Below are 261,285 nucleotides of genomic sequence, written 5' to 3'. Positions count from 1 at the left end.
TTAAGTATTGCCATACATATTAACTACACAAGTAGATGAATGAAGCCCTTTAAACAGACCAATGCACTTCATTGTATGTATAGGTGCAGGCAGATTTGGAAAAATTCCATAACAGAACCAAATACATGTTTCCAGTGAATGTTCTATTAGAGTAGTTAGCTGACTGCTCTATTAGAGTATCTCGATCTTATACGCCTCCAATGCTGATCCGGGTCCTTGTTAGTCTGGCGGCGCCCGCCCCTTCGCATAGAGTAAGGGTCTGGTATGCTTAGTATAGTGGAGTTGTACCGGATTACCAAAAACTGGTGCAACCAATCAGAACGCTCCACGTTCAATCAGCGCATTTTTGCTTATGTTACGTCAGAAGAATGAATCAAATGTCCTAACAGTAGATTAGATTCTGAGATTAGATTGTCAAAAGACAAGGGTCACACAAAAGGCAAAGCCTGTAAACGTGCTCCCCTTACAAAGACATACATACATACATACAGTTACAAGACTTAGTACAAAATAAAACATACAGCAAAAACATGACACACGACAACTACATACCCATACAAAAAGAAAACAAAGAGAAAATTACAAAATCAGGTTAGCTGAGCAGAAATTGACGAAGTGCCATCCGAAAAGGAATTGCTTTGGAAATTTGTAAAATTTCTACAGGTACTGAGAAAGAAATTGAGAATTTATTTAAAAAGAAAAACGGTATGCGTTAATGGTAGATGATGATGTGGCAAGTGAAAGTGAATGGGATCTAGTATTGGTGCTTGAAAACTTGAAATGTGAGTTGAATGGGATAGAAACTCTGTCATGTAAAATATCGTGTACTTGAGTGATAGTAAAATAGGACTGACGAGTATGGAGCGCAGGCCATCTTAGGTCCTGCAAACAAGAAGTAGAAGATTTGGACCAGTTATGTGAATGAGGATTCCATCTGCTACCACACACCCAGCATGCAGCTTGTCTCTGAATTGCTTCTAGTCTATCAATGTCTCTGACAGTGTGTAATTACCATACAGGTGAGGCATATTCTAGTAATGCATGGTCTAACAAGGCAATTGTAGGCAGCAGATTTAACAGTAGATGGACTTGCAAAAAGAGTGTGTCTTAAATAGTTGAGTGAACGGGAGGCTTTAGCTGTTATATGTTTGACATGATCACTCCATTTAAGATGAAAATTGATGTACATCCCCAAGTAACGAACTACTGATTTAGATGGAATAGGCTGGTCATTAAGATGGTACTTGCACATTGGTGGCAATCGCTTATAAGATATATTTCACATTTTTGTGGATTTAATTTCAGTTGCCATAACTGTGACCATTGATAAACTTTGGTCAAGTCTTCTTGAAGTAAAGTTTCATCATGAGTTGAAACAATTTGCTTGTATAAAGCAATGTCATCAGCAAATAACTTAACAGTACTGTTGGAAATAACGTGATGGATTTCGTCAATGTAGAGTAAAAATAACAACGGTCCAAGAACAGAGCCTTGTGGGACACCTGAACGAACAGGAAGCCATTCTGAGAAACAGCCATTAATAACAACTCTTTGATAGCGATTGGTAAGGAACTAACCAAACCAAGAGAGTAGATTTCCATGTATACTGAGACATTCAAGCTTAAGTAACAGGTGGCAATGAGGAACCGAGTCAAATGCCTTAGCTAAATCCAATAAAACACAGTGAACTGAGTTTCGTCTTTCAAGGCAAAAAGCCCAGTCATTAATAGCTGAAAGTAAGAGGGTCACAGTTAAATGTTTATGACGAAAGCCATGTTGAGAATCACTAATGAGATGTTTAGACTCTAGAGCAAGTACAAGTTGTCTGTGAATAATTCTTTCCATGACTTTCACAACAATGGAAGTAAGGCTTATTGGACGATAATTAGATGGAAGGTGTTTATCATCCTTTTTGTGAACAGGTACCACATTGGCAGTCACCCAGTCCCTAGGCAGGGCACCAGAGGACAGTGACAGTTGAAATAAACGTGATAAAGGTAAGGAGATGAAATCGGCAGCAACTTGTAATAATTGAGATGGTAGATTGTCTGGACCACAGGCCTTATCCCGTTGTAAAGATTTAAGTTCTTCATAAACATTCTCTGTTGTGAATAGTACAGAGTCAATAAGCTTTCCATTAAATTTGACAGACTCACGCAGAGATTGCAAGCCTGAGCAGTTTTCAGTTGTAAACACAGAGTTAAAATACTGATTAAAAGCTGTTGCCTTCTCAACATCATCTGAAACATGATTACCAGAGATGCTAAGTGGAGGAGGGGACTGATGAAATCCCTTGACTGAATTTACAAAATTCCAAAACTTCTTTGCATTTGCTGAATACGAGACAGAAAGTGCAGAAATGTAGTCCACGGTATCCTGCCTAGTCTTGGAACGAACCAAATTACTTATCGCTTTATACTTAGATCTATTTAGTTCAGAGCTGTTATGTTTCATTCTACGATACAAACGTCGCTTGACACGTATCAAATGGAGGGTGTCTGGTGTAAACCAATGCTTGAGTTTTTTCTGTTTCCATTGAGTTTTAGGTATAATAGAGTCAACAACTGCAAAAAATAAATCCTTCCAGCATGTCCAAGCATTTTCAATGTCTGATTCAAAATCCAGCTGATCCCAAGTAACATGGGACAACAGCTCCTGAAATGCACAAAAATCGGCCTTTTTGTAATTATACAATTTCTTTTCACTGGTAGATGATTTTGTGGGAGAAATACAAATTGAGAATTCAACAGAATCGTGATCAGTTCCTGGCAAATTATCTACAGTCCGAATAGTGGAGATAGAGTCAGGACAGTTAGTGAACACTAGATCAAGAATGTTATTTCCTCTAGTAGGATGAACAACCAGCTGATTGAGAAAGTGATCATGTGTAATTGAACAGAGATGAGTAGCGGTTGGAGATGATACAGCTGGAGAAACCACTGACCAGTCGATTGAGGGAACATTAAAGTCACCACATAATACTAGAGGTGTACCACCATTAATTAGTGATAACGAGTAGTTCAGTTCATCCAGAGCTGACAGGGATGGACCTGGTGGACGATCAGTACTGAAAGAAACAAAAGGAGTTAGCTAATAAAGAACAAAGAGAAGAAAGTGTTATTTCGGGAAGGGCTTTTCGCCTTGTTTGATACGCGAAAAACCCGGGTTATGCTCTGATTTCCTAGGTAGGGAGACATGTCTATTCTATAAAAGTAGACCAATCCACTTTCGCCTGTGTAAAGGCGAAGGAAGTTCAATATCACTGCCACAATTTTGAGTGAGGCACTTCCGTTAAGACCATTTTCGTTACGTCATTACATTCAAATTCGGTGATACTAAGCAAACCAGACCCTTACTCCATGCGAAGGGGAATGAGTGCTTTTCATTGTGGGGTTGAGTTTTATAGGGCACGATCATGTGACTAGTGCCGACTAGCTAGTGCCAAGGCATGAGCTTCAGTCATTGAATTTGGTATTAGGCCAATGAAACTTGATTACCAGTTTCTCGCTCAGATTTTTAAAAATTTGATGCGGGCGGGCGGGCGGTTATTATTCATTATTTTTCCAAAAGCACAACACACATCCAAACATGAAGATTTCTGTCAAAAAAACAGTGAGATCTACACTGATTATTCTTGCATTAAATAGCTAAAGTACGTTACTAATCTATAACAAGTGATTTTTCCATTAGAGTATAGCTGATTGCTCTATTAGAGTAAAAGTGACTGTTCTATTAAAGTATTTCGATCTGAAATACCAATAATGAAATTCCATGCGGGTGTATCAAAAGCATGCGGGCGATGACGCGAAACTGCTAATCAAGTTTCATTGGCCTTATGTAACGTGTCTGATTTTGAATAAAACGTGATATGGCGATTATGGTTATTGCATAGATCTATGATTAGGCCACTCCAAATAAATTCTCTGTTTCCCGTCCTGGATTCAAGCATATTTGCGGGCGGGCGGTCCATTTCCATTATTCATTTTAAGATTGGCAGCTTTTCAAGCCTGGCACAACCATAAAAAGCTGCATAAAGCATGCTTAGGCTTGTTCCTCCTTTGTAAGTTTCAAAAATAGCACAAACGTTAAGCTTGTGCCGACTTGATAGCACTGCTGACACGTGAGCTGACATGGTTTCAAGTGAGCCTGTCAGTATGCAACAATAACCGGAAAATAATGGAAGAATACGGAATAATGGAATATTTAGAGCTGACAGTAACTATAGATGCGGGCGGTGGACGGGAAACAGAGAATTTATTTGGAGTGGCCTTATTGGAAGCTCGATTGGAAGACAAAACAATAGAAGTTCTGATTATAATAAAGTTAGTGTTGATTCAGTATAGTTAGTGAATGTCTGGACATTGAAATTAGTGAAGTCTGTGCAGGTATGCAATGAGACTGGGTATGAAACCAGAAAAATAGTTCAAAAGATCGAGATTCTCTAATAGAACAGTCAAACACTCTAATAGAACAGTCATCGCATGCAACAGAGAGAATGAGAACCATTTAAGTGTTTATGCTTATTATGTTCTTGACATGGTGCTGCATATATAGCAGTTGCTGTCCTTTGAATACCAATTGCTACAACAATCAGAAGATCAATCAGAAACCATGCATAATATTTTATACATAATTATTTGCATACAAAACTGCAAAGATGCTAGACAATAAAATGTCTATAGCTTTGAGGGACTAACATATGCCCCCTAGGAACCAATAAACTGAATAAAGGTACATTTTAAAAGAATTGAAATGCTTTTTTTCACTGGTCTACTGAAAATCTGTTCACTCTTTGGGAATTAAAACTACATAACCTTCTTTCCCATGGCATTCTTCATGTCCATGACCTTATGTATGTTTAGCACTGTGAAGTATATCAAGTACCATCAGTACCTTATATCATTATCATGGTATCCATATTGAATTATAAAAACTTCCCAATCTACTGTAAGTATGATTATTGAAAAAACAAGAGTCAGGACCACAGTGAAGCATGTCAAATGCTTTAAAGCTTAACACTTGAAACTGTCACACACAGCTCTATTCAGACTCAAACGGATTATGGTGGTATGGAGTCTGAAAGAAAACATAGTTTAAATGAATCAGGAGCAGATAAGTATAGCCACTGAAGTATAGCTACCACTTTTAATTTTTAGATAATTAATGGCACGGAAAGAAGCCATTGTTTTACAGTAACTGTCATGTTATCATCAAGTATTTCTATATTCTGTAAATACTGCATGGATTTCAACAGTAATCCTGTACTTTTTGATTATCATTTCATTTATGTCCATCAAATACATGTCCCTCCACCTTCCACCACTCATCCATGCAAGAGTAAAGCTCAAAAAATTAGTGATTTTAAACACTAAAAGCACCTTATTGCATTATATTACATGATATTAAAAATTATTAAAGTATGTGCACCTTAAGTAATGTATGGAAATTGATTGCCTCTGTAGGGTATACATAGTTATGCTTAGAATCAACCAAAGTAAAGTTGTAAGTCTAGAATAGATCTATCTGCAGAAAGGATTCATTCTATGCAGGCTTTAATTTTGCAGATATGTAACATAGATACCTACTAGGTAAATAAATGTTTACTTGAAATTGACAATGTAGTATGGCATTACGGTATTTAATGGCATTAACAAGTTTCATTATATCATTGAACTTCAGTATTATAAACTGATAATTTTGAACAATGACTGCACAATAGAACTAACAGACTTGCTGAGCAACTTACTTTCAAGAGCTATTGTAGTTTAATATAATATGCAGGGTAAGCAATTGCATGTATAGGTAATCATAAACAGGTGTTGTGTTTTATGAAACAAATATGAAAGTAGCATTAGGACTAGGTAGCAGAAACAAACAAGTTTACATTGTCAGATAAACAAAAATTAACACAGCACTATATCTAGTTTAATAGGCTGTAAGCGCACATATCAGATTTATATCATCTGAGTCAATGAAATAATTGATATCAAAGAGCACAACAAATTATAAACAGCACAAAAATTAATGGGAAAAGTGCTGATCAGTTGCATCATCAGCAAAATGAAATGTCTACTTCTATACCAACATTAATGTTTGATAGACAAAGTCACATACAATGTGTATCAATCATGGTAACCATATATATATATTATATTCAGTGTAATCCAACCAGCGGTTCTTGATACTCACGATAGTTGTAGATAACACCAGGAATATTTTTTGAGTAGATCTGAAGTCTCCAATTCTTCATCTTCATACCTCTTGTTTACCCATTCCATCATCACATTCATGAACAATTGTACTCTACTTTTCATAACTCCACTTCACAAATATGTCATGATGTGGTATATGATAATTATAGCAAAATGGATACCAGATAAAGTGATTATAATATTTGTAGCAGTCATGGTGTCATCATGACCATATAGAGTGAAGATGTATAGCCCAAAATGGTTGATGTAGAAAACCAGTTCACTCACATTCTTTGCATCTTTCTTGTATGGACAGCAGTATCCATGTAAACCCACTATGATACACAGCAACAAGCTACTAATGGTCACATTAGTACTACTCCTCAGTGATGACATGCTTAACAGTACAACCCTAATGATCAGTTGTAAACCAATCCAGTAATGAAATTTGTCATTTAATGGACCTTGATATGCATTAAGTAGTGGCTTGAATTTACTGATAAATCTAAATCTTAATAATTTTTTTACTGGACAAGAGTATTATACTGAATGGAATTTGTACAAGTAGTATAATAAAACACACTACAAACAATATGGTGTATCTGAAGCCAAATAGAGGAACATTAGCATCCACTGACCACACTAGCATCGTGTGTTTATCAAGAATGTGTGTAATGCTTGAATAAGAGAATAAGACATCGGATACTATCAGAAGTATTTTAGTATAGGACAATAGAAAGAGTGTAGCAAGTACTGGTAGTGCTCTACATGCAGTGAGCCTCTGTATAGAAGTGGAATCATCCATACCAATGCAGAAACATGTTTGAATGCCCAAATCAAGATTAACTAGTGAGATGAGGGTGTAAGCTGGTGTACATTGAGGAAAGAACAGTGAATTGCTAATGCTGATGATGTTAACATATGCATATAATATAAATGCTTTGATAGTTCCATCAGCTACTGCGAGGTTGAGAATAGTAAGACCAACACAAGACCTGCAATTTATTATTTTATGATTAATGGATATACACACATGATACAAAAATAGAAGTTTAGGCACAGGGTCTTTGTCTGTATCCATATCCTGTGACAAGCCACAAGTCATCAAACTACTTTTAAAAAACTGATATGGTGGGTGCTGAAACTACTTCAGCTGGTAAACATTTCCATTGATTTATAACCTTCTGGGTGAAAAAGTTGGCTCTCCTACTTTGTCGTTTATAGAGTTTCACATCATTGCAATGGGTACAATTGGAAACAAGTAGATATTTGAACACTGTAGACAACAGCCACTGGAAATACTTCTATGTCATACTAGTCAATTTGCTCTAATAGAACAGTCAGACATATTGCGTTCCATTAGATCACTCATTGATTGCTCTGTGTATACATTGTAAAAGCAGTTTAGTTTTTATCCACGAAAATGTTCTGTGACCTTTTGGTGAATATATACTCAACATAGAAATATATGGCCTTCCGTGGTTTCAGCCATAGCCACCATGTGATCATAACTCACTCAAGGAATAAAAATTCTCTTTGATTATACATACCATTTCATGCATATGTTTTAAAGCAAGATACACTGCATAGTGCTCAAACAGACATGCCTATAGAGGCTTCATTTCTGGTATTGCATATTTGTGATTATGCATAGACATTATGAATTATCAAGTCACATTACATCACCAAGACATTGCTATACATCAATGGAGATAGGTTGAAGGTAACAGTTGTCAGTTTAATCTGGGAGATGAGGCATGGTGGGCATGAGTACATACAGTATTATGCATGCACAACACCAAATGTATGGAATAAATCATAGAAAACCAGCTGTGGAATGGGTTGCAGTGAACTTTAAATAGTCTATGTAATGTAAGATGTCTTTACAGACAGATATGTTTATTCACTCAGGTTATTATAGATTGTTGTATAAAAGTTACCTATTTTGCTATGATTATTACTGTACGCAAAGCATAAACAACATTATGTAACTATCAAGACACACGGTAGTGTGTCGTGCGGCCCAAGAAGCCGGCGCGCCACACCGTGAGTATATTTACAGGAAGAACGAAAACGTCATTTTCACACCTTTGTATCTCGGTGATCACTTATCTGATTGGAACCAAATTTGCTACACAGTTGCCCGCCAGTCACGGGAGTCTACATTCCAAATCTGAAGGAAATCGCTCCAGCAATTTCCGAGATACGAGCTGCCAAAGTTTCGTTTTTTTTTCTTCGTTTTTTTTCTTCTTCTTCGTCTTTTCGCACACTTGCAAAAATTGCTATAACAAGCAAACGCGTACTCCGATCGCCTTGAAATTTGGCACACAGAAAGAAAGTCCAAAGGCGAATCCTAGCATCACATTTGGTACAAATCCGATGAATGGTTCAGGAGTTATGACCGATTATTCGCGTAAAACAAGATCGATTTGTTGTCACGCCTACAGGGTAAACCGCTTCATGGAATGAGTTGAAAATTGCTATGTAGATGGAGTAACCATCGTAGGAGTGCCTTTTGGTGGTTTGAAAGGAATCGAGATAAAGACCACGGAGATATGACACAAAACCCAACCTGTGTCACAATTACGCGATCGATTTTTATGAATAAAAAAGTATTAGTTTTCACGCCTACTAGGCAAACCGCTTAGAGCAATGAGCTGAAAATCGGTGTATAGCTGGAATAATCTTCATAGAAAGTCCTTGCAGTAGTACAGAAGAATCGGATTACAAACCACTGAGTTATGATTCGAAAGCCAACTCCGTGTAGCAAATGCGAGATCAAGATACTCTAATAGAACAGTCTCCCTAATAGAGCATTCGGCTAATTTATTTACTCCATTATAGAATTTTATTACATCACAAGTTATTCTGTAGGGAGTTCAGCTGCAAACAGTTAATCTTATAGACAGATCAGCAAGAAGACAGTCACCATGTGGAGAGTTAAGCAAATATATCACTATAGAGATTCAGAACATTACAAGTTACACTGAAGAAAGTTCAGCTATAAACAAGTCATGCACTGTGTAGAGAATTCAGCTACAATTAAGTCACTCTCTAGAGAATTCAGTTACACAGAATTCAGCTATACACAAGTCACTGTGGAGAGAGTTCAGCTACAAACAAATTACCCTTTAGAGTGATCAGCTACAAACAAAACACTTTGCAGGGTGTTCAGCTGCAACAAATCAACCTTTAGAGCGATCAGCAATGAACAAATCAACACAAATCTACCTGTAGAGAGATAAGCTAGAAACAAATCACCCTGTAGAGAGTTCAGCTAAAACAAATCAATCTACAGAGAGATCAGCTACGTACAAATCACCTTATAGATAGTTCAGCTACAAACAAATTACCTTGTAGAGAGATCAGCTTCAAACAAATCACCCTGCAGAGAGAATAGCTACACACATATCAACTTGTATAGAGATCAGCTACAAACAAATCACCCTGTAGAGAGATCAGCTACAAACTAGACACAAAGTAAGGAGTTCAGCTACAAGCAAATTACCCTGTAGAGAGTTCATCTACAAACAAATCAACCTGTAGAGCAATCAGCTAGAAACAAATCACCCTGAAGAGAGGTCAGCTACAAAAGATCACCCTGTAGAGAGATCAGCTAGAAACAAATCACCCTGAAGAGAGGTCAGCTACAAAAAAATCACCCTGTAGAGAGATCAGCTACAAACAAATTGCCTGTAGAGAGATCGACTGCAAATTAATCAACCTGCAGAGAGATCAGCTACACACAAATCAACTTGTAGAGAGATGCTACAAACAAATCACCCTGTAGAGAGATCAGCTAGAAACTAGATACAATGCAAGGAGTTCAGCTACAAGCAAAATCACCCTTTAGTGAGTTCAGCTACAAACAAATCAACCTGCAGTGAGATCACCCACAAAAACGCACTTGTACAGAGTTCAGTTATAAACAAATCACCCTGTAGAGAGATCAGGTAGAAGAATTCACCTTGTAGAGAGTTCAGCAACAAAGAAGCCACCATGTAGAGAGTTCAGCTGCAAACAAATCACCCAGTCGAAAGATCAGCTAGAAGAAGTTACCTTGTAGAGAGTTCAGTTACAAAGAAACCATCATATGTGACCGGGCCTGCGAAAACAGGGCATGTGGGCACAAACTACACCCTATCACTTTTCTGGTCATATCTCAGTACTGGAACAGAACATTTTCATTTTGTAACTTGCATCATAAAAGCCAATTAAATGCTAACTAAGAGCTGAAAATTGCATTGCCATAGCATAATGGTACAAAAAGTTATGAGTGATGAAAGTTTGAAAAAGTAGGCAAAAATCATGTGCCCACATGCCCTATTTTCGCAGGCCCAGTCACATATAGAGAGTTCAGCTACAAAGAAATTACCCCGTAGAGAGTTCAGCTAGAAGAAGTCACCTTGTAAAGAGTTCAGCTACAAAGAAACCATCATGTACAGAGTTCAGCTACAAAGAAACCACCTGTACAGAATTCATCTACAAACAAATCACCCTGTATATAGATCAGCTAGAAGAAGTTACCTTGTAGATAGTTCAGCTACAACAATTCACCCTGTAGAAAGATCAGCTAGAAGAAGTCACCTTGTAGAGTGTTCAGTTACAAAGAAACCATCATGTAGAGAGTTCAGCTGCAAACAGATCACTCTGTAGAGAGTTCAGCTACAAAGAAACCGCCATGTAGAGAGTTCAGCCTCATACAAACCACCTTGTAGAGAATTCAACTACAACAAATCACCCTGTAGAGAAGAAGTTACCTTGTAGAGAGTTCAGCTACAAAGAAACCATCATGTAGGGAGTTCAGCTACAAAGAAACCACCATGTAGAGAGTTTAGCTGCAAACAAATCACCTGTAGAGAGTTCAGCTAGAAACAAATCACCCTGTAGAGAGATCAGCTGGACGAAGCCACCTTGTAGAGAGTTCAGTTACAAAGAAACCATCATGTAGACAGTTCAGCTGCAAACAAATCACCCTGCAGAGAGTTCAGCTACAAAAAAATCACCCTGTAGAGAGTTCAGCTAGACGAAGTCACCTTATAGAGAGTTCAGCTACAAAGAAACCATCATGTAGAGAGTTCGGCTACAAAGACACCACCATGTAGAGAGTTTAGCTACAAACAAATCACCTGTAGAGAGTTCAGCTAGAAACAAAATACCCTGTAGAGAGACCAGCTAGAAGAGGTTACCTTGTAGAGAGTTCAGCTACAAAGAAACCATCCTGTATATAGTTCAGCTACATTTCAAGTCACCCAGTAGAGAGATCAGCTGCAAAAAAATATCTTGTGGGGATTAATGGGCATGTAATAAATATATGTATATAATTTGTATAATTACTAATAAAATCAAAACTAATTGAAGTACTAAAATTCTTCTTTAAGTTCTTTTCTTCTTCCTGTAGTAAAGAAAAAACACATGGGTTAAATAAGCCCCAAAGCCAGCCATAGGCTGGCTTTGCAGTATACAAATACAAAAAGAAGTGATATCTAATCAAAAACAGCCAAGCTGTAAAAAAAGGTGCGGCCCTTGAAAAGGCCATGGTGAAAAAAGATGTGAAATCCAAGGTGGCGGCCAAGAAATGGCTGTGATGGTAGGTTAATGGTTACATTTTAATAACGACAATTCAGGTGAATTTTGTGCCGCTTGGTCTTGGCACCAAATTCACCTAAATTGTTGTTATTAAAATGTAACCATTAACCTACCATCACAGCCATTTCTTGGCCGCCACCTTGGATTTCACATCTTTTTTCACCATGGCCTTTTCAAGGGCCGCACCTTTTTTTACAGCTTGGCTGTTTTTGATTAGATTTTATTATTATTATTATTATTATTATAATAATTGCAGGACTCTGAAAGAGTATACGTGCAATATAGTATGTAGTTATACCAAGTAATTAAATTTTATGCATGCTGATCATACAGTACTATAGTAGGAACCACAAAGATGTGGGCGTGGTCCATGGAAAACATCACCCAAACACTAGCCTCACTTTTCCCTGATGACAATGAAGCAGTATTGGATAGGTAAAAACTGAGCCTTCAGATCAACCTGAAAAGCTTTCAACAAGTTGCTATGGAGTTTTGAAAAAAAATTAAACAGAATGTTAAACTGATTGAGTAGCTGACTGACTGACTGACTGATGCTTTCAGACAAGTGTAACTTGATAACAGCTAGGGCATACGGGATTGATTTTTTTCACTTTTCGATGTCACTTCAGCTGGACAGGTGCCTTTTGGCATACCACAGTATACACAATGCATTCTTCATGTCCTCCTTTGTGTCCCATTTATCTTTGCTGACAACGAAAGATGTAAATTTAGTGGTAGTGCGTGGTGGCTTCCCTTCGTAACGGGACTTGAATCGTCTGTATTTTTCATAGTGGCTATTTTGATTCAGAGGTGCTTTTCGAACAGTTCTTGATTCATAATGCTGTGTAACAGGTTGAACATAGTTGACAATGAAGCATAATTCAGATGATAATTGATAGCTGGGGCATACGGCGCCATTTCAAAATGCGGTGTGCGTGAATTCACCAGTCATAATAATCTTATTTTACAAGACAAGTTAACAAACAAGTACACAAAACATGGAATTTTCAACTAGAGTAGGGACCATAGCATATTGATAAAAAGTACTGAAACGATCTGGAGTTAATGTGCTGCGCAACAACCTTCCCAGGTCATGCCACAGGCACCACTGAACATTTCTATAAAACAATACTACACAATACAGCATGCTTACCTACACATACCACCCTTCCACCACACCTGGTTCTATAACATTACAACACTGAGAATAAGCCTTAAATTGACCACAGACATATACAAGACATAATGAACAGACAGGTAACACATAATTTGGGGGGGGGGGGGGGGGGGGGAATTGGAGGCTGAATATGAGGCTGAGGCAATGTCAGAGCATGTTATCACATTAGACATTTCCATTTATGTTTACATTGTAGCACTTGTCACACAATACACATCACGTCGTGACACATATCGTGTCGTTTAACACATCGCGTCATGACACCACCTTACACACATTGCGTTGTAACAGCACATCACACCAGTCATGTCATAACACACATCACGTCTATACACATTGCGTCGTGACATCATTCTACGTAACACATTACACACATTGAGTTGCAACAGCACATCACACCAGTCAAGTCATAACACACGTCGCGTCTATACATATCGCGTTGTGACATTATACTACACAACACATTATGCACATTGCATCATAACAGCACATCACATTAGTCATGTCCTATCACACATCGCATCTACACGTCACGTCATGACATCATACTACACAACACATTATACACATTATGTCGCAACAGCACATTATACCAGTCATGAAACACAATGCGTAGTGACAACACTTTACTGTCAGGTATTATATTACTTTGGTGATAGCACATGCTTTGCCTCTCAGTACATAGTTGCCTTCTTTCATTTTTTTATTCTAGCAGCTAGGTCGATGAGGTTACAGTAGTTGTGGTCAATGAGGTTGATGCTCCAGAACCGCTGGATGCATTAGGAGTGGGGAGCTGTTCAGATTCTTGGTTGCGAGTGTTTGCCTGGTAGAAGTCATACAGTCATTGAGCCATGATAGCCTTGTTTCCTGTAGTGACTAGATTCTTAGCACTTAGTTGCAATCGTAAAAGTTCAGCAGGCAGCGAGTGTAGTTGTGTCACAGTTGCAGTCGGCCACGAAGACAGATCAGAGCGGTAGAAGGCTGCTTGCACAGCTGCAGATCCCTGAACAGTTCTTTGTTTCTTAGCGGTACGAGGCATTAGTTGGATAGTAAGAGATTATTCAGCGGGAGCGTAACTAAGTATTAGTGGCTACTGTATAATATTATTTAATGGTCAGCAAAGATTAATTATTAACAGTATGATCAAAAATAAAACAATGTTAACTTAATTAGCTGTACTGATGCCTTGACCAGCTATACGATTCCTGTTCTTCTGTTCTACTTGCAGCTCTCTACACTGAGTAATTCTCCTGCTGATTCTCCTTCTTGCAATTCCTGTACAGTATAATCTCTCCTTCTGTAAACACTGAATGGTAGACTAGCAATACTGACGACCACCAAGTGAGACAATGTGTAATAAAGATAATGGGTAATAAAGCCCCCCCAGGTGGTTACAAACCAAACAGCAGGGAAGAACAATAGGTGGATTGACCATAGTGACCACCAGAAACCCTATTAGGTCTCCAGCTGACTCCATCACAACTGGATGCTTGCCCATTAACTTCTGTTTGAGGGACAAACTATTATATAGTGCACGATATTAAATCACAGAAAAACATTAAGTGTTACATCCCTACTGTGCATTTCCAATATGGTATCTTGAGCACAGTAGGGATATAATAACACTTCTTGTTGTTTTACTGTGATTTAATATTGTGCACTACTCTAGCTTGTTTCAGTACTTTTATCGATGTGCTATGGTCCCTACTCTAGTTGAAAATTCCAATTTTTGTGTACTTGTGTATTGTAAGGATAGTAGCTATGACATGATTCAGTGATTTGGCCAGTGGTGACCATGCAGGAATTTGGGATTTGTTATAAATCCTACCTCAATGTTCAATCTTCATCTACCTGTATTATGCATTAAGAAATTATTTATAGTTGGCAGCAGTCATTGAATTACTATAATACATGCATACTTAACATATCATTATGAGCTACTGTACTTGTTCAAGGAAATCTACTGTTATGCTAAGTGTGTTTTCTAACTATATACAATAGAATAACAAACAGTTTAGTAATTTCAAAATGACCATTACAATAGTACAGGTTAATTGTCATTATGTATGGAAGTCCCTCATTATCAGTTTATGATTGTGTACATTGTTACAATGTGTAAAGTGAAACTGTTGTGTCATCTAATAATAGCTGTACTCATAAATAAAAACAGTTTGTCACTTATTTTTACATATTGCTTATGTCACAATCTCAATACAGTTTGCAGTACAAGGTATGATATACAGCTGTAGAATAGCTATATACGTACATTATACTACATAGCTAATATTAAGAATATGTGTATCTAATGCAGGTGTACATACAGCAGATAAAATGATCATAGTACTTTTCCTACCACTACTGTTTCAACCTGTAACTGGTTCTGTCTACAATGTGACACCTGATGATCACTACTATCCTAACACTACATGTCATCATTGTCATAACCTACAACACTACCTGCTCAATACCACCAAATACTTCACCTCTAACACTCAACTACTCTTCCTACCAGGTCTACATCACCTTCACACTGATCTCATCATACAAAAGGTTCACAACATTTCACTCATTGGTAGTACAACTAATGGTACAACACCAGATACAGTCATCCAGTGTAATTCATCAGTCGGTATTGTAATGATTAATATTACTAACTTAGTACTAAGCAATATAACTATCAACAATTGTGTAGCTGTTGACCTTAAAGATTGTTCATACATTCAATGCAGCCATGTTATAGTACAAGGTCAAACTTTATCTGGCATTTATGGTACAAATATTTTTGGTGACTCATATTTCACTCATGTTGCTAGCATGATACTTAATATTACATACATTGATACGCCGGTGAATAATATTGAGAGACACTTCCTTTCAATTGATCATTACAATGCACTGGATAGTGATTTTCACCATATAACAGCCTTTGAGTTTAACCAGACATTATATGGAGTCAACGTAGCATTCACCAATTCTCAATTTATACTACGTAAACATCACAATGCCTTTGTTGTGGTGCATTTTCAGGACTCTGGCTTTGGACAAAACATTTTTCTTATAAAGAATTGTCACTTTATTCGCAACAAGTGTAAGAGTATTATTGTAATTTATATAAACAGTAAATATGGCTATGACAAACAACGAGGAGACATTGTTAAAATTGACAACTCTCACTTTTTAAACAATGCGATTACTAATCGACTTTTATACATAGTTGATGGTCCAAATGTACACATCAAAAACTGTATCTTTCAAAGTAATGGTAAATCTGATATGATTCATAAAGTGGTATCTTATGCAACTTTGTTCCGGAATGTATCAACTGACATGATTATTGAAAACACAAAGTTTGTGTCAAATTATGGGAATTGCTCTTTATTAACCCTACGCAGAGCTAAACTGCAGTTGATTGGAAAAGTTTTATTTCACAACAATAGCTATACTACTAACATTATTGAACTTCTTAAAAGTAGCTCTATATCATTTGTGAATTATATTCAGTTTTCAAAAAACAAAGTTAATAGCATTATTGTTTATGGAGAGGACACAAATTTTTATTCAATTCTGAGAGAAGCCGTAGCCCTAAATTTCACACAAAACAGATTCAAGTTATTTGCTTCAATTGAGCATGAAGCTAATGTTCGTAATTGTTATTTTCAGTACTTCAGTAACAGACAATTAGACAAACAAATTAGTAAAGGGAACTTTACAGTTCTGCTTGATAACAACTATGAGGTTTTTCCACAATTTGCATACAACAACCTGTATATTACTCACTGCATTTGGTTATCACAGTCAGCATTCAAAACTGCAATTCCTATAGATGTAAACAAACAATATATTCAGTACACAAACAATTCTGGCAAATTCCCTTTATTACCTAGTCACCAAAAGACACTGTGTTATTGTACAACTAAAACTTCATTTGACTGTTCTAGAGAAAAGTTTGGTCCTTATTATCCAGGACAAACTATCCAGTTGGCATTCTATATGGATGATCCTAAACCAGAAGGTTTTAAGGGTCTTAAGACTGATGTTACAGCTTTAAACAGTAATAATCTGTTACCACAAACTGCATGTGTTGTTGCTAACTATTCTGAGGTGGTACAAACTATCGTGGATGACAAGTGTAACCAGTTGAGTTACACTATAGCATTTCCGACAGACAATCATTGGTGTGAGCTATTCTTGAAAACTTCACATGAAGATATTGATAAAGTAGATGTGTACTATATTGAGGAATATCCATGTCCAGTTGGGTTTACTAAAGTTAATGGAATTTGTCAGTGTATTCTTGCCCTCCATAAGGTTTTAATGAAATGCAACATTAATGAGCAGACTGTCTCACGGATTGCCAACAGTTGGATAACTGCTACTTACCACTCCAAATCATATGTCTATCATATCTCACCATATTGTCCATTCCACTACTGCCTACCTCACACATCAGACCTGAATTTCTCCACTCCTGACTCACAGTGTCAGTTTAACAGATCTGGTATATTGTGTGGACATTGTCAACAAGGTCTCAGTACTGTATTTGGTTCCTCTCACTGTCAGCAATGTTCAAATATCCACTTGTTTCTAATTGTACCCATTGCAATAGCAGGTCTTGTGTTGGTCTTACTACTCTTTATTCTCAACCTTACAGTAACTGATGGAACTATCAATTCATTTATATTATATGCTAACATCATCAGCATTAGCAATTCACTGTTCTTCCCTCAATATACACCAGCTTACACTTTCATCTCACTAGCTAATCTTGATTTGGGTATTCAAACATGCTTCTACAGTGGTATGGATGACTATGCTAAGATGTGGTTACAATTAGTATTTCCCTTTTACCTCATCTTCATTGCTACATCACTCATCATAACAAGTCGTTACTCCACTAAAATACAGAGGCTCACGGCACGTCGAGCACTACCAGTACTTGCTACACTCTTCCTATTGTCCTATACTAAAATACTTCTGATAGTATCCAATGTCCTATTCTCTTATTCAAGCATTACACACATTCCTGATAAACACACGACACTAGTGTGGTCAGTGGATGCTAATGTTCCTCTATATGGCTTCAGATTCACCATACTATTTGTAGTGTGTTTTATTATACTACTTGTACAAATTCCATTCAGTATAATACTTTTGTCCAGTCGACAATTATCAAGATTTAGATTTATCAGTAAATTCAAGCCACTACTTGATGCATATCAGGGCCCATTAAAGGATAAATTCTATTACTGGTCTGGTTTACAACTGATCATTAGGGTTGTACTGTTAAGCATGTCATCACTGAGGAGTAGTATTAATGTGACCATTAGTAGCTTGTTACTGTGTATCATAGTGGGTTTACATGGATACTGCTGTCCATACAAGAAAGATGCAAAGAATGTGAGTGAACTGGTTTTCTACATCAACCTTTTTGGGCTATACATCTTCACTCTGTATGGTCATGATGACACCATGACTGCTACTAACATCTTTATCACCTTGTCTGGTGTCCATTTTGCTATAATTCTTATATACCACATCATGACATATTTGTGTGGTGAAGTTATGAAAAGTAGAGTACAATTGTTCATGAATGTGATGATAGAATGGATATACAAGAGGCATAAAGATGAAGAATTGGAACTTCAGATCTACCCAAGTAATATTCCTGATGTTACCTACAACTACCGTGAGTATCGAGAGCCACTGGTAGGATTACATTAACAAACATTTGTTTGCATATGTAATATATTAGGTCATTTAACACTAGTCTCTCTGATTTTGTATTTAATTATGTAATTAGCCCCTTCTCCCATTAATTTTTATGCTGTTTATAATTTGTTGTGCTCTTTTGATATCAATAATAATTATTTTATTGACTCAGATGATAAAACTCTAATGTTTGTGTACTTACTGTCTACTACAGTGGCCGTGTTAAGTTTTATTTACCTGACATTGTAAAACTTATCTGCCATTACTATCAACATAAAACACAAATCCTGCTTACTCCTATATATACCAATTGATTACTTACGCATTTATATTAACCTACAATTAATCAAATTGAAAGTATCTAAGAAGTCTGTTACATTGGTTGTTTATAGTTTGTAATGATTATTGAAAATCACACTGCTGCAAGGTTCAATGGTAATGAAGCTTACTAATGCTATTAACTTCTACAATGCCATAATTTATTTCAAGTAAACATTTATGCACACAAAAACAGCCAAGCTGTGAAAAGATGGTGCGGACTTAAAAAGCCTGGGTGAAAAAAGTTGTGAAATCAAAGGTGGCGGCCAAGAAATGGCTGCAATGATGTTAATGCTAATAAATTTTAACAATGTACACAGCCATTATTAAAATTTTTAGCACTAACATCATTGCAGTCATTTCTTAAAATTGGCTGCCACCTTTGATTTCACAATTTTTTCACCCAGGCTTGTTAAGGCTGCACTATTTTTTCATAGCTTGGCTGTTTTTGTGTGGATTTTACTTTTTTTTTGTACTTTATAAGGCCCCAAAATCAGCCTATGGCTGACTTTGAGGTTTGTTATTATTCACATTTCTTCTTTTCTATGTAGATACAATGATGATTATTGAAGACAGACTTATAAATGCATTTCATTGCATGATTCAATTCAATATTATTTTGATAATAGGGTTATATTATACTCTAATAGAGTGCACATTTCTTTGAGGACTTCTAATAGAACATACATAGAATGTTCTAGAACTTCTATTGGTAGATCTATGAAATTACAAACGTTTTATTATATTTAGACTCTATTTAGGCTGTTTTGGGTGGGTAATAAATCTCATATACTCCACCTTGTTTTCTAATATACTCCACGCCTTTAAGCACAATATGACATATGCTCAAAATCGGATTTGTCCAATCGCTATGCGTTGTTCACGTGCAGTGATTTAACGAGCGCCGATTATTTAGTCACGTGAGGACGCATAGTTGCCATGGCGCTAGTATTATCGTAAGAAAACCAGCCGCTTTTGCCGAGCCTACAGCAGAAACAGCCATGGATGAGGAAAGTGATCTGAGTGTAATGTGAAATAGAGTCTAAAGCAGTTATACGGGCACAATGTGGAGTCTATGAAATTTATAAACCCTCAGGCCCTTAGTAGCGCCCTCGCTTCGCTCGTGCGCTACAGCCCGGGCCTTCGGGTTTATAAATTTCATAGACTCCACATTGTGCCCGTATAACTATTATTTAGACTCTATTTAGGCTGTATTGGGTGGGTAATAAATCTCATATACTCCACCTTGTTTTCTAATATACTCCACGCCTTCAGGCACAATATAACATATGCTCAAAATCTAATCGCTATGCATTGTTCACGTGTAGTGATTTAACGAGCGCTATTATTTAGTCACGTGAGGACGCATAGTTGCCATGGCGCTAGTATTATCACAAGAAAACCAGCCGATTTTGCCGAGCCTACAGCAGAAACAGCCATGGATGAGGTAGGTAATCTGAGTGTAATGTGAAATAGAGTCTAAAGCAGTTATACGGGCACAATGTGGAGTCTATGAAATTTATAAACCCTCAGGCCCTTAGTAGCGCCCTCGCTTCGCTCGTGCGCTACAGCCCGGGCCTTTGCTGCTTTGGGTTTATAAATTTCATAGACTCCACATTGTGCCCGTATAACTATTATATAAGAAGATTTCAACTAGAAATTTCATTTATAAAGCAGAAATTAAGTAAGGTGATTAGCCAAGGTAGCAGTGGTTAAGGATGCAGGTGTTAGGTATGGAGGTCCCTGGTTCGAACTCTGGTCAACATTTTTTGCACACCTTTTTTACTCCGTGGTGACTGCTCTATTAGACATATCAAAACATAATATTATGTCAAATTTACCAGATTCCGCAAGGTTTTTCCCGTTTCCGGTAAAAATTACACCACCTCGTAAACAAACCATTATAACTTCCGCATACTTCAGTTTACGGAAACACCGTTTGGTTTATCGAACTCGTTAATGTCAGGCGAGTCCTGTGGTATATTAGATTTTGCTCTGAGACAAACAGGAAGGGCAGAAAGAGCCTTGTTCTGGTGAATTACGCATCATCAGGTACGTAAAATAATGCTGGAAAAACAAGGTTTTTCGAGTACTTCTCTGTAAAATTATCAGTTAAACACTTAGTACGGGTGGATTCTTAATCAGTACGCTTCAACACATACAATGATACCAAGTTTTGGGGATTTGGTGGAGGATAACAGCCTGTACTTTTGGGATTTGCCCACCCGTGTAATCAATTTCTCCAATAGGCTTTTGTATGGAGTGCGCATTATGCCGTAATCAACAATGAATAAGTGACACTGTGGTAACGTTACAACTCCAGTACAGGCGGCATTGTATAGGGCAATTCATGGACTTTCTTTCATTGTATATTGTGCTGTAGAAATTATAGGTGCTAATGCCTGTACTTTTGTGTTTTCTGAATATATTACAAAACGCATGTATTTTGTATTGGACAAGGGAATTACAAGGAATGACAAGGTTTTTTTAATCAGCTTGTTTGACAAACCTGAGGTAGTGAAAGGGTTATAAAGTAGATATTACATCTTTTTAATGTTTAATTCTTTAGGATTAAGGGTAAAACTTAGATTTCTGTGAAAAAAAATTGACCATTGAGGTTTTGGCTGTATTTGACAAAATGTACAGAGTAGTTTTGATATGAATATCTCGATCCCGCGATTTTACACTAGCTTGGTTTTTGCTTTATAACTTTGTCGCTGTAACTCTATTGCTACTCAAACTATCACAAGGCACTGCTACGATCATCAACCTATCTACACACCAATTTTCAAGTTATTTCTATACTCAGTTTACCCTGTAGCCGTGACAGATGTTTGATCTTTTTTTACGTGAATAAACGCTCATAACTCCTTGAATATTCCTCAGATTCACAACAAACTTGGTACGCGAATCCACCGTTACACGCTCTTCATTTCTGCCAAAGATCGAGGCAATTGAGTTTCACGTTTGCATTTTATAACAATTTTTACAAAGTGTGTGAAAAGAAATCGAAGCCCCCGTAACCCTCGTATGGCATAAGAAGAAAAAAACGAAGAAATTAAAACGAAATTTTGAACGCCCATATCTTGCAAATGGCTGTTGTGAATTTAATCAAATTTACTGTGTGGCGTACCCTATGTGGGGGACAGCTATAACGCAAACATGGTGTGCTTTGGAGAAGGGGCCATAGAGCTATGCACGCATGAAAAAGCTGTTTTCTTTCTTCCTATTAATAAACTCACGGTGTGGTCGCTTTCTTGGCCGCACGACACACTACTGTGTGTCTTGATCTAGTCGGTGGGTGTTAAATGTTACAGTAGCTATATAGCTACATACTGTATATGACTTTTCCCACTTATAGTATGTTCACGTTGAGCTGAATCCTGAAAAACAGCTAAAAATTAAAAGTGGATTTTTTCTCAACAGAGTTAACATTTCAGCCAACAAGATGATTATTGGTAACAGCAAAGGTGTCAGCAACAGACACGTACGGTTTGACTCTATTAAAAGTTCGGGAAAGGGTTGTAATGGGCACTACATTTATATGGCTTCCCATATGAAATGTATTGTGAAAATTTTGATTGCCCATAAATATTATGTCAAACATTTGAACAAAAAGATTTTGAAATATTTTTAGCGGGTCAAGCAGTACTACAAATTAGCCAAATTTCAAGATCGTGTGTAATTGCATCCATGAGTTATTAAATGTTTTTGAGGATTCAGCTCAACGTGAACATACTATAGCAGCCAAATGATCAGCTAGACACTTTAAAAAAGAAATTTGCTTGAACGCCATGCAGGTAGACCATCAACACTAATTTAAAAGCAAAGTTAGGTAAAACTAGCATAGCGTGCTTGACAAGCTAGAAAATACTTCCTTTTTTTCACAACCCCAGCAGACTGAAGAACAGCTTGAAGTGAACGGCTGCAGTATGAAGGAGCATCAGTAGCACATCAAAAATGGCATTGACTTGGGGTTCCCTAAAGCAGCAATCAAAGTTTCAGAGGTGGAGTCATCAATATTAGATTTACAAACAATAACTATAGGCTCATTATGAGCTTGTTTCCATACCAAAGAGGACAAATCCCCAAAAGCGTCCCGAACTTCATTGTGGCGTTGGGAAACTAGACCACCAACACGGCAATCTCCACATACTAAATGTTGCACCACAACCATCGCAGTAAGGAGAGAGGTTCAACAGAAGCTTTCTGTACTGCAATGCCAGAGCATCTCGGAATTCTTGACTAGTTAAACTGAAATGATGGCACTCAAGTGGAATAACAAAGAGCCAAGCGGAATTGCAATCTTTGGCCCTCATTATAGTACACTGCTGAATCAGAGTAAACAAGCCAATTAATTCATTAAATATAACAGTAAAATGTTGTGATCTCAGTTAATGTGTACATCCAATTTAAATATTAATGCTTTACAGTGACCAGCACTGAAGGTCTGACAGCAGCATGTGCTGCAGCCTTAGGATTACTTTAAAGCAGTGACTCACAAGCTAAAACCTGTGGGATTAATAACCTGTCCAACACATGTACAGAATATATAAGCATCATATTGTTGCTGAAATTCCAGCTACCATTCGCTTATAGTCATCAACCTTCTGTTATTTTTTAAGTTAGAGCCTGATACATTATTATGCACCAGTCTATTATGCTTTACTGCAGTACTCAAAATTAAACCTAAACTCTTCCTATTGTCCTATACTAAAATACTTCTGATAATATCCAATGTATTGTTCTCTTTTTCAAGCATTACACACATTCCTGATAAACTCATAACACTATAGTGTAGTCAGTGGATGCTAATGTTCCTGTTTGGCTTCAGATTCACCATATTGTTTGTAGTGTGTTTTATTATACTACTTGTACAAATTAATTCCATTCAGTATAATAGCACTCTTGTTCAGTTGACAATCACTGAGATTTAGATTTATCAGTAAATTCAAGCCACTACTTAATGCATATCAGTAAGGATAAATTTTATTACTGGACTGGTTTACAGCTGATCATTAGAGTTGTTCTGTTAAGCATGTCATCACTGAGGAGTAGTGCTAATGTGACCATTAGTAGCTTGTTACTGTGTATCATAGTGGGTGCCTGCTGTCCATACAAGAAAGGTACAAAGAATGTGGGTGAACTGGTTTTCTACATCAACCTTGTTGGGCTATACATCTTCACTCTGTATGGTCATGATGACACCATGACTGCTATCAACATCATAATGACCTTGTCTGGTGTCCATTTTGCTATAATTCTTATATATCACATCATGAAATATTTGTGTGGTGGAGTTATGAAAAGTAGAGTACAAATATTCATGAATGTGATGACGGAATGGATAAATAAGAGGTATGAAGATGAAGAATTGGAACTTCAGATCTACTCAAGCAATATTCCTGATGTTACCTACAACTATCGTGAGTATCGAGAACTGCTGGTTGGATTACATTAACAAACATTAGTTTGCATAATGGTGGACAGGTCATTTAACACTAGTCTTGCTGATTTTGTAACTAATTATATAATTAGCCCTAATTTTTGTGCTTTTTATAAATGTGTGTGTTGTGTTCTCAGTAATAGTTATACCATGGCTGTGATGGATTTTGCTGATATATGTGACTGGATATGCGAAAAGGGTTCTTATAGCCTTTCCAATTGCATGTACTTGGCAATCCATATAACTTGACTTGTGTGTATGGTACCAGCCTGAAATTTGGTCACCTTACATTCCTAACATAGCACTATTCCTGAATCTAAATGTAAGATAATGGGTTAAATACATCAAACTTGGAAATTTGGAAAGGTTATAAGACCCTTTTTCACACATATACATTCTAACCCAGAGGGCTGCAGGCTTGAAGGGTAAGGGTGTATACATCAGCAAAATCCCGACATTGTCATGGTATAAGTGATATAGTATATTACTCAGGGAACACTCGGTGAAAGAGCTACAGAGCACTCATCCATTCTTTATACACTAGCATCTGATAATCGATCGTGGTTTCAATAGCATGGGCAAATAACTCTCAGAATGTCATTCCTTATGTTTCAACACATGTTAGGAACTTTCGATTGTGGGATTGGTTTTGGGGTGTAAAGGATTTATGGTTTTTTTAATACTACTGCATATGCTAATCTTCCTGGCTACCAGGAAAGTATTAGTCCCCCAAGTACTATTCCACCTCATATTATTTACATTTACTCTAATCAGACCTGATCTTGTGCTAGTTTCCACAGACTCCATTGTGCTATTAGAACTCTCTGTGGTATAATACTCAGAATCACTTTTTGGCTGCAAGGAACCGTAAAGAATATCGCTACGGTTCATTGCTGCTTGACCTTCAACATGCTGGATTTTCGGTTGACCTTGTGACAATTGAAGTTGGTTGTCTAGGACATTTCATGCCAGCAACTGTTACAAAACTTAGCAATGTATACCATCTACTGAAGAGTAGGCACCAGCCTATTATGCTTTTAATTTTGCCTATTATGCTATGCTGCAGTGCTCAAAATTTTTGCCTATTATGCTCATAATTATGCTCAAAATTTTTGCCACAGTTCCAATGTTTTGTTACTTTCTATGGGTAATGGTAAACTTTTGCTTATGGACAACTGGTTAAATGTAAAAAATGCTTGTTGTACATTAAGAATTTGGCTGCATTGTAAACTATAATAACAGTCATGTCAGATAATTACTTAATGCCATATAAGTGGCATCGACTGTACTATATGAATGACAACGGATCTAATTCTAAGCTTGATGTTGTCTCATCAGAAAATGATTTAAGAGTAGGCTTGTGCCAATTATGCTTTGAAAATTGCCTATTATGCTTTTGAGCAGTGCTCAAAAATCCAGCCTATTATGCTCTCAAAATCAAGATTATGCTCGAGAACTGACTGTTTTATTAGAGTATATCTGCACTTCCTGACTGCTGTATTAGAGTAAGTGACTGCTCTATTAGAGTATCTCGATCTTATTTCCATAAAGTGTGAATAATCAGTCAAGAAATAGTAAAAATAATAACACTGCAAGGTTTTTGATATAAAATGCAGTATTAATGTGCAGTGAGTTCATGTTGTGCAATATTTGTGGCGCGCACCTTGCGTGTTTTAATTAAACTTTGAAAATCATCCTATTATGCTGGCATGATGCTTGATGCTTTTGCTAGCCTATTAGCTATGCTCGAAATTATTCAAGCATAAGTGATGCAAGCCTATTTGGGAGCCTGGATAACATCCCAGCCTGATTTTACTCTACAATATGACAAAGCTTTCTTCTGAAGCTATGTAATCTCTAAGTTTATCTCTTGGAGTTAATAAAAGCATCTTTACCCACCTGACTAGAGTGTTATTTCTACTATTGTACAAAATGTACACCCATCCCCATTTGGAATATTTTGTTCCAATTTGGAATCTGTATTTAGCAAGGAACATGAACAAACTAAAGCAGATACAACAAAGAGCTAGTTCCAGAATTAGCTCAATTACTATACGAAACAAGATTACAATACCTTAAACCTATAATCCTTCTTGCACTACTGGAGACAAAGAGGAGATTTGATAGATACTTATGTTGGTTAACCATAGGCCTGAGTCAAATATGCTCAAAACTTTGCCCAAAATGCTTTCAGGAATTTCCCAAAATTTTCACCCACAATGCTCTTCAGTGTTCCTATTGTGCTTGAATTATGCTCCTAAGTTAGCAACCTTTTTTACAGTTATCTTGGAACATTTTGATCAGTGAATGCTCTATTAGAGTATTTCACTATAAAGTGACTGTTCTAATAAAGAGTATTGATCTAAGGAGCTATGTACAATGCATTTGAGTGTTCTATTACAGTTTCCACTGACTGCTCTATTAGGTAGTATTAATCTATTTTCATAGAATTAAGCTCCATACTTTGAAAAATCTACCTAATATGCCAGATTATGCTGGCATAGCACTCCAGCCTACTATGCTTTTTTTTTTACACTGGCATAGTTGATGCAGGCCTAGTTAACCATCTGAACAGTTTCCTACCAGATCCATTTTTCACTTTTGTCAACAGTGTCAATGATCAAAGAATATTTAAGTAGCATTGTAGGATTACCCTAAGATTGAAGTTTTTACAAATAGAGTCGCTAATTAGTGGAACTCCCTTCCCCAACACGTGATTATGTCAAATTGTTTTAAAAGGTTTAACTAGATCAGCATCAGAACAAAATTGGATATGGACATGTCTTACATTTTATAGACCTATTCTAAATTTACTGTAATCCATTCCACAGCCGTGGTTTTCTATGATTTATCCATCTATTTAGTGTTGTACATGTATGTACTGTATGTACTCATGTCCACCATGCCTCATCCCAGATTAAACTGACAACTGTTACCTTCAACCTATCTACAGCAATGTCTTGATGATGTAAAATTATTTTTGACTTGATGGTTTAAAGTGTCTGTGCATAATGCACTCCCAGAAATGAGGACCTTATGGGAATGTCTGTTTCAATATTAGTACAGTGAAACCTCACTTAGTGGCAACCTCATTAATAAGGCCACCTTGTTGGACTGGCCAGGTCCAGAAAGTCCAGATGTATCTTCCGTACTATTCTATTGATTTAATTTTCATTAATATAGGTCTACCTCATTAGTAAGGTCAGTAGCCACATACTGCAGGACGAAACTGGTAAAACTAACACAATATCAAGACACACGGTAGTGTGTCGTGCGGTCCAAGAAGCCGGCGCGCCACACCGTGAGTATATTGACAGGAAGAACGAAAACGTCATTTTCACACCTTTGTATCTCGGTGATCACTTATCTGATTGGAACCAAATTTGCTACACAGTTGCCCGCCAGCCAAGGGAGTCTACATTCCAAATTTGAAGGAAATCGCTCCAGCCATTTCCGAGATACGAGCTGCCAAAGTTTCGTTTTTTTTCTTCGTTTTTTTTTCTTCTTCGTCTTTTCGCACACTTGCAAAAATTGCTATAACAAGCAAACGCGTACTCCGATCGCCTTGAAATTTGGCACACAGAAAGGGAGTCCAAAGGCGAATCCTAGCATCAAATTTGGTACAAATCCGATGAATGGTTCAGGAGTTATGACCGATTATTCGCGTAAAACAAGATCGATTTGTTGTCACGCCTACATGGTAAACCGCTTCATGGAATGAGTTGAAAATTGCTATGTAGATGGAGTAACCATCGTAGGAGTGCCTTTTGGTGGTTTGAAAGGAATCGAGATAAAGACCACGGAGATATGACACAAAACCCAACCTGTGTCACAATTACGCGATCGATTTTTATGAATAAAAAAGTATTAGTTTTCACGCCTACTAGGCAAACCGCTTAGAGCAATGAGCTGAAAATCGGTGTATAGCTGGAATAATCTTCATAGAAAGTCCTTGCAGTAGTACAGAAGAATCGGATTACAAACCACTGAGTTATGATTCGAAAGCCAACTCCGTGTAGCAAATGCGAGATCGAGATACTCTAATAGAACAGTCACCCTAATAGAGCATTCGGCTAATTTATTTACTCCATTATAGAATTTTATTACATCACAAGTTATTCTGTAGGGAGTTCAGCTGCAAACAGTTAATCTTATAGACAGTTCAGCAAGAAGACAGTCACCATGAGGAAAGTTAAGCAAATATATCACTATAGAGATTCAGAACATTACAAGTCACACTGAAGAAAGTTCAGCTATAAACAAGTCATGCACTGTGTAGAGAATTCAGCTACAATTAAGTCACTCTCTAGAGAATTCAGTTACACAGAATTCAGCTACACACAAGTCACTGTGGAGAGAGTTCAGCTACAAACAAATTACCCTTTAGAATGATCAGCTACAAACAAAACACTTTGCAGGGTGTTCAACTGCAACAAATCAACCTTTAGAGCGATCAGCAATGAACAAATCAACACAAATCTACCTGTAGAGAGATCAGCTAGAAACAAATCACCCTGAAGAGAGTTCAGCTACAAAAAAATCACCCTGTAGAGACATCAGCTAGAAACTAGACACAATGTAAGGAGTTCAGCTACAAGCAATCACCTTGTAGAGAGTTCAGCTAAAACAAATCAACCTGCAGAGAGATCAGCTACAAACAAATCACCTTATAGAGAGTTCAGCTACAAACAGATTACCTGTAGAGAGATCGGCTACAAACAAATCAACCTGCAGAGAGATCAGCTACACACAAATCAACTTGTAGAGAGATCAGCTACAAACAAATCACCCTGTAGAGAGATCAGCTAGAAACTACACACAATGTAAGGAGTTCAGTACAAATAAATCACCGTGTAGAGAGTTCAGCTAAAACAAATCAACCTGCAGCGAGATCAGCTACAAATAAATCACCTTTTAGACAGTTCAGCTACAAATAAATTACCTTGTAGAGAGATCGGCTACAAACAAATCAACCTGCAGAGAGATCAGCTACACACAATTCAACTTGTAGAGAGATCAGCTACAAACAAATCACCCTGTAGAGAGATCAGTTAGAAACTAGACACAATGTAAGGAGTTCAGCTACAAGCAAATCACCGTGTAGAGAGTTCAGCTACAAACAAACCAACCTGTAGAGCGATCAGCTAGAAACAAATCACCCTGAAGAGAGGTCAGCTACAAAAATCACCCTGTAGAGATATCAGCTAGAAACAAATCACCCTGAAGAGAGGTCAGCTACAAAAAATCACCTTGTAGAGAGATCAACTACAAACAAAACATTTTGCAGAGAGTTCAGCTACAGACAAATCAACCTTTAGAGCGATCAGCAACAAACAAATCAACCTGCAGAGAGATCATCTAGAAACAAATCAACCTGCAGAGTGATCAGCTACAAGCAAATCAGCTTGTAGAGAGATCAGTTACACACAAATCAACCTGTACAGAGATAAGCTAAAAACAAATCAGAGTTCAGCTAAAACAAATCAATCTGCAGAGAGATTAGCTACATAAAAATCACCTTATAGACAGTTCAGCTACAAACAAATTACCTTGTACAGAGATCGGCTACAAACAAATCACCCTGCAGAGAGATCAGCTACACACAATCAACTTGTATAGAGATCAGCTACAAACAAATCACCCTGTAGAGAGATCAGCTAGAAACTACACAAAATGTAAGGAGTTCAGCTACAAACAAATCACCCTGTAGAGAGATCAGCTACAAACTAGACACAAAGTAAGGAGTTCAGCTACAAGCAAGTTACCCTGTAGAGAGTTCATCTACAAGCAAATCAACCTGCAGAGCAATCAGCTAGAAACAAATCACCCTGAAGAGAGGTGAGCTACAAAAAATCACCCTGTAGAGAGATCAGCTAGAAACAAATCACCCTGAAGAGAGGTCAGCTACAAATAAATCACCCTGTAGAGAGATCAGCTACAAACAAATTGCCCTGTAGAGAGATCGGCTACAAACAAATCAACCTGCAGAGAGATCAGCTACACACAAATCAACTTGTAGAGAGTTCAGCTACAAACAAATTACCCTGTAGAGAGATCGGCTACAAACAAATCAGCCTGTAGAGAGTTCAGCTAAAACAAATCAACCTGCAGAGAGATCAACTACAAACAAATTACCTTATAGAGAGTTCAGCTACAAACAAATTACCCTATAGAGAGATCGGCTACAAACAAATCAACCTGCAGAGAGATCAGCTACACACAAATCAACTTGTAGAGAGATCAGCTACAAACAAATCACCCTGTAGAGAGATCAGCTAGAAACTAGATACAATGCAAGGAGTTCAGCTACAAGCAAAATCACCCTTTAGTGAGTTCAGCTACAAACAAATCAACCTGCAGTGAGATCACCCACAAAAACGCACTTGTACAGAGTTCAGTTACAAACAAATCACCCTGTAGAGAGATCAGGTAGAAGAATTCACCTTGTAGAGAGTTCAGCAACAAAGAAACCACCATGTAGAGAGTTCAGCTGCAAACAAATCACCCAGTAGAAAGATCAGCTAGAAGAAGTTACCTTGTAGAGAGTTCAGTTACAAAGAAACCATCATATAGAGAGTTCAGCTACAAAGAAATTACCCCGTAGAGAGTTCAGCTAGAAGAAGTCACCTTGTAAAGAGTTTAGCTACAAAGAAACCATCATGTACAGAGTTCAGCTACAAAGAAACCACCTGTACAGAATTCAACTACAAACAAATCACCCTGTATAGAGATCAGCTAGAAGAAGTTACCTTGTAGATAGTTCAGCTACAGCAATTCACCCTGTAGAAAGATCAGCTAGAAGAAGTCACCTTGTAGAGTGTTCAGTTACAAAGAAACCATCATGTAGAGAGTTCAGCTGCAAACAAATCACCCTGCAGAGAGTTCAGCTACAAAAAAATCACCCTGTAGAGAGTTCAGCTAGACGAAGTCACCTTATAGAGAGTTCAGCTACAAAGAAACCATCATGTAGAGAGTTCGGCTACAAAGAAACCACCATGTAGAGAGTTTAGCTACAAACAAATCACCTGTAGAGAGTTCAGCTAGAAACAAAATACCCTGTAGAGAGATCAGCTAGAAGAGGTTACCTTGTAGAGAGTTCAGCTACAAAGAAACCATCCTGTATATAGTTCAGCTACATTTCAAGTCACCCAGTAGAGAGATCAGCTGCAAAAAAAATCCTGTGGGGAATAATGGGCATGTAATAAATATATGTATATAATTTGTATAATTACTAATAAAATCAAAAATAATTGAAGTACTAAAATTCTTCTTTAAGTTCTTTTCTTCTTCCTGTGTTAAAGAAAAAAACACATGGGTTAAAAAAGCCCCAAAGCCAGCCATAGGCCGGCTTTGCAGTATACAAATACAAAAAGAAGTGATATCTAATCAAAAACAGCCTAGCTGTAGAAAAAGGTGCGGCCCCCAAAAAGGCCATGGTGAAAAAAGATGTGAAATCCAAGGTGGCGGCCAAGAAATGGCTGTGATGGTAGGTTAATGGTTACATTTTAATAACGACAATTCAGGTGAATTTTGTGCCGCTTGGTCTTGGCACCAAATTCACCTGAATTGTTGTTATTAAAATGTAACCATTAACCTACCATCACAGCCATTTCTTGGCCGCCACCTTGGATTTCACATCTTTTTTCACCATGGCCTTTTTGGGGGCCGCACCTTTTTTTACAGCTTGGCTGTTTTTGATTAGATTCCCTTAACAGTTGAACAGGTAGTCAATGTATCACTGCAAAAGTTGTTGCTCCTGAGTACCTGCCAAAATCTATGCCAATAATTTTAGCAATGTGCTCTATGCTTTTAGCAGCCATTATGCCTCAAGTAATAAATAATCCTATCTGTGCATTATGATGAAACCTGTAGTATACTTATATAGCTGTTACAGCAAACACAGCCAGGTGTTGATTTGTTGAAAACATTGATAATGCCACTTTGTTTATGGCCGGATTGATGAGGTTTTCATTAATAAGGCCACCTCTCTAATAGGGCCACTTATTGTGGGTCCCAAAGGTGGCCGTATTAATGAAGTTTCACTGTATTAGATTGTGGACCAAAAAAATACAATTAATTTAAAAGTAAATTAAATGTTACTAGGCCAAAGGCCTTTTTTTAGTCTCTTTGCAGACATTTATTTTGTTAGTTCAGGTTATTTACAGTTTGTAGCATAGGCAGCGGAAAGAGGGCCTAGGGGGCTGAAGCCCCCCTCGCTCTTCTGAGGGGGCTAAGCCCCCCTCCCCTCAGAATGATATTAGGTCGAAATCATCCTTCTTGGAGTGGGGCTGTAAACGGTGATAAAAGTCGATATACTCTAATAGAATGCTCAAATACCCTAATAGAGCAGTCAAGGCCTTCATAAAAACGTGTTCCTAAAAGCAAGGGTTCATTACTACTATATTATGAACTCTTGCTAAAGTAGCTTTAAAAAAAAAAGTTGCCTACAGTGGGAATTGAACCAGGTACCTCTTACTTTAAGAGTCGGTGTCTTACCACTGTATCAAGTGCTTCCAGGTGGCTATAGACTGTTTTGTACTGCTTATAAATGCTATATGTTCATTAACCCTGTAGTCAATAGCTTTGCCAAAAAAAGTTAAATAGCCCGTTTTCAATAGTTTTGACGAAAAGTTGGTGTTTTAGTTAAAATGTTTTAAATTGTACCTATAAACACTGCTTGAAGTATCTTAGTTTACTACAGTGGTATATCCCCAGTATATGGAACAGTTAATTGTTTGTTATTTTAGTAGTTTTTCAGTAAACCCGCATTCACTGATGTTTTACTGAGAGTTTAAAACTTAGTAAAATAATTATGTTCCATATACTTAAGTTTACTGACACTTTACTATCAGTATAACTACAGTAAGGAATCTTGACAAATTAGTAAACTAAGAACCTTCAAGCAGTGAAAATTGTTATAAATAAACTTTGGTGAACTTTGGGACATTGTAAAAGCTAACATGGCTCTAGCTTCTGGGGAGCTGCACCCCCCAGACCCCCTGCTGCCACAGACTCTATACTCCAGTCATCCCCCCATCATATCAACTTCTTCCTCTGCCACTGGTTTGTAGTTATTTTGTTATGATTATTACTGTATGCAAAGCATAATCCTATAACTATAACACCTCACATACTAGGTAGCTAATTTATGGATAGTATGACATGATTCGGCCAGTTATCACCATGCAGGAATTTGGCTTTTAATAGGATTATCATTTGTTATAAGTCCTCTACATTTCCTGCCTCATACATTAAGTAATGTTCAATCTTCATCTACCTGTAAGAAATTGTTTACAGTTGGCAGCAGTCATTGCATTACTTTATACATGACATGTTATTATGTAACTTCGGATCCGTACTTGTTCAAGGAAATCTACTGTTTTGCTAAGTGTGTTTTCTAACTATATACTGACAATAGAATAACAAACAGTTTAGTGATTTCAAAATTACCATTACAATAGTACAGGTTAATTGTTATTATGTATGGAAGTCCCTCATTATCAGTTTGGCATTGTTACAATGTGTGAAGTGAAACTGTTGTGTCATCTAATGGTAGAATAAAAACAGTTAGTCAATTATATTTGTTGCATATTGTTTATGTCACAATCTCAGAAAACATTGTGTAGTGGACTGAGACAACTTACAGTGTATGCAAGGTATGATATACAGCTGTAGAATAACTACCATATTATGTATTATGTTGAATAGTTAATTTTTAAGATTGTGTGCATCTAATACATACAGCAGCTAAAATGATTGCAGTGCTTTTCCTAACACTACTGTTTTCACCTGCAACTGGTTCTGTCTACAATGTGATACCTGATAATCACTACTATCCTAACACTACATGTCATCATTGTCATAACCTACAACACTACCTGCTCAATGCCACCAAATACTTCACCTCTAACACTCAACTACTTTTCCTAGCAGGACTACATCACCTTCACACTGATCTCATCATACAAAATGTTCACAACATTTCACTCATTGGTAGTACAGCCAATGGTACAACACCAGACACAGTCATCCAGTGTAATTCATCAGCTGGTGTTGTAATGACTAATATTACTAACTTAGTCCTAAGCAATATGACCATCAACAATTGTGGACACAGTGTAGCTGTTGACCTTAAAGATTGTTCATATGTTCAATGCAGTCATGTTGTAGTACAAGGTCAAACTTCATTGGGCATTTACAGTACAAATATTTTTGGTGCCTCACATTTCACTCACGTTGCTAGCACAATACTTAGTGTTAAATATATCGACACACAGGTGAATAATATCGAGAGACACTTCCTTTCAATTGATCATTACAATGTGTTGGATAGTGTGTTTCAGTATAAAATAAATTTTGAGTTTAATCAAGCATTATACAGAGTGAACGTGTCATTAACAAGTTCTCAGTTTACGCTACGTAAACGTCACAATGTCTTCATTGTGAATGTGCACTTTCAGGACTCTGGCTTTGGACAAAACATTGTACTTATAAATAATTGCCACTTTATTCACAACAGGTGTGAAAATATTTTTGTAATTGATGTAGACAATAAATATGGCTATGAAAAACAACGAGGTGATATTGTGAAGATTGAGAATTGTCACTTTATAAACAACACCATTATTAAACCACTTTTAAATATAATTGATGGTCCAAATGTGCACATCCAAAACTGTGTCTTTCTAAACAATGGCGAATCTGATATGGTTCATAAAGTGGTTTTTTTTGCAACATTATTTCATAATATATCAACTGACATCATTATTAAAAACACAAAGTTTGTATCAAATTATGGAAGTACTTCTTTATTATCTCTACATAGAGTTAAGCTGCAGTTGATTGGAAAAGTTTTATTTCACAACAATAGCTATTATACTAACATGATTAAACTTCTTAAAAGTAGCTCTATATCATTTGTGGATTATATTCAATTTTCAAAAAACATAGTTAATAGCCTTTTTGCATATGCAGACAACACAAATTGTTATTTACTTCTTAGAGAAAGTGTTGTCCTTAATTTCACACAAAACAAATTTAATCTATTCATTTCAATTGAGCATGAAGTCGATGTTCCTAACTGTTATTTTCAGTACTTCAGTAGCAGACAATTAGACAAACAAATAGATCAAGGAAACTATTCAGTTTTACTTGATAACAACTATGAGGTTTTCCCACAATTGGCATACAACAACCTGTATATTACTCACTGCAGTTGGTTATCACAGTCAACATTCAAAACTGCAATTCCTATAGATGTAAACAAGCAATACATTCAGTACACAAACAATTCCGGTAAATTTCCCTTTTTACCTAGCCATCAAAATATGCTGTGTTATTGTACAACTAAAAATTCATTTGATTGCTATAGAGAAAAATTTGGCCCTTATTATCCAGGGCAAACTATCCAGTTGGGATTTTATATGGATAACCATAAACCAGAAGGTTTTAAGGATCACATGACTGATGTTACGGCTTTAAACAGTAAACTATTACCACAAACTGTGTGTGTTGTGACTAACTATTCTGAGGTGGTACAAACTATCATGGATGACAAGTGTAACCAGTTGAGTTACACTATAGCATTTCCTACAGACAATTATTTGTGTGAGCTATTCTTGAAAATTTCACATGAAAATTTTGATAAAGTAGATGTGTATTATATTGAGGAATCTGCATGTCCAGTTGGATTTGCGAAAGTTGATGGAATATGCAAATGCATACCAGCCCTCCATGATGTTTTAATACTATGTAACATTAATGATCAGACTATCACACAGCTTGCCAACAGCTGGATAACTGTTACATACCACTCCAAATTATATGTGTATCATATCTCAACACACTGTCCATTCCAATATTGTCTACCTTATTCTTCGAAAATGAACTTCTCCACTCCTAACTCACAATGTCAATTTAACAGAACTGGCATGTTGTGTGGACATTGTCAACAAGGTCTCAGTACTGTATTTGGTTCCTCTCACTGTCAACAATGTTCAAATATCTACTTGTTTCTAATTGTACCCATTGCAATAGCAGGTCTTGTGTTGGTCTCACTACTCTTTACTCTCAACCTCACAGTAACTGATGGAACTATCAATGCATTTATATTATATGTTAATATAATCAGTATTAACACTCCAGTGTTCTTCCCTCAATATACACCAGCTTACACATTCATTTCACTAGCTAATCTTGATTTGGGTATTCAAACATGTTTCTACAATGGTATGGATGACTATGCTAAGATGTGGTTACAATTAGTATTTCCCTTCTACCTCATCTTCATTGCTACATCACTCATCATAACAAGTCGTTACTCCACTACAATACAGAGGCTCACTGCACATAGAGCACTACCAGTACTTGCTACACTCTTCCTATTGTCCTATACTAAAATACTTTTGATAATATCCAATGTCTTGTTCTCTTATTCAAGCATTACACACATTCCTAATAAACACACAACACTAGTGTGGTCAGTGGATGCTAATGTTCCTCTGTTTGGGTTTAGATTCACCATATTGTTTGTAGTGTGTTTTATTATACTACTTGTACAAATTCCATTCAGTATAATTCTCTTCTTCCATCGACAATTATTAAGATTTAGATTTATTAGTAAATTCAAGCCACTACTTGATGCATATCAAGGTCCATTTAAGGCTAAATTTTATTACTGGTCTGGTTTACAGCTGGTCATTAGAGTTTCACTGTTAACCATGTCGTCACTGAGGAGTAGTACTAATGTGACTATTAGTAGCTTGTTATTATGTATCATAGTGGGTTTACATGGATACTGCTGTCCATACAAGAAAGACGCAAAGAATGTGAGTGAACTGGTTTTCTACATCAATCTTGTTGGGCTATACATCTTCACTCTATATGGTCATGATGACACCATGACTGCTACTAACATCTTTATCACCTTGTCTGGTGTCCATTTTGCTATAATTATCATATACCACATCATGACATATTTGTGTGGTGGAGTTATGAAAAGTAGAGTAAGATTGTGCATGAATGTGATGATGAACTGGAACTTCAGATCTGCCCAAGCAGTATTCCTGATGTTACTTGCAACTATATCATGAGTATTGAGAGCTGCTGATTGGATTACACTGAATTATATACCTACAATTTTCATGTTGTATAGCTTGAAGAAAATAATAGCTACTATGATTATTATATGCATGCATAACAGTATGACTTTTTCTTGCATAATTAGATTTTTACTTTGGTAACAATTTTTTGACTTAGATGGTAAATATATAATTTGTGTATTTAGTACTACACTGTCAACTGCTGTAAAAGTGCTGTGTAAGTTTGCTTAACTACTGTTACAGTACCTGACATTGTTAAACAAGTTTTGTTTCTGCTAACCAGTTCAACGTTCAATGTGTTTCCTAGCCTAGCTACTGTACAAAACAAAACTTGTTCATAATTAGCTATACACACTGCTATTTACTGGCAATATCATTTCAGGTAGTTTGAAAGTAAATTGTTTAGACAATCAGTTAGGTCTATAGAGTATTGTCATTATTGAAAATTATGATTATTGTTGTTAAAAGTTCAATTACTTATTACTGCCATTGGGTAGTATAGTGCAGTACTACCAAGAATGAAGTATTCTGGGCAGAGTTTGCTGAGACTTATATGTATGCATGTATGACATTAATATTTCAATTAACACCTACCACCCATTAAGAGCCATGCTATGAATAAACAATGCGAAGGTTGTGAAATCAAAGGTGGCGGCCAGAAATGGCTGCAGTGGAGTAAGAATATGTATTCTGTAAAAGTAATTTTCATCACATATGATATTTCTATTGATGCAGCATCTTCGTGGTGCAGATCACTTAAAGGAAACCCTACTAACCATATTGTTTGATTCATAACAATTTTCAATGCAAAATAGAATTTAAACCGCTACAAAAATTTACAGGGCTCAAATTTATTTAATAAGCTCAATATTTAAAAATTAAGTAGCTTTGTGTACATATTTTGAAACTGAAGGTATATATGTAGATTTTGTTTCTAATAATCAGGTCAGTTCCATTGTGCTACGTGTGAAAAATGATTGCAGATCACAGATAGCAAACTCACTCTGCACTGTTTTGGTTGAGGACTGTCAGTTTTTAAATATGGATAATATAACCTTGACAATGTTATTGAGGCAATACAAAGTCAAAATGTATATTTCAACCATTGCACATTTCATCTTAACTAGCCTTTAGATAAAGATCATAGCTTTTGCCATGCTCAATCTAAACCCAACACCATAAATTATTTTCATTATTTGCATTGTAAAGGGAATTTATAGATGTTGATATTAACCATCACCAGTAGCTGTATTATTATTAATTTTATTATTATCATTTTTTTCTGAAGAAAGGGTGCTCATAGCCTGTACAAGGTAGTCCCTAAAACAAAGGCAACAGAGAAACATTGACTAGCTACAAGCAAACAAAAACAAAACAAACGAGCAAACAAAAACAACTGTACAAAAAGTAACAATGAGTCAGTTAAGCAATAACAGCAGAGCTGTGATCTAAATGGGTGTGGTGGTAAGGACAAAATTTCATACGGGATTGAGTTCTAAACAAATGGTGTGTTCACATAAAAGGAATATCTGAATGCATTGATCAAGTCTGCAAAGTCAGTGGATGAGATCATGTAGCATTAGTGCTAAGATCAAAGTGATGACAGAAATTGATTGGAGTTTGTTTATGCATAATGGAATAAACCATAATGACACTCTGATATTGTTGTCATGATGTCAGCGTAGGAGACTTAAGTTCCTTCAAGCAGTCATCACAGCAAGTCATTACTCCACTACAATACAGAGGCTCACTGCACGTAGAGCACTACCAGTACTTGCTACACTCTTCCTATTACCCTATACTAAAATAGTTCTAGTAATATTCAGTGTCTTATCCAAACTCATTCACTTACCAAGTGACCAAGATGGTGTGGTCAATAGATGCTAATTAGCATTAGATTTGCTATTTTATTTATAGTATGCATTAAGGGTAAAATAAACACTTACTACATGATATCATTTTAATGTTTCAATTTGTACATATTTATTGTACTGTACATTGTTTTATAGTTGATAAATTGTTTTCTAAAATAGTTTTAAATGATCAAAGCTATATAGGAACAGAAATCCCAGGTAGAGATTGGTGCTCAAACATTGCAAAACAGCCTGTTGATGACAATGATACAGTGCTGATAAGATTGCAATAATTTAGGAAGTGTACATGTCTTTTACTGCATCGCAAAGGCAATAAAATGCAGATATTGGCTTACAGAATGCTTCAGTTAACCTTTTATAGTACGGTTGTTTTGAGTCAAAAAATACTTTTTCAAGGTGGTTTTTAGGTATGCGTTCTATTAGGATTTTTGCAAACTAAAACATGGATGAACCTACTATCGTGGTTCATGATAGCAGATTGCTTGTTTTGCAGCAATTTGGAGCATCATAATTAATAAAACAACATTGTAAAAATCTCAAATCTGTGCATGAGAAACACATATACATGATACATCCTGTTACAGTATCAAGTTTGCTTGGTTTATGCATGTCCGAAGGTGTTTACTAAGTAAAAATGTCAGATGGTAGAAAAGTTTATTGTCAATATTGTTTTAAAAAGTAAAATTTCTTATAAACATTTAGGCGGCAATCTGAAGGATTTAGATTGGATGGATAAGTCATCTTGAATGATAGATAAGGTAGGGAATTGGTTGATATGTATTATATACTGGAAAATGCAATCTTCATGGTCCCTATACAGTGCTGTATGATATAATTGTGGAATATTATGTGGCTGGGTCTGTGAAAATTGTGGGCACATAAAAGTATAGGCCACATTTTTAAAATTATATCAGCTCACAACTTTTTTATGCCATGGCACTTGTCATAAACAAATAAGAACACTGAGTAATCTAATTTTTCAAAAATGTATATACCTGGCAGGACATTTCTACAGCTTCCCACTAGATAGACCATGCTCCATATGCTAGTGTGCTTTACATATTGTATTCGTATCCACTTTTCATAAACACTAACTCTATAAAATTTGTCCTGTTAGCATCCCTCCCATGAAAACCTATTGTTCACCAAACAAAATCAATGGGATTCATATGCAACATTAAATGTTTAGGTTACTAGAAAGTAAAATGTTTACTTGACAGGCATGTAGTTTTAATTGTTTAAACAGGTTTGATGGCATTTTAAAGTAAGCATTGTGTTGACTTAAATTAATTATTCTATGTGCACTGTCAAACAAACAAAAAAAATTAATGTCACACAGCAATAATTAGTCTTAATGATTAGGCTTATACATTGATAATTTGCCATTAAAATTTGATAAACACATTACAATTTTTGTCAATGCACATAATATAAATCACCAGTCTAGTTGCAACTAAATTTGCATAAATTTCTAATGTAACCATGAACCATACAGAACTGTTAAAGAATGGAATGAGCTGCCACCTTCTAAGTATGACGAACTTCAACAAGTATAACTGAGTACAACTTTAGTCAATATAATTATATTATTGGATGTATATCAGTACATTGCCGTCTTTCAAATATAATTAAGAGTATATAAACTCTTGATATAACATAATCATAATCATAGATGTGACTACTAATACAGAAGTATGGATAGGAATGTGCTGCTTGATTAAGTCATGACACATATATCACTTGCTGGTCACAGAAGAGTTGATCTTTCTTATTACTTATAATTTTATTATAGCAACCAATTAATCTGATTATTCAGAAGTTACAGTAACTGTTATACACATTTAAAGAAATGCAATTCTTTATACAGAGTAGAGGAAAATCACATGAAATGCTCACGGCAGTTCTTTCTGCACATTGTAGACAACTATTTCAGGGGTGGTTTTAGGGGGTTTCTGTGGCTTCCAGAAACCCCTTTGGGGCTGGGCTTACTTCAGAACAGCTGTCCAGCCCTTAGGCAACTAGTGATTCTTCCTTAACTACAACTATAAGCCCATAGGACATAACACATGAATCATACTCACCAATGCTCATCTGTTAACTGATGCTTTCAGTATTCTTGGAGTAAAACTCAAGGTGTAAGATTGAGATACTGTTTATAGAACAATCATCTACTCTAATAGAACATTCAGTTAAAACATTAAACAACTGAGATGCTCGTTCCACAATTCTTAGGATGCAATTTAGCTGTCTTTATACAAGTTTATGTGTGTATTTCAAAGGCCTTCATTTATTGATATCGACTTATACAGTACTTATATTGTATTCATGTACTCATTCACCACTGAAATTGTTCTCAAATTCAACCTCACAGCATTCAACCTTCAAACTTTATCCAGTGGGGTATACCTAATAATTACTGTAATTTGCACACTAAAGTTCCATTAATGATTCTTAGATACTTCCTGAATGTTAACCACCTCATATGACTTTGCTCCCCCTCACCAACTTAGTATACTATTCTGTTAGATTACTGTTCTCCGCACCTGTTATTTCTTGTTATTGACATAGCAGTAAACCTTCCAAGACTACAGAGCAAACAGAAGAGGATATAAAAGGTGATGGTAACAATGATAATGAAGGAGAAACAGCATTTAGTTATGAAAAGAAGCAAGGAATTTGAAATATAAAACTATGACTAGCTATAAAGCTACAGTAGCTAAATACTTGAAGCTAATCATAAAGATTCAGTAGACCAATCTATCTCGTAACTAACTACATAACTATTGGTGAAAACATGACATATTATGTGCTAGTGAGCATCAGTATGTATAGATCTGAAACTCTTAATGGTAGGCTTTAAACAGTAAGTTTTATTAAACTTCAAGCATTATAAAATTAATATCTTGTCAGCGTCTGGGGGCTGCGCTCCCAGACCCCCACATCTGAGTCCTACTATACCACTGGAAACCCCCTTCTAAATATCCTAGTTCAGCCCCATAATTTTGCAGCAAATTATCAATGTAACATTTCTCTAGTATCTGAATAGTTCGTAATAGTGATGGTGCAATAAAAGTGATTGTTCTGTTCTGTTAGAGAACTATGTGTACTCTATTAGAGCAACTAACTTCAAGAATATAATTTAGTTTTCCTGTAAAACATAGCAAAACTATATTAACAGTACAATTTTGTAGGAATAGACAGTCTAGTACTTTTTTGATCTTTTAAAGTATTGTACATAAGAGTATTGTGTGCTTTCATTATTTATTATTTTTGTGCTCAACATAATAAATTGCTGTCAAAATACATGTACTTAGTGAAATCTATACTTCAAACTTGGCAACTTGTTAGTACAGCACCGGTCACTCCTTAGTACAGTAGGTTGATTTTTGTCATTATGGCCTTTGCAGATGGTTGTGAAGACTTAAAAGCTGTTTAAAAGGCTACTAAACACCTGCAGTATAATGTTGGGTGATGCTGTCTTTAACTTTGGTCAGGTAATCCATGGATAACAGCTGCAAGTTTAACTTATTCATATGCCACAGCTTGTAACTCTGGAATGTATGATGGATATTTTAGTACCTTATAAGCAAATTTAATACTATACGTAGTCAATTAGCAACTGTTACTCAATAACAGTAAACTCCTACAACATGTTGATATAAACTATTAATGCTCAATAGAATACACCTAATAAGGAAAATAAGCCTACCCAGTTCCTTATTTGGCAATATTCTGCACAACAGTGATTTTGCTATAAATTGGTGCTACAACTTGGCTTGATAAGAAAGCAGGAAGACAAGAAAGTAAAATCAACCTTCAAAGGAAAGAAAGAAAACAACAGGAGCAGGATCCCGACAAGTTGTACAGTGGAACTTATTGGACTATAGCTCAATAACAAGCTTCTAGTAACTGTCTTCATTCTACTCTAACTGATCTACCAGACATTATCACCTACAACAACAGTTATGAACATCATTACACAACTTGTCATATTGACACTGTCACTACTACTGGTTGGGGCTAACCCACTCAACCATTACACTACTAGAGTTTCTACACTAATCAACACTTGTTGTGATCTCAGGATCTTTCCACCTGAAAGAGTACAAAATGGAGTGTACAAGATGAGTACTAACATGGGAACATTTACTGAAATGTCTACTAACATCTACTGTGACATGACCACTGATGATGGAGGATGGATTGTGATACAGAGAAACAGGAAGAATAGTCAACTGAGTTTCAACAAGAACTGGAAAGAATATGAAGATGGATTTGGAGACCTCAATGATGACTTCTGGGCTGGACTTAAACTGATGCATACTTTAACGCAAACTGGTCAATGGGAGATGAGAGTGGATTATCGAAAGAATGACAAAACCTGGTCCTACCTCCACTATGATCAGTTCAGTGTAGGAAGTGACAGTGAAGAATACCCACTGACTGTTGGAGGTTTCACTGGAATGGGTGATGATTGGTTTGCATCTCCTCCATTAAACGGGATGCGTTTTACCACTGTAGACAATGAAAATGATGAATGGAGCAGTGGTAACTGTGCCGTTCACCATAAAAATGGATGGTGGTTCAATAACTGTGGTTTAATCAGAATCAACAAACAGCCACCTAATGTGAATTATGATGTACTCTTCACTGAGGTAAAGATTCGTCCCAAGGATTGTGTCATTTTGTAAATTCATATAACTCTTTGCTATGACAGAAATGTGCTACATTAAGTTACAAGCATTTATGCAATTGTGTCAAGGCTGTACAATTAAACAATTAAATATTCTATCGATCAGCTACATTAAATGGTTATAATATAGCACTATAGTGTACATGCATGCATACACATCAAACACTTGTACACATTTGTTCCAAAGTTTTGATGATTTAAATATGTTTACATACTATATAAGAGTGGATGGTGGCACAGCTCTTGATACAACATCAACATCAACAGCCAACCACCTGTTGTTGGAAATTCTGCACTCTTCATTGAGATGAAAATCCATCCCAAGGATTCTGCCACTGACTAATACTCAGTGACAGAAATATGTGCCATTATGCAAGTTACTATCTATATTTCTTTTTGACTTGTGATAAAAAAATTAATTTTGGATAACTAACTACACAGCGATAATGCATCACTTTGTAGCTTCCAGCCTGAGGCTATTTGGTTACTAAATAACTTAGCTCCCTTAGTCTTGGTGCTTAACCATTAGCTAAGTTAAGTGCATATTGCAAGACTAAGAGAGCTAAGCAGTAATAATAAGGCCTGAAGCTGTATGCATTGACCCAAGCACAGTGAAGGTGCTACTAGGGTCTGAGAAGCAATAAATCGCTTAAGAACCTTTACAGCTGCTTACTTGTAAGCAAGGAAGATAAGGAAATATAAAGTGTAATACATGATTACACCATCCATTACTTGACATGCCGCAGATGACTACATTCTAAGTGAGTCAAAAGTAACTAAGTAAACAGTAAACCCAAAGCTGTATATAATGTACTAAATAAAGACATTTATAACACATTATATTAGAGTACTAGAGTTAATAAAAATATTAGTTGCATGATTACAATCCAATAAGAAATTACCTTATGCCGGATGATTACACAAAGTGTATGTACAGAAATGTAATCCAGAAAACAGTTCTACACAAACTAGCATTAGTCATGTAGTCATTTTCAAGGGTTAACTGCAGATTCAGAACAAACATATTGTTGGATCTTGAGGGATTAATTTAGTAAATACCTCTAACATAATACTGTAACTATAAAGGATCAGACCATGAATTGCAGCAAATGTGCTGATTAGACTTGTTCATAAAATTTTTGTGTCAATGTAGGCAATGATCCTGTACATTTAGCACACAGTTTTAAATCTGTACTGGTGTGTATGAAGATTTTAATAAATAGTGAGTTGCAAATAATTTGTGTACCACAACAATTAAAGTGTCATGTACATACACAATGGTAAGATCTTATGTAAAATTCTGTAAATTTGTACAATTGCATGGTAACACCATCATTAAGTCAGAGTAACACTCATAGAACTACACTGACATTGGATGTTAAATTAATGAAGTGTATGGTGGATGACCACACTACATCACAATAGTCTCTAATATTGGCAGTAGAAACCCTACCAAGAAGGTCATCGGGTAACCTTTAGCCTGTTTCTCCTTGTAGCTACTTTGAAAACCTTCCTGTGTCTCTTTATTTATTAAATAGTAAGATTGAGGAGTTACCTTGCACTCAGTATTACAGCCCAAAATTGCCTCCAAATAGCATTTCAAAGCAAAATCTTCTGGGGGTCAATGCCCTCAGACCCCATAGACTAGTTGGGTAGGACTGAGCCTTACCACTTTCACTTTTACTCTGAACCCATAACTGTCAATGAATAATACTTGGCAGTCTCAAATTAAACTCCTACTACATGTATTATGTGTATTACATGACTGTTTTAAGCTTTGCATTTAATGGTTGTTCTATTAGATTGCATAGAGTACTAGCAGCCTGTATTGATAACTATATGATTATTTAGCCCATAATAATTATTGGGAGACTTTACATGTTACTGTTACAGCTTGCTAAGCAACCAAATAGACACTACGTCAATAGAAAAAACTTGACAAGGTCGTAAAAGTTATATTTCAAATCGCTATTTCATATCCACAGCATCTCAATACTAAAATGCCTGTTATCTTAGCTCTTCATTATTGATAATAAAGTGATGGTATTGGCACAAGTGAAATGTTATTCTCTGATTTGTTAGCTATAATGGAAGATTAAATTTGTGTATCTTCTATTGACCTTGTATTGGACTCATTGCCACAGTACACCTTTGATTGGACTGACATAAAACAGGGAAATTTTACACACACACACACACACACACACACACACACACACACACACACACACACACACACACACACACACACACACACACACACACACACACACACACACACTTGTAAACAATAGCATACACACACACACACACACACACACACTTGTAAACAATAGCATACTAAGGTATGACAAAAGATCAGACATTCACAATTTGCAATTACACCTAAAGGGTTTATCTAGACCCACACTGTAAATCAATTGTACAGTATTATCATACTGATAAAAGAACCTGTTAACACTATCAAAACACTGAAACTCTGTCATAGAAAATTTACCACTGTTGACAAACAAACATTGATTATTATAATAACTGTTCTATATATTATGTTATTAGCTTTTACCATGCTTGAATTATAATACTCACGACTGCAAGGAAAGTGCTTCAGTCAATACACACTGAACACTCTATTCTAAGTCTATAGTGATTTGAGTGCAGCAATACATAAGGTGACAAAATATTAACATCCTGAATGTATTGTAAATGATTGCGCTGGGTGCCAAACTGTTACTACACAGCATTCAGTATCTATTTATGAACACCACAGGTAGTATGGTTACACCAAACCATAAGTGATTGACAATATTCACAACAGAAATTATTTACCTTGAAAATTACATATACGTGGAAATACATAGTCACCCACTGACTGTCAATGAATAACACTTAGGTAAATGTCAAACTAAATTCCTACAAGTTGTTCATAGCACCTTAAGTACACCATAGAATGTACTTATTTAAGGGAATAATGTGACTACACAATTCCTCATTCGGTGATATTTTACATTGCACATATTATTATAAGTAGTTACTACAACTTGTCCTGATAACTAACTGAACAATCAAGAGGCCTCAGAGAAAGAAAACAGGAGCAGGATCCTGATAAGTTGTATTATACAGTGACTCCAGGGAGCTTCTTGTAACTGTCTTCATTCTATACTACAGCAGCAGTCATTGCACAACTTATAATGCTGATGCTGTCACTACTAGCTACACACATTTTCAAGACCAAATGCAGTCCAGACATGATAACTATCTAGTTGCTGTGATCTTACAGGCTTGGCACTCAACAAAGCACCTTCTGCTGTCTACAAGATACAGACAACAACTTGCACTTGTGGATCTCCATTTGCCGCAACTGCCGATGTCTACTGTGACATGAACACTACCAGATGGAGGATGGATTGTGATCACAAGAAACAAAAAGAGTAGTATGGTGGACTTTAATAGAACTGGACTGACTACAAAAGAGAATTTGGAGTGAAGTCTGGTATGGTCTGGAGGCAATTCATTGCTTTACACAAACTGGCCAATGGGAGATGAGAGTGGATTATCAATAATAAAACCTGGTCCTACCTGTACTACAATCAGTTCAGTGTTAATCAGCGCTGGACCAGCTGGACTACCTTTTTTAGCTACTTGAATTTATAAAGAGATGCTCTAATAGAGCACTCATCATGATACTCTAATACAGCATCCAGAATAGATTATAGTCACTGTTCTCATTACACTGCTTGATCTAAATCATTACAACTATGTTAATTGTCTTTAAATTACTTTTCAAAAGTTTCTGCATGGCATTGCATTGAGTTAACTGATCATGCATGTCGTGCATTAGCAGTTACAATCATAGCCTTTACATTCCGTTTCATAGCATGTATTTTCAAAAAATTTCCTGGACAAGTATATATGCAGGGGCGGATCTAGGATTTATAAAAGGGGGGGCTAACTCAAGGTACTAATCTCTTGGGTAGAGGTATGCAAAGCACACTTCCCAGCATGCAAAGCATGCTGGAACTAGGGGGATCTGGGGGCATGCCCCCCAGGAAATTTTGAAAAATAGATGCTAAAATACTGCAATTTGGAGACATTTCCACATAAAATTCATAATATTTTCTGCCTGTAGATATTTTATATACTGCCTTTAGATTATAGGTATGGCTCTCTGAAGCATTTTGCTAATGGAAAAGTTTGGGTAGGTACAGACAACCAAGTACATGATGCACCCACTCACAATTGCACAACACTGAATAGGTGCATGTTAGAATAATAATGCTGAAAGTGGAAAATTTTGAAATTTGAACAATACAAGATTGAATCTGAGAGCATTTTCAATGGAAATTGTGTACCTGAATTAAGTATTGCCATACATATTAACTACACAAGTAGATGAATGAAGCCCTTTAAACAGACCAATGTACTTCATTGTATGTATAGGTGCAGGCAGATTTGGAAAAAGTCCATAACAGAATCAACTACACGTTTCCAGTGAATGTTCTATTAGAGTAATTAGCTGACTGCTCTATTAGAGTATCTCGATCTTGTACACCTCCAATGCTGATCCGGGTCCTTGTTGCATAAACTTTAGCATAAATCCACTGATAATACCTTGGAAAGATGTTTATAAGGTGGTTTTATGAGTATTTGTATTATTAGTGATCATATAATTATGCTAAGACAAAATTTCATTATAATACTCAGCATATTGATCAAGTAAAGCCTAAATATGAAGGGGGGGCTTCAGCCCCCAAAGCCCCCCTCCCCCTGGATCCGCCCCTGATATGCTCCCAGACCCACTAGCTTGACATGCTTAGTACATGCAGTTGAAAGTATCATATGAAAGAGATGATCTCTGACAGTCTGACTTGAAATATCGCATAAAATCAATTAAAAGTAGTGTGCACGACTATGACCTCATGACTACGTATGACCGAACAAGAATTATCATTGGCTTGATTATGTGAGAGTAGCACTAAGCATCAAAAAATATAACTTCAGAGTTCAGATAATGTATCTTGGGCTACCAGCAGTCAGGCACACCATGACCAGGTCATCTACCCTATATACTTATTGCCACCGTTCATTTACAATCATTATTAACCATTCCTTTAATGCGATTAAGCAGCTGTTCACCAATCACAATTAATTCTGGGGATTACATTTGATCAGCTATGATGGTGTATTATGGCTTAGCCAAACAAATCAAATGGATTTGACTAGATGAGTATGGTAAAGCTATGTATGTATGTCTGTTTTATGGCCTCAAAATTGAAATGGTAGCTTTGAAGACCCTTGGAGACTAGTTTAATTTTATTTATTCATTTATTAAGGCCTACAGTGCATGCTGAAGGTCTGTAATACACCTGGTCCTACAGCCTGTTTAAAGTAAGTATGTTTGAAAGGTCCAGGGCCGCCCAGAGAAATTAAGGGGCCCAGGGCAAAGGGTTAAAGTGGGGCCCCAGGGACAAGGAGGTTTCCATTCTGAATCACAACTTCACTCAAGCTGCAAGTTTGAGGACCAAAAAAAAAAGGCCATTACATGCTGACAATGACAATAGCTACCCCTCACCAACCACATCACCTTATTTATAAGCTTGCTACACTGTTCCTCTGAAGAATACTGTGACTGCTCTATTAGAGTATCCAGATCTGACTGCTCTATTAATTAATAGAGTATATTGATCTTTTAAACAGGTATTCAAGGGGCCCTTCATGGGACCTCCTGGCAAAACGCTCCAGTTGCCCCTGTGGGCAGCTCTGAAAAAGTTGGAGAAATGAGAACAAAATTCCATGGCTGCCTCAAACCTGCAGTTATCCAAATAGTGCTCGAATGCTTACAGGAGTCTGCCAGGTGACCAGGCTGTTTTCTCCTTGGTTAAAAGGTACAACAGTTACAAGGCTAGACCTTGCACCACCAGGAATATATTGTAGCTAACTCATTTTTACAAGCAGTACATGTTGTTTGCATTAGTTGCATTTTAAACATCATTCTTGTAATTATTGCTGCATAATGAGCAATGTCTATTGGAATTTAAACAATAATATTGTTTTGATCTCAAGGGCAATTGCTATGGAGCTAGCTAGAATTGTTTATACTGGCCTTGGTGCGATCAATGTGTATGCCATCTTTCAAGAGGTACATACTTAGATGCTCAAACTGAACTTAATCCATGGTTTTTAATTGTTATGTTCGGTGGATTCTTGTTCGTCTAAAGGACATGACAGGCCGACTACAATATTATTTCTGAACAAGCAACTTGATATTATTTCAAAAGAATTTATTAATGGCAAATTTTGTTGTTAACAAGTATTCTCGAGCATCCCTAGGTCAGGCACATTGAGCCCTTGATGGGGAAGCTATTGGCCTTACAAACAACAAACATACTCTACAATAGTAAATAGTGTCTTGTTTAGTTGAAGAATTTCACGTAGAACTTGATAATATAACTGTGCCAGTTAGGTTAACACACATCATAATGACCAAGATGATGTGTGTTAGCACCTTCTGACTAATGTGATGGAAGACCTTGAAAACTCTTTTGAAGGGGATAGTACTGATCTGCTAGTCCTTGACAGTAATCACAGTGTATACTAGTAACAGACTTGACCATGCAAAAAGACTTGGCCAAGAACAGTTTCAAGCCTGATTGAATAATGAAGGCAATAGATAATGTCATTCACTACAGCAACTTCAAACTATTCAAGGACATCACCATTAGCAAAGGGAAGCTGCAGGCATCTTTTCTAAAATGCAACATGGATAAGACAATTACTAATTTCATGGGCAATTATGTAGTGAAAGTGCTGCACATGCTACTGTACATACATGTAGAGCTTGACCTGTTCATCTAACACTTGTATGAACATGACATGACTACTTGAATAGTAAATACAGTACCACAACATCTGTGCTACCTGAACATATTAGAAGATTGTCATATTCATAATTTGCATGCAATTGCACGGGTGCATGTTTGTTTGTTTGTTTGTTTGTGTGTTCTGTTAGAATAACTGCCTTCTTTTCTCCATAACTTCAATTCCTAGTGATGTTAACTGCTTCCCTAAATAAAATGCAAGTATCAGCTTCTTCACTAATGTGTGCATGTAGAAATCAAGTCAGCATTATCCCTTGCTCACACCAATGAAAACGACCAGCTACTTCATTTTAAATCATACATGATCAATGAGAGAGAGACAAAAATTTACCTTATTCTTATCTACACAAAGAAAATCTTGGTTTAATTAATTAACCCTTAATCTCCTAATATAATATATTGTGCAATCATTTTACACTACTCCACATAATGTGACCGGATCTGCGAAAAGGGGTCTTATAACCTTTCCAAGTTTGACTAGTCATAACTCATCATGTCCGTTTTCTTAAAATTACGTATACATCCAGGAATAGTACTGTTAGGAGTGTGAAGTAAATTTCAAGCTGGTACGGAGTGGTACCATATTTACAAGTCAAGTTATGGATTGCCAAGTACATGAAATTGGAAATGCTATAAGACCCCTTATTTCACAGATCCAGTCACATATTGTTTTATATCTCCAATATGCATATGCATTAAGCAATCATCATGAAATTTCAGTATTAGTTCAGCTCTACATTCTGGTGAGTCAGGGTGACTAATAAATGAATAATGAATAGAAAATATTGCTGTGATCTGAGAATAATTATTTTTATCCAAAACTATTATGATAACTTTATTAACAAAAATTGATATTTTATTGGATAGCCACACTATTCAGAAAAAACAATTGAACAGGAAAGGGTGATTTTATGACAGAAATAATATTATTTGTTGCCACGTGAAAGAATAGCAATACAAATAGCCATTGTATTGATATCTTGTATATAACAAGGTCCTTTTATGGCAATTAATTTATGTATACATTCCTGACTTGATAAGAATGGGTGGTAAACTGGTGGTTTAGACCTAGTTCTTTCCATCCAAATTTTTTTTCAAAAAATATATGGAAAAATAAGTTGCTGGAATATAAGAATACCTAAAACCACACACCTACGCACTCCTTTGCCAAGTTTATCTCTCTAGTTGTGCTCTTAAAGTTGATTTCTATGTAGCTACATATCTCAAACCAAGCCTACATGCAATACCTTCTGACTATACATATGAAAGGAAAATCTGTGAGACATACTCATCAGGATTCTGAAGATGCTTAGCAGTACATACAGCAGGTTGAACAACAACTGCTCCATCAATAATATCTACTACTGGAGCATCCAATGACTGTCAGAAACATCTTTTAAACATGTTAGGTGATCACTTTTAATCAAGACTACCAACATCAGATAGTGGGCAAGAATGGTTTCATGGCAAAAGAACTCTTTCAGGGTTTCCTTCTCTTGTTTGAAATCCAACTAATATAATAACCACAGAATTTGAAAATAAATGCAGGTTTTAATTTTCATTGTTACTGGCTGTGACACAGTGTACAATTTTGTAGATGGTAAGAGAACAGCATGGAACATCTGGAATGCACTACTACAGCTTACAGATATACTTTTGAACTAGCAAGTGACATTCCAGTGGACATAATGTTGGTTATTGAGAGGGGTATAATCTTGTTGTATGACAGGACCAGCACATGTTCAGACATCAACAAAAACTTTTTACATAGAAAATAAAATTTTCTTTAAGACAGCACTGGAGCAGCATGTCAATGAGGATATGTGTGGGGTCAGTTATTGATTGGTAACCCTATGTGCTTTCTTCACCAACAAGCCGGAGCTGGATCAAGAGTGAAGAAGGCATTTTCAAACCTAACCGGACTACCTTACCTGAAGCTTCTGGTAATGTTATGGTTATCAAACCAGATCAAATGTTACATTTATCAAGCCAGATCAAATAGTTAACCCATAAACACACACATAAAGAGCACAGATGAATTTTAACAGTGTACATATTGATCAAGTCATAATAAATTTGTTTTAATTGTTTATTTAAATTGCATGTAACCTGTGTGATAATACATGACATCAATTTGGCATTCAGGCAGACTATGAAATCATCGGATGTTTGTCGTAACTTGACAATAACTTTAATAACTTTAAGACAGCAGCATACAACAACTGAACAAGTACAACTAGCACACAGTATTTACACACACACATAAAACCACAAGTACAGAACAATGGATAATTAAACAGTACAAAACACACATGAGAAAATAAGTACAAGGGCAATTAATTACAAAACCAAAGGAGGGAAAACAGGTTACACAAAAACACATGAATATATTTAACTAAGCACAAAAACATTTGAACAAAATTAAGAAAGTTTGTAAAAACAATGCCACTAATCACTAAGGAATGTCAATAATTACTACACGGTCTATCACACTCCTTCCCATTTAAGATACTGCATATCACTTGGGAGGGTAGGTCAAATTGTCATCCATCTGGGAGCCACCATGCAATGCTTCTAACCAGACTCTTTACTCTTGAAGTACTGGGTTGACCATCAAGCAATTGCTCCAATAGACCTTTGTGTCCTGTTTGTGGAACATGACAACACAACTCTTGATGACTGCCACAATTGGAGTCAGAATGTTGAATTGGTGTATTGCTGACAGTCTGCTGTAGTCTGTTCAGATCTATCTCTACTTTAGGTTTTAGAAGATGCGAGACTATATGGGCTCTTGGTGGTATAACTGGATTGACAGGAATCTTGGTCACTACTCCTTGGAGTTTCCCAGTCTCATCATTGAACACAGTTGAATACTGCTGGAGGAGAGACTGCAGCTTATTTTCAGCTTGTACACTGTGGATATAGTAGTCCAGTAAAGTTTCAGTTCATGAAGCCAGTCATGATCAAACTCAAGTACTTTACACTGATTATGGTGATTAACAGTTACTGTAGCCACATCTAAAATAGGAATCAGCTCACCAGTGTATGTTCTTAACTTCACTTTGGCTGGGATTATGGTTGGTCGCTGCTCTTCCGGCCATAATTGATTGAAAGTGTCCTCACCAATAATAGATCTGGATGCCCCTGTGTCAATCTCCATTTGTAGTTTTGAGTTGTTGATCTCAATGGTAGCGACCATTGGGTTGGAATGACTACCAGTGACATGGTGCATTCCATACTCAGGAAGTTCAGGCTCAGAATCTGAAGACTGATCATCTAGTTGGAGTGAATGCTGCTGTTCAAGAACTTTAGCTACTGTGGGCTTTGGAGGCTTGGCCTTGGAATGACACACCTTAGCAATGTGGCCTACTTTTCCACACTTGTGGCACTTAGCCTTCTGGAAGGAACACTCAGGAGCCTTGTGAGGGCCTCCACATCTGTGGCAAACAACAGCTTCTGAAGATTTGTCTTTACTAGGCAGTTTCACGAAGTTGACACTGTAGGATTTGACTTGTAAATCTTGAGCACTTTTATCAGCTGCTTCTAAAGCCAGAACAAGTTCATATGCATTCTTGTAGTTAAGGTCTGGTTCAGCCAGCAAACGGTGTTGAATATGGCTATCATTGATGCCACATACCAGGCGATCACATAGCATATCTTCCAGTATACCTGCAAACTCACAATGTTCAGACAGACGTTTAAGCTCAGCTATGTAGGTAGCAATGGACTCACCCTGCTTGCGAACACGAGAATTAAAATTAAGTAACATTGCACAACTCTGGAAAGTTTTGGCTGGTAATGTTCAGTCAACAGTTTCACAATGTCCTTGAAGGTAGTGTCAACAGGCTTAGTAGGAGCCAGAAGGTTCTTGACTGATGAGCTTGTAAGTAGCAGCACCACAGACACTGAAAAGGACAGCTCTCTGCTCCCCAGCCTCCTTCACCTCATTGGCAGCAAAGTAGAACTCCAACCTCTCTGCATAGGAGGTCCAGTCTTCTACAGCAGGGTTGAACTCTCGCATGTGGCCATGGTTTATCCTCGTCACCAGTATGTCGTAACTTGACAATAACTTTAATAGCTTTAAGACAGCAGCATACAACAACTGAACAAGTACAACTAGCACACAGTATTTATACACACACATAAAACCATAAAACCACAGGTACAGAACAATGGATAATTAAACAGTACAAAACACACATGAGAAAATAAGTACAAGGGCAATTAATTACAAAACCAAAGGAGGGAAAACAGGTTACACAAAAAAAATTAATATATTTAACTAAGTACAAAAACATGTGAATAAGATTAAGAAAGTCTGTACAAACAATGTATCTGATCACTAAGGAATGTCACTAATTGCTACAGTTTGTCACAACGTTGTACACATTGGACAAGAAACAATCTGAAATTATATTTACAGGAAGCTAAAGCAATCATATCCAAACCATACATCAGAGAAAGTAACTCAACGCAAACTATTAAACAGAACAACTACACACATACTCAGACACTTGGCAGGAGAGTGAATCAGTGATATATGGTCTATACAAGATTATTAACTAGTTAAATAAGGGGGTAAAATAATCACCTCTGAGGTATCTAAATCAAACACTTAGAGGATCAACCCAAGGATAAAACATATTCATTAAATCAATAGAAATGACAGTTTATCTCAAGTGCTACTAAAGAAATAAAATAACCACAAACTAAGGTCTCAATTAGCTCTTAGAATAATTAAATAAAGATAAAGCAAAGCCAACTCGTTTATTAATCAGGTCTGTTACTGTCAATCTGTATGAGTATTGTGTGTACAGTAGAACCTCAGTTATCTGACCCCCATTTATCTGTACCTGAAATTGGAAAGACTGTTCTATTAGATTACTTTAAGGATAAGTGTATGTTCTATTAGAGTATTTCAATGTTCTGAGACACATTGGGGTTCAGATAACCAAGGGGTCTACTGTAATTTCAAGACATTTAACAAGTGCCTCAGTTTAGCAGCACAGAGTAAATACTTAAGACTCCAATTCATTAGTTGTAAGAAAAGTACTCTGTACACATATAACATAATGACAATTATATAAACTGACTAACTACTTATACATCATGCATGTAAACAAATAGTTGCATAACATAAAGTAAACACTTTGTGTATACACTTAGACCAAAAACACACAGAGGTGATAGTTGTGGATGATATAACAGTATTGTCTCACACCCTAAGGATGTCTAAATTGTTCTTGTAACAGATTGCAATCCAGTCTGGTTGACTGACTGGCCACTGCACCTGGTTGATCTCTCCATCTGCAGAATATGCCAATATGGGCACATCTATAGGTCTTGGCATCTGTTGTATGTCCCATATCAATGCTTGGTGGTCATCAGCTACAGGTAAAGTGAATACATGTTCAATACTGCATCATAAGACACAATGAGCTCTAAAACAAAATGCACAACATAATTATGTAGTTGATTAATAGGTTTTTACACATGAGGCATAAATGTAATGTGGTACCATGCATTCCCCAAAACTAAAGGTGTTCCTTTCTAACTACCAAGGTACTTGTTTATGTAGCTAATACATGTTACAATTGTTGTGATATAAAATACTACAAACAATAACTGCAGACCAGCAGTACACACATGACAGGAGGAGTGTGGCGCCTATGTGATGCCATTGATAGGTGCCCGGTGGTTACAAAGTCTGGTCACTGGTACACTAGGTACTCTAACATCTAGTATGATAACCTGTAGTGTGATGATGATGAATATTAACACAGTTATAACAGGTGGTTCAGTATATCAACACAAACTAGTCTACAGTGTACTGTGTGTTACTTACTTCTGATTTCTCCATGGTAAATGTTGCTAGCTAATTGTGGTCCTGTTTGTTACAGCTGAGTCTTAACAGAGGCAGCTGTTGTGGATCCTCATATAAAATGGTGGAGTGTTCCAGACTCCTAGAGAATGAGAACATTTACAATTACACAGTTAGTACCAATGTATGTCAGTAAATGACACTACAGCTAGTGTACTCCCCCAATTATTTAACCTCCTTGATACCAAAACATAATCAAATAATTAAAGCCCATTCAGAGCTGTAAAATTACTCTAATAGAATGCTAACCTTACACAAAATACTCTAATAAAACAATCATTTCTATACTCTTCAGGTAACCGAGTGTTCAGATAATGATAATCAAGGGAACACTGTAAATGGAATAATATATAAGTACATATTGGAATTACAGTAAACTGCCTTAGTGTGAGATGTGAACATGAAGAGAGCCATGTTGCATGCAGGCTGCAGCTGGGTGGGGGAGAGGGGTGTAAATACCAAAATTGTATGCCAACTAACAACAAGTATACATGTTGCCTCCAGTGTATAAAAAGACTAAAGAGAAAAATTCCTCAGTAACACATTAGGTTTGTTCATCATTATGTTTATTGTCATGCTATGATGGATCGGCACTCGACTACAATTGCTCAACCTTAATAATTCCTCTGGTAATATGGAAAGCTTCTAAACTTATTAAGTTATGATGTCAAAATTTCACATTTGAGTCCATAAAATGAAACAAGTCATCCTGTTGAAAGATCAGCTAGAAACCAGGTCTGGAAAACATTTTTGAATTTTTGTAAGAGTATTTTGTGCGTTCATTTACACTCAACATAATAAACTTGATGTCAATCTACTTCATGAAACCTCATATTTTTCACAACTTGCAATGCAAAAGGTAGGGACCCGCCGATTATGCTGGCATAATTATGAGCATAATAGGTACCTGAAAACATTGAGCATAATGCTAGCATAATAGGTAGAATATTTTGTAACAGTATGAATTCTTGCTTATAAAAATAGCAATCGCAGAAAGATCGACATACTCTAATAGAACAGTCAGTAACTCTAATAGAGCAATCACATAGCTGACTGTTCTATTAGAGTATATCGATTTTTTCTGTGATATCCATTTTGACAAGCAAGTTTGTGCTTCAGGTACCTATTGTTTATCCATAAACTGGAAATTATTAGCAGAGCATGAGAACTGAGGCATAAATAGTTGGGCATAATTTGAGCATAATAGGTAAGTATTGAGCATAAATGTAAGCATAATAGGTAAATTTTTTAGCAGTGCAGCATAGCATAATAGGTAAAATTATGAGCATAATCGGCGGGTCCCTAGCAAAAGGTGACACAAAATTGTATAACTTAACATGTTTGCTGTAGCCTGTAGTGTTACTACATATATATGAATGAGATTACATGTTTGTGTACATATATGGCTACAGTTATCATCCATGGATAACAGCTGCACATTTAACATATTCATATGTCACAGCTTGTAACTCTGGCATGTGTGATGGGACACCTCAGTACCTTATAAGGACAAATAGTCAATTAGCAACTGTTACTCATAATCACTTACACTAAACTCCTACAACATGTTTATATAAACTATAGTGTACCACAGTACATACCTAATAAGGAAAAATAGGACCATACAGTTCCTTATTTGTCAATATTCTACACTATACATTTACTATAAATAGCTACTACAACTTAACTTGATAAGAAGAAGCAGAAAGACAAGAAAGAAAACCCAACCTTCAGAGGAAAGAAAACAATAGGAGCAGAATCCTGACAGGTTGTACAGTGGAATTTATTGGACTATAACTGAATAACAAGCTTCTAGTAACTGTCTTCATTCTACTCTAACTGATCTACCAGACATTATCACCTACAATAACTAGTTATGAAGATCATTACACAACTTGTCATATTGACACTGTCACTACTACTGGTCAATGCTGATCTATACTGTACCAACCTCTACAAGGACTTCAAACACAAGTGTACTCCATCAATGATCACCATTAGAAGTTGCTGTGACCTCAACACCTTCACACCATCTCCTGGAGTATACAAGATGAGTACAAGAACATTTGGTACTGCTGATGTCTACTGTGATACAGCTACCGATGGTGGAGGATGGATTGTGATAGCAAGAAACAAGAAGGGTAGTACAGTGGACTTTAACAAGAACTGGACAAACTATGTGGAAGGATTTGGAGTTCTCAAGACTGAATTCTGGTATGGATTGGAAGCAATTCGCTGCTTTACAGATAGTGGCCAATGGGAGATGAGAGTGGATTATCAAAAGAATGACAAGACCTGGTCCTACCTCCACTACAATCAGTTCAGTGTAGGAAGTGCCAGTGAAGAATACCCACTGACTACTGGAGGGTTTATTGGAGAAGGTACTGATTTGTTTGCAGCTCGACCTCAAAATGGTATGAAGTTCAGTACTCCAGATAATGACAATGATAAATGGTTAAGTGGTAACAAAAACTGTGCAGCTACTTCTAGGAGTGGATGGTGGCACAATAACTGTTATACAATCAACACCAACTCACAACCACCTAATGTACATGGTAATGTACTCTTCACTGAGATGAAGATCCGTCCCAAGGATTGCATCACTCACTAATTCATACTCACTCTTCATTGTGACAGATACAACACTACACATATCACTATACACATCATACACTCTAGTATGGTAAGTTGTGTGATACAAGTACACTGTACAATTGCTTTAACATTTTTGATTACAGTACAGGATATAAAGGGGGTAATTAAATAGAATTTAATTTACTGTAGTAGGATATGATAAGAGGGTGGCTACAGCTGACATCATCACATGTTTACAGTGAAGAAGCTCTTGCTTAAAAGTTTACACTAAACCACATGTACCAACATAAAACAATAGTAGCAGGATTGATTAACTGTGGCTAAAATGTATTATGACCATGTCAGTATGTGGAGCAATGGAAAGTAGCAACACAGGTTGTAAGTTACGAATAACTAATAAGAGTATGAACTTTACACGACAAATAGCTTACTTGTATAGTACTAACCTAGAAACCATTTTGTATGTAGTGTATATTATTTGGTAGTGCTGAAATAATTATTTGGAAAAAATGCATTAATTATTACAACAATAGTTTACCATACGTACGTGCATGAGTAGCTAGCATTGTTCTTCTCTATGGTAATGCATCACGTGCTTGACAACCACTCACAGACACATGTTTGGAGGAATATCCCACTTGTGGCCATGGAATTCTCTGGAACATGGCTTTTTGTGCACCCGCACATGTTTTTTATGTAACCTACAGGTATCTTCAGCCACATATGTGTGAAGTTATAAATGGACATACTGTAGCTCAATATGTTCAAATGTTTAAAGGTGGCTTCATTGCTACAATAAGTTGGCCATCTATGCCACAAAGCAACATTACACTGGTTTCTACAGCATGGCTGCTTCATGAAATACTCAGCCAATGAAGGGTATGTGACAAAGTAGCAGCAATGACTGTTACAATATACTTCTTTTCCAATATACTTTGAACATTGCAAAATTTGGTAAAACTTATGTGTTTCATTGTTTCCTTTAATAAGGCTTGATGCAAGATTCTATGGTATCAGCAAGGGAAAGCATACCAAGCCATACAAGTGCTAATTTACTTCCTATTCATGATGTAATATATAACTCATCATATTTTATTGCATTATGCCACAAAATGGCAAACTTGTAGTGAGATAATTGTAAACAAAATGATGGTAATACTATATCATAAGGTTCCTGTGCAAATTGTGAACAGCAGTCAACAGCTGCATCAGCCACTGGAATGTAATGCTGTCACAATTGTATCACTGACAAGAACTTGAAGAAAACAAGCCTGTTCAGTTGATTAATAGTCTACAATGGGTAGCACTGCTTTTCTTGTGGCTACATTTCCTTGCACTTTGTGCTGTAGCATTACCTTAGAGCATTTAGGCCATTTACTTGGCTTAAAATATCCATCCAAACATAATTATAATTAATTCCACAATTAAATGATTCCAAGTTGTTGTAGTAGGCTGTAATGAAGTAAGAATTGTTAACTATCCAACCACAACATTACGTAAAAAGGCATCAAATATTTGTCACACTTGTGTGGCTTGGCATACTACCCTTTTAAATCTAAGCATGATCACCATTCCCCTAGTGACATTGCTGATCTAACACAGTGACCACACCCTTTTATGGTCAAACTACATTTATATATAGCGATCAAGCATGACGGCCATGCCTATAATTGCTCTTGTAGTAATTGAAAATATTGACCAAGCCTCGTTAATTACGATGGAGGCATCCCACATGCCCTTTAAAGAAATGTCAATTCTCACAGTGTTTTACTGTAATACCATCATTCATCTAGCTCTTGTTTCACTACTATTTATCACTTGGATCCCTAAATTAATATTTTTTTAAATGTACAAGACTCTGGGATGTGTGATATTTCAATCACTGTATGCTTTATGTTCACTGTGCTATTCATCATAACTTCAGCTAGATTGTACCAACTATTTTAGTAGTAGAGTGGCTAAACAATAAATTTTGATGAAATCGTTCACTTTGTGATAAAAGCACTGTGGAAGTAGAGTAAGGTATACTAAATCATTTGAGATATTGTGCCACATCAAACGCGTTATCTTAGGGCATGTTTTGAACTTTTAAACTAGGTTATAAGCCTGCTTCTAGCTGGTCAGAAAACCATACAAGTACATTCAAAATCTTCATTTTTTGCTTAAATCACATGGAAATATTCCAAATTTATAGGTGCAATCAGCTTCAAGATGTGGTAAAATAAACAACACAACAGGCCTCGTACGCTACCAGGATTTCCATACCCTTTTAATTTGAAGGGGGCATGTCCCATCTGTATGCAAAGAAAATTATTCATGAGCAGCTATTAGGTTTTGCCTAAAGTTATACACAATTACTTTTGCAGCCAACATTAAAATTTTCAATTCAATTTGCAACAATATCTCTGGGAAGAATTCTTAACTATTAACCGTGCACTTTTCATACTGTCTGTACCTATTGTTGATGTTCACCCCTTCCAGTTTCAGTCAACTTCCACACACACACACATGCACACACACACACACACACACACACACACACACACACACACACACACACACACACACACACACACACACACACACACACACACACACACACACACACACACACACACACACACACACACACTTAATTAACACAATGAACTCTGATCAACGACTCAACTCCATTTACTTGTAATTCATTCATGCACACATCATATGTATAGCTGTATAAATAGTTTTTCAGGATACAGGACCATCGAGTCCTGTAGACCTTTAGCTTTTATGCTGTGATGTTTTAATAAACAATAAAAGAATTACATGCAATAATAAAAACAATACTACATCAAGATCGAGATAATTTATTATTTTATCAAATGTATCGTGTTGTCACAATATACAATCCACCCTAGTAAACTATAGTATACAATACGGCTGAAACAAATACTACAAATACTCGATCACGATCATGTACTAGTAATATAGTAGTAAAGGATTTGGTACTCGGATAGTAAAATTGGTACAAGTAGCTTGTTCAGATAACTTAGCTCATGTGATGTTTTGTCAGCTAGGAGTGATGCTGTGAAGGTTGTACAGATTACATTTGCAGAATTTAACACACTTCATTTGTTAAGAATATTTTGCACGGGTACTGTAGTGCAGCGAGTGTATCATTGTTGCTACTTGAAAATTTGTAAACTGTTGTGGTATTTTATTATGTGTATGACTTAAATTAGCTAATTTTTATGAGTACTTGATCATTAATTACACTAGAGAGTACTAATAGTAGAAACCCATGATTGTTTCAGCCCTAGCATACAATAATGTTCATGTCTACAACTAGTTACTGTATACGTACAGATTTTCAAGGGACATAATTTTTGTGGATTTTGCCATAATTCGGATTTTGTGGTTGCTGGGCTTTCTGAAAATTTTTCAACCTCAGAAATTAAAAATTCTCTGAATAAGTTTTATGCTATGCAATAGGAGAAAAATGAGTGATCCGTGAATACAAAACCACAAAGACCCTGAAATATATTTATCACAAAAATTGTGTACCTCAAAACTTTGTATGTATACAGTATAATTATTATGTACATACATCTGTAAAAATGTGTTAGTGTATCAGCTGTACATGTTTAACCTGTACAGGTGCAGATAGTTCAGTTGGATGAGGAACAGGGACACTTCTGTTTGAGGTCTGTCTTTGATCACCCCTAACCCACCACTAAGATACAATGGATACCAGATCAGGTGCTAATGTGTGTAGTCAACTTATAAACAAATTGTATAGTAAAATACGTATTGGCTTTTATATTGCCTGCTAAGCTGATATTGTGTTAGTTTCAATGCAACATTTGGTCCCATAGTTTGTAGTTTCTGGCCTTAGTATATAGCATCATCTTCATATTAATAATGAAATGAAATGGCATGAACTTGTTGCATGCACCATTGAGTCGGCCTTACTAAAGAGATGGCCATGAAGTGAGGTTTTACTGTAACAGTAAATCAGTTAAATTTCATCCTTAAGCATTGTAAAGATTGATATATCCAGGCCAATGAAGCAGTAATTTTATCCTAATAAAACGATCACCACTGATGTACTATAGCAATGTTTAGCTATACCATGCATATAGGCCATGAAGTGGACAGTCAGAAAAAGAAGTGTTTCCTCCTGCATTTAATTTATCATGGCATAACAGCACAATGACTTTTCTAGTGTTAGTGCTTTACTTGCAATTGATACATTAATACTGTACCTTCATGATCATTAACTTTTGAGTCATGGGAGCCATCATGTGACCACAAAATCATTGGTAATAAACACTACATAGTAATATGAATATTTATATAGGAATATTAAAACCATCACCTACACATTAAAGTAATTACCCCTGTAGCTGGCCTGTTATAGTGGCCATGTTAAGTGTGTAGATCCCAAACTTAGGCCACTCCAAATAAATTCTCTGTTTCCCGTCCTGGACTCAGGCATATTTGCATGCGGGCGGGCGGTCCATTTCCATTATTTCATTATAAGATTGGCTAGCTTACAATTTTATGACATAAGGCCAGGCAAACTTGATTAATTGTTTCTCATCCTCACCCACATCCTTTCTTATCCCATCTACTTTAATTGAAGGGCTGTTATACACAATCATGTGCACAGTTATTATGATGTTAAAGGCTGCAGAGCTATCATTTTACTGCTCAACAAATTCAATTGCACCTCAGAAACGGTGATAAAACATAAGTACTAGTTCTTAAAAGGCTTTAGCTAGCTATAATTATAGTTAAAGACAGATTAATTTGGAGTATTTTCTTTAAGGCAGTGGATACTAAACCAAGTCAGTTCAATAAGCCATAGTGACTATTGAACTGACAGTAAAACTTAATAATGAATAGTAAAAAAATGGCTTTCCGCACGCATGGCAATCCAATTTTTGTGGATGAGAAACAAGTAATCAAGTTTGCCTGGCCTAACTTCAAGCACCACCAAAGAGTAATTACACTTGTATACGTGTGGTACAGGTACAGCAGCTACAAAGTGATGCTATGTTTATTAACCCAGACCAACATTAACCCATAAACACACAACACATAATGTATCACACAAGTTATTTGAATACAAATTGAATTTAGTATGACCTGAACACAATGTACACTGTAACATCAGTTTGGAATCCAGACACATTATGAAATCACTGCATGGATATTGTAGTAGTGTACACATCACACACGAAAAGGCTGTATTTATTATAGAGGAAGCAAAATTAATTATATCCGAACCACAAATCAGAGAAAATTATTCAACACGAACTATTAGACAAATTCCATACATACAATTTAACTTGGCACTCAACTCAGACACTTGGCAGGTGAGTGAATCAGTATTACAGTCTACAGGAGATTATCATTAAAATGGATAAATAAGGATAAAATAGTGACCTTTGAGGTTGGATCAACCCTAGGTTTTTTTTTGCCAAACAGTTCATTGAATCAATAGAAATGGCACAGGGTGTCCAAAATGCTACTAAAGAAATAAAACAACTACAAACTAAGATGTCAATAAACCTTACTCTTTGTAAAGTAGTTCAGTGAAGAAATGAAGATAAAGACTGTAATTCGCTTTATTTTTGTACAAAAATTTTTTGTGATACAAATTTTCATGTAACGTGAATGACTGCTCTATAAGAGTAGTTTTTTGATCTTGTATAAAAATTTTCATGCAAGAAAGTTTCGTACAAATTTTGCATACGACAATTATTTTACAATGGAAAAAAAGCAAATTATAGTACTCTTTATTACCCAGGTTTGTATTTCTGATCTATACGATGTGTAGTTTCAAGACATTTAACAAGAAGTGCTTTTATTTAGCACAGCATTGAGTAAATACTCAGTTCATTAGTTGTAAGAAAAGTACACATACAACATAATAATATAAAGTGACTAGCCACTACAATAATACACATCATGTAAACAAATAGTTACATAACAATAACACTTTGTGTGTACACTTAGACCAACACACACACAGAGGTGACAGTTGTGGATGATATAACAGTTTTAGATCACACCCTAAGGATCTCTAAATTGTTCTTGTAACAGATTGCAATCCAGTCTGGTTGACTGACTGGCCACTGCACCTGGTTGATCTCTCCATCTGCAGAATATGCTAATATGGGCACATCTATAGGTCTTGGCATCTGTTGTATGTCCCATATCAATGCTTGGTGGTCATCAGCTACAAGTAAAGTGAATGCATGTTCAATACTGCATCATAAGACACACTGAGCTTTTAACAAATGCACAACATATGTAGACAATATTATTAATAGTTAACATTTTTTTAGCACATGAGTGTAAATGTAACACACATGACAAACATGCAGTCCCCCAAAACTACAGACCTGTGTTCCTTTCTATTTATTGCAGACTACCAAGGTACTGATTTATGTAGCTAACTATCACTAGTTACAATTGTAGTGATACAATATGACAAACAATGAACTGACCAGCAGTACACACATGACAGGAGGAGTGTGGTGCCCATGTGATGCCGTTGATGGGTGCCCGGTGGTTACCAAGTCTGGCCACTGGTACACTGGGTACTCTAACATCTAGTATGATAACCTGTAGTGTGATGATGATGAATACTAACACAGCTATACAACATCTACAGCTGGAACAGTATATCAACACAAACTAGTCCACAATGTACTAGTGTGTTACTTACTTCAGATTTCTCCATGGCAAATGTTGCTAGGTAATTGTGGTCCTGTTTGTTCCAGCTGAGTCTCAACGGTGGCAGCTGTTGTGGATCCTCATATAAAATGGTGGAGTGTTCCAGACTCCTAGAGAATGAGAACTAGTGATGTGCGATATGTGATATGTATCAAAATATAGTGATAAAATTTTCTATATCGTGATATTATATAGTATCTTCATATCGTGATATAAGCCTAGATATAGATCTTTGCTATAATTAGAGAATAATGTACCAAGATGTCATTCTACACTGTACTTGTTTTGATAAAAGAGCTTGCAATTTTGTATGCTAGTCATGTACCATGCTTTATTGTACTTCTAGTACATCACTGCTACAAGTGTCATCAGTGTAAATACACAAACTGAGTGATGAGTTTGTATATCATGATATATATCGTATCGTGATATATACTACTTTAGCGTGGGCATTTAAAGGCGCCGCTCGGTGTTTAACTCGCATATTGCCCAGGAAATATCAAGATATTGCCCGGGCAATATCGTGGGAAAGCGGTTTGCCAATGACTTTGATACCCAGCCAGTTCAAAGAATCGATGCGCTATGACTCGTTATATTGAGCGACATAGAGCTTTGTATTGTGGGACTCGGTTTTGTAGAGGTTGCTAAGCTTAGTACATAGGCTAAGATAGAGTAGTTGGTTGTTACTAAAGGATAATGAAGGCACAAAATAATTGTTTGGGCGATTGTGGATGCATATTTCTACCCACCACGTATCAGCCTTTGAACAGACCACGGAACAGCAAAGCTACTACTGCTACGTTGAAATAGGTTAGTAACTTACAGTTCCAAGTACTTAACTTAATATAATAACTTACTTACTGTCCCAATATCGAAGTTAGTTGGCTTAACTTAGTACAAAAATGATAACAATATAAACTCCATCCCACAATCGCAAGTTTTCTAACATTGCGTGTTGAAGCATAGTAATATATTAATAATGTTTTAACGTATGGACAACGTTTTGATGGTTATTAGCCCACGCTATTAAAACCACAATCGATCTTCAGATGCTACTGTATAAAACAAAAGGGATGAGTTCTCATTAGTTCTTTCATCTATTAGGTGAGTGTGCCCCAAGTGATATATATCACTTGTACCATGGCTGCTTGGGATTTTGCTGACATACACTGTGAAAAAAGAGGGATATAAGATGGTATTTCCAGTGGCTTATTGAATACAAAAAAGCTTGATATAACCTGTATTATACTAACAATCTCATGTAAGACTTTAGTTAATGTGTTAAACATACTGAAACCATATATGTGATGGTATAGTGTGGGAATTATACTAGATATAAACTATTTCAGGTAATGTGGTAAATAAACTGAAACCATATATGTAATAGTATAGTATGCATTATACTAAAGTATAACATGAGTATAATACAGGGTTTATATTAAAGCTTATTTGTATTCAATAAGCCACTGGAAATACCATCTTATATCCCACCTTTTTCACAGTGATATACTCCCGCAGCCCTCGGGCCTGCGGCCCTCGGGCTTTGGGTGTATATATCAGCAAAATCCCTCGCAGCCATGGTATAGCTATTACATATTGTGTGCTATAACCATGATAGAAAAATGTCCTATATCGCACACCACTAATGAGAACATTTACATTTATACTTCGGAAGGCTCGGTCTCCATATCAACATGTAATAGCTAATTTTCCATTACAGACTGCAAGTTTGAATGCAATAGAATACATGCATGCGTGCTGAAAACCACAAAAACACGTGTACAAGCACTATAAATACAACTCTCAACTGCCCACTTTGGCTTTTTTTCTCGCTGACAGTGAAGTTTCAACATTGTTCAAAACGTCTGAAGAGACGAATACGTTTCTGAAACAGATGATGGAGCAGATGAATAAGCTTCAGGAACAGGTGAACACTTTACAGAGCAAGCAGTCTACTAGTACTGTTCTATACCATATGCGTATTTTGTACCATACGCGTATGGTACATACCATATGCGTATACGCGTACGGTACAACCATACGCGTATGGTACGGAAAATCGTACCATCTGAGTATAGCTAACCTGGTATGCGTACAATATCAAGCAGAAGGTTTTTGCACTGCCGTACCTATTGACTACGTCTGATGGCACTCTGCTTTCATTTCTGTTCGGGGAAGAGGGAGGGGGGAGGAGCTAGTCTTTCTGTTCAGTGAAGATCGAGATACTCTAATAGAGCAATCATATATTTTATTATTATATAATTGCAAGACCTCGCACAGCGAGTATAAATGCAATATACAAATCAAAATATGTAGCTACAGCTAACTAATTACAATTTTACAGTTCATTTATAAGGTTGTTAAACACGGTGATAGATGAAGCTTCAAAAGTCTCTGGTTGCAAGTTGTTCCATATATATAGCAGTGGAAGGAAAAAAGCTGAATTTATATGTGTCAATTCTAGTGAATGGCGGGGTAAGTTGATCTGATTATAGCTATTCTATTCTCTAGAGCTAAGATCAATTTAGCTTTACTGCGATTAAGATATAATTTACTTTACTGCATGATGCAAACCTTTTAAAAGTAAAGCATTCCTTAAAATAAAAGAATAACATGATATCTCGCATGACTATATATAAGTGATGAAACTGACATCTTGATTTAGGACAATATATGATAAAAACAATCATGAATTCATCACACTGTTGGCAGATCCAATCTTGAATTGTGTTAAGTCCTGCTGATCTGGTAGGATCTGATGAAATTCTACATTGTCAAAACTAATAAAGGTCAATCATCTGGGTTGGAAACTTTACGAAAAACATGATAACACCTAGCTGCAATGGATCATGAATGGATCATGAATCCTCTTATTGGATTCATGATCCATTGTTGATAAAATGAAAATTCAAAAACTAGGCCATTATTACAAATGCTAATCCTCCTTCATATCTATAATAGAGTTAATGATGTTATGTAATGCTGTGACATGATGTAATATAATGTAATTTATGCATACCTGTAACATTAATATTGTGTACTGTAGTTGTAAGAGTTAGTTGTTATTGTGTACTTTCAGTTATTGATTAATAATATTATATACAGTAGTCTGTTTTACCTATAAATGGTCTGCCTATACACTTCCCTATTAGAACAATACCCACACATAATATTTATGTGTTTACAAATACTCCTGAAGATAGTCAAAGATTATAGTACAATAATTAAAAGCTATATAGAGCGATATTACCCAAAACTCTACTAGTGGTTTCTCTATACTTGTATATATGAACTTTGTAAAAATGTGTTTGGGTTTAAAGGTGCCCAATTATCCCTTCAACATTAAACAAGAGCAGTATGCTCCTTGTCTTACTCAGAAACTGAAATTGAAATTTGATCTTCTAAAGCATTATTTAGGGCAAAAGACATTGATTTCTTTTAGGCTGTAGAATTGTGCCAGCATATTGATATTCACGATTTTTCAATGAATATAACTGGAATGCATAGTGATATAAACGCTAAGCCAGTAGAGGTACCATTGTAGCTAAATATAAACATAAGATTTTGATATAATTATCCATATACTACATTCTGATTGGTTACAACATAGCAACCATATTAAATAATTTGCATCCATTGGCAAATGGAGCCAATTTTTCAGGCATATATATATTATTTTATTAAATATTTTATTCTATTGTTGCTACATATAATCTATTGTTTACCTTTAATTTGTTAGTACACTAGCTTCCACTTAAAAATGGATATTTATGCCTGGTGGCACTAAAGGTGTGTCTCACAGTTGAGCAGACAATTTTAATCAGATGAGCTCGAGAAGTACAATGTATAATGATTGCTCAAACAGAGGAAGACCTGGAGAATGCTGATACAATAACATTGAGGGAGGTAGCAAAGAGATATAACTGTAGAGAAAGTAATGTTTTTAGTTTGCAAATCTGCATGGCTGTAGCTTATAGCAATATTAGACATGCTATACTATAAGACTGATGTGCATAGTAATTAATTGTGCAATAAATTTTTTTAAACTGTAGTTCTGTTCGCTGAATCTTTGCTATTGAATGAGGCATGTGCATGCATTGCCTGCTGAGATGAAGTAGGAAAACATAACATGGCAGAGATTTTATGGTGAGTTTATGAGTTCTAATGTATAGTTCAGTAATGAATGTATATTAAGTAGCATTGTTTTATTATTGTTAAGTGCGTTGTATAGCTACTCGCTACTTACTGTCATGCTTGTGGATGGGAAGACAATGTGTTTAGCTACTCTTATCTGAATGTACTCTTTAAAGTTAACAACATCCACATTAATTTGTGCTGTAGGTCCAGTGTGATGAATATACTATTTACAGTATGTATAAACAAGAAAAGTAAGTAAACAAGAAATTGGATCCTCAAAAGAAGAAGAGTGTACATATAGTATATAAAAATGCAAATACAGTGCAGGAGCCATGTTGCACAACTGATGACACTTACGAAGTTCATTTTTCCAGTTATTAGCTTTGCACAAGCAGTATAATTATGTATAATTCAGTTAGAACTTACTAGCTACCTACCATGCATGTTGTAATTGCTCTCCTTGCTTATTTACCCAATTCTGTTGTAAATTGTCAGTTGTCCACACTTACAATTGAGTATATTATATAAGACCATCTACATGCTTCTGATAGCTAATGTATAAAGTAGTATACATGCACAGTACCATTTATGTAAAGTTCTGCAGACAGAGTGAGATCATGTACATAAGATTTAGGTACATTAATATAGGACTATAGTGGGTATTGCATGGGCATGGCAAGCTAGGATAAAATGCATGTGTGTGCTGATGAATAAATTTATAGTTACAGCTCAGTAGTAAGCAGATTATTGTGTTGTGTTCTAAGTTTGCTCAGCTAGAAATACTTGTAAAGACAGCCCATTGTAGCTAGGTGATGGCAAAGCTAGAAGATACTGAGAAAAAGCATAATACGCATATGGTACGTACCATACGCGTATGTCTATACCATACGCGTATGGTACGGAAAATCGTACCGTACGCGTATGGTATGTACCATACGCGTATGGTACATACCATACGCGTACGGTACAAAATACGCATATGGTATGTACCATACGCGTACGGTACAAAATACGCATATGGTATAGAACAGTACCACCGCACCAGCGACCAGCATGGAAACGGACGAGGTGGAACAAGAGGAAGGCGGTCTGGTGGAAGTTTCAGAGGCAACACAAGCCTTTCTGGGGGCAGCCTTTTCGGGAATAATGGACAATGACGATCGCAGAAAGCGAATCAAACGGATCGGGGTGCCAGATTGTGACCAAATCCGCTGCCCGAAGTTGGATGGAGTAATGAAGGCGGTGTTGCCAACAGATGCCATAAAGGCAGATGGCTACTTATCACGATTCCAGCAGATTTGGCTGGACGCCGTAGCCCCTCTCGCAGCAATTCTGGAGAGTGCGGAGGCAGGCGAGCTGACGCCAGAAAAGGCGGTTGCTTCTACCCAGGCGGCGCTATGCCTGATGGGAAACGCTCATCAGCAGATGGCCCAAGAAAGGCACAAGAAGCTGCTGCTCAAGCTGAACCCGTCTCTAAAATTTATGGCAGAGGACAGAAAGAATTTCGAGTCAGCGGCACCAATGCTGTTTGGGGAGGAGTTTGCGAAGTCTGCAACCACTAGAGTGGACCAGGTGAAGGCTATGAAGAAGATCTCAAAGCCAGAGGACAGGAAAGGGCCAGATACCACCCTCGAAGCTACCAAACCGGTCGCGGGGGTGGATACAGAAGTGGCCGTGGACGATATCAGCCATACAGCAAGAGATTCAGCCAATCGACCCAGAGCTCAAGCCGCCCAGCTGCAAGCAACCAAGGACAGAAACCATAGATATGACCCATGGCATGCATGTTGTAAATTGTCAAAAAGTAATAATAAGTTGTCACCATACATTAGACCTAAAGGTCATACTGCCCTCAATAGAGAGGGATATAGACACCAATCTACAAGCAGGGCGTATAAAAGCCTTCAAACAGAATTGGGCCTTGTTGACACAGGACCCATGGGTGTTACAGACTGTTCCAGGGTTCCACTTACCCCTAGTGGCCCAGCCAGTTTAGACAACAGTCCCATCACAGATGCACTTCCCTCCAGACCAGCAAAGCTTGATATCAGTGGAGGTGGAAGCGATGCTAGAGGAACAGGCAGTATCATTAGTGCAACCCAACAAAGACAGCTTCATCTCCCAGTTGTTTGTGATTCCCAAGAAGGACGGGGGATACCGCCCAGTGGTGAACCTGAAGGCTTTGAACAGGTTCATAGCAGAGGAGCATTTCAAAATGGAGGGCTTCCATATGGTGAAGGATCTGGCAGAGTCCAGAGATTGGATGGCAAAGATAGACTTGAAAGATGCTTACTTTCTAGTACCAGTGATGAAGGATCACCAGAAATTCCTCCAATTCCAGTGGCAGGGGTGCACTTATCAGTTTCACTGCCTACCATTCGGCCTGTCCTGTGCCCCCTGGACATTTACAAAGCTGATGAAGCCAGTAGTGGCCTTCCTAAGGGAAAGAGGAATCAGACTTATAATTTATCTAGACGATATCTTGGTGCTTTGCAACAGCAGGGAGACTTTACTCAGTCAGTTGAGCTTGACGAAGGACTTGTTTCAGTGCTTGGGCCTCACCATCAACCTCAAGAAGTCCCAGTTATAACCAACACAAGAGATAGCGTTTCTAGGCCTGCACCTTTCAACGCTCTCCATGCAGGTCTCACTACCTACAGAGAAGATCAACAAGATAAAACAGGAGGCCAGGGGGCTACTCTCCAAGACAGAAACCTCTGTATAGAGACTAGCAGCATTTGTGTGTATGACAGTGGCAGCAAAGCAAGCAATTCGAATGAGTCCTCTTTACCATCAGCACTTGCAGGCTCTGATAAACAGAGTATTGCCAATGGCAAGATCGTTACCATCAAATGGTCGAAGTTTCTGTAGAGGCCAAGCAAGAGTTGGTGTGGTAGGCTCAAGAAGCTCAGACATTCAATGCCACTCCACTGGTGACACCCCCACCAGAGCTGATAATAGAATCAGATGCCTCCTGTCAGGGTTGAGGGGCAACTCTGAAGGGCCAGGAATTGACAACAGGGGATTGTGGTCAGTGAGCGAGCAGGGCAGGCACATCAACTGCCTGGAATTGTTAGTGGCAACTTTAGCAGTAAAAGCATTTACCAAGAGTCAACAGAATGTCACAATCCTTCTGAGGACAGACAATATACCAACCAGGGCTTACATCAACCACTTTGGGGGGACACATTCACACCCCATGAATGCATTGGCAATGGATCTATGAAAATGGTGCATAGAGAGACAGATTTTCCTGGTAGCAGAGCACCTACCAGGAGTGAACAATCTCATTGCAGACACAGAGTCCAGAACGGTGAGGGACAGGTGCAATTGGATGATTCATCCTCATCTGTTCTCCCAGATCAACAAGAAGTTTGGCCCGCTGGAGGTGGACCTATTTGCATCTCGGCTGACCCACCAACTGGATCGCTACTTCAGCTGGAGGCCGGATACAGCAGCAGAGGCAACGGATGCTTTTACCAAGAGCTGGAGCCAGTTTCAGGGCTTTGCCAATCCTCCATGGTGCCTGCTGTTGCCAACACTGGCGAAGATTCAGAGAGAGAAGGCCAAGGTGGTGGTAGTGGCACCATAGTGGAGGACTCAGCCTTGGTATCCTCTCCTTCTACATCTCCTGATCGAGATTCCACTTCTTATTCCAACTCAGGAGAATATAGTGATATCACCAACCCAGCAGGAGTTCATCATGCCAGCTGGAGTTCCTCAACTAGTCGTCTGGCCATTGTCAGGAATCAGTGGAGATCAGGAGGTCTTTCAGAAGAAGCTTCAAGACTTCTGGCATCCTCCTGGAGGAACAAGACAAAATCAACACTGATATGAGTCTCTATTCAAACAGTGGGATAGCTGGTGTCAGGAACGGAACCGAGATCCCATTAGGGGTCCTATAGCTGATATCATGAACTTTCTCACCGGTTTGTTTGAACAAGGATATCAATACCGGTCTTAACAGTGGCAGCTGTAAGTTGTGGATCCTCATATAAAATGGTGGAGTGTTCCAGAACCCTAGAGAATGAGAACATTTACAATTATACAGTTAGTACCAATGTATGTCAGTAAATGACACTACAGTACTCTCTCAATTATTTAACCTCCTTGATACCAAAACATAATCAAATATTAATTAAAGTCCATTCAGAGCTGTAAAATTACTCTAATAGAATGCTAACCTTACACAAAATACTCTAATAAAACGATCATTTCTATACTCTTCAGGTAACTGAGTGTTCAGATAATGATAATCAAGGGAACGCTGTAAACGGAATAATATATAAGTACATATTGGAATTACAGTAAACTGCCTTAGTGTGATATGTGAACATGAAGAGAGCCATGTTGCATGCAGGCTGGGTGGGGGAGAGGGGTGTAAATACCAAAATTGTATGCCAACTACTGTAACAACAAGTATCCATGTTGCCTCCAGTGTATAAAAAGACTAAAGAGGAAAATCCCTCAGTAACACACTAGGTTTGTTCATCATTATGTTTATTGTCATGCTATGATGGATCGGCACTCGACTACAATTGTTCAACCTTAATAATTCCTCTGGTAATATGGAAAACTTCTAAACTTATTAAGTTATGATGTCACATTTGAGTCCATAAAATGAAACAAGTCATCCAGTTGAAAGATCAGCTAGAAACCAGTCACCCTAGGTCTGGAAAACATTTTTTTGAATTTTTGTAAGAGTATTATATGCCTTCATTTACACTCAATATAATAAACTTGCTGTCAATCTACTTCGTAAAACCTCAAATTTTTCACAACTTGCAATGCAAAAGGTGACACAAAATTGTATAACTTAACATGTTTGCTGTAGCCTGTAGTGTTACTACATATGTATGAATAAGATTACATGTATGTTGTACATATATGGCTACAGTTATCATCCATGGATAACAGCAGCAAGCTTAACATATTCATATGTCACAGCTTGTAACTCTGGCATGTATGATGGGACATTTCAGTACCTTATAAGGACAAATAGTCAATTAGTAACTGTTACTCATAATCACTTACACTAAACTCCTACGACATGTTTATATAAACTAAAGTGTACCATAGTACATACCTAATAAGGAAAAATAGGACCATGCAGTTCCTTATTTGTCAATATTCTACACTACACATTTATTATAAATAGCTACTACAACTTAACTAATAAGAAGAAGCAGGAAGACAAGAAAAAAAACTCAAGCTTCGGAGGAAAGAAAACAACAGGAGCAGGATCCTGACAAGTTGTATATGTAGCGGAACTTATTGGACTATAGCTCAATAACAAGCTTCTAGTAACTGTCTTCATTCTACTCTAACTGGTCTAGCTACCAGACATTATCACCTACAACAACAGTTATGAACATCATTACACAACTTGTCATACTGACACTGTCACTACTACTGGTCAATGCTGATCTACACTGTACCAGTCTCTACAAGGACTTCAAACGCAAGTGTATTCCATCAATGATCACTATTAGAAGTTGCTGTGACCTTGACACCTTCACACCATCTCCTGGAGTATACAAGATGAGTACAAGAACGTTTGGTACTGCTGATGTCTACTGTGACACAAGAACTGATGGTGGAGGATGGATTGTGATAGCAAGAAACAAGAGGCGTAGTTCAGTAGACTTTAATAAGAACTGGACTGACTATGAGAAAGGATTTGGAGATCTCAAGACTGAATTCTGGTATGGATTGGAAGCAATTCACTGCTTTACAGAGAGTGGCCAATGGGAGATGAGAGTGGATTATCAAAATTATGACAAGACCTGGTCCTACCTCCACTACAATCAGTTCAGTGTAGGAAGTGCCAGTAAAGAATACCCATTGACTGTTGGAGGGTTTACTGGAGAAGGTACTGATCTGTTCAAGCCCCACAATGGATACAAATTCAGTACTCCAGATAATGACAATGATATCTGGTCAGGTGGTAACAAAAACTGTGCAGCTAATTCTAGGAGTGGATGGTGGCACTATGCCTGCTACCGTATCAACACCAACTCACAAATACCTAATGTACATGGCAATGTACTCTTCACTGAGATGAAAATCCGTCCCAAGGATTGTATCACTCACTAATTCATACTCACACTTCATTGTGACAGATACAACACTACACATATCACTATACACATCATACACTCTAGTATGGTAAATTGTGTGATACAAGTACACTGTACAATTGCTTTAATATTTTTGATTACAGTACAGGATATAAAAGGGGTAATTGAACAGAATTTAATTTACCATAGTAGGATATGATAAGAGGGTGGCTACAGCTGACATCATCATATGTTTACAGTGAAGAAGCTCTTGCTTAAAAGTTTACACATTAAACCACATGTACCAACATAAAAGAATAGCAGCAGGATTGATTAACTGTGGCTAAAGTGTATTTTGACCATTTCAGTATGTGGAGTAATGGAAAGTAGCAACGCGGGTTGTAAGTTACGGATAACTAATAAGAGTATGAACTTTACATGACTAACAGCTTACTTGTATAGTACTAACCTAGATGCGTATGTAGTGAATATGGTAGTGCTGAAATAATTATTTGGAAAAAATGCATTAATTATTACAACAATAGTTTAACCATACGTACGTGCATGAGTAGCTAGCATTGTTCTTCTCTATGGTAATGCATCACGTGCTTGACAACCACTCACAGATACATGTTTGGAGGAATATCCCACTTGTGGCCATGGAATTCTCTGGAGCATGGCTTTTTGTGCACCCGCACATGTTTTTTTATGTAACCTACAGGTATCTTCAGCCACATATGTGTGAAGTTATAAATGGACATACTGTAGCTCAATATGTTCAAATGTTTAAAGGTGGCTTCATTGCTACAATAAGTTGGCCATCTATGCCACAAAGCAACATTACACTGGTTTCTACAGCATGGCTGCTTCATGAAGTACTCATCAGCCAATGAAGATTGTGTGACAAAGTAGCAGCAATGACTGTTACGATATACTTCTTTTCCAAAATACCTTAAACATTGCACAATTTGGTAAAACCTGTGTGTTTCATTGTTTCCTTTAATAAGGTTTGATGCAACATTCTATGGTATCAGCTTGATAGGTTCATGACTTAAGGGAAAGCATACCAAGCCATACAAGTGCTAATTTACTTCCTGTTCATGATGTAATATATAACTCATCGTATTTTATTGCATTATGCCACAAAATGGCAAACTTGTAGTGAGATAATTGTAAACAAAATGATGGTAATACTATAAGATTATACAGTTTTACTCATAAGGTGTCTCACATCATCATTTGGTAGTGAAAAGAACTGTTTTATAAAGTTTCATCCTGTACAAATTGTGAACAGCAGTCAACAGCTGCATCAGCCACTGGAATGTAATGCTGTCACAATTGTATCACTGACAAGAACTTGAAGAAAACAAGCCTGTTCAGTTGATTAATAGTGTACAATGGGTAGCACTGCTTTTCTTGTGGCTACATTTCCTTGCACTTTGTGCTGTAGCATTACCTTAGAGCATTTAGGCCATTTACTTGGCTTAAAATATCCATCCAAACATAATTATAATTAATTCCACAATTAAATGATTCCAAGTTGTTGTAGTAGGCTGTAATGAAGTAAGAATTGTTAACTATCCGACCACAACATTATGTAAAAAGGCATCAAATGTTTGTCACACTTGTGTGGCTTGGCATACTGCCCTTTTAAATCTAAGCATGATCACCATGCTCCCAGTGACATTGCTGATCTAACATAGTGACCACACCCTTTTATGGTCAAACTACTAATTTTATACATAGTGATCAAGCATGACGACCATGCCTATAGTTGTACTTGTAGTGATTGAAAACATTGACCAAGCCCCGTTAATTACGATGGAGGCATCCAACATGCCCTTTAAAGAAATGTCAATTCTCACAGAGCTTTGCTGTAATACCATCATTCATCTCTCTTGCTTCACTACTTTTTATCACTTGGATCCCTAAATCGATATTTTTAAAAATGCAAGAGACTCTGGGATGTGTGATATTTCAACCACTGTATGCATATGCTTTATGTTCACTGTGCTATTCATCATAACTTCAGCTAGATTATACCAACTATTTTAGTAGTAGAGTGGCTAAGCAACAAATTTTGATGAAATCGTTCACTTTGTGATAAAAGCACCAAAGTTTCTGTGGCAGTTGAGTAAGGTATACTAAATCATTTGAGATATGGTGCCACATCAAACTCATTGCCTTAGGGCATGTTTTGAACTTTTAAACCAGGTTATAAGCCTGCTTCTAGCTGGTCAGAAACCATACAAGTGCATTCAAAATCTTCATTTCTTGCTTAAATCACATGGAAGTATTTCAAATTTATAGATGCAATCAGCTTCAAGATGTGGTAAAATAAAGTGTTTGTAAACACTTCTAATCAAGCCAATATTTCAGTGTTAAAAGTACAGGCACAATCCAATAGAAATAATACATTGCAATCTATGGCTTCACATACCATGACCCTCCGTGCTTCTTAACATGGTAAGCTAATGAATGACCTGAATGTACACCTCCCTTGATTAGATATGACTATCCCTTGTTCATCTATGCAGATGAAAAATTTCAGCATATTTTCTATGGGACACTTTTATGGCTTCCCAGATACATTTTCTATTGATTTACTTGTCAGGTTCTTTGAGCGTGATATGATTGGTGATTTTAATGGCACTGTATCTAATATAAAATTGTATGAAGTAAGCAAATGTTGTACCAAGTTTGGTGATTTTATCAAAAAGTGAACGATTTTTTTGCTTATATATATTAGCCACTCTACTATACTGAATTCCAAAGTAGGAATTTAGCTATGCTATAATACCATCATTCATCTCTTGTTTTACTTCTTTTTATCACTTGGATCCCCACTTTCATTTAAATTTAAACAAACTGACTTGTTCAGTTTTTTTTTTTGCTATTTTTTTTTGCTATACACATGTGACTGTTCTATTAGGGTGACTGCTGTATTAGAGTATCTCAAGTCAGCCTCTATATAGCCTACCAAGACTGAGGTATGGTTACTATTCATTGGTGCTGTTATTATCAATATGTACAACTAAATGGCAATTAAAATAAATAAATTTAAAAAAAACAATCCTATATCTGGCCACCTGTAAGTGTTTTTCTTAATGCTATAATGATGAAGCACTGAAACTAGAGGTGAGGTATGAATGATGATGGTATGCATTACAACATAGCTTACAGATAGCTCCATGGGAAATCCCTACTTTGGCATTGAACAAAATAATTGTAAGAACATGTCGATTTAGGGATTTTCCTACTGGTCTATACTGTAATATTGGTCATCATTCATATTTACTTGTTTCACAATCTTGGATCCATACTTCATTTTTACACTAAATATGACCATGATGGCATAACCGTGTGTCTGGGTGTCTGTCCAATACCCACGTGAGCAAACAAGACCTTCATTCAATGAATAAAAGTTGTTTATGTACTGTATTGAAGGTTAGCTGCCGTGTTTACTTCAATGGTGTGTGGCTGGTTACTATAATCGTGTATAACAGTTTAATGGGGGCTAGCCTATGTACTGTAACAGGCATATAACAACAACACAACAGGCCTCATATGCTACCAGGAATGCCATATCCTTTTTATTTGAAAGGGGGCATGTCCCATCTGTATGCGTAGAAAATTTATGAGCAGCTATTAGGCTTTGCCTAAAGTTATACACAATTACGTTTTATTCCGACTCACTTTGCAGCCAACATTACAAGTTTCAATTTGATTTGCAACATTTTCTCTGGGAAGAATTCTTAACCATTTACTCCACACTTTTCAAGTGAAATCTCACTTCATGGCCATCTCTTTAATTAGTAAGGCCAACTCAATGGTGCAACAAGTTTATGCCATTTCATTTCATTATTAATATGAATATGATGCTACTAAGCTTAAGGCCAGAAACTACAATATACATACTATGGAACTAAACATATGCATTTGCATTGAAACTAACACAGTATGTGACCCTATTTTGGAAAACCATACATTTGGGCACATGCAAAATTTGTGGGAATGCTCAATTAAAAATTTCAGCAATTTTTTTTTTAAACTAATTTTTTTTACATATTCTGATAAAGCAACTATTAAGCCTTCTTGCTGTGAAATTTTACACCCATAGCTTCTTTTATCTAGGAGATATACTCATTTATATCAGACCATGTAGTAGTTTCACAATGCATGGGACACTAATTAACTTACAAATTGGGTGATTTGTTCATTCCCAAAACCAAACATTTTCTCTTGTCTTTAGACATAATACAAGTAATTTAATTGAGGAAAAGCACAAAGACACATGATTAAACTCTCAAGGATCTCTTTTCATCCATTTTAGATTGTAAAATTGGAGATTTTTATCAACAAAGTAATTTGTCATCAATTTGTCCCACCTGATCACTATACAGTTCTATAAACTGACAATGAAAAGTTAGTTTGTTATGTATAAGAGAGTAAATTTACCATATCTTTGGAATGCTCCATTGTATCATCACAAAATTTTCACACAAGGTGATAACCACTCAGTGCTTCATTGTACGTAGCTATAAAAAAGAAAATTGGCCAATGTGCACAAATGTATGGTTTTCCAAAATAGGGTCACATATCGGCGGCTTAGTAGGCTATATGAAAGCCAATGCGTAATTTACTATACAATTTGTTTATAACTTGACTACACACATTAGCACCTATCCATTGTATTTTAGTGGTGGGGTAGGCCTAGGGGTGATCAAAGACAGACCGTAAACAGAAGTGTCCCTGTTCTGCACCTGTACAGGTTAAACATGTACAGCTGGTACACTAACACATTTTTACAGATGTATATATATGTACATAATAATTATACTGTATACATACGAATTTTTGAGGTACCTAATTTTTGTGGATTAATGTATTTCAGGATCTTTGTGGTTTTGTATTCGCAGATCACTCATTTTTCTCTTATTGTATAGGATAAAACTTATTCTGAGAATTTTTAATTTCTGAGGTTGAAAAATTTGCAGACAGCCCAGCAGCCACAAAATCCGAATTATGGCAAAATCCACAAAAATTATGTCCCTTGAAAATTTGTACGTATACAGTAACTAGTTGTAGACATGAACATTATTGTATACTGGGGCTGAAACAATCATGGGTTTCTACTATTTGAGTACTCTCTAGCGTAAATGATCGAGTACTAACAAAAATTAGCTAATTTAAGTCATACACATAATAAAATACCACAACAGTTTACAAATTTTCAGGTAGCAACAATGATACACTCACTGTACTACAGTACCTGTGCAAAATATTCTTAACAAATGAAGTGTGTTAAATTCTGCAAATTTAATCTGTACAGCCTTCACAGTATCACTCCTAGCTAACAAAACATCACATGAGCTAAGTTACATGATCTGAACAAGTACTTGTACCAATTTTACTATCCGAGTACCAAAATCCTTTACTACTATATTACTAGTACATGATCGTGATCGAGTATTTGTAGTATTTGTTTCAGCTGTATTGTATACTATAGTTTACTATAGTTTACTAGGGGTGGATTGTATAATTATTGTGACAACACGATACATCTGATCTGATAAAATAATACATTTTGTGTCATCTACATTAATTTTTAATGATTACAACTTTTAGCATTAATCTATGCTAAGCATTGACTACTTTTCTTGTCCCAAAACGCTAGTTGCAAGTTCTACTGGTGACCTTACAATGACAGCAAGGAGGTAGGCCAGTAATGAAGGAATTGAGATACTTTAATAAAGCAGTCAAACACTCTAATATAGCAGTCATTTTACTATACAAAATCTTTGCATACATACTAGCAACTTTTGAGACTATATGAACACAACACAATAGATACTCAGTTATCTGACTATCCTTGTATTAGACTAAAGTACTCAGATAATCAGTGAATTTGTTCACATACTGTAAATTAAGCTCACTGATTATAAAAACCATTCAATTATTCCAATAGAACTTACACTTAATTGCTGGAAATGAAACACTGCCTGGTACTTACTTGCTTGCTGGTAATTGAACAGTAATTATATACAGAGGTTTTCTTGATAACTGGACTTTTGTGTAAGCATACACTGTGCTATAGTATTTGTGACCGGCTCTGCAAAAACCTGTCTTATAGCCTTTTCAAAGTTTCAAGTTTGAGCAATCATAACTCCTAATGGAATTTACCTATAGGCTTTAAACTTTCCCAGCTAATAGCAGTATGTAAGGGCTATGTTCATGCCACGTTTCAATTTGATGTCTTGTTCATACGTCAGATTATGAGTGGTCAATTTATACAATCGGAAAGCCTTTAAGACAGGTTTTCACAAAGCCGGTCACATTTTCTATGATATCATTATCCAGCTGTATAGCATATAGTGGAATAACTCAGAAGTAAATTGTTTTCCACATAGGCACAAGCCAAATATTGGGGGAAAGATATTCCTGGAAGGCAGTTACATTTTACTGTTATTCCACATGCTGCTACATATACATACGTACAGCTGATTGGCCAACTACAGATTCATATTTGCTACAGAAACTGATGTACTATAGCAATGTTTAGCTACCATGCATATAGGCCATGAAGTGGACAGTAAGAAAAAGAACTGTTTCCTCCTGTATTTATCTTGGCATAACAGCACAATGACTTTTCTAGTGTTAGTACTTTACTTGCAATTGATACATTAATACTGTATCTTCATGATCATTAACTAGCTTTGAGTCATGGGAGTCATCATGTGACCACACAATCATTGGTAATTAACACTACATAATAATATGAATATTATAGGCATACTAAAACCATCACCTACACATTAAAGTAATTACCCCTGTAGCTGGCCTGTTATAGTGGCTATGTTAAGTGTCCAATACTTCCCAAGTTTAAAAAAAACGCAAGGTGCATTTCATCATTAATACTTGAAAGACCGTCACCATGTCAACTGTACGTCCTTACTTGTAAGATGCTCCTTATTAATACCCCATTCCACACCATGCCATGCAGCAAATACATGTAATAATGAGTGCACAATTTACAGATAGCTTAAAACGTATACAGTAAAAAAATATACTAGAATTGCAGTGATCAAGCAAGCATATAGATCTTATGTGACTAGCTAATTATAATAAGTAAACTGTTATAGCTGCTATGTTTAAACCAGTGGGTGCTCCATTGGTTGGGAATATCAATGCATCAACTATGTGTCAGTAGAACAAAAATTACTAGTCACAGAGCTTATACTGGAAGCTTTAGCAAGATGTATTGTACACATTGTAGAAATCCCTAGAGCATAGAAAACACTGGCTGAGGCCCAACAATTTTGCAATGTCAGCCCACCTTGTGTTGTTATGCTGAGATAGACTGGCCTGGCTTGGCATAGCACTAACTGATTAGATCACAATTTATTCTGAAGGTTAGAAGGCAATGTAATAAGACCACTTCATTATAGTAACCACACCAAGTAGGCCCCAAACACATCTAAGGTGTACTCATAATAATTAGTCATTAAAAAGACCACCTCATTATAATGACCATGTCAAATAAATCCCAAACATAGATAAGGTGTGCTTTACAGGGGCGGATCTAGGATTTCAGAAGGGGGGGTGCTAACAATTGTTCGTTGGCTAAGAAAAGCGAAACTGGTTACATCTAGCTATAGTGTGCGAAGCACACTCAGCATGCAGAACATGCTCTATCTAGGGGGGTCTGGGGCATTCCCCTACAGAAAATGTTTACAAATTTAGCCTATTCAGTATTAATATTTTGACTGAAAAATGATTCCACTTTGTTTAAAAGATTCACAATGCTTTCACAATGTTTGTAATTAAAGCATTATGATTCACCTAGGTGTAATAATGTTGAAACGACACCATTATTCCAAAACAGTTGTAACAGCTACTAGCTGCATGTCATATACGGCCACAGCCAGTAACTAAAAATATATTCTTTACAAGAACAGGAAGGAGAAGGATGCAGCCACACATATGATCAATACTTTCCATTAATTTTGTGTTGAAATACCTTAATTTAGTGGTACATTAAATTTAGCAATTTTAGAGTTTGGTTTTTTCATTGGTAATTGATTGCATCAATTCACAAATTAATAAAATTTATATGCTGAATTCATCAATATACAAGACAGCTAAATTTATAGTGTATTGCTTGGCTTAAGGTATAGCTAGTGTGCTTTACAGTCTCATGGCTCAAACTATAATGTCCAAACAGTAACAATGAAGGGAGGGCTTGAGAGGGCAAGTGTACACTCACCATGCAGTGTGTAGAGTACAAACACGTAGAATTTTCCAGCTAGGGGAGATGCTCCTTTGGGAAATTTTTGGAATATAGCTATCACAAGATTGAAACTGAAAGCTATTTTTAACCGCATACTCTATTGTACTGATAGATTTTGGGGGTACAAGATGGATGAGTTCAGTTGTAAGCAATTTTAGAAAAACAGGACTATACTTTTAATTGCTATTGGGTTATAAGGAAATACATAATAGTGGATTGTCAAAGACATACACAAGATTGGATGTTAAGGTCATTGTAGAGATTTAAAATGCATACAAAAATAACTTCAACTTTGTAGTGTATATAACCACAGACTGTTCTGTTACTATTTCAATCTGACTTTTTACAACTATATGTAGGCATGCGGCTATTATGCTCCAAAAATCGAGCATTATGTTTTTGAGCAGTGCTCAAAAAATCACCTATTATGCTTTGGAGAATTGCCCATTATTCCCAAAATTATGCCCCCATAATTGGCTAATAATGCCAGTATATTGCAGTATCAGACCATTTTCATTGATGTTTAAGCTTTAAATAGTCTCAAATTCTTTAGCTAGTTGCTGTATTAGAGTATTTCATGTCAACGTGACTGCTTTTTTAGAGTAAATAACACTCAGTGACTGTTCTATTAGAGTTTCTGACTGCTCTATTAGAGTATCTCGATCTTTTTTAACGGAATGTGCAGTCTGAAGATTTTCCTACTGTTGAAGCTTTATAATCACCTCAAAATGCTAGCATAATTCCTGATTCCCACACATACCCATTATGCTCGAAATTATGCCGGCATAATCGCCGCATCCCTAACTATATGGCCCCATCACCATATTAACATTTTACAACCAGAGTCCCAAAATCACTTACATATACAACTAGTTTTTGGCCACAACTAACCCCCTTAAGGCCCCTATATATATTCGGTGATTATTAGTTTCTCATCCAGCCTTTCTAATTATTATGATGCGGGCGGGAGGGTATTACCATTATGCCATTATTTTATAATATTAACACACTGATGTACAGACCTTGTCCAAATTGTCTTTCTTTCTTACTACAAACATTTCCTTCACCAGCTGATTCTACTTTTCGTGATCGCCAACTGTTTTTCGACAGTCAACTGAAAGCCTGCTTTGATGAAGTCGATAGAGCATGATTGCAACTGGCACTGCAGCAATTTGCTAAGGAAAACAACAGTTCTCCTGGTGATATATAGCGCATTGTAGCGTTCATCAACAAAAATTGTAACAGTTTGGTATCACGTGTTCTTCTGAGCATGCGCAGAGTAAATAATGGCTTACCATGCGGTAGCTTAAGAAGGATGCGGGCGGTAGATGAGAAACTAATAATCACCAAACAGGGGCCTAAATAATGTGACAGCGTAAATGCTGTGGTATCATTTGAGCTTCAAGGGGTTTGGGAGTGAAAACCCTGCATGAAATTAAATTTTATTAGCTTCAATTGATGCTAGATTCAGATAAATGCAGCATGGAACTTTGGTACTGATAGAGCAAAAACAAAGAGTTCTCAGATACTGCGGCCTTGTTAACTGTATGCATGCTAAGAAATTAACCGTTTTACTTAAGCATGTCAGCCCAAGCAACAATGTAGCAACAACTGAAATTAAACTATTTGACAGAAGTTGTTAGTGCACAAGTCAAGAAAACACCCTGGAAACTTCTTTAAAAAAAAACATTATGATGGATGTTCTATTAGAGTAATTGACTGTTCTATTAGAGTATTTCGATTTTTAGCAGTTTTTAGGTTAAGTCTTACGCCAAAAGTATAATTTGAACCTCTCTTAGTAATTCTAAGTAAAGATTAGCTATTCTCCCTTCTCTTTCCATCTTTTCATTGCCCATGCATACATATAAGATGCAATTGCATCTATACTGCAACTTCTAGAAGCTTCCTAGCTTGCACATGGTAAAATTTTGGAGGGGGGATGCTTGAGCACCCAAAGCACCCCCCCCCCCCCCTAAATCCACCCTTGCTTTATGACCTCATTAATTAGATCACCTCATTACAAGAGTCCTATAAAGAAGCTCCAAAACAAATCACAAAGCTAATGTGTACTTTATGATGTTGTTATATCTGTTTGACATTCGTCACATGTGTATAAGGTTGGGCAGCTGGTCTTGTTAGGTACAGCTTATAAGACCCCATAATACAAATACGTTGTACTATGAAGACATAATACTATGCTATATAAAAGATATGTGCAACAATACAAAGAATAGTTTCTGGGCAAGAATGATGAACATATAGGGGTCATTCCATGTCAAATCACCGAGAAATTGTAGGGTCACCTCTTGGATTTTGACAAAACTTGGTATGTTTGTAGTACCTATGGTGCTCATCACCCATTCCAATTTTTAGCCTCACATGCCACATAGTTTCTGATTTATGATCACAAATATTTAGAAAATTTCATGAAAAATTGGTTCATCTTGAGTTACAAAGTCAACTGTAGCTCACCACTGTGTTAATATTTTAAAATAAAAATTTCAGTGATTAATGACTGTTAATTGATAATTCAAGTAATCTATAAACTATGGGATATCAATTTAATTAAGGTTCAAAAAGGCTCCATTAAAAACATTAATCCTTAATATTTCAAAAAGTGCTGCTTTAAATTCTTTAAATGTTTTAGTAAATAATAATTAAGTTATAGTCTATTGGTAAAATTTTTGTGGTGGGGCCACAATGGGTTCAAGAGATATAATTAAATATGTTGTGGTATGTAGTGGAATTTTGTAGTGTATTATTGCTATATGGGAGTGTACATCTCTAATAACCACTGCTGATAAGGCCATACCAACTTTGTCTTACCAATGAAGGTGTCCAAGTACAGTGCAGCCTGTATTAGCGACCACCTGTATTCAAAGGCCACCTTTGCGCTGCAATTTATTTAGTTGTATAGTTTTCAAATGCAGCCAGCTTATATAGCTTGCAAAGGCAGTACAATGGCCAGCTAAAGACACCAGTCAGTTGTTCAATTGAGCAACATACTTGCTGCTTACTTTGGGTATTGTAACAATGAAACTTATTTGAAATGATAGGGATGTTGCTTCCAACTCTCACGCATAGTCCATGGTATGAGAAAACCACTCCTTTGTGCCAATCACAGAAAACAGAGTGGAAATAAAATTTTACTCATAATCTAATGTTTTCAGGAAAGAAAGAATTGCTCTAGCAAAGAATGAAGTTTCACCAGAATTAATTGTTGGATTTGTCACTTGTTTACAAGAAGAGAATTGGTGGTTAGCTTGTATGCTTGAAGTTTGCAGTGACACTAGTAAGGAAGTGAAGCTGACATTTCTGCAGTCTAGCTATCAAACTTGTTTAAGTACTCAGAGCCCCAGAATATCCACACTATACCAATGCATGACATTCTAACTCTCGTAGACCAAAGGACAAGAAGTGATTGTGTGTACTCTGACAAAAAGAAAAGACTTTTGCTACCAAACAGCATCACACTGTATCACCACAGTAACAAACTTGGATTACATGCCTTTGTCACAACCTGTTTATATATGCATACATTTAACTTACAGTTAAATCAAAGAGTCTTGTGTCTGCAAACCTAAATCAACAGAATAGGCTTCAAGGTCTGCAATACTACATAGGATATCCACTATAATACTGCAAACACCACTAGCTACCTATCTCATAATCCCATAGAGACCCCAAGCTGAAACTTTTGCAACTAATAGGTGAATGTCTGACAAATATTCACAAAAACTTCTAATCAGCACTTTTTGGTAGAGCAAAGGTCAAAGATTAGGAGATGTAGTTAATTATCAACTTCAGCAAATTAAGCTGTTAAATATACCAAACGAAAGCCTTTTCTTTGAGCTTTAAAATGGTTCAATTCAAAACACCTAAGTTATGATGCTTTGAATGATCACAAGTACAGCGAAAATAGTATGCTAAATATTAAGCCATTTCTGGGAAACCATACAAGCAATGGGTCAAGGGACACATGACCACTTTGGATACCCACCCACCAAATTTTGTCCAATTCCGAAGGGGCCATGTGTAAAACTTTGGTGAACTGATATGGAATTACCCATACAGTAAATCCAACCTGGTAACGAGTACATAATGTACAGATAACTTAAAATGTATTATTATATTTAAATTGCAGTGATCAAGCAAGCATATAGAACCAGCTAATTATAATAAGTAAACTGTTATAGCTGCTCTGTTTAAACAAGTGAGTGCTCCATTAGTTTGGAATATCAGTGCATCAGCTATATGTCAGCAAAACAAAAATCACTAGTCACAGAGCTTATGCTGGAAGCTTAATTAAGATGTATTGCATGCTAGCCCACCTTATCTTGTCATGCTGAGATGGACTGGCTTGGCATAGCATTAACTTTATTAGATCACAATGTATTCTGAAGGTTAGAAGACAATGTAATAAGACCACTTCATTATAGCAACCACACCAAGTAGGCCCCAAACACAGCTAAGGTGTATTCATAATAATTAGTCATTAAAAAGACCACCTCATTATAGTGACCATGTCAAAATAAGTCCCAAACATAGATAAGGTGCACATCATGACCTCATTAATTAAATCACCTCATTACAAGAGTCCTATATATATATATAATTGACATCCAATCACATGTGTATAAGCTTGGGCAGCTGGTTTTGTTAGGTATATACGTACAGCATATAACACTCCATAATACAAATACACTGTACTATGAAGAAGTAATAGTCTACTATGCTATATAAAATATATGTGCAACAATACAAAGAATAGTTTTTACACACGTCGATGTTGTGTTACTAGTTACAGCAGATTTTGCCTCCATTCAAAAATTGCATCACGCATGTGAGAGTGCACACATAATTTAAAAACAGGTTAGTTTCACGGAGCAGGCTGCTTGATATCGGGGACAAAGATTAGCAACTTGTTCTGTGAAATGAAACATTTTAAGTCCTGTGTGCACATGCACACATGTGTGATGCAATTTTTAAAGGTTTGTGCTGTCAGCAGTACGCATGTCTCACTGACAACCAGTGCGAAAATAACTGTATAAATAGCTACAGCTTGCTAGAGTATCACATTTGGTATCAAATATAAGACACAATTCAGTGTACCATAAAAAGAGCATACTATTAATTTGTAGCCACAGTACCATAAACTCTCAGTTATCCATACCCTCATCAGTTTATCCGAAATTGGAAATGACTGTTCTATTAGAGTATTTGAGTACAAGTGTATGTTGTATTACAGTATTTCAACAGAGCTCTGCATATAAATGCATGGGGTTCAGTTATCAGAACAGTTCACTTATCTGAAAACTTTTACCATTTCCTGAGACACATTGGGGTTCAGATAACCAAGGGCCTACTGTAATAGCACTACAATTTTATGACTGAAGGCCAGGCAAACTTGATTAATCGCTTCTCATCCCCACCTGCATTCTATCTTACCCCACCACCTCTAATTGAAGGGCTGTTATACACAATCACATGCACAGTTATTATGATGTTAAAGGCTGCAGAGCTATCATTTATTACTGCACAGCAAATTTCATTGCACCTCAGGAACGGTGGTAAAATGATGTAAGTACTAGTTCTTAAGAGGCTTTAGCTAACTAAGGCAGTGGATACTGAACTAATGATACTGATACTGATACTAATTTTCTTTAAGGCAGTGGATACTGAACCGAAAGTCAGTTCAATAAGCCATACTGACTGAACTGACAGTAAAACTTAATAATGAATAGTGAAAAATGACTTTCCGCCTGTATGGAAATCCAATTTTTGTGGATGAGAAACAAGTAATCAAGTTTGCCTGGCCTAACTTCAAGCACCACCAGAGTAATCACACTTGTATATGTGTGGTACAGGTACAGCAGCTACAAAGTGATGCTACATTTATTAACCCAGACCAACATTAACCCATAAACACACAACACATAATGTATCACACAAGTTACATAGTTGAATTCAGTACGACTTGAACACAATGTATGCCATAACGTCAATTTGGAATTCAGACACATTATGAAATCACTGCATGGACATTGTAGTGGACAAGAAAGGTTGTATTTATATCTAGAAGACTAAATCAATCATATCCAAACCACACATCAGAGAGAACTACTCAACACCAACTATTAGACAAAATTCCATACATACAATTTGACTTGGCACTCAACTCAGACATTTGGCAGGTGAGTGAATCAGTATAATTATAATAGTCTACAAGTGATTATTATTAAACTGGATAAATAAGAGGTTAAAATAATGACCTCTGAGGTTGGATCAACCCTAGGGTTATTTGTCAAACAGTTCATTGAATCAATAGAAATGGCACAGGGTGTCCAAAGTGCTACTAAAGAAATAAAACGACTACAAACTAAGATGTCAATAAACCTTACTCTTTGTACAGTAGTTTAGTGAAGAAATGAAGATAAAGCAAAGACCACTCTTTTATTACCCAGGTCTGTATTGCTGATCTATACAATGTGTAGTTTCAAGACATTTAACAAGAAGTGCTTTAATTTAGCACAGCATTGAGTAAATACTCAGTTCATTAGTTGTAAGAAAAGTACACATACAACATAATAATATAAAGTGACTAGCCACTACATCATGTAAACAAATAGTTACATAACATAAACACTTCGTGTATACAGACCAACACACACAGAGGTGACAGTTGTGGATGATAGTGTTGGATCACACTCTAAGGATCTCTAAATTGTTCTTGTAACAGATTGCAATCCAGTCTGGTTGACTGACTGGCCACTGCACCTGGTTGATCTCTCCATCTGCAGAATATGCCAATATGGGCACATCTATTGGTCTTGGCATCTGTTGTATGTCCCATATCAATGCTTGGTGGTCATCAGCTACAGGTAAAGGGAATACATGTTCAATACTGCATCATAAGACACACTGAGCTTTTAACAAACGCACAACATATGTAGACAATTAATAGGTTTAACATTTTTTAGCACATAAAGTGTAAATGTAATATGTGATCTGCTGAGTGAAAACCCGACTTGTTTGCATAATTCTGTTTTAGGGCTAAACGCCATTGAAATACATTGGGTAAAAACACGTGCTACATAAATAATTTTATACAACATTTTAATCGCTTCAGTAAACGGTGAAGGAAGACTCCAATCAAATAATCTAATATAGCAGTGGATTTGTCTCTTCATGGAGAGTAAGAATATCTTTGTTTCATTTCTGTACCATGGAGCAAACATGAGTTATGTGTGTTTATTTACATTGAAGTTAAACGTAACTTTATCATCGCCGTTTTTAAGCTCGAACAGCCTTCTTACTTGATAGCATGGGTGTATTTAAGTTGAAAACTATACCTTGATGAAAGCCCCAGTTCATGGTGAATAGAATGGCACAAGTCACCCATTGCACTCCAGAGTTATGATCGATTAAATGAGTGCCTGTACATTTTTTCCGTATAAGCACTGTACAAATCGATTGTTTTGCTCTTGTTGTTGTCTATTGCTACAACTCCAAAACCATTTCCAGAAATGGCTGAAACTTTAATAACAGTCCATTGGTTTTTCCCTCTAGAAACAAAAAAGTCATAAAACAAGATTCGAGGAAAATGCAAACAATTCTGGTTTTTGCTCAGCGGATCACATGTATGGTACACATGACAAACATGCAGTCTCCCAAAACTACAGACCTGTGTTCCTTTCTATCTATTGCAGACTAGCAAGGTACTGATTTATGTAGCTAACTATCACTAGTTACAATTGTGGTGATAACAAACAATGAACTGACCAGCAGTACACACATGACAGGAGGAGTGTGGTGCCCATGTGATGCCATTGATGGGTGCCCGGTGGTTACCAAGTCTGGCCACTGGTACACTGGGTACTCTAACATCTAGTATGATAACCTGTAGTGTGATGATGATCAATACTAACACAGCTATACAACATCTACAGTTGGTACAGTATATCAACACAAACTAGTCCACAATGTACTAGTGTGTTACTTACTTCAGATTTTTCCATGGCAAATGTTGCTAGGTAATTGTGGTCCTGTTTGTTCCAGCTGAGTCTCAACAGTGGCAGCTGTTGTGGATCCTCGTATAAAATGGTGGAGTGCTCCAGACTCCTAGAGAATGAGAACGTTTACAATTATACAGTTAGTACCAATGTATGTCACTAAATGACACTACAGTACTCCCTCAATTATTTAACCTCCTTGATACCAAAATGTGTTCGGATAATCAAGGCCCATTCATAGAGCCCTTTTCAATTACTCTAATAGAAAGCACACATTAAAGGATAAAATACCGTATCGCCTTGAATTACGGCTGGTCTTGTATAAACGCCTGGTCCCGTTTAGTCGCCAGGGATATACAGCATCATAACAAAAGTAAACACCCGGGTCTCAAATAAACGTCTAGTGCAGTCATTATTTCTAACAATTCCGGGTGGTGGTATAAACATTGAAGTGAAGAACGGTTTATAGAGTTTCTTCTAAGCTTGAATCTGTGAAATATGCTGAGGGAAACATCCAGGAGAGTACAACACCAAGGTATGAAGTTGACCTGTGAATGCTGATCAGGTATATAAATGCCGGTCTTGTATAGTCGCCAGTCTCGTTTAGTAGCTGGGGTAAAAAGTTGCTTGAAAGAAATAAACGCCCAGGCCATAATTCGAGGCAATACGGTACTCTAATAAAACAATCATTTCTACTAGCTGTTCAGGTCGGATAATTGAGGGAACACTATACACGGAATACAACTACAATGGAAGTACATAATGGAATTACAGTAGACTACTCTAGTATGAAATATGGACATGAAGAGAGTTACATTATAAGCTAAACAAAGAGATTCGTAAATTAGGGCTGAGCGGTATTATCATTTTAACGATATGTCACGAAGTATCGATATCATGATATTTTGTTATAAACTATCGTGATACCATGCCTGTACATTTGTTATGTAGTACTAGGCTAAGAATCCTTGTAAGTGATAACCTAGTTACCCCTGCAGAGAGGTGTGAACATCATGACACAACCTCAAAGCATGTGTTACAATAACTGTTGCTGTAAACAAGGATGATAGTGGCTAGTTTGCTATCACCTATGAGGACTTCCTGCAGGAATGCTGAGCAATACACTATGTAGCACCAGCTATGATTGACTTATTTGTAAGTATCGTGAACTATTCAGTATCGTGAATAGTGGATTTAGTATCGATTGTGATACTAAAATGGCAGTATCACTCAACCCTATCGTAAACACCATAATTGTATGCCAACTAACAACAAGTACACATGTTAACTTGCCTCAAGTCAAACATTCTCACTGAGCCATCAGATCCAACTGAGGCAAACAAATTTCTACCTCCTCCAGCTCTGGTGAAGGCAATGTCATGTACCTGGTAAACAGTACAACATACAGTAACACACTATTGTTGTCTTGTACTATATACAACTATTTGTTTGATTTTACTACGTACATGTGTAGGGAATGATACAACTAGGATATCAGTAGCTTATAATAGTAACAGTCACTTACTTCTTTGTCATGAGCTATCAGTTGTGTCTTCACATTTCCTTGTACCCTCCCTATAACCTGACCAGTCTACACAACACACAGTACACATGACTTCACCAGTCTACACAACACACAGTACACATGACTTCATCAGTCTACACAACACACAGTACACATGACTTCATAACATTTACATGTATTACTTCTAGAACCAGGTGAGCGCCCACAGTTAGCTGAAGGCTGGATGTGGGCATATGCCTGGTTTACTGAAATTATTTTCTGAAAAATGTGTGCGTACATATGTTTGTATATTTTTTTGTCTTTCCGCACCCACATGACCAAAACTCGGTAAGCAAAAAAGCAGCCTGATGTGAGAAATGAAAGCCATGTAGCTCCGGTAATAAGCGTCCAGGCAAGTAAGCTTTAGTTTAATGTGGTTAATTCATGCCAGTTTGAAATATGGGTAAAGCAAATTGCTGAAGACATCATGAATGCCTTTCATAATAGGTTATGCAAGCGTAAAACAACTGAAAATGGTGTATCTAGCCTACCAAGAATAACAAAATTCTTTGAGGTGAAAGGGGGGCATGTCCCGTACTTACCGAAACTGAAATTAGGGGCAGCATTGAGGCTTTCTCTTAACAATATGTGTCAGAAAACAGACTATAAAACAGTTGAGAAGATACCTCTGTGCATAATTTGTAGTTAAAGTGGTTTGTTCGCATTACACTTCCTCAGTAGTGGCATAGAAACGTAATTACCAAATTAAATGATAATTTGCTAATTACAGAATACATTAAATAACAATTATCACACAGGGAATCCACTCATTTTCAGTGAAGCTAACAATACCATACAAACTAAATTATATACATGGTTGATTATTTACCTGTTTAGCTAGCAAATCAAAAAGTTTGCAGACATTTGTTTTAATTCATGACACAAATGCTAGCAGGAACAGGCTTGTCCAACACATTTCGATTTAAAAACCAGTAAAATGAAATTAATTATTGTGTACTGCTCAAAATGGCCTAAACCAACCCGGTGTACTCCAAACATTTTGTACTGGCATTTCGGGGGCACGTAATAAAAGGCGTAATAATCCACAACATGTGATAGATACCTCAGATTCCAGACCAGATTTGGAAAGAGCAGTAAATAGTGATTAAATGAGCTATAGCAGACAGAAATCAGAGGAAATTTAAACACATCATATAAAATCTGAAATTTTGAAAATCACTTATTTTTACTATGGCAAAAATGAATGGCGGATATGTGGAAGGGAATGCTCTGAAGCTATTCGATGTCTTGACACTCATTAACCTTCACTACATTAGTGTTACCAAGGAGCTAATAAGCACCGACAGCCCAGGCAATTACTGCTCTCTCTATAAGGACATGTGGCTACAAAGGCAGTTCACAAAAGATACAACACAGCTACAGCCCACTGTATATCCTGCGTGTTACGCTCCTTTGTGCCTTGCAGCTCTTATGAGCTCCTGGTGTTACAATGAAACAAAAGTATTGTTAATTAGTTCTGCAGGTTAGTTTGTGAAAATTATAGTGCTTCTGTGATTAAGCACAACAATGTCCAGCTTTTGTTACAGCCCACTTATAACTTCATTCACATGTGGCAATTTTACATGGCACTACACATTTTTTTTTCTACATGGGTAAAGCTAACTTCACATGTCAACAAAACTAAAATCTTATGTAAGTGCACAAAAGCCACACTCCAGAGAATTTCATGGCCACACATGTGCAACACATGAGAAATGCACCCAAACACATACTGTATGTCAAGAGTTCAAAATATAACATACATTTGGTACTATTTACTAACCTGTAGTTCCCAGATGGTACAAGTAGTGTCAATACTGGAAGTGCCCAAAATGTTAATGTCTGTCTCATTCCAGTCAAATGATGTCAGTGGAGCACAATACTCTGAACTCTTGTTCTGTAGTAAACAATCAGGTTATGTTGACAAGAGAACAACAATAATAAATATTAAAATTAGACATCTACCCAATGTGATGAATGTACACACAATATGATAGTGCTAGTTACCTACTAAACAACATTACTGAACTGGGGATATGCTTTAAATGATTAATTGTATGTAAAGCCCTATACGTATATCACATACATTATTTAGTAGACACTCTTGTCTGGCTTCATTGTTAGATACTCTCCATATTCTCAAGTAATCACCAGATGTGGCCAGTAAATCAGCTTGTGATCCAGTCTGTGGATACAACATTCACGCATGAAAACGTTAACATACGTGCATGTACTGTACTATTAAATTTGTGAAGAAAAGAAAAAACACAAACAGATTGTTTTACATATTTGGTAGCTCTATATATGTAGGCACCAAGAACTACAAGATCACTATCTAGAAACCATCTCCACTGCAACTTGCAGCATTTGTGAGTTACTTAGTGCAATATATTTAAACTACCACACCAGATTGATACCACCTAACATTTACTATAGAAGTGTATTGTAAGGGAGGTAGCATGTGAACTGATACAAATAATTGTACATAAGCCTATGTTTTGAGAAGAAAGTAATTAAAAATATTGGTAAATACAAGCCAATACTCAGGGAAGCCAGTCTCAAATGAATTAAACTCATCTATTTATAAGCTGGCTGGACAGGGAAATTCGCGATAATTGCATTGTCGCTGGGGCTTTGCTCCGTCAACCTGGTCCTGGTTAATGAGGGGCTCTGCCCCAGGGGATTGGTAGTTCCAATGAGTGAGACTCTGCTCTACTACATTGGACGGCATGAGGAGGAGACTCTGCTCCATGGTATGGGCTGATGCAGTGAGGAGGTTCTGTTCTCGGCAAGAAGCACTGCCACCATTGTTGTCACAAACAAAGCTGCACCCATGAGTCAGAGCATGAGTCATCACAACTAGCATCCTTGCTCCATGTGTGGAGGAATGATGACAAACCACTCTCTGCTCATGACAAGTTGGCAGAGAATTCAACAGTTATCGCCAACATTTAACTGAGAAAACTAGCACGGTGCTGACGTCACTTCCTTTTTTATTGATCCTATGAATACTTGCTGAAATAAGGAAAACTAAGTCAAACACAATGATATGTGATCCGAGCATTCTGAAATTAAGTTTGCTTGTTGTAACATAGATTTTTACAGATTGTAGGTCTGGAAAACATTTTTGATTTTTAATCAAGTGTTGTAAGTGTATTATGTGCCTTCACTTGCAGTCACATAATAAATTGCTGTCAATCTACTAGGTGAAATCTACCTCGAGCTTGTGTCTTTCACAACTTGCAATACAAAAGCTGACACAATATTCTATAACTTAAGGGTACGCTACTACAGCACCGCTCAAATGCAACGTCGTCTCGGGAGAGTTTGAGTGATGAAAAAACCTTGCTTATTAAAGGATGTGGCACCCGTTATTCATCCTGTTTCGATTACTCACAAGCAAACAGGTGCCACACCCTTTAATTAATGAGTTTTTAAGAACATGCACTCTCACGAGATGACCATTTGAGTGGTGCCGTAGTATGAATAAGATTACAGGTATGTTGTACATATATAGCTACAGTTATCAGCCATGGATAACAGCTGCACATTTAACTTATTCATGTCACAGCTTGTATAACTCTGGCATGTATGATGGACATTTTAGTACCACATAAGAAGAGATAGTCAATTAGTAACTGTTACTCATAAACACTTACACTAAACTCCTACAACATGTTTATATAAACCATAGTGCACCATAGGATATACCTAATAAGGAAAAATAGGATCACACAGTTCCTTATTTGGCAATATTCTACACTACACATTTACTATAAATAGCCACAACAACTTGGCTTGATAAGAAGCAGAAAGACAAGAAAGGAAACTCAACCTTCAGAGGAAGAAATACAATAGGAGCAGGATCCTGACAAGTTGTACAGTGGAACTTATTGGACTATAGCTCAATAAAAAGCTTCTAGTAACTGTCTTCATTCTACTCTAACTGATCTACCAGACATTACCAACTACAACAACAGTTATGAACATCATTACACAACTTGTCATACTGACACTGTCACTACTACTGGTCAATGCTATTCAAGTGCAGTATTGTACCAACCTCTACAAGAACTTCAAACACAACTGTGCTCCATCAATGATCACCATTAAGAACTGTTGCGGACTGACTGAACTCAATACTCATAAACCAAATCATGCACCATCTGGAGTGTACAAGATGATAAAAGGAACATTTGCTAGTTTTGCTGATGTCTACTGTGACATGTCCACTGATAGCGGAGGATGGATCGTAATAGCAAGAAACAAGAAGGCTAGTACAGTGGACTTTAATAAGGACTGGATTGACTACGAAGAAGGATTTGGAGACTTGAAAACTGAATTCTGGTATGGTCTGGATGCTATTCACTGTCTAACATATAGTGGCCAATGGGAGATGAGAGTGGATTATCAAAAGAATGACAAGACCTGGTCCTACCTCCACTACAATCAGTTCAGTGTAGGAAGTGCCAGTGAAGAATACCCACTGACTGTTGGAGGGTTTACTGGAGAAGGTAGTGATGTGCTCAAGCACCACAATGGATACAAGTTCAGCACTAGAGATAATGACAATGATATCTGGTCAGGTGGTAACAAAAACTGTGCAGCTACTTTTAAGAGTGGATAGTGGCACTATAACTGTTATGTAATCAACGCCAACTCACAACCACCTAATGTAAATGTTGGTGTACTATTCACTGAAATGAAGATCCGTCCCAAGGATTGCATCACTCACTAATTCATACTCACTCTTCATTGTGACAGATACAACACTACACATATCACTATACACATATCACTATACACATCACATAGTTACTCTAGTATAATTGTGTGATACATGTACACTGTACAATTGCTACAATATTTTTGATTACATTAATTATATTTACAGCTGTAGTAGATATCTATACAAAAACAGCCAAGCTGTGAAAAAGGATGCAGTCTCCAAAAAAAACAGGGTGAAAAAAGATGTGAAATCCAAGGCGGTGGCCAAGAAATGGCTGTGATGGTAGGTTAGTGGTAAAATTTTTAATAACGACAATTCAGGTGAATTTGTGTTGCCTTCTCCTAGATCACTACTTTTGGGACTTTTGTAGTAGTTTGGGACTTAGCATGGACATTTTAGCTTGGGACTTTTGATTTATAGGGACTTTTGTAGTAGGGCAGGCAAATTACCAACACAATGTGTTTGTCCAGTGTGTAGGTAAAAGCTTCTTTCACACTTAATCTGAATGACATTTTACCTCATTACTGCTGTAGAAAATAAACAATGTAATTGCCTGAAAAGTGATAATATTACTGGCATCATGCAGATACCGTAGTTTATACTGAGGAACTGTGTGTGCAATTGCTTGACCTGGTACAACTATTTCACTAATCCTGTTTACATCCTTTCACACTAGATCTATCATACATTACCTTAACGATAGAACAATGTTTAAACACCTGCATGGGGTTTTGTACAATTGTCACTACAACATTAGTGCATAGCATACTGAAACTGTGCTATGTGTACACCTCCTGTCATGTAGGTACTACCTTAGCTTGCATGTAGTTTAACTAACGCTGCATGTTCATTATTTCATTATACATACATAGGTAAAAAGGACGATATAAGGATCATGCACTAACATGCATGCTATACACACACACACTATAATATTTATGCTTGGCCCAGTTCCCAATGTATATATTATTAATTGTCCTGCATGCAAAGCAGGTACCAATGCTTTTTTACACATGTTGAAGGCACTGGTAGGGAAGTTTCACTGAGCTACATTCCTGTCAAAACCACAGACAAAACAAACCTCATAATATATTTAGAAAGTAACATCACCATGCATGCTATATAGCTACATGGTGTTTATTGCTTGGTATCTGTTTCCGGCATTAAAATGCTTATAGTCCTGCACGTAGGGCAGGTACCAATACCATAGTTTACACTGAAGAACTGTGTGTGCATGCAATTGCTTGACCTGGCACAATTATTCCACTAACCCTACTTACGTCCTTTCACTCTAGATTTAGATCTGCTTCAAGGATCATACATTACCTCAAAAGTTATAATTACTGACAGTGATAATGTTTAAATACCTGCAAGGGGTTTTGTATGGCAAGAGGAATATAGCTATGTGTCACTACAACATTACAACTCAAAGTGCATAGCATTGGGCAAGTTCTGAAACTTTGCTTGCCATGCAGTCAAGGCTTTAAATTATACACAAGTTCATTTCTTTTTGTTGACAGTAAAGTACTCCTTTTTGTTAACAGTAAGGTAAAGTAAAACGTTATGTAGAAACTGAGACTGTGCTACGTATGTGTACACTACCTGTCATGTAGGTATTGCCCGTAGTTAAAACATGGCATAAGGATCATGGACTATCAACATGCAAGCTACACAAACACTAATTTTTAAAAAGTGACATCATGCATGCTACATAGCTACTTGGTATTAATGCTTGGTCTCTGTTTCCGGCATGCTTATAGTCCTGCATGTAGGGCAGGTACCAATGCTAGTAATGTATATATTTAACTAAGGCTTCGGTTTTGTAATAATGTAATTATGCATAGTTATTGTGATTTTGTAATTGATGAAATATTTTCCAATTCTCTAATTATGTTGCTATGCATTATTTAGGAAGCGCATTTCAAACAAACTGCTTTCAACATACAGAAATGTCTTCTCAACTGTTTTATAGTTTGTCTATAGTGTTTTTCCCCACAAATTCTCTTTACAAAACCTCAAGGCTACTCTTCATTTTCGTACGTGTACATAGGTACATGCCCCTTTCGAGTCGAAGAGATATGCATTTCCTAGTAGCCTAAGAGGCCTGCTACAGTGTTTTCAGTAGTTAAATACATGAAGAACACAATGGAAAGATAGTTCACGAAGTTTGTAGAGTCGCTACACCCGTATTTCAAACCGGTGAAAAGAAACTGCCTCAGTGCAAACCTTGCCTATGTTCAAGTTTAATACAGGCTTCATTTAGTATTTAATTTTCATAGGCTGACTGCTTTTGCCACTAAAAGGATTTGCTCACGTGGGTGGTGCAAACATACTGTAGATATGTAGATATTAGGTAGATAGATAGATAGGTTTTTACGAAAACAATTTCAGTAAACCAGGTGTGCGTCCACATTTTGGCTGGCTGCGGGGGCACGCCTGGTTTAACAAGTAGTGAAACTGTAGGTATGAATGATGGTATGCTGTACACTGTTACAACATAGCTTAGTGGGTAAATCCATATTATTTTTGATCAATTCACAATGACAGGGTTGTACCACAAAAGGACAAGCCTGTTAATGTACCAACATGGTATTTCAAAAGCAAAACAAAATACAAAACATATCCTACTTTGGCATTGAACGAAACAATTGCCATCGTAGTGGTTTCCCACTGAGCTACGTACGTTGTAAAACCATCATTAATATTTCTTGTTTAACTACTTTTATTGCTTGGATCCTTACTTCATATGTGACTGAATTTGACAAAACAAGGCTTCGACGCACAAAGCTTTGTTAGGAGATATGGCGATTTTAAGGAATCATTGTGTAATAACTTCCCAGTGCCTACAGCTGTGCAAACAAAATTTGCACCAATTGTTCATCTGTTCACTAGCTATCACTGAGTGGGTGTATACATTTCTGATACCCAAGATTTGCCCTGTTTTGAGCAGCTTTTTTCGAGCGGGTAATAATATCACAGATGGTAGTAATAGGGTGGGAGGGTGGGGGTGGACGGTGGTCTTAATATACGGGTATAAAATGGAGTAAGAAGACGATTGGAATCCAGAGGCCAAGTTTGGGCCCTCCATGGCCCTCCATGGCCCTCAAATTACTCCAAATTGACTGAGAACACTATTGGCGAGCTCTCTGTGAAGTCCCAGCTCACCACACACCATTATCACAAAGCCATGGCCATTTAATGGTGCCAATCTCATACTCGTGGCTTTGACAGGGTCGGAAGAAAGCTGCTACAGAAACCAGACTTGTCAGTGCTGAAGGAAGTACAGTGTGAAATATGATAGTGTATTAGACCAGCAATCCATTTCTGGTAAAATCGTAAGTTTGATTTTGTGTGTGTGGAAGCCTTGTTATGTGAAATCTGGTCACATTTAATATTATGAGAGGCATCACGTGAGCTCACGTGATCTAACAACGATACAGATTGCTCGTTTGGCTACCTCTTGCTATTCCCTGTGTTCCATGGGTTGGTATTAAAGTGTGGCCCTGTTTTCAAGCGTCAATTGGTAAGTTACACTTTATATGGGCTATAATGTATTCATATGTGACTGAATTTGACAAAACAAGGCTTCGACGCACAAAGCTTTGTTAGGAGATATGGCGATTTTAAGGAATCATTGTGTAATAACTTCCCAGTGCCTACAGCTGTGCAAACAAAATTTGCACCAATTGTTCATCTGTTCACTAGCTATCACTGAGTGGGTGTATACATTTCTGATACCCAAGATTTGCCCTGTTTTGAGCAGCTTTTTTCGAGCGGGTAATAATATCACAGATGGTAGTAATAGGGTGGGAGGGTGGGGGTGGATGGTGGTCTTAATATACGGGTATAAAATGGAGTAAGAAGACGATTGGAATCCAGAGGCCAAGTTTGGGCCCTCCATGGCCCTCCATGGCCCTCAAATTACTCCAAATTGACTGAGAACACTATTGGCGAGCTCTCTGTGAAGTCCCAGCTCACCACACACCATTATCACAAAGCCATGGCCATTTAATGGTGCCAATCTCACACTCGTGGCTTTGACAGGGTCGGAAGAAAGCTGCTACAGAAACCAGACTTGTCAGTGCTGAAGGAAGTACAGTGTGAAATATGATAGTGTATTAGACCAGCAATCCATTTCTGGTAAAATCGTAAGTTTGATTTTGTGTGTGTGGAAGCCTTGTTATGTGAAATCCGGTCACATATAGTGTGTTTAAACCAGGCGCACACCTGGTTCCTGAAATTGGTTGTGTAATTGCCATCTTTTGTATTGCTTCAGAGCATGGTGTCTATACGACAACAGTGTGGCATTATTAGGCCTTTAATTTTGGACATGTCCCTAATTTGTGGACAGCAATCACATACTATGGGACCAAACTTCTTTGCATAAGAACTAACACAATATTCAGTGACCAGCTGAGCAGGCAATATAAAAGCCAAGGTGATGCTACAATTTCTACTGTACAAGATGTCTTAACAAGTTGACTACACACACTAGTACCTGATCTGGTATCCATTGTATCTTAGTGGTGGGGTAGGGGTGATCAAAAACAGACCTCAAACAGAAGTGTCCCTGTTCCTCATCCAACTGAACTATCTGTACCTGTACAGTTAAACAGCCAGTACACTAACACATCCATACACATAATGTACATAATTATGTATGTGTACGTACAAATATTTTGGGTATGTCATTTTCATGGATTTTTGCAGTTTATTTTTGAGGGTCATTCGTTTTTCACATGGTTACCTATTGTATAGCAATTCTGATAATTTCTACTTTCAAGAACAAAACTTTCAGACAACCAAAACAACCACAAAATTCGTGAAAATTATGTCCCTCAAAAAGTTGTACATATACGCAGTAACCAGCTGTAGACACACACACTACTATATACTAGGGCTGATATTTGAGTACTCTCTAGTGATAATGATTGACTACTCATGAATATTAGCTACTTGCAGCCATACACATAATGACATGTTTTATATGCAGACCAAAGCAATTTTTATAAGTCATGAAAATATTCTACCATATTAAATGCCACACATTCATACTTCAGTGGTACCACAATCGATTTCAAAAATAAGGGCTTAAACATTGTTTTCGAGCATCAGCTAACAAGTGGTGGATGATTTTGAATAGTCGCTGCATTGATTTTGGAACTCAAGTATAGTGGAACCTCAGTTATCCGAACCCCTTGGGACCAGGGGTGGTCCATAAGTCTGAAAAGTCCACATCTATGAAACTGTGTATAAATAACCTCAAAATAGCATAAAGAAAAAATTTTAAAATGCCAGTATGTTCAACTATTCTAATAGAACAGTCACTACTCTAATAGAGCAGTCATTTCCGTAGTTCGGTTAATCAAGAATCCGGATAAGTGGAGTACGGAGAACTGAGGTTCCACTGTAGTACCAATTTTACTATCCAAGTACCTCAACAAGTACCTGAGTATTTGCATTTGTTTCAACCCTATTGTATAATAACACACCGTATTTACAGTACTCGCAACGCTTAATACCTAAGTTCCAAAATCAATGCAGTGACTATTCAAAATCATCCACCACTTGTTAGTTGATGTTCAAAAACAATGTTTAAGCCCTTATTTTTGAACTCAAGTGTGGCTACTATTAAATGAAATACAGTAGAATATTTTCACGACTTAAAAAATTGCTATAGTCTGTTATAAAACACAGGGGCAGATCCAGGAGCTGGCAAGGGGAGGGGCACAAACAGGCTAAGTTGTAGGTGGTTGGGGAGAGCCAGATTATCTTGTTAGTTGCTGCATTTTTGAAGCAGTAAATAATTACCTCTTAGCAGTGTCTCACTGTTGATTATTGTAATTTTGGCCTTTGCAGATGGTTGTGAAGTCTTAAAAGCTGTTTAAAAGGCTCTGAATATCTTTAACAACATCAACACTATAATTATTTTAGAGGTGCTTAGTATGCACAAAGGTGCTGGATGACAATCTCACTGCTCTCATAGCTAGTTTCACTTTGGTTCACTTTGGTTTCAAGTGAATTTGCAATAAACGCAAGTAAAATGTGCATATTTCCATGAGTTTTATAAACTGATCTTGACCTGAAATAAATTTTAGCATTTAAACAGACTCTGAAATATGGCTGGTTCCTCCATGAGGTGAGGGGGATTTGTCCCAAATGTTCCATCCTGGATCCGCCATTGAAACATGCCATTATTTGTATGGCTGCAAGTAGCTAATCATTATCACTAGAGAGTACTCAAATATCAGCCCTAATATATAGTGTGTGTGTCTACAGCTGGTTATTGCACATGTACAACTTTTTGAGAGACAAATAATTTTCAAATAAAATTTGCAGAATTTTAAATTCTGCAAATTTATTTGCACAGAATTCACAGTGTCACTTGTTGGCAAACATCAATGAGCTATGCCACGTGATCTTAATGAGTAGACTACTTGAGTACCAATTTTACTACCCAAGTACCCGAGTAATTGCAGTATTGTTTCAGCCCTATTGTATACTATACCATATTAGGGGTGGGTGGGTGGTATTTAGACTATGGTACACCTCATTTAGAGGGTTACTAAATCACTTAGTCACCTGACATGCTCATTTAGTCACCTACACATGTTCATTTAGTAACCCGCCCTCAGGCAATTTTGTACGTGAAAATAATTATAACACAAAAGGTGCACTAGAGTACTTGATAATACTGTAATACAATTCTTCTCCGTGTTCTGCGAATAATTCTGGACAAATAGTAGACTAAGCGGCGTAACTACTGTAGCTCTAGCCGTTACTCTGGTTACCGGTCGAATAATTATTTTTGTGTGTGCTGTAAGGACTTCAGGAAAAAACCGTTCTGCTGTTCTGCATTGCTCTTTCACCCCACCCTAATGCTCTGGTTATAAAGGTATGTACTTTAAACCATAGTCTAAATAAGTTAGACACTGCGACCAACGGGAACTAAGCGATTTAGTAACCCCTCTGGCCCTTAGTAATGCCCTTGCTGCGCTCGGGACGCTACAGCCTCGGGCCATTGGGGTTACTAAATCGCTTAGTTCCCTCGGTCTTGGTGTCTAACTATTATATAGCAACAACACAATACATTTGTCTCATTTCAGCAATATCAAGAATGTTACCACAGCTTTTACCATTGATGCATGTATGCGAAGCATTGACCGCTTTTCTGGACTCAAAACACTAGTTTTTAGTTCTATTGGTGACCCTCTCTGATGTCAACGAGGTGGTAGATCAGTAATGAAGAATTAAGATAATCTAAAGCAATCAAACACTCTAATATAACAGTCAGTTTAGGATATTCCTAACACCTTTTGGGATTATGTGAACACACAATGGATCCTCAGTTAATTGAACATCCTAGAATTGTTTATCAGGATCTTTTGACTGAGGTGCAAGGAGTCCAGCCTGGATAAGCCGAGGGCCGCTCTTCCACTCGGAGACCCTGTCTGCTCTTTATTGCAGTGGGCAGGGAATTCGGGACGTTTACTGAGTGCTCAAAGTAGGCGAGTGCTTGAATACATTAGCATGGAATTACAGTGGAACCTCTCTTAACAAATTCCCCAAATTAAGGACACAAAAGAAAAAACTTCCATAATAAGGACAAAAATGTTGGTCCCAACAGGTCTGGTTAATACAAACTTTACCACTGAAAGAGGAAAACCTCTATATTACATCAAAGTGACCAAAAATTCTGGGTCCAAAAAAGTCCATAATAGAGAGGTTCCACTGACTCAAGTGAATTTGTTCACATAAATAAAGCACATCGATTATTATAAAGAGTTCCACTCATGTACTCTAACAGAACACATACTTATGTACTACAGTGTAATGCACTATAGTTGGGTCATGTTCACCTGAGTGCTTTCTTGTTACATGTACATACGTAAGCTAACTTCCCAAACATTTAGTAGCATATGAAGCCCTTTAAACACCTGAACTGTTTATCAAAAAGTGGTTTGATATGGGCAACAACAAGTGAGTTACAACACCTTACAAATATTCCATACATTTAGTAGTATAGACGATTCGGGTGCGCAAACATGTTCACAACATAAAACATACTTGCTCCATTACAAACCATTGGGAGTGAAGTCATGTTCACCTCTTTGATACGACTATATTTGGTGAGGGCTCAGGTGAACGTGAACTGACTAAGGTGATGAAACACTCTCATTGAACAGTTATTACATGGATAATTGAGAATTTCAGGTAACTGAACCTTGTAAAACCAAACACTGTGACCGTAACAAGAAATCAAAAACCCTTAACCTCTTTAATGTAATTTTTATTATACGATACACATAGTTATTAGGCTGTAATTCTGTAATTACTCGTTACTAACTTCTGGCCACTGATACAGGATACTATGGATATATTTGTGGTGATACACCAACACTGTAAAGTTTTTTTAGAAATTTAAAACAAGGCTGTATAGCATATATTATACTGGAATAACTCCAAAGCAGATTTTTCCCACATGGGCAAAAGTTGCAGGAAAGGATAAATCCTGGAAGACTGTTACATCACCATAATACTATTATTCCAGGGTAGTTAGAAAAGACGGATATGATCGGACACGGACACGGACACGGATGCAGACATGGACATTTTCAAAAGCACTTTTAAATTTATATACACGTAACAGTTATTTTTCGTACCTAACGTTGTTTTTACAACAGTCTTCGTTTCCAGACCTGGGCGTTGATCTTTTCATAGCACTTTTCCATTTATAAATGCACATGCGAAGGACTAGACCAGCACTCCCCGCAGAATTCCAAAGACCACATAGTGCTGTACACATGCTCTAAAGTCTAATACAGGGTTATATAATTGTAGAGATTGGCTTGTTTGCCCCATGCAACTTAGCTTAGCAGGCCAAATCCACAATCTTATGCCTTTTAGTATAAGGCACAGGTACTTATACCAAGCGTTGAGGGTTTCAAGGACCTGGCCTACGAGATTAGGTTGGGACATGCCAGCTTAATCTCTATACGTCCTAGTGTGTATGAAGTGTTTCTAGAGCACGTGTGCAACACTATAATAATTATTATTATGGTCTTTAGAGTGCTAGTCTATCCTAAGCACGTGTGCTTATAAATGTATAAGTGCTATGACAAGACCGACACATTGATCTGGAAGCAAAGACTGCTGTAAAAACAATGTTAGGTATGAAAAATAACTGTTTGTATATGTAAGTGTTATTTAACAAGTTGATGTTGTGCTACTTCTAAAAACCAGGCGCCATGCAGCTAGCTAACTCATCTGGAATAACTATAGACAGTATATACTACTATGAATTAACCAACTATGTATTACTACTTTACAATAGGGTAGTTTGGGTTGTGCAATAATATAATTAGCTATTTCTCGTATTTCGTAATTCATGAAATATTTGTAATTCGTTCAATTACGTTGCTATGCACTGCTAAGGAAGCGTTTGTTAAATAAACCACTTTAACCAACATATTACGCACAAAACTATCTTCTAAACTGTTTTATAGTGTGACTAATGTGTTTTTTCCCACAAATTCTCTCGACAAAGCCTCAAAGCTACTCTTCATTTTCGTTCGCGTACGTAAGGGATACGCCCCCTTTCAACTCGAAGCGATAGGCTATTCCTGGCAGTGTACGAGGCCTGCACCGTTGTTTTTCAGTTGCTAAATGCCTGAAAACCTCAAGGGGAAGGTAGTCTGAGGAAAGTCACCACACCCGTATTTCAGTCCGCTGAAAAGAAACCACCTCAGAGCAAAGTTCACCTGTGCAGAAGTTTAATACAGACTTCATTTCACTTTTACTTCTTACGTAAAAGCTGCTTTTATCGTTATTAAACGATTTTGCTCATGTGGGTGCGTACGGACAAACATAGGTAGATAGGTACACACACACACACTTTTACGAAAACAATTTCAGTAAACCAGGCGCACGCCCACAGCCGGCCTTCGGCCGGCTGTGGGCGTGCGCCTGGTTTAAAAATATCCGTGTCTACGTCCGTGTCCGACTGTATCCGCCTTTTCCAACTACCCGTTATTCCACATGTTGCTACATACACACTAGTATATTAATTAAATAATAATGAAGTAGTAATAAAAAGTGATGAACGACAGTATTACAGCATAGCTCGGTGGGAAAATCCCTAACTTGGCATTGAACAAAATCATTGTTATAACATGCCAATGTAGGGATTTTCCCACTGAGTTATGCTGTAATGCCATCATTATCTCTTGTTTTACAACTTTTTATCACTTGGATCCCTACTTCATTTTCTAAATTTTAAATATATGCCCTAGTTTGTTAGGTTTTTTTTTTTTTGTTGTTATAGCATACAGCTAGCTATACACGTGTGACTGTTCTATACATTAGGATGACTGCTGTATTAGAGTATCTCGAATCAGCCTTTCAACTAGAGGGTGTGTCACTATTTCATTGTGCAAACATTATGAACACAGATAGCCAATAATAACGGGGTGTGTCAACATGATAGATTGTTAAGAGGTGTGGTCTGACTGGTCTCAGTGTTTGATTGTTATAAATCAACCAAGATCACATTATTAAATGGGTGTGGCATTGAACCTATCATGAAGTTACAGGTATCTACCAAGCCCAAGCACTTCAATAAGTTTGCAGCATCTAAATATGCTGTTTAAGGAAAATGTTGATAGGAAAAATTAACACCTCAATATGGTTTCATTACATGGAGAAGGAAGAAGACTAGCCTGATGGAAGATAAAAGGAAAGACAAGGCGCAGAAGGCACACACTTGTTGGAACCCCAAAGGCAAATCCTATGGTGAGTTTGTTATTGTGGCATAAAATGGTGGCCGTGCGCTGCTTCGCTTGGACTCCAGCCTGACCTCCAGGCAGGCAGGCAGGCAGGCAGGCAGGCAGGCAGGCAGGCAGGCAGGCAGGCAGGCAGGCAGGCAGGCAGGCAGGCAGGCAGGCACGCAGGCAGGCAGGCAGACTAAAATCCAAGTTTTAGCAATTTTGAAAAGAAAATCATAATCTGTATATCTAGCTGCCTATGCCTGTTTTAATGCAGTATTTGATGCTAGATGGACTAATATTATTCCATAAAGGTGATTTTCATTGCATAAGATGTCTCTAAGATGATTTTTTGAAGGTGGCATTTTAGGCGGCGTGTGTCATTTTTGAGGGGATCCCTACTTAAACAGTACTATCATACTGTTTGATATGTACAACTGATTGGCCAACTACAAATTCATATTTGCCAAAAAAACTGATGTACTACAACAATTTTATCTCGGCGAAACACCAGCAACAACCAACAATGGCTTTTCTAGTGTTAGTACTTACTATATATTTATATTGCACTTTACTACAGTACATACTTAAAGTAAACACATTACATGTGTAGATAGAGAACAACAGATTATAGAAGTCACATCACCCAAGTATTCCATGACCACATTAACAAGACCGTCTCATTTCAGTTACCATGTCAAGTAGGTCCCAACATAGCTAAGGTGTACTTTATGACCTCACCACCTCATTTTAGTGACCATGTCGACTTCATTAATAAGGCCATGGCCGTACATACTTCTTAATCCTAAAGGTGGCCTTTATTTAATAGGCTTTGGCCCCACCTTTGGGTCATGAATAATTATCTGCTAAGCAACTAAGATCAAACAAACCTTACAACATACAGTAATTCTAAAATACTACAATAACACGGTAGTTTTCCAAACTGTTGTTGTGAAAACATTGCTCAATGACACACAATATCCCCGTATAATAAACAATTGTATGAAATAGTTTTCGGTACTATGTTACACATGTAAGTATGTATGTACCATAGTGTCCCTATGACATATCAATGTAATTCATATAACAAGTGTTCAATACTTTATTGTGTCATCAACACTACCATACAAAGGGAAACTTTTTTGAGGAGTTTGGCAAATGGCCAAAAATTCACGGGTGTATCCATTCACTGAACTGGAATACTGGACTGGACTACTGGACTGGCATATTTTTGGTTTTTGCACATTCTGTGGTTTATAATTTATTGAGTCTTGTAAGCCAAGGGTCCTGAGGGAACCTACAGCCCACTACTAAATGCTGAATATGAGCAGCAGAGTATGTGATAACTGTCTTAATAATTTCGCTGTGATTTAATATGTCCTACAACACTTATTCCCTACCCTGGTGTACAGTAATGCTGTAGGGAATGTATATCAGCAGTAGTTAACCAGCGATCAACTTGCCAGTTGACAAGATATCCTTAGTGTGAGCTCAAGGAGCAAGCTATATATAGTATAGCCTTGCGTGGCAAGACCTTTACTTCTGGAGAAAGGCTTACCAATGAGAAATTTTTTCAGCGTGTGCTTAATTATAATCGTTGCGTCCCGCGGCACTGAAAACAAGTCCATCCATGCTAGCTCAATTCCTGAGCTCACGCTAAGGATATCTGAAGGATATTGTCAACTGGCAAGATGATCGCTGGTTAACTACTGCTGATATACATTCCCTACAGCATTACTGTACACCAGGGTAGGGAATAAGTGTTGTAGGACATAATCATAGTGAAAATATTAAAAGACAGCTATCGCATACTCTACTGCTCATATTCAGCATTTAGTAGTGGGCTATAGGTTCCCTCAGGACCCTTGACTTGTGAGACTCAATACATTTTAACCACAGAACGTGCAAAAACCAAAAATATACCAGTCCAGTATTCCAGTCCAGTGAATGGATGCACCCAAAAATTCACCCATCCAGACACCAGATTGTACCACAGACAAATACTCTGCAAGTCACAGGAGGTACAGTGTATCACATGACAACAAAATCACAATACTAAAGTATAGGTGAGAAGGAATGACATCCACTACTCTCAAAAGAACTACCACCAGAAACCTGGCCACAACAGCAAGAATCGTGTAAAAAGCTCTCTATTAATTTTACAATTTCTTTTCACCAAAGGCTACCTGTACAGTACAGTAGCATAAAACTCAGCTAAAAATTAATACAAAAATAAATTTCATAGAAACCCTGTTGGGGTTGGTCTGAAGACATTTTTAAGCTTGGTTATGCCTAACCAATACTGCCAAGCTGTTATGAAGGAATATACCACTTTAAGAGTGGGTGTTCAGGCGCCGCTCAAGGTTCAACTCGCATAATGCCTTGGGCAATATCATGGGAAAGCGGTTTGCCAATGAGACTAAGCTTTGACTTGTTATATTAAGCGAAATAAAAGTTTTGTATTGCGGTACTCATTTTGTAGTGGTTGCTAAGCTTAGTATACTTGCTAAGATAGACTAGTTGGTTGTTAGTAAAGGATAATGAGGCACAAAATAATTGTTTCCCGCAAAATGATTGTTTGGGCAATCGTGGATGCATATTTCTACCCACCACTAATCAGCCTTTGAACAGACCACGGAATGGTAAAACTACTACAGCTACGTTGAAATAGGTTAGTAACTTACAGTCCTAAGTGCTTAACTTAATATAATAACTCATTTACTGTCCCAACAGCAAAGTCAGTTGCCTTAACTCAGTACTAAAATGATAACAATATAAACTCCATCCCACAATCGCAAGTTTTACAACATTGCACGTTGAAGCATAGTAACGTATTAGTGACGTTTTAACGTATGGACAATGTTCTGATGGCTATTAGTCCACACTATTAAAACCATGATCGATCTTCAGATGCTGGTGTAAAAAATACAAATGGGATGAGTTCTCGTTAGTTCTTTCACCTATTAGGTGAGTGCGCCACAAGTGGTATATATCACTTATACTATGGCTGCTTGGGATTTGCTGATATATAAAGGCTTTGGGTGTATATATCAGCAACAGCTGTAGTATAACTATTAAAAAGGTGAGGCTGGTTTTGGGTGGATATTTTTGGGTAAGAAAGCCCAAATCTCCATGATCCCGAATATACGTACAGTACTACCATACAATATGATAACCTGGTTGTTGTGGCCATGTCAAGTTTGTAGGTACTGTAAGAATAGCATACTGTATATTTGTAGTCATAGTAACAGCATTACAGTAACCTCAAAGTAAACACCCCTGCCTGTGTGATAGTTATACATGATGTTACATTTATCATGTGTGGGGAACTCAGACCAAACAGTTACCCCACAAACACACACATAAAAGGACACAGATGTCAAATGTATGATCACACAGGTTAATTGAATACAATTTGAAATAAACAAAGTAAAATGAAATTTAACACTTTGCATTCAGAAATTACTGGATATTGTATATTGGACCCTGAAATGAATATATCTAGAGGGAGATGACCAAACCACACATCAGAGAAAATTACTCAACACAAACTATTAGACAAAATTTGATAATACATACAATTCGACTTGGCATTCAACTCAGATATTTGACAGGAGTTAAATCAGTGGATATTACGGCCTACAGGATATTCACTGGATAATTTACTGGATAAATTAGATGGTAAAATAATCACCTTTAGATCAAACACTTAGAGAATCAACCAAAGGAGATTGGTCAAGCATTTTGATTGAACCAAACGACCACAAAACTAGGATTTCAATGAAATTTGTGTGTACATTTGTAGGCAGATTTACGACCATCTAAGTCACAGGTCAATTCATGCAAGTCAGTGGTAGAAATTCCTACCCACAGTCTTACTAAGTCACAGGTCAAAGATTGGAAAAGGCTTAGTTACAGGTCACAGCAAAATCTTTGTGGGTCAAATCTTTGACCGCGGTCACAGATCTACCTACACGGCATACCTATGTGACAACTCATTAAAGTCACTGAGTATGCAAGTTTAATTCAAGTCAACTTGGTTCTTAGTCGTACTTTATTTTCAAATTTTCTCGGGTGTGTAAAGAAAGTTGTTTTCGTCAGGCTGGTATTCAAGCCCCACACTGTGTTTGCCAACCAGTGATGTATGCAACACCCACCATTAGCCTGAACTCATGTATGCACCCAAATTAAAAACACAGGCTAGGGGACAATATACATTCATATTACAATATATTATAGATCTACACTTAGAGTATATCTGTAGTCTACCTTATTACTGTAGTCTTCAATAAAACTGCCTACTGCTATCCTAAAACGACGGTCAGGTCTGACACTCCAACTCATTCCATACAATGGCCACGGTGCGGAGTAGCGATAGATCTCCTTCTTCTTGTGTTCTGAACTGCTGCCACTTGGCGGGCTAACACCATGTTGCTGCTGTTGCTGTTGTTGTCTAGCGGTGGCCATCAGCATACTATCTTATTTCTTTAAGTAAACTTGAGTGCGACTACGGTATGACATCTTCCAACTAAAGCTCACCAAAGCAACATCACGTGATCTTTACGAAAGTCGGAAGATGTTACACATGTGAGAGCCAATTATTCTGTTAACGCTATCGGTATCTAGGCCAATCTATTGTTCCTAGCGTAGAGATTGCAGTCTGGCAGCCCCGGATGAGCGAGTCCCGGTCCCAGAGACCTAGTAACGCCTAGTAGAGGATGACAGCACAAGTTAATGATATGATGAAGCACTGAAAACATTGTCCCCACCTACCACTGACACTGGCTGGCACTGAGTACCAGAATGGTCCAGCCATGCAGTACCATCAGCACTCATTCGGCAGCATAGTTGAAATCAGTGGCTGTAGCTCAGGATTGTTAACCCTGTTCAGTGTCATAAAACCATCAAGGCACAGTATCCATCATATAACTAAGAGTAGCCATGATTGTTCTCAGCTGGTTTCAGCATTGAAATGAGTCATGGTTACCGATCCCTAGCTATGAGTTGAGCACAGCAGTCATAACACAGTGTCAAGGGGGTGACACAATGTAGGAAGATATGTGACCATGGTCAAAACCACCAAATCCGTGCCAAATCAATGGTCAAGGATATTTCAAACCCACATTTGAAAAATACTGAAATATTGTCACTTAAGTCACAGGTCAAAGGCTCTTAGTCACAGATTACTGCAAAATTTTGGTGGGTCAATACTTTGATCATGGTCGCAGATCTACCTACAGCACGTACCTACACGACACCCCTTTGCAGTGTGTAATGTAATTCAGTAACTGCCTTACTGTAGTTTGTTGGTCTTGCATAGGTAGCAACCTGCCAAACCAGGCATCCAGAAATGATCATCTTTCACTGCATTGTAAATCTATACATAACTTCCATCCATGTACATACCTATGGCTTATCCTGTACCAAACTATACGCATTGATGATGCCATGCAAAAGGAATTTACTACATTCCATTACTGGGAACACCTGTTGTAGTTGTGCTGTAATGCAATCTTGACTTTAGTCATATGGTTTGGCTATTTGTAGGTTAATAGGTTAGGCTTATTCACATGCAATCGGTACAGTGAAATTTTGCAATCTGACAATTGTGTAGGGTGCACTACATCATAGGGAGACTTAGTAAACCGCTTGTGATGAATTGTGTCATGCATTCAATAGGACATGCATTGAGTAAGGGAACAACAAGTGAACATGTTTCATTGTGACAAAATTTATGCACCATCCATATAGTGGATGACTGCTGTATGAAGCATTTGTGTTTATGACAAAATGTGTATACATCCTTTATGTTTCAGTTTCATGGCCTTTACAATCTTTATATAACTGTCCATAATAGCAACAAAATCATTTTGAGCGTAAAGTATGAACTAGGATGAACAGTCAACGTCAAGAGATATTGGCTGGTGTGATAATTCTCTTGTTATGGATTAGATCAGTGAGTGTAGGTCAGAGTATTGATAGTGAATTTAGAAATAGTGGCCCAGTAGAATGCCCTAATGATACTAATGCTCTGTGTGTTAGTGACTACCTTCAGTTAGTGAGGTGTTTTAGGAATTTACCAGGAAATCATGAGAATATCAGCTTTGCTTTCTTCCCTACCAACCATGCCAGTTCACTATATGTCAGTGTGGAATACACCATTCAGTACACTGAGGATGTTATTGTAGGATCTGGGGACATACTGAATACCAGCAACTTTACTGAGGATTGGGTGTGGAGTAATACTGTTGTGTACATCTTGTTTCATCCTACCATATTCAAATATCTGTCAATTTATTATGGCAATGTTGATGAGAGAGTCAGTAGTGTCCAGCTCACGATACCCAGACTGTGCCCTGCTATCAACAAGGACAGGCTTATAGAACGGCTAACACAAATGGTAAGATGTATACCATATTGCACTTATAATTATAATTGTTGATTGTTGTTTTAATTTACTGTGATAGATATACCTTTATACCACTGGTGGGTAAATAGGTATACAGTATGACACACGAGCAATTCTGTTCTGGGAGGATGGGGTACCATAGCACAGCATTTTCATGTTTTTGGCATCAATTGTAAGCCATTTTGCCTTCAGATTAAAAAGGTTGCACCCAATACTATAGCCATTCATGCTGTGCCCTGTATGTCAGTTCTAGAATCTTCACTGGTACATGTTGTCATACTGAGCTCTCTATGTATACGACTGATGATGAATGTAAACAATAAATAAAATAAACAATTGTTTTGCACACACTTTGAAGTTTACTGTGTTCGTTGGTTGTCACAACTATGTTGTTAATGGCAAACATGTTTATTGTAATTGAGAGCATATAGAGAACAATGTAGTTCTTGCAATATCAATGTCAAATGCAATGTTAATTGCAGAGATTGTATCAATGCAGTTTTAAAGATTTACTATGTACTAAATTCAGTAGGTTTGGTGCTTGGAAATCTTCTGAGTTAAATTTCGACATGCTATAGATTTGTCCTTCAAAAATTGTTTCATATACATACACCAAACTTAATGTAACTGTACAGTAAGATAGTAACAAGCTGTATGTTAGAACAGATCATGTGCAGAAATATAATTATTCCTACTACATATACCAAGGGCAGTCCACATATGTACAGTAGCCTTCTCAGTCATTTTATATACCTCTTCAAGGAACACTTTTGTATTAACATTATTTAGAGCAATACATGCAGCGTACCGATGAAACGCACTAATTGTAATTGTGAACTGGTGTAATGTGTGAAAAAGGCTTGTTAGCCTAGCTTGTACTGAATAAAATCAAGACTCGTACGCTTACAGTATTGGACTGACATGTTTGTTTAATGTATTAATTTATGGAATATTACAATACTCCGTTTCATTTTAAATACATGGGATTTTAATGGGTTTTATTATGTAGATGAAACATTTTACTGTGAAAATGAGATGGGACACCAATGAGGAGGAGTATCGAGGTCGATCATTCAAAGTGGCTGATATTGATGATAAGTTAGGACAAGCAATGAAAATAATGATTGTCATTGTCTACCTGTTTGGCTACGTTGCACTCAGGGGAATCCCCTATGTTATGCAACACTTGGATATGAAAATTGAGAAGGCTATTAAAAATAAAGTAAACGTGTATGGGACAGTTTCTGTCATGGTCGTCTGCAACATTCATTCCGTAATTCTGATTGTCTTTTCATGCTATTCCTTTTATGTCTATTCATCTGGTTATTATCGCAACCACACATACAAATATTTTCACCACATGTTACCAATTTTCTATTTGGCAGATCCAATATTTACTTTCTTAGTGCTATTTTTTGGACTGTTTAGTGTAAAGTGGCGTAAATATAGAAGAAGAGGAGAATATTGCAATGCTGTGAAGAAGTACATAGTTTATGTTAGTTTTACACTAATAGCAGTATTGTATGCTATCCATATAATGTTCATCTTGTTGGCTCTCATTGCTGAGCCACTGTCAGTGTTATCATTCGGTCTGTTTGTGTCAGCAATGGTGGCTTATACCCACATGGCCATCAGCATAGTACTGCTGAGAATGGAGAGAATGTTTGTCAAAAACTATAGAAGAAAAAGAGAAGGAAAACGGAATCTGTTAACACTATTTCGTCAGGTGTTACATGGAATAAGAGTGTTGCTGTATTTCATTACTGTTTTCACTTTGACAATAATGATACGCTGGATATTGTTGAAATATCTCACCGCTGTTGAATACAGAAATGTTCTTACCAGTGTCTCAGTGTCAGGGTTAATAAGTATTGTAACTTTGTCCTTGAAATATTCACTCAAATGGTCGAAAGAGAATCATTCAATTTCCAGCACAACAGTAGAAAATGGCTACATTGAATTTGAAGATTCGCATGATCCAGAAGAAAACAATGCAGTTGTGGCAATACGAAAACTCGGTAATCGAAAATCTAAAGCATTTCGATTTTCCAAATTGCGGCCTTCTGATCATGTTTATGAAATGGAAGATCTTAGTCCACTCCAAAGTGATTAACAGTATTCATTGATTGCATAAACTGTATATATGTATTATATTCCATATGATGTTGTTCACTATAATGAATATGTACGTGAATGTGTTGTATTTGTAGAACAGTTTTGTCAGTGATAAAGAAAACTGTATTGTGTGTATAATGTAACAAATTGTATCCGCAAAGAATGATAATGTAACAAACCGAAATAATACTGTGGAACGTAGGGTCTAGAATTGAAGATAATGTAAGGCATGCCTTTATATGGTAAAATTTTCTTTGGTTTCAAGAGATGTACATTGTAATATTATTCTAGTAGAAGCCTAGCTATGTAGTGGTACATTTACCATGTGCTGCACAATATATATCATAACTGCCTTATTTTATTATGGGTTGAGAAGCCATCTGACTTCTTGACGTGTCGTTTGACGTGTAATCTTCTTCCTCATCCATGATGAAGTAGTAACATTGGAAGAATCAGTATAGAAATTTCTTGTACAGTTCTTGAAAATTTTCTGCAGAAATTTTTCAGGAAAATCTATTAGGAATTCTGCAGCTTTCTTGTTCAGTATTAATTCTTTCGGGTGTAATTTCGTTACTGCAAAGGTTTCCTTGGTAATATGAGGAGCACAGGAAAAGGAAAAGTAATAGGTTTCCTGATAAACTCCAGATTTGCATGAATTCACTAACTGGTGACTCTGTGGTGCATGTACATGGAGACACTAATTGACCTGTGTTGTTTAAAAAATATAGTTAATTAAGTCAGTTTTCCTAAAATGACACAGCCTCAACTATGAAAACAACACTGTAAAAATTTAGTAGTGAATTGCTCTGCCACAATACTCACTACTTTTTGTAGTGAACTACTTGGTGGTCAATGTAGTGACGTTCACTACAAAATTAGTAGTGAACGTCACTACACAAAAATAGTGAGTATTGTGGCAGACATTAGTAGTGACGTTCACTACATTTAGTAGTGACGTTCACTAGTTTGTTTTTACTGTGAATAATTATGTTACAAATACAACTATTATTTTGAACTATAGAACAAAAGCTTGTAAGCTAATTATATAAGTAATCGCAGGAAACCATAAGCACCACAAGGGTTTATCAACTCCTATCATATCTCTTGTACAATGCAGATTGGTACAGTAGTTATGCCTCACATTCAGAGGAGGCAATTGACTAAGCAATAATAGCAATTGCATGTTTTTATGCAAACAGAACTTTTAATAATAAAATTTAGATAGTTTTCATAAACATGAAGTTTTATAATGTATGGTTCTCCAGAGCCTATGTATGGTATAGTCTATGATACTGTGTGATGAATTCCTAAGCTTCGTATAAGAGTAAAATAACACATTACTTTGGCTCACCTTAGATGAGTTGTGAAGTCATTTCTATGAGAAAATCTGTAGAGTCCTCCTTCTGCAAGTTAATGGGTGGGGTGATCAGGTCAGAACAAAGATGACTCAGTAACATATTATTAGTTTTTGTTTTAGTCCAAGAATAACCAAGATGTATAATTTAAAAGTTAAGAATGCCGAGCTGTATAATGTACATATATAGTGACAACCGCAGTGTTGTTATAGTTTACATGGTCCTATGTATGCTTTCAATTCAGGATAAATGTATAGTGTATGACACACCTGTGCTCCAATCCAACCTTCATGTAACTCTATCTAGTGGGTGGTAGGTGAATACATGGAACCTAATATAGTGGTTAGATCAGGAACTATGTATTTATGAATTTCACCGAAAGCTGAACTACAAAGTAAAGGATGTTTAGTGTACGTTAGAGATCACTTAAACATTTTTATACCTTTGTGTTAGTGTGGGATATTATTTCAGACTATGTGCTCCACCTATTGGTTGAATTAGCCTATTATATTCTGGCCATGCATGGCTCATAAGGCTAGAACACACATCAAGCAGTTGCAAATGTTTATTGCTATGGAATTCTGAGCTTGATGAATGGTATTGATGAACTTATCAAATTCATATGAATGAACTGGCTTACATATATACTATATTATAACTTTAGCATAAGTTTTTGTATAGAAATGTTTTGTGGATTTTATATCAAATTGTCACGTTGAAAAAGTACATGTAAATAATATGTTTGCATGATTCATGATCAGCTATACAATGTTTATTTTTTATACTGTACATGTATAAGTACCTAGAGCTGTAGTACCGCTGTAGCTACAGTACCTACACTGTAAACAGACAGTTTTACTTGTACATATAAATGTTACATTGTAAGCATTTAATGTTGTAAACATAGAAATTTTATCTAGTGTGTCAGGAAGGAGGTAGAGGAACTTATGCACTATTGCAATTGAATGATGTAAACAGTGAAATCACTGTCATTGTATACAACTGGCCTTTTTAAGGCAAGCATGCACAGTAAAATTGTCACATTTACTGATAGTGTCACCTGGTGGATAGCAGAAGAGAAGAATATTCTACTGATAAGCCTAGGAAGTTTTCAATTTGTATGACCGGTGAGATAATTTATTACAGAGATGCTGCCGTGAACAGTGTAATTATGTTATCTTATTCTATATAGGTGGAAAGAAAATGACTAACAATAATTTATCAATTTTTCGGCTATTTGCCTTAAATGCAATGGCCGGTTGTATTGATTTACTCTATGCTGTGGAGGGTGCCTATTTTGTACCTGCAATCTTTGACAGTGGAATATCACCTACTTATGGAGCAATGCTGATAGCTATCAGTCCTATCATGGGAATAGTGTTTCAAAGTTACATGGGAACAGCTAGTGACCAGTGTCAGTGTTTCTGGGGAAGACGTAGACCTTTTATTGTAGTACTAACAATTGCCTGTCTTCTTGGTCTATTGTTGTTTCCTTTCACTAAAGATATAGCAGATTTGATTAACAAGCAAGATCTTCGAGATGTAGTCCTTATTGTTCTGGTTTTCACTGCAATATTCTTCACTGATTTCAGTACTGGCTCCATACGTGTTCCAGTTAGAGCTTATCTTCTTGATGTGATACCGCAAAGTCAAGCAAAAACAGGAAACATTGTGTTTTCAATTTGCGCTTGTGTGGGAGCTTCTATAGGATTTGGAATTGGTGCAGTTAAATGGTCATCCATTTTTACTTCCTCTAATGACTTTAGTTTTCAAATAAAATTTGTCTGCATTGTGACATGTTGTTTAGTATCTTTCTGTGCTATTTCAACACTATGTAGTGTGAAGGAGCAAAACCCATGTGATCTCACTAATGATGTGGAACTAGTTATTGTTAATGAAGAAGTTACCAAAGAAACTCAAACTGATTTAGATGTGTCACTTTCTAATGCTTCAACTATAGACAGCATGTTTATTGTTCAAATGGTCAATCCACCAAAGGCCTGTGACTGTGAAGCAGACAAAAATGAAATGGCAACCAGCTGCTGCTTTTTTGATAACTTATTTGGTTCTATCAAAGGCAATTTCATTTTCATGCAGTACATGTCATTGCCGATGATAATCTTATGCGTATCTTTCTTCTTTGCTCTTGTTGGCTTGTATACACAAATATATTTCTTCACCAGTTATATGGCAGAGGTTGTCTTTGATGGTGATATTAATGCTCCAGAGAATTCTACAGCTTATGAGAACTACACTGATGGCATAGCATTTGGATCACTAGCACTGGGGATTGGTGCTGTTATCTCTGTTATGATATCCTTACTTCTTGGACCCATCATTAAGCTAGTTGGAATAAAGTCTGTATTTATTGCATCTTATATTTTGCTAATGGTACAGAGTGGTGTAATGATTTTCATTAATAACGTAATAGTGACAGTAGTACTTGCTCCAGCCATTTACATTATGCTCGTCGTGGTTTTATCCATTCCATTTATACTGGTGTCAGTTTATGAAGCTGAAGGATTACTGTTGAGAAAAAGCTGGCCACACTCAAATGTTAAGGTGAATGGAAGAGCATGTGGCATGTTGAGCATTGCATTATACATAGCCCAAGCCATTGTACTTATTGTTAATGGACCACTGATTAATTTATACGGCAGTACTGTGGCTGTAATGATATTAACTTGTGCAGTCTCATTTTTGGGTGCTCTGGTTGCATTTTTTGTAAAGGTACCACCTACTAACAACAAACAGGAGGAAATTGGTCAAAATAAGGTTGACTTCTCTTGTCAGACCGATAGTGATGAACCTCATATTCCATCAAATACTCCACATGTACAATGTTTAAATGAAGAATTTATTGTAATTTATAACAGTAACACATGTGTATCACCTTATACAATATAACATGCTTGCATTGTGGCTATATTTTTAATCATTTATTTATAAACTTTAATTTACAAGTTTAATCCATTATTGGCACAGTTAGTATTGTGACATGCACCACATAGGACTGCGATCCGAGCATTCTCATTCACATGACCTAAATTGGAGGCAAAATTTGAAGGAGGAAGAGGAAGGCCCTCTAAGTAAGTTGGTCATAACTGATAGGTAGATAGGTACACACCAGCGTTGAAACCGGGTCACTACTGCTGACTCGGATGACCCACTGACCCGGATAGCAATCCGGGTCAGACCCGGATTTGACCCGGATTAAATTAAGCCGAGGCGCGCGATAAGAGCTATGTTTCGGGTATTCTCGAGTGACTCAGGCGGCGAGACTACGTTTTGAGCGTTCGATTCATGTTGAGTAAACGAGTAGTTATGTGATAACTAAGCCGGTAAGTTTATAATTTAAAATCAGTCAGTGGGTTTGGTTCCACGTAGCTACTGTGAGTTTACAGACAGCAATTGGGTGTGGCTTCGTACATACTTAGTATTGCAATTTCCCAATATATTAAAATGAGTGTGGCTCACAAAAGTACTTATCCTGCTGTAAGACTAGACCTAGACTATATACAACTCATACATTAATCGATTACTGGGCGTGGCTCCAAGTAAGCTTGCAGACAGAAACGGATACAGTTTCATGCTACAGACTGTACTTACTAATAAATGGGCGTGGCTGAGCGTATGTTTGTAACGCGAAAAGTGGGCGTGGCTCACGAAAGAGCTACGCGACTAGCGTTTATAGGTTCCACGTCGTCAAACGATCAATTTCGTTTCTCACGTGATCCAATCCGGGTCAGACCCGGATAATTTGTAAACCGGGAGAAAATGTGACCCGGTTGACCCGGATGACCCGACCCGGTTTCAACGCTGGTACACACACACACACACACACGCACGCACTCACACACACACACACACACACATTTTTACGAAAACAATTCCTGTAAATCAGGTACATACCCACATTTCGTCTTGCTGTGGGCACAGGCCTGGTTTAAAAAGTAGTGAAACTATAGGTATGAATGATAGTATACTATAAACTGTTACTACATACCTTAGTACGTAACTTACATAGCTTAGTGGGAAAATCCATAGTATTTTTATCACTTCACAATAACAGGGTTGTACAAAAGGACAAGCCTGTTAACGTACTCCCCACACATACATAAGCATATGTACATGTACATTATCATTAAATGAACACGGTATTTCAAAAGTAAAACAAAACAATACAAAACATATCCTACTTTGGCACTGAATGAAACAATTGCCATCATAGCGGTTTCCCACTGAGCTACGTACGTTGTAATACCATCATTAATATTTCTTGTTTCACTACTTATTATTGCTTGGATCCGTACTTCACACAGTGTATTTAAACCAGGCACACACCTGGTTCCTGAAATTGGTTGCATAATTGCCATCTTTTGTAATGTTTCAAAGCATGGTGTCTATACGACAACAGCATGGCATTATTAGGCCTTTAATTTTGGACATGTCCCTAACTTGTGGACAGCAACCACATAGTATGGGACCAAACTTCTTTGCATAAGAACTAACACAATATGCAGTGACCAGCTGAGCAGGCAGTATAAAAACCAAGGTGATGCTACAATTTCTACTGTACAAGATGTCTTAACAAGTTGACTACACATACTAGTACCTGATCTGGTATCCATTGTATCTTAGTGGTGGGGTAGGGGTGATCAAAGACAGACCTCAAACAGAAGTGTCCCTGTTCCTCATCCAACTGAACTATCTGTACCTGTACACGTTATACAGCCAGTACACTAACACATCCATACACATAATATACATAATTATGTATGTGTACGTACAAATATTTTGGGCATGTCGATTTCATGGATTTTTGCAGTTTATTTTTGAGAGTCATTCGTTTTTCACATGGTTACCTATTGTATAGCAATTCTAATAATTTCTACTTTCAAGGACAAAACTTTCACAGACAACCAAAACAACCACAAAATTCGTGAAAATTATGTCCCTCAAAAAGTTGTACATATACACAGTAACCAGCTGTAGACACACAAACTACTATATAATAGGGCTGATATTTGAGTACTCTCTAGTGATAATGATTGACTACTTATGAATATTAGCTACTTGCAGCCATACACATAATGACATGTTTTATATGCAGACCAAAGCAATTTTTTAAAGTCATGAAAATATTCTACCATATTAAATGCCACACATTCATACTTCAGTGGTACCACAATTGATTTCAAAAATAAGGGCTTAAACATTGTTTTCGAGCATCAGCTAACGAGTGGTGGATGATTTTGAATAGTCGCTGCATTGATTTTGGAACTCAAGTATAGTGGAACCTCAGTTATCCGAACCCCTTGGGACCAGGGGTGGTCCATAAGTCTGAAAAGTCCATATCTCTGAAACTGTGTATAAATAACCTCAAAATAGCATAAAGAAAAAAATTTTAAATACCAGTATGTTCAAATATTCTAATAGAACAGTCCCTACTCTAGTACAGCAGTCATTTCCGTAGTTCGGTTAATCAAGAATCCGGATAAGTGGGGTCCGGATAACTGAGGTTTCAATGTAGTACCAATTTTACTATCCAAGTACCTCAACAAGTACCTGAGTATTTGCACTATTTGTTTCAGCCCTATTGCATAATAACGTACCGTATTTACAGTACTCGCAGTGCTTATTACCTAAGTTCCAAAATCAATGCAGCGACTATTCAAAATCATCCACCACTTGTTAGTTGATGTTCAAAAACAATGTTTAAGCCCTTATTTTTGAAATCGATTGAGGTACCACTCAAGTGTGGTTACTATTAAATGAAATACAGTAGAATATTTTCACGACTTGAAAAATTGCTATAGTCTGCTATAAAACACAGGGGCGGATCCAGGAGCTGGCATGGGGAAGGGGCACAAACAGGCTAAGTTGTAGGTGGTTGGGGAGAGCCAGATTATCTTGTTAGTTGCTGCATTTTTGAAGCAGTACATAATTACCTCTTAGCAGTGTCTCACTGTTGATTATTGTAATTTTGGCCTTTGCAGATGGTTGTGAAGTCTTAAAAGCTGTTTAAAAGGCTCTGAATATCTTAAACAACATCAACACTATAATTATTTTTAGAGGTGCTTAGTACGCACAAAGGTGCTGGATGACAATCTCACTGCTCTCATAGCTAGTTTCACTTTGGTTCGCTTTGGTTTCAAGTAAATTTGTAATAAACGCAAGTAAAATGTACATATTTTCATGAGTTTTATAAACTGATCTTGACCTGAAATAAATTTTAGCATTTTAAACAGACTCTAAAGTATGGCTGGTTCCTCCATGAGGTGAGGGGGATTTGCCCCAAATGTCCCATCCTGGATCCATCATTGAAACATGCCATTATTTGTATGGCTGCAAGTAGCTAATCATTATCACTAGAGAGTACTCAAATATCAGCCCTAGTATATAGTGTGTGTGTGTCTACAGCTGGTTACTGTGTATATGTACAACTTTTTGAGGGACATATAATTTTCAAATTAAATTTGCAGAATTGTAAATTCTACAAATTTATTTGCACAGAATTCACAGTGTCACTTGTTGGCAAACATCAATGAGCTATGCCACATGATCTTAAAGAGTAGACTACTTGAGTACGAATTTTACTACCTTAACAAGTACCCGAGTATTTGCAGTATTGTTTCAGCCCTATTACATACTATACCATATTAGGGGTGGGTGGGTGGTATATAGCAACAACACAATACATTAATGAAACAATACATTTGTCTCATCCAAATCTCAGCAATATCAAGAAGGTTACCACAGCTTTTACCATTGATGTATGTATGCGAAGCATTGACCGCTTTTCTGGACCCAAAACACTAGCTTTTAGTTCTACTGGTGACCCCCTCTGATGTCAACGAGGTGGTAGATCAGCAATGAAGAATTAAGATGTTCTAAAGCAATCAAACACTCTAATATAACAGTCAGTTTATGATATTCCTAACACCTTTTGGGATTATATGAACACACAATGGATCCTCAGTTAACTGACCATCCTAGAATTGCTTACCAGGAATTTTGACTGAGGTGCAAGGAGTCCAGCCTGGATAAGCTGAGGGCCGCTCTTCCACTCGGAGACCCTGTCTGCTCTTTATTGCAATGGGCAGGGAATTCGGGACATTTACTGAGTGCTCAAAGTAGGCGAGTGCTTGAATACATTAGCATGGAATTACAGTGGAATCTCTCTTAACAAACTCCCCAAATTAAGGACACAAAAGAAAAAACTTCCATAATAAGGATAAAAATGTTGGTCCCAACAGGTCTGGTTAATACAAATTTTACCATTGAAAGAGGAAAACCTCTATATTACATCAAAAAGTGACCAAAAATTCTGGGTCCAAAAAAGTCCATAATAGAGAGGTTCCACTGCACTCAGATAAAGTGAAGTTGTTCACATAAATAAAGCACATCGATTATTATAAAGAGTTCCACTCATGTACTCTAACAGAACACATACTTATGTACTACAGTGTAATGCACTACAGTTGGGTCATGTTCACCTGAGCGCTTTCTTGTTACATGTACATACGTAAGCTAACTTCCCAAACATTTAGTAGCATATGAAGCCCTTTAAACACCTGAACTGTTTATCAAAAAGTGGTTTGATATGGGCAACAACAAGTGAGTTACAACACCTTACAAATATTCCATACATTTAGTAGTATAGACGATTCGGGTGCGCAAACATGTTCACAACATAAAACATACTTGCTCCATTACAAACCATTGGGAGTGAAGTCATGTTCACCTCTTTGATACGACTATATTTGGTGAGGGCTCAGGTGAACGTGAACTGACTAAGGTGATGAAACACTCTCATTGAACAGTTATTACATGGATAATTGAGAATTTCAGGTAACTGAACCTTGTAAAACCAAACACTGTGACTATAACAAGAACTCAAAAACTCTTAACCTCTTTAATGTAATTTTTATTATACGATACACATAGTTATTAGGCTGTAATTCTGTAATTACTCGTTACTAACTTCTGGCCACTGATACAGGATACTATGGATATATTTGTGGTGATACACCAACACTGTAAAGTTTTATTAGAAATTTAAAACAAGGCTGTTTAGCATATATTATACTGGAATAACTCCAAAGCAGAGTTTTCCCACATGGGCAAAAGTTGCAGGAAAGGATAAATCCTGGAAGACTGTTACATCACCATAATACTATTATTCCAGGGTAGTTAGAAAAGACGGATATGATCGGACACGAACACGGACACGGATGCAGACATGGACATTTTCAAAAGCACTTTTACATTTATATATAACAGTTATTTTTTGTACCTAACATTGTTTTTACAACAGTCTTCGCTTCCAGACCTGGGCGTTGATCTTTTCATAACGCTTTCCATTTATAAATGCACATGCGAAGGACTAGACCAGCACTCCCCGCAGAATTCCAAAGACCACATAGTGCTGTACACATGCTCTAAAGTCTAATACAGGGTTATATAATTGTAGAGATTAGCTTGTTTGCCCCATGCAACTTAGCTTAGCAGGCCAAATCCACAATCTTATGCCTTTTAGTATAAGGCACAGGCACTTATACCAAGCGTTGAGGGTTTCAAGGACCTGGCCTATGAAATTAGGTTGGGACATGCCAGCTTAATCTCTATACGTCCTAGTGTGTATGAAGTGTTTCTAGAGCACGTGTGCAACACTATAATAATTATTATTATGGTCTTTAGAGTGCTAGTCTATCCTAAGCACGTGTGCTTATAAATGGATAAGTGCTATGACAAGACCAACACATTGGTCTGGAAGCAAAGACTGCTGTAAAAACAATGTTAGGTATGAAAAATAACTGTTTTGTAAATGTAAGTGTTATTTAAAAATATCCGTGTCTACGTCCGTGTCCGACTGTATCCGCCTTTTCCAACTACCCGTTATTCCACATGCTACTACATACACACTAGTATATTAATTAAATAAAAATGAAGTAGTAATAAAAAGTGATGAATGATAGTATTACAGCATAGCTCGGTGGGAAAATCCCTAACTTGGCATTGAACAAAATCATTGTTATAACATGCCAATGTAGGGATTTTCCCACTGAGTTATGCTGTAATACCATCATTATCTCTTGTTTTTCAACTTTTTATCACATGGATCCCTACTTCATTTTCTAAATTTTAAATATATGTCCTAGTTTGTTAGGTTGTTTTTTTTGTTGTTATTATAGCATACAGCTATACACGTGTGACTGTTCTATACATTAGGATGACTGCTGTATTAGAGTATCTCGAATCAGCCTTTCAACTAGAGGGAGTGTCACTATTTTATTGTGCAAACATTATGAAAACAGATAGCCAATAATAACGGGGTGTGTCAACATGATAGATTGTTAAGAGGTGTGGTCTGACTGGTCTCAGTGTTTGATTGTTATAAATCAACCAAGATCACATTATTAAATGGGTGTGGCATCGAACCTATCATGAAGTTACAGGTATCTACCAAGCATAAGTGCTTCAATAAGTTTGCAGCATCTAAATATGCTGTTTAAGGAAAATGTTGATAGGAAAAATTAACACCTCAATATGGTTTCATTACATGGAGAAGGAAGAAGACTAGAGATAAAAGGAAAGACGAGGTGCAGAAGGCACACACTTGTTGGAACCCCAAAAGGCAAATCCCACTGGTGAGTTTGTTATTGTGGCATAAAATGGTGGCCATGCACTGCCTCGCTTGGACTCCAGCCTGACCTCCAGGCAGTCAGTCAGTCAGTCAGACTAAAATCCAAGTTTTAGCAATTTTGAAAAGAAAATCATAATCTGTATATCTAGCCGCCTATGCTTGTTTTAATGCAGTATTTGATGCTAGATGGACTAATATTATTCCATAAAGGTGATTTGCATTGCATAGGATGTCTCTAAGATGATTTTTGAAGGTGGCATTTCAGGCGGTGTGTCATTTTTGAGGGGATCCCTACTTAAACAGTACTATCATACTGTTTGATATGTACAACTGATTGGCCAACTACAAATTCATACTTGCCAAAGAAACTGATGTACTACAACAATTTTATCTTGGCAAAACACCAGCAACAACAACAAGGCTTTTCTAGTGTTAGTACTTACTATATATTTATATTGCACTTTACTACAGTGCATACTTAAAGTAAACACATTACATGTGTAGATAGAGAACAACAGATTATAGAAGTCACATCACCCAAGTATTCCATGACCACATTAACAAGACCGTCTCATTCCAGTTACCATGTCAAGTAGGTCCCAAACATAGCTAAGGTGTACTTCATTACCTCACCACCTCATTTTAGTGACCATGTCGACTTCATTAATAAGGCCATGGCCGTACATACTTTTTAATCCTAAAGGTGGCCTTTATTTAATAGGCTTTGGCCCCACCTTTGGGTCATGAATAATTATCTGCTAGGCAACTAAGATCAAACAAACCTTACAACATACAGTACTTCTAAAAGACTACAATAACACGGTAGTTTTCCAAACTGTTGTTGTGAAAACATTGCTCAATGACACACAATATCCCCGTATAATAAACAATTGTATGAAATAGTTTTCGGTACTATGTTACACATGTAAGTATGTATGTACCATAGTGTCCCTATGACATATCACTGTAATTCATATAACAAGTGTTCAATACTTTATTGTGTCATCAACACTACCATACAAAGGGAAACTTTTTTGAGGAGTTTGGCAAATGGCCAAAAATTCACGGGTGTATCCATTCACTGAACTGGAATACTGGACTGGACTACTGGACTGGCATATTTTTGGTTTTTGCACATTCTGTGGTTAAAATTTATTGAGTCTTGTAAGCCAAGGGTCCTGAAGGAACCTACAGCCCACTACTAAATGCTGAATATGAGCAGTGCAGTATGTGATAACTGTCTTAATAATTTTGCTGTAATTTATTATGTCCTACAACACTTATTCCCTACCCTGGTGTACAGTAATGCTGTAGGGAACGTATATCAGCAATAGTTAACCAGCGATCAACTTGCCAGTTGACAAGATATCCTTAGTGTGAGCTCAAGGAGCAAGCTATATACGTATAGTATAGTCTTGCGTGGCAAGACCTTTACTTCTGGAGAAAGGCTTACCAATTAGAATTTTTTTCAGCGTGTGCTTAATTATAATCATTGCATCCCGCGGCACTGAAAACAAGTCTGTCCATGCTAGCTCAATTCCTGAGCTCACACTAAGGATATCTTGAAGGATATTGTCAACTGGCAAGATGATCGCTGGTTAATTATTGCTGATATACATTCCCTACAGCATTACTGTACACCAGGGTAGGGAATAAGTGTTGTAGGACATAATCATAGTGAAAATATTAAAAGACAGCTATCGCATACTCTACTGCTCATATTCAGCATTTAGTAGTGGGCTATAGGTTCCCTCAGGACTCTTGACTTGTGAGACTCAATACATTTTATCCACAGAATGTGCAAAAACCAAAAATATACCAGTCCAGTATTCCAGTCCAGTGAATGGATACACCCAAAAATTCACCCATCCAGACACCAGACTGTACCACAGACAAATACTCTGCAAGTCACAGGATCAAGGTACAGTGTATCACATGAAAACAAAATCACAATACAAGAAGGAATGACATCCAAGAACTACCACCAGAAACCTGGCCACAACAGCAAGAATCGTGTAAAAAGCTCTCTATTAATTTTACAATTTTTTTTCACCAAAGGCTACTTGTACAGTACAGTAGCATAAAATTCAGCTAAAAATTAATACAAAAATAAATTTCATAGAAACCTGTTGGGGTTGGTCTGAAGACATTTTTAAGCTTGGTTATGTCTAACCAATACTGCCAAGCTGTTATGAAGGAATATACCACTTTAGAGTGGGTGTTCAGGCGCCGCTCAAGGTTCAACTTGCATAATGCCTTGGGCAATATCATGGGAAAGCGGTTTGCCAATGACTAAGCTTTGACTTGTTATATTAAGCGACATAGAGCTTTGTATTGCGGAACTCATTTTGTAGTGGTTGCTTATCTTAGTATACTTGCTAAGATAGACTAGTATACTTGCTAAGATAGACTAGTTGGTTGTTAGTAAAGGATAATGAGGCACAAAATAAGTGTTTCCCGCAAAATAATTGTTTGGGCAATCGTGGATGTATATTTCTACCCACCACTAATCACTCAGCCTTTGAACAGACCACGGAATGGTAAAACTACTACAGCTACGTTGAAATAGGTTAGTAACTTACAGTCCTAAGTACCTAACTTAATATAATAACTCATTTACTGTCCCAACAGCAAAGTTAGTTGCCTTAACTCAGTACTAAAATGATAACAATATAAACTCCATCCCACAATCACAAGTTTTACAACATTGCGCGTTGAAGCATAGTAACGTATTAGTGACGTTTTAACGTATGGACAATGTTCTGATGGCTATTAGTCCACACTATTAAAAGCATGATCGATCTTCAGATGCTAGTGTAAAAAATACAAATGGGATGAGTTCTCGTTAGTTCTTTCACCTATTAGGTGAGTGCGCCACAAGTGGTATATATCACTTATACTATGGCTGCTTGGGATTTGCTGATATATAAAGGCTTTGGGTGTATATATCAGCAACAGCCATAGTATAACTATTAAAAAGGTGAGGCTGGTTTTGGGTGGATATTTTTGGGCAAGAAAGCCCAAATCTCCATGATCCCGAATATACATTCAGTACTACCATACAATATGATAACCTGGTCGTTGTGGCCATGTCAAGTTTGTGGGTACTATAAGAATAGCATACTGTATATTTGTAGTCAAAGTAACAGCATTACAGTAACCTCAAAGTAAACACACTTGCCTGTGTGATAGTTATACATGATGTTACATTTATCATGTGTGGAGAACTCAGACCAAACAGTTACCCCACAAACACACACATAAAAGGACACAGATGTCAAATGTATGATCACACAGGTTAATTGAACATAATTTGAAGTAAACAAAGTAAAATGAAATTTAACTTTGCATTCAAAAATTACTGGATATTGTACAAGGGTGTGTGTTTATTGGACCCTGATATGATTATATTTAGAGGCAGATGTCCAAACCACACATCAGAGAAAATTACTCAACACAAACTATTAGACAAAATTTGATAATATGTACAAATTGACTTGGCATTCAACTCAGATATTTCGCAGGAGTTGAATCAGTGGATATTACAGGCCTACAGGATATTCACTGGATAAATTACTGGATAAATTATATGGTAAAATAATCACCTTTAGATCAAACACTTAGAGAATCAACCCAAGGATTCTTGGTCAAGCATTTTGATTGAACCAAACGAACCAAACGAACCAAATGACCACAAAACTAGGATTTCAATGAAATTTGTGTAGGTAGATTTACGACCATGGTCAAACTAAGTCACAGGCCAATTCATGCAAGTCAGTGGTAAAAATTTTCTACCCACAGTCTCACTAAGTCACAGGTCAAAGATTGGAAAAGGCTTAGTTACAGGTCACAGCAAAATCTTTGTGGATCAAACCTTTGACCGCGGTCACAGATCTACCTACACGGCATACCTATGTGACAACCCATTAAAGTCACTGAGTATGCAAGTTTAATTCAAGTCAACTTGGTTCTTAGTCGTACTTTATTTCCAAATTTTCTCGAGTGTGTAAAGAAAGTTGTTTTCGTCAGGCTGGTATTCAAGCCCCACACTGTGTTTGCCAAACAGTGATGTATACAACACCCAACATTAGCCTGAACTCATGTATGCACCCAAATTAAAATAAACACAGGCTAGGGGACAATATACATTCATGATTATAATATATTATAGATCTACACTTAGAGTATATCTGTAGTCTATCTTATTACTGTAGTCTTCAATAAAACTGCCTACTGCTATCCTAAAACGACGGTCAGGTCTGACACTCCAACTCATTCCATACAATGGCCACGGTGCGGAGTAGCGATAGATCTCCTTCTTCTTGTGTTCTGAACTGCTGCCACTTGGCGGGCTAACACCATGTTGCTGCTGTTGTTGTCTAGCAGTGGCCATCAGCATACTATCTTATTTCTTTAAGTAAACTTGAGTGCGACTATGACATCTTCCAACTAATGCACCTATCAATGTTATCCCCCACCTACCCCCTCCCGGGCGTAGTGGGGGAAATGGTGGGGATTTGACTTTTTGAAAAATCAAATTCTCCACCCATGGGGGAACGACTAGTGGTCAAATCTCCATGTAGTATGGCTGTTAGGTGCTTTAGGAAACAGGTCAATTCCTTTAGCTTACAAGTTAAAACAAATGCCTAAAATTTCGAGCGGTCAAATGCCCCACTAGTGGAGCAGAGTTTCAGATCAAATCAGGTCAAAATCCACCACTAATCCCCTAGTAAGCCCGGGAGGGGGATAGTGGGGCTTAACATTGATAGGTGCATAAAGCTCACCAAAGCAACATCACGTGATCTTTACGAAAACTGGCAAATTTAGTCGTGGGACAGTCCCACGACCAGAGGAGTGCAGACACGATTTAAACGCAGCGAATTTTTTTTACTTTAATTAATTGCATATTTTAAATACTGTAATTCTGGGAAGATGTTACACATGTGAGAGCCAATTATTCTGTTAACGCTATCGGTATCTAGGCCAATCTAATGTTCCTAGCATAGAGATTGCAGTCTGGCAGCCCCGGATGAGCGAGTCCCGGTCCCAGAGACCTAGTAGTGCCTAGTAGAGGATGACAGCGTTAAAACTGCAAGTTAATGATATGATGAAGCACTGAAAACATTGTCCCCACCTACCACTGACACCGGCTGGCACTGAGTACCAGAGTGGTCCAGCCATGCAGTACCATCAGCACTCATTCGGCGGCATAGCTGAAATCAGTGGCTGTAGCTCAGGATTGTTAACCCTGTTGTCATAAAACCATCAAGGCACAGTATCCATCATATAACTAAGAGTAGCCATGATTGTTCTCAGCTGGTTTCAGCATTGAAATGAGTCATGGTTACCGATCCCTAGCTATGAGTTGAGCACAGCAGTCATAACACATGTACAGTGTCAAGGGGGTGACACACAGCCACTCAATGTAGGAAGATATGCGACCATAACCACCAAATCCGTGCCAAGTCAATGGTCAAGGATATTTCAAACCCACATTTGAAAAATACTGAAATATTGTCACTTAAGTCACAGGTCAAAGGCTCTTAGTCACAGATTACTACAAAATTTTGGTGGGTCAATACTTTGATCATGGTCGCAGATCTGCCTACAGCACGTACCTACATGACACCCCTTTGCAGTGTGTAATGTAATTCAGTAACTGCCTTACTGTAGTTTGTTGGTCTTGTATAGGTAGCAAACTGCCAAACTAGGCATCCAGAAATGATCATCTTTCACTGCATTGTAAATCTATACATAACTTCCATCCATGTACATACCTATGGCTTATCCTATACTAAACTATACACATTGATGATGCCATGCAAAAAGGAATTTACTACATTCCATTACTGGGAACACCTGTTGTAGTAGTGCTGTAATGCAATCTTGACTTTTAGTCATATGTTTAGGCTATTTGTAGGTTAATAGGTTTGGCTTATTCACATGCAATCGGTACAGTGAAATTTTGCAATCTGACAATCGTGTAGGGTGCACTACATCATAGGGAGACTTAGTAAACCGCTTGTGATGAATTGTGTCATGCATTCAATAGGACATGCATTGAGTAAGGGAACAACAAGTGAACATGTTTCATTGTGACAAAATATGCACCATCCATATAGTGGATGACTGCTGTATGAAGCATTTGTGTTTATGACAAAATGTGTATACATCCTTTATGTTTCAGTTTCATGGCCTTTACAATCTTTATATAACTGTCCATAATAGCACCAAAACCATCTTGAGCGTAAAGTATGAACTAGGATGAATAGTCAACGTCAAGAGATATTGGCTGGTGTGATAATTCTCTTGTTATGGATTAGATCAGTGAGTGTAGGTCAGAGTATTGACAGTGAATTTAGAAATAGTGGCCCAGTAGAATGCCCTAATGATACTAATGCTGTGTGTGTTAGTGACTACCTTCAGTTAGTGAGGTGTTTTAGGAATTTACCAGGAAATCATGAGAATATCAGCTTTGCTTTCTTCGCTACCAACCATGCCAGTTCACTATATGTCAGTGTGGAATACACCATTCAGTACACTGAGGATGTTATTGTAGGATCTGGGGGCATAGTGAATACCAGCACCTTTACTGAGGACTGGGTGTGGAGTAATACTGTTGTGTACATCTTGTTTCATCCTACCATATTCAAATATCTGTCAATTTATTATGGCAATGTTGATGAGAGAGTCAGTAGTGTCCAGCTCAGGATACCCAGACTGTGTCATGGTATCAACAAGGACAGGCTTATAGAACGGCTAACACAAATGGTAAGGGGGTTACTATTCAGTGGACTGGACTACTGGACTGACATACTTTTGGTTTTTGCACATTCTTTGGTTGGATTTACGGAGTCTTGCTAGTAAGCACCCTTAGGGCACCTGCAGCCCACTTCTAAATGCTGAAGACGAACAGTGGAATATGCGAAAACTGTCTCTTAATAATTTCGCTACTGTTTATTATGCCACTATACAACACTTATTCCTTACCCTGGTGTGTAGTAATTGAATGTGACAGCAATAGTTAACCAGCAATCAACTAGCCAGTAGACAATAACTTTCAAGATATCCTTAGAGCAAGCTAGTCTCGCCAGCATGGCCAGACCTCTAGTTCAGTGCAGGGGCTTACTAATTAGAGATTTTTCAGTATGGGCACTTATAATCTTTAATAGATAAGCCCCTGCACTGAGACAGAAGTCTGGCAGCGAGACTAGCTTGCTTGCTCCTCAAGCTTGCTCTAAGGATATAACTCGAAGGATACCATCTACTGGCTAGTTGATTGCTGATTAACTATTGCTGTCACAATCAATTCCCTGCACTACCTGCAGCATTACTACACACCAGGGTAAGAAATAAGTGTTGTATCATAGGCGGCGAAAAGGGGGGGGGGCTAGGGGGCTAAAGCCCCCCCTCAGAATGATATCACACCGAAATTATCTTTCTTGGAGTGGGGCTGAAAACCGTGATAAAGATCGAGATACTCTAATAGAGCAGTCACTCTAATAAAGTAGTCAGTGTGTAGCGAGCTATGAAAGGATTTTTATGTAGTTTATCAGCTAGAAATGGTAGCTGGTGAGGTGGAAAGCTCTTGTCAGTTGGTTGCGACCTTTTTTTTTTTTTTTTTTTTGGTCTTATCTTACCAAACTATAGAAATAAGTCTGGGTCAGCCCAGCCCCCCCTCATATCAACTACTTCCTCCGCCGCTGTGTTGTATAGTGGCATAATGAACAGTAGCGAAATTATTGAGATAAGAGACAGTTTTCCTCATATTCCGTTGTTCGTCTTCAGCATTTAGAAGTGGGCTGCAGGTGCCCTAAGGGTGCTTACTAGCAAGACTCCGTAAATCCAACCATAGAATGTGCAAAAACCAAAAATATGTCAGTCCAGTGTTCCAGTCCAGTAGTCCAGTCCACTGAATAGTGACCCCCAAATGGTAAGATGTATACCATATTGCACTTATAATTATAATTGTTGATTGTTGTTTTAATTTACTGTGATAGATATACCTTCATACCACTGGTGGGTAAATAGGTATACAGTATGACACACGAACAATTCTGTTCTGGGAGGATGGGGTACCATAGCACAGCATTTTCATGTTTTTGGCATCAATTGTAAGCCATTTTGCCTTCAGATTAAAAAAGGTTGCACCCAATACTATAGCCATTCATGCTGTGCCCTGTATGTCAGTTCTAGAATCTTCGCTGGTACATGCTGTCATACTGAGCTCTCTATGTATACGACTGATGATGAATGTAAACATTAAATAAAATAAACAATTGTTTTGCACACACTTTGAAGTTTACTGTGTTCGTTGGTTTTCACAACTATGTTGTTAATGGCAAACATGTTTATTGTAATTGAGAGCATATAGAGAACAATGTAGTTCTTGCAATATCAATGTCAAATGCAATGTTAATTGCAGAGATTGTATCAATGCAGTTTTAAAGATTTACTATGTACTAAATTCAGTAGGTTTGGTGCTTGGAAATCTTCTGAGTTAAATTTCGACATGCTATAGATTTGTCCTTCAAAAATTGTTTCATATACATACACCAAACTTAATGTAACTGTACAGTAAGATAGTAACAAGCTGTATGTTAGAACAGATCATGTGCAGAAATATAATTATTCCTACTACATATACCATGGGCAGTCCACATATGTACAGTAGCCTTCTCAATCATTTTATATACCTCTTCAAGGAACACTTTTGTATTAACATTATTTAGAGCAATACATGCAGCGTACCGATGAAACGCATTAATTGTAATTGCGAACTGGTGTAATGTGTGAAAAAGGCTTGTTAGCCTAGCTTGTACTGAATAAAATCAAGACTCATACGCTTACAGTATTGGACTGACATGTTTGTTTAATGTATTAATTTATGGAATATTACAATACTCCGTTTCATTTTAAATACATGGGATTTTAATGGGTTTTATTATGTAGATGAAACATTTTACTGTGAAAATGAGATGGGACACCAATGAGGAGGAGTATCGAGGTCGATCATTCAAAGTGGCTGATATTGATGATAAGTTAGGACAAGCGATGAAAATAATGATTGTCATTGTCTACCTGTTTGGCTACGTTGCACTCAGGGGAATCCCCTATGTTATGCAACACTTGGATATGAAAATTGAGAAGGCTATTAAAAATAAAGTAAACATGTACGGGACAGTTTCTGTCATGGTTGTCTGCAACATTCATTCCGTAATTCTGATTGTCTTTTCATGCTATTCCTTTTATGTCTATTCATCTGGTTATTATCGCAACCACACATACAAATATTTTCACCACATGTTACCATTTTTCTATTTGGCAGATCCAATATTTACTTTCTTAGTGCTATTTTTTGGACTGTTTAGTGTAAAGTGGCGTAAATATAGAAGAAGAGGAGAATATTGCAATGCTGTGAAGAAGTACATAGTTTATGTTAGTTTTACACTAATAGCAGTATTGTATGCTATCCATATAATGTTCATCTTGTTGGCTCTCATTGCTGAGCCACTGTCAGTGTTATCATTCGGTCTGTTTGTGTCAGCAATGGTGGCTTATACCCACATGGCCATCAGCATAGTACTGCTGAGAATGGAGAGAATGTTTGTCAAAAACTATATAAGAAAAAGAGAAGGAAAACGGAATCTGTTAACACTATTTCGTCAGGTGTTACATGGAATAAGAGTGTTGCTGTATTTCATTACTGTTTTCACTTTGACAATAATGATACGCTGGATATTGTTGAAATATCTCACCGCTGTTGAATACAGAAATGTTCTTACCAGTGTCTCAGTGTCAGGGTTAATAAGTATTGTAACTTTGTCCTTGAAGTATTCACTCAAATGGTCGAAAGAGAATCATTCAATTTCCAGCACAACAGTAGAAAATGGCTACATTGAATTTGAAGATTCGCATGATCCAGAAGAAAACAATGCAGTTGTGGCAATACGAAAACTTGGTAATCGAAAATCTAAAGCATTTCGATTTTCCAAATTGCGGCCTTCTGATCATGTTTATGAAATGGAAGATCTTAGTCCACTCCAAAGTGATTAACAGTATTTATTGATTGCATAAACTGTATATATGTATATATATTCCATATGATGTTGTTCACTATAATGAATATGTACATGAATGTGTTGTATTTGTAGAACAGTTTTGTCAGTGATAAAGAAAACTGTATTGTGTGTATAATGTAACAAATTGTATCCGCAAAGAATGATAATGTAACAAACCGAAATAATACTGTGGAACGTAGGGGTCTAGAATTGAAGATAATGTAAGGCATGCCTTTATATGGTAAAATTTTCTTTGGTTTCAAGAGATGTACATTGTAATATTATTCTAGTAGAAGCCTAGCTATGTAGTGGTACATTTACCATGTGCTGTGCAATATATATCATAACTGCCTTATTTTATTATGGGTTGAGAAGCCATCTGACGTGTCGTTTGACGTGTAATCTTCTTCCTCATCCATGAAGAAGTAGTAACATTGGAAGAATCAGTATAGAAATTTCTTGCACAGTTCTTGAAAATTTTCTGCAGGAATTTTTCAGGAAAATCTATTAGGAATTCTGCAGCTTTCTTGTTCAGTATTAATTCTTTCGGGTGTAATTTCGTTACTGCAAAGGTTTCCTTGGTAATATGAGGAGCACAGGAAAAGGAAAAGTAATAGGTTTCCTGATAAACTCCAGATTTGCATGGATTCACTAACTGGTGACTCTGTGGTGCATGTACATGGAGACACTAATTGACCTGTGTTGTTTAAAAAATATAGTTAATTAAGTCAGTTTTCCTAAAATGACACAGCCTCAACTATGAAAACAACACTGTAAAAATTTAGTAGTGAATTGCTCTGCCACAATACTCACTACTTTTTGTAGTGAACTACTTGGTGGTCAATGTAGTGACGTTCACTACAAAATTAGTAGTGAACGTCACTAGACAAAAATAGTGAGTATTGTGGCAGACATTAGTAGTGACGTTCACTACATTTAGTAGTGACGTTCACTAGTTTGTTTTTACTGTGAATAATTATGTTACAAATACAACTATTATTTTGAACTATAGAACAAAAGCTTGTAAGCTAATTATATAAGTAATCGCAGGAAACCATAAGCACCACAAGGGTTTATCAACTCCTATCATATCTCTTGTGCAATGCAGATTGGTACAGTAGTTATGCCTCACATTCAGAGGAGGCAATTGACTAAGCAATAATAGCAATTGCATGTTTTTATGCAAACAGAACTTTTAATAATAAAATTTAGCTAGTTTTCATAAACATGAAGTTTTATAATGTATGGTTCTCCAGAGCCTATGTATGGTATAGTCTATGATACTTGAATTTCACCGAAAGCTGAACTACAAAGTAAAGGATGTTTAGTGTACGTTAGAGATCACTTAAACATTTTTATACCTTTGTGTTAGTGTGGGATATTATTTCAGTCTATGTGCTCCACCTATTGGTTGAATTAGCCTATTATATTCTGGCCATGCATGGCTACATAAGGCTAGAACACACATCAAGCAGTTGCAAATGTTTATTGCTATGGAATTCTGAGCTTGATGAATGGTATTGATGAACTTATCAAATTCATATGAATGAACTGGCTTACATATATACTATATTATAACTTTAGCATAAGTTTTTGTATAGAAATGTTTTGTGGATTTTATATCAAATTGTCACGTTGAAAAAGTACATGTAAATAATATGTTTGCATGATTCATGATCAGCTATACAATGTTTATTTTTTATACTGTACATGTATAAGTACCTAGAGCTGTAGTACCGCTGTAGCTACAGTACCTACACTGTAAACAGACAGTTTTACTTGTACATATAAATGTTACATTGTAAGCATTTAATGTTGTAAACATAGAAATTTTATCTAGCGTGTCAGGAAGGAGGTAGAGGAACTTATGCACTATTGCAATTGAATGATGTAAACAGTGAAATCACTGTCATTGTATACAACTGGCCTTTTTAAGGCAAGCATGCACAGTAAAATTGTCACATTTACTGATAGTGTCACCTGGTGGATAGCAGAAGAGAAGAATATTCTACTGATAAGCCTAGGAAGTTTTCAATTTGTATGGCCGGTGAGATAATTTATTACAGAGATGCTGCCGTGAACAGTGTAATTATGTTATCTTATTCTATATAGGTGGAAAGAAAATGACTAACAATAATTTATCAATTTTTCGGCTATTTGCCTTAAATGCAATGGCCGGTTGTATTGATTTACTCTATGCTGTGGAGGGTGCCTATTTTGTACCTGCAATCTTTGACAGTGGAATATCACCTACTTATGGAGCAATGCTGATAGCTATCAGTCCTATCATGGGAATAGTGTTTCAAAGTTACAAGGGAACAGCTAGTGACCAGTGTCAGTGTTTCTGGGGAAGACGTAGACCTTTTATTGTAGTACTAACAATTGCCTGTCTTCTTGGTCTATTGTTGTTTCCTTTCACTAAAGATATAGCAGATTTGATTAACAAACAAGATCTTCGAGATGTAGTCCTTATTGTTCTGGTTTTCACTGCAATATTCTTCACTGATTTCAGTACTGGCTCCATACGTGTTCCAGTTAGAGCTTATCTTCTTGATGTGATACCACAAAGTCAAGCAAAAACAGGAAACATTGTGTTTTCAATTTGCGCTTGTGTGGGAGCTTCTATAGGATTTGGAATTGATGCAGTTAAATGGTCATCCATTTTTACTTCCTCTAATGACTTTAGTTTTCAAATAAAATTTGTCTGCATTGTGACATGTTGTTTAGTATCTTTCTGTGCTATTTCAACACTATGTAGTGTGAAGGAGCAAAACCCATGTGATCTCACTAATGATGTGAAACTAGTTATTGTTAATGAAGAAGTTACCAAAGAAACTCAAACTGATTTAGATGTGTCACTTTCTAATGCTTCAACTATAGACAGCATGTTTATTGTTCAAATGGTCAATCCACCAAAGGCCTGTGACTGTGAAGCAGACAAAAATGAAATGGCAACCAGCTGCTGCTTTTTTGATAACTTATTTGGTTCTATCAAAGGCAATTTCATTTTCATGCAGTACATGTCATTGCCGATGATAATCTTATGCGTATCTTTCTTCTTTGCTCTTGTTGGCTTGTATACACAAATATATTTCTTCACCAGTTATATGGCAGAGGTTGTCTTTGATGGTGATATTAATGCTCCAGAGAATTCTACAGCTTATGAGAACTACACTGATGGCATAGCATTTGGATCACTAGCACTGGGGATTGGTGCTGTTATCTCTGTTATGATATCCTTACTTCTTGGACCCATCATTAAGCTAGTTGGAATAAAGTCTGTATTTATTGCATCTTATATTTTGCTAATGGTACAGAGTGGTGTAATGATTTTCATTAATAACGTAATAGTGACAGTAGTACTTGCTCCAGCCATTTACATTATGCTCGTCGCGATTTTATCCATTCCATTCATACTGGTGTCAGTTTATGAAGCTGAAGGATTACTGTTGAGAAAAAGCTGGCCACACTCAAATGTTAAGGTGAATGGAAGAGCATGTGGCATGTTGAGCATTGCATTATACATAGCCCAAGCCATTGTACTTATTGTTAATGGACCACTGATTAATTTATACGGCAGTACTGTGGCTGTAATGATATTAACTTGTGCAGTCTCATTTTTGGGTGCTCTGGTTGCATTTTTTGTAAAGGTACCACCTACTAACAACAAACAGGAGGAAATTGGTCAAAATAAGGTTGACTTCTCTTGTCAGACCGATAGTGATGAACCACATATTCCATCAAATACTCCACATGTACAATGTTTAAATGAAGAATTTATTGTAATTTATAACAGTAACACATGTGTATCACCTTATACAATATAACATGCTTGCATTGTGGCTATATTTGTAATCATTTATTTATAAAATTTAATTTACAAGTTTAATCCATTATTGGCACAGTTAGTATTGTGACATGCACCACATAGGACTGCGATCCGAGCATTCTCATTCACATGACCTAAATTGGAGGCAAAAATTGAAGGAGGAAGAGGAAGGCCCTCTAGGTAAGTTGGTCATAACTGAAAACATAGATTCTCATTTTGCATCTAAGCATTTTATGTTCGTTTACTGGTGCATGGGTAGTTAGTTACTCTGCCCCTACTCACCTGATCCAGTACGTCCCTTGCAGCTGCAACCTCCTGTATACCTACCCAATCATTTGACTGGGTGCTTGCTTTCACCAGAATCTACCCTGTGTCCAGGCATAGTGGTAGAGGAGGGTAAAAGCAAGGAGTAATATTAATGCATAAATAAGATTTGTTGCATATAATATTATTGTTACACACACAAGAAGATTGGCTCATACTGTTGTGGTTAATGTGCATACCGATAGCTACAAAACACTGCTGGTAGTTTACAATGTAAGTGTATACATCACTTGTATTATGTTGCAATAGTTATGTAGTGTGATAGTTATAACATCAAGACACATGCAGTGTTGGGCAAGTTACTTTGTAAAAGTAACTAGTTACATATTACATATTACTTGCAACAGAACTATTTAGTTACAGTTACATATTACCCATAAAATAAAGTAACTGTAATAATATTACATATTATATTACTTTGTGTCCACAGCCTTAAGCTGTCACGTGTGAAACTACCACCTTATCACGTGACATGATTGCGTTGTTGGACAATGTGCAAACCTTGGTTATAAGTAAGAAGCTAGTGAATAAGCTTCATTCAGTAGGCCTTGTTACTTCGTTGTGGTTAGGCGTTACTCAGAGGATTACTAACGAGATTAGTAACTTCGTTACTTTTAATAATAATATTACGTCATATTAGACTTGTTACAGTAATTATATTACTTAGGTAACGCGTTACGTTTGTAAGTAAAGTATCTTGCGTTATATTACCTGTTTTCATAGCGTATTTCGTTATATTACTTCGTTACCACAAAAGTAATAATATTACGTAACGCGTTACATAAGTAGCGCGTTACTCCCAACACTGGACACACGGTAGTGTGTCGTGCGGCCCAAGAAGCCGGCGTGCTACCCATGAGTATCAAGACACACGGTAGTGTGTCGTGCAGCCCAAGAAGCCGACGTGCCACCCGTGAGTATATTAACAGGAAGAAAGAAAACGCAATTTTCACACCTATGTAGCTCTGTGATCCCTTATCCGATTGGAACCAAATGTCCTAGAGAGGTTCCGGCCAGCAAGAGGAGTCTACACACCAAATTTGAAAAAAATCGCTCCAGCCATTTCCGAGATACGAGCGAACAAAATTTCGTTTTAATTTCTTCGTTTTTTTCTTCTACCTCTTCGCAAAATCCGCCATAAAACACAAATGCGTGCTCGGATCGGGCTGAAATTTGGCACACTTAAAGGGCTCATTAAGGCGGATCTCTGTACCGACTATGTAATTGCAGGAAACCATAAGCACCACAAGGGTTTATCAACTCCTATCATATCTCTTGTACAATGCAGATTGGTACAGTAGTTATGCCTCACATTGAGAGGAGGCAATTGACAAAGCAATAATAGCAATTGCATGTTTTTATGCAAACAGAACTTTTAATAATAAAATTTAGCTAGTTTTCATAAACATGAAGTTTTATAATGTATGGTTCTCCAGAGCCTATGTATGGTATAGTCTATGATACTGTGTGATGAATTCCTAAGCTTCGTATAAGAGTAAAATAACACATTACTTTGGCTCACCTTAGATGAGTTGTGAAGTCATTTCTATATGAGAAAATCTGTAGAGTCCTCCTTCTGCAAGTTAATGGGTGGGGTGATCAGGTCAGAACAAAGATGACTCAGTAACATATTATTAGTTTTTGTTGTAGTCCAAGAATAACCAAGATGTATAATTTAAAAGTTAAGAATGCTGAGCTGTATAATGTACATATATAGTGACAACCGCAGTGTTGTTATAGTTTACATGGTCTAAGTATGCTTTCAATTCAGGATAAATGTATAGTGTATGACACACCTGTGCTCCAATCCAACCTTCATGTAACTCTATCTAGTGGGTGGTAGGTGTGTACATGGAACCTAATATAGTGGTTAGATCAGGAACTAAGCATTTATGAATTTCATCGAAAGCTGAACTACAAAGTAAAGAATGTTTAGTGTAAGTTAGAGATCACTTAAACATTTTTATACCTTTGTGTTAGTGTGGGATATTATTTCAGTCTATGTGCTCCACCTATTGGTTGAATTAGCCTATTATACGGTATTCTGGCCATGGCTACATAAGGCTAGAACACAAGCAGTTGCAAATGTTTATTGCTATGGAATTCTGAGCTTGATGAATGGTATTGATGAACTTATCAAATTCATATGAATGAACTGGCTTACATATATACTATATGATAACTTTAACATATAAGTTTTGTATAGAAATGTTTTGTGGATTTTATATCAAATTGTCATGTTGAAAAAGTACATGTAAATAATATGTTTGCATGATTCATGATCAGCTATACAATGTTTATTTTTTATACTGTACATGTATAAGTACCTAGAGCTGTAGTACCGCTGTAGCTACCTACACTGTAAACAGACAGTTTTACTCGTACATATAAATGTTACATTGTAAGCATTTAATGTTGTAAACATAGAAATTTTATCTAGTGTGTCAGGAAGGAGGTGGAGGAACTTATGCACTATTACAATTGAATGATGTAAACAGTGAAATCACTGTCATTGTATACAACTGGCCTTTTTAAGGCAAGCATGCACAGTAAAATTGTCACATTTACTGATAGTGTCACCTGGTGGATAGCAGAAGAGAAGAATATTCTACTGATAAGCCTAGGAAGTTTTCAATTTGTATGGTGAGATAATTTATTACAGAGATGCTGCCGTGAACAATGTAATGATGTTATCTTATCAAGACACACGGTAGTGTGTCGTGCGGCCCAAGAAGCCGGCGCGCCACACAGTGAGTATATTTACAGGAAGAAAGTAAATGCGATTTTCACACCTTTGTAGCTCCGTGATTCCTTATCCGATTGAAACCAAAGTTGCTACAGAAGTGCCGGCTAGGTAGGGGAATCCACATTCCAAATTTGAAGAAAATCGCTCCAGCCATTTCCGAGATACGAGCGGCCAAAGTTTGGGTTTTTTTCTTCGTTTTTTTCTTCTTCTACTATACTTCTTCTTTTCGCACACTTTGCAAAATCCGCCATAAAACACGAATGCGTGCTTCACTAGGGCTGAAATTTGGTACACGTAAAGGGCTCATTAAGGCGAATCCCAGTACCAAGTCTGGAAGGAATCCGATGAACATTCACGGAGTTATGACCGATTATTTGCGTAAAATTAGGTCGAAGGTCTGTCGCGCCCACAGGGTAAACCGCTTGAAGGAATGAGCTGAAAATTGCTATGTAGATGGAGTAACTATCGTAGGAGTGCCTTTTTGAGGTTTGAAAGGAATCTAGTTTAAGGCCATCGAGATATGACACAAAACCCAACCTGTGTCAAAATTACGCGATCGATTTTTATGAATATAAAAACAATTAGTTTTCACGCCTACCAGGAAAACCGCTTAGAGCAGTGAGCTGAAAATCGGTGTGTAGCTGGAATAATTATTATAGAAAGTCCTTGCAGTAGTACAGAAGAATCGGATTACAAACCACTGAGTTATGATTCCAAAGCCAACTACGTGTAGCATATGCGAGATCGAGATACTCTAATAGAACAGTCACCCTAATAGAGCATTCAGCTACGTTTATAATTTACTCCATTACAGAACTATATTACATTGCAAGTTATTCTGTAGGGACTTCAGCTACAAACAAGTCACCCTGTAGTCAGATCAGCTAGAAGAAGGTACCTAATAGAGAGTTCAGCTACAAAGAAACCATCATGTAGGGAGTTTAGCTGCAAACAAATCATCCTGTAGAGAATTCAGCTACAAACAAATTGCCCTGCACAGAGATCAGCTAGAAGAAGTTACCTTGTAGAGAGTTCAGTTGCAAAGAAACCATCATGTAGAGAGTTCAGCTGCAAACAAATCTCCCACTAGAAGTTCCACTATAAACAGATCACCCAGTAGAGAGTTCAGTTAGAAACAAGTCATCCTGTAGAGAGATCAGCTAGAAGAAGTCACCTTGTAGAGAGTTCAGCTACAAAGAAACCACCTGTAAAGAGTTCAGCTAGAAACAAGTCACCCTGTAGAGAGTTCAGCTAGAAGAATTACATTGTAGAGAGTTCAGCTACAAAGAAACTACCATGTAGAGAGTTCAGCTGCAAACAAATCACCTTGTAGAGAGATCAGCTACAAACAAATCACCCTGTAGAGAGATCAGCTAGAAACTAGACACATTGTGAATGTAAGGAGTTCAGCTACAAGCAAATCACCCTGTAGAGAGTTCAGCTAAAACAAATCAAACTGCAGAGAGATCAGCTTCAAACAAATCACCTTATAGAGGGTTCAGCTACAAACAAATTACCCTGTAGAGAGATCAGCTACACACAAATCAACTTGTAGAAGATCAGCTACAAACAAATTACCCTATAGAGAGATCAGCTAGAAACTAGACACAATGTAAGGAGTTCAGCTACAAGCAAATCGTCCTGTACAGAGTTCAGCTACAAACAAATCATCCTGTAGAGCGATCAGCTACAAACAAATCACCCTGAATGGAGATCAGCTAGAAACAAATCACCCTGAAGAGAGGGCAGCTACAAAAAATCACCTTGTAGAGAGATCAACTACAAACAAAACACTTTGCAGAGAGTTCAGCTACAACAAATCAACCTTTAGAGCGATTAGCAACAAACAAATCAACTTGTAGAGAGATTATTTAGAAACAAAATCAACCTGCAGAGAGATCAGCTACAAACAAATCAGCTTGCAGAGATATCAGTTACACACAAATCAACCTGTTGAGAGATAAGCTAGAAACAAACCACCCTGTAGAGAGTTCAGCTTAAAAAATCACCCTGTAGAGACATAAACTAGAAACTAGACACAATGTAAGGAGTTCAGCTACAAGCAAATCACCCTGTAGAGAGTTCAGCTAAAACAAATCAACCTGCAGAGAGAACGGCTACAAACAAATCACCTTTTAGAGAGTTCAGCTACAAACAAATTACCCTGTAGAGAGATCGGCTACAAATAAATCAACCTGCAGAGAGATCAGCTACACACAAATCAACCTGTAGAGAGATCAGCTACAAACAAATCACCCTGTAGAGAGATCAGCTAGAAACTAGACACAATGCAAGGAGTTCAGCTAAAAGCAAATCACCCTTTAGTGAGTTCAGCTACAAACAAATCAACCTGCAGTGAGATCACCTACAAAAACGCATCTTGTACAGAGTTCAGTTACAAAGAAACCACCATTTAGAGAGTTCAGCTGCAAACAAATCACCCTGTAGAAACTTCAGTTACAAACAAATCACCCAGTAGAAAGATCAGCTAGAAGAAGTTACCTTGTAGAGAGTTCAGCAACAAAGAAACCACCATGTAGAGAGTTCAGCTGCAAACAAATCACCCTGTAGAAACTTCAGTTACAAACAAATCACCCAGTAGAAAAATCAGCTAGAAGAAGTTACCTTGTAGAGAGTTCAGCTACAAAGAAACCATCATGTAGAGAGTTCAGCTACAAAGAAATTACCCCGTAGAGAGTTCAGCTAGAAGAAGTCACCTTGTAAAGAGTTCAGCTACAAAAAGACCATCATGTAGAGAGTTTAGCTGCAAAAAATCACCTGTAGAGAGTTCAGCTGCAAACAAATCACCCTGTAGAAACTTTAGTTACAAACAAATCACCCAGTAGAAAGATCAGCTAGAAGAAGTTACCTTGTAGAGAGTTCAGCTACAAAGAAACCATCATGTAGAGAGTTCAGCTACAAACAAATCTCCCTGTAGAGAGTTCAGTTACAAAGAAACCACCATGTAGAGAGTTCAGCTGCAAAAAAATCAATCACTCTGTACAGAGTTCAGCTGGAAGAAGTCACCTTGTAGAGAGTTCAGCTGCAAATAAATCACCCTGTAGAGAATTCATCTACAAACAAATCACCCTGTAGAAAGATCAGCTAGAAGAAGTTACCTTGTAGAGAGTTCAGCTACAAAGAAACCACCATGTAGAGAGTTCAGCTGCAAAGAAATCACCTGTAGAGAGTTCAGCTAGAAACAAGTCACCCTGTAGAGAGTTCAGCTAGAAGAAGTCTCATTGTAGAGAGTTCAGCTACAAAGAAACTACCATGTAGAGAGTTCAGCTGCAAACAAACACCCTGTAGAGAACTCAGCTACAAACAAACCGCCCTGTAGATAGATCAGCTAGAAGAAGTTACCTTGTAGGGAGTTCAGCTACAAACAAATCAGCCTGTAGAGAGTTCAGCTACAAAGAAATCATCATGTAGAGAGTTCAGCTGCAAAGAAATCATCCTGTAGAGAGTTCAGCTATGAAAAGATCACCCTGTAGAGAGTTCAGCTAGAAGAAGTCACCTTTTAGAGAGTTCAGCTACAAAGCAACCACCATGTAGAGAGTTCAGCTGCAAGAAAACCAATCACTGTGTAGAGAGTTCAGCTAGAAGAAGTCACCTTGTAGAGAGTTCAGCTGCAAATAAATCACACTGTAGAGAATTCAGCTACAAACAAATCACCCTGTAGAAAGATCAGCTAGAAGAAGTTACCTTGTAGAGAGTTCAGCTACAAAGAAACCACCATGTAGAGAGTTCAGCTGCAAACAAATCACCTGTAGAGAGTTCAGCTAGAAACAACTCACCCTGTAGAAAGATCATCTAAAAGAAGTCACCATGTAGAGAGTTCAGCTACAAAGAAACCGCCATGTAGAGAGTTCAGCTGCAAACAAATCAGCCTCTACAGAGTTCAGATACAAGCAAATCACAGATCAGCTGGAAACAAGTCACACTGTAGAGAGATCAGATAGTATAAGTTACCTTGTAGAGAGTTCAGCTACAAAGAAACCACCATGTAGAGAGTTTAGCTGCAAGCAAATCACCCAGTAGAAAGTTCACCTATGAACAGATCACCCTGTTGAGAGTTCAGTTAGAAACAAGTCATCCTGTAGAGAGATCGCCTAGAAGTATCACCTTGTAGAGAGTTCAGCTACAAACAAATCACCTGTAGAGAGTTCAGCTACAAACAAATCACCCTGTAGAGAGATCAGCTAGAAGAAGTCACCTTGTAGAGAGTTCAGCTATAAAGAAACCACCATGTAGAGAATTCAGCTGCAAACAAACACCCTGTAGAGAACTCAGCTACAAACAAATCGTCCTGTAGATAGATCAGCTAGAAGAAGTTACCTTGTAGGGAGTTCAGCTACAAACAAATCACCCTGTAGAGAGTTCAGCTACAAAGAAATCATCATGTAGAGAGTTCAACTGCAAAGAAATCATCCTGTAGAGAGTTCAGCTGTGAAAAGATCACACTGCAGAGAGTTCAGCTAGAAGAAGTCACCTTTTAGAGAGTTCAGCTACAAAGCAACCACCATGTAGAGAGTTCAGCTGCAAACACATCACCCTGTAGAGAATTCAGCTACAAACAAATCGTCCTGTAGAGAGACCAGCTAGAAACAAGTCACCCTGTAGACAGATCAGCTAGAAGAAGTTACCTTGTAGAGAGTTCAGCTGCAAACAAATCACCCTGTAGAGAATTCAACTACAAACAGATAACCCTGCAGAGAGTTCAGCTAGAGTCAAGTCACCCTGTAGAGAGAATCCTGTAAAGAGTTCATCTACGTACAAGCATATCACCCTGTAAAGATTTCAGCTACATTTCAAGTCACCCAGTAGAGAGATCAGCTTCAAATTATCCTGTGGGGATTAATTGACATGTAATAAATATATGCTCTCTTTTTATATATTATGAAATCTTGATATATAAATAATTTGTACATTTACTGATAAAACCAGAATGAGTTAAAGTGTTTATAAAATCTGCTTCATCTTTTTCTTTTTCCTGTGGTAAAGAAAAATATATAGGTTGAAAAGGCCCAAAGCTGGCCATAGGCCGGCTTTGGGGTATACAAATACAAAAAGAAGTGAAATCTAATCAAAAACAGCCAAGCTGTAAAAAAAGGAGTGCGGCCCTTGAAAAGGCTATGGTGAAAAAAGATGTGAAATCCAAGGTGGCGGCCAAGAAATGGCTGTGATGGTAGGTTAATGGTAAAAATTTTAATAACGACAATTCAGGTGAATTTTGGTGCCGCTTGGTCAATTGGCACAAAATTCACCTGAATTGTCGTTATTAAAATTTTTACCATTAACCTACCATCACAGCCATTTCTTGGCCGCCACCTTGGATTTCACATCTTTTTTCACCATAGCCTTTTTGAGGGCCGCACACTTTTTTTACAGCTTGGCTGTTTTTGATTAGATTTCACTTCTTTTTGCATTTGTATACCCCAAAGCCGGCCTATGGCCTGCTTTTGGGACTTTTTAACCTATCTTTTTTTCTTTACCACAGGAAGAAGAAAAGATGAAGTAGATGTACCTTAAATATTTCTGATTTAATCAGTAAATGTACAAAGTATATATATATATAATACATATATTTATTACAGAACTGTCCATGGTGGTTTCTGTGTAACTGAACACTCTTCAAGGCAACTTCTTCTAGCTGATCTCTCTACAGGGTGATTTGTTTGTAGCTGAACTATCAACAAGGTAACTTCTTCTAGCTGTTCTCTCTACAGGGTGATTTATTTGTAGCTGGATTCTGTACAGGTGATTTTTTTGCTGCTGAGCTCTTTACAGAATGGTTTCTTTGTAGCTGAACTCTCTACAAGGTAACTTCTTCTAACTGATCTCTCTACAGGGAGATTTGTTTGTAGCTGAACTCTCTACAGGTGATTTGTTTGCAGCTGAACTATCTAGATGATGGTTTCTTTGTAGCTGAACTCTCTACAAGGTAATTTCTTCTAGCTGAACTCTCTACATGGTGGTTTCTTTGTAGCTGAACTCTCTACAAGATAACTTCTTCTAACTGATCTTTCTACAGGGCAATTTGTTTGTGGCAGAATTTTCTACTTGGTGATTTCTTTGCAACTGAACTCTCTACATGGTGGTTTCTTTTTACTGTAGCTGAACTCTCTACAAGGTAATTTCTTTTAGCTGATCTCTCTACAGGGTGATTTGTTTGTAGCTGAATTCTATACAGGTGATTTGTTTGCAGCTGAGCTCTTTACAGAATGGTTTCTTTGTAGCTGAACTCTCTACAAGGTAACTTCTTCTAACTGAACTCTCTAAAGGGAGATTTGTTTGCAGCTGAACTATCTACAAGGTAACATCTTCTAGCTGATCTCTCTACAGGGTTATTTGTTTGTAGCTGAACTATCTACAAGGTAACTTCTTCTAACTGATCTCTCTACAGGGTGATTTGTTTGTAGCTGAATTCTGTACAGGTGATTTGATTGCAGCTGAGCTCTTCACAGAATGGTTTCTATGCAGCTGAACTCTTTACAAGGTAACTTCTTCTAGCTGATGTCTCTACAGGGTCACTAGTTTGTAAATGAATTCTCTACATGGTGGTTTCTTTGTAACTGAACTCTCTACAAGGAAACTTCTCCTAGCTGATTTCTCTACAGGGAGATTTGTTTGTAGCTGAACTCTCTACAGGTGATTTGTTTGCAGCTGAACTCTCTACATGATGGTTTCTTTGTAGCTGAACTCTCTACAAGGTAACTTCTTCTAACTGATCTCTCTACAGGGAGATTTGTTTGTAGCTGAACTCTCTACAGGTGATTTGTTTGCAGCTGAACTATCTAGATGATGGTTTCTTTGTAGCTGAACTCTCTACAAGATAACTTCTTCTAACTGATCTTTCTACAGGGCAATTTGTTTGTGGCAGAATTTTCTACTTGGTGATTTCTTTGCAACTGAACTCTCTACATGGTGGTTTCTTTTTACTGTAGCTGAACTCTCTACAAGGTAATTTCTTTTAGCTGATCTCTCTACAGGGTAATTTGTTTGTAGCTGAATTCTATACAGTTGATTTGTTTGCAGCTGAGCTCTTTACAGAATGGTTTCTTTGTAGCTGAACTCTCTACAAGGTAACTTCTTCTAACTGAACTCTCTACAGGGAGATTTGTTTGCAGCTGAACTATCTACAAGGTAACGTCTTCTAGCTGATCTCTCTACAGGGTTATTTGTTTGTAGCTGAACTATCTACAAGGTAACTTCTTCTAACTGATCTCTCTACAGGGTGATTTGTTTGTAGCTGAATTCTGTACAGGTGATTTGATTGCAGCTGAGCTCTTCACAGAATGGTTTCTATGTAGCTGAACTCTTTACAAGGTAACTTCTTCTAGCTGATGTCTCTACAGGGTCACTAGTTTGTAAATGAATTCTCTACATGGTGGTTTCTTTGTAACTGAACTCTCTACAAGGAAACTTCTCCTAGCTGATTTCTCTACAGGGAGATTTGTTTGTAGCTGAACTCTCTACAGGTGATTTGTTTGCAGCTGAACTCTCTACATGATGGTTTCTTTGTAGCTGAACTCTCTACAAGGTAACTTCTTCTAGCTGATCTCTCTACAGGGCGATTTGTTTGTAGCTGAACTCTCTACATTGTGGTTTCTTTGTAGCTGAACTCTACAAGGTGATTTCTTCTAGCTGAATTATCTCTTTCTATAGTTGCATGAATTCCCTAGAAGGTAATTTCTTCTAGCTGATCTCTCTACAGGGTGAATTGTTTGTGGCTGATCTCTCTACAGGGTGACTTGTTTGTAGCTGATCTCTATACAGGTTACTTCTTTCTAACTGATCTCTTGAATTCTCTTCGGGTGACTGCTCTATTAGGATGACTGCTCTATTAGAGTATCTCGATCTCGCACTTGCTACACCAAGTTGGATTTCGTGTTATAACTCCGTGGCTTTAAGTCTGATTCTTCTACACCATTGAAGATCCTTTCTAAGATGATAACTCCATCTGTACAGCGATTTTCATAGCATTACCCCAAGCGGTTTACCTGCAGGCGTGGCAAGCAGTCGTTTTTTATTAGCTAATCTCGATTGCGTAATTGTTACACACTGTTGGTTTTTTCGTTGTATCTTCCTGGTTTTTAGCTCGATTTCTTTCAAACCACAAAAGGTTTGAGGTTCAATAGTTAACCTATTCACTCACCGATTTTCAGCTTCTTCCCATACGCGGTTTACCCTGTAGGCGTGACAACATATTGGTGTTATTTTTCGTGATTAATCGCTCATATCTCTTTGCCTGTTTATCGTATTCCAGCCAAAGTTGGTACAGCGATGCGCCTTTATACCCCCCCCCTTCTGTGTGCCAAATTTCAAGGCGATCGGATATGGCGTTCGCGTTTTATAGCAGTTTTTGTAATTGTGCGAAAAGAGGAAGAAAAATAAGAAAAAAAAACCCAAGAAACTAAGCCAATTGTTGAAGTCGAATATCTCCGGAACGCTAGAAGCGATTTCGCTCAAATTTGGAATGTGGAGAGCTGAAGGTGGAGGGAGTGTCCACAGCAAAAATCGTCTTGTTTCGTCAAGGAAGCACAGAGCTACGGAGGTGCGAAAATTGCGTTTTCTTTCTTCCTGTCAATATACTCACGGGTGTTACGCGCCGGCTTCTTGGGCCGCACGACACACTACCGTGTGTCTTGATGTGGAATATATACCTGAATTGTGTAAACCTTTCAGTGAAATATTCTTAAAGGCTATGTAATTGTGCATTGAACCCCAATTTATCATTAATCAGTATCACCTATATATAGCTCCCACTGTAAGGTGTCCATTGTAGTAAACCATTGTTAGCTCCACCATGAAACTGGAGGAACGATTGCTGCCTTCATGCCCTTCAAAATCACAGAAACATTCCTCACGATCAACATTTCAATTTTAAGGAAGGTGGTCACAATTAATCATAGCACCAATGCCAAAATTAATAATATTGTAGCCATTATTATTATATTGCTTGTTTCCCGTCACCTAGTAGAGCAAAGATTGATGCGGGGGGGAGGTGACTATTGATTATTAATTATACAGTTGACTCTTGTTGTTTAAGTACAGTCAAACCTCTCTAATCCAACACCTGCACAATCCACAACCTTCTCTAATCCAACCACAATGTCATTTACCAACACTTTTGCATAGAAAACAACCTCTGTAATTTGACACCTCTGTTCTGACACAAAAATTTGATTCCCTAGACTTGGAAATACATTGTTTTCGACCGTCGTAATCCAACTGAGAATAATAGCAGCATTAAAAACAATCACAGAAAATAATTTTAAGCAACCAAAGCATTTAATTGGTTGACAATTATAGAGAAAAAGCTGTAATACTTTCAAATTCTAACATGTTAAAACTGTTGTGTGATTTGTTTCACCTGTAATTTACTGTATAATCTGAAGATATTGTAGAATGTCGGATTACAGAGGTGACTTGATAATCCAACAACCTCCTTAATCCAGCAAAATTTATGGCTCCCATTGAGCGTCGGATTAGAGAGGTTGACTGTATGTGACTGCTCTATTAGAGTATTTTGAGCTTGAAAGGTGCAAACACTGTGTATCCACGCACCCTGTTGAACAAGAGTGGCAGGTCTCCAGCCCATTAGTTACTCTTTATATGCACAGCTAATACATTTACATGCCTTTACACTTGGTCACCCTGTGCCTTCCTCTGTCATGAAATAGTGCATTCAATTTGATGCAGGTGGTGATGGGAAACAAGGAATAAAATAATAATGGCGTATTGTGCAGAATGATGACAAAGGATGGCAGCTTGCAATGTTAGCCTGCATGTATTTGTGACTGCATGTCAAGTGGTACATAATAATCTTTATTTTTTGTACAAAACTTTTTGTGATAAAATTTCCGTGTAAAAATATTTTCATATGATTTACGTGAATGACTGCTGTATTAGAGTAGTTTGATCTTATGTAATAAAATTCGTATAAGAAATTTTTGTACAAGTTTTGCATACAAAAATTGTTAATTTTTACGAAAAAATAAGTAAGATTATGATGTGTGATGGAGATGGCTATCATGAAACCAGAAACACAATCATAGTTGCTGTTTACACAGAAATATTGCTTACCACATTGCAAAAAGTATAATCCGGCGATCATTTTGTGCTCCACACAAATAATGTCTGATTCATTAAGTTCTATTCAGACATTTTATCCAGGATTGTTAAAAAGTATGCATATTTAATAAAGCAAATTAATATTTGGCAAAAGAAATGGACAAATTAACTTCAAGTTACGGTACGATGTGTTTTATAATAAAATCAATGGATACATATGCTGTTAGTTAGTCTGGAAAGGATCTGAGACTTCTCACTATCTGGTTGAACAATGTCAAGAATTTAGCACTTTACCTTATAACTATAAGTCTCTTTATGATGGATATGTTTAGGTCTTTTATTTTCCTGTGCTTTCAAAAATGTGACCATGTCTAGAATGATGACAACAGATGACAGCCCAGAACATGTAGCATATACATGCATGAATATATTTTGCAGAATTGAAGCCACATAATCATAAGGTTGTAGTGAATTGGCAATGCCTAGCATATGATGCAATCATGAAGATACACTCATTGGTCTATGATTTTTTTGTTACTGTAGCTACACCATGGAAGTGATGATGGGTACTTCATGGACCATGAATCGATTTAAATTTAGTACTTTGAACGGCTTTCAGTACATGCATGGAGTCTGTTTCATAGGTCAGCAATCATCATGGTGGCTTACACGTACCAACATGGCTATCGGCTTAGTAGTGCTATTGAGAATGGAGAGAATGCTTACGAAATTAAAAGCTATAAAAGAATGAGGCAAGGAAGACTGAAGCTTTTTGTCAGGTGCTACACTGATATTGATGAAATAAGTGTGTTGCTGTATAAACACAACTATAGATAGTAAAGACAAAACATTGCATATAGTAAGTAAGCCAATTGTACATATGTAGCTAACTCTTTAACATTAGGACATCACAAGCACTACAATGCAGACTTGTAGTTATATGCCTCACATTCAGAGGAGGCAATTGACAGTAAGCAATAATAACAATTTTTACCATGACAGATCCACGCATATATGTAGCTAAAAAAAAAGTTTTCATTTTATATATGCCATTTATGTAATGATGCATGTATTGCTCTCAGGAGCCTACATGCAGTTTTTCCTTTGACACATATACAAGGTTTCAGGAGATATGCACACTGTAGAAGAGCCTAGCAGTGGAATTCGCGTGTGTGTGTGTGTGCGTGTGTGTGTGTGTGCGCGTGCGTGCGTGTGCGTGTAGGCCAGTTCAGTGACTACAATTGACCATAATAATTATGTTTTATGTATATATAGTAATTCATTATCTAGCAGTCAGACTACTGGCTTTTGACAACCTGTAAAATTAAAATGTCATCAGCATCAGGGAGCTGTGCCACCCAGACCCCTGTATCTACTTTCCAGTGGACACTCCCTTTGAAATAGGCACGCCCCTTTTGAGAATCCACCAGACCCTTCTCCTACAAAAAAGCCATATAGTATGTAGCTAATCAAATTCTTTAAAAGGCCATTATGATGTACTTCATTGTCTTATAAATTAAGACCATAATATTATATACACAAATGGACTTATTTTTGAAGGACTTATTTTGAGGTTAAAAATGAGAACTGATTATTGAAGCTTAATTGGTCCTATAAAGCAATTTTGGACTTGCTTCATGTGTCCACTATAATGAAGTGGTCTTATTGAGGTGGTCCTGTATAGAGGTAGTCTATAGAGGTGGTCTTTGTAAAGAAGTACAATTTTATGAAGTTTCGACCAATCATTTCAGTTTTTCAGTTAATTTCCGCTGAGTTTCAACTTTCAATTTCTACTGCCCATAAAATATATATGAGTATATATGTGTAGCATGAAATGCTCCGACTTATGTTCACCTATATTGTAACCCCACTGTAGTACAGGGTGATCATGAGTTAACTACATAGGGCCACACCAGTGCATGGTTAAACTGAACATAAATCATTCACTCAGTACACATATTACAATACTAATGACAAAGAACTGTTGATAGGTGATGATTGGTATTGATAAGGTCAATCGTTTTTTCTAGGTCGAGGTGTTACTTGCAGCAGTGCATGCCTTTTTGCTGCATGAATGTACTCCAGTTAGACACTCTCCCCCTAGGCCTGTCCCCTACACCTACATTCTAGTCTATTATACGAGTAGTACTATTATATGAATGCATGGATGAATTTACATATCTAAGGCAGTGTACTACCACTACAACTTGTACCACTATATATGCAGAGAACTTCTTGTGGATTAGGGCTAGTCAATTTTGCTTCTATAAACACCCATTGTAGCTACTTCTGGCAATATTGCTAGCAAATCACCGTGACCCAAGGTTATATGCCACAGGAAGTTATAACATATATAAAGTGTTGAACGTTAAAGAGTTGTAGCATAACGTGACTGCGCCAAAGTTATCATATGCATATAAAATTCAGTAATGTTAAATCACGTGCACTGGACAAATTAAAAGCAAAGATTTGTACAACATACCGGAAGTTAGACAACACTCTCTCCTATACAAATATCATGAACTCTTTCTTATTAGCTAAACCCAAATTGATATTCAGATCTTTCTGGCTATAACTATCACTGAAAGAGAGTCTATACAGGCTAGCTTTACCACAGGGTGGAGGAATTGCACGATCAGTTATCCAGTTCTAATGAAAATTCATGAAATCGTATACCCGATTGCTCTATTAGAGTAGTCCGGCTATAAAAGCATGCGGGCGATGACGCGAACCGCTAATCAATGAAAACCGTAGGTTTAATTAGCTAGACTCCCGTTAATTATATTTAAGGTTCACCTTTCAAGTCACTTTTATCCCTGCCAGGTCACTTTACTTCATCGCTGAAAAGGAACTCAGTTGAGAATTATAATACTGGCGTATACTGGATGGTGCCGTCAGTGAACAGTGAAACAAGCTCGCAGTGAAAGCATTGCCGGGGCAACCGTGACTACTGATATTGAAACATCCTTGCTTGAAGTAGGTTGCGATACAATGCTTAATGTCTACACGTGTCTGCATAATTTTGACTAAGGTATGGATGTACTTCCGGAGCGCTAAGGATACTCGTGGCGCTTTATCAGTAATGTATGGCTACAGTAGTCTATGACCTTAGTGACTTTGTTAGGCGGGTTGACAGCTAAAAATTGACTCCGACCGGCCGAAACTCTGATATAGAGTGTACCAATGAAACGGTGCTAGAGGTATGCCTTCCGTGCAACTTTCAATTGGTCCCAAGTACACCTATGTGCTTTATGACCTCATTACTAGCCATACGTGTTATAATAAGGCCAAATTTTTTGGTGCCAGCGGCCCTATTAATAGGCATTCCAGTACAAGGGGGTGTCAAGTAGGTATGCACTGTAGGGAGATCTGTGACCGCGGTCAATCTTGACCGGCTGAAATTTCACTTTGACCTGTGACTAAGAGCCTTTTTCAACCTTTGACCGGTGATCTAGCGATGATATTTCAGTACTTTTCGATCGTGGGTTGGAAATTTTCACCCTTGACCTTTGACTTGGCATGAATTTGGTGTTTTGACTTTGACCGTGGTTGCACATATACCTATAGTGAGTGCATGTATGTCACCCCCTTGTAGTATCCAAGATTTTCAAAAAAATTCTATGTATATTTCCCAATAGAACCCTGGTACAAAATAACAATGTTTGTTTAATTTTGGAGTGTTCCATCATCCGAGCTCCAAGGGAATGAAAATCGCTATGGGGTTTGTCCCCACGTTGATCATCATGAAAAACTTCGTTTTATTGTGTGTGCTACATCTAAATAAGTTTTGTCGTTTTGTAATCTTTTAAGTCTTGTATGTAGAGTACTTTGAAACTTAAAAAAAAACATACTGTAGGTTGGAAGGTATTCACTGGTACTTACGTAATTACTTTGCTTTCAGCTACACAACGATGGCTGTGTCACCAACTCAAAAGTATAGCTAAACCACTTCAAAGATAATGCCATAATTGAAAGTACAACTCCACTTTAGGTATTGTTGCATCATTGTGACACCTCCACTTTAGTTGTTTACCTTTATAAGTTGTTAACTTGATCTTTTTACTTATTGAGATAGCCAATTCCTTATGGGTAGCTACTATTGTCATGACAAGTGTTGCAGTAGGTGAAACATATTTGCTTACCACAAGGAATACAAAGATTGCTGAGATCCAATAAAGTCTGAAGTTACCAGGCTTTGCACCCTCCAGTGCCTAACTGGTAATGTTGATAATAAATATATACTCTAATTATATCTCCTAACCTGCAGCAAGTTGCTAGGTGACTTCCTAATTCAATTGTTTTCCTTTTAAATGTATGGGGAGCCCTGAAAAAAAAAGCACCTTTTGTTCAGTTTTAAACCATTGTGCATGCTAACATAGCTAATTCCAACCCAACAAACTATAATTTATATTTCTGAAATCAGCATTCACTACTCTATCTATTGAGCATATAAAAAGTCAAAATTGGACTGTAATGCCTACAAGGTTTCACTGTGTATTTTAATTTCAACCTTGATAGTTTGTAGCTAACACATAAACTGTTTTATAATGTACATCACTACTGCAGTATTTGTGTTGAAGATACACTGGGTATATGTGACCCGGTCTGCGAAAAGGGCTCTTATAGCCTTTCCAATTATCCATGTTTGGCTAATCATAACTCCTAATCTACTAAAGCTATCACCATGTAATTACACCCACAGCTACTGCCAGGTTAGGGTTGTTGAGTGACCAAATTGTAGGCTTGTACCATATTCACCAGTCAAGTTATGGGTTACCATATATATGCAATTGGAAAGGCTATAAGAGCCCTTTTCGCAGACCGGGTCACATATGGTGGTTAGGATACTCCAAATTAATTCTCTTTCCTGCATTTGGTTACTGTCGGCTCCCATATTCTGATTATTCTTGCATATTGTACAGGTTCAGCAACTAAGAGCCATCTTGTAACAGTGTCAGGAATTTCTTACTCTTCTAAGACTGCTACAAGACATTTTATTGATGTGCACATGTAGACGTGAATTATTTCATCTTTACTGATGGCCAAACTCACATTTCAGTAGTGCTATCAAGTCTACACAAATTCATGTTTGTGAGTATTTTTGCAAATTAAAAAGGAAGGTACAAGCTTAACCATGCTTTATACAGCTTTTTATGTTTGTGCTGGACTGCTGGACAATTAATGGTTTGAAGGGCTGTCAATCTTACAGTGGAATAATGGAAATGAACCTCCCACCCGCATGCAAATATACCAAGGGATGAAACTTGCAAAACACGGTTTTCATGTATTTTTTTAAATCCATAGAAAGCGTTGGTACTAAATAGCTAGCTGTATGTAACCTCAAACATTTAATTTCACAAACTACCATTACTTGTGAAATTGAGAAAGTTTTGTTTCTCGAAAATTTCCAGTTATATGGTAGTTTTTAGCTATTCTGGTTTTTACGACAACATAGTTTGATTGAAGTAGTGTAGTACAGTTTTGCTTGAACAAGTTAATGTTGTGCTACTTCTAAAACCCAGGTGCCCATACAGCTAACTAGCTCATCAGGAATTAACCAACTATGTATTTTATTATTTAGCCAATAGGTTTTTGGTTTTATAATGATCATTAATTTATTTTAATTTCGGATTTTGTAATTCATGAAATTTCTGTAATTCTTCAATTATGTTGCTATGTACTGCTAAGGAAGTGCTTGTTATACAAACTACTTTTAACAACATAATATGCACAGAAGTCTAAACTGTTTTATAATTATTTTGACTGTTGTGTTTTTCCCACAAACTCTCTATAAAACCTCAAAGTTGCTCTTACTTTTTGTTCGTGTACATAAAGGCCCCTTTCCCAACCTGAAGGGATAGGCTATTCCTGGTAGTCTACAAGGCCTGCACCATTGTTTTTCAGTTGTTAAACGTCTGTAAAACCCAAATGGAAGGTAATTTACAAAGTCTGAAAAGAGTTGCCACACCCGTATTACAGATCACCGAAAAGAAACCACCTTAGAGGCAAAGTTTACCTGTGCAGAAGTTTAATACAAACTTCATTTCGCTTTTACTTCTTATATGCAAGCTGCTTTTACCATTTAACGATTTTTCACACTAGTGCATACAGACAAACATAGCTAGATAGGTACACACACACACACACACACACACACACACACACACACACACACACACACACACACACACACACACACACACACACACACACCACACACACACCACACACACACCACACACACACCACACACACACCACACACCACACACACACACCACACACACACCACACACACACCACACACACACACCACACACACACACCACACACACACACCACACACACACACCACACACACACACCACACACACACACCACACACACACACCACACACACACACCACACACACACACCACACACACACACCACACACACACACCACACACACACACACCACACACACACACACACACACACACACACACACACCACTCTTTTACGAAAACAATTTCAGTAAACCAAGTGCATGCACACACACACACACACACACACACACACACACACACACACACACACACACACACCACACACACACACACACACACCACACACACACACACACACACACACACACACACACACACACACACACACACACACACACACACACACACACACACACACACACACACACACACACACACACACCACACCACACCACACCACACACACACACCACACCACACACACACCACACCACACACACACCACACCACACACACACCACACCACACACACACCACACACACACCACACACACACCACACACACACCACACACACACCACACACACACCACACACACACCACACACACACACACACACACACACACACACACACACACACACACACACACACACACACACACACACACACACACACACACACACACACACACACACACCACTCTTTTACGAAAACAATTTCAGTAAACTAAGTGCATGCTCACAGCCGGCCTTTGGCCAGCTGTGTGCACACTCCTGGTTTAAAACTTCAGTTTCATGCCAATACCTTGCGATAGCCAAGTCTCCAGGCGTTTAAAATCCAGAAAGGTTTCTGAGAGCAACTGACCCCACCTTGCATGTCATGAAGTAAGCGTAAGAGGGTTAATATTAGAACTGGGTGGTATTGAAAAAATAGCAAACAGTATGCCTTCTGTAAAAAAAGATTATGGCATTACAAGCTAAATGTCACAGTATAATGTAAAACCCATTGATATTAAGCTAGCAACCATTGAAATTACCTCAATAAAAGCACCAAAACAGTCATCAGAGTTTAGTTTAGAAAATTCAGCAAGGGGGGCCTTTTGACTTATCACTGATGAAGGGGGGCAAAATATAATATTAAAAATTGCTCTGGTAAAACAAGTATGCGAAACACATGAGGAAGCATGTTTTGAAGCATGCTTGGGGTCTGGGGGCATGCCTCCCCCCAGAAACTTTTTTGAAATTTTACCTGTTGTGAGATCGAATTTGGAAGCAATTTTGTCAAAGATTTATGAAAAGGCATGTTACTTCTATCATCTATCAACTTGATTACAATTGAGTAGTGTATCATACAGTATAGCTAGGTCATTATAGGATTATTGGTATATTATTGCAAATTGGGTATTAGGCTTTCTAGACTGTAAGGGAGATATAGAGGAAGCTACCAGAGTAAAAATTACCACTGAACATTTGAAAAGAGTACTGTAGAGCCATTCATACAGGACTTAAAATGTAACATTGCATGCTGTTTTAGCTCCCAGAATATTGTAGCTACTTTCAATATTTTTAATTCCAAGAAAATTGCAGATATTGAATCCAGTGAATTTAAAACTTATAGGGAGCAATCACTAGAAACATTGCTACAACATTATGGAGTTCCAAAGGCTGCAGTTACACCAAATGGTGACCATTTTACAAAGAAACCACTAATCTCCTCAGATATCCAAACTGAGTGGAAAACATTCAGGCATTACTGCTCAAGACAACAAGTAAAGGACACCAAGGCAAAACTGAAAGAGCTGAGCAGTCATGAAATGCTTGCGACTATGTTCCCAAATTCAAATGTGTTGGCTAACTTTTGCTTAACCAAAAAAATGTGACCGGGCCTGCGATAATAGGGCATGTGGGTACAAACTACACCCTGTCACACAAGGGATCATATCTCTTAACATATACTATTAATTCACTTGTTTTTAATGTGTGAAGTTTAAACTAAATAAAGGATCATTGTGTATATAAGTCAAAGGGCTTCTCAAGGTCAGTAAAATGAATATTGTTAAAGACCAGACTGTAAAGGTCTTAAAGGGTTTCTATGAAATGGATTCATCACTCAGTAGTTCCACAATGAAAAACTTAAGGGCTTCTACCCTATAGACTTATTACACTGTAAACTTGACTATTTGCAGCATCTATTCCTAAAAGCACACGGGGGGCTAAGGGGGAGCAAACAGATTCCAAAAGGGGAGGGTGGGGCTAAAATAAACCACACTGGCCATGGTAGTTCAGCAAGTCTCAGGTATAAACTTGCTTACATAGTTTGGCTAGCTGGCTACATCAGCACTGCCTACGAACATTGTCACATGTCTGGTTACTCTCTAACTATGGGATGAAACATGCCCACAGGGAGGCCATACTGCCCAGATATTTAGTTGGGCAGTATCATATCTGAATATCGCAGTCTACTGGTATTATTGTACAGTGCTATGCGTTGTAGTTGTAATGCAACGGTTAGGGGTTTGCCTGATAGGTACACCCAATGCCCAAGGACACACATTGAGGGCACATATTATATGGATGGGAAGACATTGAAAGCAGCCTCTGTCAGCAATTCTAATTCTTGTACATATGTACTTGTATTTTTTTGTTTGCATGTGTTCAAGTTTTATCAGTTATTTATGTTAGTTCCCACATTTCACTACATAAGCAAAGTTTACAGTTACTTTGCAGCTATGCATGAATTCTGTATAGCATTAGTATGACCAAAGGTTAATAACAAGTCTTGGTATAACAATTGGCTTAGGGTTCCAGCGATAAAAAGTGAAACTAGCAACAGACTATCGTAAACACAATCACAGCACTACTACATAGTGTACTCACCATTACTATCAGTAGATGACAGCTGTATCTGAATTCTCTATGTCCATAGTCTAGCTGCTGTGTAGAAGTTTTGGCAGAGGTGTATATTGGCCAGGGGAAAAAACCCTGTCCTGCAAGGACCTGCATACGGCATCCTATGTCACAAACAGGTGGGATATCTAGAGCTGGGGGAAAAGAAAACCTAGCTCCTGGCCCACTGATGGTATGAGGTGTTTATAGCCAGTGGAGACTGAGGTACTGTAAGGTACCAAGTGCACGCAGGGAAGCTAGACAGTAAGTGAAAACTTTGAGAAACAGGGTGGGTGGACAGTAAGTTGTTTTGCCTCTAGGTTTGACAACAACTACAAACTAGTGCTGTGCTTGAGCTTGTGCAACAACTTATTTATTAGCTGTGGTATACCAGAGGAAGATGGAAGCAGTTTAAATGTTGTTAAAATGAATTATTCAAAACATTTGGTTTTTTGGATACATAAAATGTGGGAACAATGCAATGAAGTGTGGCATCATTGCTTGTTCAGAAGAAACATAGTTGACTAGTCCAAGAATCGCTAGGAATTAAATAGAATTTCAGTAGATTTTTCTGGAAAACAGAAAGCTTCTACAAAAGAAAGTACATCATCTTAATTCTTACACGAAGTGCAATCAAAAGAACTTTTGATTCCCAGCAATCCCTGCCATTTACTGGTTTTGTATTGCAACTGTTGGGATTCATGTGATCGATATTCCATACAAAACTGTGCAATTAACATAATGTTTTCAAGTAACACCTAAAATGCTTCTGCTCTCCATTGGCCATAATTATATTGATTAGTGGTGGGTGCCATTCCCTACACTGACTATCCTACCCTATCCTTGTAGGTTTAACTGCATTAAACCTTACATTATGAGATTGATCAAAAGCTGCCAAGCTTTGAAACAAAGTGCAGTCCCCAAAATGAAGAAAACTGGTGTGAAATCTAAGGTAGAGTCTAAGTTGACAACCAAAAAATAGCTGTAATGACACATACCATTTTAAAAGTATTTTGGGCTTTTACACATCTCGGCTGTTTTGATGTAGGTATCGTTTCTTTTTGCAATTTTCAGTCACGAAACAAGTCATAAGCCAGTTTAGGTACTGACTTTTTACTGGTGTTTCTTAAGAAGAGAAAATTTTTAACATGAATTACGTACCTGTATGTAGTTGTGATGAAAAAAAATCATTTGTGTGTACCAATTACCAAAAGAGCAACTTGTAATGTAGCTCCTGTAAAGTGACTTGTTTGTAGCTCATTATGAGCCAAATGCTCTACTGAGTGACATATAATGCACTTGATACTCTCTAGAGTGTGACTTGTAATGTAACTATCCATAGGGAGACAGGGAGACTTGTAATGTACTACTATATATGTACTCCCTACACACAAGGTCTAATAGGGTCTCATTCCTGATATTAATGCTGTACAAGGCCATTTTGTAAAAGGTCACCTTTTAACATAGGTAAGCAGAATAGTTTTGTATCAGTGACCTGCCTGCCCTCTAATGTCACATGCTCATATTAATTTAGGTTATAGTAATAACATCACTACTTTTTTTATTATACATATTTTATGTTTTATGCTCAATACCACAACACTGTAGTAAGTGTACACATACATAGGTGTCTGTGTTTTGGCTTTAGTAGTAAATTTATTCCTCACCTGGTTAGACCAGCCAAATTGAATTGTAATGTGGGTTACTGGGTGAATGTGGTACCATCTGCTGAAGTTGATGTTACAGTAGGTAGACCGTACTTCTGACAATATGACAGGGAGCACATGGGTGTTTTCTATCACAAATTGTTATATTGCACGCTTTTAAAGTATTGAGACATTATAGCTAACTATAACTTATACATAGCTATCTGTACATATACAAACTTTAGTTATTTGTGTTTGTTGGGTGGTAAAGGTTTTTCTATTGAAGTAAGGTGATCATGCAATAATTACCATGTCATGTATGTGGTAACACCAGTACATGATCGGACATGTAACATTCAAAACGTTCATTTTGATGTGGTTGGATTTGTTGTATGGTAAAGCTTAGCATTGTATTGCAAATATATCATTGGTACAACACAACTTGTAATACTTTCACACCTCAGATCAACACAGTTTGTTATTTTTGTTTTTTAAAGCTTTACAACACATGTGCTGAAGGTCTATAGGACACCTGGTCCTACAGCCTGTTTAAAGTTGTTACATAAAGCGTGTTTGAAAAGGTGGTGAAAGGAGAAAAAATTCCTGAGCAGCCTCAAACCTGCAGCCATCCGATTAATGCTCAAACGCGTACAAGTGTCTGCCAGGCAGTCAGGATATTTTGTCCTTGTCAATTTCATGTATACGTTAAGCCATGATATACTACTGCGAATTGACACCCTGTGCTGTCAGCGAAAAGAAATGAGAGGACAAAGTAAGTCCCATGACGTGTACATTGCAGTATGCCAAAAGGCACCTGCTGGCCTAACAGTGAAAATATCAAGCCTGTAGTCTTAGCCATTATTCACTTGTCTGAAAGCTTGAGTAAGGCAGACAGCTAGTCAAGCAAGCAGTAGTAAATAAGTTAAACAATAAAATCTCATTGAAAGCATTTTGAGACACTCTTCAGCTTGGTTATACCTAACAAGGTGCCATGAACTCAAGTTAGTGTGAGGCATACACCCGTCACAAAAAAATGTCAATATGAAAATAAATGCCTTGATATGGCTTCGATGCAGGATTTAAGAAGATAACAAGCAGCATCAGGTTTTTTGATTCAATTATTATTTGTGCTTCTCTAATGGTTGTATTTTATTTTATTTTGCTTTTAATGCTATATTTGATGTTAGTTTACTAAGACTTTTTGTATAAAACCTTTTCTCGCATGTAATGATGGCAGGATTTTAGTCCCCCCCCACCCGTACATGTACCCAATTGCTTGATATAATTGAGAAAGACCACAACATTTTGCTGAACTAATGTACGTAGCTAACAAGTTGGCATTGATAGGATGAACAATCATGAATCCCTGGCTTGAAAGCTAATATAGCTGTGCTATAAACGTGTGCCTTTCTTTGTACACACATCTCTGATTTTTAAATGCATTGCTCAAGTGTGATCCAATGGCACAATGTTTACAAATACAATATAAGTGAGTGAGCTAATGCATATGTATTTATGTTGCAGATTATTTTTCATATTGGATTTAGGTATGTAGATTCTTGGAGTATTAACATATTTTCTCACAGGTACAAAAAAATGGTGTACAAACAATTGTCAATATTTCGGCTATTTGCCCTAAATGCAATGTCTGGTTGCATTGATCTGGTGTATGCTGTGGAGGGAGCCTATTTTGTACCAGCAATTTTTGATAGCGGAATTTCACACATATATGGAGCAATGTTGATATCCATCAGTCCTTTTGTGGGAATAATTTTGCAAAGTTACATGGGAACAGCTAGTGACCGGTGTCAGTGTTTCTGGGGAAGACGAAGGCCATTTATATTAGCACTAGCAATCACTTGTCTGATTGGTCTATTGTTGTTTCCTTTCACTGAAGATATAGCAGATTTGATTAACCAACATGACCTTCAAGAAGCAGTTCTTATTGTATTAATTGTTATCGCTACTTTCTTTAGTGACTTTAGTGCTGGTTCACTTCAAGTTCCTGTAAGAGCCTACCTTCTTGATGTGGTACCACAAAATAAAACAAAAACTGGAAACATTATATACTCGATATGTGTCTGTATAGGAGCTGCTATAGGATTTGGCATTGGATCTGTAAAATGGTCGTCCATTTTCACTTCCTCAAATGACTTCAGTTTTCAAGTCAAGTTTGTCTGCATTGTGACCTGTTTCTTAGTAATTTTGTGTGTCGTTCTAACACTATGTAGTGTGAAGGAACAAAACCCACACGAAATCATTGATGATGTGGAGCTTAATCTTCTAGATGAACATTCTAAAGGAACTCAAACAGACTTTAATAGTTCACTGTATGGAATAGGCATAGACACCATGTCTATTGATGAAATATTTAATCGTTCAGAGAACTGTGATTTTGTAACTGTTAAAAATGGATCAAAATTTTGCTGCTCTTGTTTTGGAAACTTGTTTACTTCAATCAAGGGTAATTTCATTTTTATGAAGTACATGTCTCTGTCAATGATCATCTTATGCATAGCATTCTTCTTTTCTCTGGTTGGTTTGTACACACAAATATACTTCTTCACCACTTACATGGCAGAGGTTGCTTATGATGGTGACGTCGATGCTCCTGATAATTCTACAGCTTACGAGAACTACACTGATGGTGTAGCATTTGGATCACTAGCACTGGGGATTGCTGCCATTGTTGCTTTGGTGGTGTCTTTGCTACTTGGACCCATCATAAGGCTAGTTGGGATGAGGCTTACACTCGTGACATCATACATTCTACTAATGCTACAAAGTGGTGTACTGATTGTTAGTCATAATGCTGTAGTTGCAGCAGTGCTTGCTCCAGCTATTTACATTTCACTAATTGTGATATTGGCTATCCCATTCATATTGGTATCCATTTACGAAACTAAAGGATTACTGTTAAGAAAAACATGGCCATACCCTAGTACTAACTTAACTGGAAGAGCATGTTCCGTACTGTGTATTGCTCTATTCATGGGTCAGGCCTTTGCACTGATTGTTAATGGACCCCTCATTAATTTATATGGTAGTGCTGAAGCTGTGATGATATTAACTTGTGTGACTTCATTTTTGGGTGCTGTAACTGCTGGTTTTGTAACTGTACCATCTGATAGCAGTAAAAAAGTACAGATAGGTTCAAAGATGGTTGATGCTTCTTGTCAGACCACAAATGACCGACTACTTTTGGGTGTATCAAACCCTTTAGCTTTACATTGTGTGGATGAAGACTTTGATGATGAATTAGATGACACCCTGTAGTACTGCAACACAAGTGTGTACATTAATATGTGTATAATAATTATTAAGAGAATGTGTATAATATTGTTTCACTAAAACTTCCTTAAACGTATACCACATACTGATATCTATGTACAATGCAACATTTGAATAACTATTAATAAAATCTCTGGTAAAGGTATTTAAAACTTGTAATTCATCTGCACGTTTGTGTAACTTGTATACATACAATACGTACATAAAACATAGTTACTCATCTTGCAGAGCTTGTGACATAAGTTTAACAAAGTGATTTATTTGGTCAGTTTTCTGTTGCTTTGTGTTGAACTATTGTTTGATGCATCTGACATACACAATATTATATAGTTATACAACGGCCACGAGTGTTCTGCCTGATATAAATGCACGAGCCTGAGGGCCGTTAGGCCCGAAGGCAAGTGCGTTTATACAGGCAGAGCACGAGTGCACGTTGTATAACTGTTATGTACCACTCACCTAATAGGTGGGGAGAGTCTCACAAGACAGCTGTAACACTTATAAAGGCCAGGTTTCTAACATCGATTGTGGGTAACCAAGCCGGACGTTGCGATGACGGTCCCCCTGCAGTACTGCAGCCACCTGAGATATTGAAAGCTAGTACGCTATGGGTTATATCACTAACCTGCATTCGCTGTTCGACTCTCATTATGTAGTGCTCAACATGCCAGTGTGATCACTCAATCGCCATATAGACTAAGCGCCAGACTAATCGCCATAGTGATTCCCTCGAGCGAAAAAAAGTAGCTAAATAGACGTTTTAAGTAAACAAAACCGAACTACTAAACGATACTAGTCTAATTCTTACTATGCACACTGGCTAAACTCGAATCTGGTGGCATGACAAAACTGGTTACCACAATCGAACCTAAAGGTTAGTATTATTTAGAATATATTTGTTTTATTGAGTCATTGTCGAAGTGGACTACAGTTTAATCTGGGCTAAGATGGCACCAGACTAGTAAGGTGTATAAGTACGTTTATATATATATATGTAGACTAGAGTTGTGGCCACCCGTGTTGGCTTTTTCGATCGCCATTGGCTGCTTGTAAACATTATGCGTATTGGTAACGTTATGGCCCACAATCGACCTTTACATGTCAGGCTATAAAAGAATTCGAGTGATCTGTGAAGTGTTCTTCCACCTATTAGGTGAGGTGTCGTAGTGGTCTTCGCCACCGGCACTTGTGCTATACTGCACAAAACCGCAGCCAGTGCAATATCTGTATATTGCACTGCGGTTGGTGCATTATAACTTATAATGCACTCGTTGTGGTCTACAAAACCGCAACCAGTGCGTTATAAGTTATAATGCACTCGCTGCGGTCTGCAGCAGTGCAATATACAAATTATAGCACTGGCGGTGCCTTTGAACTGCCCACGCAGAGTGGTACATCATTTTATGTATGCTGTATGCTTCATATATAATGGTGAATTTATGATGTGTGTGTGTGTGCATGAGGTGCTGAAGCATGCCCCAGTTACATCTTTAGCACTCATTGGAAGGTGGAAAAACTGCTCTTCTAGGAATTAACAAGAAGAGTAAATTGTGACTGGAGCAACAAGGCATGTGGGCACATTAAAATACACCTAATTTTCATGACAACTTTTCATGACAATAATGCTATGGCCATACAATGTTTTTATAGCCTTTATTATAAAAATTTAATTGGCAATAATTTTGATCAAAGTTATAGAATGCAGATATTCTATTCTAATACCAAGTTATGATGGTGAAGTGTAGTTTGTGCTCACATGCCCTATTTTTGCAGGCCTGGTCACAATTATACAGCCTTAATATTCTAAATAAAAACAGTCAACTATACTCTAATAGAACATTTATCATAAAGAACAAATATCAGTGTGTGTGTGTGTTCTGAAATTGAACCACTCCTTGCACTGCTTTCATAATTGTGCCAAACATCCTACCATAACAATTGCTTAGAAGTAATTCAATACCTCATCCTCAGGCATCATGCATACATATCAGGCAATGCACTAAGCCTGCGTCAAATTTGCCAGCATAATAAAAAGCATAATAGGCTGAAGTGCTATGCCAGCATAATGCTAGCATATTAGGTGGATATTTCAAACTATGGAGCTTAATTGAAATACTTAGATTGTACTGCCTAATAGAGCAGTCAGTGGAAACTACAACAGAACATAATTCCTAGTTCAGCCTATTATGCTTTTTAAGAAGAATTTGATGTCATGTGATTCATGGTAGATGTAATAGTTTTAACACTGAAGGAGTGCATTGTAGGCCTGAGTCAAATACCGTATTTCTATATTTATAAACCGTTAAAAATATTTCGTCGAAGCTAGCATCCGACGAAAATTAATTACGCGAATTTTTTTTACCAACGTAATATTAGAGAAGTTGAATAAATTCGGTTAACTGCTTTCTGGCCACCTGGATCGAAGCTTGGCCGTTGGCGTTTCAAGAGTATGTTTTTGCTGCAGTATTTTAATAAAACAAGAATGGCCTCCTACAGCCAGGGGAGAGCTGCCGCTGGGTCCTCGCCTGGGGATTTCGCCGCCAGCGATAGCTTTGGCGATGATGCCATGCCATATGATAGACAACTACTCCAGGACCCATTAAATGAAGTATATATATACGAATATGTAAATTGCATGAAATGAGCTTCTAGCTACAACAATTCCACTCGTCCACTCGGCTTGAGTTTGTGACCGGCGGACAACTCTCAGGGTGCAGCCTCCATGGAATGGAGATGCCACACTTAAGTTTCACTGCTTGTTATTCTGCTTCTCCTACATACAAAAAGGACAGTATAATTTTAACGAATTAATAAAGCTACATAATTCAGGGCCGGAGCCCAGAGATTTTGAGTGGTCAGGCCATTCATGGACTACAATGGAGGTCATAGTTATGCACACTACATTTTATTGATTTGAAATTTAAATCACATTATCTACTGTAATGTATTTTGTGTGTGCTAGCTACAGCATGTATTAACATGCTAAGCTAAGGAAGTCTGGGGACATGCTCCCTGGAAAATTTTTGAAAATACATGTTCTGAAATGGCATTTGGAAGCTATTTTACATACACGGTCTCTTTCTGTTTTTTTACACCAAGAATATATCCAGGTAATTTTGTGCTACTGTATACCATTTAATATATAGCTAGTAGCTAATTTTACTTTCATGATACAAAGTGAGTTTAGTTCTTTTGAGATACAGAAGCAATTTTGATTGTAATTGTTAATACATAACATGCATTATCAATTAGCCTATTGTGCAATTCTATGCAGATGGTTCATTAGAAAGTAATTTGAAAACAATTAAAATGGATATAATGGCTTAGATCAACCAGTGTAATAAGAGTATTGATATTGTATACCGAATGCTCTAACTATCACCATGACTGTTCTATTAGAGTATAATGCGATGACTGCTCTATTAGAGTATCTCGCAAATTCAAGTGGCTGAAAAGTGGTCCGGCCAATGCCGGACCGGCCGGACCGTGGGCTCCGGCCCTGTAAATTCATTGTTAAAAAATTTTCAGTTGTAGCTACAAACTTGACATATACTTTGGTTGAAATACTTCCTTTTACAACAAATTCAGTAAAGTACAAAATTAACAGAGCTACATTATCTGTAGGCATCATCCTTACTACATCATCCTTACTTGAACAAGATCCATTTTATATTTGAATGGAACAGAATATGCGCCTTGTGGTACTTATGGGCTCCAGGTTACATATCCCTTCTACTTGTATATAGTATTTGAAAGTAGCTACCTAAAGGTTAAGTTCTTTATCAATGTAAACAACAAAAGTAGGTACACTGTATACCATCACCTTAAATTCTAACTTTCCAAAGGATATGCTGTACAACAACTACAGTATGATTCAGAAATTCCCAACCACAAATAACTACCCTTTGATATCCTGATGGAAAACTGAAGCAAATAATAGGCGTAGCAAGATATTTTTAGATAGGGGGACTCTTAGGTTTGGTATGACACAGTATTAAAGGGCAAAAAAAATGGTCGATACCTGCCAAGAATGGCTGCCCTCCGCCAAATATACAATTATTGTATCACTGATAAAACACATAAAAATCTTTATTAATTTTACAACTTCATAGTTTGTTACTGCTTCTCTGAATACTGTGACTGCCTTATTAGAGTAATTGACTACTCTTTTAGAGTATGTATCTCGATATTTTTGCAATTTACAATCAGAAAATTGCAAGGGGAACTCCAGCCCCCCTTGCCCTCCCAGGTTGCTACGCCTATGCAACTGCAACAGAGATAATTACTTATTGCAGTTTCATCTTTTACTTATTAGTATCTAATTATAGGCTATATAATAGAATTAAATATCTTGCAGCTTCTCGAGGTTGCGCATGCGTTCCTTGTCCCATTTAGAACTCAAACCATGCTGCAGCATTATGTTATGCTGTACTCTTTAATTTAGTTGTACTAACAGTGAGTGAAATGTTGTGAACATTTTAATTTGTATGATGAGATCAGTGTGAAGGCGATGTAGTCCTGGTAGGAAGTTAGAATAGTTGAGTGTTAGAGGGGAAATATATTTGGTGGTATTGAGCAGGTATAGTGTTGTAGGTTATGACAATGATGACATGTAGTGTTAGGATAGTAGTGATCATCAGGTGTCACATTGTAGACACTACCAGTTGTAGTGTTCTGGCACATGACAGCACCATCAACAGAGAAGTGATATAACCACATTATGTAACAATAACAATGTTAACTGTAATGGATTGATTGTATGAATAATTATTATGCACTAGCTATGTGTGGTTCTACTGAATATATAAATTGTGTTGTTGTCAAGGGTAGTAAAACAGGCCACAGAATGGGGAGGGAAATGTAAACTACATAATATAGTGGACTTGAAACCTACGACAAACATTGAAACCATTCTTGTGGGTCTAAGGGAATGCCCCCATCAAAAATAGTTTCAGATTTAAGGTGATATTTTAGACCATAATTGTTACAAGTATTTATTGATATATAAAAGTTGAAGTGTGTCTGCATTCCTTCCTTGTAATGCCACAAATTAAACTCAACAACCCAAACACGTATCGGCATGACACTTCCACAAAATTAAGCGCACATTGTCTAGCAACTCCAAGCTTGTTGTTACAAATCGCTATGTGCTTTTGTTCATTCACTACAGTGTCACGAAGATGGGAGTGTCGAGTAAAAGCTCTGTGAAATTCTTTCTATAAACTGCATGCATGACCGTAAGTAAATACCTATGCCATTCAACTTGCCCATGGGTTTATAAACACTTTTTAGTTGACTGCATGCCAGTATTTGCAAACACAATGTGCGCGGGTGTAATTTCACATCTGTCTAGGTTCAATATCTTCCTTTTTTCATTTAGCCAACCTTTTTGTACACCTTTTTTCAGGATCTTTTTGTTACCAATTTTTCCCCCTGTTACAATTGTGAAGCTTTTATGACACCTCATCTTTCATTAGGCATTTCATTGTCCTTTTTATGACACCTTTATCTCTCATTGTACATCTTCCTTTTTTCAAATTGACACATGCATGTTTTACTGTGTTACCAACAGTTACTAATACTTCTCCTGTGTTAACTGTTAGTTTCACTTTGCAGCTCTTTACTGTAGTATAGGTAGGATATAGAACAGGAGTGCAGTTAGTTGAGTACTAGGTTATAAGCTCACTTGAAGTACATGTGATGAATTATACCAAACACCTCGTGATCAGCACATAGTTTTATGCTTAACTATTTGTCACTGAAGTCAAGTAGTTCTACTGATAGAGTGTATATAGGGCAATAAAGTTTTGCATGTATAAGGAAGGTACTATGTACTTTTCCACTGTGTACGACTTTTCATGCCATTCATCGTTCTTCTCTTTGTGCACTTATACTTTTTTCAAAAAAAATCAAAAACAATCACTGTTTCTTTATGTACTTGCAATACAATTAGCCCCATTAATGCCCATTCTAATTCCTCCCTCCGTTGGTTTTTTTAAAATAAACCATTGACATGAGAGCCAAACAATGAGGTAGTGTGAAATGGGTGGTGCTAATGCAGGAGAAAGAGAGTTGTATATATCTGTTTTAAGCAAATAACATTAATAGGTAGGATAAACTGAGTACATAATACAGGCACTGTGATGTATTGTGCCAGTAATGTGCCCACAGCCATTTCGAAGAGATCATTACCATATCATTGCAAAGTTTATTGCTTGTGATTTTGTCACTAAGTTATTGATAAGACAGGTATACTATAATGTGTGTGTGTGTGTGTGTGTGTGTGTGTGTGTGTGTGTGTGTGTGTGTGTGTGTGTGTGTGTGTGTGTGTGTGTGTGTGTGTGTGTGTGTGTGTGTGTGTGTGTGTGTGTGTGTGTGTGTGTGTGCGTTAAACACATTATCTTACTTGCACACTCACATATTGTTTGAATCATGTACTTTGAAAGTGACATCACTGTGCATGGTGCTTACATAAATGGTGGTGATGATTCAAGTTAATAGCTTGCCATTACCACTGTAAAAATGTGGAGATTGTCCTGCACATAGGGCAGGTAGCTATTTTAAACAGTATGTTAAACTAGGACTGTTCTATTAGAGCTTTTGACTGCTCTAGTAAAGTATCTCTTGCTTTTTAGAGCATTGAGCAATGTATAATTGGGGGAAGGTGAGGATTTCCACTGTACATGGTCACTGTGAATTACATTACTAGTATAGCAGGAGTTTGTAAGTGCCAAAGGCACCTTCAGCACTTATAAGTTTGTGCACTCCAGCCTATTAATATACTGGCATAATTCTGAGTATAATACAATAGGTATAAGCATTAATATTTGTGTCATGCTATAAAACCTTGCCAGTAAGAATGCATGTAATAGTTGAATAAAGATTGATATACTCTAATACAATAGTCAGTAACTCTAATAAGCAGGCAGGTAGTTTTCTTTTGACATGACTGTATTGTCAGCTGAGTATATTAAGCATACAGTAGACTTCACCAAGTAGCACAAATGATTAAAAAATCACTTGTAGTAATGTTTTTTTTAAAAACTTTTAAACAGTTGCTCACAAGCCAAAACTATCGTTGTCTCTCTAAAAGCAAAGTGATATTTAATTTTGAATATAATTGAAGGGCCCAGGTCAGCGGCAAAAGGACATGAGTGCCATTTGAAAACTTCGGTGACAATGTAATGGTAATGGGCATTAACAGAATTTTGAAAACAGCTGAAAAAAGAAAGTGGCTTTATTCTCAAGGGAAACAAAGAGGCTTGAGAGATATGGAGGCAAACCAGCAAGACATCAGATAATTGAGCAATAAAAATTAATGAAACTGGTTGTTAAAATTAATGAAGTATCCAATTTCTTATAGGAACAGTCAGAATGCACTCTAATAAAACATCTCAACATTCCAGTAAAACCCTTTACTGATATATTATTATGCTGGTGACGTTCACCCTGAACTCTGCTCTGGAAATTAGGTGATTAGTGGTGACAGTAAGGGTGTCAAGAGCAGACATGTGCAGTTTGGCTCCATCACAAGCTTGGGAAAGGGTCATATCAAACTGTGTACTTTTGTGGCTTCCACATAGAAAATACATATGGACAAAACTTTGATTGATCACTATAATGTAACTATTATGTCATACACTGGCCAAGAAATACTATACAACTGACCCAAATGTCTGGAACTTTGTAATTTCATCCTCGTATAATTAATGTGTCTGAGGGCCAGCTCAACATGCACGTACATAGGGAATATAGTGACACCAAAATTGGTATGCATCATAATTATGATTATAGTGATGTTATACATATCCAGCAAAGTACAATCTTGAGGCTAAACTATGACTGATTCAGATTTTAGTATATAAAGTTTATAGCTAATATGTGTATACATGTGATCTGGTCTGAGAAAATCTGTCTTATTGCAGCCTTTACAAGTCATATAATATTCCATGTCTTTGCCGAATCTGATTGAAACTGTAGTATACATGCACAGTAACTATAACCACAAGTTATGAGTTATCAAGTAATGCTATTAGGAGAGGCTATATAATGCTGGACCAGGTTTTGGCAGACCAGGTCACATTATATGCACAACGCACATACATGTAAGTTTAATATTAAACTTTAATTCTGAAAAATTATTATGAACTCCTAATTGAGCATATAAACATAAGTAGCCTACTATCCATAATCCATCAAAGAATATAATACTGTGTGTTTTATCAAGTGTATAGCATAAGAATTCTCCCATATTATGTGTTTACCCACCTACATTGTTGTATGCATGATAGCTATTGACCATCATTATGTTCTATTCTGTATAACTTGTATAGTTACTTTGTCATGTTCAGTTGTACATGTTGCTGATTCATACCTTTTTATAGAAAGTAAAACCAAACACAAACAACACAACAGTGTTGTACAATACGTGTACTATACTTTACAGCAAATACTGTATAGCTATCTTCACTAATGATTGTGTTAGGCCAATGAAACTTGATTACCAGTTTCTCGCTCAGATTTTTGAAAATTTGATGCGGGCGGGCGGTTATTATTCATTATTCATTATTTTCCCAAAAGCACAACACACATCCCAAACATGAAGATTTCTGCCAAAAAACAGTGAGATCTACACTGATTACTCTTGCATTAAATAGCTAAAGTACGTTACTAATCTATAACAAGTGATTTTTCCATTAGAGTATAGCTGATTGCTCTATTAGAGTAAAAGTGACTGTTCTATTAGAGTATTTCGATCTGAAATACCAATAATGAAATTCCATGCGGGTGTATCAAAAGCATGCGGGCGATGACGCGAAACTGCTAATCAAGTTTCATTGGCCTTACTGTCATATTTGATTAACTTCTTAGATCAGGATTGCTGATCAAATGACATCCACCAAATAAATTTTACTGTAAATACTATACATCCATATGTTAGCTAGGTAGCTAGTAGAAGCTACAGGTATATTTTAAACAGGAAATTGTGAGATGAAAAGAGCTGAGTTTTTTCTGGAGGTGGTCAAATATCAATCACTAATAACCATGAATATACAATCACACAATTTCAGCCGGTGTTCACTAGGGACCCGCCGATTATGCTGGAATAATTATGAGCATAATAGGTGCCTGAAAGCATTGAGCATAATGCTAGCATAATAGGTAGAACATTTGTGTAATAGTATGAATTCTAGCTTATTAAAATAGTTATCACAGAAAGATCGATATACTCTAATAGAACAATCAGTAACTCTAATAGAACAATTATATAGCTGACTGTTCTATTAGAGTATATCGATCTTTGCAGTAAGTTAGTGCTTCAGCCACTTATCATTTATCCATAAACTGAAAATTATTAGCTGAGTATGAGAACTGAGGCATAAATAATTGAGCATAATTTGAGCATAATAGGTAAGTATTGAGCATAAATTTGAGCATAATAGGTAAATTTTTGAGCAGTGCAGCATAGCATAATAGGTAAAATTATAAGCATAATCGGCGGGTCCCTGTAGGTAATGGAGTAGCTATTAAATGTGGTGCTGTGAGTATGTCATCTGGCAGAGATATCATTCTGGTCACATGGTCATCAATGATGGAAACATGAAGATGATTGCCCCGTATTGTGTTGCCAAGGCAATTTGTGTGAACATCATTGGCATGCAATATTTTATTATTGTGCAGAGCCTCCATGCACCGGGGTCAAGACCCGGGCACAGGAAAATTAATTTTGATTCTGCACAATAGATACGATGATTAGCTACAATTAACTAGTTAAATAAATTATATTAAGTTTATCATCTCTCTATACCTGCTGCATCAGGGGGTAGGATGTCCATAACTTAATTGCTGATGGGATTAAGGAATCTAAATGACAGTCTATTCTTGATAAGGATCTCATATGTATAGCGGTAATGGTGGCCTTGGATTGTGTGAGAGGGGTTAATTCATTTTTGGGTATCTGAATCAGTTTGTTGATAATTTTATATAAGGTTATAGGTCTCATGTTATCTCTTCTTTGTGATAAAGATGAGAGTAGCTTATCATTTCAATAACACTTGCTTGGTTGGAATATATAGTTGTTTGTTATAAAATGGGCGGTCGATGTTGCACCAGTTCAAGCTTATATGTGAGAGAGGAAATCATCATTATTAAAAGTGATAAAACAAGTACAATAGATTAATCCTCAGTCTCACAGTCAGATCACACTAAATGAAAATCTGTGTGGGCACAGCAAGGAGTATCCCAGCACCAGGGCCGCCCACAGGGGGGCAACTGGGGCATTTTGCCCCGGGCCCCAACCTGAAAGGGGCCCCCTGAATACCTGTTTAAAAGATCGATATACTCTAATAGAGCAGTCAGATCTAAATACTCTAATAGAGCAGTCACAGTATTCTTCAGAGGAGCAGTGTAGCAAGCTTATAGATAAGGAGATATGGTTGGTGATGGGTAGTTATTGTCATTGCCAGCAGGTTGTGACTTTTTTTTTTTTTTTTTTTGTCTTCACCTTACAACTGGGTGAAGGGCCCCACTTTAACTCTTTGCCCTGGGCCCCTTAATTTCTCTGGGCGGCCCTGCCCAGCACACTAATTTCAATGGTTTCATAGTAGTTAAATACCAGCAGGGGATCAAGCTCTGCAAGCAGTTGTAGATATTCAGTCTTGTTTTGTTTTGTTTCCTAGATCTAGCAGATTAAATGTTGTGTTCTGAATCTAAAGGGCATGTTAGTTCAAGGAAAGCAACCAAGGTTATACACAACAATATCTGGCCTGAAAGGTGTGGTAACTAGGGTTGGTGGAATGTATATGGTAGTTCGAGGAGCTTCACTAGATCACAAACCCTGAAGGTCAACATAAACACAAATAGATAGATAGTCACATTAAATTCTTTCAGCTTAGAGGCCAGTAGATAAAGTACTTGGTCATGGCAGTATGTGTATCTTTATTGTGTTAAAGAGCAATGGTATAGGATGGGTAGAACCACACAAAGTACACTTTACAAAAGATTAAACACACCATGCATTGCATCAAGTTAACTGCAGTAGTAAAGATGTCTGAAGCAGCCCGCAGAATAAATGACAACTGCCCTAGGTGGAAGCCAGACATCAGTCGGTGCATAATCTCTCTAACTTTGCAGAGTTATCAAACTTTGATTGGACTGAAAGAGTTTGCAAATGAGTTTCACATTCAGACATGTTTACATACTTGTGTATAGATATATGCATGGGCTCCAAGCTGTAGCTACAAGCATAATCCAAAATTGGCTGGACAATGGTAAGGTAACAATTCTTTTTAGCTGTTGAAGTACAGAAACTGAGACTTCTTTTGAGAAAACAAAGAGTTGCATTCGCTTTTTTGCTATGATACTACTCTGTCAACATGATTGGTCCATATAAATGAACAAAAATGTTCATGACGTTGATAGTCATATATATATGTTGCGTGAGATGACTGTTCAGTTTGATGCTGACTAATGTAATATAGCTAATAGCAGGCACAGGGCAAGCACTTGAGTCAAGTGCTTATGCACTTCCTCCCAAGCACCGGACTTAAGCACAAGGACAAATGTTTCAATAAAGTAAAACTGTAAATGCTTCAAGCACAAAATGAAGCACTTTAAAGTGTTTGATATAATATTTGAAATAACAGTAGGTAAATTTGTAAATGTGACCGGGCCTGCGAAAGCAGGGAATGTGAACACTAACTACACCCCATTACACTACAGGTCATATTTCAGTTCTGAAACAGACTATTTTCATTCTGTAAACTGCATCATAAAGCCAATTAAATGCTGATTACGAGATGAAAATTACATTGTCATAGCATAATGGTACAAAAAGTTATGAGTGGTGAAAGTTTGAAAAAAAGGGAAAAAATCATGTGCCCATATGCCCTATTTTTGCAGGCCCATGCAGTCACAAATAATTATTAGTTTAATTCCTTAAGCATTTAGCAAACAAATATTAAGTGGTAAAATGTTTCATCCTTCAATCTACATCTGTCCAGTCTGAAGACTACAACAGCAAATGAAATAAAATGCTTTTTAAATTGTTTACTAGCACAGTTTGGCTATCAAAAGTTTAACAGAAGGGAGACTTTAGCTATAAGGTAAAGGCTGGCAGTCTTTGTGCTTATAAGCACTTTTTGCATAAAGGGCTTGAGTACCAGCACAAGCACAAACGCTTCAAAGCACTTGAAAATAAGACAGTGATTCATTGTAAAGCTGCACAAGTGCTTAGCTATAAAGCGTAGCTATATAAGTGCTTAAGTGTTTGCCCCAGGCCTGGGCTGATAGGGAATGTCTGCTTGATATATTTAATTTACAATGCATTAATTGGCTGCCGCCAAATTGCAGCGTTATAGGAATGACTTAATTAGTAGCTATGGCTACGTATCTGTATTTCGAAGGAGCGGGCGGCGCCAGACTGCATAATTCCATGGACCGACAGGCTGTAATAAATGACTGAAGTAGGAATTAAATAGCTATCCACTTGCAGGTGTAAACTAATTACCTCCCTTGTTTCATTGCTCAGCTTTAAATTTCTCTTAATAATTACTACCGTTGCTCTCCCGCTATATATGGTGGTATTTATGTATCACGTGCTTTGATTTAAGGCGTTACCCTCACTTTTTAATACTATCACTGTACTTTATCACTGCAAGGTGCAAGGCCCAAGGCCCGTTAAAACGGAAGAAGTATATTAACAAGGATGCATATGGTGTAGACAACGCTTCGGTGAACAGTGCTGAAAGCAGTGGGATAAATTTCCAGTCTAACACTCAGTGAAGTAGGTTCATAATACGTCGATTTATTAATATGCACACATAGATTTTCGAGAGAGATCTATGATGCGCCTATCAATGTCACGCCCCACCTATTAGGTCGGGCAAGCAGGTGGGGATTTCTAGGGGATTCGTCATGCAAACCGAGTTGTATCCATTGTGCCTCACATTGTACTGTTAGTACATGAATAAGTTGTCCCCAGGGGTGGGGAAATTGTCACCTCGCATTTGCAACTGAATCCCCACCTCTCTGCCCTAGGGCATGACATTGATAATTAATTTGATAGGCACATTCTCGTGTAGACCAGACCTATTTTTTCTGATTATGATTATGATTAAATATGAGTAAAGGCATAGCCTGTATACCCGATCAATACAAAGTATTATACAAAAATAAATCTTGAATCTAGTAAATAACTGTCTAGCAACGATTTAAAAATATTAATTGAGGTACTATTTACTATGTACGTAGGTAAGGTATTCCAATTATTGGTGATCCTATTATAATAAAGTAATTTGATCTACACAACAATCTTGACTGTTCCTTAAGCAACTTGAACTGATGCCCCCTGGTGGTAGTATTTGAGAAAGTATATAAATTAGTAAAATCTGTGTTGAAGTAGTTATTAAGAATTGTATAAAGGAAAATTAGGTCACCTCTCAGACGTCTGTATTGGAGTGATGGTACTGATAATAATGTCAACCTCTCAGAATAGGATTTATCCTGTAGTTGTGGGAGAAGACGGGCAGCTCTTTGTTGCACCTTCTCTATCTTTCTCTGGTCAAGAGTGTAATGAGGTCCCCAAATAGCATTGTTATAATCTAAGATGGGTCGAACTAACGTACTGATAGGGTCAAGATAATCAAAAGATTTTTTAATCAATCCAAGTACTTGGTTAACTTTGGTGGTGACTTGAGCAGTGTGGTCACGAAATTTTATTTGGCTGTCAAAAAGAATACCAAGGTCACTGTGTGATGTATCGAGTGCAATTAGTGTTCATTGAGATAGTAAGGGCCGTGGTAGTGAGCTGGGCCAAGTGAAGATGCTTGCATTTGGAAACATTAAATTTCAATTGTCACTGTTGTGACCATCTGTGGAGTAGATCCAAGCCATTCTGTAACATGGTGTAGTCATCCTTATTTCTAATGACATGAAAACATTAGAACAGGGCTTGACAAAATTGATGGTATCTCATTCACAAACATTGCAACACGGAGCCTTGGGATGGGAAAAAAATTGGCCTGGTACTAAGAATTCTGTGCAACCTATACTGCTTAATGGTGGGTGCTGATTCGTAAAGCCATTCACTACTGAGCAACATGCTTTAAAATATAATAATCACAGCACCTAAAGAAAGCACATTGGTTTGACCTAGCTATGTGGGTTTAATTTGTTGATAAAGTCACATAATAATTATTAGGATGTGGAAATAGTGCCAGCTCCAGTTATAAAGTGAATGGCTATTTTACCAACGCTAGTCCATTGTTTATCCGGACTATCAAACCACACTATTATAGTTGTATTGAAGTAAGCTAGGGTTGGCATGCATCTAGTATGTCCTGAGTATTTGATTTTAGGGAACACGACCAGCAGTTATTAGCATTAGGTTTGGGTCAGGTTCAGCTTTGGTTTCTTCTTCATTCACTCTTGTTACAGACGTCACTTCAGTTGGATGTTTATAAGGTAGAAACTAAAAGAGGTGGGTAGCTACAACACCGGTGGTACGGTGGTTATGAGTATGGATATGAGTACGGAGGCTCGGGTATGAACCCCAACTTTTTTTCGCTTTCTTAGAGTTTTTTTTTTAATGCATGTGACTACCGGTACTATAATTATAACCTGCCTAATTATTATAAAGGTATGGATATGCGATTGCTTGGGTATATGCTTTTCAGTTGTATGAGCACTCAGGTGTAGCAACAACAAAAAAATTAAGTGAGGGGGCTAAGAAGAGTAGTACAACTGCCACTGTTTGATACAATTTGTACAGTGTGCAAAGCACATTCAGCAAGCAAAGCATGTTCTGAGCATGACCCACAGGGATTAAGTTTTTTTTTAAAACTTTGACCCTCTGAAATGTAAAAGTGCACAATATATAATAGTGTGTAGTTTAATGTTTAGCACAAGCTGTTTTGCTCTGCTTATCAGCATGAATGCCTGCTTCCTTGTTCCAAATACGTAAAATAAATGTTATGAACAAAATTGGAAACAGCAGTTTGTAGTATCTGGACAATTATAATAGGAGTGTTATATCAAGAGTTCATAATATATGAACTCTCGGTTATATGATATCCTGTTCAGTATAGTGTGTAGATATATCAAAAGCTGCTGACCAGTAATAGAGTTTTAGCATAATAATTATTATGCATATTTGTGCCCACACAGTTTGAGTAGTAATTACATTTGGAGGTTATAAAAGTAGCTATTCGGAATCACCACAGGAGTAACAACCACAAAGAGTTAATTTTAATATGCTAGCTATTGAAGGCTATTGAAGTCAGTATGACTGCTTCCTTCTTATCAATGGTGGAGAAAGTAGTTGATGTGAGGAGGGCTGACCAGAGTATAGAATCTCTAGCAGGTAGTGCAGCCCCCAGAAGCTGTAACCATTTGTGACTGGGCCTGTGAAAATAGGCATGTGGGCACATGATTTTTGTCTACTTTTCAAACTTTCATCACTCATAACTTTTAGTACCATTACAAAGCAAGGCAATTTTCAGCTCTTAGTAAGCATTTAATATGCAGGTTACAGAATGCAAACATTCTGTTCCGGAACAGTGGAACCTCCCTTATCCGGACCTCTTTTATCCAGACACCTCCATTGTTCGGACAGCCCAAATTGGTTGTATGGCTTGTAGTTTATTGACCATAATGAAGTTTGGTTTAGATGAAAGCACAAGGAAAGAACCTAAAGATTGCTATTACCTGTTTGGTGGCTTGATTATTCTACTAATAATAACTACCAGTTGGTTGCAGGTGATAATGCATTTTTACAGCCCAGATGAATGCTCTGTAGTGACTTCCCCCTCTTCCCACTAAATTGCATAGCACTAACTGATAGCAACAATATTTGTTTTTAATTAGTCACTTTAGTATAATAGCATGCTATTCTTAGTTACGGACATTTCTGAGATATGGACAGTAGTATGTACCAGACCGCCCGGATAAGAGAGATTCCACTGTACTAAGATATGACCTGTAGTGTGACAGGGTGTAGTTTGTGCCTACATGACCTGTTTTTGTACGCCTGGTCACATTTTAGCTCTAGAATTAATTTATAGGTATACTTTGAAGCAATTCAACTAAAAAACAATTTTTTACTCAAAACTGATTAAAACCTCTTTTGGCAATGTTGACTACAGGGTCAATAAACATACAGCAACAAAAAATAGCCTTTGAACACTTGGAAGCACTTGGTGCAGTGGTAATGCACCAACTCTCAAGGAAGAGGTTAGTGGTTCGATCGGATTTTTTTTTTGCTTTTAGGAACATGTTTTTGTGAAGCGTTTAGACTGCTCTATTGGGGTATTTGAGCGTTCTATTAGAGTATATCAATCTTTTTCATGGTTTTCAGCCTCACTCCAAGAAGGATAATTTTCGGTGAGATATCATTCTGAGGGGGGCTAAGCCCCCTCCAGAGACTGGAGCCCTCCTAGCCCCCCTCCCCCATCCCTTTCCACCGCCTATGCTTCTTATCAGTGGCCATCTCTTTTCCCAATTGCTAATAAAAGTGTGAATGTATAATCATGAATAAATTGGCACTGGCCATCAATGCTGTACCATGCAAGCCACTAAATTAAGCAATGCATTAGCTAACTAAGACAATAAGAATGCTCCCTGCACAGCAATTACTGTATGCTATTTCTATAGCTACTCGTATATTTAAAATTTACAAAGTAGGATCCAAGCGATAGAAAAATTATGACATTTCAACATAGCTCAGTGGGAAAATCCCTACATTGGCATATTATTGCATTTACTTTGTTCAATGCCATTGTAGGGATTTTCTCACTGAACATTGTGTTGTAATACCACCATCATTTCAGTACTTTTATTGCTTGAATCCCTACTTTTTTATTATTGTGTTTGTTTAGTTTTTGCTATAGCATGCATATATGTAGCCATGATATACACTGTACACATGTGACTGTTCTATCAGAATATCGGTGGCACATGGCTGTTGAATTACGGTGACTGCTTTGTTAGAGTATCCAGAGTGAGCCTTTGTCCTACGTATATGTGACATTTCAATGAGTGTGGCAACTGTACACCTTATTTCACTATGCTATTCATTATAAGCCAATAAGGAGCTTGTTTGCTACAAGTGCAGCTAGATGTTTTCCGTGCCTCTCATGCAGTTAGCAAGGGACATAGCTGCCGTGTTCTAGCTGTTCTATACAAGTATGAAGAAAAAGTAAGAATTTTAAGATAAAAAGTAATGTGTAGTGAAACAAGAGAGGTCACCCTAATGAACAGTAATAGTGTACTATATGATAAACATATATAGTTAGACCATTAAATGTCCATTGAGGAGCGTAAAATCTAGTTAGATCATATCAGGGCTTGGTCATCATTGCTCTGTTTTCGGTAGGCCTGCGTCAAATATACCAGCATAATAGGCTGGAGTGCTATTCCAGCATGATGCTAGCATATTAGGTGGATATTTCAAACTATGCAGCGTAATTCCATGAAAATATATCGATACTCCCTAATAGAGCAGTCAGTGGAAACTGCAAACTGTAATAGAGCACTCAAATGTATTGTACATAGCTCCTTAGATTGATACTCTCTAATAGAACAGTCACCTTGTAGTGAGGTACTCTAATAGAGCATTCACTGATCAAAATGATCCAAGATAATGTTGCTAACCTAGGAGAATAAAGCAAGCATAATAGGAACACTGAAGAGGACAATAGGTGAAATTTTGGAAAGTTCCTGAAGCATTTTAGGCAAAATTTTGAGCATATTTGACTGAGGCCTAGTTTTCAGTGACAACAGGTAATACTGAATATCTAATACCCTGTACAGTATTGTAGTGTAAACACTTCAAATAGCTTTGCAGCATCGAAATACACTCTCAAGAAAATTGTTCAAAATTAATTAATGCCTCAATATGGTTTTGTTGCATAAAAAAGATGACAAGCAACATAGTGGAAGATAAAAGGAATGGTAATGTAAAGAGGCAGAAACTTGTTGGAGACCCATATGTGAATTAGATACAGCGTTTGACATAAAATGGTGGCTGTACAATACAAACTGTTTATCCTCTAACCTTATTATTACTACATAAGGCCGTGTGAGTTTCTTCAATATTTGTTTTAACACAATAATTTGACATTAAGACTATTTTTCTATGATGTGCTGTTTGATACCCATGAATTGCAATTGTTGGATAAAATTGCGAATAGCAACAACATTTTGCTGAACTAATGTAGTTAACAAGTCAACATCAACGGGTTAAGCAACTTTGAATCCCTGGCTTGAGCATATGAAAACCTCCTGTGTGCCATGAATGGGTGCCTTTTTTACCGTCCACACACCTATGATTTGTGAACACAATGTCCAGTTTACAAGTAAGATACAACTGGAATGAGTGTTATAGCTACATTGTATTACACATAGTAAAACAGTATTAATGTTGCATATGACTACACTACATTTTTGGATATTGTTATAATTTAAGTACGTATGTTGATCCTTCATGATCCTTGGAGTTCTAACTTCTTTTCTCACAGGTAGAAGGAAATGACGTACAAACAATTGTCAATACTTCGGCTATTTGCCCTAAATGCAATGTCTGGTTGCATTGATCTGGTGTATGCTGTGGAGGGAGCCTATTTTGTACCAGCAATTTTTGATAGTGGAATCTCACATATATATGGAGCAATGTTGATATCCATCAGTCCTTTTATGGGAATAATTTTTCAAAGTTACATGGGAACAGCTAGTGACCAGTGTCAGTGTTTCTGGGGAAGACGAAGGCCATTTATATTAGCACTAACAATCACTTGTTTGATTGGTCTATTGTTGTTTCCTTTCACTGAAGATATAGCAGATTTGATTAACCAGCAAGACCTTCAAGAAGCAGTTCTTATTGTCTTAGTAGTTATTGCTACGTTCTTTAGTGACTTTAGTGCTGGGTCCCTTCTAGGTCCTGTAAGAGCCTACCTTCTTGATGTAGTACCACAAAATAAAACAAAAACTGGAAACATTATATACTCGATATGCGTCTCAATAGGAGCTGCTATAGGATTTGGAATTGGATCTATAAAATGGTCGTCCATTTTCACTTCCTCAAATGACTTCAGTTTTCAAGTCAAGTTTGTCTGCATTGTGACATGTTTCTTAGTAATTTTGTGCATCATTATAACACTATGTAGTGTGAAGGAACAAAACCCACGTGAAATCAGTGATGATGAGGAGATTAATCTTCTAGATGAACATTCTAAAGGAACTCAAACAGACTTTGATAACTCACTGTTTGGAATAGGCATAGACACCATGTCTATTGATGAAATATTTAATCATTCAGAGAACTGTGATTTTGTAACTGTTGAAAATGGATCAAAATATTGCTGCTCTTGTTTTGGAAACTTGTTTAGCTCAATCAAGGGTAATTTCATTTTTATGAAGTACATGTCTCTGTCAATGATCATCTTATGCATAGCATTTTTCTTTTCTCTGGTTGGTTTGTACACACAAATATACTTCTTCACCACTTACATGGCAGAGGTTGTTTATGATGGTGACGTTGATGCTCCTGATAATTCTACAGCTTATGAGAACTACACTGATGGTGTAGCATTTGGATCACTAGCACTGGGGATTGCTGCCATTGTTGCTTTGGTGGTGTCTTTGCTACTTGGACCCATCATAAGGCTAGTTGGGATGAGGCTTACACTCGTGACATCATACATTCTACTAATGCTACAAAGCGGTGTACTGATTGTTAGTCATAATGCTGTAGTTGCAGCAGTGCTTGCTCCAGCTATTTACATTTCACTAATTGTGATATTGGCTATCCCATTCATATTGGTATCCATTTACGAAACTAAAGGATTACTGTTAAGAAAAACATGGCCATACCCTAGTACTAACTTAACTGGAAGAGCATGTTCCGTACTGTGTATTGCTCTATTCATGGGTCAGGCCTTTGCACTGATTGTTAATGGACCCCTCATTAATTTATATGGTAGTGCTGAAGCTGTGATGATATTAACTTGTGTGACTTCATTTTTGGGTGCTGTAACTGCTGGTTTTGTAACTGTACCATCTGATAGCAGTAAAAAAGTACAGATAGGTTCAAAGATGGTTGATGCTTCTTGTCAGACCACAAATGACCGACTACTTTTGGGTGTATCAAACCCTTTAGCTTTACATTGTGTGGATGAAGACTTTGATGATGAATTAGATGACACCCTGTAGTACTGCAACACAAGTGTGTACATTAATATGTGTATAATAATTATTAAGAGAATGTGTATAATATTGTTTCACTAAAACTTCCTTAAACGTATACCACATACTGATATCTATGTACAATGCAACATTTGAATAACTATTAATAAAATCTCTGGTAAAGGTATTTAAAACTTGTAATTCATCTGCACGTTTGTGTAACTTGTATACATACAATACGTACATAAAACATAGTTACTCATCTTGCAGAGCTTGTGACATAAGTTTAACAAAGTGATTTATTTGGTCAGTTTTCTGTTGCTTTGTGTTGAACTATTGTTTGATGCATCTGACATACACAATATCATTTTATGTACGCTGTATGCTTCATATACAATGGTGAATTTATGATGTGTGTGTGTGCATGAGGTGCTGAAGCACGCCCCAGTTACATCTTTAGCACTCATTGGAAGGTGGAAAAACTGCTTTTCTAGGAATTAACAAGAAGAGTAAATTGTGACTGGAGCAACTATCTACAAGGTAACTTATTCTAACTGATCTTTCTACAGGGCAATTTGTTTGTGGCAGAATTTTATACAGGGTGATTTCTTTGCAGCTGAAGTCTCTACAAGGTAACTTCTTTTAGCTGGTCTCTCTACAGGGTGATTTGTTTGTAGCTGAACGATCTACAAGGTAACTTCTTCTAGGTGATCTCTCTACAGGGTGGTTTGTTTGTAGCTGAATTCTGTACAGGTGATTTGTTTGCAGCTGAGCTCTTTACAAAATGGTTTCTTTGTAGCTGAACTCTCTAAAAGGTAACGTCTTCTAACAGATCTTTCTACAGGGCAATTTGTTTGTGGCTGAATTTTCTACAGGGAGATTTCTTTGCAGCTGAACTCTCTACATGGTGGTTTCTTTGTAGCTGAACCATCTACAAGGTAATTTCTTCTAGCTGATCTCTCTACAGGGTGATTGTTTGTAGCTGAATTCTGTACAGGTGATTTGTTTGCAGCTGAGCTCTTTACAGAATGGTTTCTTTGTAGCTGAACTCTCTACAAGGTAACTTTTCTAGCTGATGTCTCTACAAGGTCACTAGTTTGCAGCTGAACTCTCTACATGGTGGTTTCTTTGTAACTGAACTTTCTACAAGGTGACTTCTTCTAGCTGATCTTTCTACAGGGTGATTTGTTTGTAGCTGAATTCTCTACAAGGTAACTTCTTCTAGCTGATCTCTCTACAGGGAGATTTGTTTGTAGCTGACTCTCTACAGGTGATTTGTTTGAGGCTGAACTCTCTAAATGATGGTTTCTTTGTAGCTGAACTCTCTACAAGTTAACTTCTTCTAGCTGATCTCTCTACAGGGTGATTGTTTGTAGCTGAATTCTGTACAGGTGATTTGTTTGCAGCTGAGCTCTTTAAATAATGGTTTCTTTGTAGCTGAACTCTCTACAAGGTAACTTTTCTAGCTGATGTCTCTACAAGGTCACTAGTTTGCAGCTGAACTCTCTACATGGTGGTTTCTTTGTAACTGAACTTTCTACAAGGTGACTTCTTCTAGCTGATCTTTCTACAGGGTGATTTGTTTGTAGCTGAACTCTCTACAAGGTAACTTCTTCTAGCTGATCTCTCTACAGGGAGATTTGTTTGTAGCTGACTCTCTACAGGTGATTTGTTTGAGGCTGAACTCTCTAAATGATGGTTTCGTTGTAGCTGAACTCTCTACAGGGTGATTGTTTGTAGCTGAATTCTGTACAGGTGATTTGTTTGCAGCTGAGCTCTTTAAATAATGGTTTCTTTGTAGCTGAACTCTCTACAAGGTAACTTCTTCTAGCTGATGTCTTTACAGGGTCACTAGTTTGTAGCTGAATTCTCTACATGGTGGTTTCTTTGTAACTGAATTCTCTACAAGGTAACTGTTTCTAGCTGATCTTTCTACAGGGTGATTTGTTTGTAGCTGAATTCTGTCAGGTGATTTGTTTGCAGCTGAGCTCTTTAAAGAATGGTTTCTTTGTAGTTGAACTCTCTACAAGGTAACTTCTTCTAGCTGATGTCTCTACAAGGTCACTAGTTTGTAGCTGAGCTCTCTACATGGTGGTTTCTTGGTAACTGAACTCTCTACAAGGTGACCTCTTCTAGCTGATCTTTCTACAGGGTGATTTGTTTAAAGCTGAACTCTCTACAAGGTAACTTCTTCTAGCTGATCTCTCTACAGGGAGATTTGTTTGTAGCTGAACTCTCTACATGATGGTTTCTTTGTAGCTGAACTCTCTACAAAGTAACTTCTTCTAGTTAATCTCTCTACAGGGAGATTTGTTTGTAGCTGAACTCTCTACATGATGGTTTCTTTGTAGCTGAACTCTCTGCAAGGTAACTTCTTCTATTGATCTCTCCACAGGGAGATTTGTTTGTAGCTGAACTCTCTACATGGTGGTTTCTTTGTAGCTGAACTCTACAAGGTGATTTCTTCTAGCTGAACTATCTCTTTCCATAGTTGCATGAACTCCCTACAAGGTAACTTCTTCTAGCTGATCTCTCTACAGGGTGACTTGTGTGTAGCTGATCTCTATACAGGTTTCTTGTTTCTAGCTGATCTCTTGAATTCTCTTCAGGGTGACTGCTCTATTAGGATGACTGCTCTATTAGAGTATCTCGATCTCGCACTTGCTGCACCAAGTTGGATTTCGTGCTATAACTCCGTGGCTTAAAGTCTGATTCTTCTACACCATTGATGAGCCTTTCTAAGATGATTACTCCATCTGTACAACGATTTTCAAAGCATTACCCCAAGCGGTTTATCTGGTAGGCGTGGCAAGCAGTCGTTTTTTTTTATTAGCTAATCTCGATTGCGTAATTGTTAAACACTGTTGGTTTTTTCGTTGTATCTTCCTGGTTTTTAGCTCGATTTCTTTCAAACTACAAAAGGTTTGAGGTTCAATAGTTAACCTATTCACCCACCGATTTTCAGCTTCTTCCCATACGCGGTTTACCCTGTAGCAACGTTGAAACCGGGTCACTACTGCTGACCCGGATGACCCACTGACTTGGATAGCAATCCGGGTCAGACCCGGATTTGACCCGGATGTGACCCGGATTAATTAAAGCCGAGACGTGTTTCGGCTAGTCTCGAGCGAGCGAATGAGTCTACATTTTGAACGTTCGATTCGTGTTGAGTAAATATTGCAACTTCAGCCTAGCTGTAGGTTGAAGACCAAAAAAAAAAAAAAAAAAAGGTCTTCATCTACTGACAATAGCTACCCCTCACCATAGATACCCTCAATTTCGTGCTACATACTACACTTACTAACAAATGAGCGTGGCTGAGCGTATGTTGGTAATGCGATAAGTGGGCGTGGCTCACGAAAGAGCTACGCGATAGCGTTTATAAGTTTCCACGTCGTCAAACGAACAATTTCGTTTCTCACGTGATCCAATCCGGGTCAGACCCGGATAAATTGTAAACCGGGTCAGACCCGGATGACCCGGAGAAAATGTGACCCGGATGACCCGACCCGGTTTCAACGCTGCCCTGTAGGCATGACAACATATTGGTAGGCATTCCAGACCGATTTTTAAATTTTGGAGAAACGGGCTTTTTATATATATGCTCAATAGATAGAGTATTCATTGTCTATCTCAGAAATTTATAGTTTGTTGGGTTGGAATTAGCTACTTTGGCATGCACAGTGCTTAAAAACTGAAAAAAGGTACATTTTTTCTCCAGGGCTCCCCATACATTTTACAAGGAAAAATGGTACAATTGAATCAGGAAGCCATCTAGCAATCTGTACTATCTTGAAACTGCAGTTGCTCCTAGCTGCAAATTTGTACATGTAATGAGAGTAACTTCAGGTCTTATTGGATCTCAGCGATCTTTGTATGCTTTGTGGTGAGCAAATATGTTTCACCTACTGCACACTTCTCAATACAGTGGTGTATACTCATAGGCAAGTGGCTATCTCAAGTTGGTAAAAACATCAAGTCAGCAACTTATAAAGGTAAACAACTAAAGTGGAGGTGCCACAATGATGCAACAATACCTAAGGTACAGTTGTGGTTTCAATTATAGCATTGTTATGCCGACTTTGAAGTGGTTTATACTTTTGAGCTGATGACACAGCCATCAGAAAATTGCTCTGGAGCTGAAAATCGCTAACCCGAGTGAAGTAACTTTAAAGTAAGCACCAGTGACTACCTTCAACCCGACAGTACGTTTTTTAAAGTTTTAAAGTATTCTACATACATTACAAGGTTTGAAAAGATTACAAAACAACACAGAACTTACTTATATGTAACGCTCACAATAAAACTAAGATTTTCATGATGATCAGCGTGTGGACAAACCCCACATCGATTTTCATCCTCATTGGAGCTCGGACGACGGAACAATCCCAAATTAAACACGAGTTATCATTTTGTGCCAGGGCTCTATTGGGGAATATACGAAGAATTTTTTTATTAAAAAATCTCGGATACTGGAATGCCTAATATTGGTGTTATTTTTTGTGAATAATCAATCGCTCATAACTCTTTGCCTGTTTATCGTATTCCAGCCAAAGTTGGTGCCGAGATGCGCCTTTATATCCCCCTTCTGTGTGCCAAATGTCAAGGCAATCGGATGTGGCATTCGCGTTTTATAGTTGTTTTTGCAAGTGTGCGACAAGAAAAAGAAAAATAAGAAGAAGAAAAAAAACGAAGAAACTGAGCCAATATTTGAAGTCGCATATCTCGGGAACGCGTGAAGCGATTTCGCTCAAATTTGGAATGTGGAGTGCTGCAGTTGGAGGGCATGTCCACAGCAAAAATCATCTTGTTTCATCAAGGAAGCACAGAGCCACGGAGGTGCGAAAATTGCGCTTTCTTTCTTCCTGTCAATATACTCACGGGTGTTACGCGCCGGCTTCTTGGGCCGCACGACACACTACCGTGTCTTGATATAATTTGTACATTTACTGATAAAATCAGAAATATTTAAAGTACATCTGCTTCATCTTTTCTTCTTCCTGTGGTAAAGAAAAAAAGATGCGTTAAAAAAGTCCCAAAGCCAGCCGTAGGCCGGCTTTTGGGTATACAAATACAAAAAGAAGTGAAATCTAATCAAAAACAGCCAAGCTGTAAAAAAAGAGTGCGGCCCTCAAAAAGGCTTTGGTGAAAAAAGATGTGAAATCCAAGGTGGCGGCCAAGAAATGGCTGTGATGGTAGGTTAATAGTAAACATTTTAATAACGACAATTCAGGTGAATTTTGTGCCAATTGACCAAAATTCACCTGAATTGTCATTATTAAAATTTTTACCATTAACCTACCATCACAGCCATTTCTTGGCTGCCACCTTGGATTTCACATCTTTTTTCATCATAGCCTTTTTGAGGGCCACACTCTTTTATTGCAGCTTGGCTGTTTTGGATTAGATATATTTAACTAAAACTTTAAATCTATAACTAAAACGCAACAGAATAATTTACCAAAACTAAACCTAAAACTAAAAAGAATCGAGAAAGATAACTAAAACTATAACTAAAAACTAAAAGGTTTTATAAATTTTACTATATATAACTATAACTATATGATTTTCACATTTTTAACTAGCCAATGTGTAAAAATTTTCATGGTTGTAGTGTCGAAATACCGGCAGAATTAATGATTTCCATAAAAGAAAATTTGACATAATTAAAACATGTTACTGTAGATATAACACACTTCTAACAATAGTGATGCTATGGAACAGTACTGGACCAATATGGAGGTCAGCAAAACTTAAGATTTCAAGTGCACATTGCTGATGAAGCACAAATTACAAAGTGAAAATTATATGTCATGATTTTGAGGCGATTTCAGTTGTCAAAATGTGTTTTACATATGCACTCCCTGCAATATTCATCCATTATTTTAGCATTTTCACAAGAGTACATGAGGGACAAGGGAGTACAAACCCAATAATCTAAAACTAAACTTGTTAGATTGTTAAAGGTGCAGAAGCTAATATTATCAGTAAGTCTATAAAGCTGGCATGGGATCTATCATGTTGCTTCAGTGATCATGAGTGGTTATATGTAGCTAGTGTTCTAACAAATGCAGTGAAAATTGAACATCTGCAAAAATAAACATAATCAAATTAGCTAAATTAAAGATGAGCAACTAGGCTTAATTCTCTCTTTAGAAATCCATTTACTGAAGTACATTCAACCACGTAGTGTGGTGGTAAAGAGTTCTGGAATATGATTTTTTTGAACTAAATTAAAATTCACTTTTTTTTCAAAACGAAAAAAACAAGACAACTTTTTTTCAAAACAACAAACAATGCACAATAACAAACAAAATAAATTAAATCATCCAGTCAGGTCCAAGCGACTCTCCACACAAACTGCTGACTCCTTAAAAGAAGAATGAAAACGATGGTATGAGGACCTATACCGAAAACGATGGTATGAGGACCTATACCCCCTTAGACATGTGATCGCATATCGTAGTAAACAAAAAGTTTACTTGCATCTCAGCCAATCAAGTGTTCTACTGTAGGACTGCCCAGAATGCTCAGATAACAAAGAAGCAATATGCCTATAAACCCCGTTCCTCCAGTGCATGAAAAGACTAAATGAGTAAAAGTCCCATGTTCTGCTTCCCGTACCCTCTCTTTTCATACATCCTCTTCTTCTTCGGCACACCTGTAACACTGAGGTAGAGATGTTGAACAGTACGAAGGAACCAGAGGATTGAACACCTTTACATCGACTCGGAAAAATTCCTTCTGATAGCTAGATAGCAAGCCACTACAGTAGTTAGCTACTATGCGAATGTTGGTCAGCTAAGAAAGAATACTTGTAGGTACCTGTCGGATTATACAACAACTATTGATTAGATTATCACACAATTATCCCACGTAAACCGGTACAACCAGTATGTGTTACATAACATACGTTACATCATTAGAATCATGTGTATGCATGAAGTCTGTTCATACCACATCTCCCCTCACAGGTTCAAACGATCAGGAGGATGAATCTGTGTACCAGTCCGTATACGAGTCATGACTCTATTAGGTTCTGGAGTTGTAGACTCAGTCATTGTGAGATGTGGTACATCAGGTACAGCTCTCAATTGACTTCTATTCCGTCTGACACTGCCAGTTGGTGTCTCCACAATATAAGATCTCGGAGCACCAGCCGAGGACTGTACTTGTCCTTGTATTGGGGTCTCTCCTGAGGTGACCCACACATTAGTATTGTCAGGAATGTCTGGCAGTTCATGTACACGGTGGTGACGGTAAAAGTCTTTCTTCTGTCGCATTTTGAGTGCTTGGTCACTCTTTCGAAACTCTTCAAGGTAAGGCCATTGCGGAGTGAGCTGTTTGTCAGTCTGGGGCAAGCTTGTTCTGATACACCTCCCCATCAACAGTTCGGCAGGACTACGGTTATACGAAGGTAAAGGTGTTGCTCGATAAGTGAGTAGAGCTAGGTTCAAGTCTTCACATTGTTTCAGTAGTCGTTTCACTGTCTGTACAAACCTCTCCGCCATGCCATTACTCTGGGGGTAATGAGGACTACTGGTAGCATGTTGGATGTTATTGCTAGAGAGAAATTCAGCCATTTCCAATGAAGCATATTGAGGGCCATTGTCACTACGCAATACTTCAGGGAAGCCATGTCTTGAAAATATTGGCTTCATTGCTGCTATGATGGCAGTCGATGTGGTGGTTGACATCTTAACTACTTCTGAGAACCGTGAAAAATAGTCGACAATTAATAAGTAGTGAACACCTCTCAACTCAAATAAATCAGAACCTACTACTTGCCAGGGAAATTCAGGTAACTCAGTTGGCATTAGGGTTCCTTACGGTAGTTCACCTCTTTAGCACAGGTATGACAATTCTGAATCATCTGTTCCATTTGTCTAGAGATACCTGGCCACCACACAGATGTCTTTGCTCTCAGCTTGCACCGCTGTATCCCCTGGTGTCCCTCATGGAGCCGTTGCAGTGTCTCATTCTGTAACGAGAGGGGAACAACAACATACGGTCATTGTACAATAATAAATTGTTACAAACTGAGAGTGAAGCTCTGACTTTCCAATATGGAACCAGGTCACCTGACACTCTCTATAAAGGTTTCTACTTCTTGTTGTAGTGCCATAGAATCAATGTCAACACTAGTTGCCATTACTGGTGCTCTGGAAAGGGCATCAGCTGTAAAGAGAAGTTTGCCCGGCACATGAATAGCAGTGTAATTAAATCTTGCCAGTCGTAATCGAAACCTTAACACTCTCGGTGGCAAGTTGTCAAGTGCCTTGGACGTTAGTAACGGAACAATGGGTTTATGATCGGACTAAATTTGAAACTCTCTTCCTAGTATGTAGTTTGAGAACCTTTCACATGCCCAGGTGGCAGCCAATGCCTCTTTCTCGATTTGGGCGTATCGGCGTTCAGTCTCTGTCATTGACTGAGATGCATAGGCTACTGGTTTCCACTGTTCATCAAACTGCTGAAGGAGGACTGCCCCTAGTCCGAAAGATGATACGTCTGCAGACACCTTGGTGGGTGCCTTGGGATCATATAGGGCTAACACTGTTGGCTGAGACAACTCCTTCTGAACTTGTGTGAAGGCTGCTTGCTGATCCGGTCCCCAGGTCCATGACCGTCTTGTGCTCAATAACTCTCTTAGTGGCTGACTAATTTCAGCTAAGTGCGGGGAAAACTTTCCTAGCTGGTTGGCCATGCCTAGGAACCTTCTCAACTCAGGCACATTTTTGGGAGGCTCCATCTGGAGAATAGCAGACGTCTTACTGGGATCTGCTCGAATCCCGGACTTGTCAACAATGTGACCTAGGAAACTAACACAACTACAGCCTGTCACGCAGTAATTGGTCCATGAGTCCTTCATATTCACATGTTGAAACTAAGCTGTATAAGGTTGTAATGTATTGCTCAGCGGACTCACCAGGGAGCTGATTTCGTCGGTTGAATCTAGCTCTTTCCAATATAACATTACGACGCACTTTAAAGTAGTCGTCAAATTTCCCCACAACAGAAGCGTATTTCTGTCTGTCTTCGGTAGAAATCTTAGTAGAGGTGAGTACATTGTCCGCTGGTTCTCCCATACAGTACAATAGGGCACTGACTTGTTGCACTTCGTCTTCCTTGACGAGGCCTGACGCATTTCAAAAGCACTCGAAGCGCCGTTTCCACTTTGACCATTCATCTGGACGTTGAAAGTTAAAAGTTTCAGGCGACGGAAACTGATATGAGGCCATGTGTCGTTACACTTCTGACACCATGTCGGATTATACAACAACTATTGATTAGATTATCACACGTAAACCGGTACAACCAGTATGTATTACATAACATACATTACATCATTAGAATCATGTGTATATGCATGAAGTCTGTTCATACCACAGTACCTATTTGTTACAGAACGTTCAGCTAGTTGGAACATGTGGCTAGATTTAGTTTGTAGTTGATATTGTCACAATGTGATGGTAGACTTTTTTTCTTTCTTGTATGTGCATAAACCCATGATCGAAACGTCTAGCTAAATTGCGGCAACAAATTTGGCGCCAATATTCAGAAATCAATGGAGACCACAGTCGCTTTATCTCAGGAGAAAGGCATGGACAAGGCTAAACGCCAAGAGTATTCGCCTTTGCTAATTCTTCCCGATGAGTTGTTACTTTACATCATGTCATTTTTACGCGCTACGCGTGACTTAGTGAAAATACGCTACGTATCGAGGAGAGTCCGAGCTGTGAGTGAAACATCGTCGCTTTGGAGTGAGTTTGTCTGGCCACTTTATGATCATCGAGAGGAACATTCTGTGATGAACTTGTTGAAAATTTGTGGACAGTACGTTAAGAGATTGATCTTCCCGGACCACGTGACGCCTTTCGCACTATACGAGATGGTGAGTCATTGTAAAAATATAACTCAACTTAGTATACCAACTGGAACTGAGATAGACGTACGGAAACTGAGTAAAGCTGTACAATGCATGCAGGATATAGAGAAACTGGAAGTTAAGTTTAGCGGTGCCGATATCACACCATTACTTGGTATCAGGGATTTGTACAAACTCACTATTTATGTGCCTAGAGGTACCTGCAGGTCCTCACAATGCGAATCGTGGGTGAGACAATGGAAAGGAAACAGCTTTTTACCACCAAAACTAACGTTTGTAGCTGATGGGATGCCCGCTGGAATACAGATATCTTTGCTGGAGTTATTAGTGGATATGTTTGTGTATTTCAAACAACATAAAGGTTATGAATCTTGTTTTAAGTTATACAGTGATTTCCATGCGCCCTTAAATCTTTTTTCTTATTTACCAGAATTTCAAATGTTCTATGGTAAAACGGCTATGACACCATTTGTGCAGTGCAGCGATTATGGAATTTTTGGCTTAGAAGAAGACTTTTAGCATTGACAGACGATGATATATCACTGGTTAAGGCACAAATTACTACACTGAAAGAAGTTTCTGATGATTATACAAATACATTTACCAAAGGTCTTAAATTTGTGACAGAATTTAGCTTTGGCTGTGACGACTCTAATTCAGTCTTTTCTGGCCATCTGGAGCAATTAGCTCTTGCATGTCCCAATCTTCAACGTCTTGACCTGGAGTTCCATTCTGAATCCCTAATAAGTTTACAGGGTCTTCAGGCAATTGCTCAGTCTTGTGTGAATTGAACCTTGGGCATATACCGTTAGAAAACGTTGAGAGCCACATAAAATTATGGACGATACTGAGTAGCATGAAGTTGACACACCTGTCTATGGAGGTTTGTGCTTTTATAGGTAACAGCAAATCTAAACAGCAGCTTACTCGCTTGTTTAAAAAATGTACGAGTTTACAAGCATTGCAGTTAGACACGTTTTGTTATGAAATGTGTGAGAGGGCCAATGTTAATTGGTCAATTCTGTCCAACTTTCCAGTGCTGAGGTATTGTAGGTTAGATACTAATGATTCGAATGTTATACAAGGCATAACCCTTGCATGTAAGGAGCTGGTATGTTTATGCTACGAGTCCAATGTAGTTCGGCAACCACTCTCACTGTCGTCCGTCAGCCACCAAAAGTTACGGCAGCTGTACATTGATTCACCAACAACTGTTGTTCCTGACAACTTCATGGAAACCATATCAGCTCCTAGTCAATTAGAACGTGTGGTCATCTCTGTTAGATCACTGACCACTAAGGGGATTACCAGTCTCATTACCAACTCTCCAGGCCTATTAACACTGATAGTCATTACACAAGATAGCGTGTACAATGAAAAACATGTAATGGTCACCTCAAATGATATCATTACCAATTTGAAGAAGAAACTTCCCAAAAGAAAGCTACTTTCTGTGGGTGATTGCAGGATACTACAACAAAAGGGTAGTGACAAAAAGTGGTTTGCAGAAGAGTTCATGTGCGGTACAGATCTCCAGCCATTGTGGCTGTAAACTGACCGACTTATAATTAGTTATTTCAAGATACACACAATTTTACATGTAAATAGTTTTGTAACATTGCTCATAGAATTTTAAGCAGCCATTTGTTACAGGAGTCATTTAACATTTTTGTACTTATTTTATATAGACCACATACTAGGTGAATTGTATTTGCACTAGTTAACTAAATTCATTTTCGGGAGTGTATAAACAGTGGATTGGAATGGTGGAATAGAATTTTTAAAGTTCAATATCATTTTTTACATCCAAATCAAGACACACGGTAGTGTGTCGTGCGGCCCAAGAAGCCGGAGTGCCACCCGTGAGTATATTAACAGGAAGAAAGAAAACGCAATTTTCACACCTATGTAGCTCTGTGATCCCTTATCCGATTGGAACCAAATTTGCTAGAGAGGTGCCGGCCGGTAAGGGGAGTCTACACACCAAATTTGAAGAAAATCGCTCCAGCCATTTCCGAGATACGAGCGAACAAAATTTCGTTTTAATTTCTTCGTTTTTTTCTTCTTCTTCTTCTACTTCTTCATTTCTCACATTCGCAAAATCCGCCATAAAACACGAATGCGTGCTCGGATCGGGCTGAAATTTGGCACACTTAAAGGGCTCATTAAGGCGGATCTGTGTACCAACTTTGGTAGGAATTCGATGAACATTCACGGAGTTATGACCGATTATTTGCGTAAAATAAGGTCGAAGGTCTGTCACGCCTACAGGGTAAACTCCTTTGAGGAATCAGTTGAAAATTGATATGTAGATGGAGCAACCATCGTAGGAGTGCCTTTTTGTGGTTTGAAAGGAATCGGAATAAAGACCACGGAGATATGACACAAAACCCGACCTGTGTCAAAATTACGCAATCGATTTTTATGAATAAAAAACTATTAGTTTTCGTATCTACCAGGCAAACCGCTTAGAGCAATGAGCTGAAAATCAGTATGTAGCTGGAATAATCATCATGGAAAGTCCTTCCAGTAGTACAGAAGAATTGGATTACAAACCACTGAGTTATGATTCGAAACCCAACTACGTGTTGCAAATGCGAGATCGAGATATTCTAATAGAACAGTCACCCTATTAGAACATTCAGTGTATAGCTACACATGCATGCACGCATACAGTTCATATTACTTACAAGTTATTAGTTCATTGTGTAATAATAATGGAATTGATTTATTTGATAGTGCTTCTCTTTGTTCTTGTAGAAAAAAAGCAAAGAAAAAGATGTGATATCTATATGCATAAATATTGGAATTCATTTATTTGATGGTGTTTCTATTTGTTCTTGTAGAAAAAAACACAGAAAAGATGTGATATCCATGCATAGCTACCAAACTGGATGCTGCCAAGCTATATACATCATGGCTGCACCAAAGGCTAAGCCTGTACAAGGGTGCTTCCACAACATACAACATACACAAAAAACTTGACACACACCTACATAAACTATACATTGTACCGATAATGTAGCATTGTTCATTATATGATTATATCACCTTTATACCAATTATCAAACTTCAACAAACATTAAGCACAATAATATTTATTATTTTCAATGTACGTAACTACACTCACTAATATAGAGAACATGCAATGCAGTTATAAGTAGGGCTCAGCTTTCAAGTGCATTATTATTTATACAACATTGGATATTCAAATAATATGATATTCAGGATGCTGTTCAACATTCTACTACTAAATCATTTATAATCATTAAGTGAATGCAGTACGTAGGACTAAACAGTATATAAATCTATGGGCTGCTCACTGGCAGCTCCACCTTACAATCAAAACTGCATAGTGAGGCTTTGCTGAAAACATAACATCATCCATAGCAGTGTTGTTTTAGTAAGGAATTTTAGTTTTAGTTATAGTCATGGCCAGTTTCGTCAATTTATTTTAGGTATAGTTTTAGTAATCTTTCCTAATTCCTTTTAGTTATTGATTTAGTTAAGGTTAGCTATATTTCTGTGTCATTTTAGTTTTAGTTAAAAGATGTGAAAATCTTTTAATTATAGTTTTAGTAAAATTATAAAAACCCAATTATAGTTTTAGCTGTACATAAGAAAATCTTTTGGTTTTAGTTATCTTAATTCTTTTTAGTTTTAGATTTAGTACTGGTAAATTATTCTGTTGCGTTTTAGCTATAGATTTAGAGTTTTAGTTTAATTAATATATTATGAAGTTGCTTTTAGTTTTGATTAACTAAAACACATATATATATATGTCTTACTAAAAGTACTTCAGGTTTAGTCATAGTTAACTAAAACAACACTAATCCTTAGATATCCATCGGAAACCCTCAGTCTCCACCACATCTGGAGTTTGCATTCTTACAGCAAGGTATCAAGACACACGGTAGTGTGTCGTGCGGCCCAAGAAGCCGGCGCGTAACACCCGTGAGTATATTGACAGGAAGAAAGAAAACGCAATTTTCGCACCTCCGTAGCTCTGTGCTTCCTTGATGAAACAAGACGATTTTTGCTGTGGACATGCCCCCCAACTGCAGCACTCCACATTCCAAATTTGAGCGAAATCGCTTCGCGCGTTCCCGAGATATGCGACTTCAAAAATTGGCTCAGTTTCTTCGTTTTTTTTTTCTTCTTCTTATTTTTCTTTTTCTTGTCGCACACTTACAAAAACTGCTATAAAACTCGCACGCCATATCCGATTGCCTTGAAATTTGGCACACAGAAGGGGGATATAAAGGCGCATCTCGGTACCAACTTTGGCTGGAATACGATAAACAGGCAAAGAGTTATGAGCGATTATTCACGAAAATTAACACCAATATGTTGTCACGCCTACAGGGTAAACCGCGTATGGGAAGAAGCTGAAAATCGGTGGGTGAATAGGTTAACTATTGAACCTCACACCTTTTGTGGTTTGAAAGAAATCGAGCTAAAAACCAGGAAGATACAACGAAAAAACCAACAGTGTGTAACAATTACGCAATCGAGATTAGCTAATAAAAAACGACTGCTTGCCACGCCTACCAGGTAAACCGCTTGGGGTAATGCTTTGAAAATCGCTGTACAGATGGAGTTATCATCTTAGAAAGGCTCTTCAATGGTGTAGAAGAATCAGACTTAAAACTACGGAGTTATAACACGAAATCCAACTTAGTGTAGCAAGTGCGAGATCGAGATACTCTAATAGAGCAGTCATCCTAATAGAGCAGTCATCCTAATAGAGCAGTCACCCGAAGAGAATTCAAGAGATCAGCTAGAAACAAGTAACCTGTATAGAGATCAGCTACAAACAAGCCACCCTGTAGAGAGATCAGCCACAAACAATTCACCCTGTAGAGAGATCAGCTAGAAGAAGTTACCTTGTAGGGAATTCATGCAACTATAGAAAGAGATAATTCAGCTAGAAGAAATCACCTTGTAGAGTTCAGCTACAAAGAAACCACAATGTAGAGAGTTCAGATACAAAGAAACCACCATGTAGAGAATTCGTTTACAAACAAGTCACCCTATAGAAAGATCAGCTAGAAGAAGTTACCTCGTAGAGAGTTCAGTTACAAAGAAACCACCATGTAGAGAATTCATTTACAAACTAGTGACCCTGTAGAGACATCAGCTAGAAGAAGTTACCTTGTAAAGAGTTCAGCTACATAGAAACCATTCTGTAAAGAGCTCAGCTGCAAACAAATCACCTGTACAGAATTCAGCTACAAACAAATCACCCTGTAGAGAGATCAGCTAGAAGAAGTTACCTTGTTGATAGTTCAGCTACAAAGAAACCATCATGTAGAGAGTTCAGCTACAAACAAATCTCCCTGTAGAGAGATCAGCTAGAAGAAGTTACCTTTTAGAGAGTTCAGCTTCAAACAAATCACCCTGTAGAAAGATCAGCTACAAACAAATCTCCCTGTAGAGAGATTAGCTAGAAGTTATCTTGTAGAGAGTTCAGCTACAAAGAAACCATCATGTAGAGAGTTCAGCTACAAACAAATCTCCCTGTAGAGAGATCAGCTAGAAGAAGTTACCTTGTAGAGAGTTCAGCTTCAAACAAATCACCCTGTAGAAAGATCAGCTAGAAAAGGTCACCTTGTAGAGAGTTCAGTTACAAAAAAACCACCATGTAGAGAGCTCAGCTACAAACCAGTGACCTTGTAGAGACTTCAGCTAGAAGAAGTTACCTTGTAGATAGTTCAGCTACAAAGAAACCATTCTTTAAAGAGCTCAGCTGCAAACAAATCACCTGTAAAGAATTCAGCTACAAATAAATCACCCTGTAGAAAGATGAGCTAGAAAAAGTTACCTTGTAGAGAGTTCAGTTACAAAGAAACCACCATGTAGAGAATTCAGCTACAAACTAGTGACCCTGCAAAGACATCAGCTAGAAGAAGTTACCTTGAGAGAGTTCAGCTACAAAGAAACCATTATTTAAAGAGCTCAGCTGCAAACAAATCACCTATATAGAATTCAGCTACAAACAAATCACCATGTAGAGAGATCAGCTAGAAGAAGTTAACTTGTAGAGAGTTCAGCTACAAACAAATCACCCTGTATAGAGATCAGCTAGAAGAAGTTACCTTGTAGAGAGTTCAGCTACAAAGAAACCACCATGTAGAGAGTTCAGCTGCAAAGAAATCACCCTGTATAAAATTCTGCCACGAACAAATTGCCCTGTAGAAAGATCAGTTAGAAGAAGTTACCTTGTAGAGAGTTCAGCTACAAAGAAACCATTCTGTAAAGAGCTCAGCTGCAAACAAATCACCTGTACAGAATTCAGCTACAAACAAATCACCCTGTAGAGAGATCAACTAGAAGAAATTACTTTGTAGAGAGTTCAGCTACAAAGAAACCACCATGTAGAGAGTTCAGCTGCAAACAAATCACCCTGTAGAAAATACAGCCACAAACAAATTGCCCTGTAGAAAGATCAGTTAGATGAAGTTACCTTTTAGAGAGTTCAGCTACAAAGAAACCACCCTGTAGAGAGATCAGCTAGAAGAAGTTACCTTGTAGATCGTTCAGCTACAAACAAATCACCCTGTAGAGAGATCAGCTAGAAGAAGTTACCTTGTAGAGAGTTCAGCTACAAAGAAACCACCATGTAGAGAGTTCAGCTGCAAAGAAATCACCCTGTAGAAAATTCTGCCACAAACAAATTGCCCTGTATAGAGAGATCAGTTAGAAGAAGTTACCTTTTAGAGAGTTCAGCTACAAAGAAACCATTCTGTAAAGAGCTCAGCTGCAAACAAATCACCTGTACAGAATTCAGCTACAAACAAATCACCCTGTAGAGAGATCAGCTAGAAGAAATTACCTTGTAGAGAGTGAAGCTACAAACAAATCACCCTATTGAAAAATCAGCTTGTAGAAGTCACCTTGTAGAAAGTTCAGTTACAAAGAAACCATTCTGTAAAGAGCTCAGCTGCAAACAAATCACCCTGTATGAGAGATCAGCTAGAAGAAGTTAACTTGTAGAGAGTTCAGCTACAAAGAAACCATCATTTAGAAAGTTCAGCTTCAAACAAATCACCTGTAGAGAGTTCAGCTACAAACAAATCTCCCTGTAGAGAGATCAGCTAGAAGAAGTTACCTTGTAGAGAGTGAAGCTACAAACAAATCACCCTATTGAAAAATCAGCTAGAAGAAGTCACCTTGTAGAAAGTTCAGTTACAAAGAAACCACCATGTAGAGAGTTCAGCTACTAACTAGCCACCTTGTAGAGACATCAGCTAGAAAAGTTACCTTTTAGAGAGTTCAGCTACAAAGAAACCACCCTGTAGAGAGATCAGCTAGAAGAAGTTACCTTGTAGATCGTTCAGCTACAAACAAATCACCCTGTAGAGAGATCAGCTAGAAGAAGTTACCTTGTAGAGAGTTCAGCTACAAAGAAACCACCATGTAGAGAGTTCAGCTGCAAAGAAATCACCCTGTAGAAAATTCTGCCACAAACAAATTGCCCTGTATAGAGAGATCAGTTAGAAGAAGTTACCTTTTAGAGAGTTCAGCTACAAAGAAACCATTCTGTAAAGAGCTCAGCTGCAAACAAATCACCTGTACAGAATTCAGCTACAAACAAATCACCCTGTAGAGAGATCAGCTAGAAGAAATTACCTTGTAGATAGTTCAGCTACAAACAAATCACCCTGTAGAAAGATCAGTTAGAAGAAGTTACTTTGTAGAGAGTTCAGCTACAAAGAAACCATTCTGTAAAGAGCTCAGCTGCAAACAAATCACCTGTACAGAATTCAGCTACAAACAAATCACCCTGTAGAGAGATCAGCTAGAAGAAATTACATTGTAGATAGTTCAGCTACAAACAAATCACCCTGTAGAAAGATCAGTTAGAAGAAGTTACCTTGTAGAGAGTTCAGCTACAAAGAAACCATTTTGTAAAGAGCTCAGCTGCAAACAAATCACCTGTACAGAATTCAGCTACGAACAAATCACCCTGTAGAGAGATCAGCTAGAAGAAGTTACCTTGTAGATAGTTCAGCTACAAACAAATCTCCCTGTAGAGAGATCAGCTAGAAGAAATTATCTTGTAGAGAGTTCAGCTACAAAGAAATCATCATGTGGAGAGTTCAGCTGCAAAGAAATCACCACTGCCCAAATTTCAAGGCAATAGCTCTTTCCATTCTGAAGTTATCAATTGTCAAAGTTGGCAAATTGGATGTGTATGGAAGGCCCCTTTTCGCAAATCCGGTCCCATATGTATTATATATATAATTTGTACATTTACTGATAAAATATTTAAAGTACATCTACTTCATCTTTTCTTCTTCCTGTAGTAAAGAAAAAAAACATAGGTTAAAAAAGTCCCAAAGCTGGCCATAGGCCGGCTTTGGGGTATACAAATACAAAAAGAAATGAAATCTAATCCAAAACAGCCAAGCTGTAAAAAAAGTGTGCGGCCCTCAGAAAGGCTATGGTGAAAAAAGATGTGAAATCCAAGGTGGCGGCCAAGAAATGGCTGTGATGGTAGGTTAATGGTAAAAATTTTAATAATGACAATTCAGGTAAATTTTGTGAAGCGGCACAAAAATTCACCTGAATTGTCGTTATTAAAATTTTTACCATTAACCTACCATCACAGCCATTTCTTGGCCGCCACCTTGGATTTCACATCTTTTTTCACCATAGCCTTTCTGAGGGCCGCACACTTTTTTTACAGCTTGGCTGTTTTGGATTAGATAAGTACAACTCCTCCCCTTATGTAAGCAAATAAATAGAATTTCCCTTGAAGTCAGCTCTTTTAGCATAATTCACCTCGCCATAGACAAAATTTACTAATGTAATGTAGTGTAAAGTCAGTTATGAACATGCACAATAACCGTTTATTGGGAATACTAAGAAGACTCTGGACTTAACCCTTGTTCCCCCAAATGATAAAAAGTTAGGTAGCTAGTTGATTACATGAATGCATTGTAAAAGCACATTCATTGTACAATAAAGTGTTCATTTTATTATCAACTTTACCAGTTAGGCACTGGAGGGCGAATACAGAAGGCAGAGCCTGTACGAGGTGTTTACCACTAACCTAGGAACCTAAACGAAAATCATTGGGAAAAGCGAAATGCGACTATCTTGTAAGCATTTACAATGAGCCTTTTCCACAATTATGTCAGAAAACAAAATTTAAGCCAAAGCTCATCATGGCAGTGCCATGTTGCACACTGAACTGAACCACAGTTAGTTTCACACAAGTAATAAAGTATTGAGTTATAAGTCATACAAGTGTTGTGGTGAGGAAAAGTATGCTGACTTCAAGGGGAATCCTATTAATTTGCTTACATAAGGGGAGGAGTTGTACTTATTTGGATGTAAAAAATGATATTGAACTTTAAAAAATTCCATTCCACCATTCCAGTATTCCACCATTCCAGTATTCCATTCCACTGTTTATACACTCCCTTCATTATCATAGTTTTTGTAGTTTTGACAAAGCCCTATATGTATTCTCCAGCACAGAAGCCCTTTAACAGTATTAATCATTGAGAAGCCTTTTGATTTTTACATGACTATTGTGAAGCTTCATACTAACACACACCCTAAAACAGCTGCATGAGTATAGGGTGTGTAAACTATGGTAAAAAGCATTGGAACAGGTAGTTGAATTGAAATGTGCTGTATATATACTTAAGAAGTCATTGCCGAGCTGCATTTCAATTAGATTTACGCACTAAACTTTATCATGATACTGTATCTATGCCACTCCTAGTTGCAATAATCATTATAATGTAGCATTACTGCTACTTGACTGCATGTGATATTTCACATAGTCCGTTAGTCCCTCTATAAATAAAGATTGTGGTATTTGCCAGACTTGTCTGTGATACATGTACAGGTACATGGAGCTGTAGCTAATTGTCTTACATTGATTGCAACCTGACACAGATATATGTGTTCAACTGTTTGTTACAGTACTGGACTGCTGTATTAGAGGGAAGTGTATAAACAGTGGAATGGAATGGTGGAATGGAATTTTTTAAGGTTTAATAATAGTATACATCCAAATAAATACAACTCCCCTTAAGTAAGCAAATAATAGGATTCCCCACTGAAGTCAACTCATTTGGCATACTTTTCCTCACCACAACACTTATGCCTTCTGTGTTTGCCTGACTGGTAAGTTGATAATAAATAAATGAATACTTCATTATACAGTGAATGTACTTTTACAATGTACACATGTAATCAACTAGCTAGCTAACTTTTATAATCATTTGGGAGCAAGGGTTAAGTCAGGAGGCTTCTTGGTATTCCCAATAAACTGCTATTGTGCATGTTCATAACTGACTTTACAGTACATTACATTGGTAAACTTTGTCTATGGTGAGGTGAATTATGCTAAAAGAGCTGACTTCAAGGGAAATCCTATTTATTTGCTTACTTAATCGGAGGAGTTGCATTTATTTGGATGTAAAAACTAATATTAAACTTTATAAAAAAAATTTCATTCCACCGTTTCAGTAGTCCATTGCACTGTTTATACAATCCTGTATTAGAGTATCTCTGGCAAAGCAAAAGCTTGACCTTTTCTACTCCTATGTATAAGCTATTAAAGCAGCCTTACTATTGTACACTAACTAATTAAAGATACCATGTGAAGAATAATGAAATTTTTGGAGCAATTTTGAACTTGTGAGCAGTGACGAAAACTGTTAATTAAATATCACTGGTCTAACTAAACTAACAATACACAATAACAGCTAACAAAGGACGGTAATAGCCTTGTATGTAAATTAGGTAGATAATACATAGCTGATATTCAAAGGATATGGCAGGGAGACAAATTTAGATTAATATTGGAAAATTTTGCAGACAACAGTGTCTGTAAACAACTTTTGTTAACAACATTCTTACCATGAAATTAATGTGTAAGCTCAGACGACTCATGGTCTAATGTACACTTAAACGCACACCTATCACCTGACATTGTATATTGCAGTCAGAATTTAATGCTGCATATATATTATGGGACCCATATGCAGCATTAATTTATTAAAATATGTAGCTATGCATTTATACATACCTCTTATATTTACAATAACAAACATGGTACATTTCAGTATTTGACATGGCACATGCATTGTTTAATGTGGGTGTGTCTACTTCTTATTAATTAGCTACACAAGTATTTGCGGCAGTAGCTATGTTGTGATGGTTAGACTTATACAAAGTTGTCACCAGATCAGCCAACTACATGTATTCCAGTTGTATCTCCTACTAACAAAATCTTAGTTTCTCTGATATTCACTGATCTACCTAGGTTGAATGGATAGTCAATACTGCCAACACAGTCCCAACATCTGGTGTTGGAATTGTAGAGGTAGATCAATGGAACAAGTCAATACACTGTCTTCTCTCTACCTGGTTGTTCAATGAGACTGATTCCATTAAAGACAATTAAGCGACCTTGATGGTGGTTGATGGAGAATGAGTAATAAGGCATGTTGGGTAGTTTGTTCCATGGCTATGACTCCCTAGTAGTTGTGGTAGAGATGCGGCTACTAGCTATACCACATGATAAATGAAATCCATCAATAATGTCATTTGATCACCCCAGCAATGTACAACTTTTCACCATTGACTAAAGTAACTGGTTAGAAATGCCATACAGTAACAGCTTAACTACATGTATACTCCAATGTGATCTAGAAAACAGACTTGCATCCTTAATATGCAAAACTTCTACTGAGCTGGTTTTGGTGAAAGGGTCACAACTTGTTACTCTACCAGCTACTATCAATATTGACACATGTGAAATGCTTGAACAATGACACCATACATTCAACATTATTAGGATATGGTGTGAGCCATTTTTGAGAATTCTTGTCCCACAGGAACACTTTATTGGTGACAAAAGTGTCATCTGTTCCACCAACAGCTAACACCTGTTTTTTCTCTGGTACAGCAATAAAACAATTTCTAGCAAAAGGGAGTTCTGGTAGCACATACCATTTGTCCTTGTCAATGTCATACATACGTATGAGGATTAGGGCATCTGCCACCTTTACCATGCACTGTAACTTACACTTTATTGTTGAGTTTAGCAACAGAATTTGACCAGTAAGTTAAGAGAAGATCTGCACATTGCTGCCAAGTTAGTTTGAGACTGTTCCAAAATTCCATGCTGCTATATTTCTACCCTATATATGCAAGGTAGTACATAACAATATAATATACATCTTATATTATAATTATTATAATATTATATACCTGTTTGGATGGGATGTCAAGTGCTACTGTTTGTAACTTGGCCACAGTAGATTTCAGAGCTTCTATTTCAATGTTTTTAGTATGTATTTCAGCATCCTTTACCTCTAAATCAACATACTTCCTTTGTATTATATACAGAATCTTTAGCCTGAAGATCACCTCCTTGTTTCGTTTTTCAGATCTTTGGCTTGTATTCAAACTTCTTTCTATGTATTTCAGCATCTAAATAAGAATTTTTACTTTGTATCTCAGCAGCTTTAGTATAGATTTGATCCTGAATTTGTAAATCTTGATCACGAATTATAAGGTCTTTCTTCTTGTAGTATATCCAAATCAGCAGGAACATAAATGCTGTCAACCAGATCCTTCAACTGTTCACATGGTGTCACTATTGAAGTCCTGTTCATGGGAAGATTGCCGAGACAGCATTCAATTAAGGGGATTAACACACCCAACCTGTTTCTGTCTATTTTAATACTGGCTGCATCTTTATATCCTTTAATTTCAAATGTCACAGGATCAGTGACTGTAGCTTCTGATGGAGCAGACCACTGATGGGATAATATGTGGAGCATTATGCAACTGAATAAATACACATTCAATTCTTTTCCATATTGAACACTCGGTGTGTTAGCTGCTACTGCTTCAGGGGGCAAAAAATATATGGTACCAGGTGATTTGGTCATTTGTGATTTTTTTTTTGAGTCTACAAGATGAGCTGTTCCTTGGTCACCAATTTGTGCTTCCAGTCCTTTCAAAAGTAAAATATTGCTTAGTGGATTGTACGAGTGAAGCCATCTCACACATAATGACATGTCATGAAGAATTGTCAACTATGTTTTTGTTGAAAGGACTGCATAGAGTTTGCTCTTAGACTGCGGTGAAGTCACTCCATGACCAAACTAGGGAGTCAGCTGGTGCCAAGTGGAAATCAATATTATTGTTGGTTTAGGAATATAATTAAAACTTATGAACCATGTGTTTTCTCATGTGTACATTAACTACATCATGTGTTTACCTATCTCTATTGTTGTATCCATAGAGCCATTGACTATCACACAATTTCCTCTTATGATCTGTATAATTATGTATAATAATAGCTGTTTTTATTGAAAGTAAAATGTTAACCCAACACAAACATGACAGTGTCGTACAATACAAGTGTACTACTTTACAGCAAATAGTTTAGCTACAGTATCTATACTTACATATAATTAATATTTGATCAAATTCCCAGATCAGGATGGTTGATTGAATGACATCCTGTCAAATCCACCAAATATTTTTTTTATAAACACTATACATGTATATATGCTAGCTACATATATAGGTGGTTAGTAGAAGCTACAGGTGAAACTGTATTTTAAATATAGGAAATAGTGAGATAAAAACTTCTTTTAAGAATCAATATGCGGTGGTCAAAATTATTGTGTAGGAGTTAGGCCTGAATTAAAACTGTTGAAATACTGTAATGCACTACTCTATAGAGTAGGCATGAGGCTATTATGCTCCGTAAATTGAGCATTATGCTTTTGAGCAGCGCTAAAAAAAACAACCTATTATGCCTTTGAGAAATGCCCATTATTACCAAAATTATGCCACCATAATTTGCTAATAATGCAGGTTTATTAATATATCAGACTACTTTCATTGATGTTTAAGCTTTGAATTCTTTAGCTGGTTGCTGTATTAGAGTATTTCTTTCAATGTGACTGCTTTATTAGAGTAAATAATATTCAGTAGCTGTTCTATTAGAGTTTCTGACTGCTCTATTAGAGTATATATCTCGATCTTTTTTAACAGTATGGTGCAATCTGTACTGTTAAAGCTTTATGATTACCTCAAAATGTTAGCATAATTCCTGATTCCCACACATACCCATTATGCCCAAAATTATGCTAGCATAATTGCCGCATCCCTACTCTAGAGTATGTACATCGAAAACATTTATGGCACAAGTACTGTCTACGTGCATGTATAGCCATAGCTACAGTATATGCAACACTTTCATTTAGAACAAATAATTTTTAAGAACCCATGCAATGCATGCATACATACACTAGTCTGATTGCTGATAGGCTGCCATCCATGAAAGGTTTTTTGTCAAACCACATTTGATCATCCTGTAGGTTGTGTGAAAGTTTGTTGAAACTTCATGTGCACTTGTTTTGTATTCCCAGAGTAAATTGGCACCTATAATAATGTCACAAGATGTTAATGTAGAGTACCAACTTAAGCACAGTGACTGGGCCTGCGAAAACAAGGCATGTAGGCACAAACTACACCCTGTTATGCTACAGGTCATATCTAAATACTGGAAGAGAATATTTGTGACCGGATTTGCGAAAAGGTACCTTTTCCACACATTTGACATACCAGCAAGCAAAATGATGTAACACTTGACTCCTTATTCTGATTATCTTGGTCTCAGTATCAATACGTAACCAGATACTGTAGCTACATTCATTGAACATTTCAAGCAATTATATGCCATGATCAAAAAGTTATGAAGCCTTAAAGTTCAAAAAATGGGTCAAATTTTGTGTGTGAAAAAGGTACCTTTTCGCAAATCCAGTCACATTTGTATTCTGTAACTTGCATCTTAAAGCCAATTAAATGCTTACTGCTGAAGAGCTGAAAATTGCATTGCCATAGCATATTGGTACAAAAGTTATAGTGATGGAAATTTGAAAAAGTAAGCAAAAATCATGTGCCCACATGACCTATTTTCGCAGACCTAGTCTGTATGTACTGTGAAGCAACGTCATTGCACGTTTTGTCATGTTTGCCAGATATACACATTTCAGTGCTTTTTGATTTACAATGCAGGGCTAATGTTAGTACAGATACTATGCGTACAACACATAAATACTGCTTGTGGAATGATATAAATGTCTTCAATAATACAAGTGTGCCTATGAGAAAAGTTAAAGTAATGTATTGCATGTACACTAGTCTAGTAAATCTGTCCCACTAGCGGCTCTTGATATTCATAATAACGATATGCCACTTCAGGAATTTTATTACGTGTTGTAACTTCAAGGTGATATTGCTCAACTTGCGACTTGTTATGCAAACTTTTAATCTGTTTCGCTAGCAAGTAAATAACCATCTCCATCTTCTTTCTGACTATACCACCATGTATGTATGTGATGATGTAATACAGGACAATGAACATGAAGTGAACTGCAGCCATTGTAATCATTACATTGAGGATAATGCTTGTAACACTTTCTCTGCCATAAAGTGAAATTGTGTACATCACTTGAAGATTGAGGATGAGTACCAGCTCTTGGTAGTTTTTTACAGCAGTTTTAAATGGTTGTATAGTACCATGAATTCCTCCAAAGATGATAAGCAGTATTATACCAATGATGAGATTAATGTCTCTGTTCAGTGATGACATTCCAAAAAAGACAACCCTTATAAGGAGCTGCAAACCAGTCCAGTAGTAGAATTTTATTTTGTATGGTCCTTGATAAGCATCCAATAGAGGTTTGAATTTTGTGATAAATTGAAACCTTGATAATGTTTTTGTAAACAGCAAGATGATGTTAAATGGTATTAATATCAGAAAGAGAATTAAACATGTAAGAAAAAGTATAACAAATCTAATCCCAAGGAGAGTTATATTAGCATCCAATGACCACACCATTATAGTGTGCTCACTGGGAAGATGGATGATTGTGGAATAAGAGAACAAGACACTCGATATTATGAGGAGAATTTTAGTATAAGACAATAGGAAGAGTGTAGCAAGTACTGGTAGTGCTCTACGTGCAGTGAGCCTCTGTATTGTAGTGGAGTAACGACTTGTTATGATGAGTGATGTAGCAATGAAGATGAGGTAGAAGGGAAATGCTAATTGTAACCACATCTTAGCATAGTCATCCATACCATTGTAGAAACATGTTTGAACACCCAAATCAAGATTAGCTAGTGAAATGAATGTATAGGCTGATGTGAATTTGCCTGTTTGTGAAAAGAACACTGGCATATTAATACTGATAATATTAACATACAATATAAATGCACTGATGGTTCCATCAGTTACTGTGAGGTTGAGAATAAACAGTAGTAAGACCAACACAAGACCTGCTATTGCAACAAGTACAATTAGAAACAGGTAGATATTTGAACATTGTTGACAGTGAGAGGATCCAAATACAGTACTGAGACCTTGTTGACAATGTCCACACAATATACCAGATCTATTAAACTGACACTGTGAGTTAGGGGTGGAGAAGTTAAGATGTGATGAGTGAGGCAGACAGTAGTGGAATGGACATTCAACGGATATTTGATAATTATACAATTTGTCATGAAGTATAGGTAATATCCAAGCTTTTGAAGGACGGATTAATGCCTGATCAGTAATGTCACATATAATATTATACTTTTTGAGGAACAGATCACATTGACAAGTGCCATCAATTTTGGTAAAACCAACTGGACAAGATTTTTGGTTGATGTAATAAATGTCAATTTTCTCAGTATTACTGCCATCACTATATCCTTTTAAGAACAGTTCACACCAGTTGTCAGTAGGAAAGGTAATAGTGTATTCTAAAGTATTACAAGCATTGCTTTTAGCAAACTGCACAGAATAATTGTTTACAAGACAAGCAGTTGGCGGCAACCAATCCACATCATTTACAACTGTGATTATTGTGTTAGATGATTCAAAGCCAATAATGTTATTGACATCCATGTATAAGTTAAGTGTCAATGTTTGACCAGGGTAAATTGAAGCAACTATATCTTTGTAGCAGTCATAAGATGTGTTTGCACTTGCAGTACAATAGCACATGGTCTTCTTCCGAACTCGTTGTGGTAATGAATACATTTTGTCTGACTGAATGTTAATGTATTTTATAAACTTCTCGTTTACCTCCAGTGGCATTGCAGTACTAAATGCTGACTGTGGTAACCAACTGCAGTGAGTAATGGGAAGATTGTCATATGCATACTGCTCTGATGATGTCACTTGATTGTTTTTAAATATTATAGAGTACTGCATGCTGATGTATGTATCATCCAATGTTTTGTTACTTACATACTGAAAAAAACATGGAGGGTACTCTTTTGTTATAATCAAAGGTGAAATTTGAACCATTGAAAATTGCTCAAACTTACTGTGAGTGATATTAATATCTGACTTATCCTTAATAAACAAGTAAAAATTTTTATAGGTCCAGTACCATAATATATAATCAGCTTCTACCTGAGCAAATTTGACATAATTATAGCACGTCATTTTACTTCTTTGTAGAAAAAACACACTTTTAGCATTAGTTATGTTTTGAAACAATATTGGACCAATCAAGTGGATATCAACAGAATTTATGAGAATGAAATAATCTTTCTCACATAGTGTATTTGATACAAAGGTTGTGTTTGCAATACTTATTTGAACATCTCCAAGTGATGCGCTAAGGTATAGCACTTTAAAATTGTTATACTTAAAGATACAGTTGATGATTTGTATGTTTAACCATTCATACATTATGTAGATTATTGCATGGTTTTTGTTCTGTCCAATTATGTTGTTCAAAAAAATGCAGTTGTCAAAGTGGACAATATTGGTGAACTCTCCTTGCTCTGTGTGGCCACCTTCTATGTTGATTAAGTTTCCAGAATTGTTGAAAAATTTGCAATCCCTGACAAGAATGATGTTTTGCTTTACACCTTTATTTTTAATTTTAATGTTCATAGCTTTAGCATACATCAGCCCCTGAAATATTGACTTTAGTAAGTGAAAATTTATGTTATAAGTTTGTTGGAGGAGATGAAGGATTATTTTACATTTAAAAACATTGTTGCCATTAACATTATTGTAATAATGGTCTATTGTAAGACTGTGAGTCTCCATATCCACTGTAGTGTCATTGTAAATAATTATTATGGCATTGTTTGTGATATAGGAGAAACATGAATCACCCAAAATGTTGATGCCAACTATACCATATGAGTTATGGCTCTCCTCTATCACTACATGTCTCAGTTGAACATTTGTACATTGTTTGATCAAGACTGTAGCATTGTTATATTCATTACCCAAGCAGCTCCTAACTGTCATATTAGTTACTATCAAGTTAGTAATATTAATCATTACAATACCAACTGATAAGTTACACTGGATGACTGTGTCCAGTGTTGTACCATTAGTTGTACTACCAATGAGTGAAATGCTGTGAACATTTTGTATGATGAGATCAGTGTGAAGGTGATGTAGTCCTGGTAGGAAGAGTAGTTGAGTGTTAGAGGTGAAGTATTTGGTGGTATTGAGCAGGTAGTGTTGTAGTTTATGACAATGATGACATGTAGTGTTAGGATAGTAGTGATCATCAGGTGTCACATTATAGTTGTAGACACTACCAGTTGTATTGTTTAGGCATGATAACATCATCAGCAGAAGTGATAACCAAAAGCAACTGTAATGAATTGAATGTAAACTATTCACTACACAAAATATGCAGTTATCACAGTGGCAGTGGCGCAAGTCAAAGAATGGGGAAGCCAACTTTGGCAGTGAAATTCAAGAGACACAACAAACATGAACATCAAATTTATGGATCTGGAAAAATACCTCCTACAAAACTTTTTAAGTTTTAAGATGGCATTTTAGACTATTCTTGTTCTGGTGTTACAGGTATATTGAAAGGTATAAAGTATTACTTTCTATTAGTGTTTTACTGCTAATATAGTACTGTATCTATAGATTTCTCAGTATTAAGCTATAATATGATTGATGAGAATGGGAGATTTCTACCATTATATAGTTGCTGGGTACATATTGCATCAGTTGGACAAGTACAATATCAGCATTTCTACATTGGGCAATTTGTGCTGTAATGCCATGATCGTAATAGGAGGAACATGCACATAAACTTGGACATGACCACTTTTAATATGCATTGTAAGCAGTTAGTAATTAGATGTGGCATTCAGTGGTACATTGATGCTTATACATGTAATCTTGCAGCTTAAACTACTGTATGAATCACATGTATAGTACACCTCATTCATATGTATCTAGTATTGTACAGTATAGCTTACTTATATCTTGGTTACAATCTACTGTGTAAGCACATAATATTATGCAAGTTTTGCAAAATTCATATTCACAGCTGTATACACACTGTTTATAAAAATATCCTACTCACTATTATGAACTTTTGATAGGACACAAATGTTCTCACCATTCAAAATCCATCAATGTGCAATGGTTATGAGTTGTGTGCTTTCTCATCTGTAATTCTCTCACATTGAGTGCTGTTATTGACAAAGCCTATACCTACCAAAATTACACTGTAAATATTGTATATGCATATAGCTATTGACCGTCACAACATGTGGCTATACACCTGAATGACTACATATCATGTTGTATGTGCTTCTAATTCAAAATTGTTTTTATTGAAAGTAAAACCTCACACAACAATTGTGCATTACAAGCGTGTGACTTTACAGCATAATTATATTAAACTGAGTAAAGCTGTAGTATCTATACAAACGAATTTTGATCTACTTTCCCACATCTGCATGGTTGGCTGAATGACATCCCGAAGGTCGGTAGGTAGGCAAAATATAAAATTTTAAAAATTTTCTAAACTTAGACTAAAGCTAAATATGCTACTCACAGTATATATAACCATGTAAAACAATAATACATACTTTAATGCAGTATTATATAAACACCCAAAAAGTAAATAACTTCATGCGCCAAGTTATTTTACAACAAAAAGTAAAAATAGCTAAGTCATTTCTTCCAAATTTGCTCTGCACTTTACTGATATGGAAGGCCAGCAATACATTGCCTACCTACAGGTTTGAATTTAGTGATAAATTATAATATAATTTATAATTTATAATTTATAATATTTTGCCTACCTACAGGTTTGAATTTAGTGATAAATTGAAACCTTGATAATGTTTTCGTGAACAACAAGATAAGATTAAATGGTATTAATATCATAAATAAGAATAAACATGTAAGAAAAAGTATTATAAATTTAGCTCCAAGGAGAGGTAAATTAGCATCTACTGACCATGCATATGAAATATGTTCACTTGGAAGGTGAGTACGTAATTTTGGAATAAGAAAACAAGACGCTGGATATTGTAAGAAGTATTTTAGTATAGGACAATAAGAAGAGTGTAGCAAGTACTGGTAGTGCTCTACGTGCAGTGAGCCTCTGTATTGTAGTGGAGTAACGACTTGTTATGATGAGTGATGTAGCAATGAAGATGAGGTAGAAGGGAAATGCTAATTGTAACCACATCTTAGCATAGTCATCCATACCATTGTAGAAACATGTTTGAATACCCAAATCAAGATTAGCTAGTGAAATGAATGTGTAAGCTGGCATGAAGCTGCTTAAACTAGGAAAGAACACTGGAGTGTTAATGCTGATGATGTTAACATATAATATAAATGCATTGATAGTTCCATCAGTTACTGTGAGGTTGAGAATAAAGAGTAGTAAGACCAACACAAGACCTGCTATTATAATGACTACAATTAGAAACAGGTAGATATTTGAACATTTTTGGCAGTGAGAGGAACTAAATTTAGTACTGAGACCTTGTTGGCAATGTCCACACAATATACCAGATCTGTTAAACTGACACTGTGAGTTAGGAGTGGAGAAGTTAAGATGTGATGAATATGGTAGGCAGTAGTGAAGTGGACATTGTAGTGAAAGGTAAAAAGTATTATAAGAATTGTTCTGAAGGATTGGTGATATCCACCCATTGGTAGGACGTATAATGGATTGATCATCAATGTTACAGTTTATGTGAAACTTCATTAAAAATGGGTAACATTGACATGTACCATTGATCTTAACAAAGCCAGCTGGACAAGGCAGTAACTCTTTGATGTAGTACATGTCTACTTTGTCAGTACCATCACGTGATCCTTTCAAAAATAGCTCACACCAATTTTCTGTTGGAAAGGCAATAGAGTACTTAATTGTTGAGCAACTCCGGGTTTTAGCAATTTGCATCATTTCATAAGAATCGGTTATTACACATGCAGTGGGCAATACTCCATCAATATCCTGAATAGCTGTTATTAACGTATCAAAGGTGCTAAAGCCTTCAATCTCTAATGCATCTGTGTAAATACTTAATTCCAAAGTTTGCCCAGCAAGTACAGGATGAAGTGAGTCCTTGTAGCAATCATATGACATGTTGTGAATGTCATCACAATAACACAGTGATTTTTTTGTGACTAGCAGCTGTGGCAAATCAAATACACCTGAACCGTTTATATGCTTTACAAACATTGAGTTAACATCCAGTGCCATTGCAGTATTGAATGCTGACTGAGATAACCATCTGCAGTGACTAAGTGGCAGACTATTATATGTAATTTCCAGTGATGTTACATAAGTGTTGTTTTCGAATTTAATAGAGAAACTTTTGTGTTTGTACATCTTGTCTAGTTTTGTGTTACTTAAATACTGAAAATAACAAGGTGGATATTGCTCCATTATATTATCATTAGACACTAGAGTAAACCTTGAGAAGTTACTTTGCATGACATTAATGGTGGCATTCTCATAAACAAAAAGAACATGGTTAAAATGATGATATTGTATAATAGCATATCCATTGATCATCACAAATTCAATGTTATTGAAGCATATCATAGTACTTCTACTTAATTTTATGACACTCGTCACATTGCTGATGTTATAAAACAGCACAGGACCTTTAAGCTTTAACTCAGCATTCCATAAGTCAATAAGGTTCCGGTTATTATATCCAACATTTGATGAAAATTTTGTATTGGCTATGGTAATAGTGTATAATATTTGGGTCATCATTGCAATAGCTGAGGATCTTTTCTGTAGTAACTTCTTATGGCAATTATGATGAAATGTACAACTGTCAATTAGAATATCAGGAACAGATAACATGTACCTTATAATAATAAGTGCATGAAACGTGTATTTTTTATGATTATTTACAAATTCACAATCTTTGAGCTGCAAGGTGCCACTTTGATGCATTTCATTTGCATTGACACCTGTTGTCTTAATCTCAAGCAAACTTCCACTAATATCGTTAAACTTGCAGTGTTCAAACAGAATATCACTTCTTGCTTCAGAACGAATAATAATTGCTGTGGTATTTCCGAGATTTTGAAAAGTGGAATTCAAGATGTGAAACTTCACACTCTTGTAAAAATGAAGTATCACTCTATAAGGAAACTCATTGCTGACACAGTTAATGTGATAGTGGTCTATTGAAAGGCTGTGATTCTGTGTATTCACTGTAGAGTCATTGTATAAAATCTCTAGGACATTACTACTGATGTATGAAAATAGCGAGTCACTCAAAATGTTGATGCCAACTATACCATATGAGTTATGGTTCTCCTCTATCACTACATGTCTCAGTTGAACATTTGCACATTGCTTGATCAAGACTGTAACATTGTTATATTCATTACCCAAGCAGCTCCTAACTGTTATATTAGTTACTATCAAGTTAGTAATATTAGTCATTACAATACCAACTGATGAGTTACACTGGATGACTGTGTCCGGTGTTGTATCATTAGTTGTACTACCAATGAGTGAAATGTTATGAACATTTCGTATGATGAGATCAGTGTGAAGATGATGTAGTCCTGGCAGGAAGAGTAGTTGAGTGTTAGAGGTGAAGTATTTGGTGGTATTGAGAAGGAAGTGTTGTAGTTTATGACAATGATGACATGTAGTGTTAGGATAGTAGCGATCATCAGATATCACGTTGTAGACACTACCAGTTGTAGTCTTTGTCCACAGAAGTAGAAGTGATACCCAAAGGACATACCAGCTGCAGTGGCTGTAATGAATTTGATAACACACTACATAATATATATATATGCTCTCCTTTATTGTGCTATATACAGTATTAAAGTACAAAAACATCTATTTACCTTAGCTACCTGTAGTTAGTACACATAATTATGTACAGTGTACGTACATGCATAATTTAAACCAAATTAATATGCTGTTACCATGTGACATAAAATGTGCCATTGTACTGTATTCATGTTACATAGAATTATCATAAGTTAAAATTTTTGTAGTCCACGTGGTAAAGAGATGTAAGAGTGCTACTGTGTCTGTATGTACTTGGATGAGTGTTGCATTGATCAGTACTAAATTCAGTGTGTTTATGTGATAAATGAAACACTCTTCTAAGTATACATATATACAGTGTAGATATAAATAAAACTCATGACCATGCATAGCGATGACTTGTAATTTATGCGTACTTGTATACATGTAGATAAACCTGCATGTGCGAAGTTACAATATTGGTTTAGGCTTGGTTCAGCTGCTAACCATAAACTTTCTATACATAATAAGGCATTGCAGTTAATGTACTTACCGGTCACACTTCATCAGTTGACAATGGTTGCAGTAAATATGTAAGTTAAAAAATAGTGTATTATATACTAGCTAATAGCTAGACTCATATATTTTATGGGTAAATTTCTCATTACAAAATGAAATTAATTTTAAGTTTCATTGCTTTCAACAAAACTGAAAGTGCACACAAAGCCATACTTTAGTATGTACACATGTAGGTATTGACTGTCACAATGCTTCTTTAGAAATATGCTATTACATTATACATTCTATTTCAGTTTCTGCTGGGTGAACAATGACAACAACGAAACATCATTCATTGAATGGTTCTTGTGTTATAGTTACGTAGGTACTTTGGTGTGTCACAAACATTACTAATAATTATAAAGCTGTTTTTTATTGAAAGTAAAATTTAAACTAAACACAATGTTGCTGTATACCCCTGCTATATGTGTTGAGTTTAAATAATGCAAATCTTAGACAAGTATATTCATGCAAATCCCTTAGTTTTGATGTTCTTACAAGGACATGTCAGGGTATAGGTTTTCTACTTTAAGTTAATTAAATTAACACACACTATTTCAATACAGGCAAGTTTTTATTACCAGCTTCACAAGTGAGGTGGGAAATTGGATGGCATAATATTTAGGAGAGATTTCTGCGGATCTGTATATTGAGATTAAAGATTATCAAGATGCAGCTTTGTGAATTACGAAAAAGATTTGATTATTTCAAAAATGCAAAACATTTTAGAGAGGGATGTCCGAAAAAATCAAAATGAATGATCAAAGATGATTCATTTTGCAGTCAATTCCTGACAAAAAGTATAACAAATAACGATCCATTTTGACATACAGATAGGAAGTTAGTTATAATAAAGTGGTGAGAGGGTAAGACTAGTTATAGTGTGGGGCGAGTAATAGAATTATGAAATGAAGAGGGGACAGGGATGTTGTTGTTCTGTTGTATTAAGAGGAGATTTATTCTGCTAGCATAGTTGTATACAGCTTGGTGCAAAAGCAAGCAACTCACCTATTACACTCAAAAAAAAAAAAATCAACTTGATATGTGGAAATTACCTTTTCACAAATCCGGTCACATATTTTTATGGGTTCGTCTCTCATTGCATGCAAAATTACATTTAAGATTTCATTGCTTTCCACAAAACTTAAAGCCCACACAAAGCCATATTTAGTATGTACACATGTAGTTATTGACTGTCACAATGCTTCTTTAGAAATATGCTATAATATTCTATTTCAATTTCTGCTGTATAAACAATGATAACAGAACATGATGCATTAAACAGTTTTTTTTGCGTGTTATAGCTACTTTGATGTGTCACAAACATTGCTAATAATAAAGCCGTTTTATTGAAAGTAAAATTGAAACTAAACACAATGTTGCTAGCCTGGCTATATGTGTTGAGTTTAAATAAAATCTTAGACTAGTGGTGAATGCATGGTGAACACTTCATCTCTCCAATCATTATTTAGTTTGTGGCCATGCATAACTAATATATTTGTGCAAACCCCTTAGTTTTAATATTCTTACAAGGATATTTCTTTTACTTTAAATTGTACAAAATTGATGAAATTAACTCACACTATTTTGAGAGTACTGCAGTACAGGCAAGTTTGTATTACCAGCTTGATGACATACCAATAATGTCCTCCTCCTAGGGGATACAATTAAGACTACCTAATATAAAAGGGACATGGTCTATAAATTATTGTCTCAACCCTCAAGCAATTTGGTTTAAAAGTTAGTAAAAAATTCCGTCTGTATGGATAGCTTTCACACGATTATTAACAATTTTGTATATTGTTGCCAGTCTCAAACTTTAAGTATTGTCCAGTCCATCATATTTAACATGTTAGAGTACCATTATACACAACTTTTACTGCTTTCCTCCATAGTTTATCAATATTACTCATACAGGGTGTTAACCAAACCTCACAAGTATACTGTAATGTACATAGGCTGCAGTAAAGAAAGATAGCATCTTTCCCTCTTCCCTTATTATGCATATTTTGACACTGTATTAAGTCAATCTTCCCATTACTTACTGTAGTTGGTTACCACAGTCAGCATTAAGTATTGCAATGCCAGTGGAGGTAAACAAGAAGTTTATAACATATATTAATAATTAATCAAGCAAAATGTTTTACCACAATGAGTTCAGAAGAAGACCTGTGCTATTGTATACCAAGCACAATATACCCTGGTCAAACAATTACACTTATATTATACATGGATGTTAATCACATAATTGGCTTTCAATCATCTAATTATAACTACAGTAGTAAATAATGTGGATTAGTTACTACTTGTATAATGTTGTATTGTAAACATTTATTCCGTGCAGATTGCATGCTTGTAATGCTTCAGAGTACACTATTACCTTTCTTATTGACAACTGGTGTGAACTGTTCTTGTAATTGTACTGTAAATCAGTCAGTCAAATAAGTTGTATGGATTGTGGGAGCCAAGAGATGATTTCAATGACATGTATAACAATTGAAGTTTAATAGCTTTCACTGCCGGCAAAATGTAGCTATTATGGGTCACTTTCATAGCCAATTTATTTTTTGTTTACTTTCTCACAATATAGTCAACCATAATTAATAAGTGTGCTTGTTACTTGCACTGCCTATATATCCTAAACGCATTTATGTGCATAATGTTTTGTGAAAGACAAACTGCTCAAACTGTGGTCTGTACCTGGACTGTTTAATCCATTCGGCCAGCTTGTTAATTTGTAAACCTATATTCTTTAAAATTACACCACCATATAAATGTATGTGGTGATGTGATACAATTAAGACAATAAATATGAAGTGAACTAGAGTCATTGTAATCATTACATTTAGAGTAATTATAATTAGATGATAATTGATAGCTGGGGTGTGCAGTGTCATTTCTTTCTTTTGATGCAGTATGTGTGGACAGTTATTGATTCGTAATGCTGTGTAACAGGTTGAACATAGCTGACAAGGAAGTGTAATGGATACTTCACTTTTCAGAAGATAATAAGATATAGCTGGGGTGCATCGAGCCATTTCTTTCTTTTAATGCGGTATGCGTCGGTTCACCAGTCATAATAATTATTTACAAAAAAAAATTAACAAACAAGTACACAGGGGAATTTTCAACTAGAGTAGGGACCATAGCACATCAATAAAAAGTACTGAAACAAGCTGGACTAGTAGCTAGTCAAGATATTAAATCACAGTTATACAATTATAAGAAGTGTTCTTTATTATCTTGTTTGGATGTGAGCATAAGCTGTCTTTTGTTGAGGACTACATGACACAGCTGAGCATGTGATTGGAATGAGGTCACAATTACAACTTAAAATGGATCAACCAATGACAAACATCCTGAGTCTGTGAGGTTAGTTGAACTGGTGGAATTGTTACTCAACATTGAGCTATGCTATAGTACAATCAAGAAGAAGAATTTAAGAAGTTGAGACCGGAGAAGATAGCTGAAGAAGACTGGACTGAGATTAATCTATTTTGTTATTGCTGTTAAATCATCAAAATTAATATTGACAACAATAATACTTATAAAATTTAACAGTTTATGGTACATTATAATAGTACATTAAACACAGCTTACTATTCACAATCCGTCAAAGTGCACTGGTTTTTCACAATAAATATATGAATAAACTATAATTATGTGCATTCTCATGTGCATGTGTAGTAGTGGTCTAAGGTTTCACTATCAACAAACCAGTATAATTATACATCAATACCTATGTTGATGTGATCTTCACAATGCTCTCTATTGTATTAGTAAAAATATACATTTGTTCTTGTTTTATTTTGTTGCTGATTCAAGATTTTATTGAAAATATAACTTTATAAAAACTAGTGGACGTTTAATCCCTGCTGAATTAGTCATGGCTATACAATTATGCTATTGAGTGCCCTATCAATGTGGCCTAACTAAACAAGCTGTGCATTGTATATGTCATCTTCATCAAAAAAAGAAAACATCCAGGTATAAGTTATGCGTGTGTTTGTTCTTAGCTTTTACTTTCAATAAATTTTAAGCAATCTTGAATCAGCAGCATGTACAATATAATAAAGAATTATTATATTATTATTATTATTAATTGTATGGATATACATACAGTACAAACAATTATGTAGAATTAGGTTGTAAGCTTTTGTTCATATCCATATCCTGAACTAGGCCAATAGCTGTTGAATGAATTTGTATACTAATAGAATAGAGAGCCTTTAGAGAATTGTGAAGGTCACATCAACATACAGTAGGTATTGATGTACATGCTGGTCTGTTGATAGTAAAACCTTAGAACACTCCTACACATGCACATGAGAATGTACATAGTTAATTCATATAATTATTGCAAAAACCAGTGCACTTTGACAGACTGCGAAAGGCAAGCCTTTTTAATGTACCATAAAGTGTTAACTTCGCACTACACAATAACCAGATGTTTTTTCTTTTCTTTTCTTGTTTTTGATGAAGATTAGACATGCAGTATACAGCTTGTTTAGTTAGGCCACATTGATAGGGCACTCTTAGCCATGACTGATTCAGCAGGAATTAAATGTCCACTAGTATAATAGCAGTGGGTGTTAACAACCTCCTTCCCTACACATCCAATTTACCAACTGTGACTACCAAGGTATTCACAACTTCAGACTGCTGAAATATTGACTTGAATTTTGGTCAGAACTGAGCAACATCATCATCATCATATGAATGGTGCGGACTTCATTGATTGTATGTTTCTGAAAGTAAAGTTATAATAAAAAAGTATTGTAGCTATAGTATACCAAGCCCAAAGAATTGGATATCTTTTTCACAAATTTGGCCACATTTACAGTAATCTTGGCTGTTCATGCAGTTGGGAGACAACAAAGATCTATAGATTTGGATTTATACAGGGGTGGATCCAGGGCTTGGCAAGGGGGATGTACTGGGGTGGTAGGTATATGGATCAGGGGTCTGGGGAGGCACAGCCCCCCCCAGAAGCTAGAGTTATTTCATATGATTCAGGACTAAAACTTTTGATGTGGAGTGGTTTTATGCAAATCATACTACTTTCTAAGTGGATTACGTTGATCAAGAGTTGCGTAGGAATAAGCAACAGTATTGAGTAGTTTAGCTACAGTACCTATAGATTATGGACCTAAAGAATGGCATACACAAAACTATGTGCATTTCATTTGGCAAAATATTCTAAAGTGTGCCCATGCATGGGATAGTGCTGCAGATGCTATTTTTTCATACTCAGTTCATTCTGAATAGACTTGTATGTGGTGATTGTTCTAATAGAGTATTTGACTGATTGCTCTATTAGAGTATCTCGATTTTGTAGAATTCTTTTTGGGGGCGGGCTCAGATCCGCCACTGTTATAATAAGCAAAAAAATACACAATTAAAGCAGTTAACTTGTTTGTGGATTTGCTATACAGTTTTACAAATTCAAGTTGCAAGGCATCAGGCATTGATCTCTTAATCATTGCTATGCATAAATGAACTGACCTTTATGGTGATAGCTAAGTTCACACAAACATATATACTTTTCCTACTCAAATAATTGTACTCTAATAGTACTGTGGTGGCTAAGAAACAAACTCTGCAAAAATTATTTACTTTGTGGTAAAAGTGCTAAATGTGCTATATGGAAGTTGAGTAAGGTATATACTAATTATGGTGCCACATCAAAATCGATTAAATCATTGCCTTAGGACATTTTTTAAATAGATAATTGACCAATTTTAAGTAACCAGGAAGCTATAAATAATTATGTACTCAAAAATTGCCCTTTTTGATTACATAACATGAGTTTAGTTCAATATTACAGCTGTAACTAGAAAATCATACAAATATGTATAAGTCAGACACTTTATTATGTAGTTAGTTACTCTTCTGAAGGTGTTAATATTTCAGTGTAATAATAGTACAGACACAACCCAACATGTAAGTCTGAAAATCCTGTGCACGAATTGCTACAGAATGCTTAATATATATATTATCAATGTGCAATAATTCATACCTAATGATATTATAATATTATGTAATTGTGTTGTTTTATATTAAATAAAATATAAATGCACTATAATGAAATGGTGGGATAGCATCTCAATATACAATCTTTTGCTGGCAAAACAATGCAGCGAGCATTCCAGCTGTTCTTGCTCATTTGTTGCAATCCTCAAGAGTTCAGCTGCAAACAAATCACCTTATAGAGAGTTCAGCTACAAACAAATCACTCTGTAGAGAGATCAGCTAGAAACTGGACACAATGTAAGGAGTTCAGCTACAAGCAAATCACCCTTTAGTAAGTTCAGCTACAAACAAATCAACCTGCAGAGAGATCACCTACAAAAAAGCACCTTGTACAGATTTCAGCTACAAACAAATTACCCTGTAGAGAGATCGGCTACAAACAAATCAACCAGTTGAAAGATCAGCTACACACAAATCAACTTGTAGAGAGATCAGCTACAAATAAATCACTTTATAGACAGTTCAACTACAAACAAATTACCTTGTAGAGAGATCGGCTGCAAATTAATCAACCTGCAGAGAGATCAGCTACACACAAATCAACTTGTAGAGAGATCAGCTACAAACAAATCACCCTGTAGAGAGATCAGCTAGAAACTAGACACAATGTAAGGAGTTCAGCTACAAGTATATCACCCTGTAGAGAGTTCAGCTAAAACAAATCAACCTGCAGAGAGATCAGCTACAAATAAATCACTTTATAGACAGTTCAGCTACAAACAAATTACCTTGTAGAGAGATCGGCTGCAAATTAATCAACCTGCAGAGAGATCAGCTACACACAAATCAACTTGTAGAGAGATCAGCTACAAACAAATCACCCTGTAGAGAGATCAGCTAGAAACTAGATACAATGTAAGGAGTTCAGCTACAAGCAAAATCACCCTTTAGTGAGTTCAACTACAAACAAATCAACCTGCAGTGAGATCACCCACAAAAACGCACTTGTACAGAGTTCAGTTACAAACAAATCACCCTGTAGAGAGATCAGGTAGAAGAATTCTAGAGAGTTCAGCAACAAAGAAACCACCATGTAGAGAGTTCAGCTGCAAACAAATCACCCAGTAGAAAGATCAACTAGAAGAAGTTACCTTGTAGAGAGTTCAGTTACAAAGAAACCATCATATAGAGAGTTCAGCTACAAAGAAATTACCCCGTAGAGAGTTCAGCTAGAAGAAGTCACCTTGTAAAGAGTTTAGCTACAAAGAAACCATCATGTACAGAGTTCAGCTACAAAGACACCACCTGTACAGAATTCAACTACAAACAAATCACCCTGTATAGAGATCAGCTAGAAGAAGTTACCTTGTAGATAGTTCAGCTACAACAATTCACCCTGTAGAAAGATCAGCTAGAAGAAGTCACCTTGTAGAGTGTTCAGTTACAAAGAAACCATCATGTAGAGAGTTCAGCTGCAAACAAATCACCCTGCAGAGAGTTCAGCTACAAAAAAATCACCCTGTAGAGAGTTCAGCTAGACGAAGTCACCTTATAGAGAGTTCAGCTACAAAGAAACCATCATGTAGAGAGATCGGCTACAAAGAAACCACCATGTAGAGAGTTTAGCTGCAAACAAATCACCTGTAGAGAGTTCAGCTAGAAACAAAATACCCTGTAGAGAGATCAGCTAGAAGAGGTTACCTTGTAGAGAGTTCAGCTACAAAGAAACCATCCTGTATATAGTTCAGCTACATTTCAAGTCACCCAGTAGAGAGATCAGCTGCAAAAAAAATCCTGTGGGGAATAATGGGCATGTAATAAATATATGTATATAATTTGTATAATTACTAATAAAATCAAAAATAATTGAAGTACTAAAATTTTTCTTTAAGTTCTTTTCTTCTTCCTGTGTTAAAGAAAAAAACACATGGGTTAAAAAAGCCCCAAAGCCAGCCATAGGCCGGCTTTGCAGTATACAAATACAAAAAGAAATGATATCTAATCAAAAACAGCCAAGCTGTAAAAAAAAGTGCGGCCCCCAAAAAGGCCATGGTGAAAAAAGATGTGAAATCCAAGGTGGCGGCCAAGAAATGGCTGTGATGGTAGGTTAATGGTTACATTTTAATAACGACAATTCAGGTGAATTTTGTGCCGCTTGGTCTTGGCACCAAATTCACCTGAATTGTTGTTATTAAAATGTAACCATTAACCTACCATCACAGCCATTTCTTGGCTGCCACCTTGGATTTCACATCTTTTTTCACCATGGCCTTTTTGGGGGCCGCACCTTTTTTTACAGCTTGGCTGTTTTTGATTAGATTATATATACTGTAATTCGCTTTTGTTTTTGTGCAAAAAATTTTTGTGATAAAAATATTTACGTAAAAATAATTTCGTATGATTTATGTGAATGACTGCTCTATTAGAGTAGTTCAATATTATGTAAAAATTTTTATGTAAGATTTTTTGTACAAGTTTTACATACGAAAATTATTTTACAACGATAAAAAAGAGCAAATTACTGTATATTATAAGACCCATATGTAGCATTAATAAATATGCATTTATACATGCCTCTTATATTTACAATAATGAGCATGGTGCATTTCAGTATTTGGCATGGCACATGCATGGTTTAATGTGGGTGTGTATATGTCTTATTAATTAGCTACACAAGTACTTGCGGCAGTAGCTACGGTGTGATGGTTAGACTTATACAAAGATGTCACCAGATCATCTTTGCCAACTACATGTATTCCAGTTGTACCTCCTACAAACAAAATCTTAGTTTCTCTGATATTCACTGATCTACCTACGTAGGTTGAATGGATAGTCAATACTACCAACACAGTCCCAACATCTGGTGTTGGAATTGTAGAGGTGGATCAATGGAACAAGTCAATACACCAACTTCTCTCTACCTGGTTGTTCAATGAGACTGATTCCATTAGAGCAATTGAGCGACCTTGATGGTGCAGGTTGATGGAGAATGAGTAATAAGGCAAGTCAGGTAGTTTGTTCCATGGCCTGTCACGAAGTCAATAATTACTACGATTCTAATTAACGCCCACCAATTAAGCACGTGATTGAATTACCTATTGTTGGTGATATTGATAAGGACGTGTCTTCATAGTGGCTCTCTAGTAGTTGTGGTAGAGATGCGGCTTCTATACCACATGATAAATGTCATTGGATCCCCCGGCAATGTAGAGTTTTTCAATATTGACTAAAGTAACTGTCATAATTATGGTAACTGCTTAACTAGCTATACTCCAATGTGATCTAGAAAACAAGCTTCCGTCCTTAATATGCAAAACTTCTACCGACCTAATTTTGGTGAAAGGGTCATAACTTGTTACTCTACCAGCTACTATCACTGATGACACATGTGAAATTCTTGAACAATGACACCGTGCATTCAGCATAAAATTAAGTGACTGGGCCTGTGGAAACAGGGCATGTGGGTACAAACTACACCCCGTCACACAACAGGTCATATCTCAGTACTGGAAGAGAATATTTGCATTATGTAACTTGCATCATAAAGCCATTTAAATGCTTACTAAGAGCTAGAAATTTCACTGCCATAGCATAATGGTACAGAAAGTTATGAGCCAAGGAAGTTTTAAAAAGTAGGCAAAAATCATGTGCCAACATGGCCTGTTTTCGCAGGCCCAGTCACATATTAGGATATGGTGTGAGACATTTTTGAGACTTCTCCTAGGAACGCTTTATTGGTGACAAAAGTGCCATCTGTTCCACCAACAGCTAATACCTGTTTTTTCTCTGGTACAGCAATAAGACAAAAACTAGCAAAAGGGAGTTCTGGTAGCACATACCATTTGTCCTTGTCAATGTCATACATACGTACGTGGATTAAGACACCCGCCACCTTTAGCATGCACTGTAACTTACACTTTATTGTCAAGTTTAGCAACATAATTTGACCAGTAAGTTAAGGGAAAATCTGCACATTGCTGCCAAGTTAGTTTCAGACCATTCCAAAATTCCATGCTCCTATTGCTACCCCATATATATGCAAGGTAATGCATAACATTATACTCTCAAAATGTGACCGGGCCGGTGAAAACAGGGCATGTGGGCACAAACTACACCCCATCACTCAGGGGCGGATCTAGGATTTATAAAAGGGGGGGGGGGGGGGGGCTAACTCAAGGTACTAATCTCTTGGGTAGAGGTAGCGAAGCATGCTGGAACTAGGGGGGTCTGGGGGCATGCCCCCCAGGAAAATTTTGAAAAATAGATGCTACAACACTGCAATTTGGAGACATTTCCACATAAAATTCATAATATTTTCTACCTGTAGATATTTTATATACTGCCTTTAGATTATAGGTATGGCTCTCTGAAACATTTTGCTAATGGAAAAGTTTGGGTAGGTACAGACAACCAAGTACATGATGCACCCCTCTCACAATTGCACAACACTGAATAGGTGCATGTTAGAATAATAATGCTGAAAGTGGAAAATTTTGAAATTTGGACAATACAAAATTGAATCTGAGAGCATTTTTAATGGAAATTGTGAACCTGAATTAAGTATTGTCATACATATTAACTACACAAGTAGATGAATGAAGCCCTTTAAACAGACCAATTCACTTCATTGCATGTATAGGTGCAGGCAGATTTGGAAAAATTCCATAACAGAACCAACTACATGTTTCCAGTAAATGTTCTATTAGAGTAGTTAGCTGACTGCTCTATTAGAGTATCTCGATCTTGTAAACCTCCAATGCTGATTCGGGTCCTTGTTGCCTAAATAATAAATCCACTGATAATACCTTGGAAAGACGTTTATAAGGTGGTTTTATGAGTATTTGTATTATTAGTGATCATATAATTATGCTAAGACAAAATTTCATTAGCTATAATACTCAGCATATTGATCAAGTAAAGCCTAAATATGAAGGGGGGGGAGGGGGGGGCTTCAGCCCCCAAAGCCCCCCCCCCCCCCCCCCCTGGATTCGTCCCTGTCACTCTACAGGTCATATCTCAGTACTGGAATAATATATTTGCATTCTGTAACTTGCATCATGATGCCAATTAAATGCTTACTAAGAGCTGAACTTGTAATGCCATAGCATAATGTTACAAAAAGTTATAAGTGATGAAAGTGTGAAAAAGTAGACAAAAATCATGTGCCCACATGCCCTATTATCGCAGGCCCGCTCACAAATTATAATTATATACTTGTTTGTATGGGAAGTCAAGTGCTACTGTTTGTAACTTGGCCACACTAGATTTCAGGGCTTCTATGTATTTCAATGTTTTTGGTGTATTTCAGCATCCTTTGCCTCTAAATCAACATACTTCCTTTGTATTACAGAATTTTAGCCTGTAGATCAACCTCCTTGTTTCGTGTTTAAGAATCTTTGGCTTGTAATTCAAAATTCTTTCTATGTATTTTAGCACCTTTAACCTGTAAATCAGCATTAATTTTTTTACTTTGTATTTCAGCAGCTTTAGTATAGATTGGATCCTGAATTTGTAAATCTTGATCACGGATTATAAGGTCTTTCTTCTTGTAGTATAACCACATCAGCAGGAACATAAACGCTGTCAACCAAATCCTCCAACTGTTCACATAGGGTCACTATTGAAGTCCTGTTCATGGGAAGGTTGCTGAGACAGCATTCAATCTAGGGGATCAACACACCCAACCTGTTTCTGTCTATTTTAATACTGGCTGCGTCTTTCAACCTCTGTATGTCCTTTAACTTAAAATGTCACAGGATCAGTGACTACAGCTTCTGATGGAGTAGACCACTGATGGAATAATGTGTGGAGCATTATGCAACCAAATGAAAACACATCCAATTCTTTTCCATATTGAACACTTGGTGTGTTAGCTACTAAAGCTTCAGGGGGCAAAAAATCTATGGTACCAAGTGCTTTGGTCATTTATGATTGTTTTTTTTTTTTAGTCTACAAGACAAGCTGTTCCTAGGTCACCAATCTTCTTCCAGTTCTTTCGAAAGTAAAATGTTATTGCTTGGTGGATTGTGCGAGTGAAGCCATCTAACACCTAATGACATGTCATGAAGAATTGACAACTTTGTTTCTGTAGAAAGGACTGAAGTTTGCTCTAGTAGATTGTTTAGACTGCAGTGAAGTCGCTCCATGGAGTCAGCTGGCACCAAGTGGAAATCAATTGTTGGTTTAGAAATATAATTTAAAATATATGAAGCATGTGTTTTCTCATGTGTACATTAACTACGTACATCATGTGTTTACCCATCACTATTGTTGTATGCATAGAGCCATTGACTATCACACAATGTCCTATATGCTCTATATAATTATGTATAGCTGTTTTTATTGAAAGCAAAATGTTAACCTAACACAAACATGACAATGTTGTACAATACAAGTGTATTACTGTACAGTAAATACTGTATAACATAGCTATCTGTACTTATGTATGATTAATATTTTGATCAAATTCCCAGATCAGGATGGCTAATCGAATGATATCCTGTCACATCCACCGAATAAATTTTTTATAAACACTATACATGTATATATTTATACTAGCTACATACATATATAGGTAGCTAGTAGAAGCTACAAGTGAAACTGTATTTTAAACATAGGAAATTGTGAGATAAAGAAGAACTATAAGATTCTTTTAAGAATCAATAAGCTGTAGTTAAAATTGTTGTGTAGGAGTTGAGCTTGAATTAAAACTGTTGAAATTGAAATACTGTGATACAAGAATCAACTACTCTAGAGAACATCAAAAACTTTTTATGGCGCAAGTACTGTCTACGTGTATGTAGTCATAGCTATATGCAACACTTTCATTTAGACCGAATAATTTTTAAGAACCCATGCAATGCATGCATACATACACTAGTCTGATTACTGGTAGGCAGCCATTCATGGAAGGTGTTTAAGCTTGCCAAATTAAACCACATGCATTTGATACTGTAGGTTATGTGAAAGTTTGTTGAAACTTCATGTGCAACTGTTTTGTACGACCAGCGTAAATTGGCACCTATATACAGTATAATGTCGCAAGAGGTTATAATATAGAGTACCAACTTAAGCAGAGACACTGTATGTACAGTGAAACAACATCATTGCACATTTTTGTCATGTTTACCAGATATACACATTTCAATGCTTTTTGATTTACAATGCAGGGCTAATGTTAGTAGTGTATACCTACAACACATAAATTCCACTTGTGGCATGATGTACAAGTCTTAAATAATACAAGTGTGCATATGAGAAAATTTAAAGTAATGTATTGCATGTACGTATACACTAGTAACTCTGACCCACTAGCGGCTCTTGATATTCATAATAATGATATGTCACTTCAGGAATTTTATTACGTGCTGTAACTTCAAGGTCATATTGCTCAACTTGTGACTTGTTACACAAACTTCTAATCTGTTTCACTAACATGTAAATAATCATCTCCATCTTCTTTCTGATTACACCACCATGCATGTATGTGATGATGTGATATAGGACAATGAACACAAAGTGGGCTGCAGCTATTGTTATCAATACATTGAGGATAATACTTGTAACACTTTCTCTACCATAAAGTGAAATTGTGTACACCACTTGAAGGTTGAGAATGAGTACCAGCTCTTGGTAATTTTTGATAGCATTTTTGAATGGTTGTGTAGTACCATGAATTCCCCCTATGATGATAAGCAGTATTATACCAATGATGAAATTAATGTCTCTGTTCAGTGATGATATTCCAAAAAAGACAACCCTTATAAGGAGCTGCAAACCAGTCCAGTAGTAGAATTTTATTTTGTATGGTCCTTGATAAGCATCCAATAGAGGTTTGAATTTTGTGATAAATTGAAACCTTGATAATGTTTTTGTAAACAGCAGGATGATGTTAAATGGTATTAATATCAGAAAGAGAATTAAACACGTAAGAAAAAGTATAACAAATCTAACCCCAAGGAGAGTTAAATTAGCATCCAATGACCACACCATTATAGTGTGTTCACTAGGAAGATGAATGATTGTGGAATAAGAGAACAAGACACTTGACACTATAAGGAGAATTTTAGTATATGACAATAGAAAGAGTGTAGCAAGTACTGGTAGTGCTCTTCGTGCAGTGAGCCTCTGTATTGTAGTGGAGTAACGACTTGTTATGATGAGTGATGTAGCAATGAAGATGAGGTAGAAGGGAAATGCTAATTGTAACCACATCTTAGCATAGTCATCCATACCATTATAGAAACACGTTTGAATACCCAAATCAAGATTAGCTAGTGAAATGAATGTGTAGGCTGATGTGAATTTACCTGTTTGTGGAAAGAACACTGGCATATTAATACTGATAATATTAACATACAGTATGAATGCACTGATGGTTCCATCAGTTACTGTGAGGCTGAAATTAAAGAGTAGTAAGACCAACACAAGGCCTGCTATTGCAATGGGTACAATTAGAAACAGGTAGATATTTGAGCATTGTTGACAGTGAGAGGATCCAAATACAGCACTGAGACCTTGTTGACAATGTCCACACAATATACCAGATCTGTTAAACTGACACTGTGAGTTAGGAGTGGAGAAGTTAAGATGTGACGGGTGAGCCAGGCAGTAGTGGAATGGACATTCAATGGACATTTGATAAGTATACGATTTGTTATGAAGTATAGGTAATATCCAAGCTTTTGAAGGACGGATTAATGCCTGATCAGTAATGTCACATATAATATTATACTTTTTGAGGAACAGATCACATTGACAAGTGCCATCAATTTCGGTAAAACCAATTGGACAAGATTTTTGGTTGATGTAATAAATGTCAATTTTCTCAGTATTACTGCCATCACTATATCCTTTTAAGAACAGTTCACACCACCTGTCATTAGGAAAGGTAATAGTGTATTCTAAAGCATTACAAGCATTGCTTTTAGCAAACTGCACAGAATGATTGTTTACAAGACAAGCAGTTGGTGGCAACCAATCCACATCATTTACAACTGTGATTATTGTGTTAGATGATTCAAAGCCAATAATGTTATTGACATCCATGTATAAGTTAAGTGTCAATGTTTGACCAGGGTAAATTGAAGCAACTATATCTTTGTAGCAGTCATAAGATGTGTTTGTAGTACAATAGCACATGGTCTTCTTCTGAACTCGTTGTGGTAATGAATATATTTTGTCCGACTGATTATTAATGTATGTTATAAACTTCTTGTTTACCTCCAGTGCCATTGCAGTACTAAATGCTGACTGTGGTAACCAACTGCAGTGAGTAATGGGAAGATTGTCATATGCATACTGCTCTGATGATGTCACTTGATTGTTTTCAAATATTATAGAGTACTGCATGCTGATGTATGTATCATCCAATGTTTTGTTACTTAAATATTGAAAAAAACATGGAGGGTACTCTTTTGTTATAATCAAAGGTGAATTTTTAACCATTGCAAATTGCTTAAACTTACTGTAAGTGATATTAATATCTGACTTATCCTTAATAAACAAGAAAAAGTTTTTATAGGTCCAGTACCATAATATGTAATCAACTTCTACCTGAGCAAATTTGACATAATTAAAGCACGTCATGTTACTTTTATGTAGAAAAAACACACTTGTAGCATTAGTTATGTTTTGAAACAATATTGGACCAATCAAGTGGATATCAGCAGATTTTATGATGATGAAATAACCTTTCTTACATAGTGTATTTGATACAAAGGTTGCGTTGGCAATACTTATTTGAACATCTCCAAGTGATGTGCTAAGGTGTAGCACTTTAAAATTGTTATATTTAAAGATACAGTTGATGATTTGTATGTTTAACCATTCATATGTTATGTAGAATATTGCATGGTTTTTACGCTGTCGAATTACAATTTGGCGGTTGTTCAAAAAAATGCAGTTGTCAAAGTGGACAATATTAGTGAACTCTCCTTGCTCTGTGTGGCCGCCTTCTATGTTGATTAACTTTCCAGAATTGTTGAAAAATTTGCAATCCCTGACAAGAATGATGTTTTGTTTTACACCTTTATTTTTAATTTTAATGTTCATAGCTTTAGCACTCATCAGCCCCTGAAATATTGACTTTAGTAAGTGAAAATTTGTGTTATAAGTTTGTTGGAGGAGATGAAGGATTATTTTACATTTAAAAATATTGTGGCCATTATCATTATTGTAATAATGTGCATGGTCTATTGTAAGATTGTGATTCTCCATATCCACTGTAGTGTCATTGTAGATAATTATTATGGCATTGTTTCTGATATAGGAGAAATGTGAGTCACCCAAAATGTTGATGCCAACTATACCATATGAGTTATGGCTCTCCTCTATCACTACATGTCTCAATTGAACATTTGTACATTGTTTGATCAAGACTGTTACAGTAGCATTGTTATATTCATTACCCAAGCAGCTCCTAACTGCTATATTAGATACTATCAAGTTAGTAATATTAGTCATTACAATACCAACTGATGAGTTACACTGGATGACTGTGTCTGGTGTTGTACCATTAGTTGTACTACCAATGAGTGAAACATTGTGAACATTTTGTATGATGAGATCAGTGTGAAGATGATGTAGTCCTGGCAGGAAGAGTAGTTGAGTGTTAGAGGTGAAGTATTTGGTGATATTGAGCAGGTAGTGTTGTAGGTTATGACAATGATGACACGCAGTGTTAGGATAGTAGTGATCATCAGGTGTCACATTATAGTTGTAGACACTACCAGTTGTATTGTTTAGGCATGATAACATCATCAGCAGAAGTGATAACCAAAAGCAACTGTAATGAATTGAATGTAAACTATACTCTACACAAAATATGCAGTTATCACAGTGGAAGTGGCGCAAGTCAAAGAATGGGGAAGCCAACTTTGGCAGTGAAATTCAAGAGACACAACAAACATGAAAATCAAATTTATGGATCTGGAAAAATACCTCCTACAAAACTTTTAAGTTTTAAGATGGCATTTTAGACCATTCTTGTTCTGGTGTTACAGGTATATTGAAGGGTATAAAGTATTCCTTTCTATTAGTGTTTTACTGCTAATATAGTACTGTATCTATAGATTTCTCAGTATTAAGCTATAATATGATTGATGAGAATGGGGGATTTCTACCATTATATAGTTGCTGGGTAAATATTGCATCAGTTGGACAAGTACAATATCAGCATTTCTACATTGGGCAATTTGTACTAGTAATAGCATGGGTAGCAGTGAAATTTGGGATAAATATCACGAGTGTTGTATTGGAAATGGGGATAAATTTCACGAGGCGAAGCCGAGTGAAATTTACCATTTCCAATACAACAAGAGTGGTATTTATCCCAAATTTCACTGCTACCCATGCTATTCCCAGTTAATACCATACTCGCTGCATATGCGCATGCTGTGCATTAGCGTTGCCATGTACGCAATTTGTCATAAACACGTGTCAACACTAATTGTTAACATAAATTCTAGCCAATGAAATTGCAATTACAACTTTTTCACTGCTACCAGTGAAATACGGGATAAATTTCACTGCTACTATTGAGACTTTTGTATGGGCACTGAAACAGGTATGGTATTAGTGCTGTAATGCCATGATCGTAATAGGAGGAACATGCACATAAACTTGGACATGACCACTTTTAATATGCATTGTAAGCAGTTAGTAATTAGATGTGGCATTCAGTGGTACATTGATGCTTATACATGTAATCTTGCAGCTTAAACTACTGTATGAATCACATGTATAGTACACCTCATTCATATGTATCTAGTATTGTACAGTATAGCTTACTTATATCTTGGTTACAATCTACTGTGCACGCACATAATATTATGCAAGTTTTGCAAAATTCATATTCACAGCTGTATACACACTGTTTATAAAAATATCCTACTCACTATTATGAACTTTTGATAGACACAAATGTTCTCACCATTCAAAATCCATCAATGTGCAATGGTTATGAGTTGTGTGCTTTCTCATCTGTAATTCTCTCACATTGAGTGCTGTTATTGACAAAGCCTATACCTACCAAAATCACACTGTAAATATTGTATATGCATATAGCTATTGACCATCACCACATGTGGCTATACACTTGAATGACTACATATCATGTTATATGTGCTTCTTATTCAAAATTGTTTTTATTGAAAGTAAAACCTCACACAACAATTGTGCATTACAAGCATGTGACTTTACAGCATAATTATATTAAACTGAGTAAAGCTGTAGTATCTATACAAACGAATTTTGATCTACTTTCCCACATCTACATGGTTGGCTGAATGACATCCACCAAAGAAACTTTACTGCCTGTGTATTATGCTAGCTAGGTAGCAAGTAGAACTTAGGTATAGCTACAGTAGTAACTAGGTAGCTACTTACACTGCAGCTAATAGATGTGTTTGTATTATAAGACTGGGTAACTCAGAGAGTGAATAGTGCTCAATAAGAAGCATATTGATACTAGGGCTTACATTAAAAAGAGCAGTTGAATTTGAAATACTCTAATAAAACAATCAACAACTCCATCCAAATTAGAAAAACAATGCATGAGCTAAATTGTATCATTCTCCATGATTGTTGCATTTTACAGTATCTCAACTGTGTGCAGAACTTCATACTGCACCAAAGTTAGTATGTACACAATTCCATGGATACACTGATCCATAATGCAGTAAAATCTTAAAGCAATAATTCTTTCAGTTAATTTCAAGTATATAACATTTGGGTTAAAATTGCTTTAGAAGTGCTGAAATAAGGCCAACAGAGTTTCAACATCTATGAGGCTGCACTTTCTTAGACCCTAAAATTCAATACCCAATCAAGCTCCACTCTAAATTATTTTCATCACATCATCTCCACCAAAAATTGTGCAACTACATAAGTGTGGTAAGCACCATATTCTATCTTGCTAAATCCTGCATCTGGTATGAGTTTGTTAACACAACAAAATCACTTTTTTCTGAAACATAGCATTAACAATATGTGGCCTACAACAATTACTACTCAACATAACTAACTAATGGATAAATCAGATGAATAGTTGCTACACATTAGCTTTTGTGGTACTAATCCTACAGTCACGGTATAGCTCTCTACACTGTCACAGTCTGATTGTATGTGCACCATATTACATGTAAAACATCAGATTCTGTTAGAAAGAAAACCACCAATGATAAAAATGATGACAATTTTGTGTAACACATAATTAAATTAATGTATGTGAGTTCTTGAACAAACGGGTATGGTCCTAAGAAAGAACATGCACATGTGTGGCATCGAAAGGGACCTATGAAAGTAAAATAACTATAAGCCTCCTCACAGGTCCCTAGTGTGATTGCATTTAGAATATGTAACTGGATTTAATGTAATTTTTCAACTCAAATACTTATATTTATTATCAAAATGAGGCATTCCATCAGCTTTGCAACAGTTAGAGTCATTAGTCAGTGCCTTAAATCCTGTGAAATATTTAAAAGGTGCTCAAATATTTTAATGGTGACACAGCAAAGTATAAGTTTCTATGTATTTCACATGTGATAATTATTAAGACTGAATATCCAAAATCCAGTCACAGAATAATTATTATGCAAGCATTTTTCCCTTTGCATTTACCATCCTGTTTTGACCCAAATTTCGTTGGAAAATTGGCTAATCCCTGGACTCATTTTAGCTACCTTTAGGATAGGTCTACAATTCAATTTTTCCTGCTTGAAGTGCAAGCAAGTAGTCATGTGAATGACAATGATTAGTGAAATGATTCTGATATAACACTTTTATAATGTTACCTGTGGGAATTAAATAACAATAGAAAGAATAAGTAAAAGCACTTAACATAATTATGCACAAGATGTACTGTATAATATTATCTAATCCAAAACAGCCTAGCTGTAAAAAAAGTGTGCGGCCCTCAAAAAGGCTATGGTGAAAAAAGATGTGAAATCCAAGGTGGCGGCCAAGAAATGGCTGTGATGGTAGGTTAATGGTAAAAATTTTAATAACAACGATTCAGGTGAATTTTGGTGCCGCTTGGTCAATTGGCACAAAATTCACCTGAATTGTTGTTATTAAAATTTTTACCATTAACCTACCATCACAGCCATTTCTTGGCCGCCACCTTGGAATTTCACATCTTTTTTCACCATAGCCTTTTTGAGGGCCGCACACTTTTTTTACAGCTAGGCTGTTTTGGATTAGATTTCACTTCTTTTTGTATTTGTATACCCCAAAGCCGGCCTATAGCCTGCTTTGGGACTTTTTTAACCTATCTTTTTTTCTTTACCACAGGAAGAAGAAAATATGAAGCAGATGTACCTTAAATATTTCTGATTTTATCAGTAAATGTACAAATTATATATATAATACATATATTTATTACAGAACTGTCCATGGTGGTTTCTGTGTAACTGAACACTCTTCAAGGCAACTTCTTCTAGCTGATCTCTCTACAGGGTGATTTGTTTGTAGCTGAACTATCAACAAGGTAACTTCTTCTAGCTGTTCTCTCTACAGGGTGATTTATTTGTAGCTGGATTCTGTGCAGGTGATTTTTTTGCTGCTGAGCTCTTTACAGAATGGCTTCTTTGTAGCTGAACTCTCTACAAGGTAACTTCTTCTAACTGATCTCTCTACAGGGAGATTTGTTTGTAGCTGAACTCTCTACAGGTGATTTTTTTGCAGCTGAACTATCTAGATGATGGTTTCTTTGTAGCTGAACTCTCTACAAGGTAATTTCTTCTAGCTAAACTCTCTACATGATGGTTTCTTTGTAGCTGAACTCTCTACTAGGTAATTTCTTCTAGCTGAACTCTCTACATGGTGGTTTCTTTGTAGCTGAACTCTCTACAAGGTAACTTTTTCTAGCTGAACTCCCTACATGGTGGTTTCTTTTAGCTGAACTCTCTATAAGGTGACTTCTTCTAGCTGATCTTTCTACAGGGTGATTTGTTTGTAGCTGATTTTTCTACAGGGTGATTTGTTTGCATCTAAACTCTCTATATGGTGGTTTCTTTGTAGCTGAACTCTCTACAAGGTGACTTCTTCTAGCTGATCTCTCTACAGGGTGATTTGATTGTAGCTGAACTCTCGTCATGATGGTTTCTTTGTAGCTGAACTCTCTACAAGTTAACTTCTTCTAGCTGATCTCTCTACAGGGTGATTTGTTTGTAGCTGAACTCTCTACATTGTGGTTTCTTTGTAGCTGAACTCTACAAGGTGATTTCTTCTAGCTGAATTATCTCTTTCTATAGTTGCATGAATTCCCTACAAGGTAACTTCTTCTAGCTGATCTCTCTACAGGGTGAATTGTTTGTGGCTGATCTCTCTACAGGGTGACTTGTCTGTAGCTGATCTCTATACAGGTTACTTGTTTCTAGCTAATCTCTTGAATTCTCTTCGGGTGACTGCTCTATTAGGATGACTGCTCTATTAGAATGACTGCTCTATTAGTAGGCATTCCAGTATCCGAGATTTTCTAATAAAAAATTTCTCCGTATATTCCCCAATAGAACCCTGGCACAAAACAACAACTCGCGTTTAACTTGGGATTGCTCCGTAGTCCGAGCTCCAATGAAGATGAAAATCGCTATGGGGTTTGTCCACACGCTGATCATCATGAAAATCTTAATTTTGTCGTGCGCATTAGGCCACTCCAAATGAGAGTGTAGTTTCCCGTCCTCCGCCCGCATCACGTCTGAGCACCCGCACTAAATGGTCATTATTGTCATTATTTTTCCAAAACCACTTCCTGTGCTGCTTTCTGGAAACTTCTCATGGAGCCTTTTATTTTGCGTTGCTAAAAAGCACGATGAAACCTAAAATAAACGGTTCTAATGGTTGTTAGCTTGCAAAAAAGCCATTTTCATGACCTTGAAATCCTCTCAAGATCGAGATACTCTAATAGAGCAGTCGAATCTTTAATAATGAATAATGATAATAAGCCTCCCGCCCGCACCGAAAAACGAAAACCTCAGGACGGGAAACTACAGTCTTATTTGGAGTGGCCTTACATATAAGTAAGTTTTGTGTTGTTTTGTAATCTTTTAAAGCCTTGTAATGTATGTAGAATACTTTTAAAAAAAACATAGTGTCGGGTGGAAGGTAGTCACTGGTGCTTACTTTAAAGTGCGTAGTTACTTTGCTCGGGTTAGCGATTTTCAGCTCCAGAGCAATTTTCTGATGGCTGTGTCATCAGCTCAATAATACAAACCACTTCAAAGAGTCAGCATAACAATGCCATAATTGAAACCACAGCTCCACCTTAGGTATTGTTGCATCATTGTGGCACCTCCACTTTAGTTGTTTACCTTTATAAGTTGTTAACTTGATGTTTTTACTTACTTGAGATAGCCTCTTGCCTGTGGGTATGCATGCACCATTGTATTGAGAAGTGTGCAGTAGGTGAAACATATTTGCTCACTACAAAGCATACAAAGATCGCTGAGATCCGATAACATCTGAAGTTACTCTCATTATATGTACAAACTTGCAGCTAGAAGCAACTGCAGTTTCAAAACAGTCCAGATTGCTAGATGGCTTCCTGATTTAATTGTGCCATTTTTCCCTTTAAAATGTATGGGGAACTCTGGAGAAAAAATGTACCTTTTTTCAGTTTTAAAGTACTGTGCATGCCAAAGTAGTTAATTCCAACCCAACAAACTATATATTTCTGAGATTGGCAATCAATACTCTACCTATTGAGCATATAAAAAGTCCATTTTTCCAAAATTTAAAAATCGGGCTGGAATGCCTACTATTAGAGTATCTCGGTCTCGCACTTTATACACCAAGTTGGATTTCGTGTTATAACTCCGTGGCTTTAAGTCTGATTCTTCTAGACCATTGAAGAGCCTTTCTAAGATGATAACTCCATCTGTACAGCGATTTTCAAAGCATTACCCCAAGCGGTTTACCTGGTAGGCGTGGCAAGCAGTCGTTTTTTATTAGCTAATCTCGATTGCGTAATTGTTACACACTGTTGGTTTTTTCGTTGTATCTTCCTGGTTTTTAGCTCGATTTCTTTCAAACCACAAAAGGTCTGAGGTTCAATAGTTAACCTATTCACCCACCGATTTTCAGCTTCTTCCCATACGCGGTTTACCCTGTAGGCGTGACAACATATTGGTGTTATTTTTTGTAAATAATCGCTCATACCTCTTTGCCTGTTTATCGTATTCCAGCCAAAGTTGGTACAGAGATGCGCCTTTATACCCCCATTCCGTGTGCCAAATTTCAAGGCGATCGGATATGGCGTTCGCGTTTTATAGCAGTTTTTGTAAGTGTGCGAAAAGAGGAAGAAAAATAAGAGGAAAAAAAACGAAGAAACTAAGCCAATTTTTGAAGTCGCATATCTCGGGAACGCTAGAAGCGAGTTCGCTCAAATTTGGAATGTGGAGTGCGGAAGGTAGAGGGAGTGTCCACAGCAAAAATCGTCTTGTTTCATCAAGGTAGCACAGAGCTACGGAGGTGCGAAAATTGCGTTTTCTTTCTTCCTGTCAATATACTCACGGGTGTTACGCGCCGGCTTCTTGGGCCCCACGACACACTACCGTGTGTCTTGATATAATCACTCTTCGTGGAAAAGATGTATAAAATAATATACTGGACTAAGCCGATAAACATAATAATAATATTCTGTATTGTGTGCTGTTGTTGAAGACACTTGTGATTCTGATGAATAAGCAGTTGAAATTACATAAGATTTATTTTGAGTTTTGTTAGTGTGTGATGCACAAAGATGTAAGCAAAATTGTGTAGATGTGCATCAGATCTCAAACTCATACTTTCCATATTTTGGAGTTTCCTGTCAAATGAGATAGATTGATTATAGACCAAGACAAAATCAGTGAAAGTGGTTTCAGTATAAACGAGCTTAAACAGTGCCACAATGGATTAGGTTAACATGCACATGTTTGATTGTTTATGCAGAAGCAATTGAAAGCATGCAAGTAGCATTACTGTGAAGTAACAACTAAATGTAATTAAATTGTTCACATTGTGAAAACAGCTAATCTCTAATTAGCAGTGAAAAACTATCTTATAATTTGTGTGCATTTTTGCTAAAACAATGACACCTGTCCAATAACAAAAATACCAATGCATGTATCTGATTTAAAGAATAGTTTAACAAACATGTGACCAGATTTGTGAAAAGTGGTCTTCCTCTCACATCGTATTTATCAACTTTGATCGTCCATAACTTCAGATTGCAAGAAGCTAATTACTTTAAAAAGAAAGTTGGTTATAGTAGCGAGTACTATCATAGCTGAATGGATGGAGAAAATTTCTGGGTTGTATGTTTCTTGAACATCAAGTTATGGCCTTTCAAGTCCATAGAATGAGATGTGTGTGGAAGACCCCTTTTCACAAATCCAGTCACATATTCTGCTGATTAATTGTACAGCTGTCATTGAGGATAACATAGAATAGACAAAAGTGATGGCATATGTAAACATAAAGAATCACGGCTGCAATTATAGCAAATCTCATCTATAATTTTGTAAACAAAAAATATATTTGAAGTACTTGCACATGCATACATCTGTAGTATATGAGTGTTGTAAGCCAAAAATGTGTTTGTATGCAATAAATGTCCATATATGCAAATTATGTAAATTAAGTGTAATAATATATGTAAATTAATTATCAATTAATACTCTCGGAATTCTTGATAGCAATGTGTGACTTCAGGAATTCTATTACACACTGTACTGTTAAGTTCAAATGGTTGGTCATGTCCTTTGCTGTATAAATCATTGAAATATCTAATTAATTTGTTGATATTTAACATCATCTTGTTTCTGTTTACACTACCACACATGTATGTGATGATGTGATACAGAACAATGAACACAAACTGAGCTGCAGCCATTGTAATCATTACATTGAGGAGAATACTTGCAGCACTTTCTCTGCCATAAAGTGAAATTGTGTACATTACTTGAAGGTTGAGGATGAGTAGCAGCTCTTGGTAATTTTTGATAGCATTTTTGAATGGTTGTGTGGTACCATGAAAACCACCTAGGATACTGAGTAATATCATGCCTATGGCAAGGTTGATGTCTCTGTCTAGAGATGATACTACAAAGAAGACAGTTCTTGTTAGGAGCTGCATTCCAGTCCAGTAGTAGAATTTTATTTTGTACGGTCCTTGATAAGCATCTAATAGAGGTTTGAATTTAGTGATAAATTGAAACCTTGATAATGTTTTCGTGAACAACAAGATAAGATTAAATGGTATTAATATCATAAATAGGAATAAACATGTAAGAAAAAGTATTATAAATTTAGCTCCAAGGAGAGGTAAATTAGCATCTACTGACCATGCATATGAAATATGTTCACTTGGAAGGTGAGTAATTTTGGAATAAGAAAACAAGACGCTGGATATTGTAAGAAGTATTTTAGTACAGGACAATAAGAAGAGTGTAGCAAGTACTGGTAGTGCTCTACGTGCAGTGAGCCTCTGTATTGTAGTGGAGTAACGACTTGTTATGATGAGTGATGTAGCAATGAAGATGAGGTAGAAGGGAAATGCTAATTGTAACCACATCTTAGCATAGTCATCCATACCATTATAGAAACATGTTTGAATGCCCAAATCAAGATTAGCTAGTGAAATGAATGTGTAAGCTGGCATGAAGCTGCTTAAACTAGGAAAGAACACTGGAGTGTTAATGCTGATGATGTTAACATATAATATAAATGCATTGATAGTTCCATCAGTTACTGTGAGGTTGAGAATAAAGAGTAGTAAGACCAACACAAGACCTGCTATTATAATGACTACAATTAGAAACAGGTAGATATTTGAACATTTTTGGCAGTGAGAGGAACTAAATTTAGTACTGAGACCTTGTTGACAATGTCCACACAATATACCAGATCTGTTAAACTGACACTGTGAGTTAAGAGTGGAGAAGTTAAGATGTGATGAATATGGTAGGCAGTAGTGAAATGGACATTGTAGTGAAAGGTAGAAAGTATTATAAGAATTGTTCTGAAGGATTGGTGATATCCACCCATTGGTAGGACGTATAATGGATTGATCATCAATGTTACAGTTTATGTGAAACTTCATTAAAAATGGGTAACATTGACATGTACCATTGATCTTAACAAAGCCAGCTGGACAAGGCAGTAACTCTTTGATGTAGTACATGTCTACTTTGTCAGTACCATCACGTGATCCTTTCAAAAATAGCTCACACCAATTTTCTGCTGGAAAGGCAATAAAGTACTTAATTGTTGAGCAACTCCGGGTTTTAGCAATTTGCATCATTTCATAAGAATCGGTAATTGCAGTTGGCAATACTCCATCAATATCCTGAATAGCTGTTATTAACGTATCAAAGGTGCTAAAGCCTTCAATCTCTAATGCATCTGTGTAAATACTTAATTCCAAAGTTTGCCCAGCAAGTACAGGATGAAGTGAGTCCTTGTAGCAATCATATGACATGTTGTGAATGTCATCACAATAACACAGTGATTTTTTTGCGACTAGCAGCTGTGGCAAATCAAATACACCTGAACCGTTTATATGCTTTACAAACATTGAGTTAACATCCAGTGCCATTGCAGTATTGAATGCTGACTGAGGTAACCATCTGCAGTGACTAAGTGGCAGACTATTATATGCAATTTCCAGTGATGTTACATAAGTGTTGTTTTCAAATTTAATAGAGAAACTTTTGTGTTTGTACATCTTGTCTAGTTTTGTGTTACTTAAATACTGAAAATAACAAGGTGGATATTGCTCCATTATATTACCATTAGGCACTAGAGTAAACCTTGAGAAGTTACTTTGTATGACATTAATGGTAGCATTCTCATAAACAAAAAGAACATGGTTAAAATGACGATATTGTATAATAGCATATCCATTGATCATCACAAATTCAATGTTATTGAAGCATACCATAGTACTTCTGCTTAATTTTATGACACTCATCACATTGCTGATGTTATAAAACAGCACAGGACCTTTAAGCTTTAACTCAGCATCCCATAAGTCAATAAGGTTCCGGTTATTATGTCCAACATTTGATGAAAATTTTGTATTGGCTATGGTAATAGTGTATAATATTTGGGTCATCATTGCAATAGTTGAGGATCTTTTCTTTAGTAACTTCGGATAGCAATTATGATGAAATGTACAACTGTCAATTAGAATATCAGGACCAAATAACATGTACCTTATAACAATAAGTGCATAAAACGTGTATTTTTTATGATTATTTACAAATTCACAATCTTTGAGCTGCAAGGTGCCACTTTGATGCATTTCATTTGCAATGACACCTGTTGTCTTAATCTCAAGCAAACTTGCACTAATATTGTTAAACTTGCAGTGTTCAAACAGTATATCACTTCTTGCTTCAGAACGAATAATAATTGCTGTGGTATTTCCGAGATTTTGAAAAGTGGAATTCAAGATGTGAAACTTCACACTCTTGTATAAATTAAGTAACACTCTATAAGGAAACTCATTGCTGACACAGTTAATGTGATAGTGGTCTATTGAAAGGCTGTGATTCTGTGTATTCACTGTAGAGTCATTGTATAAAATCTCTAGGACATTACTACTGATGTATGAAAATAGCGAGTCACTCAAAATGTTGATGCCAACTATACCATATGAGTTATGGTTCTCCTCTATCACTACATGTCTCAGTTGAACATTTGCACATTGCTTGATCAAGACTGTAACATTGTTATATTCATTACCCAGGCAGCTCCTAACTGTTATATTAGTTACTATCAAGTTAGTAATATTAGTCATTACAATACCAACTGATGAGTTACACTGGATGACTGTGTCTGGTGTTGTATCATTAGTTGTACTACCAATGAGTGAAATGTTATGCACATTTTGTATGATGAAATCAGTGTGAAGATGATGTAGTCCTGGCAGGAAGAGTAGTTGAGTGTTAGAGGTGAAGTATTTGGTGGTATTGAGAAGGAAGTGTTGTAGTTTATGACAATGATGACATGTAGTGTTAGGATAGTAGCGATCATCAGATATCACGTTGTAGACACTACCAGTTGTAGTCTTTGTCCACAGAAGCAGAAGTGATGCCCAAAGGACATACCAGCTGCAGTGGCTGTAATGAATTTGATAACACACTACATAATATATATAATTATATACTCTCCTTTATTGTGCCATATACAGTATTAAAGTACAAAAACATCTATTTACCTTAGCTACTTGTAGTTAGTACACATAATTATGTACAGTGTATGTACATGCATACTTTAAACCAAATTAATATGCTGTTACCATGTGAACCATTTGATTTTATATGGTTGAAACGCAACATAAAATGTGACCTATAGCCATTGTACTGTATTCATGTTACATAGAATTATCACAAGTTAAACTTTTTGTAGTCCACGTGGTAAAGAGATGTAAGAGTGCTACTGTATGTACCTGGATGAGTGTTGCAGTGATCAGTACTAAATTCAGTGTGTTTATGTGATAAATGAAACACTCTTCTAAGTATACATATATACAGTGTAGATATAAATAAAACTCATGACCATGCATAGTGATGACTTGTAATTTATGCGTACTTGTATACATGTAGATAAACCTGCATGTGCAAAGTTACAATATTGGTTTAGGCTTGGTTCAGCTGCTAACCATAAACTTTCTATACATAATAAGGCATTGCAGTTAATGTACTTACCGGTCACACTTCATCAGTTGACAATGGTTGCAGTAAATATGTAAGTTAAAAAATAGTGTATTATATACTAGCTAATAGCTAGATTCATATATTTTATGGGTAAATCTCTCATTACAAAATGAAATTAATTTTAAGTTTCATTGCTTTCAACAAAACTGAAAGTGCACACAAAGCCATACTTTAGTATGTACACATGTACGTAGGTATTGACTGTCACAATGCTTCTTTAGAAATATGCTATTACATTATACATTCTATTTCAGTTTCTGCTGGGTGAACAATGACAACGAAACATCATTCATTGAATGGTTCTTGTGTTATAGTTACATCGGTACTTTGGTGTGTCACAAACATTACTAATAATTATAAAGCTGTTTTTTATTGAAAGTAAAATTTAAACTAAACACAATGTTGCTGTATACCCCTGCTATATGTGTTGAGTTTAAATAATGCAAATCTTAGACAAGTATATTCATGCAAATCCCTTAGTTTTGATGTTCTTACAAGGACATGTCAGAGTATAGGTTTTCTACTTTAAGTTAATTAAATTAACACACACTATTTCAATACAGGCAAGTTTTTATTACCAGCTTCACAAGTGAGGTGGAAAATTGGATGGCATAATATTTAGAAGATTTCTGCGGATCTGTATATGTGACTGAATTTGACAAAACCCGGCTTCGACGCACAAGACTTCGTTAGTAGATATGGCGATTTTAAGTAATCATTGTGTAATAACTTCCCAGTGCCTACAGCTGTGCAAACAAAATTTGCACCAAGTATGCATCTATTTACTAGCTATCACTGAGTGGGTGTATACATTTCTGATACCCAAAATTAGCCCTGTTTTGGGCAGCTTTTCTCGAGTGGGTAATAACATCACAGGTGATAGTAATAGGGTAGGAGGGTGGGGGTGGATGGTGGTCTTAATATACGGGTACAAAATGGAGTAAGAAGACGATTGGAATCCAGAGGCCAAGTTTGGGCTCTCCATGGCCCTCAAATCACTCCAAATTGACCGAGAACACTATTGGTGAGCTCTCTGTGAAGTCCCAGCTCACTACACACCATTATCACAAAGCCATGGCCATTCAATGGCGCCAATCTCCCACTCGTGGCTTTGACAGGGTCGGAAGAAAGCTGCCACAGAAACCAGACTTGCCAGTCCTGAAGGAAGTACAGTGTGGAATGTGATAGTGTATTAGGCCAGCAATCCATTTCTGGTAAAAACGTAAGTTTGATTTTGTGTGCGTGGAAGCCTTGTTATGTGAAATCCGGTCACATATTGAGATTAAAGATTATCAAGATGCAGCTTTGTGAATTATGAAAAAGATTTGATTATTTCAAAAATGCAAAACAGTTTAGAGAGGGATGTCCGAAAAAATCAAAATAAATGATCAAAGATGATTCATTTTGCAGTTAATTCCTGACAAAAAGTATAACAAACAACAATCCATTTTGACATACAGATAGGAAATTAATTATAATAAAGTGGTGAGAGAGTAAGACTAATTATAGTGTGGGGCGAGTAATAGAATTATGAAAAGAAGAGGGGACAGGGATGTTGTTGTTCTGTTGTATTAAGAGGAGATTTATTCTGCTAGCATAGTTGTATACAGTTTGGTGCAAAAGCAAGCAACTCATCTATCACACTCCATCAGTTGACAATATATGATTGCATTAAATGTAAACTAAATGTTTGTGTATTTATACGGTAACGTAACACAGATTCATATATGTGATCGAATTTGCAAAAAGGTACCTTTTCACACACAAAATTTGACCCATTTTTGAAACCTTCGAAACTTTGTAACTTTTTTATCATTGCATATAATTGCCTGATATTTTCCATGAATGCAGCTAAAGTATCTGGTGACATGCTGAAGCTAAGAGCAAATTAATCAGTGTGTGGAGCCAAGTGTAACATCATTGTGTTTGCTGAAATGTAAAATATGTGGAAAGTACCTTTTCACAAATCCGGTCACATATTTTTATGGGTTTGTCTCTCATTGCATGCAAAATGACATTTAAGATTTCATTGCTTTCCACAAAACTTAAAGCCCACACAAAGCCATATTTAGTATGTACACATGTAGTTATTGATTGTCACAATGCTTCTTTAGAAATACGCTATAATATTCTACTTCAATTTCTGCTGTATAAACAATGATAACAGAACATGATGCATTAAACAGTTTTTTTGCGTGTTATAGCTACTTTGGTGTGTCACAAACATTGCTAATAATAAAGCTGTTTTATTGAAAGTAAAATTGAAACTAAACACAATGTTGCTAGCCCGGCTATATGTGTTGAGTTTAAACAATAAAATAAAATCTTAGACTAGTGGTGAATGCATGGAGAACACTTCATCTCTCCCATCATTAGTTAGTTTGTGGCCATGCGTAACTAATATATTTGTGCAAACCCCTTAGTTTTAATATTCTTACAAGGATATTTCTTTTACTTTAAATTGTACAAAATTGATGAAATTAACTCACACTATTTTGAGAGTACTGCAGTACAGGCAAGTTTGTATTACCAGCTTGATGACATACCAATAATGTCCTCCTGCTAGGGGATACAAATAAGACTACCTAATATAAAAGGGACATGGTCTATAAATTATTGTCTCAACCCTCAAGCAATTTGGTTTAAAAGTTAGTAAAAAATTCCGTCTGTATGGATAGCTTTCACACGATTATTAACAATTTTGTATATTGTTGCCAGTCTCAAACTTTAAGTATTGTCCAGTCCATCATATTTAACATGTTAGAGTACCATTATACACAACTTTTGCTGCTTTCCTCCATAGTTTATCAATATTACTCGTACAGGGTGTTGACCAAACCTTACAAGTATACTGTAATGTACATAGGCTGCAGTAAAGAAAGATAGCATCTTTCCCTCTTCCCTTATTATGCATATTTTGACACTGTATTAAGTCAATCTTCCCATTACTTACTGTAGTTGGTTACCACAGTCAGCATTAAGTATTGCAATGCCAGTGGAGGTAAACAAGAAGTTTATAACATATATTAATAATCAATCAAGCAAAATGTATTCATTTTACCACAATGAGTTCAGAAGAAGATCTGTGCTATTGTATACCAAGCACAATATACCCTGGTCAAACAATTACACTTAAATTATACATGGATGTTAATCACATAATTGGCTTTCAATCATCTAATTATAACTACAATAGTAAATAATGTGGATTAGTTACTACTTGTATAATGTTGTATTGTAAACAATTATTCCGTGCAGATTGCATGCTTGTAATGCTTCAGAATACACTATTACCTTTCTTATTGACAACTGGTGTGAACTGTTCTTGTAATTGTACTGTAAATCAGTCAGTCAAATAAGTTGTATGGATTGTGGGAGCCAAGAGATGATTTCAATGACATGTATAACAATTGAAGTTTAATAACTTTCACTGCCGGCAAAATGTAGCTATTATGAGTCACTTTCATAGCCAATTTATTTTTTGTTTACTTTTTCACAATATAGTCAACCATAATTAATAAGTGTGCTTGTTACTTGCACTGCCTATATATCCTAAACGCATTTATGTGCATAATGTTTTGTGAAAACAAACTGCTCAAACCTTGGTCTGTACCTGGACTGTTTAATCCATTCGGCCAGCTTGTTAATTTGTAAACCTATATTCTTTAAAATTACACCACTATATAAATGTATGTGGTGATGTGATACAATTAAGACAATAAATATGAAGTGAACTAGAGTCATTGTAATCATTACATTTAGAGTAATTATAATTAGTGATAATTGATAGCTGGGGTGTGCAGTGTCATTTCTTTCTTTTGATGCAGTATGTGTGGACAGTTATTGATTCGTAATGCTGTGTAACAGGTTGAACATAGCTGACAAGGAAGTGTAATGGATACTTCACTTTTCAGAAGATAATAAGATATAGCTGGCCTGCATCGAGCCATTTCTTTCTTTTGATGCGGTATGCATCGGTTCACCAGTCATAATAATTATTTACAAAAAAAAATTAACAAACAAGTACACAGGGGAATTTTCAACTAGAGTAGGGACCATAGCACATCAATAAAAAGTACTGAAACAAGCTGGACTAGTAGCTAGTCAAGATATTAAATCACAGTTATACAATTATAAGAAGTGTTCTTTATTATCTTGTTTGGATGTGAGCATAAGCTGTCTTTTGTTGAGGACTACATGACACAGCTGAGCATGTGATTGGAATGAGGTCACAATTACAACTTAAAATGGATCAACCAATGACAAACATCCTGAGTCTGTGAGGTTAGTTGAACTGGTGGAATTGTTACTCAACATTGAGCTATGCTATAGTACAATCAAGAAGAAGAATTTAAGAAGTTGAGACCGGAGAAGATAGCTGAAGAAGACTGGACTGAGATTAGTCTATTTTGTTATTGCTGTTAAATCATCAAAATTAATATTGACAACAATAATACTTTTAAAATTTAACAGTTTATGGTACATTATAATAGTACATTAAACACAGCTTACGTTTCACAATCCGTCAAAGTGCACTGGTTTTTCACAATAAATATATGAATAAACTATAATTATGTGCATTCTCATGTGCATGTGTAGTAGTGGTCAAAGGTTTCACTATCAACAAACCAGTATATACATCAATACCTATGTTGATGTGATCTTCACAATGCTCTCTATTGTATTAGTAAAAATATACATTTGTTCTTATTTTGTTGCTGATTCAAGATTTTATTGAAAATATAACTTTATAAAAACTAGTGGACGTTTAATCCCTGCTGAATTAGTCATGGCTATACAATTATGCTATTGAGTGCCCTATCAATGTGGCCTAACTAAACAAGCTGTGCATTGTATATGTAGGGGCCGATTATGCTGGCATAATTTTGAGCATAATAGGTACCTAAAAGCATTGAGCATAATGCCAGCATAATAGGTTAAATATTTGTACGATAGTATAAATTCTTGCTGGGAAAATGACAGAAAAAAATAAGATCGATATACTCTAATAGAGCAATCAGTAACTCTAATAGAACAATCATCAAACTGACTGTTCTATTAGAGTATATCGATCTTTTCTCTTACATGCAGCAAGAATTTATTATTTGTGTTCCAGCCATTCATTTTTTTCTTTCTATATACAGTGTTAAACTACGAATAGCAAAGCATATGAACTAAGGCATGAACATTGAGCATAATCGAGCATAATAGGTAAATATTGAGCATTAATTTAAGCATAATAGGTGAATGTTTGAGCAGTGCAGCATAGCATAATAGGTAAAATTATGAGCATAATCGGCGGGTCCCTATGTATATGTCATCTTCATCAAAAAAAGAAAAACATCCAGGTATTGTGTTATGCGTGTGTTTGTTCTTAGCTTTTACTTTCAATAAAAGCAATCTTGAATCAGCAGCATGTACAATATAATAAAGAATTATTATATTATTATTATTATTAATTGTATGGATATACATACAGTACAAACAATTATGTAGAGTTAGGTCGTAAGCTTTTGTTCATATCCATATCCTGAACTAGGCCAATAGCTGTTGAATGAATTTGTATAGTAATAGAATAGAGAGCCTTTAGAGAATTGTGAAGGTCACATCAACATACAGTAGGTATTGATGTACATGCTGGTCTGTTGATAGTAAAACCTTAGAACACTCCTACACATGCACATGAGAATGTACATAGTTAATTCATATAATTATTGCAAAAACTAGTGTACTTTGACAGACTGCGAAAGGCAAGCCTTTTTAATGTACCATAACGTGTTAACTTTGCATTACACAATAACCAGATGTTTTTTCTTTTCTTGTTTTTGATGAAGATTAGACATGCAGTATACAGCTTGTTTAGTTAGGCTGCATTGATAGGACACTTTTAGCCATGACTGATTCAGCAGGAATTAAATGTCCACTAGTATAATAGCTGTGGGTGTTAACAACCTCCTTCCCTACACATCCAATTTACCAACTGTGACTACCAAGGTATTCACAACTTCAGACTGCTGAAATATTGACTTGAATTTTGGTCAGAACTGAGCAACATCATCATCATCATCATATGAATGGTGCAGACTTCATTGATTGTATGTTTCTGAAAGTAAAGTTATAATAAAAAGTATTGTAGCTATAGTATACCAAGCTCAAAGAATTGGATATCTTTTTCACAAATTTGGCCACATTTACAGTAATCTTGGCTGTTCATGCAGTTGGGAGACAACAAAGATACTATAGATTTGGATTTATACAGGGGTGGATCCAGGGCTTGGCAAGGAGGATGCACTGGGGTGGTAGGTATATGGAGCAGGGGTCTGGGGAGGCACAGCCCCCCAGAAGCTAGAGTTATTTCATATGATTCAGGACTAAAACTTATGATGTGGAGTGGTTTTATGCAAAAATGTCTAAATCATACTACTTTCTAAGTGGATTACGTTGATCAAGAGTTGCGTAGGGATAAGCAATATAGTCATGAGTGGTTTAGCTAGCTATAGATTATGGACCTAAAGAATGGCATACACAAAACTATGTGCTTATTTGGCAAAATATTCTTAAGTGTGCCCATGCATGGGATAGTGCTGCAGATGTTATTTTTTCATACTCAGTTCATTCTGAATAGACTTGTATGTGGTGATTGTTCTAATAGAGTATTTGACTGATTGCTCTATTAGAGTATCTCGATTTTGTAGAATTCTTTTTGGAGGCGGGCTCAGATCCGCCACTGTTATAATAAGCAAAAAAATACACAATTAAAGCAGTTAACTTGTTTGTGGATTTGCTATACAGTTTTACAAATTCAAGTTGCAAGGCATTGATCTCTTAATCATTGCTATGCATAAATGAACTGACCTTTATGGTGATAGCTAAGTTCACACAAACATATATACTTTTCCTACTCAAATAATTGTACTCTAATAGTACTGTGGTGGCTAAGAAACAAACTCTGCAAAAATTATTTACTTTGTGGTAAAAGTGCTAAATGTGCTATATGGAAGTTGAGTAAGGTATACACTAATTATGGTGCCACATCAAAATCGATTAAATCATTGCCTTAGGACATTTTTGTAATAGATAATTAACCAATTTTAAGTAACCAGGAAGCTATAAATAATTATGTACTCAAAAATTGTCCTTTTTGATTACATAACATGAGTTTAGTTCAATATTACAGCTGCATGTAACTAGAAAATTTTTCAAATATGTATAAGTCAGACACTTTATTGTGTCTTTAGTTACTCTTCTGAAGGTGTTAATATTTCAGTGTAATAATAGTACAGACACAACCCAACATGTAAGTCTGAAAATCCTGTGCACGAATTGCTACAGAATGCTTAATATTATCAATGTGCAATAATTCATACCAAATGATATTATAATATTATGTAATTGTGTTGTTTTATATTAAATAAAATATAAATGCACTATAATGAAATGGTGGGATAGCATCTCAATATACAATCTTTTGCTGGCAAAACAATGCAGCGAGCATTCCAGCTGTTCTTGCTCATTTGTTGCAATCCTAGATTTCATTTTGGTGGATCAAGTCATCACTGCTCAGTCTAAGAATCTTATCTGCATTCCACAGAGATTTAGTTTCGTGCTTTTGACTCCCTCAATCATAGCTGCAGGCTTAGCCTTTTCACAGTGTCAAGAGAAGAAGACAAATGACTAAAGTAGAAAAGAGCATTAATATGATTATAATCATCGCAACAACTGTACTGTACTTTCTTGATGAGTGTGGAACACCGCGGTCAGTGTGCACTTGGTGGATTCGAGCAGTGTCCACCCCCAGGAGTGCAATCTCCACTTATCATGGTTTTTATAATTATGAGTGCATGCGTGCATACAAAATTAGGCATGAGGCTATTATGCTCCATAAATTGAGCATTATGCTTTTGAGCAGTGCTCAAAAAATTACCTATTATGCTTTTGAGAATTGCCAATTATTCCCAAAATTATGCCATCATAATTTGCTAATAATGGAAGTTTATTGATGTATCAGACCATTTTCATTGATGTTTAAGCTTTGAATTCTTTAGCTAGTTGCTGTATTAGTGTATTTCTTTCAATGTGACTGAGTAAATAATATTCAGTGACTGTTCTATTAGAGTTTCTGACTGCTCTATTAGAGTATATATCTTGATGTTTTTTAACGGTATGCAGACTTTCCTACTGTTAAAGCTTTATAGTCATCTCAAAATGCTAGCATAATTCCTGACTCCCACACATACCCATTTTGTCTGAAATTATGCTAGCATAATCGCCGTATCCCTATACAAAATGCACATGACTATGATAATATTTTTCCAGCCATATACACACCACCCTTCCACTGCAGCTCTATTGCCTAATTTTGTCCTAATTAAAGCCACAATAACATTTTCTACAAAGTCATAAAGTGTATGCAACAACACTAAACAAACAAACTCTCATGCAAATATCTAACACAACATTGTACAAATGCCATAAACTATACATAATAAACACTCACACAAATATCTATATGCAAGT

The 261,285-nt window shown here is 36.8% G+C and overlaps 13 protein-coding genes across 15 annotated transcripts; 8 read left to right on the top strand and 5 right to left on the bottom strand.

Moving 5' to 3' along the window:
* The first annotated feature begins 43,200 nt into the window (after nt 1-43,200).
* Nucleotides 43,201-59,602, top strand: LOC136252492 (ficolin-1-like). The gene is made up of 2 exons (XM_066044928.1): nt 43,201-43,419; nt 58,780-59,602. Exons 1-2 carry the CDS (start codon nt 43,370-43,372, stop codon nt 59,462-59,464), a joined length of 735 nt encoding a protein of 244 aa, XP_065901000.1. The 5' UTR covers nt 43,201-43,369; the 3' UTR covers nt 59,465-59,602.
* A 5,729-nt stretch (nt 59,603-65,331) lies between these two features.
* On the bottom strand, nt 65,332-68,027 carry LOC136253533 (DDB1- and CUL4-associated factor 7-like). The gene is made up of 5 exons (XM_066046203.1): nt 67,973-68,027; nt 67,036-67,093; nt 66,167-66,284; nt 65,946-66,063; nt 65,332-65,674 (listed from the first exon to the last, which is right to left on the bottom strand). Exons 1-5 carry the CDS (start codon nt 68,025-68,027, stop codon nt 65,502-65,504), a joined length of 522 nt encoding a protein of 173 aa, XP_065902275.1. The 3' UTR covers nt 65,332-65,501.
* Nucleotides 68,028-75,503: 7,476 nt separating this feature from the next.
* Nucleotides 75,504-76,555, top strand: LOC136252493 (ryncolin-2-like). Its single transcript, XM_066044929.1, has one exon. It carries the CDS (start codon nt 75,679-75,681, stop codon nt 76,405-76,407), a length of 729 nt encoding a protein of 242 aa, XP_065901001.1. The 5' UTR covers nt 75,504-75,678; the 3' UTR covers nt 76,408-76,555.
* A 14,640-nt stretch (nt 76,556-91,195) lies between these two features.
* Nucleotides 91,196-114,299, bottom strand: LOC136252491 (DDB1- and CUL4-associated factor 7-like). The gene is made up of 9 exons (XM_066044927.1): nt 113,998-114,299; nt 103,464-103,565; nt 96,323-96,421; nt 96,020-96,133; nt 94,198-94,263; nt 93,966-94,057; nt 92,664-92,781; nt 92,443-92,560; nt 91,196-91,535 (listed from the first exon to the last, which is right to left on the bottom strand). Exons 1-9 carry the CDS (start codon nt 114,199-114,201, stop codon nt 91,363-91,365), a joined length of 1,086 nt encoding a protein of 361 aa, XP_065900999.1. The 5' UTR covers nt 114,202-114,299; the 3' UTR covers nt 91,196-91,362.
* LOC136252489 (uncharacterized) lies at nt 114,261-118,431 on the top strand. 3 transcript variants are annotated; one of them, XM_066044923.1, is made up of 3 exons: nt 114,261-114,315; nt 114,374-116,128; nt 117,147-118,431. In XM_066044923.1, exons 2-3 carry the CDS (start codon nt 115,622-115,624, stop codon nt 118,248-118,250), a joined length of 1,611 nt encoding a protein of 536 aa, XP_065900995.1. In that variant the 5' UTR covers nt 114,261-114,315; nt 114,374-115,621; the 3' UTR covers nt 118,251-118,431. The 3 variants fall into 3 exon arrangements, with proteins under 3 accessions (XP_065900995.1, XP_065900996.1, XP_065900997.1); XM_066044924.1 differs by having other exon boundaries at nt 114,355-116,128; XM_066044925.1 differs by having other exon boundaries at nt 114,265-114,315; nt 114,379-116,128.
* A 1,189-nt stretch (nt 118,432-119,620) lies between these two features.
* Nucleotides 119,621-122,528, top strand: LOC136252488 (membrane-associated transporter protein-like). The gene is made up of 4 exons (XM_066044922.1): nt 119,621-119,682; nt 120,528-120,542; nt 120,662-120,734; nt 120,800-122,528. The coding sequence occupies exons 3-4, from the start codon at nt 120,728-120,730 to the stop codon at nt 122,512-122,514; spliced, it is 1,722 nt and encodes a 573-aa protein (XP_065900994.1). The 5' UTR covers nt 119,621-119,682; nt 120,528-120,542; nt 120,662-120,727; the 3' UTR covers nt 122,515-122,528.
* A 12,871-nt stretch (nt 122,529-135,399) lies between these two features.
* Nucleotides 135,400-139,488, top strand: LOC136252490 (uncharacterized). Its single transcript, XM_066044926.1, has 2 exons — nt 135,400-136,027; nt 138,209-139,488. The coding sequence occupies exons 1-2, from the start codon at nt 135,521-135,523 to the stop codon at nt 139,310-139,312; spliced, it is 1,611 nt and encodes a 536-aa protein (XP_065900998.1). The 5' UTR covers nt 135,400-135,520; the 3' UTR covers nt 139,313-139,488.
* Nucleotides 139,489-141,488: 2,000 nt separating this feature from the next.
* Nucleotides 141,489-143,144, top strand: LOC136253532 (membrane-associated transporter protein-like). Its single transcript, XM_066046202.1, has one exon. The coding sequence runs from the start codon at nt 141,489-141,491 to the stop codon at nt 143,142-143,144; it is 1,656 nt and encodes a 551-aa protein (XP_065902274.1).
* A 2,900-nt stretch (nt 143,145-146,044) lies between these two features.
* Nucleotides 146,045-170,525, top strand: LOC136254288 (membrane-associated transporter protein-like). The gene is made up of 2 exons (XM_066046956.1): nt 146,045-146,113; nt 168,682-170,525. The coding sequence occupies exon 2, from the start codon at nt 168,692-168,694 to the stop codon at nt 170,369-170,371; it is 1,680 nt and encodes a 559-aa protein (XP_065903028.1). The 5' UTR covers nt 146,045-146,113; nt 168,682-168,691; the 3' UTR covers nt 170,372-170,525.
* A 12,485-nt stretch (nt 170,526-183,010) lies between these two features.
* On the top strand, nt 183,011-190,745 carry LOC136253015 (membrane-associated transporter protein-like). The gene is made up of 2 exons (XM_066045602.1): nt 183,011-183,174; nt 188,906-190,745. Exon 2 carries the CDS (start codon nt 188,912-188,914, stop codon nt 190,589-190,591), a length of 1,680 nt encoding a protein of 559 aa, XP_065901674.1. The 5' UTR covers nt 183,011-183,174; nt 188,906-188,911; the 3' UTR covers nt 190,592-190,745.
* A 28,248-nt stretch (nt 190,746-218,993) lies between these two features.
* On the bottom strand, nt 218,994-224,167 carry LOC136254138 (uncharacterized). The gene is made up of 3 exons (XM_066046816.1): nt 224,088-224,167; nt 219,896-223,535; nt 218,994-219,127 (listed from the first exon to the last, which is right to left on the bottom strand). The coding sequence occupies exons 1-2, from the start codon at nt 224,099-224,101 to the stop codon at nt 220,763-220,765; spliced, it is 2,787 nt and encodes a 928-aa protein (XP_065902888.1). The 5' UTR covers nt 224,102-224,167; the 3' UTR covers nt 218,994-219,127; nt 219,896-220,762.
* A 13,022-nt stretch (nt 224,168-237,189) lies between these two features.
* LOC136254147 (uncharacterized) lies at nt 237,190-243,230 on the bottom strand. Its single transcript, XM_066046822.1, has 3 exons — nt 243,091-243,230; nt 241,998-242,092; nt 237,190-240,851 (listed from the first exon to the last, which is right to left on the bottom strand). The coding sequence occupies exons 2-3, from the start codon at nt 242,045-242,047 to the stop codon at nt 237,359-237,361; spliced, it is 3,543 nt and encodes a 1,180-aa protein (XP_065902894.1). The 5' UTR covers nt 242,048-242,092; nt 243,091-243,230; the 3' UTR covers nt 237,190-237,358.
* Nucleotides 243,231-248,470: 5,240 nt separating this feature from the next.
* On the bottom strand, nt 248,471-252,815 carry LOC136254333 (uncharacterized). The gene is made up of 2 exons (XM_066047014.1): nt 252,760-252,815; nt 248,471-252,171 (listed from the first exon to the last, which is right to left on the bottom strand). Exons 1-2 carry the CDS (start codon nt 252,771-252,773, stop codon nt 248,718-248,720), a joined length of 3,468 nt encoding a protein of 1,155 aa, XP_065903086.1. The 5' UTR covers nt 252,774-252,815; the 3' UTR covers nt 248,471-248,717.
* Between the last annotated feature and the right edge of the window lie 8,470 nt (nt 252,816-261,285).

Source organism: Dysidea avara, chromosome 4 (assembly GCF_963678975.1).
Source record: "Dysidea avara chromosome 4, odDysAvar1.4, whole genome shotgun sequence".
In the NCBI taxonomy this organism is placed as follows: domain Eukaryota; kingdom Metazoa; phylum Porifera; class Demospongiae; order Dictyoceratida; family Dysideidae; genus Dysidea; species Dysidea avara.
Note: the sequence above shows the minus strand (reverse complement) of the source record. Positions and strands in the feature narration are given on the sequence as shown.

What these genes read in the sequence shown, in the direction of transcription:
- LOC136253532 (XM_066046202.1), top strand. Translation starts at nt 141,489, where the DNA reads ATGGCCGGTTGTATTGATTTACTCTATGCTGTGGAGGGTGCCTATTTT.
- LOC136252489 (XM_066044923.1), top strand. Translation starts at nt 115,622, where the DNA reads ATGAACAGTCAACGTCAAGAGATATTGGCTGGTGTGATAATTCTCTTG. An exon ending in TAGAACGGCTAACACAAATG is followed by an intron (nt 116,129 to 117,146) that starts GTAAGATGTATA and finishes TTTATTATGTAG; the next exon opens with ATGAAACATTTTACTGTGAA.
- LOC136252493 (XM_066044929.1), top strand. Translation starts at nt 75,679, where the DNA reads ATGAACATCATTACACAACTTGTCATACTGACACTGTCACTACTACTG.
- LOC136253533 (XM_066046203.1), bottom strand. Translation starts at nt 68,027, where the DNA reads ATGTTGAAACTTCACTGTCAGCGAGAAAAAAAGCCAAAGTGGGCAGTT. An exon ending in AAAGTGGGCAGTTGAGAGTT is followed by an intron (nt 67,094 to 67,972) that starts GTATTTATAGTG and finishes TTGTGGGATGGA; the next exon opens with GTTTATATTGTTATCATTTT. An exon ending in CTGTCATGTGTGTACTGCTG is followed by an intron (nt 65,675 to 65,945) that starts GTCAGTTCATTG and finishes CTTTACTTGTAG; the next exon opens with CTGATGACCACCAAGCATTG.
- LOC136253015 (XM_066045602.1), top strand. Translation starts at nt 188,912, where the DNA reads ATGACGTACAAACAATTGTCAATACTTCGGCTATTTGCCCTAAATGCA.
- LOC136254288 (XM_066046956.1), top strand. Translation starts at nt 168,692, where the DNA reads ATGGTGTACAAACAATTGTCAATATTTCGGCTATTTGCCCTAAATGCA.
- LOC136254147 (XM_066046822.1), bottom strand. Translation starts at nt 242,047, where the DNA reads ATGAGAAAGCACACAACTCATAACCATTGCACATTGATGGATTTTGAA. An exon ending in ACATTGATGGATTTTGAATG is followed by an intron (nt 240,852 to 241,997) that starts GTGAGAACATTT and finishes AATTCATTACAG; the next exon opens with TTGCTTTTGGTTATCACTTC.
- LOC136252492 (XM_066044928.1), top strand. Translation starts at nt 43,370, where the DNA reads ATGAACATCATTACACAACTTGTCATATTGACACTGTCACTACTACTG. An exon ending in ACACTGTCACTACTACTGGT is followed by an intron (nt 43,420 to 58,779) that starts TGGGGCTAACCC and finishes ACTACTACTGGT; the next exon opens with CAATGCTGATCTATACTGTA.
- LOC136252491 (XM_066044927.1), bottom strand. Translation starts at nt 114,201, where the DNA reads ATGCTGATGGCCACCGCTAGACAACAACAGCAACAGCAGCAACATGGT. An exon ending in TGATAGCTCATGACAAAGAA is followed by an intron (nt 94,058 to 94,197) that starts GTAAGTGACTGT and finishes ACTGTTTACCAG; the next exon opens with GTACATGACATTGCCTTCAC. An exon ending in GTGAGAATGTTTGACTTGAG is followed by an intron (nt 92,782 to 93,965) that starts GCAAGTTAACAT and finishes CTCATTCTCTAG; the next exon opens with GAGTCTGGAGCACTCCACCA.
- LOC136252490 (XM_066044926.1), top strand. Translation starts at nt 135,521, where the DNA reads ATGAATAGTCAACGTCAAGAGATATTGGCTGGTGTGATAATTCTCTTG. An exon ending in TAGAACGGCTAACACAAATG is followed by an intron (nt 136,028 to 138,208) that starts GTAAGGGGGTTA and finishes TTTATTATGTAG; the next exon opens with ATGAAACATTTTACTGTGAA.